The sequence below is a fragment of the Ursus americanus genome, chromosome 20 (assembly GCF_024610735.1).
Source record: "Ursus americanus isolate L20-20 chromosome 20, mUrsAme1.1.p, whole genome shotgun sequence".
Taxonomy (NCBI): Eukaryota; Metazoa; Chordata; class Mammalia; order Carnivora; family Ursidae; genus Ursus; species Ursus americanus.
In genome coordinates, this window is record NC_142146.1 from 2,464,418 (window position 1) to 2,752,775 (window position 288,358).

Sequence of the window (288,358 nt, forward strand, 5' to 3'; positions counted from 1 at the left end):
AAACCATAAAAGATTCTTTTTTTTTTTTAAGATTATTTATTTATTTATTTATTTATTTATTTATTTATTTATTTATTTATTTATTTGACAGAGACAGCCAGTGAGAGAGGGAACACAAGCAGGGGGAGTAGGAGAGGAAGAAGCAGGCTCCCAGCAGAGGAGCCTGATGTGGGGCTCGATCCCAGAATGCTGGGATCACGCCCTGAGCCGAAGGCAGACGCTTAACGCCTGAGCCACCCAGGTGCCCCACCATAAAAGATTCTTAGTCAGAAGCAACAAACAGTGTTGCTGGAGGGGAGGAGGGTGGGGGATGGGGTAACTGGGTGATGGACATTAAGGAGGGCACGTGATGTAATGAGCACTGGGTATTATATAACAGTGATGAATCACTGAACTCTACCTCTGAAACTCATAATACACTATGTTAATTAATTTAATTTAAATTAAAAATACATAAATAAAATAAAAAACAGTAAGTCCAAGAATAAGAGAGAAAAGATCATCTATGTACAGTTGAAAATGATTAAAATCAGTCATATATTTAAAAGAATTAAAATCACCTTAATGAGGCTTAGCGATAACCAAATTACCACTGGTTTCCTAAAACAAGATCTAAATTTAAATAAAAATAAGATTCATGAACTTAACAAGCTATGTATTTATAAAGTTACATTTTGCTGCCAAATGTTCAATTGTTATATGATTGTAAATGCTGAATTAATCTGAAAAAGTAATATTCATAATAAATTGTCAACAAGCAGGGATATCATTTAGAACAAAAGAAAAATTTTTTTGATTGCCAACTCTAAAAGAATGTTGATAAAAATGTTCAAAATTTCTTTTTTAATTTAAATTCAATTAGCCAACATATACTACATCATTAGTTTCAGATGTAGAGTTCAATAATTCATCAGGTATGTATAAAACCCAGTACTCATCACATCACAAGCCCTCCTTAAAGGCCATCACCCAATTATGACAAACCCCCCACCTCTCCTCCAGCAACCCACAGTTTGTTTCCTATAGTTAAGAGTCTTTCATGGTTTTTTCCCCTTTCTGATGATTTCCCATTCAGTTTTCCCTCCCTTCCCCAATGATCCTCTCGGCTGTTTCTTATATTCCACCTATGAGTGAAACCATATGACGATTGTCTTTCTCTGACTGACTTATTTCACTCAGCATAATACCCTCCAATTCCATCCACATCCATATAAATGGTAAGTATTCATCTTTTCTTGATGGCTGAGTAATATTCCATTCTCTCTATATAATACCACATCTTCTTTATCCATTCATCTGTTGATGGACATCTCATCTCTTTCCACAGTTTGGCTATTGTGGGCATTGCTGCTATAAACATTGGGGTGCATGTGCCCCTTTGGATTACCACATTTGTATATTTGGGGTAAATACTGAGTAGTACAATTGCACTACTACAACCTCAATTTTTAACTTCTTGAGGAATCTCCATACTGTTTTCCAGAGTGGCTGTACCAGCTTGCATTTCTACCAACAGTGTTAGAGAGGGTTCCCCTTTCTCTGCATCCTCACCAACATTTGTTGTGTCCTGACTTGTCAATTTTAGCCATTACGACTTGTGTGAGGTGGTATCTCATTGTGGTTTTGATTCGTTTTTCCCTGATGGCTAGTGATGTGGAGTTTTTTTTGTTTTTGTTTTTGTTTTTTCATGTGTCTGTTGGCCATTTGTATGTCTTCTTTGGAGAAGTGTCTGTTCATCTCTTCTGCCCATTTCTTGACTGGCTTCTTTGTTTTGTGGGTGTTGAGTTTGATAAGTTCTTTATAGATCTTGGATACTAGCCCTTTATCTGTTATGTCATTTGCAAATATCTTCTTCCATTCCATAGGCTTCCTTTTAGTTTTGTTAACTGTTTCCTTCACTGTGCAAAAGTTCTTTATCTTGATGAAGTCCCAATAGTTTATTTTTGCTTTTGTTTCCCTTGACTTTACAGATGTGTCTCGCAAGAAGTTGTGTGGCCGAGGTTGAAGAGGTTCCTGCCTGTGTTCTCCTTTAGGATTTTGATGGATTCCCATCTCACATTGAGGTATTTCATCCATTTTGCATTTATCTCTGTAAATGGTGTAAGAAATGGTCCAGTTTCATTCTGCATGTGGCTGTCCAATTTTCCCAGCACCATTTATTGAAGAGACTGTTTTCATTCCATTGGATATCCTTTCCTGCTTTGTTGAAGATTAGTTGACCATAGAGTTGAGGGTCCATTTCTGGGTTCTCAATTCTTTTCCACTGATCTATGTGTCTGTTTTTGTGCCAGTACCATACTGTTTTGATGATTACAGCTTTGTAATAGAGCTTGAGGTCCAGCATTGTGATGCCACCAGCTTTTTTGGTTTTCTTTTTCAACATTCCTCTGGCTATTTTCTGGTTCCATACAAATTTTAGGATTATTTGTTCCAGCTCTGTGAAAAATGTGGATGGTATTTTGATAGGGATTGCATTGAATATGTAGACTGCTCTGGGTAGCATAGACATTTTCACAATATTTATTCTTCCAATCAATGAACATGGAATGTTTTTCCATTTCTTTGTGTCATCTTCAATTTCTTTCTTAAGTGTTCTGTAGTTTTTAGAGTACAGACCCTTTACCCCTTTGGTTTATTCCTAGGTATCTTATGGTTTTTGGTGCAATTGTAAATAGGATAGATTCCTCAATTTCTCTTTCTTCCTTCTTATTGTTAGTGTATAGAAATAGAACTGATTTCTGTGCATTGACTATATATCCTGCCATGTTGCTGAATTGCTGTATGAGTTCTAGCAATTTTGGGGTGGAGTTTTTTGGGTTTTCCACATAAAGTCATGAGAGGGGCTTGTATTACTATGTCCTTCCCTCATGACAAGTCCACATGTCATCGGCAAAGAGTGAGAGTTTGACTTCTTCATTGCCAACTTGAATGCCTTTTATTTCTTTTTGTTGTCTGATTGCTGAGGCTAGAATTTCTAGTACTATGCGGTAAAGCTCTCAGTTTTCCCCCATTGAGAATGATATTCGCTGTGGGCTTTTTGTAGATGGCTTTTATGTTATTAAGGTATGTTCCCTATATCTGTATACTGTGGAGAGTTTTAATCAAGAAAGGATGCTGTATTTGGGCAAATTTTTTTTCTGCATCAATTGAAAGGATCATATGGTTCTTGTCCTTTTGTTATTGTGATGTATCATGTTGACTGATTTGCAAATGTTGAACCACCCTTGTAGCACAGGAATAAATCCCACTTGTCATGATGGATAAACCTTTTAATATACTGTTGGATCCTATTAGCTAGGATCTTATTGAGAATTTTGGCGTCCATATTCATCAGGGATATCGGTCTGTAATTCTCCTTTCTGATGGGGTCTTTGCCTGGTTTTGGGATCAAGGTAATGCTGGCCTCATAGAATGAGTTTGACAGTTTTCCTTCCATTTCTATTATTTGAAACAGCTTCAGAAGAATAGGTATTAGTTCTTTAAATGTCTGGTAGAATTCCCCTGGGAAGCCATCTAGCCCCAGAGTCTTCTTTGTTGGGAGATTTTTTTATTACTGCTTCAATTTCCTTGTTGATTATGGGTCTGTTCAGGTTTTCTATTTCTTCCTGTTTCGGTTTTATAAGTTTCCAGAAATGCACCCATTTCTTCCAGATTGCCTACTTTGTTGGCATATAGTTGCTCATAATATGTTCTTAAGATTGTTTGTATTTCCTTGGTGTTGGTTGTGATCTCTGCTCTTTCATTCATGATTTTATTAATTTCGGTCCTTTCTCTTTTCTTTTGGATAAGTCTGGTTAGGGGTTTATTGATCTTATCAGTTCTTCAAAGAACAAACTTCTAATTTCATTGATCTGTTCTACTGTTCTTTTGATTTTCATATCATTAATTTCTGTTCTAATCTTTATTATTTCTTTTCTCCTGCTTGGCTTAGACTTTATTTGCTGTTCTTTCTCTGGCTCCTTTAGGTATAAAGTTAGCTTGTGTATTTGAGACTTTTCTAATTTTTTTTGAGAGAGGCTCATATTGCTATGTTCTTCCCTCTTAGGACTGCCTTTGCTGTATGCCAGAGGTTTTGAACAGTTGTGTTTTCATCTTCTTAATTTCCATGAATTTTTAAAAATTCTACTTTAATTTCCTGATGGACCCATTCATTGTTTAGTAGGATGTTCTTTAACCTCCAAATGTGTTTGAGTTCCTTCCAAATTTGCTCTTGTGATTGAGTTCAAGTTTCAAAGCACTGTGGTCTGAAAATATGCAGGGAATAATCCCAATGTTTTGTTACTAGTTGAGACCTGATTTGTGACCAAGTATGTGATCTATTCTGGAGAACGTTCCATGTGCACTTGAGAAGAATGTGTATTCTGTTGCTTTAGGATTGGATGCTCTGTATTTATTTGTGAATTCCATCTGGTCCAGTGTGTCATTCAAAGCCCTTGCTTCCTTGTTGATTTTCTGCTTAGATGATCTGTCCATTGCTGTGAGTGGGGTGTAAAGTCTCCAACTATTATTCTATTATTATCAATGTGTTTCTTTACTTTGGTTATTAATTGGTTTATATAATCGGCTGCTCCCATGTTGAGGGCATAGATATTTAAAATTGTTAGATCTTCTGGTAGGATCAATCCTTTAAGTATGATCTAGTGTCCCTGTACATCTCTTACTACAGTCTTCAGTTTAAAATCTAATTTGTCTGGGGCACCTGGTGGCTCAGTCAGTTAAGCGACTGCCTTTGGTCTGGTCATGATCTCAGGGTCCTGGGATTGGAGCAGGGAGCCCACTTCTCCCTCTCCCTCTGCCACTCCCCCTGCTTATGCTTTAACTCACTCTCTCTCAAATAAATAAAATCTTTAAAAAACATTAAAAAATAAAATCTAATTTCTCCAATATGAGGATTTCTACCCTGGCTTTCTTTTGATATCCATTTGCATGATAAATGGTTGTCCACCCCCTTTCAGTCTGGAGGTCTTTAGGTCTAAATGAGTTTCTAGAAGAGAGCTTATCAGTGGGTCTTGCTTCTTTATTCAATCTGATACCTGGTGTTTTTTTTTTGATTGCACATTTAGCTCATTTACATTCAGAGTAAGTATTGAATGATATGAATTTAGTGCCATTGTGTTACCTGTAAAGTCACTGTTTCTGTAGATTGTCTCTATTTCTTTCTTGTCATTGCTCCTTTTGGGCTCTCTCTTCACTTACAGGATCCCCTTTAATATTTCTTGCAGGGCTGGTTTAGCGACCACAAATTTCTTTAGTTTCTGTTTGTCCTGGAAGATCTTTATCTCTCCTTCCATTCTGAATGACAGTCTTGCTGGATAAAGTATTCTGGGATGCATGTTTTTAAAAGTATTTTGGGCTGCATGTTTTTCTCATTTAGCACCCTGAGTATATCATGCCAGTCCTATCTGGCCTGCCCGGTCTCTGGCAGGTGTGGATAGGTCTGCTGCCAATCTAATGTTCCTACCCCTGTAGGTTAAGGAGTTCTTGTCTTGAGCTGCTTTCAGGATTTTCTCTTTATCTCTGAAATTTGCAAGCTACACTATTATATATCAGGGTGTTGATCTATTTTTATTGATTTTGAGGGGGGTTCTTTGTGCCTCATGGGCTTGATGCCTTTTCCTTCCCCAGATTAAGTAAAATTTGCTCAAATATACTTTCTGTTTCCTATCTCTCTTCTTCCTCTGGGACCCCAATAATTCTAATATTGTTTCACTTTATGGTATTGCTGATCTCTCGAATCCTCTCCTCATGGTCCATTAGTTGTTTTTCTCTTTTTTCCTCAGCTTCCTTCCTTTCCATGCTCTTGCCTTCTATATCACTGACTCTCTTTTCTGCATCATTTACCATAGGTGTTAGAGCATCCATTTTAGACTGCATCTCAGTTAAAACATTTTTAATTTTGGCCTTCTTAGATTTTATTTGTGCACCAGGAGATTCTTTTGTGTCTTTTATGCTTTTTTCAACCCTAGCTGGTAACTTTATAATCGTTACCCTGAATTCCAGCTCTGACATTTTACTTATATCCATATCAGTTAGATCTGTGGCAGAGAGTATTACCTCTGGTTCTTTCTTTTGTTGTGGATTCCTCCTTCTATTCATTTTGCCCAAAGGAGAATGGATGAACAAGAAAACAAAATAAAAAATATCAACCATGACCCAAGTGAAATACACAACAGACAAATCCAAAGAGGTCAGGAACCAAAAAGAAGAAAAAGGGAAAATAAAGGGGGGGGGAATATAATCTCCCAGATGGACAAAACAGGGTGATCCATTTGGTCCTGGGTGTATTTTGGTCTGTTTTTTAGAAGACACTAAATCCTAAAATTGTAAAGAGAAGCAAAACTCATATATATATATATATATATATATATATATTGAACACAGTAAAAGGAAGCCAAAAATGAAGAATATATGTATAAAATGTAAACGTAAAAGTGAAAGTTAAAAAAAGACTTAAAAACAAGGAGTTGATAAAATAAGAAAATTTGTACTTGTTGAGGGCTGATTTGTGACCCAGGGTATGATCTATTCTGGAGAATGTTCCATGTTCAATTGAAAAGAATGTGTTCTGCTGAATTAGGATGAAGTGTTCTGAATATACTATTAAGTCCATCCAGTCCAATATGTCATTCAAAGCCATCATTTCTGTGTTGATTTTCTGCTTAGATGATCTGTCCATTGCAGTAAGTGAGGTGTTAAAGTCCCCTGCTATTTTTGTATTATTATGAGTGACTTCCTTTATGTTTGTTATTAATTGATTTACATATTTGGGTACTCCTAAGTTGGGAGCATAAATATTTACAATTGTTAGATCTTCTTTTTTTTATTTTAATGGTTTTTTTTATTATATTATGTTAGTCACCATACAGTACATCCCTGGTTTCTGATGTAAAGTTCGGTGATTCATTAGTTGCGTATAACACCCAGTGCAACATGCAATATGTGCCCTCCTTACTACCCATTGTTAGATCTTCTTGATGGATAAATCCCTTAATTATGATATAGGTACTTCTTCTAATCTTTTAATACAGTCTTTGGTTTAAAATCTAGTTTTCTAATATTAGTATGGCTACTCTGGTTTTCTTTTGACTTCCATTAGCATGATAGATGGCTCTCTATCTCTTCATTTGCAATCTGCAAGTGTCTTTAGGTCTAAAATGAGTCTCCTGTAGGCAGCATATAGATGGGCTTCTTCTTTGGGGATGGGTTTTTGGTGTTTTTTTTTTTTTCTTAATCCATTTTGATACCCTATATCTTTTGATTGGAACATTTAGTCCATTTACATTCAGAGTGATTATTGAAATATATGAATGTAGTACTTTTGTGTTACCTGTAAAGTTGGTGTTTCTGTTGATGTTCTCTCTTCCTTTCTAGTCTTTGTTGCTTTTGGTCTTTCTTTCCCACTCAAAGAGTCTGCTTTAATATTTCTTGCAGGGCTGGTTTAGTGGTCATCAACTCTTTCAGCTTTTGTTTGTCTGGGAAACTCTATCTTTCCTTCTATTCTGAATGACAGCCTTGATGGATAATGTATTCTTGGCTACATATTTTCGTCATTCAGCACCTGACCACTGTCTTCTGGCCTGCCAAGTTTCTGTGGACACATCTGCTGTCTTCCATTGTAGGTTAAGGTCTCCCCCCCCCCTTGCTTTCAGGGTTCTTTTCTTGTCTGCGTATTTTGTGAATTTGACAGCAGTATGTCTTGGTGTGGGCCAGCTTTTGTTGAATTTGGTGGGAGTTCTCTATGCCTCTTGGCATAGAGATTTTGATGTCTGTTTCTTTCCCCACGTCAGAGAAGCTTTCAGCTATAATTTGCTCAAAGAATTCTGCTCCCTTTTCCCTCTCTTCTTCTTCTGGGACTTGAATGATACCAATGTTATTATGCTTTAAGGAGTTGCTGAGTTTCCTAAGTCTACTTTCATGATCCAATATTTTTCTTTCCCTCTTCTTTTCAACTTCTCTATTTTCCATAATTTTATCTTTTATATCACTGATTTGTTTCTTTGCTTAATCCATTCTCATTGTCATTGCCTCCAGTCAGTTTTGCATCTCAGTTTTAGCATTTTTAATTTTAGCCTGACTAGTTTTTAGCTCTTTTATCTCTGCAGTAAGGGATTCTCTAGTGTCTGCTATGCTTTTCTCAAGCCTGACTAGTATCCTTATGACTCTTGTTTTAAATTCTGGTTCAGACATCTTACTTATATCTGTTTTGATTAGATCCTTGGCTGTGACCTCTTCCTGTTTTTTTTTCTTTTGGGGTGAATTCTTCTGTCTTGTCATTTTGTATAGGTCACTGTTTTTTGTGTGGTTGTTGGGAAAGCCTGTTATATTCCTGCTTCTGAGAGTAATGGTCATATTAAGAAGAGGTCCTATACTGTCTTGGGCCTGGTGCTTCAGGAGGTGTTTCAGAGTGTGCACTCTGCTGTTGTGTTTTGGCTGCTCCTTCCCTCAGGTCAGTCCTCTGCGGAGTTTCTCCATGCCTGCAGTGGGGGATGTTTGGGCCTTGTCTACTGTGTGGCAAGTTTTTCTAGGTGTGTTTTGGTCTGTTTGTTAAAAGAAGCTAGATCCTGTGTCCCCTAGAGCTGAAGCTTTGCAGCACTCTGTGATCAGCAGACTTGGTGCATGCAAGGAATCTGTGTTAGTCTTTGTGGGGAGTGGCCTGCTGTGCTGATTCTCCGGTGGATTTGCCATAGTGGATATGCATCTGCAGGGTGCAGAGCTTGGTGTAAGGAGGTCCAGCCTCCAGTGGGGGGTGCTGTGATGCTCACTGAGGTCAGGCAGTGCTAATGGGTGGGGGGAAATGGCATCGCCCTGCTCTTTCATCTCCAGATCTGGGAATTTGCACCTCTTTTCAGGAAGCCTTCACAGAAGAGTGAACAATCTCCCCTCTTGTGCCCCCAGCTTCCATCAGATCCCTGCCTTTATCCTGTCTGCATCCGAGCTGTCTGCCTGCCAGGTGGCAAAGTGCTCCTGTATTTTATCTCAGGCACATGTCTGGATTTCAAAACTGCAAATTTTAGGAACCTGCTAGGTGCAGACCCATGCTGATCCTCTTGGGGAAGGTCTTGCCACACTGTGGCATGTGCTGGTTTGTCCCAGAAAAGCAGTTGCATGACTATGTGGTGATTTGGAGTCTATGGTAAAGCACAGCAAAAAGCCAAAGTTTGCCGCCCTCCTCAGGTGTCTCTGTTCCTATACTAGTGAACAGGGCAGCATATTGATGCCCACCAGCTCTGTTGTCCCTGGTGAGGCTGTGCCACCACTCCCAAATGCACTCCAAGAAGGGGAACTGTTTCTCCCAGTGAGACCCAGGGGATCCTCAGACCATGCTGCCTGCTTCCTGTCCTCTGCCCTCCTTCCACCCAGGAGCACTGCTAAGCCTGCCAGACATGACCCTGGTGATGGCTCGGACTTCTACAGACTTTGAGCTATGCTGCTTATAAAAACTTGTGGTATTCAGCCCTCTCCTTTTCCCAGCCAATGGTTTTGGAGAAGAGTTTTCTTGTGCAATCCCCTGCTTGTGCTTTCACTCTTTCTCGCTCTCTTTCTCTTTTGCTACCCCCCCCCCCACCACCGATCAGGGCTTCCTCCCCTCCACAGCACCTGCAATTCTTTTCTCCCCCAAACCAACTCTCTGGAGCAATACCTTCCACGATGTGTCAGTTTTTCTATCTCTAGATATGTGGTGTGCTCTCTTAGTCCTCAGATCGATTTCTTGGGTGTTCAGAATGATTTGATATTTATCTAGCTGTGTTTGAGTGATGAGGCAAGCTTACGGTCCCCCTACTCCTCTGCCATCTTAACTCCTCCTCCCTGGAAGCTCTTAAGTATTCTTTCTAAAGCCCCAAAAGAGGAAACATGGTTTAATAAAGGAGGGAAAGAGAGGGGGAAGTAGGATACAAAAAATTAGAGGAAACTGGCTTTAGACATCTTATCATTTTTCTCTGTAAGGACAGCAAATAGTTGAGATGTGCCCACATACCAAAGAGAATGTCATATATTAGATTTTGACATAACTTGGGTCCTTGACAGTTCTATCAGGTCAAGATTTTTAATACCAGTGCTTATTAATTCACAATGTATGGAAAGGAAGGAAGTGATACCTCCTATATGAAACAAATAATTTCCTCATGAGACTTCTATTTTTTGGTATCTAAAGTCTCCTTAAAATACATAGCCAAATGTTGACTACATGTTTATACAACCAAGTGATTTGGCAGACAACATTTTTATTTACCTAACATATCTATGATTTCTGACTGAAAGTCTTTAACAAACTGTGGAAAGAGCAATGGATATGTCCATATCTGAAGCTAATCCTGGTACTGTGTAAAGGTGTTGATGAGGGAGAAGATTCTCATATTTTACATTAGTTTTAGCTAAAAAATACTTTAGAGAGGCAATTTTTGAGTTTAAATTGTTTTTGGAATCCTTCTCATAGGAATTAGAGCAGATCAATGGATAGTCAGAATTTTGTTTTTCTTTTTGTTGTTTTTTTTCAACATTTATCTTTTTAAAATTGAATTCAATTTAATTAGCATTTAGTGTATTATTAGTTTCAGAGGTAGAATTTAGTGATTCATCAGTTGCATATAACATCCAGTGCTCATCCCATCAAGTGCCCTCTTTAATGCTCACTATCCAGTTCCCCATCCTCCTGCCCACCTCCCCTCCAGCAACCCTCAGTTTATTTCCTATAGTTAAGACTCTCTTATGGTTTGTCTCCTAATCTGTTTTTACCTACATCTTCAAAGGCAAGGGATATCAGATTAAGCAGTGCTTATGGACTGCCCTGCTTTGCTGAGCAGCCCCAAGTAGAGGGGGAGAAGAGAAAAGCCTATTGGATGCCCTGGGCCAATCTAAAAGGACAGCTACTCCATCTCCTGTCAGCATGATGGGCCAGCACCCTGAGACACCCAGTTCAACCTACTGAGTGGCATGGCCCCATGTCAAGGGTGGCCCTAGGTCGGTATCTCCTTAGGTCGGGGGTGGCCCCAGGTCTGTGTAGCCCCAGGTTGGGTTGGCTCCAGGTTGGAGGGGACCCCGCTCATGGCAGCCCCAAGTCAGGGGCTGCTTGGTGAGAATTAAAGGTGAGTCTGGGCTGAAGCAGAATCTCAGCAGATGGCAACACAGAGAATAGGTCTAATTCTTAAGGAGATGAGGCCATGGAGAGGATACGAGGTCTAGGGTGAGCCAAACTCAGCTGAAGAGGGAGTGGATCTATGAGAATTTCCTAACCCAAGAACCCCTGGTGTCCACTGTGCTGAAAATGAACTAACTGTCAGAGGAGGACATCTCCCTTGTCTATAAGTTTATGTTCTAGAAAAAATGGATGGTGCTATGGAGCCATGTGATAGGCCTGGCAGAAGTCAGGAACAGTAGATAGGGGAAGGGGAGCTGTCAGAGAGCCCTCTAGGTAGGGTATATGGAACATTATGACAAAGCAGAGTGCAGGAGGGTGAAGTGTATGTGTGTGGCCACATTGGTGAGGCCTGGGGTCACCAGGCGGAATCTAGGCTGGGATAGGGTGGGAAACACTTCACACAACAAAGACCAGGTTGCTAGGAGCCCCCAGTCTTCTAATGCCCTTCTCCTTTCTGAAGCTCCCTCCACAGACACTTCCACCTCAGCACATTTCCATAGGTGAGCTTCAAATCCTTCACACCTTTCTAGTCCCGCAGCTCCTTGTCAGGCCCTAGCTATTCAATCCACTCTTGTGGGAGTCAATGTGGGATGTGCTGACTTGTCCACGGCCTTGTGGACACCAGGGGAGGTGGGGAAATTCTTTCTGCCTGTTGGCAAATCACAGTTTCACAGGATGCAGGTGTCAGGACCTTGAAAGATGGTTGACCTGGTTGATATGCTAGGTAGTGTACCTTGACATTTCGTAGGGGTGACAGTCATTGTCCATTCTAAAGAAGCAGCAGCAATTAACAAGCTTGACAGAAAGAAAGTAGGAAGAGGCCCCAGACTGGCTAATTAAGGCCCATGCCAAAGGTGGGCTTCCTGTGAGTGCAGGATACCTTAGCTTTGCAGTCCATCTCTCCCACCGGTCCTAGAAAAGTGTTCACATGGTGTATGAGTTCCTGTTGCTGCTGTAACAAATGACCACAAAGTTAGTAACTTGGAACAAGAGCCATTTATTATCTCCCACAGCAGTCGGTCTTGAGTCTGGTAAGTGTGGCTTGGTACTGTCTCACAAGATCCACATCAAGGTTCTGTCTACCCTGGCCCTTATCTGGAGGCTCTGGAGGAAAGTCCATTTCCAGCCTCATTCATTTTGTTGACAGAATTTATTTCCTTCTCATGGTTTCTACTTGGCCTGCCATCATCAGGCCACCAATGGTGGCAAGTCTTTCTCACACTTAGAATCTCTCTTACTTCTCCACCTGCCACATCTCTTGACCTCAATCAGGTAAAGCTCTCTGCTCTTTAATGATCAAGTGATTAGATTGGGGCTCCTGGATAATACAGGATAATCCCTAGTTTAAGATTTGTAATTTTAATTCCATCTGCAAATTTCCGTTTGCCATGTAATGAAACAATCACAAGTTCCAAGGACCAGGGCATGGCCATCTTTGGGGGACCATTTTGCTGACCACACATGGTCACATTTTTGTAAAATTTCAAGGGTGATTTTTTTTTTGTCCTCTTTTGTAGAAGACCCAGCATTCTCCATTCTCCTCTTAACCTAAGACAGTGTTTATCAAACTATAGTTCATCAATCATTGTTGCTTTCTTAAAATATGAGTTTAAGGAGTAGCAACTAGCATTTTTGTAAGGAATATAGAAGTGAATTGCATGGAAAATATCAAGACTGTTGCACATAACCATCTAAGTTCTATGAAATTGTTAGTATCCATCCATACACACATACATATGCACTTGTGCACACGCGCGTGCACACACACACACACACACACACTTCTGAACTAGGTCAGGATTTAAAGTATACTTCTCAGTATACTTGGTTAAGTCTTAAAAATTTGAAAAGACATTTTTTTAAAAAGATGCTAAAATTCATCTAGAGCCTCCAGTAGGGCCTGCTTCTGGTCCTGGGAGGATTTTTGAAGCATTTGGGAAGGCATCTGTCTCCCTGACAGAATCCTGACACAGGCTGTCTAGTCCTAGCCCAGAGGTCGGTGGCTCCCTTTGACCCTGGTTGTGTAGAGGGAGCCTTCTGCCCCTGCTGTGGACAACTGAAGATGCATATATGTTGTCTCAATTTTCTCCCTTGTAGCTATGTCTAAGAGTCTGTTTGGACAGGGGAAGAAACCTCTAGATACATTTTTCTGGGTAAACGAGATAACTGGAGAAATCACCTACCCCCCACTGAAGGCAGATGCACCTGAAGCTTCTCCAGCTCCTCTGGAGAAGCCCCAAGAGAGGCCCAGATCTCAGCATGGGAGCATGCAGGGGGCTCCTCTCAGTGCTCAGGGCCCGTCCAGCACACCTGCACAGAAGGTGGCCCTTCCACCTCCTCCTAAGGCTTCACTGAAAGACTCTGGCTCAAGGTACTTCCTCCCATCTACAGCAACCCATGGCCTGGCTAAGGCTGGACCGAGGAGCACTCTGCCGTTTTCAGCAATTCCCATCACCATCTCACCACCAGGACACGCTCCACCAACATGTGGTCCCCTTGGACAAGTCCCTCTGTCCCCAGTGCCTTCCTTTCCTCCCATCCCTTCTGCCCCCTGGGCCTTCACCTGCAAGCTGAAAAATGTCCTTACTGGGAATAACCGATTTTCCTTTTGAACTTGAAAGTATTTGTGTGGCCACACCTTCCTGAGTGGCCTGCCAGCTGTATACCTTCATGCTTACGTCGATGATGCTTCTGCCTCCCCTGGAAGCACACAGAACTCTGAGCAGAGTTCTTAGAAGAACACACCAAATGCTTTCAAACCCCATATAAATTTAACTTAGATTTTGACACATAATGTTTTCTAGACCTTCTTTTACCTCCCAAGCCACCTTGGTATTTTGCTCTTAAGTTTTTGGAGTTCGAGAATTTGGTTCCGATGTCGGTAGCAGAGCAGTATGTTTGGTTCCCAGCCAGAGCCAGAAGGATACCTCTCTGGTTGAGGCAGGAACAAGCCAGGATGAGTGGGACCCGCAGGCCTCTGTGCCCAGCCCAGGGGGCAGCACTCAGGGCTGTCCTGAGCAGGGGCTAGAGCCTTGCCGGGAGTGCTCTTTGAGGCAACCTGAGCCTGAGAGAGCCTTTGGGCAGACAACCCTTCTAGCTCTGCCTTCCCTGGTGGTTAGGCTTCAGATGATGCTTTGGTGGGACAATGGGCAGCCACTCGACCCTCCAGGAATGGAGTGACTGGTTCAGTCATGCTGGGCTGGAGGCGGTAAGTAGGGGCTTGGAAACACTGTCTCAGCCTGAGGATCCCAGGAAATCCCCCTTCTTGGGTGTGAGGAGCAGAGGCCTGTGGTCCAGCCTTGATTCTGTAGCCAATGTGTCCAGTGACCCAGTCAGAACCCTGCCTCTCTTGGCCTCAGTTTCCTCCCCCCACACCCCCGCACAGTATAAGGGTGAGCAAGCTTGTCTGCCAGGCCTGCTCAACTTCATTGTCTGTATCTATGTTACCAGGCACCAGGGATGGGTGAGGCCCTGGGTACACCAGGTGGCAGGAGGCCAGGCACTCACAGTGTGGAGAGGGCCACCAGGCCCAGCAGGGGCCATGTGTTCTGGGCCTATGGCTGGAGCAGTTCTCTGCCGGACGCCATCATACTCATACTTCTGACCATGTAGCCTCCAGAACCAGCAGGACGGGCTCCGGCCTCCTGCAATGCCCATCCAGTGTGCTCTACTGAAAAAGTTTACCATGGTGCTCACTCTGGAGGGGAGAAGCTTACGGGACTCTGTCTGGTATTGCAGAGCATGTAGGAAGGGTGGGTTGACACTGAGCCCCGGCAAGTGGGTAACTGGCACAGAGGGCCGAGAACACAGCTCTAACCTGGAACCCAGCAGCCCAGGGAGAGAAGAGAAGCATGTGCGCAGAAAAGCTCACTGCAGGCGAATTAGAAAAGCGAGAAGCTGGAACCAATTCAACCAACCAGTGAATAGGCTACAGCCTGCTGGTTGGTTTGACTCCGATGCCTCTGCGGGCACCTGTAGAAACCCTGTGGAGTACTTTGCAAAGCATACATGTCGGGCCCTTCGTGCAGAGGCTCTCCTGCGGTGCACACCCTGGCGTCTGCTGTGACAGGGCTGTACAAGGTCTTAGACATTGCTGTGCTAAGGCCGGAGGTCAAGGGCACGTAGGAAGTGGAAGCAGAGCAGGAGCCAGGTGCAGGACCCCGACCCCAGCCTCCAGCCGGGACTCCTTCACATCCCAGCGCGCTTCTGTCTGGAGCTCCTTCTCAAACACGGACGTGGCAGCAGGAGTCCGGCTTCAAGTGGAAATCAGCGCCCTCACCGGGGGCTCATTGCCCCCCACCCCCACGTGCGTGGGAATCCCTTCACGGCCTCTCCCCATCCAGGACCCGTTTGGGGACACAGTGAAGAAGCTCATGGACCGAATCCACGACTTCCTGGAGATGCCCGAGTTGAGCCAGGACTATGAGACGCAGAATTATGAGCAGCAAGTGGTAGAGCTGAGCCAGGCTGCATGCAGCCGAGGCCGGCCTCCAGCAGCGCCGGACGTGTGCTCTCCACTTGCGGCGCTATAAGGACGGGCTGCTCGTCCACGACACGGTCCGTGCTGTGGACGCCCTGGACTTGCCGGATTTCTATGACAGGGAGCGCACCACGAAGACCCAGGTCCTGCAGGCCGAGCGCTGGCTGCTGGTGCTGTTCGATGATTACAAAAATGAGCTGGCCCACCTGGCAACATGCAGCCTGGAGAACCCCAAACTGGAGATGTTAGAACAGATCCTGAGGGAGCAGTTTGGGAGCAACGACAGCCCCCGGGGCATCATCTTCACCCGAACCCGCCAGAGCACTCCCTCCCTCCTGCTTTGGCTCCGGCAGCAGCCGGGCCTGCAGACCGTGGACGTCAGGGCTGACCTGCTGATTGGGGCAGGGACCAGCAGCCAGAACACCCACATGACCCAGAGAGACCAGCAAGAAGTGATCCGGAAGTTCTGGGTTGGCACCCTGCACCTCCTGGTGGCCTCAAGTGTGGCCAAAGAGAGACCGGACATCCCCCAGTGCAATGTGGTGGTGTGCTACAGGCTCCTGACCGAGATCTCCATGGTCCAGGCCAGGGCTGTGCCCGGGCTGGTCAGAGCATATACTCAATCGTGGCGCCCCAAGGCAGTCGGGAGCTGCGGCGGGAGCTGACCAACGAGGCGCTGGAGACATTGATGGAGCGGGCGTGGCTGCCGTGCAGAAGATGGACCAGGCCGAGTAGAGGCTGGTAGGCTAAGTAGAGGCTGGAATCCCAGGAAACTCTAACTTTGGGAAGGTTAGTGGATATGAAATAATGCTCAGGTAGGAAGAGAGAGTGTGTACCTTACCAGGGTCTCAGGTGGAACTGGCATGTTGCCCACAGATGGTGGGTTCTTCCCTCTGCAAGTCATTCAAGGGCAGCCCACAACAAATGGGGTTTGCAATGGTGACCCCAAATCACTAGTACAGTGGATTGAATCATGTCCCTAAAGGATATGTTCACGTCCTAACCACTGGGACCTGTGAATGTGACATTCTATAGCAACGAGCGTGATTAAGTAATGGGTCTTGAGAGGAGGGGCTCATCCTAAATTATCCACTAGGCCCTATGCCTATCCACATGCATTCTTCAAACAGGGTGAGTTCTGAGACAGAGGACACAGAGAATAAGAGGCAGCGATGTGACCACAGAGGCAGAGATTGGAGTGATGTGGCCACAAGCCAGGAACACTGGCAGCCAGCAGAGCCTGGAAGAAGCAAAGAAAAGAATGTCCCCTTGGGCCTCTGGAGGGAGCATGGTCCCACTGACACCTTGACTTTGGACTTCTGGTTTCAAGACTGTGAGGGAATGCGTTTGTGTTAAGCCCCCCGGTTTGTAATTTGTGTCAGCCCCAAGAAACATACAAAACACAGGCTCTTGTCTGCTCTGTCTCTGCTGTGTTCCCAGTGCCTAGGACAAGGCCTGCATAGAGCCGGTGCCTCCTAAGTGTTTGCTCAATCACTAACAAGAAAAAGATCTTAGGAAATCCCTCAGTAAAGATTTTACTCTTGAAAAATCCTGCATTTTGGGTGGGGGTGGAAGTGAGGCACAGGCTGCTGTCCATACAGATCATTTGCCCCTCCGCCCACCACACGGCCTGTCCTGCTGCCTTGGAAGTCTCTGGCTCATGCGTGCTGGTACCAGGTCTGGGCCAGTGCCCATGGTATTGACAGAGGTGATGAAAAATGAACAGCCTCCAAAAGATTCTGAGGGTGAAATCTGTTGGCCTTCTCCATTGTGGGCCACACAACGTGAGTGCTGAACCGGTTTCCTCCACATTAGCTGCTGTGATGAACTTTGGGGCAGAAGTGTGCAAATGTTGCTCTAAGAACGATGCCCATAGGCACCTGTGGGGTCCCAGAGCCCAGGCTGCTGCCAGGCCTCAGGGGGAGCAGGGTTGCCCCGCCTCCTGACACAGCCCCGACCCCCTTGCTTCACCTATCCATTTCTCAATGTCCACCATCCTCTCATTAGCTCAGGTGGGCTGCCTAGACCTGGAGGTCTTTAAGAAATAAAGGAGGACATAGGGCCTGGGGGGACCTGTCCTGCAGACAGATGTGGCTTTGGACCTATGCCTCCCTGACTGGACAGCCTGGGCTCAGGGCCTTCTTCTTCCTTGGGAGAGGTCTGGCCTGGGTCTGGGACTCAGGTCCCTTTGGAGACCATTTCTGACCCACGGCTTTATAGTTGGGGGGGTCTGATCCTGTGCCAGTTTTCAGTGGTGGCACAGAGTTTTCCCTTTTATGTTAGATTGGGAGAGGAGGTCAAATAGGCCATCAATTTTTTGTAACTTCCTATTACGTCACAATAGTTGTAGAACTATTAATAAGTGAATAACAAGAAAAACAATCTGATTAAGTATTATTTATTATATTATTAACAACAATCAGTTCTGAGACAAAGTCCAATTCAAAACAATACTATGGATTCTATTATTAGTTGATTTTAGAAATGGCATAATCCAAACCTTATTTCAGTAAGTTTTCTTATGTACTCTTTAAGGAAGGAATTTTTCACCCCCATCATTTGGCTCTGGAATTTCTTTATAGGCAACATTTTTACATTATAAAAAAGAAATAAAAAAACCAAAAAACCTCAATATAGTTGTTACTGAAGGTTTGAAGAGAAAAATTACAAGTCACTATTTCTTTTGAACATATATTTGAATTTGAATTTAAACAGTTTAAATAACAGTGTTTTAGATAAATTTGAAATGTACTTCAAGAATGGCTGTTAACAGCTCCTTTTCTTTCTGATGCACTGTAGGAAAAAAATTCCTTTCCCATTTCTTCAGCAGTAGGGGCTACAAAAATGGTGTCCTGAATTAGGATTCGCCTTATCCTCCTTGAGAAATGAGCCAAAGAGGTTTTGGATCTGGTGAAATATATTATCTGAAAGGAAACACCTGTGGAGAGAAGGCCCTGTGTCTCCCCCGTGTCCCTGGGGGCTGAGCTGTGCTGTGGCCTCAGGGAGTCCACACAACCATGCACAAGGGGCAGCTCAAAGGGGCCTCACCCCATGTGCAAAACACTGGTAGGAACAGGAAGACCGGGGTTGCGGGGGTGACAGAAATCCTGAATGGCCTGAACCATTTTACACTCCCTACTTGCTAGAACTCTTGGGGAAACAAGCAAGGGTTTTTCTAGATAGTTTCTCCACAAAAACAAATGAGTCACCTCACTGATTCAAAGATATTTACTGTCTGTTAGTGCCATGCTACCAACAGTTATAATATTTTAATGGGTAGGAAAACTTATGGATTTAAACCTAAATTTTCTGTCACAAAGATGTTTTAACAAACTGTATCAGACTGCTTATGACAATGTCAATACTATACATACATCCAATTGCTTTTTTCCCCTTCTCTTTCTCTCAGGAAAAATCTGGTTATCTAATTTTTGCTACCCATCGGTCTCCCCTACTGGCTGCAAAATACACGTTTGTGCTGACACGCGCGATGTGACTATAAAGTCGCATGTTGAGTGAGTTGCTGAATGAGACCTGCTTACACCTACCCACACTCACTCATATAAATATAGATATCCTTAACTCTGTAGAATCCCTCATTTACATACTGCTAAAAATATGTTCTTTCACTAACATCTTTTTACCCAATCTTGCCAGATAAGAAACACCATAAAACTGGGAGATAAAACCTTTTAAAACAAGTGTTGTAGCAGAAATTAATTTTTTAAAAAGTTCTACAAACTTTGTTCTTGTAATATGTAAATAATACTGTTATATCAAATTGTGGATTTAAATAAGTTTAACAGTTTCTTATCTCTTCAAAAATAATACAGATTTCTGTGTTACTTAATGGCTTCTCCATCCTTCCAATTCCAAGGAATACAAAGGTCTCCATCTTGCATAACAGAATAAAAATGTGAAATGCAGAGATGCATCCCTTGTAGGTAAGGCAGTGACTGTTCTAGAAGCCTCTTACAACAATCCACCATTTGTATGCTAGAAACGCTGGGCTCCTTATAAAACTTTTCCAGAGAAAATTTCTTCGTTGATGCCTGTATCAATTCATTTTCAATAACCTTTAACCTGTTATATTGAAAATAAACATAATATTGCCACAAGCTATCACCAAATAAAAGAACATAAAATGTAGATATAATTTTATATATTGGGGCTCTTTCTTTCAAGATTTTATTTAAATTCAAGTTAGTTCACATATAGTGTAGTGTTAGTTTCAGAGGTGGAGTTCAGTGGTTCATCAGTTGCGTGTAACACCCAGCGCTCATTCCATCACGTGCCCTCCTTAATGCCCACCACCCAGTTACCCCATCCCCCCACCTACTTCCCCTCCAGCAACCCTCAGTTTGTTCCCTATAGTTAAGAGTCTCTTACAGTTTGTCTCCCTTTCTGTCTTTATCTTATTTTTCCTTCCTTTCCCCATGTTCATCTGTTTTGTTTCTTAAATTCCACGTATGAGTGAGATCATATGGTATGTGTCTCTTTCTGACTCACTTACTTCCCTTAGCATAATACCCTCTCGTTCCATCCATGTCATTGAAATGGCAAGATTTCATTCTTACCTATGGCTGAGTAATATTCTACTTTATCCATTCATCTGTTGATGGACATCTGGGCTCTTTCCATATTTTGGCTATTGTGGACATTGCTGCTACAAACACTGGAGCCTAACTTTCTACTCTCGACACTGAAAATGGTATCCACAAAGGGTAAATGACATACTTAGAAGACATGTCAATAGTTCTTGTGCATGTATCTCTGAAAATATTTGTTAAATCTTTTAGCAGCAATGGGTAAAAATAATTAAGACATAATTTCAAAAGTTCTTATCTTGCCTCACTGAGCAGCTGTCAGTGACCAAAGAAAGCAGAAAGCTGAGTGTAAAAGCCCTAGTTTTAGGAACCACATACAGTCTGACCCTTGGGCAGTAATGACTTCTAGAGACTCCCAAACACCCAGCAGGCTCACACAAGACCAGGCACCTGGGGAGGAGGCATCTCCCCTCTGCTCTCTTCTATGCCCATCAGCTCCCTTTCTGTTCCCTCCCCTTGGCCTGTGGGCTACCATGTCTCTTGTTCCATTAAGGACTTGAGTGAAGGCCTACAAAGCAGACAACTCAAGGCAGAACTCAGTGTCTTAAATACATTCTCCCACAGGTGGCCAATGTTTATGGGTATATCTTGGTAAACAGATTCAATCCTCCAAATCTTGGGATGTGTGAAAGAGGCCTCCACCTTGAGGGGTGTGCAGACCAGCACATACATCTTTTGGGAAGCCCATGCAGTAAGGTGAGTAAAGCAAAACTGCCACAGTCAAGGGTTCCCAAAGAAGTTTAATTTAAGTATTGCATTGGTTAAAAATACCCAAATAACCTCTATTTACCCACTCTAAATATCCACATAAAGCAAAAAAGTACCATGAAATATCCATAAGCTGGAAAAATATTTGAAAACAGAAATGGTCATTGTAGTCAGCTGGCAGTCAGGAGCAGGGGTCTGTAATTACTGACTCACTCCCTTCAACAACACCCAGAACGCTTTCTCAGGTGCTGCCAGTTTTTTTTTTCTGTAAGATTACTCCTTCTAGACAATGATGCTTAGAGATTCAAGAAGTTGGGCAGCAGTTAGGGTTGACAGGGTTCTCAGAATGTTCCAGTTGGACCTGTACTTATTCTTCCCAGGATTAGACAGGAAGAACCATAGGTACCATCAATAGCAGGGACTGACAAACTTTTTTTTGTAAAGGGCTTTTCTTACTGGCTAAAAAAAAAAAAAATCTGGCTTAGAAATGGGGAGCCTGGGGGTGCCTGGGTGGCTCAGTCGTTAAGTGTCTGCCTTTGGCTCAGGGCGTGATCCCGGCGTTCTGGGATCCAGCCCCACATCAGGCTCCTCCGCTGGGAGCCTGCTTCTTCCTCTCCCACTCCCCCTGCTTGTGTTCCCTCTCTCGCTGGCTCTATCTCTGTCAAATGAATAAATAAAATCTTTAAAAAAAAAAAGAAAACAGAAATGGGGAGCCTGGGAGAGATGGAAAGGATGGTGGAGGGGACCCTATTTCAACCGGTCCCCTGAATTTAGCTGGATATCTACCAAACCAGTCTGAACACCCGTGAAATCAGCCTGAGGTGTAAGAATATATATCTGGATCTCTACAAACAGAATATTTCCGGCCTTGAGGTATATGAAGCATGGAACTGTGATTCTGTGGAGAGATATCAGAAGACAAACAGAAGGGGGAGGGAACCGCCATAAGCTGGCCCCGGGAAGGAGATATAACACCAGAGCGCAAAAGCGTACCACACTGGGGACCAGGCACAGACTCAGGGCAGTAGCAGCAGGGAAAGGACTTTAGAGCAGCCCCCCAGACAGGATCCAGGGGTGGTGGGTGCACATGCCAACCAGATGTGGCTAGCGGTTTTAGAGGTACAGAGGGCAGTGATGTCCCACCTGGGCTCGACCCTTGGGAGTGTTGCTGTGGGGTGCTCAACCAGGGAGAGGTTGTGGTTTTTAGCGCAGACGGAAACGGAGACTGTGTAGTCCTGGAGAGCTCAGTGAAGAGCAGACTGTGATCTCTCTGTTCTGAGACAGGTTTGGTTGTGGTCACTTCTGCTCTCACGGAAGAGATGTGGAAGCCACCTGGGAAAGCCACCAGAGAACAAGAGCCCCCCAAAACCGGTTTTTACTGACACCCGCCACCCTCACGGGGGACAGGGTGACTCTGCCCAAGCAGGGTTGCCTGACTAATAGCAGAGCAGGCCCCTCCCCCAGAAGACAGGCTGGAAGAACAAGAGGACGACAACCCTAGGGTCCCTATAAAACAGGTGCATCTTGCTGGGTTCGTGGTTAATACTGTGGACTCTGTACATTCCTTCAACCACCCCCGACAGAATGACTAAGAGGAGGAACCCCCCAAAAGGAAAACAATCAGAGACTGTGGCTGCTGCCACAGACCTAATGGGTATGGGTATAATCAAGATGTCGGAAATAGACTTCAGAGTAATAATTATGAAGGTGATATCTAGGCTTGAGAAAAATATTAGCAACAATATAGAATCTTTAAGGGCAGAAATGAGATCTAATCAGGCCTAACTTAAAAATGCTATGACTGAATGCAGTCTAAACTGGATACTCTGACTGCCAGGGTACACGAGGCAGGAGAATGAATTAGTGACCTAGAAGATGACAGAAAAGAAGGAAACCGAGGAGGCCTGGGAAAAACAGATTAAAGCCCAAGAGATGAGACTGAGAGAGATTAATGACACCATGTAACGTTCCAATGTCAGAATTACTGGGATCCCTGACGGGGTGGAGAGAGAGGTCTAGAAGATTTCTTTGAGAAATCATAGCTGAGAACTTCTCTACTCTGGGGAAGGAAACAAGCATTCGTGTCAAAGAGGCAGAGAGGACCCTTCTCAAGATCAATGAGAATAGACCGACACCCAGACATATAATAGTACAATTTGTAAATCTTAGATCCAAGGAAGCAATCTTGACAGTGGCTAGGGGGAAGGGATTTCTTAGGAACAGAGGGAGGAACATCAGAATAATGTCAGACCTGTCCACAAAGACCCAGTAAGCCAGAAAGGGCTGGCAAAACATATTCAGGGTACTAAATGAGAAGAATATGCAGCCAAGGATACTGTATCCAGCAAGGCTGTCATTCAGAATTGATGGAGAGATAAGGACCTTCCAAGACTGATAGAAACTGAAAGAATATGTGACCACCAAGCCAGCCCTACAAGAAATATTAAGGGGGGTTCTATAAAAGTAAAAAGACTCCAAGAGTGATACAGAACAGAAATTTACAATCTATAGAAACAAAGACTTCACAGGCAGCATGATATCATTAAAATCATATCTCTCAATAATCACTCTCAATGTGAATGGCCTAAATGCTCCCATAATGCCACAGGGTTGCAGATTGGATAAAAAGACATGACCCCTCTATTTGCTGTCTACAAGAGATTCATTCTGAACCTAAAGATACATCCAGACTGAAAGTGAAGGGATGGAAAACCATTTTTAATGCCAATGGACCTCAAAAGAAAGCTGGGGTAGCAATTCTCATATCAGACAGATTAGATTTTAAACTAAAGACTGTAGAGATACAGAAGGACACTATATTATTCTTAAAGGATGTATCCAACAAGTGGATATGACAATTATAAATATCTATGCCCCCAACAGGGGAGCAGGTAGAAAGACAAGCCAACTCTTAACCAGAATAAAGAGACATATAGATAAAAATACATTAATAGTAGGGGACCTCAACACTCCATTATCAGAAATAGATCACCTAAGCAGAAAATCAACAAAGAAACAAGAGCTTTGAATGACATACTGGACCAGATGGACCTCATAAATATATACAGAACACTACACCCCAGAACAACAGAATACTCCTTCTTTTCGAATGCACATGGAACTTTCTCCAGAATAGACCATATACTGGGTCACAAAACAGGTCTCAACCAATACCAAAAGACTGAGATTATTCCCTGCATATTCTCAGACCACAATGCTTTGAAACTGGAACTCAAACATGAGGAAAAATTTGGAAGAAATTAAAACACTTGGAAACTAAGAACCATCCTGCTCAAGAATGATTGGGTAAACCAAGAAATTAAAAATCAGTTGAAACAATTTTTGGAGACCAACGAGAAGGAAAACACATCAGTGCAAAACCTATGGGACACTGCAAAGGCAGTGCTAAGGGGAAAATACTTAGCCACCAAGCCTCACTCAAAAGAACAGAAAAATCTAAAATCAGTCTTTATGTTCTCACCTCAAGAACTGGAGTTGGAGCAAAAGAACAGGCCTAACCCATGCATGAGAAGGCAGTTGATCAAGATTAGAGCAGAGACCAATGAATTAGAAACCAGGAGCACAGTAGAGCAGATCAACAGAACTAGAAGCTGGTTCTTTGAAAGAATAAATAAGATCGATAAGCCACTGGCACGACTTATTCAAAAGAATAGAGAAAGGACCCAAATTAATAAAATTATGAATGAAAGGGGAGAGGTCACAACCAACACCAATGAAATAGGAAGGATCATTAGAAACTTTTATCAACAAGTTTATGCCAATAAATTAAACAACCTGGAAGAAATAGATGCCTTCCTGGAAACCTATAAACTACCAAGACTGAAACAGAAAGAAATTGATTATTTAAACAGACCGATTAATTATGAAGAGATTGAAGCAGTGATCAAAAACCTCCCCCCAAAAAAGAGTCCAGGGCCTGACGGATTCCCCGGGGAATTCTATCAAACATTCAAAGAGGAAATAATAGCTATTCTCCTGAAGCTGTTTCAAAAAATAGAAACAAGGAAAACTACCAAACTCATTCTTTGAGGCCAGTATTACCTTGATCCCCAAACCAGGCAAAGACCCCATCAAAAAGGAGAGTTACAGACCGATATCCCTGATGAATATGGATGCCAAAATTCTCAACAAGATCCTAGCTAATAGGATCCAACAGTACATTAAAAGGATAATCCATCATGACCAAGTGGGATTCATCCCTGGGATGCAAGCATGGTTCAATATTCACAAATCGATCAGCATGATACATTATATCAACGAAAAAGTGTCAAGAACCATATGATCCTCTCAATTGATGCAGAAAAGGCATTTGACAAAATACAGCATCCTTTCCTGATTAAAACCCTTCAGAGTGTAGGGATAGAGGGTACATTCCTCAATTTCATAAAAAACATCTATGAAAAGCCTACAGCAAATATCATTCTCAATGGAGAAAAGCTGAAAGGCCTTTCTGTTAAGATCAGGAACACGACATGGATGCCCACTCTTGCCACTATTATTCAACATAGTACTAGAAGTCCTTGCAACAGCAATCAGACAACAAAAAGGGATCAAAGGTATTCATATCAGCAAAGAAGAAGTCAAACTGTCACTCTTCGCAGATGACATGATACTCTATATGGAAAACCCAAAAGACTCCACCCCCAAATTACTAGAACTTATAGAGCAATTCAGTAATATGTCGGGATACAAAATCAGTGCTCAGAAATCAGTTGCATTTCTATACACGAACAATGAGACTGAAGAAAGAGAAACTAGGGAATCGATTCCATTTACAATAGCACCAAAAATCATATGATATCTTGGAATTAACTTAACCAGAGATGTAAACTATACTCTATACTTCTATACTCTAGAAACTACAGATCACTCTTGAAAGACATTGATGAAGACACAAAAAGATGGAAAAACATTCCGTGCTCATGGATCAGAAGAATAAACATAGTTAAAATGTGTATGCTACCCAGAGCAATCTACACTTTCAATGCTATCCTGATCAAAATACCAATGACTTTTTTCAAAGAACCGGAACAAACAGCCCTTACATTTGTATGGAACCAGAAAAGGCCCCGAATTGCCAAGGAAATGTTGAAAAGGAACAAAAAAGCTGGGGGCATCACGTTGCCTGATTTCAAGCTATACTACAAAGCTGTGATCACAAAGACAGCATGGTACTGGCACAAAAACAGACACATAGACCAATGGAACAGAATAGAGAACCCAGAAATGGACCCTCGGCTCTATGGGCAACTAATCTTTGACAAAGCAGGAAAATACATCCAGTGGAAAAAAGAAACTCTCTTCAATAAATGGTGCTGGGAAAATTGGACAGCTACATGCAAAAGAATGAAACTTGACCACTCTCTCACACCAGACACAAAGATAAACTCCAAATGGATGAAAGACCTTGATGTGAGATAGGAATCCATCAAAATCACAGAGGAGAACATAGGCTGTAACCTCTTTGACATCGGCCACAGCAACTTCTTTCAAGTCACGTCTCCAAAGGCAAGGGAAACAAAAGAAAAAATGAACTTTTGGGACTTCATCAAGATAAAAAGCTTCTGCACAGCCAAGGAAACAGTCAAAAAAACTAAGAGGCAGCCCACGGAATGGGAGAAGACATTTGCAAATGACACTACAGATAAAGGACTGGTATCCAAGATCTACAAAGAACTTCTCAAACTCAATACATGAGAAACAAGTAAACAAATCATAAAATGGGCAGAAGATATGAATAGACACTTTTCCAATGAAGACATACAAATGGCGAACATATACATGAAAAAATGTTCAAAATCATTAGCCATTAGGGAAATTCAAATCAAAACCACATTGAGATACCACCTTACGTGAATTAGAATGGCAATAATTGACAAGGCAAGAAACCTCAATTGCTGGAGAGGATGTGGAGAAAGGGGATCCCTCTTACACTGTGGGAATGCAAGTTGGTACAGCCACTTTGGAAAACAGTGTGGAGGTCCCTTAAAAAGTTAAAAATAGAGCTACCCTGTGATCCAGCAATTGGACTACTGGGTATTTACCCCAAGATACAAATGTAGTGATGAGAAGGGCCATATGCACCCCAATGTTCATAGCAGGTTTTGTCCACAATAGCTAAATTGTGGAAAGAGCCGCGATGCCCTTCAACAGATGACTGGATTAAGAAGATGTGGTCCATATATACAATGGAATATTACTCAGACATCAGAAAGAACGACTACCCAACATTTGCAGCAACATGGACGGGAGTGGAGGATAATATGCTAAGTGAAATAAGTCAAGCAGAGAAAGACAATTATATAGTTTCACTCATTTATGGAATATAAGAAATAGTAGGGAAATGGGTAGGAGAAGGAAGGGAAGAATGAAGGCGGGGGTAAACAGAAGGGGGAATGAACCACGAGAGACTGTGGCTTCTGGGCAACAAACTGAGGGCTTCATAGGGGAGAGGGCGGGGGATTGGGATAGGCCGGCGATGGGTATTAAAGAGGGCATGTATTGCATGGAGCACTGGGTGTTATACGCAAATAATGAATCATGGAACACTACATCAAAAACTAAGGATGTACTGTATGGTGACTAACATAACATAATAAAAAATTATTGTTAAAAAAAAAAGACTGTAGTAAGAGATGCAGAAGGACTCTATATCATTCTTAAAGGGTCTATCCAACAAGAGGATCTAACAATTGTAAATATCTATGCCCCCAACAGGGGAGCAGCCAACTACATAAGCCAACTCTTAACCAAAACAAAGAAATACATTGATAATAATACTTTAATAGTAGGAGACCTCAACATTCCACTCTCAGCAATAGACAGATCAGCTATGCAGAAGATCAACAAAGAAACAAGAGCTTTCAATGACACACTGGACCAGATGGACTTCATAGATATATGTACAGAACACTCCACCCTAAAACAACAGAATACTCATTCTTCTCAAGTGCATATGGAACTTTCTCCAGAACAGACCACATACTGGGTCACAAATCCGGTATCGGCCAATACCAAAATACTGAGATTATTCCCTGCATATTCTCAGACCACAATTCTTTGAAACTGGAACTCAATCACAAGAACAAATTTGCAAGGAATTCAAACACTTGGAAGCTAAGGACCATCCTGCTTAAGAATGTTTGGGTCAACAAGGAAATTAAAGAAGAACTTAAACAATTCATGGAAACCAATGAGAAAGAAAACACATTGGTCCAAAACCTATGGGATACTGCAAAGGAGGTTGTAAGGGGGAAATACATAGCCATCCAAGCCTCTCTCGAAAACTCAGAAAAATCCCGAATACAAAAGCTAACTTTACACCTTAAAGAACTGGAGAAAGAACAACAAATAAAGCCTAAGCCAAGCAGAAGAGAAATAATAAAGATTAGAACACAAATCAATGGATTAGAAACCAGAAATACAGTAGAGCAGATCAATGAAACTAGAACCTTGTTGTTTGAAAGAATTAATAAGATTGATAAGCCACGGCCAGACTTATCCAAAAGAAAGGAGAAAGGACCCAAATTAATAAAATCATGAATGAAAAAGGAGAGATCACGACTAACACCAAGGAAATAGAAACAATTCTTAGAAATTACTATCAACAACTATGTGCAAATAAATTAAGCAACCTGGAAGAAATGAATCCATCCTGGAACCCTATAAACTACCAAGACTGAAACAGGAAGAAACTGACAACCTGAATAGACCAATAACCAGTAACAAAATTGAAGCAGTGATCAAAAACCTCCCAAAAAATGAGTCCAGGGCCTGACGGATTCTCAGGGGAATTCTATCAAACATTTAAAGAAGAAATAATACCTATTCTTCTGAAGCTGTTTCAAAAAACAGAAACAGAAAGAAAACTTCCAAACTACTTCTATGAGGCCAGCGTTACCTTGATCCCAAAACCAAAGACCCCATCAAAAAGGAGAATTACTGACCATTATCCCTGATGAATATGGACGCCAAAATTCTCAACAAGATCCTAGCTAATAGGACTCAACAGTACATTAAAAGGATTATCCATCACGACCAAGTGGGATTTATTCCTGGGATGCAAGGGTGGTTCAACATCCGCAAATCTATCAATGTGATATAACACATTAATAAGAGAAGAGACAAAAACCATGTGATCCTCTCAATTGATGCAGAAAAACCATCTCACAAAGTACAACACCCTTTCCTGATTGAAACTCTTCAGAGTGTAGGGACAGAGGGAACATTCCTCAAATTCATAAACACTATCTATGAAAAGCCCACAGTGAATATCATTCTCAATGATATTCCTTAAGATCAGGAACACGACAGGGATGCCCACTCTCGCCATTATTGTTCAACAGAGTTATTAGAAGTCCTAGCTTCAGCAATCAGACAAGAAGAAATAAAAGGCATTCAAACTGGCAAAGAAGAATCTCTCTTCGCAGATGACATGATATTTTATGTGGAAAACCCAAAAGACTCCACCCCCAAATTACCAGAACTCATACAGCAATTCAGTAATGTGGCGGGATACAAAATCAATGCACAGAAATCAGCTGCTTTTCTCTACACTAACAATGTAAGTGTAAAAAGAGAAATTGGGGAATCAATTCCATTTACAATAGCACCAAAAAGCATAAGCTACCTTGGAATAAACCTAACCAAAGAGGTAAAGGATCTATACTCTAGAAACTACAGAACACTTATGAAAGAAAAAAAGACCCAAAAAGATGGAAAAACATTCCATGCTCAGGGATTGGAAGAATAAACATTGTTAAAATGTCTATGCTACCCAGAGCAATCTATTTCTTTCGACGCCATCCCCACCAAAATACCAAAGGCATTTTTCAAAGAGCTGGAACAAACAATCCTAAAATTTGTATGGAATCAGAAAAGACCCCAAATCACCAAGGAACTGTTGAAAAGGAAAAACAAAGCTAGGGGCATCACAATGCCGGATTTCGAGCTGTACTACAAAGCTGTGATCACAAAGACAGCATGGTACTGGCACAAAAACAGACACATAGACCAATGGAACAGAACAGAGAATCCAGAAATGGACCCTCGGCTTTTTGGGCAACTAATCTTTGACAAAGCAGGAAAAAACATCCAATGGAAAAAAGACAGTCTCTTCAACAAATGGTGCTGGGAAAATTGGACAGCTACATGCAAAAGAATGAAACTTGACCACTCTCTCACACCATACACAAAGATAAACTCTAAATGGATGAAAGACCTCGATGTAAGACAGGAATCCATCAAACATAGGCAGTAACCTCTTCGACATGCTAAGAAGTCATGCAGTCTTTGGCGAGTCTACTTGGGACCCAGATATTAGCTTAGAATACTGGTTTTAAACCATCCACCAAGCCAAGGGTCCTGCAGAGGTACTCAGAGGAACCCCATGGGTATGAGTGGCTTCTAGTTCCCTTCCCCTCACCTGAAAGCTTTTATCTCTTTTATAAATTGGGCTTCCACTTGAGAATCCACTTTATAGAGATATGCAGCTAAAAAGTGAAAACCACAGTCTAAGAACACACTTCATCTGCGGAAAGCCAGTAGTCTTAACCACCCCCTAATGATTACAATGAAGGCAACCTTAATAGTGTGGGGAGAACAGAGTGAAGGGAAGGAGAAGGCAAAGGGGAGGAAAAACTCTGGGCCCAGAGTCAGAGGTCTGCAGAGGGATGAAGGCAATGAGTTAGAGGGAAGGTATATTGGGACCAGCAACAAAGTGGCTTCCTCTCCATGGGGAATGAAACAGGGACAAGGGCGCCAGAGCCAGAGCCAGAGCCAGAAAGGGGCTCAGGAAACATGCACGTTAATGAATTCAGCCAATGGATGCTTTCTGAAGGCTGCCTGTGTGCCCTGCACTGATCCTGGGATGGGAGGGAACAGAAGAGACAAAAGTCTCTGTCCTCATGATGCTTACATTCTGTCTGGGGGGGTTAGGCAATAAATGAGTGAGGAAAACAGCTTGTCAGAGACCAGTGGTGTTGAGTGCAAGGGAGCAAGGCAGACCAGTGGCAGTGGAGGGGAGCCACAGGCAAGGGCACTGGTTGCGGCTGTGATCACAGAAGACATCACTGAGAGGGCAGACATGCGCTGAGACCTGAGAGAGGTGAAGGGCAAACCAGGACGACACCAGGAAGAGCCGCTCCAGGGTGCTGGAGGAAGATAAAAGGGCCATCCAGCTGGAGCAAAATGAGTGAGGGGAAAGTCAAGGGGACCCTAGCCTGTAGGCCAGCTCAGCGGGAGTGACAGGCCCTGACGGGACTTCTCACAGGGTGACTCACTCTGGCTGCTCTGATGAGTCACTGTATTGACCTGACTGGTAGCATGGAACTTTCAAAAACTAACCTATGTGAATCTCATTTCTTTTTATTTTACTTCCTCAAAATCTAGCAGAAATACACCAAAGCTACAAAATGGCCATTGAAAAAAACAGAAGCAGCAACTACAGGGTAGCCAACAAAATCATCGGCCCTCACAGTGACACATGGGCCAGAGCTGCTCCCCAGGGTTAGAGCTGACTTACAACAGAGAGAAATCACATCACAAACACGAAGGCTTACCAGCCAGTCAAGAAATGGGACATTCGTGCCATCAGATCTGGCCAACAGAGCGGTCACCAAGTCCACAAGCAAAACAAAGAGATGTAGCTCCTTCACTTATTTTATACACAAAACGATCCTGTTATCTCGTGTCTTTTATGGCTCCTCCATTGCTACCCTTTCTTTCAGAGAAGCAACCGGTGGGGATGGAGGGATGAATGGGGGGCAAGACAGGAGAAATGCAGAACTGACAGCTCTCCGGCACACTGCTGAACGGTTACCTCAGACCCTCTACCTTCCTGGTTCTGGTCTCTGTCCTCCTCAGTGCAGCCACGTCCTCTGGGCCACTGTGTTCCCTTCAGCGCCCCTGTGGCCCTCTGGGAGCACTAGCCTTGGTGCTTCTCACTCAGCCCCTCTCTGGCCCAGCCACCACTGACCTGTGCAGAACCCGCAACTCCCACTAGAAACGCAGTCCAGGAAGGCAGGGACCTGGCCCCATCGTTCTCTCAGTGGCACCTGTCACAGCCTCGGGCACACAACAGTCATGTCAAAAGACCACTAAATGAATAAACGAGTGAATACATTCCCAGTATCCAAACCTCCTTTGCCAACATCCTTAGAAAAACCTCTTGAATGTAATATCCTCCTTTCTTCATAGGAGACACATAAAACATTATTGAGCAGTATCCAGTACCCACGAATCAGGTAACTCTTGGGTATGAGTACTTCAAAGATACAAACAACATAGAGACAGGACTGCTTACGAACTGCAACAATTTTTTACTTTAAAACTTCTTCTCATTTACTTAAAATCAGTAGTTCTCAAAGTTTTAAGCCATCAAGACTCCTGTTATTCAAGCAGTAACTGAATTTTTCCTTGTTGCTACCTTTTTCCATCTAGAGAATTTCTTTCTGATATTCTTATCTTTTGTTCTGCTCCTGAACTGACTTTTATACTAACAAGTCTTGCTTCTCAAATGGAGGCACATGGCGGTAATGTCACTGAGGCTGTTACAATCAGAAATACCACATGCAATTCCTGGCAGACCGGGGGCCATGGAATATGTACAAACCAGTCCATTTCTTAAGTTTCATGCAGTTTTTATGTCCCATCTTTATGAATTCTGAATACCTGGATTTTGACAGACAGACTGACTGGTAGGACATTACAAAGGGCTCATGGCACTTACTCTTCTTTTCTTTTCATGTTGTCTCTCGCCTGCTGGGCTTTGGTGAGGATAAACCAGTGGAGGTTTGCTGGGTCACAGAGGCTTGGGATGTTAAAGTGCCCGAGTTCGTGCAAGCTTGGGGCATATCTGTCACTGTACCAAAACACATGTGAAAGGAAAAATCACTCATCCCTCATTCCGCACTCCACCCCCAAAGAAAATATTTCAGTAGACTGATGAGTGATGAAGGAATTCATCAAGAAAATCCACTTTAAAAAGTATAGCAAAATTATGCTTTAAGTTTTGCTGTTCCCCAAAGAGACACACTTTCAGGAGAACCACATACTTCCTCACCCCGTGGCCACCTTCATCTGTAAGATGGAGGCTGTAGCCCACCTCACGGGGAGGTGTGAGCTGAGGCGTGCATTTAGCACCAAGCACAGGCTGTGAAAACAGTATGTGCACAAAAAATGTGGGTGATTGATTCAACATTAGTTTAATCCTAGAAAGTTTTCCATAGGTTTGACTTTGCCCTGTAAGTGGCAGTGTATTTCAACAGTGTTCTAGACAGTCAATCCTTCAATCCCTTCGAGTTGGCTTTTCTAATGTGTAAAAGAGTGTTGGTAACAAGTGATATTCTTTTCTTTAGTTCCTAAGAAAAACACAAAACAATTTAATCCACTTACACACACAACACATCAAGTGAAAGAATAAAAGTCATTCTCATCTTAGATATTTACCTGTTAAGGATCATCTGCAAACCACGCAGACTTCGAGGGTGAAAGGGTACTCTGTTTTTCAACAGTCTATTATGGAACACATCAAGAAGAGAGTAATATTCTTCAAGCGTCAATACTGGTTGCAACTCCTCGATATAAACCACTTGTATGCCTCCGAGAAGGTAGCTTATTTGGTCTTCTAAAAGCATCAGCCTCCTCTGAAGGTCAAAATAACTTGGTAATCTTTCAAAAAGCTACAGTATTTAAAAAAAAATGAAAGAAATATTTAGGTTGATGTTACTGTACTAGCTCAATTTTAGGATTCCAATAAATGGGATTGAGAAATTTTAACAAGAGAATTGTTTTCCTAGAAGGAAAGTTCTAGCAAGTGAAAGAGAAAGACAATGTAATGCTGGAAATATTAATATTCAAAACAAACCACTATAAATCTTAGGGATTTTTAGATAGGACTAAAGAGATTGTAGAAAAAAATAGGTTCCAAATGAAAATAAATCCTAAGTACTAACATTAAAATCTCAAATTAGTTTGGAATGATTACATGGTCTAATAAAGAAGGGTTTGAGAAATCAATTACATGGATTTCAGCACCAAGTCTACTTCTTCAGAATTTACTTTAATTTGACAAAACTCAATTCCATGCAATAAACATCACTGAGCACCTACCATGTAATTAAGCACAAAATTGGGCCTCTGTAGTGTACAGATTAGAAGAGTTGGGCCCTGCTTTTCAGTCGGGGTGCAAGTAAACAAAACAAGAATCAGGATTCTTTGTGTAAGTGCCACGTCCACATGAGTGGATATAGAGAAGACGCTCCAGTAAAGGTTTCTAAGGAAGTCTAATGTGACCAGTCTGAAAAGACAGACAGGATTTTGCAAGAGTTAGATACACATGGAGGTGTGTCAGGGGAAGAGAGATGGAAGCCTGAAAAGGGGCAGCACACTCCAAGCCCTGGAGTCGGTACGGCTGTACTGGGAAGGCCCTGGTGTGCTGTGCTGAGGACTCAGACTGTACGTAGAGAGCTGGGGACGTACACGTACAGAGGAATGGGAAGGCATCAAAACCTCTGCTCTAATAAAAGCAATAGCAGTATGCAAATTCTACAAGCTACTTGTAATAGGCTTCTAACAATCTGAAAATCATTCCCCTACCCACTTTCTCCATTTTTCTCTTAATGATTTGTCTATGTATAAATGGTAACCACCTTTAAAAAACTTATTATTTTCAGATAATTGTAGATTCATATATCTTTCACCCTTTCCCCAATGGTAACATCTTGCAAAACTACAGTATAACATCACGACTGGGAAACTGACATTGATACTGCCCACTGAGCTGATTCACACTTCATCAGTTCTACTTACATTCAGTTGTGTGTATGTGTATATGTATTTAACTGTATGCAGTTTTATCCCGTGTGTAGATTCACATCCCATGACCACATGACACAGGACAGTTCCACCACAGGGATCCTGTGCGCCCAGTGATCCCCCACAGACCGCGGGGAGAGAACTCCCAACTCCCCCACCCCTGGCAACCACTAATCTGTTCTTTCCACCATTTTGTTATTTTAAGAATGTTACATAAGTGGAATCACACAGTATGTAATCTTTTGATACGGACTTTTTAACTCACCACAACGCCCTTGAGATCCACCCAGGCTATTGCTGGTGTGTGTAGTTATCCCTCGTCCTGTTGGGTCATGTTCTGCAGTACGGGTGTGCCACAGTTTACCCATTCACACCCTGAAGGACACTAGAGTTGTTCTAGTTGTTGGCTATTGTGCACATTCGTACACAGGTTTTTGTGTGATCTTTTCCAGAGTCCCTGTACCATTCTACATAGACCCCAGTGATGGATGAGTGACCCGGTGTTTGTGCACTCTTGCCAGAATTTGGTGATGTCACTACTTTTCATTTTAGCCATTCAAAAATATTTGTCATCTGTAGGTCTTCTGTGACGTAGCTGTTCATGTCTTTTTTCTTTTTGGATTGTTTTGACTATTGAGTTTTGAGAGCTCCTTTTTTTTTTTTTTTTTTAAGATTTTATTTATTTATTTGACAGAGAGAGAAGCAGCAAGAGAGGGAACACAAGCAGGGGGAGTGGGAGAGGAAGAAGCAGGCTCCCAGTGGAGCAGCCTGATGTGGGTTCGATCCCAGGACCCCAGGATCATGACCTGAGCCGAAGGCAGATGCTTAACGACTGAGCCACCCAGGTGCCCCTGAGAGTTCTTTATACACGGGGTACACAGACTTTGTCAGATATGGTTTGCAAATGTCTTCTATGGAATATCTGATTTCAATAGACACTTCACAAAAGAAAGTACGTGGACAGCAAATAAGCCCATAAAAAGATCCTCTCCATCATCTGTCATTATGGAAATGCAAATTAAATCCACGAGATAGCACACACACCTATTAGAATGGCTAAAATTAAAAAGACCACCATCGCATTAGCAGTTTTTCAAAAGGTAAAATACCCTAACATATGATCCAACTATTACACTTTTAGGAGAAAAGGAAATATATGTGCCTGTGGACATAATGTTTCTAACAGCTTTATTTCCCATCACCAAAACCGACATAACTCAATACCCACCAATAGGTAAATGGGTAAACAAACTAGTATATTTATATGATGGAATACTACATGGAAATAAAAAGGAATAAATTCTGTATACATGCAACAGCATGGATGAATCTGAAAATAATTATGTCAAATGAAAGAAAACAGAACCCCCCCCCCCAAAGAAGTATATGCTTTGTGATTCCACTTATGTGAAACAGTAATATAAACTGATTTATAGTGACAGAGAGCAGGCCACTGGTTGCTTGGGTGGAATGCAGGTGGATGGAGGAGAGAGTTCACAAAGGGACATGAGCATGCTTTTGTGGGTGATTATACATCCCGTCTGGATTGTGTTAATGGCTTCATGGGTATTTACACATGCTAAATCTCATCGAATTATACACACTATATGCAGTTTATTATACGTCAATTATAACAGTAAATCTGTTAAAACCAAAACAACAGATTGCAGGCCTTTTAGGCTATGCTTCAGAAAAGACTATAAAATTTCCATATAACACCCAGTGCACCATGCAATACGTGCCCTCCTTGGGTGTTACACGCAAGTAAGGAATCATGGAGCCTTACATCAGAAACCAGGGATGTACTGTATGGTGACTGACATAATACAATAAAAAATATTTAAAAAAAAGACTATAAAATTTCCAAATAAAAACTGACTTAAAAATCAGGCCTCTAAGTGTTTTAACTACATGATAATAAACATCTATTTTGAAAATAGCTGAAACTATGATTTGAGTTTTTTTAGTTCACTGACATAATAGCATAGTTTGAAACAAAAGTAGGTCTATGACAAATCAGAGATTTTTTTGCTTTGAAACTTCTCCTTACTTTTGTCCAGTGATGATGGACGTCCATTGTTCCCAGCATCACATGGCCCACTGCACTCATCCCGGACCGGTCCGTAAATACTATTGTACATCCTGATGATAAAACACAAACCCTTTGGTCACTGTCCAGAGATGCTTCATGTTTTTAGCATTGTGCAAATAATTACTTAAATTTAGTATACAAATTCAGGATTAAATTCAGTAGAAGCTTAAAGGCTAATTTTTCATTTTATTTTATGTTATGTTATTTTATTTTTAAAGATTTATTTATTTGACAGAGAGAGCACAACCAGGGAGAGTGGCAGGCAGAGGAAGAGGGAGAAGCAGGCTCCCCGCAGAGCAGGGGGAGCCTGATGTGGGACTCGATCCCAGGACCCTGGGATCATGACCTGAGCCAGAGGCGGTCGCTTAGCCAACTGAGCCACACAGGTGCCCAAGGCTAATTAAAAAAAAGGTTTTAATAAAAAGATATATTTTAGAGAGTGGGAGAGAAAGAAGGCACAAGGCTGCGCATGTGAGGGAGGGAGGGACAGAGGGGGAGGAAGAAAATCTCAAGCAGACTCCCTGCTGAGCGGGCAGCTTGCCGCCAGGCTCCATCTCAGGACCATGAGATCATGAGCTGAGCTGAAATCAAGTCCCTCGCTTAACGGACTGAGTCACCCAGGCGCCCCTTAAAGGCTAATTTCATGTCGTCATTTTATTCAAAGGAACAGATTTAAAAATTCAGCTGTGATAAAGTGATATCTGTAAGGTCTTTTAACACTTAGTTTTCCTCCACAGTCTACAGATGTGTATAGCACTTGAGTGATATTTTAAAAGAAAATGGAAATTGTTTACCTTTCGCATTTTTAAGTGTTTCCAAGTTCTGCTGTGCTAAGCGGCCTAAACTCTGAAGCTGGCTACAGCGATGGGCGACGCCCCAGCTCCTCTGCCACCTAGAACGACAGAGCACACAGAAGCGTTAACAGCAGGCGTCCCTGAGGGACGAGGCCTGCACTCCCCCCCCTCCCCCCCCCTCCCGGCGGCTTGATTCCTGTGAAAGCCAGTGAGTTTCTTTCTCAAGTAGGCATATGTTTTCCAACTAGCTCATTTTTTTTAAGCAACCAAATAGAAAATGAATGGTTTGCCAGAGGGTAAAAATATTACTACTATGTTCAGATATCCAAACATTTAAAACAAGCAAATACACAATGCTGTTTCTATTTTAAAATAAGGGAATGAAATAGGGAACACTTAAAAAAACCTTTTTCATCTCCACATCATCCAATGATGACGATTTTGTTTTAGATTTAAGTTCTAATTAGGAACTCCAGTTCTAGATCGGATTATTTTTATCTTATTATAGAGAAAGTGATTTGTTATGACATGTAGTCTACTTATGTTATAAATGAACACTGAATCTTTGTGACAAAATGGAACCTGATATCCGCACGGTGTCACAGAGGTACTGGTGTCCAAATGTAAAGAGTACTTATCTTTAGAAGCATCAATCCCCCTTTGAATTCCAATTCTGTGATTTATTGGCTCTGTGACCTTGAACAAGTTGCTTCTAGCCTTCCTAATGTTTCCATTTCATACATACAAAGTGGGATCACGTCCTCCAGCACAGGTAGCATAAATCAAAGGGGACAACATTTGTGAAGGAGTAAGGCACTCAAAACAAGCTCTCAAAAAACTTAGGTTCCTTCTTTGTCCTATCACCAATTCTGATGAATGTCATTTCTGATAAAGTGGATTTTCAAAACTTTTCCTTTAACCCACGGTTGAAACACATATAATTTCAAAGAATTAACACTGTGATAAAGCTACTAAATACAGTTCTTATTAATAAATGGTCTTTCACACAGGCGGCTTAGAGTTAGAAACAATGTCATTGGTCAAAATATTTCCATCTTTTGGAGGCTTGGCTGATTTTCCAATAGTGGAAAGCCATCATACCCATGGTCCTCAGATGTTTTGGTCTCAGAAAGCTTTTGCACTCTTAAAAGTGGAGAACCCAAAGAGTTTCTGTCTATGTGTTTTATATTTATTGATATTTACCATGGCAAAAATCAAAGCTGAGAGATTTCTACACCATATTGTAATATAATGTTTGTTTCTTTTTATGTTTAAGAAATCCTTAAAAAAATCCTTTTGTTTTTCTAATTCCAGTCTCTTTGATAGTTCATTTAGAATTGACACTAGAAAAAGGTACTTTTATGTTCATACATTTATTTTACAGAGTTTTAAAAAGGATCTTGTTATTTGAGTATTAGCTAGAGAAGTCCATGCTACTAGACTGTGGAATTGGAAGAACCCCTGTAATCAAAGCAGGGCCTCAAAATACTGAAGTGATGATAAAAGAGCAGCCATCAGCACAAATCCAAACATCCCACATACCCCAAGTCTACACGCTTCCCTTGAAATCTGAATTATCTTATAAAACTATGTTTGAAAAAAACCCCAAAACCACTATGATTTGAATATACAAGAACAAAACATATAAGTATTATCAGAACTCCATACGCACAAGAAAAAGGTGCTATTATGATACCCAAATAGTCATTTAGTTCAAAAGAAGAAAAAAAATCCTGATACTGAAGACTGAAAACAAAAAAAGAGGTTACAATAAACAGTAACAGAAATGTTCAAGCACAAGACTGGGCAACAGTTTCTCGGTTTTTGTAACAGGGGGTTCCTCCCGCCCCTGGAATCATACCAGGCCCCCCTTTTCCCTTCCTTACTGCTTTAACAGCTGTTAAATCTGTTTTTATAATTAATGCTGTTATCTTTATGTAACTGTGATTTCCAGGTTAAGGAAAACTTTAAAAAGTCATGCTATAAAATACAGACACAAGAATACAACACCCATTTTCTGTCTCCCTTCCTCATTTTAAACTTGAATACTGATCTCACAGGATGGAGGAATAATTACTTTTTATATAATATGTGCATATGGAAAAGGATATTTTTCTTATAAACATTACCTTAAAAAATTAAACTCTTATGCTAAAAATGTCAGTATCTAAACCTTACTTCACTATTTTAAACAAGAAATTGATGTTTTCTTACACAAATGAACATTTAGCTACTTTCAGAAAAAGATAACTGAAGGCTGTTTATAGTTATCAGAATAATTAAAGTTAAAGATGCAAATATTTAACTGCTGGAAAGCTTGACCAGTCGATAATACATGCTTATTTTAGTCTCTAATTAGGTTCTGTCTGTTACCTGATGTCTGAGAGCTGCAGCTGATGGGACAGATCATCTTTTAAACGATCTAGTTCTTTTCTAAGTGGCAAACTGTTCTTCAGTTTTTTAACTGCACTTTTCCCATTGTTATCTAACCAGGATCTAGAGAGAAAAAAACAGAGATATACACTTTCAGTACTGACTGTGCAAACCTTTCTAGTACTAAAAGACATAGGCACCACAGTAAAGCAGCCCCGGTGTTAAACTGAGTTTCCAACCAGACCTTTACCAAATTATAAGCAAAACAGGAGGTGGGGAGTTGAGTATAGCCTGAAGTAGCAGAGCTGGCTTCAGCTGGGCACGCAGTCGGGTAGCAGTGCACACCAGGGGAGTACACAGACTGACCCGGAAGGACAGGTGTTTTGGGAGACTCTGTGGTAACACAGACAGGGCTGGTAAGGTCTGGCCACTGGAGGGACTTGGTAGAGATATGGGGGAGTAAGCACTGAGAGCTCAGGGCACTAGTGACCAAGATTAAACTAAAGGAAGAAGTTGGAATCTACCCAGCTAGAACCCACAAAGTAATCTTTGCAAGTTCCTTCATTAGACATATTCACTGCCCTTTAAATGTCACCAGCATCATTAGATGTGTCTTTTGAGTCTGACTTTTTCACCTGATTAGTTATACTGTAACATTATTTATGCATGTGCTCTGGTAGAAGTGGTAGTTCTACACTCCACGTGTACCTGACGGCTGTGTGTGAGTGAAAATCTAGTACGGCCCACAGAAAATTGTAATACGCATAAGGGAGAGGTTTTGAAGTATCTTGAATTTTAAACTTTTATCCCATCTCTAGAAATCAAGCAACAGGTTTAGCATAATTAAAATTTAATTTTTTATATATACAAAGGAAGTCATCATAACTAGAATATGACTTATTCTGGCAGAATAGACTTTTAAAAAAAATTATCAAGTTGATAATCTTGAAACCAAAAAATCTTTATGGTAAAAATCTTGTATGGTAAATAAAAATAAATCAAAGATTTATTTGAAATGCTTGGTACTGTGTTGTGTTGAGATATAAGAAGATAAAATTGCTGTGCAAAGGGAGACACATCTACTAAGGAATATAGAGATAGGAAATTAGGATATATTCTGGGGCGCCTGTGTGGCTCAGTTGGTTAAGTGTCTGCCTTCGGCTCAGGTCATGATCCCAGAGTCCTGAGATCGAGTCCCGCTTCGGGCTCCCTAAAAAGATTTTATTTATTTATTTGGCAGAGAGAGAGAGAGAGCGAGAGAGAGCGAGCATAAGCAGGGGGAGTGGCAGGCAGAGGGAGAAGCAGACTCCCTGCCAAGCAAGGAGCCTGATATGGGACTTGATCTCCAGACCCTGGGATCACGACCTGAGCCAAAGGCAGAAGCTTAACCAACTGAGCCACTCAAGTGCACTAAAATCTTTTTTTTTTTTTTTTTTAAGAATAGTATATATGAGCGTCTATGAGAACCTGAGAGATACATCAGATGTTTCCAGGCAGATTAGTGAGAGGAAGGGCATGCCAATCATGCTAGTGCAGAGGAACCGTAAGGTGAAAATATGCCTAGACCATATCATGCCTAGAGGGAGGGAAGTATGAGATGAGAGTGGGAAGGCAGGGTCGGGGCAGGTGGCAAGTCAGACTATGAAGGGTTTTGCATATCAGGAGAAGGATTTGGGACCTTATCCTCTAAGTAAAAGTATTCAACATCTTTAATTCACTAACTTTGTATAGTAATTAATAATTCTTCCTACTCCCTTTTTAAGGGTATTGGTAAAAATGTTGCCATCTCTGCATAATGGGATAAATAAGAAAATAAATAAAAATATCTTACTTTACATCACTATTAGCTATTGCATTATAATTTTTCTACATTTTCCTCATTTATTAATATATGTTATTCAATTTACTTTAAACCATATAAGAGAAAGCATGATTTGCAGACAAATAAATTATCAAACAGCATATCATGTTTGGTTTGGAGAAAAAATGTCTTAAAATGTAGACCAAAATATAATCTTATGATTATACACTCATGACTTGATTTTTGGAATGCTTACATTTAGTGTATAAAAATCAACTGGTCTAATTTAACAATTGTTGTGTTTTGTTTCTCCACAGCGAGATAAAAATGAAGCTTCTAAACACAGCATTTACTACATCTACATAGATAAAGATATCTAATAACACAAGAAATAACAGGTGTTGGCGAGGATGAAGAGAAAGGGGAACACTTCTGTACCATTGGTGGGAATGCACCTGGTGCAGCCACTCTGGAAAATAGTGTGGAGGTTCCGCAAAAAGTTAAAAATAGAACTACCCTATGATCCAGCAATTGCACTAGTGGGTATTTACCTAAAGAATACAAAAATACTGATTCAAAGGGATACACGCGCTCTGATGTTTATAGCAGAATTATCAACGATAGTGAAATTATGGGAAGAGCCCAAATGCCCATAAACTGATGAATGGATAAAGAAGATGTGGTATATACATTATATACACAACAGAATATTATTCAGCCACAAAAGAAGAATGAAATCTTGCCATTTGCAACAGTATGGATGGAGCTAGAGAGTATTATGCTAAGTGAAATAAGTCAGTCAAAGAAAGACAAATACCACACGATATTATCCATATGTGGAATTTAAGAAACAAACAATGACTGTAGGGGGAAAAAGAGAGATGAAAACCAAGAAACAGACTCCTAACTATGATGGTTACCAGAGAGGAGGTGGGCGAGGGGATGGGTAAACAGGTGATGGGGATTAAGGAGGGCACACTTGTGATGAGCACTGGGTGTTGCAAGAAGTGCTGAATCACTAAATTCTACACCTGAAACTAAAATTACACTGTATGTTAACCAGAATTTAAATTAAAAATATATAAATAAATAAAAATAAAAGCTTTACTTAAATGTAATACATATACCACACAAGTCATCTATTGTTAGTATGCTCTCAGTGTTGTGCAATCACCAGCACAATCAATTTCAGGACACTTGCATCACCATTCATCCTAGGAAATCCCATACCCTTTAGCAGTTACTTCAGAACTCCCCTCCAGCTCTTAGCAACCACTAATCTACTTCCTGTCTCACAAATTTGCCAATTCTGTACATTTCACATAGATGGACTGAGGCAAGATATGGTCCATTGTGACTGTTTCTTTCTTTTAGCATAATCTTCTCAAAGTTCATCCATGCTGTAGCATGTATGAGTACTTCATTTGTTCTATGGCCAAATACTATTCCATCATATGAATATACCACATTTTGTTTATCCATTCATTAGTTGATGGAAAATTTTTGGCTATTATGAATAATGCTGCTATGAGCAAATTTTTATGTAGACATGTTTTTTCCCACATCCTTCCCAATACTTGCTATTTTCTTTTTGATTATAACCATATTAAGGTACGAAGTGGTTATTTCATAGTGGTTACTTTGTTTGCTAGATCTTGCCTTGGTTTAAAAAATGATTTCATTATACTTACAATGATAAATATAGTACATGTATTTTTTAAGATCATTTTTAAAAAGATTTTATTTATTTATTTGAGAGAGAGAGCGAGCAGGAGTGGGGGGAGGAGGAGAGGGAGAAGAAGGCTCCCTGCTGAGCAGGGAGCCCAATGTGGTACTTGATCCCAGGACCCCAGGATCATGACCTCAGCTGAAGGCAGACATTTCACTGACTGAGCCACCCAGGCGCCTCTAGTACATGTATTGTTATAAGATGCAGGCAGAGAGAGAGAGAAAAAAAAAAGCTGATATTGAAATGAAGCCAAAGCAAAGTGGTATATAAAAATGAATACATGAATATCATGTACAGGGTCTAAAGTTAGATGCAAATTGAAGACATTTTGTTTAGTTCCTAGAGTTATGATTCTTTTGAGGTAAAAATATTTCAGTAACTCTGGGGCGCCTGAGTTGCTCAGTTGGTTAAACATCTGCTTCAAAGTCAAACTGTCTCTCTTCGCAGATGACATGATACTCTATATGGAAAACCCAAAAGACTCCACCCCCAAACTACTAGAACTTATAGAGCAATTCAGTAATGTGGTGGGATACAAAATCAATGCTCAGAAATCAGTTGCATTTCTATACACGAACAGTGAGACTGAAGAAAGAGAAATAAGGGAATCCATTCCGTTTACAATAGCACCAAAAATCATACTTTATCTCGGAATTAACTTAACCAGAGACGGAAAGGATCTATATTGTAGAAACTACAAATCACTCTTGAAAGACATTGAAGAAGACACAAAAAGATGGAAAAATATTCCATGCTCATGGATCGGAAAAATTAACATAGTTAAAATGTCCATGCTACCCAGAGCAATCTACACTTTCAATGCTATCCCGATCAAAATACCGATGACATTTTTCAAAGAACTGTAACAAACAGCCCTTAAATTTGTGTGGAACCAGAAAAGTCCCCGAATCACCAAGGAATTGTTGAAAAGGAAAAACAAAGCTGGGGGCATCACAATGCCAGATTTCGAGCTGTACTACAAAGCTGTGATCACAAAGACAGCATGGTACTGGCACAAAAACAGACACATAGACCAATGGAACAGAATAGAGAACCCAGAAATGGACCCTCGGCTCTTTGGGCAACTAATATTTGATAAAGCAGGAAAAAACATCCGGTGGGAAAAAGACAGTCTCTTCAATAAATGGTACTGGGAAAATTGGACAGCTACATGCAAAAGAATGAAACTTGACCATTCTCTCACACCAGACACAAAGATAAACTCCAAATGGATGAAAGACCTCGATGTGAGACAGGAATCCATCAAAATCCTTGAGGAGAACATAGGCAGCACCCTCTACGACATCGGCCAAAGCAACCTTTTTCATGACACATCCCCAAAGGCAAGAGAAACAAAAGATAAAATGAACTTGTGGGACTTCATCAAGATAAAAAGCTTCTGCACAGCCAAGGAAACAGTCAAAAAAAACTAAGAGGCAGCCCACAGAATGGGAGAAGATATTTGCAAATGACACTACAGATAAAAGACTGGTATCCAAGATCTACAAAGAACTTCTCAAACTCAATATGCGAGAAACAAATAAACAAATTATAAAATGGCAGAAGATAAGAACAGACACTTTTCCAATGAAGACATAGAAATGGCTAACAGACACATGAAAAAATGTTCAAAATCATTAGCCATCAAGGAAATTCAAATCAAAACCACACTGAGATACCACCTTATGCCAGTTAGAATGGCAAAAATAGACAAGGCAAGAAACAATTGTTCGAGAGGATGTGGAGAAAGGGGATCCCTCCTACACTGTTGGTGGGAATGCAAGTTGGTACAGCCACTCTGGAAAACAGTGTGGAGGTCCCTTAAAAAGTTAAAAATTGAGCTACCCTATGATCCAGCCATTGCACTACTGGGTATTTACCCCAAAGAGAGAGACGTAGTAAAGAGAAGGGCCATATGCACACCAATGTTCATAGCAGCATTGTCCACAATAGCTAAATCATGGAAGGAACCGAGATGTCCTTCAACCGATGACTGGATTAAGAAGATGTGGTCCATATATACAAGGGAATATTACTCAGCTATCAAAAAGAACGAGTTCTCAACATTTGCTGCAACATGGACGGCACTGGAGGAGATAATGCTAAGCGAAATAAGTCAAGCAGAGAAAGACAATTATCATATGGTTTCTCTCATCTATGGAACATAAGAACTAGGAAGATCGGTAGGGGAAGAAAGGGATAAAGAAAGGGGGGTAATCAGAAGGGGGAATGAAACATGAGAGACTATGGACTCTGAGAAACAAACTGAGGGCTTCAGAGGGGAGGGGGGTGGGGGAATGGGATAGACTGGTGATGGGTTGTAAGGAGGGCACATATTGCATGGTGCACTGGGTGTTATATGGAACTAATGAATCACTGGCCTTTACATAAAAAACCAGGGATGTACTGTATGGTGACTAACATAATATAATAAAAAAATATTATTATAAAAATAAATAAATAAACATCTGCCTTCAGCTCAGGTCATGATCCAGGGTCCTGGGATTGAGCCAAGGAGTTGTTTTTCATGGGTTTAAGAGGATGAAAAGGAGAGCCATGAACCCAAATCGCAATATAGTTAAAATGGCATAAATTTCAAACTCCTGGGCCTCAAACTGCATGGAACAAAGTATGGCATTTACACCAATAACTTTTCAAACTTCTTGGATTGCAACACATACATAGTAAGAAAACTTTTTTCATAGTAAGAAATTTTGAACGGTGACTCAGTATATACACATGCACATACATGTATGTTTCTACATAATTAAAGTATTTTGAGAAACACTACTTACAGAAAACATATATTTAAAAAATTAAAAAAAAAAAAAAAAAGAAGAAGAAAGCAAAAGCAAAACAACTTTGCTGGTCCCAAATCACTAAGTTGTGTTATACTTGCTATATGAAAAACACTGACTTAGCTTATAGAAAGGGGAAAAATAAATAAATGCATGATATGAGTTAAATCATGACTAAAATTTTCAAATGTTCTACAGAAATAGTTCCAATGTTATAGTTATCCAATGTGGCATTTTGTGGACACTAAGATTGATTTAGGACTTCAACACTGAAAGTGAAATATAACTCAAAGTTCGAATGTAAAAAACAGAAGTCTGACATTTACTGGATCTCAGTGCTTGACAGAAGAGCATTTCAATGGTCTTGCTATAGTTCAATGGCATATTTTTTCATTGGGAAAGGTATTACATATAGGATTATTTGTTTAGACAGACATGGATCCTATTGGCTCCTTCCAAACACAAATTATGTAAATAAAATCCATTTTGTTATAATATTATTTGATAATCAGAGAATATACCCAAAATACGGACATATTAAAATTTACAACATGTCCATGGAGGGGCATTTCCTAATTTTTTTTGAGACTGGCAAACTTCTATTACAGTATAGGAAAAAACTCCTGAGGCATTAAAAATTTCATTTTATCTATTTTATATGGTTATACACTAAACTGATTTTGAGGTAAGATAAAGCACAATTTGCTAAAAAATTCGGAATTACATAGCATGTAAAATGTGGATTGAAATGTAATTACCACTTAAAAAAAAAAGGAAAGGAATTACCAAACGTACTATGAAAACACATTGGAGCTGTTATAACCTGGTAATTCTTCTATTAAAAAAAAAAAATCCTGGCTGACTTATTTTCACAATTTCTGTGTTTTATTTCACAAGAGACGACTTCAGTCTACACTTAATAACATTGCTATTATATCATCTTTCTAAACAATTACATCTTGAAATATTAGAAGTAGCTTAACATGTTTTCAAGAATAAATTTTGATCAGGTGAATACAATTTATAAATCAAGGAAAGATCAGTTTGATGTAAGTTTGAAGAATTATCATTTTTATGCTCTTAGTGACCATTATAATTCAGCACATGATCCTTCTGAGTCCTCTTCTGCAACCTAAATATATAAGATGAAATTAAACAATACAGGAATCAAAAATAAAAACTTGAACTGCATATGGCCAAAATGACCGTGGTGGCTAACAATTTTTGGCTGTATTACAGGTACCCTAAATCTTATGAGGCAGCATCACTCGATTCATGAGTTGAAAGCTCTCCAATGGTTCAACAATTTTATAATTATTTTTAAAATAATTACAAATTTAAAAAATTAATAACTGAAACAAGAAATTGACACAGATATCATTCTGGCTTTTATGATAAAAGCTCCTGGAATCCTTACTGCGAAAAACTCACGTAAGACAAACTGTTGAATAAGCCCTCAGTAGAGTGCTTTCAAAGTGAGCAACATCTGTGTTCGGGAGAAGGTCGAGACTGGCTCGAAGGGGCGTGGAGCTGCTCATGCTACAGCAATCTACTCAACTTCCATCATAGCCTCTGCATGTAATTACCTTCTATCATCTCTTCTGTTTTTCTAACCATTTTTTTAATCATCAATTTCTATCTTACCATGACTATTCTTTTTTTTTTTTTTTACCTCTATATCTTCATTACTTCTGGTCTGTCATTATATTATCATTTCCAAAGTCACATTTTCATTTTGGTTTTGTTTACAAAGAGAATTTGAACAATTAAAATCCACATATTTAGGGAGGTGATTTACCCACTAGTTACACACACAGATCAGAGATAGACCACCCCACAGACATGTACACACATGCCTTCAAACAGGTATGTCTCCCTTTCTGTACTAGATTGCTACTTTCTTGTCTCTGCAGCTTTATTGGGCATCTAGCTAGATAACAAGGGCAGGGATTCCTGAGTTAGTACAGGTAATCCACAAAGCGAATGCTCTGCCAGTAGATAATCAAGGGTACTTTACCACATGTAGTAGTGGGAACCCTGTGGTGAGCCACGGACTCTTTAGGTACAACCATAGGAGCAGAGGATGGCTGGTCTTTACCGGGTCCAAAAAGGACTTACTCGAAAAAACAATGGTGACTTTACAAACAGGACAAATAAAAGAGAAATATTTCATACATGGTTTTTTATAATTAAAAATTATTCTTTCTCAATACATTCCAGATGATATATTTTTTTAAATTTAGATATAATGGACATATTAGTTTCATGTATACAATATAATGATTTGTTATGGGTATATGTTACAAAATGATCACCATAGTAAGTTTAGTTAACAGCCATCACCATACATAATTATGAATTTTTTTTCTTGTGATGAAAACTGAGAAGATCTTTTATCTCAGCAATTTCCAAATATACCATATGGTATTATTAACCACAGACCCCAGGCTGTACATTACTACATCGCTAGGACTAATTTATTTTATAGCTGAGAGCTTACTTTATAACCCCCCAGATGATATTTTCAAATGTTGTCTTCATGCATTTTTATCAGGTATGGATTATTACACTAAAGGATATTACTGCTGCGCTACCTGGAGAAACTGGAAATGCTTAACACATGAAGAAGGCTTTTTTTTTTTTTTTTTAAATAGTCTTAGGTATATCCTTTCTCCATTTACCAGGGGTAACTTGAGCAGAATTTTTAAAACTTAAAACAAAACAATCTCTTGCATGTGTCTGGTATCAAAAGACTACAAATCAAATACAGTTGGAAAAGTATTCTGGCAACTTTAAGAAACCTGAAACATCTTTTTCATAATGGTTACTGGATTAACTATATTGATAGAATTACTTTTCCTGGAAGATTAGACTTTCATTTTAAATATCAACTACAAATAAGCTTAGTTAAATAAGAACTTTTACATACGTTAGGGTAGTTTCCATTCTTGAGACTTGTTCGGGGTCTTCGTGAGGGTCCTTGAATCCAGTGAAGTGGTAGTAAGATTTGTCCCACTTGATGGGCCTGTCAGGCATCCTCTTGGCCTCCTTGAGAGGCTGGGGACGCACATTAGTGTTCGAGCTTTGGATATGTTCAACAGATAAACTGCAGGAGTTGAGAATATATAACACTGTGCTTAGCAGATCTCTGGTGTGCAAAGTAAATTTGACTGCTCGAAATCCTAGAGAATATAATTCCCCCAAACAATACAGATGATTATTCACTTTATTTAAAAACACTTTTTTTATGCAACATAAATAAAATTAAAATCTTTTAAAAACACTTGATTACTGATTAAAATCTACCTACTGGCAAATAATCTATAAACAGAAAACTACTTCCCTTCTCCAAAACTATACCACAGTATCTTTACCTTCACGAATTCCTCCATCAGTTCCCTGTCTAGCTTGGCACTAGAGACCAAACCCATTCTAGCCCAAGGAGGGGATTCAGAATATTTTCAACGCTGCCCATAATTTGGTCTCTATAGTCTAAGAGATGGAAAAGCTCTCTATGAGCAAGTGTCCATGAAAGATGGTTTCTGGCACTAAGACAAAGAGGGGGAGGGGGACGGGGAGGTTATACCGTGACAGTGGTTCACATGGGAGCAGCAACAGTCTAGTCTCAGGGGTGACACAAACTCATCTCAAATGTTCTCTGTAATTACAGGACACTGTCTTCACACTTGTCTACCCAACTACCTAATAACTCAATATTTTTGGAAGGGATGTGAAATTCCCTAATTGTTTAAAAGTTAATGCTTCACAATCTGATTTTGATTTTGGGTAGTCGGTGGGCTAATGTTAGTAATCTAACTTGTTATATCCTCAACAGGAAATCTACTGTTTTCTCCTTTTTTTCTCTCTTCATTACTGGGTGTTAGGCATGGTTCTAGCAGCATTTATGTATCAACACCCCACCAACCATGTGATTATTATCTCTCTGCAAATGTGAAGAAATCTGGCTCAAGGAGGTTCAAAAGAATGCAGAGCAAGGGCTTAAATCTGAGCTGACTCCAAGACCAGTATTTTCTCCAATACAGCATGCTGCTTCTTTCTTCATTAAAAAAAAAAAAAAGTATTTTTAATTGGTTTTGAAAATTATAACATTATTATTTAAGTACATCCTCACTGTGAAATTAGAGATACATATAGTAAAAATAAAAGTCTCCTGTTAACAGGCATACAACCTCACATCTTTACTAGACATAACCACTATTTTTTTTTTAAAGATTTTATTTATTTATTCGACAGGATAGAGACAGTCAGCGAGAGAGGGAACACAAGCAGGGGGAGTGGGAGAGGAAGAAGCAGGCTCATAGGGGAGGAGCCTGATGTGGGGCTCGATCCCAGAACACCGGGATCACGCCCTGAGCTGAAGGGAGACGCTTAATGACTGCGCCACCCAGGCGCCCCTAGACGTAACCACTATTAACAGTTAGGTACTACGCTTTTAGACCTGCACAATCTCGTATGGTAGCTACTAGCCCTATGTGGCAATTTAGAATTAGATTAATTAAAATTAAACAAAATTAAAATTCAGTTTCTGGTCATGCTAACAACATTTCAAGTGCTCAACAGTCACATTGGGTTTGTGGCTGCTGTATTTGTGCAAATGCAGAACATTTATATCACAGAAAGTTCTGTTGGAGAGGATTGCTCTAGACCTTTTCTATGTGCTTATGTGTGTACATTACATAGGATATACACCTCTATTTATTTACACAAACACACACCTACAGTTTGAATTGTTTCCTTTTAATACATAAATAGTATCATTCTAGACATATTACTTTGAACTTGCTTTTGTTATTTAAACTTGGTGATTCTTCCATGTCTGTACATATGGATTAACCCGCTCCTTATAGCAGTTATATATCCAGTCCATATAGTGAAGGTAATGAAGCATAATTTATTTGACATTTCTGAAATTGATGGACATAAAAGTTTTTAATTTTTCACTTTTCATATAAGGCTGAAATGTATTTTCTTGTTGCCACTGATGACAATATCACAATTTAAATTATTCTCAAGAGACAGATACTCTGCTTGCCACACAGAGTTAAGAAATCTAGAACATGAAAACTCTGTTTTTTTTTTAGTTGAATTCCTTAAATCATTAGATGATAAAGTGAGAAATACTGGCAGGAGAGCTGTTCTAGTCAGTGAAAGAAGAAAGGAAAGTCCTAATTCCTGTGTTTGAAGTTAGGAAGAGCTCAGTCAAGAATAAACCTGTTTCCATTTTATCAATCCCATTAATTATTTAATCCAGTGTAAGGGTTAAGGAATGCACATATGCTTTATCGGAAAACAGTACCTAATTAGTTTAGTTTGGATTTGACTACTGAAGCTAAACATTTTAATGTTTGTTGGCTATTTGTATATATTGTTTCCTGAACTGTTTGGCCATTGTCTTTGCCCATTTTTGTAATGGAGCTACTTTGTGTTTTCCTTTTGGTTTCTAAGAGCTTTTCATACATTAACATTATATTTTTGTCATATGAGCTGTATGTTATCTCCCATTTTGAATTTATTTTTTTCTATAATCCATTTTTGTTTAATGAAAGGCTCAAAGTTCACCATTCACGAAAGCAGAGGATTTCTGTCTTTACTCAGCCACAGCTGCCTACAGCCACTTGTATTATCATTAACTCATAGAAAGCTCCCAGTGAATCTTCTACTTGTTTTAAGGAAGTTTATTTCCTCGTAGGCCACCAAAAATGTAGAGCAAAAGAAATGATTTAAGCCTTTAATTTTAGTAATGAAAATCAGCAGTAAACAGTAGTAAATCTTATTACCATCTTAATTATCAATGATCTTAATTTTATAATCAGATAAAGAGGTTAAAGACATAAAAATGTTTTAAATCTTTGAGTGTCAATCTCAGTCATAAAGACAAAGGCAAAAATGATTACTAACAATATATATTTTTTAAAGATTTTATTTATTTATTTGACAGAGAGAGAGACAGCCAGCTACAGAGGGAACACAAGCAGGGGGAGTGGGAGAGGAAGAAGCAGGCTTCCAGCGGAGGAGCCTGATGTGGGGCTCGATCCCAGAACGCCGGGATCACGCCCTGAGCCGAAGGCAGACGCTTAACGACTGAGCCACCCAGGCGCCCCTAACGATATTTTTAAAGAAGGATAATGAAGTGTATAAATCACATTAGACTAGGATTAAGGAGACATTAGTTCTAGTACCAGCTCTGTCCCTAACTTGCTGTGTGAAACTTCCTAAGTTTCTGTTTCCCTCTGTTAGCTCCTTCCCTAACAAACAGACCTGGTTTATTCTTTAACTCCAGGTGTAGTCAAACTCAAGACAACCCCAGTAAATGGTGGTCATGAAAGTGGCAATTGTAGCTACTAGAAATGATCCTGACTCTCCCAAATACAGACAAATAAAAATAGAACGGTGATAACATTCTTGTTTTAAAAACTAAAAAGGATGTAATTTGCCTTCATACATTCCATCTGTCATGGAGAAATCATCAGATCTAAGTAGACCACTATGACTCAGTATATGATGTTTTTCAATTTGTAGCCTAATCTTGACTGTGTATCTATTAAAGAGTATTTATAAATATTTGGTCTTACACAGCACATTTATGATTATTTACAATTTCAAATAGAATTGTGTCATTTAGAGTGATAAACCTAATTACTTGCTATTATTACTACTATCACTTAAGCATTCTTCAGTAGAGAGGTTCCTTCACAACAGGGCTATGAGTTGACTTTTTGTCTTTGGATAACGAAGAATAGTGTCTATTTTTTAAAAAAAATTTCATTGTGTTACATTAGTCACCATACAGTACATCCTTAGTTTTTGATGTAGTGTTCCATGATTCATTCTTTGCATATAACACCCAATGCTCCATGCAATATGTGCCCTCCTTAATACCCATCACCGGGCTATCCCAATTCCCCACCACCCTCCCCTCTGAAGCCTTTAGTTTGTTGCCCAGAGGCCACCGTCTCTCATGGTTCATTCCCCCTTCTGTTTACCCTCATTCTTCCCTTCCTTCTCCTACCCATCTCCCTGCTATTTCTTGTGTTCCATAAATGAGTGAAACCATATGATAATTGTCTTTCTCTGCTTGACTTATTTCGTGTAGCATAATCTCCTCCAGGCCCATCCATGTTGCTGCAAATGTTGGGTAGTCATTCTTTCTGATGGCTGAGTAATATTCCATTGTATATATGGACCACATCTTCTTTATCCAGTCATCTGTTGAAGGGCATCTTGGCTCCTTCCACAATTTAGCTATTGTGGACAATGCTGCTATGAACACTGAGGTGCATATGGCCCTTCTCTTCACTATATCTGTATCTTTGGGGTAAATACGCAGTAGTGGAATTGCTGGGTCATATGGTAGCTCTATTTTTACCTTTTTAAGGGACCTCCACACTGTTTTCCAAAGTGGCTGTACCAACTTGCATTCCCACCAACAGTGTAAGAGGGTTCCCCTTAGTCCACATCCTCTCCAACATTTGTTGTTTCTTGCCTTGTCCATTTTTGACATCCTAACTGGCGTAAGGTGGTTATCTCAATGTGGTTTTGATTTGAATTTCCTTGATGGCTAATGATTTTGAACATTTTTTCATGTGTCTGTTAGCCATTTGTATGTCTTCATTGGAAAAGTGTCTGTTCATATCTTCTGCCCATTTGTTGTTTTGATTATTTGTTTCTCGTGTATTGAGTTTGAGAAGTTCTTTATAGATCTTGGATACCAGTCTTTTATCTGTAGTGTCATTTGCAAATATCTTCTCCCATTCCATGGGCTGCCTCTTTGTTTTGAGGACTGATTCCTTTGCTGTGCAGGAACTCTTTATCTTGATGAAGTCGCAAAAGTTCATTTTTTCTTTTGTTTCTCTTGCCTTTGGAGATGTGTCATGAAAGAAGTTGCTGTGGCCGATGTCGAAGAGATTACAGCCTACGTTCTCCTCTATGATTTTGATGGATTCCTATCTCACATTGAGGTCTTTCATCCATTTGGAGTTTATCTTTGTGTCTGGTGTGAGAGGGTGGTCAACTTTCATTCTTTTGTATATAGCTGTCCAATTTCCACAGCACCATTTTTTGAAGAGAGTGTCTTTTTTCCACTGATGTTTTTTCCTGCTTTGTCAAAGATTAGTTGCCCTTAGAGCCAAGGGTCCATATCTGGAGTCTCCATTCTGTTCCATTGGGCTATGTGTCTGTTCTTGTGCCAGTACCATGCTGTCTTGGTGATCACAGCTTTGTAGTATAGCTTGAAATCAGGCAACGCGATGCCCACAGCTTTGTTTTCCTTTTTCAACATTTCCTTGGCGATTTGGGGTCTTTTCTGGTGCCACACAAATTTTAGGATTGTTTTTTCCAGCTCTTTGAAAAATGTCATTGGTATTTTTTTTTAAAGATTTTATTTATTTATTCGACAGAGATAGAGACAGCCAGCGAGAGAAGGAACACAAGCAGGGGGAGTGGGAGAGGAAGAAGCAGGCTCATAGCAGAAGAGCCTGATGTGGGGCTCGATCCCATAATGCCAGGATCACGCCCTGAGCCGAAGGCAGACGCTTAACCGCTGTGCCACCCAGGCGCCCCTGTCATTGGTATTTTGATTGGGGTGCCGTTGAAAGTGTAGATTGCTCTGGGTAGCATAGACATTTTAACTATGTTTATTCTTCCGATCCATGAGCATGGAATGTTTTTCCATCTTTTTGTGTCTTCTTCAAAGTCTTTCATTAGTGTTCTGTAGTTTCTAGAGTATAGATCCTTTACCTCTCTGGTTAAGTTTATTCCGAGATTATCTTACGGTTTTTGGTGCTTTTGTAAATGGAATCGATTCTCTAGTTTCTCTTTCTTCAGTCTCACTGTTAGTGTATAGAAATGCAACTGATTTCTGTGTATCGATTTTGTATCCTGCCACATTACTGAATTGTTCTATGAGTTCTAGTAATTTGGGGGTGGAGTCTTTAGGTTTTCCATATAGAGTATCATGTCATCTGCGAAGAGAGACAGTTTGACTTCTTCTTTGGCAATTTGAATACCTTTTATTCTTTTTTGTTGTCTGATTGCTGTTGCAAGGACTCCTAGTACTATGTTGAACAATAATGGTGAGAGTGGGCATCCTTGTCATGTTCCTGATCTTAAGGGAAAGGCTTTCAGCTTTTCCCCATTGAGAATGATATTTGCTGTAGGCTTTTCATAGATGGTTTTTAAGAAATTGAGGAATGTACCCTCTATCTCTACACTCTGAAGAGTTTTAATCAGGAAAGGATGCTGTGTTTTGTCAAATGCTTTTTCTGCATCAATTGAAAGGATCATATGGTTCTTGTCTCTTCTAAGTATGATCTATTACACTGATCAATTTGCGAATGTTGAACTGCCCTTGCGTCCCAGGGATGAATTCCACTTGGTCGTGATGGATAATCCTTTTAATATACTGTTGGATCCCATTAGGTAGTATATTGTTGAGAATTTTGGCATCCATATTCATCAGGGAGATCGGTCTGTAATTCTCTTTTTTGATGGGGTCTTTGCCTGGTTTGGGGATCAAGGTAATACTGGCCTCAAAGAATGAGTTTGGTAGCTTTCCTTCTGTTTCTATTTTTTGAAACAGCTTCAGGAGAATAGGTATTATTTCTTCTTTGAATGTTTGGTAAAATTCCCTGGGGAGTCCATCAGGCCCTGGACTCTTGTTTTTGGGAAGGTTTTTGATTACTGCTTCAATCTCTTCATAATTAATCAGTCTGTTTAAATAATCAATTTCTTCCTGTTTCAGTCTTGGTAGTTTATAGGTTTCCAGGAAGGCATCCATTTCTTCCAGGTTGTTTAATTTACTGGCATATAGTTGTTGATAATAGTTTCTAATGATTGTCTCTAATTCCTTGGTGCTGGTTGTGATCTCTCCCCTTTCATTCATAATTCTATTAATTTGGGTCCTTTCTCTATTCTTTTGAATAAGTCTGGTCAGTGACTTATCGATCTTATTTATTCTTTCAAAGAATCCACTACTAGTTTTCTTGATGTGCTCTACTGTGCTCCTGGTTTCTAATTCATTGATCTCTGCTCTAATCTTGATCAACTGCTTTCTCGTGTGTGGGTTAGGCCTATTCTTCTGTTCCAGCTCCAGCTTCTTAAGGTGAGAATATAAAGACTGCATTTTAGATTTTTCTAATCCCTTGTGTGAGGCTTGGATGGCTATGTATTTTCCCCTTAGGACTGCCTTTGCAGTGTCCCATAGGTTTTGGACTGATGTGTTTTCATTCTCATTGGTCTCCATAAATTGTTTAAACTGATTTTTAATTCCCTGGTTTACCCAATCATTCCTGAGCAGGAGGGTTCTTAGTTTCCAAGTGTTTGAGTTTCTTCCAAATTTTTCCTTGTGATTGAGTTCCAGTTTCAAAGCATTGTGGTCTGAGAATATGCAGGGAATAATCTCAGTCTTTTGGTATCGGTTGAGACCTGTTTTGTGACCCAGTATATGGTCTATTCTGGAGGAAGTTCCATATGCATTTGAAAAGAAGGAGTATTCTGTTGTTCTGGGGTGTAGTGTTCTGTATATATCTGTTAGGTCCATCTTGCCCAGTATGTCATTCAAAGCTCTTGTTTCTTTGTTGATTTTCTGCTTAGGTGATCTGTCTATTGCTGAGAGTGGAGTTGAGGTCCCCTACTATTAACGTATTATTATCTATATGTCTTTTTATTCTGGTTAAGAGGTGGCTTGTGTATCTAGCTGCTCTCCTGTTGGGGGTGTAGATATTTATAATTGTTAGATCCTCTTGTTGGATACATCCTTTAAGAATAATATAGTGTCCTTCTGTATCTCTAACTGCAGTCTGTAGTTTAAAATCTAATCTGTCTGATATGAGAATTGCTACCCAGCATTCTTTTGAGGTCTGTTGGCAAGAAAAATGGTTTTCCATCCCTTCACTTTCAGTCTGGATGTATCTTTAGGTTCAGAATGAGTCTCTTGTAGACAGCAAATGGATGGGTCATTTCTTTTTATCCAATCTGCAACCCTGTGGCATTTATGGGAGCATTTAGGCCATTCACATTGAGAGTGATTATTGAGAGATATGATTTTAATGATATCATGCTGCCTGTGAAGTCTTTGTTTCTATAGATTGTAAATTTCTGTTCTGTATCACTCTTGGGGTCTTTTTACTTCTATTGAACCCCCCTTGATATTTCTTGTAGGGCTGGCTTGGTGGCCACATATTCTTTCAGTTTCTGCTGGTCTTGGAAGGTCCTTGTCCCTCCATCAATTCTGAATGACAGCCTTGCTGGATACAGTATCCTTGGCTTCATATTCTTCTCACCTAGTGCTCTGAATATGCCTTGTCAGATTGTCCTGGCTTACCAGATCTCTGTAGATGGGTCTGGTGTTATTCTGATGTTCCTCCCTCTATAGGTGAGGATTCTCTTCCCCCGGCTGCTTTCAAGATTGTATCCTTGGATCTAAGATTTGCGAATTGCACTATTATGTGACGTGGTGTAGGTCTGTTGTCATTGACCTTGGGAGGGGTCCTCTCTGCCTCTTGGACACGAATGCTTGTTTCCTTCACCAGATTAGGGAACTTCTCAGCTACAATTTGTTCAAATATCTCTTCTAGACCTCTTTCTCCACCCCGTTGGGGACGCCGATGATTCTCACATTGGAACATTGCATTGAGTCAGTAATCTCCCGTATTCTACATTCTTGAGTTTTTTAAGCCAAGTTCCCACTTTTTCCTTCTTTTCTATCATCTCATCTTCCAACTCACTAATTTATTCTTCTGCCTTGTTTACCCTGGCCATCAGAGCATCCAGTGTGAACTGTATTTGATTCAGAGCATTCTTAATTTCTGCCAGATTCACTCTCGTTTCTGCCCTTAGAGATTTTATATACTTGTTAATATTTTCATTAATTTTTTTTTCAAGCCTATACATCATCTTGATCGTTGTGACTCTGAACTCCATTTCTGACAATTTGGTTATATCCATATCCATTAGTTGTGTGGCAGAGGCCACAGTCTCTGTTTCTTTCCTTTGTTGGGGATTCCTCCTCTTTGTCATTCTGATGAGGTGTGGTTGCGGGTATGTACAGAGCCCAAATTATTGACCAGGACCCAAGCAAGATGCACCTGTTTTATAGGGACATTAGGTTTGTGGGCTTCTTGTTTTTTCGGCCTGACTTCTGGACGAAGGGCCTGCCGTGCTGATACTCAGGCAACCTTGTTTGGGTTGAGTTGCCCTGTCTCCTGTGGCTCGGGGGGGGGGGGGGGGTGGGCACAGCGAGAACTGGTTTTTCCAGGCTTTTTTTCTCCGGCAGCTTTCCCTGGCGGCTTTCTGTGACTCTTCTGAGAGTCAGAGCAACAGTGGCCGTATCCTAGCTTCTGTCTCACAACAGAGAGATCACAGTCAGCTCTTCACTGAGCTCCTGGCTACTTTAACTCTATTTCTGTCAGTGCTGCTAAAAACCCCGCAGCATCCCGGGTTGTGTGCCCCACAGCCACTCTCCCAGTCCTCCCTCCCAGGGCCAGCAGGTCTCTGTCCTTTGTGCTTCTAACACCTCTAGCTGCTCCCAGTTTCTGTGCGCTCCTGAGCTCCCTGTTTCAGTGTGGTTCATGCGCAGTCCAGAGCGCTGGTTTCAGTCTGGTTGCGTGCACGCACTCCCAAGCTCCCTGCTTCAGTCTGGTTCGTGGGCTCCCAAGCTCCCAGTTTCAGTTTGGTTTCTTTGCAGCTACCGGTCGGCGAGTCCGGTCCGCAAGTCAGCCCGTTCCCCAGTGCAGGTGGCTACTGCTTCCCAGCGCCCGAGAGCGGCGGCTCCCTCCCCATTCTGTTTATCTTCCTATATCTGTGCGCAAATTCATGGCTCCCTGCTTCGTACCTCAATACTCAGCGCTGTAGATGTTCATTTGTAGAGATCCAGATGTATCTTCCTGCGTCTCAGGCTGATTTCGTGGGTGTTTAGGATGGTCTGGTAGATATCCAGCTTGATTTGGGGAACCAGCTGAAAAAAGGTCCCTTACTCCTCTGCCATCTTTTTTCTTCCCTCCAATAGTGACTATTTTTAATAAAATTCTCAAATTAAGGGTAGATGGAGAAACAGTCAAGGAAAGAATTTCCGATTCCTGATCTCCCACATTCAAACATGAGAGAGTAAGAAAACAAAGAGAAAATGTATTATCAAACGCTCGTTCCTGAAGAGACTGGGTAGGAAGTTGTTTTCCACATAAAGATTTTGTTTCGGCACCTTTTAGATCAAGCTCCTCCTCGCTCCATTCGAGTACCTGAGAGCCTTGCGAGCCCGAGGTATAGAGTAGCACCGTGAGTGCTTCAGTACTTAAACACAGTACTTAACTTCTTTCATGCTTCAGTACTTACACACAGTACTTAACCTCTTTCATTTTAATAATGAAGAACCAGATGTTAAGCTCACACAGCTAGTCACTGGCAGAGGTAGAAATAGATTCTAGGTCCCAAAAACCTATCAGATTTTGAGTTGTCTGTTTATGTCAAAGAAAAATTATAGTGCATTTTCTAATTGTTTTAACCTTAACTCACAGAAAGCTATTGGTAAACCTTTAAATTATTTTAAAGTTCATTCTAAATATAAAGTTATTTCCTCAAGGATCGCCAAAAGGATGATCCCTTTATTCAGATATTTAGAGAAATGATAAAACTCTATCTGCCCTTAATTTTAAGTATTTCTGGATCAGGGCTAAAGCAGTATGAAGAGCCAGAAAGAAGGCTATCTATTAACACTGATTAGAAAGATCCTACATCTGGTGTTGAAAGGCTCGGGTTCAAGACCCACATTCCATCTCCGGTCCTGGTAAAATCCTTGCAAATAATTTACTTGGGCAAATACTACGTACTTCACAGGGTATTTTCATGACTAAATAAGGGAATACAGGCTGTATTTTAAAAAAATATAAATTGTTATATACATGGTTAACACTTAAAACATGAAATAGGAAGTGAACAAATAGGAACATTTCAGTTTTACAGACAAAAAAGTTTAAACACAAAAAAAATGGCTTGTTCAAACACAGGTAGCCAGGAATAGAATCTAATTCTAGGAAAACAATCAATTAAATACTATTATTTTTTTACGACCAAGGTTTCAATCCAAAGGTATTCTGGCAATGGCAGACTTAATGAACATATTTATCACATAGCTTGCAAGGGAAACACTAGAAACAAGAAGACATACCGGAAGTGCTAAACGGTTCCTGGCCTTCAGAGGAATTCTGCTCTGTTTCTCTTACATAAAATGTAAGCTGAGTTGGTTTCAAAGACTTGAAGCCTGGTTTCTGGAGATTTTCTAAGTAGACACTTAATCTCTTAAGAGAATTTTCATTGACTTCCTGGAAAAAAATGTCAAGGGTCATTTACACACAAAATAGAACAATAAAACAACAGAAATTATATCCTGACCTTTAAACACATTATTGAGGGTATTAAATAATTTAGTATTAAAAACATTGGGATTTCATAGCTCTCTGGTGAAGAATAAAATTGGATCCACATTCTTACAAGTAACAGAACAAACTCCTTATGGCTAAGATGTGAAAAAAAAGTACGTAAGTACTAGAAGAAAACATGTTGAACTCCTTTATAACTTTGGTGTGGAAAAAGCCTACCTATGACTAAATATCTCTAATACATGATTGACAATACATGATTGCTAATTCACATTTAAAAATTCATGATAAATACATGATTGATAATCCACAACTAAAAACTCAAAAAAAACCACACATGCACACACATACACAAACACAATAAGCAGTATACAGACAAATAAGCTACTGGGAGAAAATATCTGCAAGTTATTTCTCTCTGTAAAGGCCTCTTAAAACGACCATCCTGAGACTGGTTGAATTATGGTACATTCATTCAATGGAGTACTATACAACCAAAAAGAAAAGAGAGAAAGAATGTGACCTAGACATCTAGGAATTGACATGGAGTTATTTCCAAGGTTGTTGAGTGAAAAAAAGAAACTTTAGTGAAGGAATAGCTGTACAGAAGGTCTGAATAGTAACCATGTTTCCTATCACTGTAGGTTTCTTCTCAGACACATTGTGTGATCTGAAATTAGGAACAATCAGTTTATTTTTGTTTGTCTGTTTCACTGATTATAATATGCTACCATGGTTCAGTGAGCAGCTAAGGTACGTTTCCTCCTAGTGTAAGACTAAATCTTCATAATTCTGTTTCGCTACAAGTTTCTATTTTTGCCAAAAAGAGATAGGCAGAACAACCCAGAAACTAATAAAAATGGTTATCTACAGGAAGTTATACGAATGGGGTAAAAGAAATGGGGACAGGAGTAAGACTTCTGAGTAAACTTTGTATTTAGTTTTGATTTTTGAAACCTAGAAATGTTTTCTGTATTTTAAAACTGAATTAAAATGAAAAGGATTAACAACAATAGCTGCGCTTCACTTTGAGACCCTGGCCTGTTGCTGACCAGATGGCACTTTCAGTCTGTTCTAGAAAAGGGACAAGGGTATCCCATACAAATGCAGAGAAGACTGGACTGAACTTGAGGTGCCAGGAAGGGTGAACTGCCTCTGCAGAGCTTGCATTTTGGTGACAGTATGCCTATTATGGAAGGGAAACAGAAACAGTACTGCAGGATATGGGGGACAGAGAGCGCTGGGAAGGAAGATGGGGGTGACAGTTTCAAATCTGGGAGAGCCTCATGAAAGGTGACACTTAAACAAGAAAGGAAAGGACAAACCACGTCTATGTGACTGACCCCCAATAAAAACCCAGTAACCAAGGCTTGAGCAGGCACTCAAATACAAGTTGAAAGAGTAAATGAAAATACAGCTGACTCCTGCACAACATGGGGTTGAACTTCATGGGCCCTCTTATATGTGGATTTTTTTTGATAAATACGGCACTGTAAATGTATTTTCTCTTTGTTATGATTTCTTAATAACACTTTCTATTCTCTACCTTATTTTACTATAAGAATATAGAATATAATACACACAACATGCAGAATATGTGTTAACTGTTTATATTACTGGTAAGGCTTCCAGTCAACAGTAGACTATTAGTAGTTAAGTTTGGGGGAAGTCAAAGGTCATACACAGATTTTCGAATGTGCAGGGGGTTAATGCCCAAACCCCTTCACTGTTCAAGGGTCAGCTATATTAGTTTACTAGAACAATTACATTTCAGGCATTTTGTGTTGGAGCTCTCCATGACCACTCTCGGGTTCAATCTGAGAGAGGGATTTACAGAACTCAGAAAAACTGTTATACTCACGGTTATGGTTTACTACAGCAAAAGGATACAGATTAAAATCAGCAAAGGGTAAAGGCATGTAGGATAGAGTCCAGGAGAAGCCAGGTGCAAGGTTCCAGCTGTCCTCTCCCAGTGGATTTGTACAGCTAGCGCTTAATTCCCCAGCAACAACGTGTGACAATGGATGAGAAGTGTTGTCAACTGAGGAAGTTCATCCAAGTCTTGGTGTCCAGCATTTTACTGGGCTCACTCACGCAGGCATGTAATGCCCATGTGACTGACCTTAGCTATTCAAATAATCTCCCAGCACACCCAGAAGGCCTCAGACATATGAATACAGGCATTCACCAAAAATCACATTTTTAGCATAAAATATCTGGCATGGCCTAATACCTCACACATACAAAAGATTCCCATCAGGCAGGATATTCTAAGGGCTGAGAGCTTATCTCCCAGGAGGTGGTCACAGGCCAATACCAAAGCCAGGAGGAATTTCTTTGGAATGTAAAGTGTAAGTAACCCAAGCCTGCTGAGTTCACCTTTCAGAGCACACAGAAGTTTTAATAAAAAAAAACAAAAAACAAAAGATACATTGGTAGAAGTGGGAAAACATTCACCTACTTCTAGGCCAAATTCTTCCATACATGTTGGGTTTAAAAACCTTAAATAATTAACATCCTCAAAGTAATGGATATTTTTCTGTTGATTCATTTTACTAATTACTTAGAAAGGATCTGACTTTTAATAGCCAACATATACATCAAATACCACAATCAGAATATTTTCCTAGAGCAAAGAAGCAAAATTAATTTTTTTCTATTATATAATAATGTTCGAAATTTTCGAGAGTTCTAACTTCCTTTTCATCTTAAACCAGGTATTAATGTTAAAGAAGATAACAGAACCAATGAAATAATATTGACCATCCTTCCTAAGTTTATTGTAAGTTACTTCTGATCTCGTCTGCATTCCTTGAGCACACAATAACTGAGATTGTAGGGAAGTGAGCCAGCAGCATGCAACAGACGGGAAAACCATTTAGGGCACTGAAAACTTTCCTTGTAACCATCCTTAAAAAAAAGATTGACCATAGTAACAGAAGCCTGAAATTTTCTTTCAAAACTCAATTTTACTCTAAACACTAGTTCAGAAAACATTACTACTAATACTTTAAAGAGTCTCCATGATAGCTTTATTGCCTTCATAAAAAATGACAGCTTTCATATAAAGGAAAAACCCAGTCTATCTCCTGTGTGCCTCCTGTATATTAACACAAAACACTTGACTTCCGACACTTCTGGTCACCAAATGAGTAGAGGTTTTTCCCCACAATAAGCAATTCTCTGTGACACCAGCTGGGTGTCCTACAATTTAACTCAATTCTGACATTATGTATCCAGAGACAGTGTCAGATCACACAGGTTAAAGGCTCAGGTCCCCAAGACTGTCCTCTCCCTCTGCCACCCCACCCCCATATACATACTTCAGATGACGGTCACACCTGTTATCACCTGTGCTTTTGACCAACCAGCGATTTGCAGCAATCCCTCTTTAGAGTCTATTAATTCACTACAGCAGCTCACAGAACTCAGGGAAAAACTGACTTATGTTTACCTCGTAAAGGATAAATAACGGATGCACATAAACAACCAGCTGAAGAGAGACACAGGGTCCCAAGTGCAGGAGCCTTTGTCCCCATGGAGTTTGGGAGCATTACCCTCCAGGGTAGATGTGTTTGCCCACCCGGAAGCTGTCTGAACCCCATACTACTGGAATTTTATGGAGCCTTCCTCACGTAGGCATGATCAATTATTAACTCTATTTCCAGCCCTTCTCTCGTCTCTGGAGGTTGAGGGTTGGGGCTGAAAATTCCAAGCTTCTAATCATGCCTTGGTCTTTCTGGTGACCAGCTTCCAGGCAGGAGCCACCCAGGATCACCACGTTGGAACAAAAGATGCTCCTGGTGCTGCTACCATTTAGGGATTTGCAACCGTTTTAGGAGTCAGGTGTCAGGGATGGGGTCAAAGACCAAAGAACAGAACAAGAGATGCTTCTAGTGCTCTTCTCACTTAGGAAGTTATAAGAGTGTCAGGAGCTCTGTATCAGGAACTGGGGGCAGAGCCCAATGTATACATTTTCCATTCTGTCAGATTTCATTAAACAACAATAATTAGATTTTCAATTTTCAGTATGTATATTACAAAATAGTTCAAAACGCTGACTTTATCACTACAAAAGAACAATCCAAATTTATAGAACTGTATTATATTGTGTCAAAAATTAGCAAAACTTCAGTTTATGAAATGGGGACTAAAGAAAATAAATAAATAAACGTTTACCCTTTCTCTGGGGTGCTGTCCAAAGAAATCTGGATGTACAGCAAAATAGAATGGCCTCAAGGCATTGATTGCTTCGGCTCCTGATAAAGTTCTTGAGGAGAGAAACCAGTGTGGACATATCTTCTCTAGACATAACCTTTTAAGAAGATGTAGATTTATTACTCACGAAAGCACTGACACACACACACACACACACACACACACACACACAGATCCCCAATGCATAAAGCGACAATATAATAACATTAAAATTATTATGTATGGAAAATACCATAGAAACAAGATAGAAATCAAAACTGTGGTTTTCTGAAATCTATAAAAGTTTTTTTTTTTTTAAAGATTTTATTTATTTATTCGACAGAGATAGAGACAGCCAGCGAGAGAGGGAACACAAGCAGGGGCAGTGGGAGAGGAAGAAGCAGGCTCATAGCGGAGGAGCCCAATGTGGGGCTCGATCCCATAACGCCGGGATCACGCCCTGAGCTGAAGGCAGACGCTCAACCACTGTGCCACCCAGGTGCCCCAGAAATCTATAAAAGTTTTAACAAGCAGTGTTCAATTATGAAATAAGTAAGTTGTGGGGATGTAATGTGTACCATAGGGAATACAGTCCATAATATTGTAATAACTTTATATGGTGACAGATGGTAACTAAACTTATCATAGAGATCACTTAATAATGTATAAAAATATTGAATCATTATGATGTACACTTGAAACTAACAGGACACTGTATGTCAATTATACTTCAATTAAAAAGAATTTAACAAATAAGAAATATATTAGAGTTTTAATAAGCAGAGAGCGCCACGTGGTTTCTAAAAACAGTGGTTATAAATTCCTCTGATGCAATATGAGAAAATAATATTTATTAATAATAATAAAATTTCCCCTCAAAGCCTACTTTGAAATGTTAACTGGCTTTACTGCACATGGTGACAACTTCCTGTATCATTTTTTTCTTCAGATAAAAAAACCTCAATATCCATAGTGCAATCCTTTCTTTATAGTAAAAAATATTTTGAGTACAATGCTTAAAAAGAGATACAAGATGCCCCTTGGTTTATTTCCTCATGGCGGGTGTGCTAAAATATCCTATTGGATAACTTGACATTCTCATTCTTGAATTTTGGCATAACTCATTGAGGAGTGTTTTTTTTAACATCCAGTTTAAAATCCAAGTGAAATTATTTGCAATTTTTGGCAAGCACTTCCATGACATCTATTTTTGAAAGTTATAATTTTACCTTTTCCATTCTATAACAGTTTATAAAGAAGTCTAAACATTAGGCACCCTTTTGTCTCATACATTAGCTCATACAAAATTGAGTATAAATTGAGTATAAGTGTGTCTCATACATTATTGAGTCTATGGAAGGGTTTTATATTTTTAAAATGATAGAGATTATACGATCATTTATGGAGATTTTTAACCATCTGGAAACCACTAACATATTTTCAGATTACCTTTTTTTTTTAACATGTATTTGAGCCTTTTACAAAGGTTCATGAAGGACTACAACAAGAGTCTGAACAATAAAGCAAGCATTAAGCCAGGGACTGAAATCCACGAGACCGTGTAAGCAAACGTGCAGCTCCCCTGATGCCCCATTTGAGGTTTACTTCTCATTTCCAAGTGTCTGACAGACACTTAAGCTATCCTGACAGCCTCTCAAATTTTATATGTCTAAAAGAAGGAGTCAAGGTCACTGTTTTCCTTCTAATCTCAGCCTCAGTACAGAAAGCAAGGAAGCAGTGCAACCCAGGATTATCTTATTTCTGTCATTGTGGTACCACTTTTCTCAGTGTTGCCATAGTACAAATCCACAGATTTTGGGTATCTGGAAGTCGGTTCTTTCTTCTCACTTTACAATGTCCCCAGAAACCACTCCTTCTTTCTATTTTCTCTGCCACCCATTATCACCACAAAGTTGAACTGCCATAGCCTCACAATCCATCTACCCTCTAGTGTCTTTTCCCCTACCGTTTTATGTAAGGTTAATTTTCCTAAAACCCCACTGCCACTGTATTTCCTACTATAACACCTTTGCTGGTATTTCAACTTCTGTGAATAAAATCCACTTCTTAGTCTGGTATTTCAAATCCTCTGTAAACATTTCCAATCTGTCTTTCGAAAGTGACTTCTTACCACTCTTTTAAATGCCCTTGGGCCAACCCTCAGTAACCTTTCTCATTCCTCCCTTATCTCTGCATGATTTCTAAGCCCTAAACACACTCCCTGTGCCCCAGTTTCACCTACCCAAACTGTGCTCATTCACTGAACAATTACTGTGTAAGTACTACATGCCAGGAGACAAGGTGCCCACTTCCCCCAGAATCTTCCCTTTTGTACCCTCACTATACTCTTTCCCTCTTCTAAACTCTAAAAACAGAAACTGCTTGCTTACCCAGCATATTTGCAACACAATACTATAATGTGTAAATGATATTTCCATTTGTTCCTGTCTTCCTCCACCCACCCATCCTCCTCAGCTCCCATGCGCCCTTGAAGGCAGTAAACATGTTTTACATACACTTGCTGTGGCTGGCTATGTTAGTTGGCCTCTGCTGAAAAGAGGAGGTCAAAACATACTTAGTTGTGAGAGAGAACTGGGAAAGGGAGGAGAAGGCAGGGAGAGCTTTCAGACCACAAAGTAGGTCTGACACCTGCAGGAGAGAGGGAGGCAGGAGGACTGGGTAGGAAGTCCTGGACTGTAGCACAAGTTCCAAGAGGGGCTCAGCCAGGCCAATGAGGAGCTGGACCAAAGGCACCTCCTGGCAGAGTCCTGTGTCTGCTGGAATGAACCCTACTTCGCATTCCTGCTCTGCTTGGGCACTGACAGCCGGGAAAGTGTGCCTTTGAGGCAAATCCACTGGACCTGCTGAGGTAGGAGAACTCAGCGGATCTGATGGCTGCCACAGCACAGGGTCCGGCACAAGGATTACTGTTAATGTATGTTAAATGAATGTCTAGTAGGTATTTAACGAAAGGAAACTTAACAAAATTAAGGAAAATTAAATCAAAAGCAATATTACGTTGCTTGAAATTGAGCAAATTCAGCACATGAAAATCTGGATTTATAAGACATTAGGAAAGGATTAGATTTTTGAAAGATGAATCACTAGAAGAGGGGTCAGCAAACTTTTTCTGAAAAAGGGTCATATAGTCAACATTTTAGGCTTTGTCGGCCCCATGGCCTGTGTTACAACTATTCTACTTTGCTGCTGTAGAGGGAAAGCAGCCACAATAAAGCACATTAATGAGTGTGGCTGTGGTCAAATGGAACTTTACTCACGTAAATAGGCAGTGGGCCCATCTGACCCATGGACTACACTTTGCTGACCTCTGCACTAGAGGATTTAAACAGAAGTATCTCAAGCATGTATTTAAAAATACATGTACAATTTACTTCTAATTTTTGTGGAACACAGACTACGTAAAGTGAGAAATTTGTCAAATCACATGGATTTTTCCGAAAAAGAAAATTACCCTAGTATTAGAGCAACATTGCCTCGAGTTAAATCAAATGGAGAACCATTAACACTTTAGGAGATCAGTGCATTTACAGACTGAAGTAACAGAATGTCACTACTGGTATCTATTTTGTACCTTAAAGCAAATGACTTGATTTCTAATTAACAACAAAGAATTTGCACTGCAATTACTCGAGAGCAGTGCTTTTCATGATCCATAGTGCTGTAAAATACACGTATGGGGCCAGGACCAACATTAAAAAAGGGAAGACACGCAACAAAATCTCACTGGATACTGTGTGTGGCAAGGGTAACTACTGTCATGAAACTTGCATTTTAAGCATTATGATTAAAATACAGTTTTCTGAAGGCTGGAATAAAACAAGCTGGAAAAGTGTGGCTCTATTATGCAACCACTACTATTCACTGCCTGTCAATGGCACGAGGGAGGAGGCAAGTACTCCTCCAGGCTCCTATGACCTCTCCTTAGAGTATGAAAATACAATGTCCCCAGTTTCTGTGCCCTGGTTTTCTGTGGCTAAACATTATCAAGATACCACAACAGGAAGAAGGTCTACACATCTGCAGAACAATTTTTCAGGGCACACTATATCTCAGTTTCTTAGTTTCCCTGCCTCTCCTCCTCCTCCCTCCATGTTCTAAGAGCTATGTCATAAATTCAATCAGAGAAAGTTTACCTTTCTTTGAGAATTCTTGTCATATATAAGTTGGTGGAAAAAGTCTGTTTCCCCAAAATAACTCCCTTTTGACTGTGACTATTTACTTGAACAGGACAGTTATTTAAAAGTACCAATTATTGCCAAATATATTTTAGAAACCCAAAACTTCACACATCATTTTTATGTAACAGGTCAACTTGTATTTTAGTTATATATTTGGAGCCAAATGCACATGATTTTTCCCTTTTTTGGCTTGGCTACCAAGAAGCCAGGACTAAATTTGACATCCGAGTAATTGTTTAATCAGTTCTGCTTTTTAACACAATAATCTTTTTCTCTACAGGGCTTCTGATCTCTTTCAATTATCCTATATATGCCTATTATAAAATGCCAACTAAATTTGTATAGTTGAACTCCTTAAATCCTTTCTTGAAGTAGGATTTGGATTACATATCATAAACAGCAAATACAGTAGTCAAATGACCTTACTATACAATTTAAATGTAAAGTGGTTTTTTACATGATAGCAATAGATTTGACGGCAACATGACAAAAACTGTGCTAAGGAAAAACTTTATCTTTTTTCCTCTTAAATTTTTCACGCTGAACTATTCTGAAAGATGGTATTCTTTTCACCTTCTGCCCTGAATGAACTCTTGGAGGACTTGGATGTTCATATGAATTTTCTTTTTCTCTTTTTGTTCCTGCCCTCCACCACTATAATTTTAGAATTTGAAAAATAACAATAAATTAAAATTAGCCAAATACATAACAAAATCCCCCCCATACTAATTACATAATGGACCACAAAGCTTACCTTCTCACAGGTCTCAGGTGGCAAAACATTTCTGAATATGTATGTACATCAACTCCCAGGCATCCATTAATCACTTAAAAAGTTAAGCAGATACAAGTGATGAACAAGTGGAACTTGAAATTAAAACATTTCCATTTTTATTAGTACCCCCCCCAAAATGAAATGCTTACCTATAAATCTAACAAAATATGTACAAGATCTAAGTGAGTAAAACTACAAAAATGATGAATGAAATCAAAGAAGAATTAAATAAATATAGAAATATCCCATGTCCATGGATATTGTCAAGATGTCAGTACTTTCCAATTTATAGGACAACAGATTTAATCTACAGACTCAGTGCAATCCCAATCAAAAGTCCAGTAAGTTATTTCATGGATATTGACAAACTCAGGGAAAAGACTCAGAATAGCCAACTCAATACTGAAGAAGAACAAAGTTGGAAGAATGACACTACCTGACTTCAAGACTTACTATAAAGGTATAGCAATCAAGACAGTGTGGTACCGCTAAAAGAACAGACAACCAGATCAACGGAACAGAACAGAGAGCCCAGAAATAGATTCACGTAAGTACAGTCAACTGATCTTTACAGCAAAGATAGTCTTTTCAACAAACGGTGCTAGAACAACTGGACATCGACATGCAAATAAATTAGTCTAGTCACAGACCTTACACCCTTACAAAAATTAACTCAAAATGGACCACAGACTTAAATGTAAATGTAAATGTAAATCTTAAAACTATAAAACTCCTAGAAGATTACACTGGAAAAAAAACCCTAGATGACTTTGGGTATGTTGATGACTTTTTAGATACAACACCAAAGGCGTGATCCATGAAAAAGAGAATTGATAAAGTGAACTTCATTAAAATTAAAAACTTGTGTTCTGCAAAAGACAATGAGAAGACAAATCACACTGGGAGGAAATACACATATCTGAAAAAGTGCTATTACCCAAAATATACACAAAAAAATCTTTAAAACTCAACAATAAGAAAATGAACAACCCGATTAAAGAAAGGGCCAAATTAAATGTGTCCTGTTATTTTAAATATATTGAGATATTTTAATTAAAAATTGTACCCAACTGAACCAATTTTATAGTATTTGTACCTATTTTGGTGTTCTGTCTTTATAGTAAATAAAAGTTTTTGAAGAAAGGAAAAAAAAAAAAACAGACCAAAGACCTGAACAGATCATAAAATAAGAATATACAGATGGCAAATAACCATATGAAAAGATGTTCAACATGATATATTAGTGAATTGCAAATTAAAACAACAATGAAATACTACTACACATCTATTAGAATGGCCAAAATCCAGAACACTGACAACACCAAATGCTGTAAGAATGTGGAACAGGAACTCTTTTACTCACTGCTGGTGGGAATGCAAAATGGCACAGCCACTTTGGAGGACAGTATGGCGTTTCTTACAAAACTAAACATACTTTTACCATTCGATCCAGCAATCACACTCCTTGGTATTTACCCAAAGGAACTGAAAACTTATGTTTATATAGAAACCTGCACACAGATGTTTATTTTTTAATTTTTAAAAAAGATTTTATTTATTTATTTATGTCAGAGGTGTGGGAGCACAAGCAGGGGGAGAGGCAGGCAGAGGAAAAAGCAGGCTCCCCACTGAGCAAGGAGCCCAAATGTAGGACTCAATCCTAGGACCCTGGGATCATAACCTGAGCTGAAGGCGGATGCTTAACCAACTGAGACACACAGACATCCCCACACAGATGTTTATAAAAGCTTTATTCATAACTGCCAAAACTTGGGAGCAACCAAGATGTTCTTCAGTAGGTAAATGGATAAATAGACTGTGGTATATTTAGACAATGTATTATGATTCAGTGCTAAAAACAAAGGAGCCACCAAGCCATGAAAGACATGGGAGAAGCCTCGAAAGCTACACTAATTAGAACAGTATGATATTGGCATAAAAACAGACATTTAAATTAATGGGACAGAATATAGAGCCCCCAAATAAATCTATGCATATTATGGTTAATTAATTTATGACAAAGGAGTCAAGAATATACCATGCAGGAAGGACAGTCTCTTCAAGAAATAATGCTGGGAAAATTGGACAGCCATATACAAAAGAAGGAAACTGGACCTCTGTCTTACACCAGACATAAAAATTAATTCAAAATGGGGGCACCTGGTTGGCTCAGTCATTAAGTGTCTGCCTTCGGCCCAGGGCATGACCTCAGGTTCCTGGGATCAAGTCCCGCACGGGGCTCCCTGTTCCGCTGGGAGCCTGCTTCTTCCTCTCCCACTCCCCCTGCTTGTGTTCCCTCTCTTGCTGGCTGTATCTCTCTCTGTCAAATAAATAAATAAATAAAATCTTTAAAAAAATTAATTCAAAATGGATTAAAGACTTCAACATAAGTCCTAAAAGCATAAAACTCCTAGAAGAAAACAAAGGTGGCCAGCACTTTAAAATAGGTCTTGGCAATGATTTTTTTTTTAATCTGATACCAAAAGCAAAAATAAACAATTAGGACTACATCAAACTGAAAAACTTTTGCACAGCAAAGGAAACCATCAACAAAATGAAAAGCAATCTACTGAATGGGAGAAAATAATTGCAAATCATATACCCGGTAAGGGGCCAATATCCAAAATACATAAAGAATTCAACTCAACAGCAAACAAAAACAATCTGATTAAAAAATGGGCCGAAGACCTAAATGGACATTTTTCTAAAGAAGACATACAAAATGGCCAACAGACATATGAAAAGATGTTCAACCTCACTAATTATCAGGGAAATGCAAATGAAAACTACAATGAGATATCACTCCACACTCTTTAGAATGGTTATTATCAAAAAGACAAAAGAAATAAGAAGGGTTGGTGAGGATGTGGGGAAAAGGAAACCCTTGTACAGTGTTGTGGGAATGTAAGTTGGTGTGACCACTATGGAAAACAGTATGGAGGTTCCTCAAAAAAATTAAAGATAGAACTATGACCCAACAATTCCTTCTGGGTATTTATCCAAAGAAAACAGAACCACTAATTTGAAAAGATATATGCATCCCCATGTTCTTGCAGCATTATTCACAATAACCAAGATATGGACACAACCTAAGTGTCTACTGATGAGTGAATGGATAAAGAAGATGTGATATATAGATACAATCAAATGTTATTCAGCCATAAAAAAAGAATGAAATCTTGCCATTTGCAACAACACAGATGGATCTCAGGGACAATATGCTAAGTGAAATAAGTCAGAAAAAGGAAGACAAATACTGCATGATGTCTCTTATATGTGGGATCTAAAACAAACAAAAAACCAAACAAACAAAAACAAAATTAAAAAACCCACCAAGCTCATAGATACAGAGAACAGATTGGTGGCTGCAAAAGGAGGGGTAGGAGTAGAGGGGAAGAAATGGATGAACTGTCATTCTTTAGTTTAAATAAATTCAATATAAATTTTTTTCCTTTCATCATATTTAATTTTTTTAAAGATTTTTATTTATTTATGTGACAGAGAGATAGCCAGCGAGAGAAGGAACACAGCAGGGGGAGTGGGAGAGGAAGAAGCAGGCTCCCAGCGGAGGAGCTCGATGTGGGACTCGATCCCAGAACGCCGGGATCACGCCCTGAGCCGAAGGCAAATGCTTAACGACTGCGCTATCCAGGCGCCCCTAATTTTATTTTTGTATATATAAGTTTTATTTTCTTTACAGGTTTTTATTTTATTTTTTTATTTTTTATTTATTTATTTTTTAATGTTTTTTTTTATTATATTATGCTATTCACCATACAGTACATCCCTGGTTTCTGATGTAAAGTTTGATGATTCATTAGTTGTGTATAACACCCAGTGCACCATGCTATACGTGCCCTCCTTACTACCCATCACCGGTCTATCCCATTCCCCCACCCCCTCCCCTCTGAAGCCCTCAGTTTGTTTCTCAGAGTCCATAGTTCTCATGCTTCATTCCCCCTTCTGATTACCCCCCCTTTCTTTATCCCTTTCTTCCCCTACCGATCTTCCTAGTTCTTATGTTCCATAGATGAGAGAAACCATATGATAATTGTCTTTCTCTGCTTGACTTATTTCACTTAGCATTATCTCCTCCAGTGCTGTCCATGTTGCAGCAAATGTTGAGAAATTGTTCTTTCTGATAGCTGAGTAATATAAATTTTTAAGAAGTTTAAAAAAGATAAAGAAATGAGCCTTCAAGCCACAAAAAGAAATGGAGGAAACTTAAATGCAAATTACTAAGTGACAGAAGCCAATATGCAAAGATTATATATTCTGGAAAAGGCAACCTATTGTGACAATAAAAAGTTCAGTAGCTGTCAGGGGTTGCAGGGAGAGAGGGATGAACAGGTGGAACAGAGAGGATTTTCTCAGCAGTGAAACTACTCTCTATACTATCATGGTGGATACATATCATTATACTTTTGTCAAAACCCATGTGATGTACAATACCAAGAGTGAAACCTAATGCAAGCTGTGCACTTTGGGTGATAATGATGTGTCATGGTAGGTTCATGAACTGTAACAAATGTCCCACGGAGGTGTGGAAGACTGTGTGTATCAGGGACAGGGAGTATATGGGAACTCTATATTTTGCTGTGAACCTAAAACTGCTCTAAAAAAGTTTATTTTTTAAAAGAAGTTAAGCAGATAAAAGGGGGAAGTGATTTTAATTACATGAACTTTTCCAGTAATTAAGATTTTAGGAAGATCTTCAACTATAGTATGGCCTCCATGTCAACTGATGTAGTTATTAAAATAAAAATCCTATGAGAAAAAAAAAATCCTAAAAGTAGTCCCTAAATAAGTCTTGAAATGCCACATTATTCACACAATAATCACCGGTAAAAAGTTCTTTCTCCCTCTATTATCAAACTCTCAGCTTTCTCACTCTCAATTACCCCACGCTTCTAGAGATCTGTCGAGGGGCATGTTCTCTCAAAACAAACCACTGGATGTCTAAAATCATATTCTGTCAAATCTTGAGCATTAAGCATGCTTAAAAAAATATTGTTATGAGGGGCGCCTGGGTAGCTCAGTCGGTTAAGTGTCCGACTCTGGATTTCGACTCCGATCATGATCTCAGGGTCATGAGATCCAGCCTCCTGTCGGGCTCCCTGCTGGGCATGGAATCTGCTTAAGGTTCTCTCTCTCCATCTCTCTCTGTCTGTTCCCCCCTCTCCACCTTCAAAAAAAAAATTTTTCATAATGTAGTTAATATATGTGAACCAAGATAATGTAATGAAGCATAACTGCCATTAAGAGAATGATAGACATATGTATCTTAAAGACAAATAAAAAACTATCTTTAAAAATGTACATATTCAAACAACAATGGATACTTTATGGCTGACTGGTGTGGCAAGAGTCTCTGGGATACATAATGTGTTTAGAGGTTTCATTTAAATGTTTAAAAGGGTGATTTTAGTTAACCATTTACCTTTATATTTTGTTTGAGACAAATACACAGATACAGGAAATACTCCTGCCATTTTGAAGATTTCTCAGATCAAATGGAGATGCAATGAGGAAAGAAAACCCTTTAGACTATCTAAAGGTTCGATGCAAACTGTGATGGACTGAATTCTCACCAAATTTCTTCAAGAACAATCTAATCTTAGTTAAGATAGCACAGATACAAGGTTCAAAGCTTGCAAAGAAAAGACTAGAAGGATATACATATGCAATCTCTAACTGGCTATCTTTAGGTAGTAGGATATTAAGTGCTTTAATTTTTTTTATTTCCTAGTTTATTTACAATGAACATGTGACATACGTTCTTAAATTTTTTTTTTTTTTTAAATCAGGTATTAAGGAGCGGCACTGGGTGTTATACGCAAGTAATGAATCATGGAACATTACATCAAAAACTAGGGATGTACTGTATGGTGACTAACATAATAAAAAATTATTATAAAAAATAAATCAGGGAGAGGGGAGTTAAGATGGCAGAGGAGTAGGGGACCCCTTTTTCAGCAGGTCCCCTGAGTCAAGCTGGATAGGTACCAGACCAGCCTAAACAACCACAGAATCAGCCTGAGACGCAGGAAGATACATCTGGATCTCTACAAATGAACATCTCCAGCGCTGAGTATTGAGGTACGAAGAGGGGAGCCGTGAAACGGCGCACAGATATCGGAAGATAAACGGCAGGGGGAGGGAGCCGCCACGTTGGGCGCCGGGAAGCGGCAGCCACCTGCACGGGGGAGCGGGTGGACTCATGGACGGTACCCATGAGAGAGCGGACTGAGACCGTGAGCCGGGTGCACGTGCCACCAGGCATCTCGCAGAACACCGGAATCCCGGTGCGCTCACTGGATCCAGACTGAGACCGGGAGCTCCGGGAGCGCGCGGGGGCGGCTGGCGGTGTTAGAAACACAAAGGACAGAGACGCGCCGGCCCTGGAAGTGAGGGCTGGGACGCCGGGTGTGGGGCACACATCCCGGGACGCTGTAGGGTTGAGCAGCACCAAAGTAATGGAGTTAAAGCGGCCAGAATGTCAGTGGAGAAAGGGCCGCAATCCCTCTGTTCTGTGACAGAGGCTGAAATTCGGCCACTGCTGCTCTGACTCTCAGAAGAGGCACAGCAAACCGCCAGGGAAAGCCGCCAGAGAACAAAAGCCTGGAAATACCGGCTCACAGCCTGCGCATCCCCATCCCCCCTCGCAGGGGACACGGAGACTCTAACCAAACAGGGTTGCCTGAGTATCGGCGCGGCAGGCCCCTCCCCCAGAAGGCAGGCTGAAAAATCAAGAAGCCCACAACCCGGGGCGCCTGGGTGGCGCAGTCATTGAGCGCCTCTCTCCGGCTTAGGGCGTGATCCCGGAATTCCGGAAAGGAGTCCCTCATCGGGCTCCTCCACTGGGAGCCTGCTTCTTCCTCTCTCACTCCCCTGCTTCTGTTCCCGTTCTTGCTGACTGTCTGTCTCTCTCTCTCAGATAAATAAATAAATAAAATCTTTAAAGAAGAAGCCCACATCCCTAAGATACCTATAAAACAAGGGGCACGGCCTGGGACCCAGTCAATAATTTGGGCTCTGGACAACCCTGCAACCTCTCCTCATTAGAATGACAAGAAGGAGAAGCCCCCCCCCCCCCCCCAGCAAAGAAAAGACAGTGAGTCTGTGGCCTCTGCCACAGAAATAACGGATATGGATATAACCAAATTATCAGAAATGGAATTCAGAGTAACAATGGTCAAGATAATGAGTAGACTTGAAAAAAGTATTAATGAAAAGTATACTGAGAATATAGAATCTCTAAGGACAGAAATGAGAGCGAATCTGACAGAAATTAAAAATTCTACGAGCCAAATGCAGGCAAAACTAGAGGCTCTGATGGCCAGGGTCACCGAAGCAGAGGAACGGATTAGTGAATTGGAGGATGGGTTAATAGAGGAAAAAATGAAAATAGAAGATGGTCTTAAAAAAAATCCACACCCACGAATGTAGCTTACGGGAGATTACTGACTCAATGAAACGATCCAATGTCAAAATCATCGACATCCCCGAGGGGGTGGAGAAAAAAGGAGGTCTAGAAGAGATATTTGAAAAAACTGTAGCTGAAAACTTCCCTAATCTAGCAAGGGAAACAAACATTCGTGTCCAAGAGGCAGAGAGGACCCCTCCCAAGCTCAACCACGACAAACCTACGCCACGTCACGTCATAGTGCAATTCACAAATATTAGATCCAAGGATACAGTATTGAAAGCGGCCACGGCAAAGAATTTCTCACGTACCAAGGCAAAGGCATCAGAATTACATCAGACCTGTCTACACAGACCTGGAATGAGAGAAAGGGTTGGGGGAGCATTTTTAAAGCTCTTTCAGAGAAAAACATGCAGCCAAGGATCCTCTATCCAGCAAGGCTGTCATTCAGAATTGATGGAGAAATAAAGACCTTCCAGAATCGCCAGTCATTGACCAATTTCGTAACCACGAAACCAGCCCTACAGGAGGTATTACGGGGGGTTCTATAAAAGTAAAAAGGCCCCAAGAGTGATACAGAACAGAAAGTCACAGCCAATACAAACAAACTTTACTGGCAACATGGCAACATTAAAATCATATCTCTCAGTTCTTAGCGCCAATGTAAATCGTTTGAATGCTCCCATAAACGCCACAGGGTTGCAGATTGGATAAAAAGAAATGACCCATCCATTTGCTGTCTACAAGAGACTCATTTCGAACCCAAAGATGCATTCAGACTGAGAGTAAGGGGATGGAGTACCATCTTTCACGAAAATGGACCTCAAAAGAAAGCTGGGGTAGCAATTCTCATATCAGACAGATTGGATTTTAAACTACAGACTATAGTTAGAGACACAGAAGGGCACTGTATTATTCTTAAAGGATGTATCCAACAAGTGGATATGACAATTATAAATATATATGCCCCCAACAGGGGAGCAGCAAGATACACAAGCCAACTCTTAACCTGAATAAAGAGACATATAGATAAAAATACATTAATAGTAGGGGACCTCAACACCCCACTATCAGAAATAGAACACCCTGGCAAAAACTAAGCAAAGAATCAAAGGCTTTGAATGCCATACTCGACGAGTTGGACCTCATAGATATATATAGAACACTACACCCCAGAACCAAAGAATACTCATTCTATTCTAATGCCCATGGAACATTCTCAAGAATAGACCATGTTCTGGGACACAAAACAGGTCTCAGCCGATACCAAAAGATTGAAATTATCCCCTGCATATTCTCAGACCACAACGCTCTGAAATTGGAGCTCAACCACAAGGAAAAATTTGGAAGAAACTCGAACACTTGGAGACTAAGAACTATCCTGCTCAGGAATGACTCGATAAACCAGGAAATCAAAAATCAAATTAAACAATTTATGGAGACCAATGAGAATGAAAATACAACAGTCCAAAACCTATGGGATACTGCAAAGGCAGTCCTAAGGGGGAAATACATAGCCATCCAAGCCTCACTCAAAAGAATAGAAAAATCTAAAATGCAGTTTTTATATTCTCACCTCAAGAAGCTGGAACAGCAACAGAGGGACAGGCCTAATCCACTCACGAGGAAGCAGTTACCAAAATTAGAGCTGAAATCAATCAAGCAGAAATCAGAAGTACAGTAGAGCAGATCAACAGGACTAGAAGCTGGTTCTTGGAGAGAATCAATAAAATTGACAGACCACTGGCAAGACTTATCCAAAAGAAAAGAGAAAGGACCCAGATTATTAAAATTATGAATGAAAAAGGAGAGGTCACGACGAACACCATTGAAATTGGAAGGATTATTAGAAATTTTTATCAACAGCTATATGCCAATAAACTAAGCAATCTGGAAGAGATGGAATCCTTCCTGGAAACCTATAAACTACCAAGATTGAAACAGGAAGAAACTGATTTCTTAAACAGGCCAATTAATTATGAAGAAATTGAGTCAGTGATAAACAACCTTCCAAATAACAAAACTCCAGGTCCGGATGGTTTTCCTGGGGAATTCTACCAAACATTCAAAGAAGAAATAATACCTATTCTCCTAAAGCTATTTCAAAAAATAGAAACAGGAGGAAAGCTACCAAACTCATTCTAAGAGGCCAATATTACCTTGATCCCCAAACCAGGCAAAAACCCCCTCAAAAAGGAGAATTACAGACCGATTTCCCTAATGAATACGGACGCCAAAATCCTCAACAAGATACTTGCTAATAGAATCCAACAGTACATTAAAAGGATTATCCATCACGATCAAGTGGGATTCATACCTGGGATGCAAGCGTGGTTCAATATTCGCAAATCAATCAGCGTGATACATCATATCAACAAGAGAAGACTCAGGAACCATATGATCCTCTCAATTGAAGCAGAAAAAGCATTTGACAAAATACAGCATCCTTTCCTGATTAAAACCCTTCAGAGTGTAGGAATAGAGGGTTCATTTCTCAATCTCATAAAAGCCATTTATGAAAGGCCTACTGCAAATATTATTCTCAATGGGGAAAAGCTGGAAGCCTTTCCCTTAAGATCAGGAACTCGACAAGGATGCCCACACTCGCCACTATTATTCAACATAGTACTAGAAGTCCTTGCAACAGCAATCAGACGACAAAAAGGGATCAAAGGTATTCAAATCGGCAAAGAAGAAGTCAAAATGTCTCTCTTCACAGATGACATGATACTCTATATGGAAAACCCAAAAGAAGCCACTCCCAAACTATTAGAAGTTATAGAGCAATTCAGTAACGTGGCGGGATACAAAATCAATGCTCAGAAATCAGTTGTATTTCTATACACGAATAACGAGAACGAAGAAAGAGAAATTAGGGAATCCATCCCATTTACAATAGCACCAAAAACCATACGTTACCTTGGAATTAACTTAACCAGAGACGTAAAGGACCTATATTCTAGAAACTATAAATCACTCTTGAAAGACATTGAGGAAGACATAAAAAGATGGAAAGATATTCCATGCTCATGGATCGGAAGAACTAACATAGTTAAAATGTCCATGCTACCCAGAGCAACCTACACTTTCAATGCTATCCCGATCAAAATACCGAGGACATTTTTCAAAGAACTGGAACAAACAGTCCTTAAATTTGTATGGAAACAGAAAAGGCCCCGAATCTCCAAGGAACTGTTGAAAAGGAAAAACAAAGCTGGGGGCATCACAATGCCGGATTTCGAGCTGTACTACAAAGCTGTGATCACAAAGACAGCATGGTACTGGCACAAAAACAGACACATAGACCAATGGAACAGAACAGAGAACCCAGAAATGGACCCTCAGCTCTTTGGGCAACTAATATTTGATAAAGCAGGAAAAAACATCCGGTGGGAAAAAGACAGTCTCTTCAATAAATGGTGCTGGTAAAATTGAATAGCTACATGCAAAAGAATGAAAATTGACCACTCTCTCACACCATACACAAAAATAAACTCCAAATGGATGAAATACCTCAATGTGAGACAGGAATCCATCAAAATTCTAGAGGAGAACATAGGCAGCAACCTCTACGACATAGGCCAAAGCAACCTTTTTCATGATACATCCCCAAAGGCAAGAGAAACAAAAGATAAAATGAATTTATGGGAGTTCATCAAGTTTAGAAGTTTCTGCACAGCCAAGGAAACAGTCAGAAAAACTAAGAGGCAGCCCGCAGAATGGGAGAATATATTTGCAAATGACACTAAAGATAAAGGACTGGTATCCAAGATCTACAAAGAACTTCTCAAATTCAACACTCAAGAAACAAATAAACAAATGAAAAAATGGGCAGAAGATATGAACAGACACTTTTCCAATGAAGACATACAAATGGCTAACAGACACATGAAAAAATGTTCAAAATCATTAGCCACCAAGGAAATTCAAATCAAAACCACACTGAGATACCACCTTACGCCAGTTAGAATGGCAAAAATAGACAAGGCAAGAAACAACAATTGTTGGAGAGGATGTGGAGAAAGGGGATCCCTCCTACATTGTTGGTGGGAATGCAAGTTGGTACAGCCACTCTGGAAAACAGTGTGGAGGTCCCTTAAAAAGTTAAAAATTGAGCTCCCCTATGATCCAGCCATTGCACTACTGGGTATTCACCCCAAAGATACAGACGTAGTAAAGAGAAGGGCCATAGGCACTCCAATGTTCATAGCAGCAATGTCCACAATAGCTAAATCGTGGAAGGAGCCGAGATGCCCTTCAACAGATGACTGGATTAAGAAGTTGTGGTCCATATATACAATGGAATATTACTCAGCTATCAGAAAGAACGAGTTCTCAACATTTGCTGCAACATGGATGGCACTGGAGGAGATAATGCTAAGTGAAATAAGTCAAGCAGAGAAAGACAACTATCATATGATTTCTCTCATCTATGGAACATAAGAACTAGGATGATCAGTAGGGGAAGAAAGGGATAAAGAAAGGGGGGTAATCAGAAGGGGGAATGAAATATGAGAGACTATGGACTATGAGAAACAAACCGAGGGCTACAGAGGGGCGGGGGTGGGAGAATGGGATAGACCGGTGATGGGTAGTAAGGAGTGCACGTATTGCATGGTGCACTGGGTGTTATACGCAACTAATGAATCATTGAGCCTTACATCGGAAACCGGGGATGTACTGTATGGTGACTAACATAATATAATAAAAAATCATTAAAATAAAAAAAAATAAATCAATGCTTTTAGCATTCAAATTAAATGAAGAAAATGTATATAGTAGGAAAGTGTGTTGTTCACTTGGTATTTAAGACAGGACCCTACCCCCCCTGGGATATCTGTCCAAGACAGTTCTAGATTGCAGTCCCAATTTACCTCAAGAAGAAACCACTCACCACACTCACACATAATGAAATTTCATTTTTTATGTTTTTTTAAGTTTATTTTTTTTTAAGTAATCTCTACACCCAACGTGGGGCTTGCATTTACAACCCCGAGATCAAGAGTCACACACTCTTCCTACTGAGCCAGCCAGGCACCCCTCATTTTTTATATTATTAAGAAAATTTATGCCATTTAACTGCAAAGATACTAATAAATGAGCTAAAAATGGATAAGAAATGAGGACTAATACTTGAGAGGCATATGATCATCCAAGAATAAAGATGGGAAACAGATGAAATACGCAGCCATGCTCTAACCAACATCCATTATTCAGCATAAAATGATCCTAAAAGCACACTTGAAAAGCCAGAATTACTAAATAATGCAAAGCACCTTGACATACAATGCAACAGCACAACCTGTTTTGTTTTTGCAGCAATATCTTAGGAAGTCATAAAATCAAAATGTCCCCACCCAACGATAGGGTAGGTGATCCAAACGACACGCCCCACTGCACATTTTCAACAGCAAGACATCAAAACAAACACAACACTGAAAAGAAACTGTTATGATAACTGATTTGAAAAAAAAATATTTTGAAGTTTGAAAATTAAAGCACACTATAAAGACAAAAATTTTGAAATGAATTTAGGAAAGACTAGCTGTTTCAAATTTGATTCATAAACAGTTTTCGAGGCAGACAGCCAAGTTACACTTAATATATATCTAATCATTTATGAGTAAGATTTGCCAGGAAAAGCTCATTTACCACAGAAAGTAGCTTTATAACTTCAGAGTTAGCTCAGAATTAGTCTCCAAAGAATCACCAACAGCAAAATTGAAAAAACTAGAAAATGCATCCTTAATGATTTTTTTTTTTAAAGATTTTATTTATTTATTTGACAGAGATAGAGACAGCCAGCGAGAAAGGGAACACAAGCAGGGGAAGTGGGAGAGGAAGAAGCAGGCTCCCAGTGGAGGAGCCTGATGTGGGGCTCGATCCCAGATCGCTGGGATCACGCCCTGAGCCGAAGGCAGACGCTTAAGGACTGCGCCACCCAGGCGCCCCCATCCTTAATGATTTTCAAACACGGAGCACAAAGCATGTTATGAAGAGAAATTTTTTTTTTTTTTTTTTTTGGTGCAGAGACTTTACGTAGCAGGTTTTAGAAGGTTTCTGTCAAAAATAAAGAGAAAAAAGTTTCTGTACTAACTTGAATTTAAATAAACAAGTTTCTGTATTTAAAGTACTGGTTTTCAGTTGTACAGAAAAATTATACATTCACTGTCCACTTTGTAATCATAGGGTAAAATCACTACTGAGCAATGACCAATAAAGGCTATTAATACTTAGAAATGGGACAATGGATTCTCCCAATGAAAATAAAATGTTTCTAAATACAAGTCTGAACATTAAATCATGGTTTGTAGATTTAGAGAGAACTTAGAAAAAGGCTATTATAGGTTAAGAGTTAGGTGTTTTCTGTCTGCTTTTTTGGTGAGTAGGCAATTTCCTAAAAAGGTTCACACGGGGGGGGGGGCACCTGGGTGGCTCAGTGGGCAAAGTGTCTGACTCTTGGTTTAGGCTCAATTCATGATCTCAGGGTCCTAGGATCAAGCCCAGCAGTGGGCTCTGTGCTCAGTGCTAAATCAGCTTGTCCCTCTCTTTCTTCTCCTCCCCCCACCCCACTTAAATAAATAAAATCTTAAAAAAAAAGTTAAAAAAAAGGTTCACATGGCAGTAGAGTAAAAAGATTTATCACGTAGGCCTATGGTAGCCACTACGCCACAGGTGACTACTGCAAATTGAGACGCATTTTAAGTGTAAAGTATGCACTGGATTTTCAAGATTTGGTACAAAGAATGCAAAGTATCTCAATACTTTTCTATATTGATTAGGAGTTGAAATTATTAAAATTAATCTTCCTTTGTTTCTTTTTGCTTTTTTAAAAGTAAAACACAATCTGATAGTGTCTTTTACAGTTTACTACTAGAAAATGTAAAATTACATCCGTGGTTCATATTGTATTTCTATTGAACTGTGCTGATCTAAGCCACTACAAGGCAAAAATGCTTTTAAGTTAACATGACACTGTCAGAGAAGGCAGTCTGCACAAGGATTAGGAAGGTTGCCCTGTCTGAAATCTGTATTCAAATCTTGATTCTGGCACTGACTACCTGTGTGAGCATGGGCATGTTATTTCACCTTCCTGAGTCTGTGTCCTCATCTTGTAAATAATACAGATGGTTCAAGAGCTGCCTCTTCTATGAAAAAAGTTTAATGTGAATTAGCTTATGTGCAATTGGTGAATAGGGGAAAGGTGTTACATCCTATGCAGTTTTTTTCCCAGCACGTTAAAGGTTTGGAGTGATCAGAGGTGGTCATTCTACGATTACAAAGGCTTCAGCCATATGTAAAGACCTTAATGACAAACCCTGAAAATCCTCCAGTGGTTCCTTTGCTTTAAGAAGCTGATGGTTAGTGGCTTCAAGTATCCCTGCATTTTTCACATCAAGCAATCTGGAAAGCTGTTAGTGTAGAGGAAAAAGCTGGAGACTTCCACATGTCTTGTTTTGAGTGGTGTATATGGTTTCTTCATAAACCCTGTTATTTTCGTGTATTATCCTGCATAATGTCAGGATTTCCAGGAATGTGTATATGTCACTACAGCAGAAACACCTGCATAATATGTACTGTCACCCCAAACTGCCCTTTAATTCAAAATTTAAAAATTTTCATTAGCTGAGAGAATACCTGGAGCTAACACTATGCTATAGTCTGGTAGACAGAAGTAGTTTAGTCAGAAACTTTATTGTAGAAAATGTCAATTCAGTAAATATTTTATTGACCTTTATCAAAAGAGAAGAATTACAATTCTAATACTAGCAATAAAGACTAACAAATTTAATACAAATGAAACAACAATATTGGTATCATCATTTGTCTAGTCATGGTCTAGACTGAAGTTATTTGCACTGTGTGTTTAAGAAAAAATGCTGAAAGACACATATAAAATGCTATAAATATTCATTACACTGTATTTCTAAAAGCTGAAATGTAATCTAGAATATTATAATTATTTTTTAGTTCTATGGATATGGGATCCCACATTAGACTTTTTTAAAAAAAATTTTGTTTATTTATTTGAGAGAGAGCAAGAGCAGAGGGAGGGGCAGAGGGAGAGGCAGACTCCTCACTGAGCAGGGAGCCTCATACAGGACTCAACCCCAGTATCCCAGGACCCTGACCTGAGCCGAAGGCAGACTGAGCCACCCCCGGGCCTGCCCCCCCACACTAGACTTTTGTACATGTTCTAAGGAGTATATTATGTATAAAAGTAGGGGCTATCTGTCTCAGGATTTTTGTGAAACTTAAATATAATAATAATAATAATAATAATAATAATAATAATAATAGGCCAAGAACCCAACTTCAGGGGCTCCTGGGTGGCTCAGTCGTTAAGCATCTGCCTTCGGCTTAGATCATGATCCCAGGGTGCTGGGATCGAGCCCTGCATCAGGCTCTCTGCTCAGCGGGAAGCCTGCTTCTCCCTCTCCCACTCCCCCTGCTTGTGTTCCTTCTCGCTGTGTCTCTCTCTGTCAAATAAATACAATCTTTAAAAAGAAAAATAAATAAATAATAAAAAAAAGAAACCAACTTCATTACTCTAGCCAGAAATAAACAGGCCCCAGGGAAAACAAAATCATAAGGGGCCTGACTGATAACTGCAATGTCAACTTTTAAATTTACTATGAGAAGTGTGATTGCTAACAGGACAAGAAGATTTAGATCTGTGTTTCTTTCCCTTATAGGACTTAGCTACCGAGAAAGTCAAAATGACTTTTAGCAGATTGAAAATCCACTGCTTCAGAGTAGAGTTGGGTGCTCCCACTTGCTAGTGAGAAACAGTCTAAAAGCCTGGGGCACCCAGGTCAACTGCAAGGTTCTTGTCTCCAGACAAATTTTTACATGGGTGGTTCTTACACAAATTCCATGTAGCCTACTATTCTTCCATTTGGAAAAGGCCTTAGGATGCTATAAAATAACTAACTCTTCAGACTTGGGAGGCACTATGGGTCCTTAATTCACCTAATTTATCAACAGGCATTTACAAAGTGCTTATGTGCCAGGCTCTGTGCAAAGTACTGGGAACAAAAAAAACATTAAACCAATCCCACTTGTCCAAAAATGCAGTTTAGGAAAGATGGAGGGAGTGGGAAAATAAACAACGATAATTATAAAATATGATTAATGAAATCATACAGCCATGCACTGAGTATTATGGGGAAACTCTCTGGTACAATACCTAGACTGGGGTTGGGGGGCGGATCTGGAAGGTCTTTTCCAAGGAGATGGAGAACTCTGGATTGAAGCTGGAAGATGAGGAAGGTCACAATTCATTTACAAACCGTCTTAAATGGCCACTGTCATCCATTTAATAGTGATGTTAGCTTTTATTTCATAAAATGAAAATTTCTGATTTTAACCTAAACTCTGTGCTGAGGCATTAAATCTATGCAGTTTCAAATCAAATCTAGGAGAAAGACAAAGAGGTATCTAATTTGGTGGAAAAGCCAAATTATGGGTTGTTTAAAGAAAACGGTTTTGCTTACCTCTGACAGATACAGAAATAGTAACAGTGTTTGTAAATAAAGGTCCTAGGACTGGTCTTTGGACATTTGGCACAATTTTTATTTGAAAGTAACTTATTTTAACAAAGTTTAATATCCTCAGGCCACTCCCATTTAAACTGCGACTTACCTTAGTAACTATACTGCAGGGATTTTAAAAGCAGTTCGTTCCGTCAAGGAGAAATAAAAGCAGGCAATTTTTCACTGCTTTTAAGTTGACTACTTCTCAGGGAAGCGAAAAAGGCAAAGAAAAAGCAAAGCAGGGCGTCCTATTAAATAAATTAATAAATTATAGCAAGAGCAAAGTACCTAGGTTCTTTAGCTTCCTTCCTAAATCTTTTGCTATTATGCTATAATCACAACACTTCTATGATCAAAGTAAGGACTTCGGGGACACATCATAGTTGGAAACAAACCTGTCTTTGGTTTCTCATTTCAAAACAAGTTAAAACAGATGCTGGGCGTACTCCGGGCCCTGGCATCGCCTCAGTTCAAAAGTTACTACGTCGACCTAAGGTGACTCCGCACGCTGCCCACCCAGACCCCTCTTTCTGCGCTGAGCAGCCCCAAGACACCACTAGAGCCCCCGCTCCTGCTCCTTACAGTTCCGGCCAGCGTCCAGCCCCGTGGGATCCCTCGGACCTGCGCCACCTCCCACCCCTTAACAGGAGGAAGGACTGTCGCTCCCTAGGGCTGGGCAGGGACGCATGCGCACCGGGGCACCAGCCCTGCTAACTGGCGCGCGCCGCAGGGCCCGGCGTTCCCACCTGCCTTTGTCCCACTGCACCGGCCGACAGGTTACCGTCGGCAGTGATCGCGGAGCCGCTGCCCCTGAAATCCCAGTCGGGCACGCAACCGCTCGCGCTTCCCTCCGGCGCAGGTCGCGGCGGGTCGCTCGAGGGGAGCCCTGCGCGCTACCGGCGCCGAGCTTGCGCTCTCATTGGCTGACGCGTGCCCAGCCTTCCTCCCTGAGCGCCTGCGCGCAGCCGGACGCCGGGGGAGGGGGAGGGGGAGGGGGGGCGGGGGGAAGGCTAGCGGTCCCCAGCCCCGCGCTGACAGCAGTGCCCAGGTGACCTGGCTGCTGTCCCCGCTCCCCTTGCCCCTCCGCCTTCTTACCGACCGGCCGGGAGGGGGCTGCGCGGAACGCTTTGGGAGACGCGAATGAGCACTCCGAGACGTAACAAGCTAGGCCGGCGGGCGTCAGAAAATGACTGGGCGGCAGGTGGCGGAGCCTGACCGGAACCGGGTGGACAGGACGGGGAGCGGAGGGTGACCGAGCACGCGGGGGAGCCTGGAGAAGGGGGAACGCGCGCATGCGCCGGGCCACCCCACGTCCCCCACCCGGGCGCCGAGGGAGGGGGTGAAGCTGCCCTTGCGAATGGCCCGCGCGCGGCGCTTTCGGAGATGAAGCCTTTGGTCCGCTCTCAGTTGAGAGCTCCAGATTTTAAAGTATGCCCTTTGGTGTCCTTACAGAAATATAGCTAATTCTTAAACATTTTTCTCCAGTTTACATTTTGTTTTTGACTTTGGTCCCTTCGAGATCTTGCTATTTTCAAACCTTAAGCATTCCCTCCGCCCCGCGTTTTAAACTATTCATCTTGGGTTTTAGCTGAGTTTGCTCTTGTGGCTTTGATTATCCTTAGGAACCGCCACAAATGAAATTAGGCGAACGCAACAACCGCTCTTTCCCTACCTTTCGGCACTGTTGAGAGAGGGGGGAAAAAGGCGCCTCCATTTGTTCCATCCCTGAAGCCTCTTGCTCTTGACAGTTTGGTCACTCGTGATCCATTCCATCCAATCCCATTTTTTCCGTAAAAGCTTAATTTACCATCTTTTCTCATTTTAATCTTTTCATATGCATCCTGGCCACCAGCATCTAAATGCTCTCATATTTCTCTAATTCTTTTCTTCGGTTTTCAGTTTCCATCTATAGGAAGGACTAATTTGTAAGTGTCCACTTACCATTCTCTTCACTTATCCTCAAAGGCGCCTCAAACTGATGGTAGTAATCTCCAAACCTATTTTCTAGGTGCCGCATTTAAGTAATGGCAATTATTGTCACCGGGTTTCTTCATACTAGAGAAGTGAGCGTTTTTCTTTACATCTCTTCTCACTTCCCATATCCCGTTCTGATAGTATTCATTTCACATTTCATCATATGATAATAGGCATTTTGCTAAGTGCTAGGATTTAACTTTTAGTCTTGGGAGGGTGTAGACTTATTCCAGTGATGCTATTATCATATTTTGAGAACTTTAAGAAATACTTTCAGTTCCCTTAGTCATGACTTACTCTTTTATTACTCACTTTATTCAGACTTTTTCTCTAAATGATTTTAAATTATGTTTTAAAGTATCAAATTAAGGATTGAGAATGATCACCTTGGAGAGTGACTTTACGGATCCGGAGGAGGACTTGAGAAAAGCAGTTTTAACTTCCTAAGGTGGTTAGGAACAGTCCTTGTTAGAGTATTTTGGTTGTGGTATATTTGTTTAAAATACCGTTTTCTTTAGTCATACCTAATGTAACAAATTATAAATTTTCAAAATACATACATTCTAAGATACACTAAAGGGAAATTATTCAGAGGATAAATATCTAAAAATTTTTGGTGTAACTCAGAAGGTGCTCTAGAATTTGTTTGAATTGTTTTTCAATAGTATTTACTATTCTAGATTACAGATGTAGAGTAGGATTTAGACTGTACTGTGTATAAACTTCTTTCATACCCTAAACGTTTATCTGAAAACTCCAGTTACCTGCTCACCTACTTTCCCCTTTATGTTTCCCTCTTATTAAATGCTGTACAATATTCAGTTTGTGATTTTTCCACTGTTTAGATTTCAGAATAAATAGAGATTTACCATACTTAGGTTTCCTTAAGTTAAAGAGAAATCAAAAAGTAATTTGAAAAATCACTTTTCAGTGTGGATAAAACCATTTGCATATTTCAATCCAAATTTTTAGTGTTTGGAAACTATTAACTTACTATAAACCAATAAAGGGCAAAAGGTGAATATAGTGAAAACTGTATTTTTATTGCCTTTTATTTTCAACAATGATTACTTGAACTTAAAAAAAAACCTTTATTTAACTAATGGTTACTGAAAAGCCAAACCTTTCCAGCCCACTTCATATTCTCTTTCAACCATTTCAGGGCAGAACAATGTTCCAAACTATAAACCTGTTCCTTATTAACATTGACGGTCATGTGCTTAATGAAGAGCTTTGGATCCGATATACGAGCAGCCATAATTAATCTTTCCACTGCGGCTTGATAATCATCCTTGTTCCGAGATTTGCTTTCTTCACATCTACAAAGTGAACAACTCACAAAGTCAGAAACTATAGTTTCTTCAAAAGAGTCATTTATATTTACTGGTACTAAGCTATGAGTCTTTTTCCTGTATTCTTCTAATAGTGGCTTTCAAATTTTTTCAAACAAGATACATAGTAAAAAAGACATTTTATACTGTGACCCAGCATATACACTCATACGTAAAGATGGAAGTTTCACAAAACAAGACTGACCCTTAAGACAATGTACTCTAACTTCTGTCTTTTTTTTTTAAGATTTTATTTATTTATTTGACAGAGAGAGAAAGAGAGAGAGAGAGAGAAAACAAGCAGGGGAGGAGTAGGCCCAGGGAGAGGTAGGCTCCCTGCTGAGCAAGAAGCCCAATGTGGGACTCAATTTCAGGACCCTGGGATTATGACCTGAGCTGAAAGCAGTCACTTAACTGACTGAGCCACCCAGGCTCCCTGTCTTTTATTTTTTAATAACGTGGTTGCAGGGGTGTCTGGGTGGCACCACTGGTTAAGCTTTTCAGGCCCTCATCTCAGGGTCCTAAGATTGAGCCCTGCATCTCACTCTGCACTCAGCAGAGTCTGCTTAAGACTTCCTTTCCTTCTCCCTTTGCCCCTCCCTCATGTGTGCTTGCTCTCTCTCAAATAAATAAATCTTAAAAAAAAAATAATAATGTGGTTGCAATACCCTAAATTGATTTCACCACACAAGTGTGCTATAACCCACAGTTTGAAAAACACTGATCTGGAACATGGTTAATAACCTCTCTCTTTGTATTTTTAAAGTTGATAATTGCATAACTATTCACTGTAATGTATACAAAAATACTGAATTTAATCAAATTTGGAGTTATAAACAGTCACGTTTTAGCTTGATATTAGTGATAAGCATATACATAACAGGTAGCTAACATTTGGTAACAGAATTGTAGCTAATACCTTTACTAAATTTCCAGGGTTTTTTTCAGTTTTAAGATTATTCACTAAAGTGCTAGAATTTACTTTTCTAATAACTTTTGTAGCAGTCTCCAAATTTCATAAAATTCATAAAATTCTATGACTGTTTATCCTAAGGGACAGGGAGTAGGAAGTATCTAAAACAGAGATGTGGCTGTTATATTAGGCATCAGTTGTTTGTGTTCACTGTATCCTGTTCTTGGCACACGTAGGGCCCAACAGCAAGACGCAAGAATGAGTCTACCTGCATTAACACCTTAGTGTGGTGCACAGAGTACTGCAAGCGAGGATTTCACCTAAATCACCAAGTTGAACCAGTGGTCAAGAGAGGAAGGATTGCTCAGGTGCCTTCTACTACATTCTGGCTTAGAAAGTGGTGCCTAAAATCTGGTAGACTGGGCATATGCCAACTAGGTGCAGTTTTTGGAAGTCTGAAGATGAGTCAAATTTTCCCTGAGAGAGGTTAGTGTAACAAGGCAGATCTCAGTATATAATAATAATAGAGAAAATCATATTGACAAAGTTAAAGATTTAGGCATGTCACTAGTTATGCACTGAGGTCACAAATACCCCCCAAATTCAAAAATGAATAAAAAGGCTGCATATATGTGGGGAATGGAAAGCTCTGAGAAAATCAAACCCTCTTTAGGAAGTTGGGGAGCCCAAATGCTTTGTGCCACTTATAGTGCACACAGTTGTAAACAAGGAGGCCCTCGGAAAAGAACAGAGCCTATAATTTTTAAAAAAGCTAATTTTAGTGGGTTTTTAAAAAGTTGTGGACCTGAAATAAATTATTTCCTGGGGGGCCTGGGTGGCTCAGTCAGTTAAGTGTCCGACTCTTGACCTCAGCTCAGGTCTTGATCTCAGGGTTGTGAGTTCAAGCCCAGCATGGGGCCTACTTAAAAAAAATATTTCTTCCCCTTAAGTATGGGCTAGGTTAAATGACTCGCTATCACACAGGGAATTAAGCAGAAATGACAGTGTATGTATTTGGACAGTGGTTATTAGATGACAATTCTTCCTGGGTCTCTGCATTTCTAGAAGTTTTGAGAGCAGAGACACTACCTCTTGTTCTGCATTTTAAGGATGTTTATATAATGGACCACCTTGAAAGACAAAGATAGGGTCTTCTGAAGCAAAGGGTAGGTCTGCTTATAGCCTTACAAGACGGAGATGGCATTTCCCTGCAGAGCAACAGCGCAGGCATGCTTATCATTCATTATAACAGATTTAGGTCCCCTAAAGTTCAAGATTACTCTTCTGTAACAGAACCAGAGCATGTGCAGGTATCTAGCTGGGCCCATCTGTAGGACTTGGGGAGCAAAACAAGAGATACAAATATGCAGATAATCATACTGCTTGCTGTACCATAAGTAATAACATTTTCTGTCTCCAATTCAAGAATCTTGCGTCTTATGCTAGGATCTAGGAAACTGTGTCAGACTGATTGCAAATAGAGTGAAATTGAGAGCCTTCACAGTTCTTGATATAGGTTATAAAAGGCACTGTAGCTTCCTCCTTGCCCTTTCTCTCTTGGATCACTCACTGAGAGATGTTAGCTGTCCTGTCATGAAGACACTCAAGGAACTGAGGATTATTGGCAACAGGCATGTTAGTGAACCATATAGAAAATGGATCCTCCAGCCTCAGTCAAGCCATCAGGTAGGTGACCTCAACTCCTGACCAACTACCTCAAAGATCCTGAGCCAGAACCATATTGCTAAGCTACCCCAAAATTCCTGACCCACAGAAACTAAAATAATATTTGCTGTTTTAAGCTGTTTGGGATAATTTATACGCAGTAATAGGTAACTGAAAGAATATCCAATCTGATGATGTGGCTTAACACCAGTAAACTGAAGCAAAAATCTTGTCAAGAAACTCTAAAACAGGAGACCCATGAGATCTTTATTAGCTTCCCGGATAGGCTAGTAAGAAATTGGAGTGGTATAAGCCTAAATTCTGGGACCTTAAACAATATTAACTGAAGAGATACCAGTCTGGTCCAACAGCTACATTATAATATTATGCATTTATAACAATGTTTTTAAATCTAGGAACTAGGCTGATGGCTTTATTTTCAACAGAATTCTTTACTGAACCAACTAAACTATCACATATTTCCCTTTTCGACCTGATTTTTAGATCTTTTGTGTTGACCAGAAAGATAAGTAACTTTTAGATACCTATCTAAAAACTATCTGTATATAAGAAAGACTGATACTTAAAGAGGGTCCATTTCTTTGAACATCTGATAGCATCTTTGAAGTTGTTAATATGTTTATTAAATGCTACTAGCTTGTTTGGTTTTAAGTCTCAAACAGATCAAATCCTTTTTCAATTTAAATGTTACCAAAGTTTGTAAATACATACATATACTAATGTGTGTGTGTGTGAATATATACATATACACATATATGCACATATGTGTTTGTATGTATATATAAAATATAATATTCATTATAAAATATAAGATACATAAAAACCTTTACATTACAGGTCAGGTATAGGGAGCCATGATCTGCTTTTAGCATGCAGTTAGAAGTTATATCAACCAACCTTTTCAAAACTATCTGCAGTATCTGTGTAGAAGTTCCAGGACTCTGAATACTACTAGCATTAGATACCAGGAAGATTTCAATAGCTAAAAGCATTTCAATCTCAGATAAATAAGAAGGAATCAGTAGAAGTTTTCGGTATAAATTTCCCTCCAATGGTGGGTAGCAACCCAATGAGAGAGCACCTGGAAATCAAATAATAGATCAAACTTTACTAAAACCCCAACAGGTGAAAAGCTAGACATCCACAGGTTATAATTACTTACATTACAGAATGATTCTTCACATCAGCAGGTTTATTATACAAATTATATGGTGGTGAGCTTATCCTAGTACATTTGATACTATTCTTTGTAAAATACTTCTTAAACATTAAACGTGAAGTAAGAAATATATTTTAAAAACTCTCCTAAAAATTACTTTTAAGCCTCATTGTGGCAACTGCCCATTTATTTCAAGCCATAGTCAATACAACATAATTTCAGAATAACTAAAAAACCAGAAATAGTGACTTGGGTTTTGTTTTAATGGGATCTGGTCTAATAGCATCTACATATATTTGTAATTATTGTCTATCCTGAATTATGAATACAAAATGTAGAAACAAAGTAGAAATTATAATTTGAAGATTTTTCTGTCACACAGATATTATACTATTTTTGGGCACTTATTTATAGTGCTGTTATAGTTTGTGTAGTAAACATTTGCTGCTCTACTCTATGTCTGACATTGAGCTAATAAGCACTATTTAGATATAAGAATAAATAAAATACATATCCTTCCTGTAGGTGCTCAGTGTGTTGTAGGTGCTCACCAATTCATGTTCTAAAAATTTTACTTTTCAAGAAAAGAGATTTAATTTTCAAACTGTTTAGGTGCTTATTACAAATGATATATAGGGAAATCCACTTAAGTCCTAAGATACCCAACCTGTACATGGACAATATTATACTGCCATGTTTTACTGAAGCCTATTTAAATCTGTTTGTAAAATTTGTTTAAAATGTTTTGTTAAGATAAGTTCTTTAAGTAATCTACTGTGGATGATGATGGTTCATCTTTGAGGACTTACTATGTGCCAGGAACCTGTGTTAAACTGTTAAATTTTAACTGACAGTTTACTACCTTTGAAATCAGGTACAGTGACTCCCACATTATAGGTAAAGAGGCTTTGGGAATCACCCCAGCCTTCTGACTCCACAGATTTTGGATTCCTAAATACTAGGCAGTCCCATCTCCCTTGGTCACTTCCAGGACTAACACTATCAACTCATTAACTTTCCTAGCTATTGATAGGTATAATTTACATACATTCTTGTTTTACTTTGCTGACCAGACGAGGAAAACAAAAAAAACCAAACTGAATAGAAATTTACCATCATGAACTTTTTCCCCCTAAAAGCAAATATGAAAAGAAAAATATTCCCATTTGGTTTTAGGGGGAAAAATCTAATGGAAAGACAAACTAATAATATCTCCCTTCCTGACTTTTCAGCTCTGAGAGAAAATCAGTATTTTTAGGACTAGGTAGAGCAAATCAGGAGCATGAGGCAGGCCACTTTACTGTCCCTGGACTGTTTCCTTTTGATTAGGTTGAAAACAAAAAGCAAAGCAAAGCCATAAAGAAAGTGAAAGACAATTCACAGAGTGGAAAAAAAAAAACCCTGAAATTCATGACTGCATATATATATGTGTGTGTGTGTGTGTGTGTATCGATATGTATATTATGTGCATGTGTATATGTATAGATGTGTGTACTCTTACAACTCAATAATAAACCCAATCAAAAAATGTACAGAGAAAAAAATGGGTAAAGGATTTAACAGACATTTCTCCACGAAGATATACAAATGGCCATTAAGCACATGAAAAGGTGTTCAACATCATTAGTCATTAGGATTATGAAAAATCAAAACCACAATGAAATACCACTTTATATCCACCAAGAAAGCTAAAATAAAAAACAGAGTGTAATAAGTGTTGGTGAAGATGTGAAGAAACTGGAAATCTCAAACTCAGGTGGTGGGTATATAAACATAAAATGATGCAGCTTCTTCGGAAAAATAGACCAGCTATTTCTCAAAAAGCTAAAAACAGATTTACCAAATGAGCCAGCAATTCTGCTCCGGAGAGAAATAAAAATATATGTCCACACAAAAACTTGTACGTGAATGTTTGCAGCAGTGTTATTCATGATAGATGGATAAATAAATTCCATATAATGGAATACTATTTGGCAATAAGAAGGCATAAAGTATTGATACATGCTACAACATGGATGAACCTTGAAAATATTATGCTAAGTGTAAGAAGCTAATCATAAAAAACTACACACTGAATTATTTCACTTATGTGAAATGCCCGGAATGTACAAATCCACAGAAATAGAGTAGATTAGTTGTTGTCTAGGGCTGGATCAGTAGGAGGCATCTAGGGAATGCTAATGTATTCAGGGTTTCTTTTTCTGGAGGTTCTGAAGATATTCTAAAATTAGGTCGTGATGATGGCTGCACAATTCTGTGAGTATAATAAAAACTAATGCACTGTCCACTTTAAATGGGTGAATTTTATGGTACGTGAAGTTAATTCTATAAAGCTGTATAAAATATTTTTTAAAAAAGGCAAAACAAAGGCATTGGCACCACAGTTTTAACAGTGTCTTGATGAAAAAGCCATTAGCCCAGAATCAAGTACTATTAGACTGATTATAAGGCACTGAAAGGCTTTCCTAGGGTGTTAACTGTGTGAAGATAAACCTAAAGAAAGATCCAATGATATTTTAAATGTCAAAACTGTCAGGAAATAACATGTTTTGAAGACTGATCAGTGATTGTAAATTACTCATTTCATTCTATAACGCAGGTACATCAAAAAACAAACAAAACAAAACAAAACAAAAATATAGGCACCTGGGTGGCTCAGTTGGCTAAGCATCTGCCTGCCTTCGGTTCAGGTCATGATCCCGGGGTCCTGGGATCGAGCCCTGCATCCAGCTCCCTGCTCAGCGGCAGCCGCAGGAAATCTACTTCTCCCTCTCCTTCTGCCCCTCCCCCTGCTTGTGCTCTCTCTCTTTTTATAAATAAATAAAATCTTTGAAAAAAACCCAAAAATACTCTGTCCTATACCTCACCTGCATTAAGTCCCAGAAGTTCACTGCATATGAAACTAGGCATAGATGTGTTTAGATAAGAGGAAAAGTGCTAGTGAAATTGTACCTAAGCATGAACTGTTTCAACACTACTAAAAAAGAAAACTCTAAAAATAAATTATGATTAGGGCTGGAAGAATTTGGGGGGAAAATGGGGAATGACTGCTAATGGATATGGAGTTTCTTTTTGGCATGATGAAATGTTTTAAATGGACTGTGGTGATGTCTGCACAAGTGTGCATATCTTACCACCACTATAAATGGGTGAACTGTAATGGTATTTATATCTCAATAAAGCTGTTAATAAAGAATTTTACGAGTTTTTAAGTTTAGGTACTTTAATACAAAATCTTATTTCCAACTAAAGAATAGAGATTCATAGAAATTTCATTGAAATGTTTCCAGGTTTAGGTTTTGTTCCTGTGGCATATAAACACCTTCTAATAGCATGTTCCCCAAATTGCACAATTATTTGGAAAATAAATAACCCCATTAACACTGATTCTAAAAACGAAAATCAAGAAATTATAGCAAATAGTACATATATACTTTGTGTGTGATTTCTAGTAATCTGCAGGGAAATAGTATAAGGAGTTGAAACATAACCACAAAATTGAAATGAGGTGTTTATGAACAAACAATTCTACCTTTCCTCTAAATTTCTGATCGTCCTTTAAAAAAACAAACAAACACCTCTGCTTTCAAAACTTATTTTGATTGACCCAGTGCATAATCTGTATACATGTAACTGAAATGAAATTTTTACCAAAAATACTTAACCTTACTACCTGTAATGTATGCTAATGTTTTCTTTCTTGTTTCATTGGGAAACAAAAGTTACCACTTGCTAAACTGATCACAGCTGGTAGTGTGAAAAACACTTCCAAGTTCAGAAAGGTTTTTGTGCTGGTGGGGACGGCTGGGATGTTTGGCAAATCTGACACAGTAGTGACACATAGTAGGCACTCAAATGTTTGTTATATACATGGCAGTTAAAGAAATGGAAATTTAAGAGTGCCTGGGTGACTCAGGTCATGATCGCAGGGTTGTGAGATCAAGCTCCTTATCAGGCTCCATGCATGGAGCCTGCTTAGGATTCTTTCTCTCCCTCTCCCTTGGCCCCTCCCCCTCTCACTCTTGCTCTCTCAAAAAAAAAAAAAAAGGAAGGAAGGAAGGAAGGAAGGAAGGAAGGACAGACAGACAAAAGAAAAATGGAAACAACACAAATTACTGCAGGAAGGCAGAAAAGAATTGTTTTCTGGAACTAGATTCTACACGAAATTATTTCCCAATTCAAATATCTGTGAGGTGGTTGGGACTAGAGAAGGCATTAGTTTTCCAGGCTTACTGGTTAGGGAGAAACAACTGTAAACAGATTAACAAAGTTCTATTACTAGGCACCATGCAAGAAACTTATGTATCGTGTTTAGTAATGGCAGCCTCTGTACTTCCTATGTGGCCTGCTATAAAATATTCTAACTTACAAAGATCAGGGATATAGCAGGGATGAATATAATATATAAATATTCCTTAAACTTCATTCTACCCAGTTATTTTACTCCTATATATTTATAAGCTATGCCAAACTGGCTCAAATGCTGTCATTTATTTCCTTTGTGCACCCTCCAGTGGGCATACTAATGTGCAAAGAAATGAAGATACAGTAATTAGAAACAAGAGAAAGAACAGGTTTCAAAAGAGAGCACTAATCTGTGCAGACCACTATATTTGAATTTGTATCGACTGCTTTTTACTTATTTAAATGCCTAGTAATAAAAATTATACAAGGCTTCAGGGTTAGAAAATCAAAGTCAAAACTATAAAACATACAAAAATATATAAATATATATAAAATATATATTTTTAAAATGTAACTTACTTTTGTAGTGGGCTCTGGCTTTGAGCCATAAACAACTCCTTCCTAAAGAAGTAATTAATCTTCTAAGAAAGGATAAATCAATAGGGATGTTCTTTGAAATCATGAATTCTGCTACGGAGGATGACATACCAAGACTGTTACTTTCTATACAGGCATCTAGAAGTTTATTAAAAAGAAGGCTATACTGTGAGACCTCCACAGTTTCTGGAAAAAAAAAATAATGAAATCAATCCATCTTAGTCTCTCCATCTTCTCTCTCACTACTTTTCTCTCTGCTCCCCTTGGCACTTTGCTACCCACTATGGGAGTCACAGTCACTAAAATGCAATCATCTTATATATTCTCTAAAAAACGAATAAGCATTCAACAAAAGCAAACTGATTCATTTACTTTGTAACAAAGAATAAGAAAGGAAGTTTGACAACTACTGCAGAGGCTGCATTAACACCCATTTGTGACCCCACATGCGTCATCTGCGGTGTCTCAAAATGAATGACTTGCACAGTTCTGCTTGCACTGTCTACAGTTCAGACCCCGGACTTAATTTCCCATTCCCCAAAATAAATCACCCCCTCATAATATTCTCTCAAATTAAAAACAAATCTTTTGGGGCGCCTGGGTGGCACAGCGGTTAAGCGCCTGCCTTCGGCTCAGGGTGTGATCCCGGCGTTACGGGATCGAGCCCCACATCAGGCTCTTCAGCTATGAGCCTGCTTCTTCCTCTCCCGCTCCCCCTGCTTGTGTTCCCTCTCTCGCTGGCTGTCTCTATCTCTGTCGAATAAATAAATAAAATCTTTAAAAAAAAAAAATTAAAAACAAATCTTTTATTGGGTACTTCTAGTTCAATTCCTCACTTAGAAGAAAATAAAGTCACCTTGGAGACTGCTAAGTCTTTTATTCCCTATATTCAGTCAGTTCAATCTATAACCTAGACTCTGGTCTTTATCACTTTACCTGCAACATCATTTAGTGATTCAGGCCTTAGCAGGAAATTACTCTCCTTACCCTTTAGCCTCTTCCCAAACATCACCATCAGTGGGATTTTCCTATAACACTGACTCTGACTGATAAAGCACTGTGGGAGACCCTCAGGTTAGCATTCTGATGAAGTGGTAACCTGCTAATCTGAACCCACTGCTCAGCTCATTTTGACCCAGAGCTTTTGCTCATGCTTCCCTTAACATGGACTCTCTTCCTGTTCATACAAGACTTGAGCATTAGGATTCAAGAGCACTACCTACTCTTGCCCACATTAACATTCCCTTTATTTGAACTTGTCATTTGTTAATTTCTTCCATTTATTTCATGTTTCCCTATGTTCCAAGGTAATGGAAACTAAGCTCTATGTTTATATATATAGTAAGTAATAAAATAAAAAGTATTCTTCATTATTCTAATGAGATGAATTTTTAGCACATGAAGCTTGCTGGGGCATTACTGTTTGCTGCTGACCTGACAGGTAGGGAAAGGGGACTGATGAAAACAGTTGGGAACTGCTGACAACCCAAAGGTAAGCACTTCTGCTTTAAACAAAATAAAACAAAACAAAAATCAGAAAAGCATATTCAATTTTCAGAGAACACATTTTGCAGAAAACAATTTCATTAAAAATATATGCTCAACCAAAATAGGTGCAGAACTGTTTCTGATTTAAACAACAGATGGGGAAGCCTGGGTGGCTCAGTGGTTAAGCGTCTGCTTCAGCTCAGGTCATGATCCCAGGGTCCTGGGATTGGGTCTTGCGTTGGGCTCCTTGCTTGGTGGGGAGCCTGCTTCTCCCTCTGCCTGCCCCTCTCCCTGCTTGTGCTGACAGATAAATTTTAAAAAATCTTTAAAAAAAAATTAAAAGTAAAAAACACCAGATGGACAAGAGATTAAATAAAACTTTTAAAAAACATACCTTGAGAATTTTGAAAACCTGGTAGATTTTGCAAAACTTCAAATGTCTGTCTGTAAAGGTTTTTGGCTAAGATTTCATGTGCAATTGTACAGAGCAGATTATGTCGATTGAGTACATCCAGTCTATCACAAGGCCACAGTGGTGTATTGATGATCCATTCTGACTCTTCCAAAAAGAAAAAAGTACTAATACTTTATACTATGGAAATTACACTTAACAATATGATCACAACTGTTTTCAAATATGTTAAGTATCAAAACTTAAGTATGTGTTCAGAAAAGATAATGACTCAAATTTATTAGAAACTTATATAGTGACGATCACCATCCTAAGGAAATGCAAACTAATGAGGACTTTGTTATACATATTTTTAAATTAATTCGTCATTTTTCTAAGTGTACTAATCAGTTATTGATTCTGAAGTTAATGTTTATTTTTGCATGACAATGTTTCAATTATAGTATTTGTTATAATGTAAAATATTATTTGTGTGGACAAGTTTAACAATTTTACAATAAAGAATACATAATTTAGGGGCCCCTGGGTGGCTCAGTCAGTTAAGCATCTGACTCTTGATTTTGGCTCAGGTCATGATCTCAGGGTCGAGAGATGGAGCCCTGCATTGGGCTCTGCGCTCAGTGCAGAGTTGGCTTGAGGTTCTCTCCTTCCCCTCTGCCCCTCCCCCTGCTCGCGCACTCTCTCTCAAATAAATAAAGGGGAGCCTGGGTGATGCAGTCAGTTAAGCGTCAGACTCTTGGTTTCAGCTCAGGTTGTGATTTCAGGGTCATGAGACTGAACTCTGTGTTGGGCTCCACAATCAGTGTGGAGTATGATAAAGTTTCTCTCTCCCTCTGCCCCTTCCCACACTCATGCTCTCTCTCTCTCTAAAATAAATAAATAAATCTTTTAAAAATAAAATATATAAATAAAATCTTAAAAAAATACATAATTTAATTAGTTTAGGTATTTTGGAGAACAGCTTTCCCCCTCAATTTCTTAAACAATTTTTATTATAAAATATTTTATATGTACACAAGAATATCTAATGTAAGTTATACAAACATAATAAAGTTTTATGTACCCTTCATTCAGCTTAAAAAAAGAGAATATTACCTATAATGCTGAAGTTCCTTAATTTCTGCCCTGATTTGCACATTAAAAGCAATAGGAGGCTGTAATACAGAACACTGAGGTGCTAAAATATTAGATATATCAATATTTTATCATTTACCTAATTCCCTTCATCATCATACACAAGACACATAAATGAAACATTGTTACATAACACTCAAATCACATTTCCCTGTTCTTTTTTAACTGGACTAAGTGTAAGGAGTCATGTATTCTTTTTCTTTTGTGGCCTTCCCAGCACAGTGAATACAAAAAGTTACTAAAGAAAGCTTGGCAATTCACGTACACTATGGCAAAATAAAACCTTAATTACACAGCATAACTTTAAAACAGGAGCTCGTTTCTAAATTACTAGGGCCCACTTGATTGATTCCTTGACTTCCCTTATAGGATGTGCTAGGCAATGTTTTACAAATATTGGTGCTTTATGACTATTAGCTCATTTAAACAGATACTTTCATTAATTTACTCCCAAATTTGCTTAAATTTTACTATACAGAGAAATTTAAATGAACTTATTATCTTCTGAAAGACTACATAAATCATCTGTTAAACGTAATCCCCATTTTCCCTCATAATTCCCAAAAGTAAAACACTAAATCACCGTACCTTATAAACTGACTTTTATTTTTATCAAGTAAATTCAATTATTTTTTGTTAAACATATATGTGGTAGATAGGTCATATTTATAAAAAGTAGACTATGTGGCCTTTCTCATAACAACTGCATTGCTCTTCTTTATTTAGTACTCATTTTTAAATTAATAAGGTAGAATAATGGTCCTATTTTTTGAAAGAATAGATGGTATTTTAGGAGATTAATTTCAAAATCTTACCAAATTGTGTAGTTATCTTAAAGAATCTGAGTAAGTTGGCCGTTTTATGTACCAAGGTTAACTGAGACTGGTAATTGAGAAGTCATTTGGAAATTAATAGCTTTTAACTAATCCACCACATTCACAACTCTACCACCGTTATGAAAATTTTATAAGAACTCTTATGAGTATTAAATTTTCAAAAATAAAAACGAGTTTACTCATATAAATACTAGTTTTATGGTGATAAAAGTTCTCATTACATTAATCATGTTTTTCTCTGTTCCACAGTTGGGAATATTTTCTACTTGTCTGAAAAATCTCAAAGTGCAAGCAAATTTTCTATAATATCAATTCTTTATCTATTTACTTTCCAACACATGCATATTCAGTCATTACTCATGCAAGATTTTGAATATAGGGTACTAAGAATATAAAGACTATTAAGATGGTCTGCAGTGAATGAATTTTCAGGCTAGTCAGTGAGATTACCAAATAACTATCCTTTACCATAGTGAATACTGCATATACCATAAGGAATATCTAAAGATACCTTTCTCCCTTTAATATATACATTTAATATAATCCCAATCAAATTTCCTATAGCACTGTATGAAAAACTGACTCAAAAAACTCTGGAATTCATCCAAAAGAATAAGCACTTGAGAGTGTATAATAGTTTTGGAGGAGAAGTGAAAATGATCTTGCCTAAATAGATATTATCACATATCCTAAAGCTACATTAACTAAAAAAAGTTTGTGGCTACCGCAGAAACAGAGATGCCTGGTAGAGAAAGCTAGTACAGAAACAGACCTAAGCAAATGCAAGAGTCTAGTATCTGATAAAAGTGGCATTTCAAATAAGTGAGTAAAGGGTTAGTTGGGACGTTTTGGGGAAATAAAATTACATTCCTACCTCATATCAAAATTTAAAACTGGTAATGAACCAAAAATTCTGAAAAACATAGGGTACATACATAATTTTGAGATACCTAAGGACTGCCTAAAGCATGATACAAAACAAATAATAATAATAATTTAAAAAGCAGAAACAGACCCATAAATACTGAGAATAAACTGTTTGTGGTAGGGAGGGAATGGACAAAATATGTGAAGGAGAGTAGGAGATACAGGCTTCTAGTTATGGCATGAATAAGTCATGGGTATGAAAAGGTATAGCAGAGGGAATATAGTCAATGGTATTCTAATAGCACTATATGGTGACAGATGCTAGCTACGCTTGTAGTGAACATAAACATGATGTATAAAGATGTTGAGTCACTATGTTGTACACTTGAAACTAATGTAATATAGTGTGTCAGCTATACTAAAAAAAGGAATATTAAAAAAATAAAAAGTTATACAAAAAAAAGAATACTAACAAGATAAAAAGCAGTTTATGTTTAAGTAGAAAAAAAGTCAGGTGGGCAAAAGAAGAAAAACAAAAATGCAAAAATATAAAGTTAAAGGAAAATGAAAAGCTAAGAAAAATATTTGCAAATATCCAACAGATCAAGGACTACTATCTTTAATATTAATTAAGGCTAGTCAGTGAGATTACCAAAAAACTATATTATTAATAATAATGAATATTATTAAGATAGAACTATCATAATATTAAGGGCATAATTTACAGTATGGTATTTCCTAAGTGTGATATATATGCATCACTGATGGTAAGTACTTAATTGATTTTTAGGTTACATTATAATTTTAAATAATTCATTTGTGTATTACAAAAATTATAAAAATAAAACAGCACGTTAGTATAAAAACCAGAATAAACTGATGATTTCATAGACGAAATCTATCATTGTTTAGGATGAGACCAAGCTAACTGATTTACTTTTAAAATAATGTTTATATTTTGGGGCACCTAGGTGGCTCAGTCAGTTAAGCATCCAACTCTTGATTTCAGCTCAGATCATTATCTCAGAGTCCTGGGATCAAGCCCCACGTTGGACTCCATGCTCAGCAGGGAGTCTGCTTGAGATTTCTCTCTCTCCTTCTCCCTCTATCCCTGTTGACTCATGTGCACTCTCTAAAATAAATAAATCTTTAAAAAAATAATGTTTATTTTTAAAATATAAATGATCACTATAAAAAATTAAAGCAAAACAGAAAAGTACAAAGAAGACATTAACAAAAATCTAATATTCCATCACTGAAAATGACCAGTGCTCACATTTGATTAAAATAATTTGGGAAAGAGAGTTAATGACCTAAATAGTGGCTATGCCTACATAGGTAGATATAAGTGAAACAGTTATATGAAAACAGAGACTGAAGAAAATGGCCTTGCCTAACACAACATTGTGCTGAACATAACCATCCACTGATTTAAAATGAAATGAAACAGTTTTTCTTAAATACTAACATTGTTTATATGCTTATATTAACACTGCAGTGACAGTCACTAGTCTAGGTATTCAGGCTAACCTGTATGTTAAATTTCCTACTACAAAAAGATGAACACTTTTCTAAACAAACAAACCAAAAGAAACACACACACACACACACACACACACACACACACACACACACACGCTTTAAACAATTGCAGCCTACCACAGTAGAGATGGACCGTGAGAGCATTATGCTAAGTGAAATAAATGACAAAGAGAAAGACAAATACTGTATGATCTCATATGTGGATTCTTAAAAAAACAAAAACTCCTAGGGCTTCCTGGGTGGCTCAGTAGGTTAAGCATCTGCCTTTGGCTCGGGTCATGATCCCAGGGACCTGGGACTGAGCCCCACATCAGGCTCCCTGTTCAGTGGGGAGTCTGGTTGTCCCTTTCTCTCTCCCTCTGCCCCTCCCTCTGCTTGTGCACTCTTTTTCACATAAATAAATAAAATCTTTAACACACACACACACACACTCCTAGAAAAAGAGATCAGATTGGTGGTTACCAGAGGGTGGGGGTAGGGAAATGGATGAAAGTGGCCAAAAGGCACAAACTTCCAATTATAATACTGGGGATATAATATACAACATGGTGACTATAGTTAACTGTAGGACATACAGGAAAGTTGTTGAGAGTAGATCCTAAGAGTTCTCATCAAGGGAAAAAAAAACATTTTTTTTCCTTTTTTTTGGTATCTATATGAGATGATGGATATGAGCTAAACTTACTGTACTAATCGATTCACAATATATATGTCATTAAGCAATACTCCTTAAACTTATACAGTAGTGTATGTCAATTATATCTCAACAAAACTAGGAAAAAAATCTAAAACAAAAACTCCTCCATACATTTCCTCCCTAGGAAGTTGTAAAGATAGTTAAAGGAAGAAAATCCATTAAGTAATGCATAATAAAAAGGGTAATACTTATAGCATTGGTTAACAAACTAAGGGAATGACTTGAAGAAGTGTGGTTTAGGGACACAAGGGGAGGTCTGAGAAGTCCCCATGTGAGAGAGCTGTAGGGTAGTGGTCTTCAAAGTGAGGTGCTCACACCAGCAGCAGCATCAGCAACATCTGAGAACTTGTAAGAGAGGCAAATTCTCAGGAACCATCCCAGACTTAATGAATCAGAAAATCTGGGAATGGGCCAAGCAATCTGTGTTTTAACAATCTTCCAGTGTATTCTGATGGTCAGCTTTGAGAACCACTGTCTTGGATTTATAAAAACAAGATCGGAATCACCATTTTCCTCAAGTGGCTGACTAAGTTAGATCCAGGTCTGTTTTTGTGGTTTGTGCTTTGGCTCTACTTGCAATTTTATAGAGTCCATTTAGAGGAAAGACTACAGAAATAACAGTACTGGTATAAGGCTTAAAAATATGGACTTTGCAATCAGACAGACCTGGATCGGAATTCGTGCTTCATACTTATTTGCTGTGTGATCTACCCTGAACCTCAGTGTCTTCATCTTGGGATACCTTCACCTACCTCATGGGGTTAGTGTTGATTAAATGAGATGACACAAGTAACACACTTAGCACAATGCTTTAGTATATAGCGAATACTCACATTCTTAAATCAATAATGAAGAGAAAGACTAAAATCTGAAAACAGACTAAGAACACGAACTACTAATTCACGAAAAAGTAAGTACAAATAGAAAAAAAAGGAGAGTTAAATTTTCTAATAAGCAATTAAATGCAAAGTAAAGAAGTAAATATCAGTTTTTCCCTATCAAACTAGCAAAGAGATAAGAAAAATAATATTCAAAAAATAATATTGGTGAGGGTGTTTCATAACATGCATCTTCACACACTGGTAAGACTATGATTACTATAACCTTTCTACAGGTGTAGGGTACTTTTGTATTCCACTTGCTCAGATAAGACCTGGAATGGAAAGTACTAATAGCCAAATTAGGGTTTGTATACCTGAAATGCACCAGATTGTCTGATAACTAAAGCCATAATATTGGGTACTAACAGTTGGACTGTTTATATACACTTGTGACTCCTTAAAAGGACAATGTCTGTATAGAAGAGATACCTATGTAATAGTTCTCCAGGATTTTCTCACAAAGGGAGGCTTTCTAATAAACTTAAAATAACTTGATGCAAATCTGAATGGGAATAAGGGCAAATTTACCTATATTTTACCAAAAAGCTTTATCCTATATCCTTATTCTTTAACCCAGCAATTCCATCAGTATTATCCTAAGGATGTAATATTAGTGGGGATATTTAGCAGGGATTATTGTTTTTCATAGACATCTGAAAACAAGCTAGACCAAGAAAAGTGGATCCACAGAAATATTTATATATCTATATTTATATAAATATATGTTACTTCATAAGATAGAAAACCATACATCCCAGTAAATGATGTTGTAGAAGAATATTCCTTTCCACAGAAAGACGTCCATAGAAAGACTGTTTCCTGAAAAAAAAATTGTGAGGTACAAAAAGAGTATGTATAGTAACATTAAAGCAGTTAACAGTCATTTCTGGGTGGACCTGAATAAGGAATTTCTATTATCAGTTTTTCTTATCTACCTTTTCTTATTTCTTGATAATTAATATGTGTTACTTACATTAAGACAATAAACTTTTTCTTCATTAAAAAAAAAAAAGGTTATTTTGAAAAGACATCTCCCCCTCAAATCCTTCTGTTCTTGGTTCATACCTACCTATTTTTATTTCATATTTTCTTGGGTTTTTTTCTTTAGGACTATGGTGTCTTCCTTTATTGTTTTGAGGATTTAATCTATATCATTAAACTCCTTATTAGAAGATGGCTCTAATACTTAGAATTTCTCAGGAATACATTCTTCTGTTCATTGAGTTTGTAGGCAATCCTTGATAATTGTTTTGATCACATACTTTGTAATTTTTGCTTTCAGATTCATCTTGAGTAGTCATTCCTTACGGTTCTTCTCCCACCTATGATGTCAATTCTTCTGAGTCTTGTGGTTTTTTAGAGTATTATATTCCCTAGTCTAGAACCACGTTTTATATTGGCATCTCAGGCCTCCTACTCAATGGAGCTTTCAGAGATTGAGTTATTAGCTTAGATCTCACTCTTGTGCACCACCCAACAGGAGCTATAATCTTAGAAAGAGTGAAAGAAACAAGCATGGAGGGATCCAGGGGAATACATCCACAGTAAGTGAGACTTCTGGTATAGTATAGGAGACCTCTGGTATACCAACTCCCACACTCTTGTCCTCACCTCTAACCCCAGCCATTGCTCTGGTGAACAATTCCATGAATGTTTTGAGCTGCTTCAGGCTAACATTGCCTGCACTCACGTGCATGGTGACCTTCCCTCGTTTTTTGCCCCAGAGCTTCTCTAATGCCTATGACAGCCCTCTCACCACTCATCCATGAGAAACCATAAATGTGGAGGCAATGAATAGCCCACAGACAATAAACTTTAAAGTTCAAGGGCAGCCTCTCCATAAATGGAACAATTTTTTAAGAGAGAAGACACTTATTCTTCAGCTTCCAAACAATCATATAAATTATGGTTTTAAGGCTCTTTTTTAAATAATATTTTTTATTATGTTAGTCACCATACAGTACATCCATAGTTTTTGATGTAAAGTTCCATGATTCATTACTTGCGTATAACACCCAGTGCTCCATGCAATACGTGCCCTCCTTAATACCCATCATCAGTCTATCACGTTCCCCCACACCCCTCCCCTCTGAAGCCCTCAGTTTGTTTCCCAGGAAGTAGGAAGATCAGTAGGAGAAGAAAGGGAAGAAGAAGGGGGGGGGGGGTAAATAGAAGCGGGAATGAACAATGAGAGATTATGGACTCTGGGAAACAAACTGAGGGATTCAGAGGGGAGCGGGGTGGGGGACTGGGAGAGGCCAGTGATGGGTAGTAAGGAGGGCACGTATTGCATGGTGCACTGGGTGTTGTATGCAAACAATGAATCATGGAACACTACATCAAAAACTAATAATATACTGTGTGGTGACTAACATAATAAAAAATTATTATTATAAAAAAAATCAATTTCTTCCTGTTTCAGTCTTGGTAGTTTATAGGTTTCCAGGAAGGCATCCATTTCTTCCAGGTTGCTTAATTTATTGGCATAAAGCTGTTGATAAAAGTTTATAATGATCCTTCCTATGTCATTGGTGTTGGTTGTGACCTCTCCCTTTTCATTCATAATTTTATTAATTTGGGTCCTTTCTCTATTCTTTTGGATAAGTCTTGCCAGTGGTTTGTCTATTTTATTTATTCTTTCAAAGAACCAGCTTCTAGTTCTCTTGATCTGCTCTACTGTGCAGCTGGTTTCTAATTCATTGATCTCTGCTCTAATCTTGATCAACTGCTTTCTTCTGTGTGGATTAGGCCTGTTCTTCTGTTGCTGTTCCAGCTTCTTGAGGTGAGAATATAAAAACTGCACATTAGATTTTTCTATTCTTTTGAGTGAGGCTTGGATGGCTATATATTTTTCCCTTAGGACTGCCTTTGCAGTGTCCCATAGGTTTTGGACCGTTGTGTTTTCATTCTCATTGGTCTCCATAAATTGTTTAAATTGATTATTGATTTCCTGGTTTATTGAGTCATTCTTGAGCAGGATGGTTCTTAGTCTCCAAGTGTTTGAGTTTCTTCCAAATTTTTCCTTGTGGTTGAGTTCCAATTTCAAAGCATTGTGGTCTGAGAATATGCAGGGAATAACCTCAGTCTTTTGGTATCGGTTGAGACCTGTTTTCTGAACCAGCATATGATCTATTCTGGAGAACATTCCATGTGCATTCGAAAAGAATGAGTATTCTGTTGTTCTGGGGTGTAGTGTTCTGTATATATCGATGAGGTCCATCTGGTCTAGTATGGCATTCAAAGCTCTTGTTTCTTTGTTGATTTTCTTTCTTTTTATTTATTTATTTATTTATTTATTTATTTATTTATTTATTCGACAGAGAGAGACATCCAGTGAGAGAGGGAACACAAGCAGGGGAAGTGGGAGAGGAAGAAGCAGGCTCATAGAGGAAGAGCCTGATGTGGGGCTCGATCCCACAATGCCGGGATCACGCCCTGAGCCGAAGGCAGACGCTTAACCGCTGTGCCACCCAGGCGCCCCTCTTTGTTGATTTTCTGCTTAGATGATCTGTCTATTGCTGAAAGTGGAGTGTTGAGGTCCCCTACTATTAACGTATTATTATTTATATGTCTGTTTATTCTGGTTACGAGTTGGCTTGTTATCTAGCTGCTCCACTGTTGGGGGTGTAGATATTTATAATTGTCAAATCCACTTGTTGGATACATCCTTTAAGAATAAAATAGTGTCCTTCTGTATCTCTCACTACGCTCTTTAGTTTAAAATCCAATCTGTCTGATATGAGAATTGCTACCCCAGCTTTCCTTTGAAGTCCATTGGCATGAAAAATGGTTTTCCATCCTTTCACTTTCAGTCTGGATGTATCTTTAGGTTCAAGGTAAGTCTCTTGTAGACAGCAAATGGATGGGTCATGCCTTTTTATCCAATCTGCAACCCTGTGGCCTTTTATGGGAGCATTTAGGCCATTCACATTGAGAGTGATTACTGAGAGATATGATTTTAATGATGTCATGTTGCCTGTAAAGTCTTTGTTTCTATAGATTGTAACTTTCTGTTGTGTATCACTCTTGGGGCCTTTTTACTTTTATAGAACCCCCCTTAATATCTCCTGTAGGGCTGGCTTGGTGGTTACGACATTGGTCAGTTATTGGCGATTCTGGAAGGTCTTTATCTCTCCATCAATGCTGAATGACAGCCTTGCTGGATAAAGGATTCTTGGCTGCATGTTTTTTTCCTGAAAGAGCTTTAAAAATGCCCTGCCAACGCTTTCTCTCATTCCAGGTCTGTGTAGACAGGTCTGATTTAATTTTAATATTTTTGTCTTTGTACGTGAGAAATTTCTTTGCCCTGGCTGCTTTCAATACTGTATCCTTGGATCTAATATTTGTGAATTGCACTATGATGTGACGTGGCGTAGGTTTGTCGTGGATGAGCTTGGGAGGGGTCCTCTCTGCCTCTTGGACACGAATGCTTGTTTCCTTTGCTAGATTAGGGAAGTTTTCAGCTACAATTTGTTCAAATATCTCTTCTAGACCTCTGTTTTTCTCCACCCCCTTGCGGATGCGGATGTTTCTGACACTGGAATGTTTCATTGAGTCAGTAATCTCCCATAATCTCCATTCTTGAGATTGGATTTTTTTTAGCCAAGTTTCTGTTTTCGCTTTCTCTTCTACCATCCCATCCTCCAATTCACTAATTCATTCTTCTGCCTCATTTACCCTGGCTATCAGAACATGTAGTTTTGACTGCTTTTGATTCATAGAATTTTTAATTTCTGCCAGATTTGCTCTCATTTCCACCCTTAGAGATTCTATATTCTCATTAATATTTTTGTCAAGTCTACACATCATCTTGACCATTGTTACTCTGAACTCCATTTCTGATAATTTGGTTATATCCATATCCATCAGTTCTGTGGCAGAGGCCACAGACTCATTGTCTTTTCTTTTCTGGGGGGGATTTCTCCTTCTCGTCATTCTGATGAGGAGAGTTTGCAGGGTTGCCCACAGCCCAAATTATTAACTAGGACCCAGGCAGTGTGCTCCTGTTTTATAGGGACTTTAGGGATGTGGGCTTCTTGATTCTTCAGCCTGCCTTCTGGGGGAGGGGCCTGCCGTGCTGATATTCAGGCAACCCGGTTTGGGTAGAGTCTCCCCGTCCCCTGTGAGGGGGGATGGGGATGGGCACAATGTGAGCTGGTATTTCCGGACTTTTGTTCTCTGGCAGCTTTCCCTGGCGGTTTGCTGTGGCTCTTCTGAGAGTCAGAGCAGCAGTGGCCAAATCCTAGCCTCTGCTTCAGAACAGAGAGATCGCAGTCTGCTCTCCACTGAGCTCTTCTGGCCTCTTTAACTCTGTTTCTGTTGGTGCTGCTAAAAACCCTGCAGCGTCCCAGGTTGTGCACCCCAAAGCTGGCATCCCAGCCCTCACTTCCAGGGCCCGCACGTCTCTGTCCTTTGTGTTTCTAACGTGGCCAGCCACCAGCCGCCCCCGTGCGTGCACGCTCACGAGTTCCCTTTCAGTGTGGTCTGCGCGCACTCCGGAGCGCCGGTTTTCAGTCTGGTCGCGAGCGCACTCCCGAGCTCCCGGTCTCAGTCTGGTTCCAATGACTGCTCCGGAGCTCTGGTTTTCAGTTTGGGTGCATGTGGATTCCCAGGCTCACAGTCTCAGTCTGCTCTCTCGCGGGTGCCGTCTCAGAGTCCGGCCCGCTCCCTAGTGCAGGTGGCTACCATTTCCCAGCGCCCAAGCGCATTGGCTCCCTCCCCATTCCATTTATCTTCTGATATCTGTGTGCAGATTCACGGCTCCCCACTTTGTACCTCAATATTCAGTGCTGGAGATGTTCTTTTGTGGAGATCCAGATGTATCTTCCTGCATCTCAGGCTGATTCTGTGGGTTTTCAGAATGGTCTGGTACCTATGCAGCTCAATTCAGGGGACCAGCTGAAAAAGGGGACCCCTACTCCTTTGCCATCTTAACTCTGCCTCCTTAAGGCTCTTTTTTATGCTGTTAAGGGGAGAAGGCAGGAATTTGTTGTTCAATTGCCAAGAGAAGCTACTAGTGCTGAGAAAGAGTTTTAAATGTCAACCTAAAAAGCCAAAACAATAGATTTCTTCTCTTCATAAAGTCTGCCACTCACTGAAATGTGTAAAATATTCTGCATTTCTCAAACATGACTAATATATAACTCTTCTATAAAGAGTTTAGTAGGTAATAAGTGCATATTTTTTTCAAAAGGAAAAAAATATTAAAAAAAAACATTCACAAAAAGTTAATCTGCCACTTATCCCTGTCCTCCAAGCACTCAATTCCTCTTCCCAGAAGCAACCACTATCACTTGTTCTTGTGCATCCTTCTACAAATATTTTAAGGATATAAAAGCAAATATGTATGTATCCATATTATTTATTTTTGTTACTTTGCATACTGTTCTGCACATTCCTTTCTGCAATAGATCCTGGAGATCATTCCAAATGAGTATCTGTATATCTGCCTCATTCTACTCCATCATATCATGATCACACAGTTAATCAACTGGTCCTCTCTTAATGGACATTTAAGTTATACGAATCCTTTATCACTGTTGATGGTAAAAAAAAATTCTGGATACCTTATAGTTGTGTTTGCAGACGAAATTCCTAGGAATAGAGATGATATATAAAAGGAAATATGCACTCTTAAATTTTGACAGATATTTAGCCAAAAAGCCCCTAAAGACAACATATATGAATGCCTGTTTCTCTCTCAGGAAAAGTAAATCACTAAACTCTTATATTGCTAGTCTGACAGGTGTTTTGCATTTTTAATAAGTATTTCTCTTACTATGAGTATTACTCTCACGTATTACAAGTGAGATAGAGACCTTTGTATTTCCTTTCTTAAGAAAGGTCTGTTTACTGCAGAATGTTTTTAAGAACAAAACAGTTCTGGGGAAGGGGGCAAGACGGCGGCAGAGAAGGGGACCTTGTTTCATCTGCTCCCTTGAATTTAGCTGGATATCTATCAAACCATTCTGAACACACACAAATTCCACCTGAGATGTAAGAAGATTTATCTGGATCTCCACAAGCAGAAAAACGACTACTTTTCGCAAAGTAGGAGGTGTGGAACCTTGAATTTCTTGGGGAAATATCTGAAGATAAGTGGAGGGGGGAGGGAGCCTCCATAAGCCAGCCACCAGAAAGTGATATAACACCGGAGCAAAAAAAATCAGACCCTTGGAAATCTAGTGAGAGGCACCCCATTCTGAAAAGGGCACAGGGGGGCGAATAAGGGCAGAATTCTAGGTGGATCATTGTGGTCTCAGGATTCCAGGAGACTCAGAAAGAACAGAGGAGCCTGACCGATAGAGTGCCCAAGCACTGGAGCAGGGAGACTGGTTATGGTCAGCGAGCCCAGAGGGGACTTTCAGCTCCAGGTACCATAAACCACAAGCTGAGCCAGTAGGCTGCCCTCTGCCTCACAGCCTGAAAAGGACTAGAAGGTGTGGGCTCTCTAATATCCTAGGGGAGATATAGAACGGCTTGCACCCACAACAGGGACAGCTCTCAGGGCAGTGTGGCCCATGAAGACATGCTGGGGCGGCACCCAGCGTGACCTAAGAGCTGTGAAAGACGGTGTACACGTGAAGCCCACGGCTGCAGGCAGTGGTGGAGGCACAAGGCACAAAGATGCTTGTGGGTACCTGTGACTCCCCCAGGAGAGGTGCCCCGGGCATGAATTGCATGAGTCTGTGGAGTTTGGTACATGCAGAGGTGGAGACAGATTGACCTGGAGGATCTGTTGAGCGGGGATGGGGGGGTTGGGGGGAACGGGACACCATGACACTGGGGATCTGGGCCTGAGATTTCCTGCACAGCCATGTTTGCTCTGATCCTCTAAAGAGAAGTGGAAAGACACCAGGGAACAAAAACCTCTGAAGCCAACCAGCTCATATTAAGTTCATGCCCCTGACAACGGGTGGGGAAACTCCACCCAGGCAAAGACGCCTGAGAAGATAAGCAGCAGGCCACTCCCCCAGAAGACAAACTAGAAGAACAGATGAATTATAAGTTTATCTCCCACAGGACTGTAAAACTCCAGCGCCACAGGAAAATAATATAGGGAGCTCCAGTTGTTCCCTCATGACTTGATTATACTTCAGGCTAAATTTTACTTTTTTTTTTTTTTAGTTTCTTTTCTTCTTCTTCTTTTTTTAAAACCCTGCTGTTTTGAATAGATTCTTATTTTCCAACCTAAGTTTTTAAGTCACTTAACTTTTATTTTTTTCCATATATATGTTTTATAGATTTATGCCCCATACTAGCCGGTTTCTCATATATTCAATTTTATCTTGATATACATGTAAGTTCTGATTTCTTTGCAATTTGGGGATGGAGTGTCTTCAAACACACAGATCAAAAATCAAGCAGGAATGGGCAGATCATCCTGCTGTGTCCACCCTGAGAGATTATAATCACTCTCCCCGCCCCAACTCTTTTTTTCTCTTTTCTCTTTTCTTTCTTTTTAATTTTTTTGGATAATCTTGGCTTTGGTGGCATATCTGTGGTAGCTTTTGACCACTTCAGATTTTTTCTAAGGTGCATTTTGCTTACGTAGTGGTTGATATTTTGGATTCTGTACATTCTCTCAACCATCCCTCAACAGAATGACTAGAAGGAAGAACTCCCAACAAAGAAAAGAACAAGAGACAATGTCCTCTGCCACAGATCTAATGGATATGGATATAAGCAAGATGTCAGAGATAGACTTCAGGGTAGCAATCAAGAAGTCAGTAGCTAGGCTTGAGAAAAGCATTAGTGACAATATAGAATCTCTAAAGGCAGAAATGAGATCTAATAAGGCTGAACTTAAAAATGCTATGAATAAGATACAGTCCAAACTGGATACTCTAATAGCTAGGGTAAATGAGGCAGAAGAACAAACTAGTGATATAGAAGATAAGCTGACAGAAAGGAAGGAAGCTGAGGAAGATAGGGGATAGGCAGCTAGTAGCCCATGAGAACAGACTTAGGTCAATAACGCCATGAAACATTCCAATGTCAGAATTATTGGGATCCCTGAGGGGGCGGAGAGAGAGGACTAGAAGGTATATTTGAGCCAATCATAGCTTAGAAATTCCCTAATCTGGGGAAGGAAACAAGCATTCGTGTCCAAGAGGCAGAGAGGACCCATCCCAAAATCAATAAAAACAGATCAACACCCCAACATATAATAGTGAAGTTTGCAAATCTTAGAGCCAAGGAAGCTACCCTAAGAGCAGCTAGGGGGAAGAGATTTCTTACCTATGGAGGGAGGAACATCAGAATAACATCAGACCTATCCAGAGAGACCTGGCAAGCCAGAAAGGGCTGACAAGACATATTCAGTGTACTAAATGAGAAGAACATGCAGCCAAGAATACTGTATCCAGCCAGGCTGTCATTCAGAATGGACGGAGAGAGAAAGAGCTTACAGGACCAGCAGAAACTGAAGGAATATGTGACCACCAAGACAGCCCTGAAAGAAATATTAAGGAGGATTCTATAAAAGAAGAAAGACTCCAAGACTAATATAGACCAGAAATTTACAGACAATCTACAGAAATAGGGACTTTACAGGCAATATGATGGCACTAAAATTGTATCTTTCAATAGCTACTCTCAACATGAACAGGCTGAATGCTCCCATCAAAAGGCACAAAGTTTCAGATTGGATAAAAAAAGCAGAACCCATCCATATGCTGTCTATAAGAGACTCATTTTGAACCTAAAGACACCTCTAGATTGAAAGTGAGAGGGTGGTCGGGGTGCCTGGGTGGCTCAGTCGTTAAGTGTCAGCCCTGCCTTCAGCTCAGGGCGTGATCCTGGCATCCTGGGATTGAGCCCCACATCAGGCTCCTCTGCTGGGAGCCTGCTTCTTTCTCTCCCACTCCCCCTGTTTGTCTCTCTCTCACTGGTTGTCTCTGTGTCAAATAAATAAATAAAATCTTAAAAAAAAAAAAGAAAGTGAGAGGGTGGAGAACCATTCATCATGCCGACGGACTTCAAAAGAAAGGTGGGATAGCAATTCTCATATCGGACAAATCAGATTTTAAACCAAAGACTGTAGTAAGAGATGTAGAGAGACACTATATCATACTCAAAGGATCTATCCAACAAGAAAATTTAACAATTGTAAATATCTATGCCCCCACCATGGGAGCAGCCAACTACATAAGCCAGCTGCTAATGAAAATAAAGAATCATATTGATAATAGTACATTAATAGTAGGAGACTTTAACACTCCACTCATAGCAATAGATAGATCATTTAAGCAGATCAAAAAAGAAACAAGAGCTTTGAAAGACACATTGGACCAGATGGACTTCGTAGGTATATATAGAACATTCCACCCTAAAATGACAGAATACTCATTCTTCTCGAGTGCACATGGAACTTTCTCCAGAATAGACCACATACTGGGTCACAAATCAGGTGTCAACCGATACCAACAGACTGAGATTATTCCCTGAATATTTTCAGACCACAATGCACTGAAATTGGAACCACAAGGAAGCCGCAAGGAAAACCATAAGGGAAAATTTGGAAGGAATGCAAACACTTGGAGGTTAAAAGGCATCCTGCTAAAGAATGAATGGGTCAATCGGGAATTTAAAGCGGAACTTAAACAATTCATGCAAACCAATGAAAATGAAAACACATCAGTTTAGAACCTTTGGGATACTGCAAAGGCAGTCCTTAGAGGGAAGTACATAGCCATCCAAACCTTTCTCAAAAAATTAGAAAAACCCAAATGCACAAGCTAACTTTATACCTAAAGGATCTGGAGAAAGAACAGCAAATAAAGCCTAAACCAAGCAGGAGAAGAGAAATAATAAGGATTAGAGCAGAAATCAATGAAACAGAAACTAGAAGAAAAGTAGAACAGATCAACAAAACTAGAAGCTGGTTCTTTGAAAGAATTAAAAAGATTGATAAACCTCTGGCCAGACTTATGCCAAAAGAAAGAGAGAGAAAAAGAGAGAGAGAGAGAGGACCCAAATTAATAAAACCATGAAGGAAAGGGGAGAAATCATGACGAATACCAAGGAAATAGAGACAATTATTAGAACTTATTACCAGCAGCCATATGCCAACAAACTAGGCAATCTGGAAGAAATGGATGCATTCCTGGACACTTATAAACTACCAAGACCAAAACAGGAAGAAACAGACAATCTGAGCATACCAATAACCAGCAAGGAAATTGAAGCAGTAATAAAAAACTCCCCAAAAACAAGAGTCCAGGGCCAAATGGCTTCCCAGGGGAATTCTACCAAACATTTGAAGAAGAAATCATACCTATTCTAGTGAAGCTATTCCAAAAAAATAGAAATGGAAGTAAAACTTACAAACTTGTTCTATAAGGTCAGAATTACCTTGATCCCAAAATCAGACAAAGACCCCATCAAACAGGAGAATTACAGACCGATATCCCTGATGAATATGGATGCCAAAATACTCACCAAGGTCCTAGCCAATAGGATCCAACAGTACATTAAAAGGATTATTCACCACAATCAGGTGGGATTTATTCCTGGGATGCAAGGGCAGCTCAACATTCAGAAATCAATCAATGTGCTAGATCACATTAACAAAAGAGGAGACAAGAACCATAAGATTCTCTCAATTGATGCAGAAAAGGCTTTGACAAAATATATCATCCTTTCCTGATTAAAATTCTTCAAAATATAGGGATAGAGGGAACATACCTCAATATAATAAAAGCCACCTAAGAAAAGCCCACAGCGAATATCATTCTCAATGGGGGAAAAACAGAGCTTTTCCCTTAAGGTGAGGAACAAGACAGGAATGCCTACTCCACCACTTTTGTTCAACATAGTACTAGAAGTCTTAGCCTCAGCAATAGGCTGAGAAATGAAAGAAATAAAAGACATTCCACTTGGCAAAGAAGAAGTCAAACTCTCCTTCCTCACAGATGACATGATACTTCATGTGGAAAACCCAAAAGACTCCACCCCCAAATTATTAGAACTCATACAGCAATTCAGCAACATAGCAGGATACAAAATCAATGCACAGGTATCAATGACATTTCTATACACTAACAATGTGACTGAAGAAAGAGAAATTAAGGAATTGATTCCATTTTCAATAGCACCAAAAACCTTAAGATACCTTGGAATAAACCTAACCAAACAGGTAAAGGATCTATGTTCTAGAAACTACAGAACACTTGTGAAAGACATGGAAGACCACACAAAGAGAAGGAAAAACATTCCATGCTCATGGACTGGAAGAATAAACATTATTAAAACATCTATGCTGCCCAGAGCAAACTACACTTTCAATGCAATCCCTATCAAAATACCATCAACATTTTTCACAGAGCTGGAACAAATAATCCTAAAATTTGTATGGAACCAGAAAAGACCCAAAATTGCCAAGGGAATGTTGAAATAGAAAACCAAAGCTGGGGGCGTCACAATGCCTGACTTTAAGCTATACTACAAAGCCGTGATCATCAAGTCAGCATGGTATTGGCACAAAAACAGACACATAGTTCAATGGAATAGAACAGAGAACCCAGAAATGGACCCTCAATTCTATGGTCAACTAATCTTCAACAAATCGGGAAAGAATAACCAATGGAAAAAAGACAGTCTCTTCAACAAATGGTGCTGGAAAAATTGGACAGCCGCATGTAGAAGAATGGAACTGGAACATTCTCTTACACAATACATAAAGATAAACTGAAAATGGATGAAAGACCTCAATGTGAGGCAGGAATCCATCAAAATCCTAGAGGAGAACATAGGCAGTAACCTTTTCGACATTGGCCACAGCGACTTCTTTCAAGACATGCCTCTAAAGGCAAGGGAAACAAAAGCAAAAATGAGCTACTGGGACTTCATTAAGATAAAAAGCTTTTGCACAGCAAAGGAAATATTTAACAAAACTAAGACGCCATCCATGGAATGGGAGAAGATATCTGCAAATAACATTATGGATAAAGGGCTGGTATCCGAGATCTATAAAGAACTTCTCAAACTCAACATCCAAAAAACAAATAATCAAGTCAAAAAATGGGCAGAAGACATGAATATACACTTCTCCAAAGAAGACATACAAAAGGTTAGCAGACACATGAAAGAATGTTCAACATCACTAGCCAACAGGGAAATATAAATGAAAACCACAAAGAGATACCACCTTACATAAGTTAGAATGGCAAAAATTAATAAGACAGGAAACAACAAGTGTTGGGAAGGATGTGGAGAAAGTGGAATCCTCTTACATTATTGGTAGGAATGCAAGCTGGTACAGCCACCCTGGAAAATAGTATGCAGGCTCCTCAAAAAATTAAAAATAGAGCTACCCTATGAGCCAGCAATTGCACTACTGGGTATTTACCCCAAAGATACAGACATAGTGAAAAGAAAGGGCACATGTACCCCAGTGTTCATAGCAGCAATGTCCATGATAGCAAAACTGTGGAAGGAGCCGAGATGCCCTTCAACAGATGAATGGATAAAGAAGATGTGGTTCATATATACAATGGAATATTATTCAGCCATCAGAAAGGATGGATACCTACCATTTGCATCGACATGGATGGAACTGGAGGGGATTATGTTAGGTGAAATAAGTCAAGCAGAGAAAGACAATTATCATATGGTATCACTCATATGTGGAACATAAGGAATAGTGAGGAGGACGACATGGGAAGGAAGGGAAAACTGAATGGGAAGAAATCAGAGAGGAAGACAAACCAGGAGAGACTCTGGAATCAGGGCACCAAACCAAATTTACAGAAGGGAGAGGGGTGCGGGGAGGGGGAACTGGGTGATGGGTATTAAGGAGGGCACGCGTTGTGATGAGCACTGGGTGTTATACGCAACTGATGAATCATTGAAAGCTAATGATGTTAAATTAGTTAAAATTAGTTTAAATTAATTAATTAGTTAAAAAAAACTAATGATATATTATATGCTGGCTAATTGAACATAATAAAAATAATAAGAAATAAAAATAAAGCAAAAACAAAACAAAACAAAAACCCCCTGATTTTCAAGCACCAAAAAGAAAAAAATATTCTGGGAAGAAGTCAGCATACTTCTGTGGGCCCTTCTTTTGAAGAAGTAAATTTTTATTTATGACTGACTTTCCATTGAAATGGTCCCTGCAAAAGAGAATCCTATGTTTGTAACTTATACAATTTTTAAAGATAACACTGAAATTGTAAAAATGTAAAATCTCCATGGACCATCCCACACCCTCCCACAAACTCTCCTTTAGGCTCTAGTTTGAGAAAGACTAGTTTTGCCAGAAATTGTAGGCTGAAGTTTCCTGTCACAAGGTGCCGCAAGCTCATTTTTACCAACTATTTTAACCTTTCCATTTCTTGCCACATCTCTTCTTTCTAACAAAGAATGCTTGGCTTACATTTTGCTAATTTCTATTTTTGTATTTTGGTTACTCTTCCTCGCTTAGCAAACTTCACTGGCTATGTTTGTTAAATTGAAGTAAAACTTTTCCGACAAGCTTTTTGATCCTGAAGTCCACAACCTCTGTATTCCATAAACTCTCAACCCTGAGTAAATACCAGGTATTATATATATGTAATAATTCCATATAAATAATATGTTAATTATATATTCATATGAATATGTATGTATGCTGGTATGTGTGTGTGTGTTAGTGTAAAGGTTATCTATTTGCTTTGTTTGTGCATATATTCCATCTTCCCACCTAAACCCAGAGATTCTTGAGGTTTCTCCATTGTTATCCCATTTTATCAAATAAAGTCTGCCTGATGGTTCAAGTAGCCAGAGCTACCATTAGATAGCATGCTGTGTTACCAGTGTGTTCTCTAAATTTTTATTTACCTCATAGCAAACTAATCTTAAGTGCTTCTGCTGGCTTAATTTCATTGTAATTTCTGCTAGATGGATTGACTTACTAGGGAAGTAAGCTTTACTTGTCTTGGTTTGAAGTCATGTTTGCCTGTATGTACAAAGATAAGAGTTTATGCAGATTACAGTAGGGATTTCCCTATCTCAGGTAGCAGCTGAAGCCTGGGCTCTGAAGCTGGACTATCTGGGTTTGAATCCAGCCTCCAATTCTTACTTGTTACATCAGTTTGGGCAAGTTGCTTGATGTCTCTGACATTTTTTATTTAAAAAAAGCGAGGGAGGGGGGGCTTGTACTAATTCTAAACTCATAGGGTTTCCATGAGGATGAATGGAGATAATCGAGGTAAAGCATTTTTGTATGGTTCCTAGGCCAAAGTAAGAACTAGGTTTTCAATAAAAGGTCATACAAATTTTTCTTTAAAGTGAGGTTAACTTTCGGGTGGCTGGGTGGCTCAGTCGGTTAAGCGTCTGCCTTCACCTCAGGTCCTGATCCCAGGGTCCTGGGATGGAGTCCTGCATCTGGCTTCCTGCTCGGCAGGGAGCCTGCTTCTTCCTGTCCCCACTGCCCCCGCCCCCAGCTCATGCTTTCTCTCAAAGAAATAAATACAATCTTAAAAAAAAAAAAGTGAGGTTAACTTTCTCCTTCCATTTTACACAACTACCTTTCCTACCTACATGATCACTAAGGTTTACTAGGCCAAATTACCACCCACAATTCAACATCAATTTAAGGTAATTACACACACAAGAATTTATAACAACAAGTTATGTTATGCTTGCATACATTATAACTTACCCCTCAATACCCAAATGGCACCATCTAGGCTTCCACTTTTTAGAAAAATTTCTGCTGCAATATTCACAATTTGACATCTTGGTGCTAGCTTCTCAGGCCCTGTAAGTCCTTTTAAACTTGTAAAATGTATTTTTAATTCATATAGTTTATCTAAGACTTTCCTTCCCTAGAGTAAAAATAAAGAACACTAATTGAGTATCATCCATTTAGAGTATCACAGAGATATAACATCAGTAATTATACAGAAGTCAATTACCCAATTTGAATCATCCTTCTGACAGATGGTTCTCAAGACTCTTTCCTTAAGTCCCCTCCTGCTTAGCCACAGAGACAGACAGGGAAGGGTAGGAAGCAGGGCTTTGCCTCATATTATCCTCACCCTGCTGACCCCCTTTTTCAAGTGTTTTTATACTTGTGCTTCCCCTAAAGATTTCATTTGGAAAAAGGATTTCTTACCCTAATGTGGAAAACTACTAACTACACGTTTTGCGCTTCTGTTGATCATCCTAAGAGCCAAGAGGGAGAGACAGTGAAAATCAAGATACTGTCTTACCAAATTTACATAAAGAATGATAGTGGGGAAAAAAATAAAACTGCTGGCTGAAAATTGTTTTTTTCAACAGACTAATTATTTCACATAGTCTACATAAAGATTATCTCTAGTTTGGACATCAGAAATTAGACATACAGTATTATTTTATATAAGGGGTCAGCAAACTTCTTCTATAATTAGCCAGCAGTAAACACTTAGGTTCTGCAGGTCACATTTGGTCAGCTGCACATTCTTTTTGGTTATTGCTGTTTTTATTTTCTAACTCTTCAAAAGTGTAAAAAACATTCTTAGCTCTTGAGATGTACAAAAACAGGCTGTGGGTCAGACTGGGCCCTTAGTTTGTGGATCCTTGTTTTATATTATATTCCATATTATTTGAGTCAGATGCATATTGTGATGCCAAAGTACTTTTAAGTTGATTATAGAAATGAATGCATTTTTAAGGAGATAGCTCTAGCTTAATTTCAATGGTTTTACTTGTGTTCAAAAGGAATAGATTTCACTAAAAAAATTCATACTGAGTAAAATAAATAAAATATTCATTCCAAATAAGATAGTGAAAATTTTAAATTAAAATACAGGCACAAACTCACCAGCCTCTTAAGAAAATAATAACAAATAAAATTAAAATACACCCTAAAATTTCAGCAAAATCCATCTTTGTCAAAAATAGTTTGTTATGTAGTCCTCAACTTCTCAAGCATTAAATATTCAAGAAATTAATGGTATAATGAACCTTAAGCTAGACTGTGAAACCAGGGACAAGGTAGCTAAATCGTGGAAGGAGCCGAGATGCCCTTCAACAGATGACTGGATTAAGATGTGGTCCATCTATACAATGGAATATTACTCAGCTATCAAAAAGAACGAGTTCTCAACATTTGCTGCAACATGGACGGCACTGGAGGAGATAATGCTAAGCAAAATAAGTCAAGCAGAGAAAGACAATTATCATATGGTTTCTCTCATCTATGGAACATAAGAACTAGGAAGATCGGTAGGGGAAGAAAGGGATAAAGAAAGGGGGGGTAATCAGAAGGGGGAGTGAAGCATGGGAGACTATGGACTCTGAGAAACAAACTGAGGGCTTCAGAGGGGAGGGGGGTGGGGGAATGGGATAGGCTGGTGATGGGTGGTGGGGAGGGCACGTATTGCATGGTGCACTGGGTGTTTATGCAACTAATGAATCATCGAACTTTACATCAAAAACCAGGGATGTACTGTATGGTGAATAACATAATAAAAAAATATTTAAAAAAATAAAAAATAAAAAAAACTTTGATTCCCCCCCCCCCCAAAAAAAGGTATATTCTGCCCATCCCAGGCCCACCACACAGTGAATGCTAACCTCTTAAGGACCTTGGAAACTGGAGACCTTATGTACAAGGATTCTACTGTTGTTTTTATTTTTTTTTAATTGAAAAAATCCATGAATTTGTATATGTATGAATGACCATGTACTTAAATGTCATTGAACATATTCAGTTATAAAATAACCTTTTTATAAGAAGAAGGAAGTAACAAAAGATACGTTACAATAGCTGATTCAGTATTGACCACACTCTCAACTGCTCCATTCATCCCTCAGCACTTCCTTTCTATTTTAGATTTTCCTGTCCTCTACTTTATTTCACTTTATTGAATCTAAAACCACCTGCCACTCCAGGGAAACCGAAAGAATGGTACTTCGGTATGGTTCAGAATAACTAGACCACTTCTATGGTGAGCTAAACCTCAAAGGTAGATATCAAGATATTTGGTATATAGTGTTCCAGAGCATTCTAGGAGGTGATTTTTAAGTTCTGTTAATTGTGAGTTCATCTTAAAAAAGGTGTCTGGGCTTTTGCAAAATTATGTTAATTTTGTCAATACTTAAGAGGTAGCAAAATTCTGTATTGAAAGTTGCTTCAAATAAATATGATACTTAGCATACTTCGGATACATCTTCAGGGTAGCTGATCTCATGCTACTGCCTTTCCACATTTGCCTAATACCCTACCTAATAATTCACTTACTAGTCTGGGACTCATTTTGCCACTTATAACAATTATTAGCAAATTTCTAATTTGCAGAATTAACTATATTCTTTCAAAAAATTTAACACTCTCTGTACCAAGCCCAAACAAAAATTTAATGACATACCTTGGACCACTGTAATAGCTTGTGATAGAAGTACATAGCACTGATTCCAATTCTTCCCAGCAAAGTTTTATCTACTTCACTATTTTGTGGATCTTTGCTAACTGCAACACAAAGTAGGCATATGGAAAAAAGTGAAAAAGTCATTTAAAATGGCAGCAAAGGCAAATTAATATGAAATTATTGATACTAGAACAAAGACCAGGTGTTGGCAAACCACAGCCTATAGGACAAATCTGGCCTGTAGCCTGTTTTTGTATAGTTTGTGAGCCAAGAATGGTTCCCCTGTTTTTAAAGGGTTATTTGAAAGGAAAAGAAAACTATGTGATTGTGTGATCATATGTGATTGTGTGAAGCCTAAAAGATTTACTCATGGCCCTTTGCAGAAAAGGTCTGCCGACCTCTGATAAGAAACAGCAGTGAAGAGCTTATGCCAAAAAAAAAAAAAAAAAAAAAGTCTCAAAAACATATGAATTTTGTTGACTTGTAGTAGTGAAGGTAGTTAACAACCTAAATGATTCAAAAATTCAAGTCCTCCAGTATAATTTGTTAGCAATAGTTTTACCTGAATGAAAAGACAAATAAGAATATGAAAACTGAGGTATTAAAACACCAATTCTTGACCTTATATCATTATAATCTAACATAATAAAAAGATAAAAGATTTATAAAGAGAAGGAGAAGTCTCTGAAATCTGCAATATTAACTTATCCCCAACATGGAAAATAGTAAGAGCTTTTCATTCCTGTTAAAACACTGCACCACCCTAGTATACACAATACTGAGACCCAGTGACATTTTACCTGTTTCAGCAAATTCACAAAATGGAACACCTGGCCTCTCTTCTTTACAGGTTTTTGTTAGTGTTTCAGCAATACAAGCACAAAATCTCTGGAAATCTGCAAAGTTTTCACAGCCCATTTTTATGTTAATGTATAAATTTCCCAGTTTGGTCCAGTCACCTTTTTCTTTACAATGCTATCAGAATTATTAGAAATGAAGCAAGAAAAAAGAAAGAAAGCCATTACTTATAAAAACATATAATGGAATAGGCACATGTAGGCATTAGATATACAGAAATTATTAACACAATCTCTGTAGATCTTATAAACTTACTGACAGTGTTATACCATCAATACTTGCTATTGTACAATTTGTGTTTCTGACTATAAGTCCCAGATGGCAATATACATTTGTTTTAATAATCTTTTCCTAATGTACTGAATGATATCACCCCCAAACCTGAACTAGACAGTGGAGATAGATTTTATGGAAAACAGATGATTAGCTATATGATTTGAGCTGTCTCTACAGAAATACAGTATTTTACTACCCATTTATAATTTGGGGGCCCAAATATCATTTTGGGCATTACATTTCTTCTATGAAAGGGACTACAGAGTAAATTTCAGTAAACTTACCATCTTCTCATTATTCTCTATTATAAACAAAGAAATAGTTTTCTACACCAACAAAAAATTATTTCAAGGATATAAATACTAATTAAGACTAGACCAACAATTACTATATGAGTACAAAAATGATCTTAAAAACTAAACAGTAGAATCATCCTGAAAGTTCTCTATTTCTTATACTCCAAATGCCTGGAGAGGGCATACTGACCTTGGCTTTCTGCTATCATTTCACATACTGCAGCCATCCGTGGATTATGACAAGAAAGCCAACTTTCTTGTGCACCGAGTCTGTCCAGCGACAAGAATTAAAGGCTAATAAGCCTTAGATTATTATACCTTAATCTGTTAATTTTGAAATTGAACAATTATTTCTAGAATAGTCCATAACTCTAGGAATTGTTTGCATTTCAAAGTATTAAAAAATATTAGACTTCTTTTCCTTGAGCATTTAAAAATCTTTTCCCACTATTCAAAGTTTCTTTGCTGTTATTGGTTCTCAGAGATCCTAGCAATTTATTTAAAAAAAATAAGTGTCCTACCTCTATTTCATTCCAGGCTGAATCTAAATCACATTTCCAGTTCTTTTTAAATGGCCTCATCCGTAACCTTTAACAATAGAAAAGGGTTAATTATGTTCACCCTCCAAAAGTCACTATTGCCTCTAATCCACTTGTTCTGTAGTTTATACCTAAGAGACTAGAAAAAAAACATGTAGTAATATACTATAAAAATTCTTAAGAGCTGAAGAAAATAGCAAATGCATACACAACTACTTCACACTATTTCCTCCCAAACCATAGGCAACAAGAAGGAAAAAGCAAATTCTACATGAAACAGTACCTTCAGCCTTTAAGGTAACTTTAAGACAGAGAGTGCCAAAGCTTCAAAATTATTGTGAATAAAGACAGAAAAAACATTAACACCAGCACTTGATCCTTCCTGCTTCCACTCTAACCCTGCTGATCTAACAAGGATTTGTGATAAGCAGAAACAGACCAAAACACAATACAAAAAAACCTGTGGAAAACTGAACAGGCAGGACCTAACATTGATTAAAAATATACTACTACAAAGACTAAGTCCACACTAAGTTTGAAAATGCCAAAAAAAAAAAAAAAAAATCTGAGTGGATTCAAACACAAACCACACAGAAGGAACTTAAAAGTTCGTGTGACTTAAAGAACACAATCTATAAAATGCATAGATTCTGGGAAAGAAAAAAGACAAAAATGAGAAGCAGCCGCCTTTGGCCACTGGGAAGAGAAAAAGGAGAAAGAAGAGGGTGCCATTAAACTAACAGTACTGTATAGCAGCCAACCGTGGGGTCGATTTTGATAATTAGTCCCAACGCTCTCTATATGATTCCAGAGCATTAAAAGGGCAGGACAACTTCCTTAATTCCTTTCATGAATCAAGCATAAATAACACTGATAAAGACAGAACAAAAAAAGAAAAGTATAAAACAATGTTACTTATAATGGTGACACAAAAAGCTAGATAAAATATTAAGAAGCAAATCAGTTTTTCAAATTGAAGAGTTATGGGGATGATGGTGGTGATGGTTGCACAACAATATGAATGTATTTAATACCACCAAACTGTACACTTAAAAATGGTTAAGATGATAAGTTTTATATTAAGTGTACTTTACCACAAAATTATAAAATTTTGACAAACAGAATCCAAGACCACCTTAAGAAAATGACACACCAGGACAAAGTGGTATTTACTTCACAAATATAAGGTAACTTCAATATTAAAATCCATCAGTATTATATATCATATTAATAAATCTAAGAGAAAAAATCATGATTATTTCCATAGATATTAAAAAGGCTTTGATAAAATTCAACACCAATTCACTCACAAATATAGGAACGGAGAGATACTTCCTTAAAGTGATTAAATATATATATCACAGTCCTAAGGCCATGACTGTATTTAATGAGAAAATTCTAGAGATATTTCCACTAAGATCAGGAACAATGAAAGGATGTCCACTATACCCATTATTATTCAATACTGTACTAGAGGTATGAGCCAAGGCAATTAGATGAGACAAATTACTTACAGGAGTAATAATGGTAAAGAAGTAAAACAATCTCTACTCACAAATGATATGATAGTATACCTGGAAATGCCCACAGATTCAAAGACGAAACTAACTCAAACAATAAAGACTTTAGAGTAAATTAACAGAATATAAAATTTACAAACAAAAATGCCCCTTATATATACAAAAAATAAAGAAATACAGCACATAATGATACAGAAAAATCCATTTACAATAGCAACGAAGATTAAATACTTATAGGAGGAAAATTCTAAAACACTTCTGAAAGACACATAAGTTTAAATATAAAAACATTTCATGTTCTTTAATAGAATTCAGTATTAAAAAGATGTTAGTTCTTACTAAGTTAATTCACAGATTTAATGTAATTCCAGTAAAAATACCAACAAGCTACTATATGAGGTTAGGAAGTTGATACTAAAGTTCATGTGGTAAAAACATATATGCAAGAAGAGCAAGAAAAACTTTGAAAAGTTTTGCAGGTCCCAACAAAATGTTAAAACATAGTACTTACTAAAGCCTCTACAATTAAAATACCATGGAACTGGTGCCAGGGAATACGAAGTCCAGACACAGACCCAAGCACATATGAAATTTAGTATATGATAAAGGTAGCATCTCAAATCACTCAAATTAAATAAATGGTTCTGGGAAAACTGGACAACCACTGGGAAAAAATTAGATCTCCATCTTACACCACACATAAGAATAAACTTCAAATAGATTATGAACCTAAATATAAAAATGAAACCATACAAGCAATAGAAGAAAACATGGGTGAATTTCTCCAAAACCTTGGTGCAAGGAAATTATGACCCAAAATTCAGATGCAATAAAAAGAAACTATGACTCAAAACTCAGGCAATAAAAATAAGATTGATAATTTAGGTTGAATAAAAATAAAAGTTTTTTGCATGGCAAAACAACTGACAAACTGGAAAAAATATTTGTAATATATAGCACAAAGGTCTAATACAATATATTAAGAACTCTTGACACTTTAGGAACAAAGAACCAGAATCCAATAGAAAAATGGGAAAAGACATCAGCAGACAATTCACAGCAAAGAGTATAAAAATGGCCCTCAAATATATGAAAAGAAAATGTTCAAACTCATAATAAAAGAAAAGCAAATTAGAACAACACTGAAACACCATTTGTTACCTAACAGATTAGAAAAGATTAAAAATTATGCAACATACTATGTTAGTAAAGCTGTGCTGAATAGACTCTTCTGGTTTTATATATACATATATGTATGTATATATATATGTGTATATATATATATATATACACATACACACACGTGTATACATACATGCACATATACCAAAATGCATATACAAACACACACATATACCAAACATAACATACATATACATACCATATATACAAATTGGTACAGCCCTCTCAGAGGGAAATTTGACAGTATCTATGTACTTACCTTCAAAAAATTTATTTTGAAATAAATTATAAACTCACAGGAATTTTCAAAATAGTACACAGTCCTGGTACCCTTCACTCAGCTTCTTCCAATGATGATTTCTTATATAATTGTAGAACAACATAAAAACTAGGAAACTGACATTGTTACAATACTGTTAATTAGACTACAGATATTACTCAGTTTTCACCACCTTTCACATGCATTCATCTGTTTGTGTGTGTGTACTTCTTTGCAATTTTATCCCATGTATAGATTTATGTAACCGTCACCACAATACAGATATAGAACTACTCCATCACCGCAAAGGAATTTCCTCATACTATCCATTTGTACTCATCCCCCAAGCCCTGTCCCCTGGTGTGCCCTGTCAACCAACAATTGGTTCTCCATATCTATAGCTCTGTCATTTTAAGAATGTTATATAAATGAAACCATATAGCCTGTGGCCTTTAAGATCGGCTTTTTAAATTCAACGCAATGAGATCAATTCATTTCATGTTTCAATAGTTTGTTAATTTTTACTGCTAAGTAGTTTCCTTGGTATGGATATACCACAATTGAACTGTTCATTCACCTGTTGAAGAACGTCTGTCCCCCGCCCCCCAGTTTTTGGCTATTACAATTAAAGCTGCTATGAATATCTGTACCCAAGTTTTTGAGTACAAGTTTTCATTTGATTAGAATAAATGCCTAGTAGTTCAATAGCTGTACTTGATTTTTATATGTCTGGTTTTTAAAGAAACTGCTAAGCTATTTTCCAGAATGGCTATACAATTTTACATTCCCATCAATAACATATGAGACACTTTTCCACATCCTTGCTAGCATTGGTATTGATACTTTTTTCTCCAGTTACACTGAAGCATGTTGACAAATAAAAATTGTATATATTTAATATACATGTTTTATTAGATGTATACATTGTGAAATCATTGTCACTATAGAGATAATGTATCTATCACATCACCTAATTTGTGTGTGTCTGTGTGTGTGTGTGTGTGTGTAGAGAACACAAGATCTACTCTCAGCAAATTTCAAGTACACAATACCTTATTATTAACTATAGTCCTCATGTGGTAAAATAGGTCTCCAGAACATAATAATCTTATAACTCCAAGTTTGTACCCTTTGGCTAACATCTCATTTGCCCCACTCCCCACTATTCTAATTTGTTGCTGAGTTAGACTTTTTTAGTTTCCACATGTAAGTGAGATCATGCAGATTTGTCTTTCTCTTTCATTTAGCATAATATACTTCAGGTTAATCCATGTTGTCATAGATGGCAGGATAATCTTTTTAAAGACGAATAATATATACTCCATTGTATATATACACCACATCCTACTTTGTTCTTTTTACTCAAGATTGCTTTAGTGATTCAGGTTATGTTGTAGTTCCATATGCATTTTAAAATTGTTTTTTCTACTTCTGTAAAAAATGTTAATAGAACTTTGATAGGAATTGAGTTGAATCTACAATTAGTTTTGGGTAGCATGGACATTTTCACAATATTAATTCTTCCAACCTATGAACACAGAATAGCCTTTCATTTACTTTTTTGATTTCTTTTGCCAATGTTTTATGGTTTTCAATGTATATTTTATCTCCTCAGTAAATTTATTTCTTAAGTATTTGTTTTTTGATGTTATTGTAAAAGAGCTTTTTTTTCCTGATCTCTTTTTTTTTAATACTTCATTGTTAGTATATAGAGATGCAAGTGATCAATTTTTTTATTTTTTAATTTTTACTTTATTTTTAAGCTTTTATTTAAATTCCAGTTAACTTACACTGTAATATTAGTTTCAGGTGTATAATTTAGTGATTCAACACTTCCACAAACACCTGGTGCTCATCACAACAAATGATCCTTAATCCCCATCACCTATTTAACCCATCCTCTCTTCTACCTCTCCTCTAGTAGCCATCAGTTTATTCTCTATAGTTAAGAGTCTGTTTCTTGGTATCTCTCTCTCTCTTTTTGTCCTATGCTCATTTGTTTGTTTCTTAAATTCTACATGAGTGAAATCATGGTATTTGTCTTTCTCTGATTTATTTCGCTTAGCATAATACATTCCAGCTCCATCCACATTGTTGCAAATGGTGAGATTTCATTCTTTTTGATGTCTGAGTAATATTCCTGTGTGTGTGTGTGTGTGTGTGTGTGTGTGTGTATACATACCACATCTTCTTTATTCATTCATCAGTCGATGGACATTTGTGCTCTTTCCATAACTTGGCTATTGTTGATAATGCTGCTATAAACATCAAGGTGCATGTATCCTTTCAAAATAGTATTTTTGTATCCTTTGTGTTAATACTAAGTAGGGCAATTGCTGGATCCTAGGGCAGTTCTATTTTAAACTTTTTGAGGAAACTCCAAACGGTTTTTCAGAGTGGCTGCACCAGTTTGCACTCCCACCAACAGTTCAAGAGCCCCTTTCTCTGCGTCCTCACCAACACTTATTGTTTCTTGTGTTGTTAATTTTAGCCATTCTGACAGGTGTGAGGTGGTATCTCATTGTAATTTTGATTTGCATTTCCCAGATGGTAAGTGACGTTGAGCATTTTTTCATGTGTCTGTTGGCCATTTGTATATCCTTTGGAAAAATGTCTATTCGTGTCTTCTGCCCATTTCTTAACTGGATTATTTGTTTTTGGAGTCTCGAGTTTGATAAATTCTTTATAGATTCTGGATACTAACCCTTTATCAGATGTCATTTGCAAATATCTTCTCCCATTCCATAGGTTGCCTTTCAGTTTTGTTGATTGTTTCCTTCATTGTACAGAAGCTTTTAATCTTAATGAGGGCCCAATACTTCATGTTTGCTTATGTTTCCCTTGCCTCAGGAGACGTATCTAGTAAGAAGTTGCTATGACCAATGCCAAAGAGGTTATTGCCTGTGTTCTCCTCCAAGATTTTAATGATTTCCTGTCTCACTTTAATTTAATTTAATTTTTATTTGAGAGAGAGAGAGCACAAGCAAAGGGGGAAGGGGCAGAGGGAGAGGGAGAAGCAGTCTCCCTACTGTGCAGGGAGCCCAACACGGGGCTCGATCCCAGAACCCTGAGATCATGACCTGAGCTGAAAAGCAGGCGCTTAACAGACAGCCATCCAGGCATCCCTCCTCTCTCACATTTAGGTCTTTCACCCATGTTTTTTTTTTTTTTAACCGAGATCCCAACTCTGCCTTTTATTATTATTTTTTATTATGTGCAGTTTATTTTTGTGTATGGTTTTAAGGAAGTGGTCCAATTTCATTTACTTTTGTGTGTTGCTGTACAGTGTTCCCAACACTTGTTGAAGAGTCTCTTATTTTCCATTGGATATTCTTTCCTGCTTTGTCAAAGATTAATTGAAGATATAATGTGGGTCCATTTCTGGGGTTTCTGTTCTGTTCCATTGATCTATGTGTCTATTTTTGTGCCAGTACGACACTGTCTTGATGATTACAGCTTTGTAATATTACTTGAAGGCTGGAATTGTGATGCCTCCTGCTTTTCTTTTCTTTTTCCAGGTTGCTTTCACTATTTGGGATATTTTGTGGTTCCATACAAATTTTAGGATTGTTCTAGCTCTGTGAAAAATGCTGTTGATATTTTGATATGGATTGCATTAAATGTGTAGATTGCTTTGGGTGGTATAGACAGTTTAACAATATTTGTTCTTCCAATCTCTGAGCATGGAATGTCTTTTCATTTCCTGTGTCCTCTTCCATTTCTTTCATCAGTGTTTTATAGTTTTAGAGTACAGGCCTTTCCCCTCTTTGCTTAGGTTTATGTCTAGCTTATCTTATGGTTTTTACTGCAATTGTAAATGGGATTGATCCTTTGATTTCTCTTTCTGCTGCTTCATTATTGGTGTATAGAAATATGACAGATTACTATACATTGATTTTGTATCCTGTGACTTTACTGAATTCACGTATCAGTTCTAGGAATTTTTCGTTGGAGTCTTTTGGGTTTTCTACATACAGGATCATGTCATCTGCAAACGGCTAATGTTTGACTTCTTCCTTGCCAATTTGAATGTCTTTTATTTCTTTTTGTTTTCTGATTGCTGTGGCTAGGACTTCCAATACTATGTTAAATAACAGTGGTGAGAGTGGACATCACTGACTTTTTCCTGACAGTAGAGGAATAGCTCTGTTTTTCCCCATTGAGGATGATATTAGGTGTGGGTTTTTTGTGATATAACCTTTATTATGTTGAGGTACATTCTTTGTAACCCTACTTTATGGAGGGTTTTTATCACAAATGGATGTTGTACTTTGTCAAATGCTTTTTCAAGATGCAACTGATTTTTGTATGTCAATATTGTATCCTGCAACTTTATTAAAAATACTTCATTTATTAGTTCTAACAGGTTTTGGTTGAGTCTTTAAGGTTTTCTGTATGTAGGATCATGTTATCTGCAAACGGAGACTATTTTAATTCTTTCTTTCTAATTTGAATGTCTCATTTCTTTTTCTCACCTAATTGCTCTGGCTAGGACTTCTAGCATTACGCTGAACAGAAGGGGTGACAGTAGGCATCATTTCCTTGTTCCTGACCTCAGAGGAAAATATATCAGCTTTTTTACTGTTAAGTATGATGTCAACTATGGGTTTGTCATATATGGCCATTATTATAGTGAAGTACATTCTTTGTATACCTAATGTGTTGAGAGTTTTTATCACAAAAGGATGTTAAATTTTGTCAAATGCTTTATCTGCATCTATTGAATCATTTGATATCTATCCTTTCTGTTAATGTGCTAATATCATATTTATTGTTTTGCACATGTTAAAACCGTTATTGTATCCCAGGGATATATCCCATTTTATCTTGGTATATCATGTGTAGTTGAATTTGGTTTACTAATATTTTGTTGAGAATTTTTGTATCTATGTTCATCAGGAATACCGTACTATGATTTTCAATTTTTGTAGTATCCTTGTTGGACTTTGGTATCAGAGCAGTGCTGGACTTGTAAAGAAGTCTGGAAGTGTCCCCTCATCTTCAATTTTTTGGAAGGCTTTGAGAAGAATTTGTATTAATTCTTCCTTAACTGTTTGGTAAAATTTATCAGTGAAGCCATCTATTCCTGGGCTTTTCTTTATGGGGAGTTGCTTTTTTTAAAAAATTTTGTTTTGTGTTGTTTTATTTTACTGATTCAGTCTCCTTAGTCAATACTGGTCTGTTCAATTTTTCCATTTTTTCATGATTCAAACTTGGTAGGTTGTATATTTCTAGGAATTTATTCAATTCTTCTGGATTGTCCAATTATTTGGTGTGTAATTGTTCATAGTAGTCTTCTAAGAGCTTTTGTATTTCTGTGCTGTCAGTTGTAATGTCTCCTCTTTCATTTCTGATTTATGTGAGCCCTCTTTTTTCCTTAGTGTAGTTAAAGGTTTGTCAATGTTATCTTTTCAAAAAACCAACCAACCAGTTTTGCTTTCTTTTCTGTTGTTTCTCTAGTCTCTATTTCTGCTCTAATCTTTATTTCCTTCCTTCTATTAATCCTAACTCAGTTTGTTCTTCTTTTTTCTAGTTCCTTGAGGTGTACATACAGTTAGGTTTGAGATCCCCCTTTTTTCTTAATGTAGGCATTTATCACTATAAATGTCTTAGAACTGCTTTTGCTGTATCCCATAGATTTTGGTATGTTGTGTTTCCATTTTTATTTGTCCAAGATTTCCTTTTACTTCTCTTTTGATTTCTTCTTTGACTCACTAGTTGTTCAGGAGTATGTTGTTTAATTTCCACATATTTGTGTATTTTCCAGTTTTCCTCCTGTTATTGATTTCTAGTTTCATATTGATCAAGAAAGATACTTGATTCCATATTCTTAAATTTTTTGACTTGTTTTGTGAACTAACTAACATATGATCTAGTCTGAGAATGCTCTGAGTGTGCATGAGAAAAAATATATTCTGTTCTGTTGGATGGAATAGTTTTGTATATGTGTGTTAGATCCATTCACACGTTTCTTTACTGATTTTCTGCGGGATGATATATGCATTGTTGGAAGTGGGTATTTTTATTACACTGGTTTCTATTTCTCCCATCAGATCTGTTAAGATTTGCTTTGATATTGATATTTGATATTTCATATTAAGCTGCTCTGATATTGGGTACACATATATATTTACAATTATTGTATATATATAATTATATAAATATATATATTTACAATTGTTATATCCTCTTGATGAACTGACTCCTTCACATTATATAATGACCATGTCTCTTGTTACTTAAAGTGTAGTTTTTCTGATAAAACTATAGCCTGCCCTCTTTTGGCTTCCATTTGCATGGAATAGCTTTTTTCATCCCTTCACTTTCAGCATAAGTGTGTCTTTATGGCTGAAGTTAAGTCTCTTGAAGGCAGCATATAGCTGGGTCTTATATTTTAATCCATTCACACACTCTTCTAATTAGAGAATTTAATCTAGTCACATTAAAGTAATATTGATAGGCAAGGACTCAGTACTGACATTCTGTTAAATTGTTTTCATTTTGTAGTTCCTTTGCTCCTTTTTTGCTATCTTCTTTGGTAATTTGATTTTATAGTGTCTCCAACTAAAGTTATAGATTTGTCTATTTTATCTGTTCAGTTCTATCAGTTTTGCTTCATATATTTTGAAGCTCTGTTGTCTTCTGCATATACATTTAGGATTGCTAAGTATCCTTGGTGTATTGACCATTTTATCATTATACAGTGTTCCCCTTTGGTAGTTTTCTTTGCTCTGAAGTGTATCCTATCTGATATTTATATAGCCATTCACATTCTTTTTAAAATTAACATTTGCATGGTATATTGCTTTCCATCCTTTGACTTTCAACCTACCTATATCTATAATGGAAGTGAATTTCTTGTAGATAGCAAATAGTTGGATCATGCGTTCATATCTACTTTGCCAATCACTGCCCTTTAATTATAATTAGAACATTTACATTTGAAGTGATTACTGATATGCTAGAACTTAAGTCTGCCATTTTATTATCTGTTCTCTGTTTCCCCTTCCTGACCTTCCTTTGGGGTTACTTTGGATATTTTTAGAATTATATTTTGGTTAGCTATAGCTTTTTGAGTACTTTGTATAATTGTTTAGTGGTTGCTCTAATGCACTGATCTTTTGACCAAGTAATCCCAATTATAGAAATGTATCTTAAAAATATACTTCCAACAATACAAAAATACATATATCCAAGGTTATTCACTGCAGCATTATTTTTACGGCCAAATATTGGAGACAACTTAAATACCCATACGTTGATTGAATAACTTATAGTATATCCACACAATGAAGTACTTTGCAGTTATAAAAAAAGAATGACAACAGATGAATGGATAAAGAAGATGTGGTCCATATATACAGTGGAATATTACTCAGCTATCAGAAAGGATGATTACCCAACATTCTCATCAACATGGATGGAACTGGAGGAGATTGTGCTAAATGAAATAAGTCAAGCAGAGAAAGACAATTATCATATGGTTTCACTTATTTGTGGAACATAAGGGATAGCAGGGAGATCGTTAGGAGAAGGAAGGGAAAAATGAAGGGGGAGAAAATAGAAGGGGAGATGAACCATGAGAGACTATGGACTCCAGAAAACAAACTGAGGGTTTTAGAAGAGAGGTGGGTGGGGGATGGGCTAGCCCGGTGAACGGTATTAAGGAGGGTACATATTGCATAGAGCACTGGGTGTTATGTTTTAATGAAAAAAGCAAAGTTGAAAATAATATTTATTGACTGATATACTTTATGTAAGAAGTAAATATATATGTGTGTATGCATGTATGTATATATGTATATCTGTGTGTGTGTGTGTGTGTGTGTGTGTGTGTGTGTGTGTGTGTGTATTTGCTCATTGAGAGTGGTAAACTAGAAACTAAAAGACTGGCTACCTCCAGTAGTTGGAAAAGAAGTAAAAAGTGGAGGGAATGGAAATGGGACAGTAGGGATAAGAAGGATGACACTTCTCATTGCATATGTTTTAGTATTGCTTTGACTCTTAGAACAGTAATGTTTCATATACCTCCCTAAATAAATAATTAAAAGCAGGATTTGGAAGAATTCAAAATATAAAGGAAACAGTAATGAATAAACCTAACCACACTGAATAGGAGTGGGGAAAAGAAAAGAACTAACCTAAGTAACTTAGGAAATACTATTTTGGCTGAATACTGTAAGGCTAAAGAAGAAAATACCTTTATACTAATACTATACTCTGAATTTTTTTCACAGGGGTATGGGTTAGCAGTTCTGACACCACTTTTGGATAGTGGGATAGATAAATGAATAAACATGTAGGTAATGAAAGTCATATTTCTTGCTGTCAGAGAAAGAATTTATAAATTTAAAAAAGGGAAGGCTAAAATGACCCTGTGGTGTTGGATTAGAATCGAGCTGTCAGTATGGACTAATTTTTTAATATACATACAAATACAAAAATATATTTTTGTGTATGTGTGTTTTCTGTATATATATACATTCATATATTTCCTATACGTATTTTTTACTTACATATTTTATATACCTATATAATGCATAAATTTCTTAGCCCTGTGCACTGAGAAGACCTGGCTGCAGTGATGCTCTGGCAGCAATTAGCTCATTTAGATCTTGGTTTTCAAATACCATTCTCCAATTAAAGGAACCAGAACTCCTTGGAGAAGCTCCGTGGTTGTTCCCAATGTTGGGGTGGTGTAAAGAGAACATGAAACTTAAAACAACTCTGTGGCTCCAAAAAATAAGAAAATGGTAGAAAAATTAATAGTACATGAGGAAAGAATGTAGGAACTACCCTGAAGGACTTTCAAAGGTCAAATCTAGAAGAGTCTGAGCAAGAAAATAATAATAGTATTAGATTATATATAACCCATAAGATAAAATAAATACCTGAGTTCATATTGATATAAATGAATAAGTAAATGGAGAAAGGAAAGCTCTTCTTTACTCAAAATTCCAATTAACAAACGTAGAAGAAATAGGGAAAATTCAGAATCACCACTGGGCAAATACCACAGTAGTAACTTGCAGGAAAGATCCCCGGATGAATATTAAAATTAAGGTATAAAGGTTTGAGGAAAAACAGGATAATGTATAAAGTCTCTTGCCCAAAATATCAATTATAAAGGGACAAACAGTAACTTTACAGTGTAGAAAACTGGCAGATAACATTTTTAACTAAGTTATCAAGGTGAACATAATCAGTAATAAGATATGCTGGCAACACGTAACTCCTCCTAGGAGCCGATGAAATGTCCAATTAATTGGATTTTATGACAGCTGATTTCTTGGTTTTAATAACTGTGCTATTACTATGTAGGATGTTAACATGAAAGGAAGATAGGTGAAGTATGCATGGGAAGTCTCTATACTAATTTTTGCAACATTCTGTAAATCTAAAATTGTTTCAAAATAAAAAAATTTTAAAGTCATTAAATGTATGATAAATGTCCTAGATTACAGACACACCTGAATTCTCACTGATATCCTGAATATGTTCGAATTCTTTGTGAATGTGAAAGCCTTTCTAATGAACTACAAACTACCTAATAAAAAAGTATAATCAAAATCAAAGTATGAGTGTTCATTAAAACTTTCCCTACCCAGAAAAGGATAATTATTTCAAAGGGGGTCAGGAAAATTCAAACATAAAATGATAAATACTATTTTTTTTTCCTTTTGCATTGAGGTCGGGTCCACATCCCTAAACACAAGCCATATCCCTTAGCTACCCACAGTTATTATCCTAGTCTGTCCTTCATCAAACAGGCCACCAATGTTAATTCCTCTTGAAAATACTAGATAATTCTTTTGAAGTGGGAGCACAGGAAGGAGAAGCAGAGTGTATAAGGATACAGTTTTCAAAATTAGGGGTTGTAAAATAAGCTACAAAAATATTTGTGTGATCATGTCAATTTGAAAATTTGAAAACTAAGGCTGATTTGTGCTGGAGCCTTCCTATACCGAGATCCTTCTCCCAATCGTTGCCTGAAGGGTGGAGTTGTATAGCTGTCCTGGACACAAGGGTAGTGCTGCTCCTCTTGCACCTAGAGGTGCACACTTCCCTTGTTTCAAAAGCTACTCCATCTGACGGGAGGAACATCTACTAGCCATTTGAGCTCTCTGTCATAGCTGCCACTGTCCAAAATGCCAACTTGTTAGCATATGGATCAGAAGAAGAATGACTTAATGTTTGGAAGAAAATATCGATGTACTATAGTTATTATAAATGGATTATATCCCTGAGCTCTGTGCTAGACAAATTGCACTTTTTTCACAAAAAAATATTTCCTAGGTAGTCTCAACAATCTATTTAACCTAAATAGTAGGATAATTTTTATAAACAACCTAAATGTTATAATTAGTTAAAGAAATGAAAAAATTCATAGGACTTGAAAAAGTCAAATATATCTTCAATGCTGGTGCTTCAAGGGAAGCAGGATCACTCAGTAGAATCACTGCAATTCCTTAACTGTGTCCCATGACATCCAGGGCACTAGAGCGAATTCACAGGAACTCCATAGCTTATTTTAAATTTCCAAAGCACCTTCTGTCAAGTACCATCAAATACCTACTATCAACTTGTTTTGATCTAAAAACTTAATAAATAAAGCCATCAATGGACTTCTTTCGGCCTATGGACACTATGAACCAAGAAGTCTGAAAACCTCTGTATCAGAAGATAATGAGAGGTGAGATGACAACAGAAACTGTATGAAGGAGCTTTCTAGGCATTTTTTAAAAAATTTTTTATTATGTTAGTCACCATACAATACATCATTAGTTTTTGATGTAGTGTTCCATGATTCATTGTTTGCATATAACACCCAGTGCTCAATGCAATACGTGCCCTCCTTAATACCCATCACCGGCCTATCCCAATCCCCCATCCCCTTCCCCTCTGAAGCCCTCAGTTTGTATCATTAGTTTTTGATGCAATGTTCTATGATTCATTATTTGCGTATAACACCCAGTGCACCATGCAATACATGCCCTCCTTAATACCCATCACCAGCCTATCCCATTCCCCCACACCCCTCCCCTCTGAAGCCCTCAGTTTGTTTCCCAGAGTCCACACTCTCTCATGGTTCATTCCCCCTTCTGTTTACCCCCCCCTTAATTCTTCCCTTCCTTCTCCTAGTGATCTTCCTATTTCTTATGTTCCATAAATGATTGAAAACATATGATAATTGTCTTTCTCTGCTTGACTTATTTCACTTAGCATAATCTCCTTCAGTCCTGTCCATGTTGCTACAAATGTTGTGTAATTGTTCTTTCTGATGGCTGAGTAATATTCCATTGTATAGATGGACCACATCTTCTTAATCCAGTCATCTGATGAAGGGCATCTCGGCTCCTTCCACAGTTTAGCTATTGTGGACAATGCTGCTATGAACATTGAGGTGCATATGGCCCTTCTCTTCACTACGTCTGTATCTTTGGGGTAAATACCCAGTAGTGCAATTGCTGGATCACAGGGTAGCTCAATTTTTAACTTTTAAGGGACCTCCACATTGTTTTCCAAAGAGGCTGTACCAACTTGCATTCCCACCAACAGTGTAAGAGGGCTCCCCTTTCTCCACATCCACTCCAACATTTGTTGTTTCTTGCCTTGTCCATTTTTGCCATTCAAACCGGTGTTAAGTGGTATCTCAAAGTGGCTTTGATTTGAATTTCCCTGATGACTAATGATGTTGAATATTTTTTCATGTGTCTGTTAGCCATTTGTATGTCTTCATTGGAAAAGTGTCTGTTCCTATCTTCTGTCCATTTTTTGATTTGATTATTTGCTTCTCATGTCCTGAGTTTCAGAAGTTCCTTATAGATCTTGCCTTTTATCTGTAGTGTCATTGGCAAATATCTTCTCCCATTCTGAGGGTTGTCTCTTTGTTTTGAGGACTGTTTCCTTTGCTGTGCAGAAACTTTATCTTGATGAAGTCCCAAAAGCTCATTTCTTCTTCTGTTTCCCTTGCCTTTGGAGACGTGTCATGAAAGAAGCTGCTGTGGCTGATGTCAAAGAGGTTACAGCCTATGTTCTCCTCTATGATTTTGATGGATTCCTGTCTCACATTGAGGTCTTTCATCCATTTGGAGTTTGTCTTTGTATATTGTGTGAGAGAGTGGTCAAGTTTCATTCTTTTGTATATAGCTGTCCAATTTTCTGAGCACCATTTATTGAAGAGAGTGGCTTTTTTCCACTGGATATTTTTTCCTCCATTGTCAAAGATTAGTTGACCATAAGGTCGAAAGTTCACTTCTGGAGTCTCTATTCTGTTCCATTGGCCCACGTGTATGTTTTTGTGCCAGTACCATGCTGTCTTGATGATCACAACTTTGTAGTACAACTCGAAATCCGGCATTGTGATGCCCCCAACTTTGTTTTTCTTTTTCAACATTTCCTCGGCAATTTGGGGTCTTTTCTGGTGCCACACAAATTTTAGGATTGTTTGTTCCAGCTCTTTGAAAAATGTCATTGGTATTTTGACTGGGATGGCGTTGAAAGTGTAGGTTGCTCTGGGTAGCATACACATTTTAACTATGTTAATTCTTCCCATCCATGAGCATGGGATGTTTTTCCATCTTTTTGTGTCTTCTTCATCAGTGTTCTGTAGTTTCTATAGTACAGATCCTTTACCTCTCTGGTAAAGTTTGTTCCGAGATATCTTATGGTTTTTGGTGCTATTGTAAATGGAATCAATTCCCTAATTGCTCTTTCTTCAGTCTCATTGTTTTTGTATAGAAATGCAACTGATTTCTGAGCATTGATTTTTTATCCTGCCACATTACTGAATTGTTGTAGGAGTTCTAGTAATTTGGGGGTGGAGTGTTTTGGGTTTTCTATATAAAGCATTATGTCATCTGCGAAGAGAGTTTGACTTCCTCTTTGCCAATCTGAATACCTTTTATTCTTTTTTATTGTCTCATTGCTGTTGCTAGGACTTCCAGTACTCTGTTGAACAATAACGGCAAGAGTGGGTATCCTTGTTATGTGCCTAATCTCAAGGGGAAGGCTTTCAGCTTTTCCCCATTGAGAACGATATTCGTTGTGGGCTTTTCATAGATGGTTTTTTAAATTGAGGAATGTACCTCCTATCCCTACACTCTGAAGTGTTTTAATCAGGAAAGGATGCTGTGTTTTGTCAAATGCTTTTTCTGCATCAATTGAAAGGATCATATGGTTCTTGTCTCTTCTAAGTATGATCTATTACACTGATCAATTTGCGAATGTTGAACTGCCCTTGCGTCCCAGGGATGAATTCCACTTGGTCGTGATGGATAATCCTTTTAATATACTGTTGGATCCCATTAGGTAGGATATTGTTGAGAATTTTGGCATCCATATTCATCACGGAGATCGGTCTGTAATTCTCTTTTTTGATGGGGTCTTTGCCTGGTTTGGGGATCAAGGTAATACTGGTCTCATAGAATGAGTTTGGTAGTTTTCCTTCTGTTTCTATTTTTTGAAACAGCTTCAGGAGAATAGGTATCATTTCTTCTTTGAATGTTTGGTAGAATTCCCCAGGAAATCCATCAGGCCCTGGACTCCTGTTTTTTGGAAGGTTTTTGATCACTAATTCAATCTCTTCATGATTAATCGGTCTGTTTAGATAATCAATTTCCTCCTGTTTCAGTCTTGGTAGTTTATAGGTTTCCAGGAAGGCATCCATTTCTTCCAGGTTGTTTAATTTATTGGCATATAGTTGTTAATAGTTTCTAATGATTGTTTCTATTTCCTTGGTGTTAGTCGTGATCTCTCCCCTTTCTTTCATAATTTTATTAATTTGGGTCCTTTCTCTATTCTTTTGAATAAGTCTGGCCAGTGGCTTATCGATCTTACTAATTCTTTCAAAGAACAAGTTTCTAGTTTTGTTGATTTGCTCTACTGTTCTCCTGGTTTCTAATTCATTGATCTCTGCTCTAATCTTAATCAATCGTCTTTTCATCGTGGGTTTGACCTGTTCTTCTGTTCCATCCCCAGGTTCCTAAGGTTAGAATATAAAGACTGCATTTTAGATTTTTTCTAGTCTTTTGAGTGAGTCTTAGATGGCTATGTATTTCTCCCTAAGGACCACCTTTGCAGTGTCCCATAGGTTTTGGACTGATGTGTTTTCGTCTCATTGGTTTCCATAAATTGCTTCATTCTTCAATAATTTCCTGGTTTACCCAATCATTCTTAAGCAGGATGGTTCTTAGTTTCGAGGTCTTTGAGTTTCTTCCAAATTTTTCATTGGGACTGAGTTCCAGTTTCAAAGCATTGTGGTCTGAGAATATGCAGGGAATAATCTCAGTATTTTAGTATTGGTTGAGACCTGTTTTGTATATGGTCTATTCTGGAGAAAGTTCGATGTGCATTCAAAAAGACTGAGTATTCTGTTGTTCTAGGGTGTAGTGTTCTATCTATATCCATGAGGTCTACCTGGTCCAGTATGTCATTCAAAGCTCTTGTTTCTTTGTTGATTTTCTGCTTAGATGATCTGTCTATTGCTGAGAGTGGAGTGTTGAGGTCCCCTACTATTAACGTATTATTATCTATATGTCTTTTTATTCTGGTTAAGAGTTGGCTTGTGTATCTGGTTGCTCCCCTTTTGGGGGCATAGATGTCTATAATTGTTAGATCCTCTTGTTGGATATACCGTTTAAAAATAATATAGTGTTCTTCTGTATCTCTAACTACAGTCTTTAAAATCTAATCTGTCTGATATGAGAATTGCTACCCCAGCTTTCTTTTGAGGGCCCTTGGTGTGAAATCCTTTCCTTCCATCCTTTCACTTTCAGTCTGAATGTATCTTTAGGTTCAAAATGAGTCTCTTGTAGACAGCATATGGATGGGTCATATCTTTTTATCCAATCTGCAAACCTGTGGCATTTATGGGAGCATTTAGGCCATTTACATTCAGAGTGATTATTGAGAGATATGATTTTAATGATGTCATGCTACCTGTGAAGTCTTTGTTTCTATAGATTGTAAATTTCTGTTATCACTCTTGGGGTCTTTTTACTTTTATAGAACCCCCCCTTAATATTTCTTGTAGGGCTGGCTTGGTGGTCACATATTCTTTCAGTTTCTGCCGGTCTTGGAAGGTCCTTGTCTCTCCATCCATTCTGAATGACAGCATTGCTGGATACAGTATCCTTGGCTTCACGTTCTTCTCACCTAGTGCTCTGAATATGTCTTGTCAGCTTTTTCTGGTTTGTCAGGTCCCTCTGGACAGGTCTGACATTATTCTGATGTTCCTCCCTCTGTGTGTGAGGAATCTCTTCCCCCTAGCCGCTTTCAAGATTATATCCTTGGATCTAAGATTTGTGAATTGTACTATTATATGACGTGGTGTTGGTCTGTTCTCACTGATCTTGGGAGGGGTCCTCTCTGCCTCTTCGACACAAATGCTTGTTTCCTTTGCCAGATTAGGAAGTTCCCAGCTACAATTTGTTGAAATATCTCTTCTAGACCTCTCTCTTTCTCCACCCCCTCAGGGATGCCGATGATTCTGACACTGGAAGATTTCATTGAGTCAATAATCTCCCATAGTCTTTTTTTTTTGAATGTGGAGTTTTTTAAGCCACATCTCTTTCTTTCTTACCATCTCATCCTATAGCTCACTAATTGGTTCTTCTTCCTCGTTAACCCTGGCCATCAGAGCATCCAGTGTAGATTCCATTTGATTCATACCATTCTTTTTTTTTATTTTAATGTTTTTTTATTATATTATGTTAGTCACCATACAGTACATCCCTGGTTTCTGATGTAAAGTTCGATGATTCATTAGTTTTGTATAACACCCAGTGCACCATGCTATACATGCCCTCCTTACTACCCATCACCAGTCTATCCCATTCCCCCAACCCCCTCCCCTCTGAAGCCCTCAGTTTGTTTCTCAGAGTCCATAGTCTCTCATGCTTCATTCCTGCTTCTGATTACCCCCCTTCTTTATCCCTTTCTTCCCCTACCAATTTTCCTAGTTCTTATGTTCCATAGATGAGAGAAATCATATGATAATTGTCTTTCTCTGCTTGACTTATTTCACTTAGCATTATCTCCTCCAGTGCTGTCCATGTTGCACAAATGTTGAGAACTCGTTCTTTCTGATAGCTGAGTAATATTTTATTGTATATATCGACCACAACTTACTATTCTTAATTTACACCAGATTCATTCTCATTTCCACCCTTAGATATTCTATATTTTCATTGGTATTTTTTTCAAGCCTACACATCATCTTAACCGTTGTTATTCTGAACTCCATTTCTGACAATTTGGTTATATCCATATCCAATAGTTCTGTGGCAGAGGCCTCAGTCTCTGTTTCTTTCCTTTGTTGGGGTTCCTCCTCCTTGTCATTCTGATGAGGTGTGGTTGCGGGGATATATACAGCCCAAATTATTGACCAGGACCCAAGCATGATGCACCTGTTTTATAGGGACCTTAGGGATGTGGGCTTCTTGTTTTTCCAGCCTGCTTTCTGGATAGGGACCTGCCACACTGATACTCAGGCAACCCTGTTTGGGTAGAGTTGCCCTGTCCCCTGTGGGGGGGGGATGGGCACAGTGAGAACCAGTTTTTCCAAGCTTTTCTTCTCCTGCAGCTTTCCCTGGTAGCTTTCTGTGACTCTTCAGAGGGTCAGAGCAGCAGTGACCATATCCAAGCCCGTCTCAGAACCGAGAGATCGCAGTCTGCTTTTCACTGAGCTCTCCTGGCCACTCTAAGTCCATTTCTGTCAGTGCTGCTAAAAACCCGCAGCGTCACGGGTTGTGTGCCCCACAGCCGTTCTCCCAGTCCTCACTCCCAGGGCCAGCACGTCTCTGTCCTTTGTGCTTCTAACACCGCCAGCCACCCCCGGTTCCCACGTGCGCTCCCGAGATCCCAGTTTCAGTCTGGTTCGTGCACATGTTCCCAAACTCCCGGTTTCAGTCTGGTTTCCCGGAGCCTACCAGTCTGCAAGTTCAGCCTGCTCCCCAATGCAGGAGGCTTCTGCTTCCCAGCGCCTAAGCACGGCAGCTCCCTCCCCCTTCCGTCTATCTTCCGATATCTGTGCGCAGATTCATGGCTCCCCGCTTCGTACCCCACTTCGTACCCCGCTTCGTACCTTCGTACCCAGCGCCGGGAGATGTTTGTTTGTAGATATCTAGATGTATCTTCTTACATTTCAGGATGATTTCATGGGTGTTCAGGATAGTCTGGTAGATATCCAGCTGAAATACGGTCCCCTAATCCTCCACCATCTTTTTCCTCCTCCCTTTCTAGGCATTCTTAAGGACTTTGTTGGTTAATATCATTTGTACTTTTTAAAAAATGATTTCATTGAAAAGTTATGGTTCCTTTAAATACTTACAATTAGTAATACTATGTATGTAATAGTTTAATTAAAATTTCTGTAAAAGTCATGGCTTTTCTTTTTCTCAATATAGGTATATTATGGTACTACTCATAATTATCATAGGTTTCCAAATAAAAAGGCCTTGGGATGCCCATAAGCTACAAAGAGAAAGTGAACAAGAGAGAGAAAGAATGAAGAAGAGGCATTAAAGTATTTTATTTAGCTAACATGAAAAGCAATGAAAGAAAGAAAAATTATTCACGTCAAAGAGAGTGCATCAGGCGTAATTAAGTTAGTTCTGAAACAGAGGATAAGGGATTCCTTTTACACTTGATGTGCCAGGAACTGAGATGAATCAGGTAGAGAAAGATTTGGTGAGGCTGACCAGGAGGGCTGTCTAGAGACAGCCCGACTAATGATAATGTGACTAGGACATAGCCAAGAGATGGGAGAAAGGCTTACAGTGGGCCACTATCTAGATGTTTGGAATATGAACAGTGATAAATAAGTGCTTTGCTTTCATCCTTTATAAGCCCCTAATACATATATGACATGTATGTATATAAAATTTAACCTTAATTATAATGACTTTACTTACTTGGATTTCATTTCCAGAACTGCATTTATTTCTTGTTGGGAAGCCTGTAGTTGGTATAAGAGCTTGACAATATAGTTAAAATGTTCTGGGTCAAATACCATCCCAGCTTCAACAAACTGTAGAGGACAAAAAAAAAAAAAAAAAAAAAGAGTCATTCTTATACAAATATGAGATTTGAAAACCAGTATGTAACCACTATGAGAATGGTGGAAAAAAGTGAAACAAGGAGACAAGTAGAATTAAAATTCACTTAAAAAACCTGAAGCATATTTTCTTCCAATATTTGAGAACCACAGTAAGACACCCTACTTCAAGAATTTAAAGTGAAAATGAAAATAATGTTTGAAATCAAAACTTGAATATTCTGTTTTCTAAGTTATCTCAATGAATTTATCACCCATACCTCCTGTTTGGTACTCATTTCATCTTTAGCCTACTAGCACTTGTGTTTTTATCTCATCCCAGATTGTAAACTTCCTAAGAAGTATCAAACTGAGGTTTTTGGTTTTTTTTTAAGATTTTATTTATTCATTTGAGACAGATACAGAAAAAGAGAGCATGAGCAGGGAAAGAGGCAGAGGGAGAAGCAGACTCCCCGCTGAGCCACAAGCCAGACGTGGTGCTTGATCCCAGGACCCTGGGATCATGACCTAAGCCGAAGGCAGATGCTTAACAATCTGAGCCACCCAGGTGCCCCTCAAACTGAGGTTTTCTAAAGCTACTAGTGGTAATCAGTAATTTCTGGTTCAAACAATTTCCAGGCAGGTAATTCTGTCAAGTTTTGTAATGTGGATCTAGAGGTATTCATCGAAATATTTGTACATTCTGCTGGAGTGGTTCCAATGCTGTCCCTTAAAGAAAATGGGAGGGTTTTTTTTTTATATTAGCCTGTTCTGAAATGGATGGCTGGGCAGTGCTAAATACCAGTAAGTATCCAAAAGTACAAGTTTTAATATATTTTTAAAACGCCATAAAAATTCTTCTTTCTTTTTGTTTAGTGCCAATGTAAAAATCAATTCCTAACCTCCATGTTTCTCCCTATCTACTTTCTTTGTTTTAGTCATGATTTGGAACTTATATATTGATCTGTGTATTTATTTTTGTTAATAAATGAACTCATATCTTTTTGATAAAGAGAGTTTTCTTTAATCATCTTTAAGGTGTAGAGAGGACTTCACAAATCAGAAAGAAGTCACCTGGAGTGCTTCGAATGATTTATTTAATTTTTTAAAAAATTATTTTTATTTTTATTTTTTTGATGTAAAGTTCGATGATTCATTAGTTGCATATAACACCCAGTGCACCATGCAATACGTGCCCTCCTTACTACCCATCACCAGCCTATCCCATTCCCCCAACCCCTCCCCTCTGAAGCCCTCAGTTTGTTTCTCAGAGTCCATAGTCTCTCATGCTTCATTCCCCCTTCTGATTACCCCCCCTTTCTTTATCCCTATCTTCCCCTACCGATCTTCCTAGTTATTATGTTCCATAGGTAAGAGAAATCATATGATAATTGTCTTTCTCTGCTTGACTTATTTCACTTAGCATTATCTCCTCCAGTCCCGTCCATGTTGCAGCAAATGTTGAGAACTCGTTCTTTCTGATAGCTGAGTAATATTCCATCATATATATGGACCACAACTTCTTAATCCACTCATCTGTTGAAGGGCATCTCGGTTCCTTCCACGATTTAGCTATTGTGGACAATGCTGCTATGAACATTGGGTGCATATGGCCCTTCTCGTCACTACGTCTGTATCTTTGGGGTAAATACCCAGTAGTGCAATGGCTGGATCATAGGGTACCTCAATTTTTAACTTTTTAAGGGACCTCCACTCTGTTTTCCAGAGTGGCTGTACCAATTTGCATTCCCACCAACAATGTAGGAGGGATCCCCTTTCTCCACATCCTCTCCAGCAATTGTTGTTTCTTACCTTGTCAATTTTTGCCATTCTAACTGGCATAAGGTGGTATCTTAGTGTGGTTTTGATTTGAATTTCCCTGATGGCTAATGATTTTGAACATTTTTTCATGTGTCTGTTAGCCATTTGTACGTCATCATTGGAAAAGTGTCTGTTCATATTTTCTGCCATTTTATGATTTGTTTATTTGTTTCTCGCGTATTGAGTTTGAGAAGTTCTTTGTAGATCTTGGATACCAGTCTTTTATCTGTAGCATCATTTGCAAATATCTTCTCCCATTCCGTGGGCTGCCTCTTAGTTTTTTTGACTGTTTCCTTGGCTGTGCAAAAGCTTTTTATCTTGATGAAGTCCCACAAGTTCATTTTATCTTTTGTTTCACTTGCCTTTGGAGATGTGTCATGAAAAACGTTGCTGTGGCTGATGTTGTAGAGGTTGCTGCCTATGCTCTCCTCTAGGATTTTGATGGATTCTTGTCTCACATTGAGGTCTTTCATCCATTTAGAGCTTATCTTTTGTGTATGGTGTGAGAGAGTGGTCAAGTTTCATTCTTTTGCATGTAGCTGACCAATTTTCCCAGCACCCAAAATCCAACCAGTGGATATGACAATTATAAATATATATGCCCCCAACAGGGGAGCAGCTAGATACACAAGCCAACTCTTAACCAGAATAAAGAGACATACAGATAAAAATACGTTAATAGTAGGGGACCTCAACTCTCCACTATTAGCAATAGATAGATCACCAAAGCAGAAGATCAACAAAGAAACAAGAGCTTTGAATGCCATACTTGATGAGTTGGACCTCATAGATATATATAGAATACTCATTCTACTCTAATGCCCATGGAACATTCTCAAGAATAGACCATGTTCTGGGTCACAAAACGGGTCTCAACCAATACCAAAAGACTGAAATTATTCCCTGCATATTCTCAGACCACAATGCTTTGAAATTGGAACTCAACCACAAGGAAAAATTTGGAAGAAACTCAAACACTTGGAATGATTTATTTAAGGGGAAGGCCTATCAGTCACTGGAATATGTTTATAAATTCTATTCCCAGAGGAAAAAAACTCTTTCTGAAAATAGAATTCTTTGGCATCAAGAATGTGAGTAAAAGGCAGTTTAAGAGTAAGTGGAAAGAATTATTTTCTTGGTTATCCACTATCAGAGAATAAAAGAGATAAATAAATAAATAAAAGCATACCTTGCAAAATATATCAATTAAAGCAGGTACAGCATTCCTTAATTTCATAGTTGCCACATGTTCAAATATTTTTAGTAATATTTTCAGAGCAGGCTGGATAAAACAAAAAAATTACACTCATTTTCATGTCTTCTACCTTAAGTTTCTCAAAATCATTTATGCTGAAAAACACAAGTGTTCTCTAGGAAGTATTCAATAAACACAGAAATTTAACTGCTAAATTATACAAACAAGAAATATAACAGAGAAATTCACTTACAATATTGAAAAGTATATATTTTCAGGTTACTTACCAGCATTTTAACCATTATGCTGAGGTTCACTACCTGAAATACTTCTTTCAATAAACAATGTTTGAGTAAAGAATTTAGAAGGTCATTTAGCACTTGTAAATCAAAGTGTATACCCGGTGGAAACTTGCAGTAGTAATCCATAAATGTGTTTACTAAAAATAAAAACATATAAAAGTCATTTGCTGATTTTAAGATATTTATCTTTCTTAAATTAGACAAATTTTCTATATTTAAAAGATTAAGTAGTATAAATTCATCTTCTTCAAAGGTACATTTCCATATCAGCAATACTTGATGAAAGTAAATTAAAGCAAAAGTTATCGACAATAACATTTGAAGTCAACCAAGCACAGTAGGTACTAGACAGAGAGCTAACTCATATGCTAACCACAAGAAATAGGTCCAAGTTGCCTCATACAACATGGTCTCAACAGGAACTCTGAGGGAGCCATACTCTCAGGGTTTCTTCAGGCCTGGCTTGGTCAGGTATGAGAAACTGTATAATTTGGGGATGGATGTAGACTATTTTAACACACACCCAACATGTTGATCCTAGGGATATTTTTTATTCCAGTTTATGATTGTGAACATTCTACTACAAAGCACACTAATTTCCTTTGAGAAAGTAATTTCTTAATGTCAACTCAATTCCTTAATCTATTTTCTACACAACACTTAAACCACTTCTAATTTTCCCCATTAATTTTAGTAAAATTCTTTTAAGGGATCACTCATTGATTATTTTTTCCCCATTTCAAAATTTTGCAGGTAAAAATCTCTACACCTTTGCTGAAACTGCCCTAATAAAAATTACTTTGGGTTTTATTTTTGTGTATTTATTCCTGCCCAAAATACTTCTTATTATCTGGATTCCTTGGTGCTGCTTGGGAAAGTGAAGAGCTACTGATAAAGTTCAATAGTATAAGAAGAAAAATTAATGTTGAAGTTATAATTACCTTACACAACGTTAATAATACAACATAATAACATTCAGCTTTATTTTAAAGCTCCTTTATATATTATAATAGTTTTCCCTGGGTACATACAGATGAATTCTTCCTGCTACTCATTTTGTAGTATCTACATAGTTGCCATCTTAGCAGGTAACATGAGAAATTCAGTGTCTGCTACTATACTGTATTAATAACACTGGCACTGCATACATTTAAAAAAAGAAAGCATAGTTGGAAAAAAATTTGTTAGTGTTTAAGTAGTCCACACTAATTGACATGAAGCCCCCCTTCTTTTGTCATGAGTTACTTTTAAAACTTAAAATATTAATATACCTTCTCCTTTTAAAATGATCTCCTTTGGTTAAACTGTTGGGAGAAAAAGGTTTGACTGTTTTCACAGCTTTTGACATGAACTTGCTTTTTTTCTCGCAAATTTTTCATTGTGATAAAATACACATAATATAAAATTTATCATCTTCCATTATTTTTAGGTGTACAGTTCAGTGGTATTAAATATATTCATTATGTTCACCCATCCTCCGATAATTCTTTTCATCTTATAAAACTGAAACTCTATACTCATTAAACAATAATTCTCCCTTCCCCCCTCCTCCCACCTCCCACTAACCACCATTCTACTTTCTGTCTCTATGATTTTTACTACTCTAAGTACCTCACATAAGTATAATCATGTCTTTTTGTGGCTGACAGACTTCACTTACCATGATGACCTCAAGGTTCATCCATGTGGTAACATATGCTAGTTTCCTTTCTTTCTTAGGCTGAATAATATTCTACTGCATGTATATACTAAATTTTCCTAATCCATCCATGTCACTGAACACTTGGGTTTCTTCAGATTTTAGCTATTGTAAATAATGCTGCTATGAACATGGGTGTCAATTCTTTTGTGTATATACCTAGAAGAATTGCTGGATCATATAGTAATTCTTTTTAACTTTTTGAAGAACTGCCATACTGTTTTCCACAGCGCATGTAACATTTTACATTTCCACCAACAGTGCACAAAGGTTCCAATTTCTCCATATCCTAATGTGTTTTTTTTTTTTTTTTGGACAGTAACCATCCTAATGGGTGTGAGGTGGTATTACACTATAGTTTTATGTGCCTTTCCCTAATGATTACTGATGTTGTGCATCTTTTTTATGTGCTTGTTGGCCATTTGTACGTCAGGCAAAAAATGTCTATTCAAGTACTTTGCCTATTTTTGAATCAGGCTGGTTTTTTGCTGTTGAGTTTTAGGAGTTCTCTATATATTTTGGATATTAACCCATTATTAGATACATGATTTGCAAATATTTTCTCCCATTTTGTGGGTTGAAGTTTTACTCTTTTGACACTGTCTTTCAATGGACAAAATTTTTAAATTTTCATGAAGTCCAATTTGTCTTTTTCTTTTGTTGCCTGTGTTTTTAGTATCTGAGAAATTACTGCCAAACCAGTGTTATGAAGCTTTTCTTCTTATGACTCCTTCTAAGGCTTTTATTATTGTAGGTCTTACATTAAGGTTTTTGATCCATTCTGAATTAATTTTTGTATGTAGTGTTAGGTAAGTGTTTAGTTTTATTCTTTAGCATGTGGATATCCAGCATTCCCAGCACCATTTGTTGAAGGAACTATCCTTTCTCCATTGGATGGTCTTGGGCACCATTGTCTAAAATCATTTGATCATATACATGAGGGTTTTTTTCTAGACTGTCCATTCTATTCCATTGGTTTGTATGTCTGCCTTTATGCCAGTACTGCAGGGTTTTGTTTTTTTTTATTACTGTAGCTTTGTAGGAAGTTTTCAAGTCAGGAAGTATGATTCCTCCAGGTTATTCTTTTTCAAGCTTACTTTTCAAAATCGTTTTAGGATTCCTTGCAATACCATATGAATTTTAGGATAGGTTTTTCTATCTCTGCAAAAAAATGTCATTGGTATTTTGATAGGAATTGTACTGAATCTTCAGTAGGTCATTTTAGGTAGTATGGACATTTTAACAATATTAAGTCTTCCAATCCATGAACATTGGATGTGTTTCTACTAGTTTATGTCTTCTTTAATTTATTTTAGCAATGCTTTGTAGATTTCATTATACATGCTTTTCACTTTCTTGGTTAATTCCTAAATATTTTATTATTTTTGATGCTATTGCAAATTGAAATGTTTTTGTTATTTCTTTTTCAGATTGTTCACTGTGAGTGTATAGAAATGCAAGTGATTTTTGCATGTTGACTCTGTATACTACTACTCTGCTGAATTCATATTTTAGTTCTAACGGGTTTTTTGGTGGAATCTTTAGGGTTTCTACATATAAGATCATATGATTTCCAAACAGAGATAATTTTTGATTTGAAGTTTTTATTTAAATTCAATTTATATGGTAAAATTGGTTTCAGGTATAGAATTTAGTGGTTCATCACTTACATAGAACAGCCAGTGCTTATCCCAACAGGTGTCCTCCCTAATAACCATCACTTATTTAGCCCATCCCTACCCACCTCTCCTTCATCAACCCTCGGTTTGTTCTCTATAGTTAAGAGTCACTTACGGTTTGCTTTCCTCTTTTTTTTTCCCTTCCCCTATGCTCATCTGTTTTCTTAAATTCTACATATGAGTTAAATCTATGGTATTTGTCTTTGACTGACTGATTTTGCTTAGCATATACACTCTAGCTCCATCCATGTTGTTGCAAATGGCAAGATTTCATTCTTTTGATGGCTACATAATATTCTGTTGTATACACACACACACACACACACCCACACACACACACACACCACATCCTCTTTATCCATTCATCAGTCAATGGATATTTGGGCTCTTTCCATAATTTGGCTATTGTTGATAATGTGCAGAGATAATTTTACTTCTTCTTTTCAGAATGGATGTATTTTATTTCCTTGCCTTGCCTAGTCGCTCTGGCTAGAACTTCTAGTTCTCTATGAAAATGGGTATGCTTACCTTTGTTCCTGATCTTAAGGGGAAAAGTTTTCAGTCTTTCACCATGGAGTATGATGTGTGTGTAGGTTTTTCATCTATAGGTTTCCCTCACTCTCTGGAGTTTGCTTTATGCCACTTCACTTGTATGAAAAACCTATCTTAGCACAGGCCTACCTTGTTTTATTGTACTTCATTTTATTGAACTTTGCAGATACTGCATTTTTTACAAATTAAAGGTTTGCAGGGACCCTACATCAAGTAAGCCTAATGGCACCATTTTTCCAATGGCATTTGCACACTTCATGTCTCTGTATTACGTTTTGGTAATTCTGGAAATATTTTAAACTTTTTCATTATTACATTTGTTGTAGTGATCTGTGATCAGTGTTGGGACTTGCTGAGGGCTTGGATGATGGCTAGAATTTTTAGAAATTAATTAAGGTATATACATTGTTTTTTTATTATTGCACACTTAACAGACTACAGTATAATGTAAATAAATATAACTTTTTTTAATTTAAATTTTGTTAGTTAACATACAGTGCAATATTGGTTTCTGGAGTAGAATTTAGCAATTCATCACTTACATACAACACCCAGTGCTCATCACAAGTACCCTCTTTAACACCCATCACCTCCAGCCCATCCCCCACTCACCTCCCTCCATAAACCCCACTGTTTTCTATCATTAAGAGTCACTTGTTTCCCTCTGTCCTTTTTTTCTTTTCCCTCTTCCCATACGTTTACCTGTTCTCTTTCTTAAATTCCACATATGAGTGAGATCATATGGTATTTGTCTTTCTCTGTCTGACTTATTTCACTTAGCATAATACACTCTAGCTCCATCCACATCATTGCAAATGGCAAGGTTTCTTTTTGGTGGTTGAATAATATTCCATTGTGTGTGTGTGTGTGTGTGTGTGTGTGTGTGTGTGTGTGTACACACACCTATATATACATCAATACACATACCTATATATATACATCACATCTTCTTTATCCATTCATCAGTCAATGGACATTTGGGCTCTCTCCACAGTTTGGCTACTGTTGATGTTTCTATAAACATCAAGGTGCACGTACCCCTTCGAATCTATATTTTTGTATCGTTTGGGTAAAGACCTAGTAGTGCAATTGCTGGGCCATAGGGTAGTTCTATTTTTAACTTTTTGAGGAACATCCAGACTGTTCTCCAGAGTGGTTGCACCAGTTTGCATTCCCACCGACAGTTCAAGAGAGTTCCCCTTTCTCTGCATCCTTACCAACACCTGTCATTTCTTGTGCTGTTAATTTTAGCCATTCTGACAGGTGTGAGGTGGTATCTTATCATAGTTTTGATTTGTAGTTCCCTGATGAATGATAAATATAACTTTTATATGCACTAGGAAAAAAAATTCATTGACTTGCTCTTGTGCTATATTTATGTTACTGCCATGGTCTGGACTGGAACTCACAATATCTCTGAGGTATGACTCTACCTATCTTTACTTACTGAAAGAAAACTGAAGAGGATTTTCACTTTTACAAATGGTAACTGTTTTTCCACTTTATGCCACTTTGGCTTATGAAAGTTTTCACAGGAGAACTCTACTTTCAGATAGTGGGAGACATTTGTATGTCTTTTATTACGGTAGTTGCCTCTTATTCCTCAGTTTTTCTGAGTGTTCTTACCACGAAAGAATGTTGAATTTTATCAAATGCTTTTTCTGCATCAATTGACATGATCACGTGGTTTTTCTCTTTCATTCTGTTAATGTGGTGTATTAATCTGATTGATTTTTGTATGTTGAATTATCCTTGCAAGTTCAAGAATAAATCTCACTTGGTTATGATGTATAATCCTCTCAGTTGATGCTGACTTTGGTTTGCTAGTATTTTGTTGAGGATTTCTGTATAAATGTTCATAAGGAATACTGATCGCTGGTTTTCTTTCTCACAGTGTCTTTGCCTGGCTTTGGTATCAAAATAATGACTAATTCAGCCTCATAGAATGAGTAATCAAGTGTTCCCTCCTCTTCAACTTTTTGGGAAAGACTGAGAATAACTGGTATTCTTTTTTAAATATTTGGTAGAACTCACAAATGAAGCCACTGGGTGCAGGGCTTTTGTCAGGAGACTTTTGATTACTGACTTCCTAGTTATAGTTCTATTCAGATTTTCTATTCATTTAGTCTTGGCAGGTTTTATGTTTTTAGGAATTTGTCCATTTCATTTATTTACTTTTGTGTACAATTATTCATTGTATTCATAGTATTCTCTTATAATTGTTTTTATTTCTATAGAATCGTATCAATGTCTGACTTTCATTTTTTATTTTAGTAATTTGAATTTCTTTTTTCTTAGTCCATCTAGCTAAAGGTTTGTTCATCTTGTTGGTCTTTTTAAAGAACCAGCTTTTAGTTTCATTGATTTTCTCATTGTTTTCCTATTCTCTATTCCATTTATCTCTGTTCTAATTTTTATCATTTCCTTCCTTCTGCTAGCTTTGGGTTTAGTTTGGTTTTCTTTCCCTAACGTTTTAAAGTTAAGTTGTTGATTTGGGATCTTTCTTGTTTTTTAATGTAAGCCTTTAGACCTACAGACTTCCCTCTTAGCACCACTTTCACTGAATCCCAAAAGTTCTGATATTTGTGTTTCATTTTCATCTGTAAGTTTTTTTTCTAATTTCTCTTGTGATTTCTTGTTTCACACATTCAACTTACACAGTTTTGTGAAATTTCCAGTTTTCCTTCTGTTATTGATGTCTAATATTATCCTATTGTGGTCAGAGAAGATAATTTGTGCAATATCTATCTTTTTTTTTTTTTTAAAGTAGGCTCCATGCCTAGCATGGAGCCCAATGCAGGGCTTGAACTCATGACGCTGAATTAAAACCTGAGCTGAGATCAACAGTTGGAGGCTTAAGCAATTGAGCCACCTAGGCACCTCGGTGATATCTATCTTCCAAAACCTGTTGATACTTAATTTGTGGCCTAACATATTGTCTATCCTGGAAAATGTCACATGTGTTTGCGAAAAGAAAGTGCATGTTACTGTTATTGGGTAGAATATTGTGTATATGTCTGTTAGATTTAGTTGTATATTGTGTTAAATACTCTATTTCTTTTAGCTTGTTGTTCTATACATTATTGTGAATTGGATACTGAAGTCTCCAACTATTACCGGAAAACAATATCTCTCTTCAATTCTGTCAGTTTTTGCTTTATATATTTTGGTGGTCTGTCATTAGATGTATAAATATTTATAACTATTATATCTTCTTACTATTTTGAAACTTTTATTATATTATGTCCTTTGTCTCTTTTAACCTCTTTTGATCTAACGCCTATTATTTCTGATACTAGTATAGCCACCCCCTGCTCTCTTTTGGTTAGTATTTGTATAGAACATCTTTTCCCATTCTTTTACTTTCAATCTATTTGTGTCTTTGCATCTAAGGTGAATATCTTGTAAACAACATTTGTTGGACCATGTGTTTTTATTTACTCTGCTAATCTGTCCTTTATTTGGAAAGTTTAACTCATTTACTTAATGAGTTTAACTCAATTACTTAAAAGTAATTACGGATAAGGAAGTAGCTACTTCTGTCATTTTGCTATTTGTTTTCTATTTGCATACCTGTAGCTTTTTTGTTCCTTTTTCCCTGCATTACCATTGTCTTTTTTTGTATTTAGTTGATTTTTTTATTAAACATTTAAATTCCTTTTTCATTCCTTTTTGTGTATACTCTATAGCTATTTTCTTTGTTATTACCATGGGGATTACATTTAACATCCTAAAGTCATACACTCTAATATGAACTTATACCAACTTGACTTCAATAACATTCAAAAACTCTGCTTTTTTACACTCCATCCCTACTCTTTTCAGTTGCTTATGTCACAAAATTACATTTTTATATACTGTGTCCCAAAATATTAATAGTTTTTTTAAAAATGCATAATTCTCTAAAATTATATAAAAAGGAGGATTTGGAGTTAACCAAATTTGCAATAACTAGTTTAAACAATAACAACGTTTTTCTTTAAATGTATTAGTCTCCTTCATCATGTAGAAAACAAAATAGCAGTTACAAACTATTGTTACAATAATACTAGCTTTTACAACTGCCCATGTATTTACCTTTATTGAGATCCTTATTATTCCACATGACCATGAGTTACTTTCACCATGCAGGACTCTCTTGATCATTTCATGCAGGGCAGGTCTAGGGGAAATGAACTCTCTCAGCTTTTGTTTATCTGAAAAACGTCTTAATTTCCCTCTTATCTTTGAAGGGCAGTTTTGCTGAATATAGGGTTCCTGGTTGACAGAAATTGTCTTTAAGCATGTTGAATATATTGGCCCTCTGCCTTCTGGCCTCCAATTTCTAATGAGAAATTTGCTTATAATTTTATTGAAGAGCCCTTGGATGTGAAGATTTATTCCTCTCCTACTGCTTTCAAGATTCTTTGTCTTTTGAAACTCTGGTTATAATGTGACTTGGTGTGGGTCTCTAAGAGTTCATCTTACTTGGAGTTTGCTGAGATTTCTGGACATGATTTTCATCAAATTTGGGAAGTTTTCAGCCATTATTTGTTTACATACTCTTTCTGCCCCTTTCTCTTTCTCTTCTTATGGGACTCCTACAATGTGTATATTGATACGTTTAACAGGGTCACACAGGTACCTTAGGCTGTGTTCACTTTTCTTCAATCTCTCTCCTTTCTGTTCCTTGGACTTGATAATGTTGATTGTCCTATCTTCAAGATCGCTGATTTTTTGCCTGCTTAAATCAGCCTTTGAATCCTCATGCTGAATTTTTCATTTCAGTTATTGTACTTTTTCAGCTCCAGATTCTTCTTGAGATTTTTATAGGTTTTCTTTTTTTTTCTTTCTTTATAATTTTTATTTTGTTACATTAGTCACCATACAGTACAACCCCAGGTTTTCATACAATGTGCCATGATTCATTACTTGCATATAACACTCAGTGCACCATGCAATACGTGCCCTCCTTACTACCCATCACCAGCCTATCCCATTCCTCCACCCCCTCCGCTCTGAAGCGCTCAGTTTGTTACCCAGAGTTCACAGTCTCTCATGATTCATTCCCCCTTCTGTTTACCCCCGCTTCATTCTTCCCTTCCTTCTCCTAGCGATCTTCCTATTTCTTATGTTTCATAAATGATTGAAACCATATGATAACTGACTTTCTCTGCTTGACTTATTTCACTTAGCATTATCTCCTCCAGTGCCGTCCATGTTGCTATAAATGTTGTGTAATCATTCTTTTTGATGGTTGAGTAATATTCCAATATATATACAGACCACATCTTCTTAATCCAGTCAACTGCTGAAGGGCATCTCGGCTCCTTCCACAATTTAGCTATTGTGGACAATCCTGCTATGAACATTAGGGTGCATATGGCCCTTCTTGTCACTACGTCTGTATCTTTGGGGTAAATACCCAGTAGCGCAATGGCTGGATCAGAGGTAGCTCAATTTTTAACTTTCTGAGGGACCTCCACACTGTTTTCCAAAGTGCCTATACCAACTTGCACTCCCACCAACAGTGTAAGAGGGATCCCCTTTCTCCACATCCTCTCCAACATTGTTGTTTCCTGCCTTGTCCATTTTTGCCATTCTAACTGCTGTAAGGTGGTATTTCAAGGTGGTTTTGATTTGAATTTCCCTGATGGCTAATGATATTGAACAATTTTTCATAGGTCTGTCAGCCATTTGTATGTCTTCATTGGAAAAGTATGTTCATATCTTCTACCCATTTTTTATTTGTTTCCCGTCTTGAGTTTGAGAAGTTCTTTGTAGACCTTGGATACTAGTCTTTTATCTGTAGTGTCACTTGCAAATATCTTCTCCCATTACATGGGCTGCCTCTTCATTTTTTTGACTGTTTCCTTGGCTGTGCAGAAGCTTTTTTATCTTGATGAAGTCCCACGAGTTCATTTTTTCCTTTGTTAACCTTGCCTTTGGAGATGTGTCATGAAAAAGGTTACTGTGGCCGATGTCAAAGAGGTGGCAGCCTATGTTCTCCTCTAGGATTTTGATGGATTCCTGTCTCACATCGAGGTCTTTCATCCATTTGGAGTTTATCTTTGTGTATGGTGTGAGAGACTGGTCAAGTTTCATTCTTTTGCATGTAGCTGTCCAATTTTCCCAGCACCATTTATTGAAGAGACTGTCTTTTTTCCACTGGATGTTTCTTCCTGCTTTGTCAAAGATTAGTTCCCCAAGATCCAAGAGTCCATTTCTGGGTTCTCTGTTCTGTTCCATTGGTCTATGTGTCTTTGTGCCAGTACCATGCTGTCTTTGTGATCACAGTTTTGTAGTATAGCTTGAAATCTAGCAACATGATGCCCCCAGCTTTGTTTTTCCTTTTCAACAATTCCTTGGCAATTTGGGGCCTTTTCTGGTTCCACACAAAGTTAAGGGCTGTTTGTTCCAGTTCCTTGAAAAATGTCATTGGTATGTTGATCGGGATGGCACTGAAAGTGAAGATTGCTCTGGGTAGCATAGACATTTTAACTATGTTTATTCCTCCGATCCATCAGCATGGAACATTTTTCCATCTTCTTCAATGTCTTTCAAGAGTGATTTGTAGTTTCTAGAATATAGATCCTTTACGTCTTTGGTTAAGTTACTTCCAAGGTAACGTCTGGTTTTTGGTGCTATTGTAAATGGGATGGATTCCCTAATTTCTCTTTCTTCAGTCTCATTGTTTGTGTATAGAAATGCAACTGATTTCTGAGCTTTGATTTTGTATCCCGCCACATTACTGAATTGCTTTATAACTTCTAGTAGTTTAGGGGTGGATTCTTTTGGGTTTTCTATATAGAGTATCATGTCATCTGTGAAGAGAGACAGTTTGACTTCTTCTTTGCCAATTTGGATACCTTTTATCCCTTTTTGTTGTCTGATTGCTGTTGCAAGGACTTCTAGTACTCTGTTGAATAATAATGGCAAGACTGGGCATCCTTGTCGTGTTCCTGATCTTAAGGGAAAGGGTTCCACCTTTTCCCCATTGAGAATGATATTTGCTGTAGGCTTTTCATAGATGGTTTTTATGAAACTGAGGAATGTACCCTCTATCCCTACACTCTGAAGGGTTTTAATCAGGAAAGGATGCTGTATTTTGTCAAATGCTTTTTCTGCATCAATTGAGAGGATCATATGGTTCTTGACTCTTTTCTTGTTGATATAATCTATCACACAGATCGATTTGCAAATGTTGAACCAGCCTTGCATTCCAGGGATGACTCCCACTTGGTCGTGATGGATAATACTTTTAATATACTGTTTGATCCTATTAGCTAGGATCTTCTTGAGAATTTTGACGTCCATATTCATCAGGGATATTGGTCTGTAATTTCCTTTTTGATGGGCTCTTTTGCCTGGTTTGGGGATCAAGGTAATACCAGCCTCACAGAATGATTTTGGTACTTTTCCTTCTGTTTCTATTTTTAAAAACAGCTTCAGGACAATAGGTATTATTTCTTCTTTGAATGTTTGGTAGAATTCCCCAGGGAATCCATCAGGCCCTGGACTCTTGTTTTTGGGGTGGTTTTTGATCAATGCTTCAATCTCTTCATAATTAATCAGTCTGTTTAAATAATCAATTTCTTCCTGTTTCAGTCTTGGTAGTTTATAGGTTTCCACAAAGGCATCCATTTCTTCCAGGTTGTTTATTGGCATAAAGCTGTTGATAAAAGTTTCTAATGATCCTTCCTATTTCATTGGTGTTGGTTGTGACCTCTCCCCTTTCATTCATGATTTTATTAATTTGGGTCCTTTCTCTATTCTTTTGAATAAGTCTTGCCAGTGGCTTATCGATCTTATTTATTCTTTCAAAGAACCAGCTTCTGGTTCTGTTGATCTGCTCTACTGTGCTCCTAGTTTCTAATTCAATTGATCTCTGCTCTAATCTTGATCACCTGCCTTCTCGTGTGTGGGTTCGGCCTGTTCTTCTGTTCCAGCTCCAGCTTCTTGAGGTGAGAATATAAAAACTGCATTTTAGATTTTTCTATTCTTTAGAGTGAGGCTTGGATGGCTATGCATTTTCCCCTTAGTACCGCCTCTGCAGTGTCCCATAGATTTTGGACTGATGTGTTTTCATTTTCATTGGTCTCCAAAAATTGTTTAAACTGATTTTTAATTTCCTGGCTTACCCAATCATTTTTGAGTAGGATGGTTCTTAGTTTCCAAATGTTTGAGTTTCTTCCAAATTTTTCTTGTGATTGAGTTCCAGTTTCAAAGCACTGTGTTCTGAGAATATGCAGGGAATAATCTCAGACTTTTGGTTTCAGTTGAGACCTGTTTTGTGACCCAGTATATGGTCTATTCTGGAGAAAGTTCCATGTGCACTCGAAAAGAATGAGTATTCTGTTATTCTGGGGTGTAGTGTTCTATATGTATATCTATGAGGTCATCTAGTCCAGTATGTCATTCAAAGCTCTTGTTTTTTTGTTGATTTTCTTCTTAGGTGTTCTGTCTATTGCTGAGAGCAGAGTGTTGAGGTCCCCTACTATTAACGTATTATTATCTATATGTCTCATTATTCTGGTTAAGAGTTGGCTTGTGTATCTAGCTGCTCTCCTGTTGGGGGCATAGATATTTATAATTGTCATATCCACTTGTTGGATACATCCTTTAATAACATAGTGTCCTTCTGTATTTCTAACAACAGTGTTTAGTTTAAAATCTAATCTGTCTGATATGAGAATTGCTACTTCAGCTTTTTTTTTGAGGTCCACTGGCATGAAAAATGGTTTTCCATCCCTTCACTTTCAGTCTCGATGGACCTTTAGGTTCAAGATGAGTCTCTTGTAGACAGCAAATGGATGGGTCATGTCTTTTCATACAATCTGCAACCCTGTGGTGTTTATGGGAACATTTAGGCCATTTACATTAAGAGCAATTATTGAGAGATATGATTTTAATGATGTCATGTTGTCTGTGAAGTCTTTGTTTCTATAGTTTGTAAATTTCTGTTCTGTATCACTCTTGAGGCCTTTTTACTTTTATAGAACCCCCCATAATATCTCATGTATGGCTGGTTTGGTGGTTAGGAATTCCTTCAGTTTCTGCTGATCCTGGAAGATCCTTATCTCCCCATCAATTCTGAATGACAGCCTTGCTGGATAAAGGATCCTTGGCTGCATCTTCTTCTCATAGAGCTTTGAAAATACCCTGCCAACCCTTCCTAGACTGCCAGGTCTCTCTAGACAGGTCTGACGGTATTCTGATATTTTTCCCTCTGTATGTGAGGATTTTCTTCCCCCTGGCCGCTTTCAATACTGTATCCTTGGATCTAATATTTACAAATTGCAATATGATGTAACATGATGTAGGTCTGCTCTCATTGACCTTGGGAGGGGTCCTCTCTGCCTCATGGACACAAATGCTTGTTTTCTTCGCCAGATTAGGAAAGTTCTCAGCTACAATTTGTTCAAATATTTCTTCTAGACCTCTCTCTTTCTCCACCCCCTCGGGGATGCCAATGATTCTGACACTGGAATATTTCATTGAGTCAGTAATCTCCTGTAATCTACATTCTTGAGATTGGGTTTTTTTTGAGCCAAGTTTCTGTTTTAACTTTCTCTTCTATGATCCCATCTTCCAATTCACTAATTCGTTCTTCTGCCTCATTTACCCTGGCCATCAAAGTGTCTAGTTTAGACTGCATTTGATTCATAACATTTTTAATTTCTGCCAGATTTGCTCTCATTTCCACCCTTAGAGATTCTATATTCTAGTTAATATTTTCGTTTATATTTTTTTCAAGTCTACACATCATCTTGACCATTGTTATTCTGAACTCCATTTCTGACAATTTGGTTATATCCATATCCATCAGTTCTGTGGCAGCGTCTCATTATCTTTTCTTTGCTGGGGGTGGATTTCTCCTTCTCGTCATTTGATGAGGAGAGGTTGCGGGGATGTCCAGAGCCCAAATTATTGACCAGGACCCAGGCAGTGTGCACTTGTTTTATAGGGACCTTAGGGATGTGGGCTTCTTGATTTTTCAGCCTGCCTTTGGGGGAGGGACCTGCTGCACTGATACTCAGGCAATCCTGTTTGGGTGAGTACCCCTGTCCCCCGCAAGGTAGAATGGGGATGGGCAAAATGTGAGCTGGTATTTCTGGGCTTTTGTTCTCTGGCAGCTGTCTCTGGTGGTTTTCTGTGGCCCTTCTGAGAGTCAGAGCAGCATAGGCCACGTCCTAGTCTCTGTCTCAGAACAGAGAGATCACAGTCCACTCTCCACTGAGCTCTCTTCGCCACTTTAACTGTTTCTGTCGGTGCTGCTAAAAACCCTGCAGCGTCCTGGGTTGTGCGCCCTACAGCTGCTCTCCCAGCCCTCACTTCCAGGGCTGGCAAGTCTCTTTCCTTTGTGCTTCTAACACCGCCAGCCACCCCCAGTTCCCGTGCACGCTCCCGAGCTCCCTGTTTCAGTGTGGTTCGGGCGTGCTCCAGAGCGCCTGTTTTCAGTCTGGGTTTGTACGCGCTCCCAAGCTCCCGCTATCAGTCAGGTTCAGTGAGCGCTCTGGAGCTCCGGTTTTCAGTCTAGTCTCGCACACGCTCCTGAGCTCTGGGTTTCAGTCTAGTTCGAGTGTGCGCTCCAGAGCTCCGGTTTTGAGATTGGACACGTGCGTGCTCCCGAGCTCCTGGCTTTAATTGGGTTCCAACGAGCACTCCGGAGCTCCGATTTTCAGTCTGGTCTCATGAGCGTTCCCAGGCTCACAGTCTCGTCTGCTCTCTCACAGGTGCTGGTCTGCGAGTCCGGCCCGCTCCCCAGTGCAGGTGGCTACCTCTTCCTGGCGCCCGAGTGCATTGGCTCCCTCCCCCTTCCATTTATCTTCTGATATCTGTGCGCAGATTCACGGTTCCCTGCTTTGTACCTCAATATTCAGTGCTGGAGATGTTCTTTTGTGGAGATCCAGATGTATCTTTCTGCGTCTCAGGCTGATTTCATGGGTGTTCAGGATGGTCCGGTAGATATCCAGCTTGACTCAGGGGACCAGCTGAGAAAGGGGTCCCCTACTCCTCCACCATCATTTCTCCTCCTTGCAGAAAGTGGTCGCTTTTCTGTTCATAGAGTTTCTGCTACTCTTTTCTTCGTTCTCCAGTTGCGTTCATAGGTATTCAGAATGGTTTGGTAGCTCTCTAGCCAAACTCCTGGGACGGGACCAACTTTAGGTCTCATGCTCCTTTGCCATCTTGGAACCAGACCTGTTTTAGGTTTTCTATCTCTTAATTGATATTTCCATTTTGTTCATACATCATTTTCTTTATTTCCTCTCTATCTTTGTTAGTACATTAAGCATCTTTAAGACAGTTGTTTTGAGGTCACTGTCTCAACTACCTGCCTTTAGATCTTTTACAGGGATAGTTTCTATTGATTTATTTTTTCCTTTGAGTGGGTGTACTTTTTCCTATTTCTTTGTATACCTTAGGACTTTTTGTTGAAAGTGGACATTTGAATCTAATAATGTGGTAACTACAGAGCTCAGATTCTCTCCCGTCCCCAGGGTTTGCCGGGTTTTTTTATTGTTTTTGTTACTGCTTTTGTTTTTTGATTGTAGTATGTTCTGTGGGGGGACCAGCCTGAAGTGTAAATTTAAGATCAGGTCTTTTGTAAGCCTATCCCTTACAGTCACTTTTTAGTTTTCCCCATATATGCATGCAGATGTTTTTGAATATCCTAGTCTCTTAAGATCTGGCTCCCAAAAGGGGAAAAAGAGAAACATGAAAGGAAGGATTTTAAAAAAAGGGTTCTAGCCCTTTAAATCCTCTGGAAGTCACTTTAGCAGGAAGGAGACGGGCTTAAAACAATGGGGAAAAGTTTGACAGTAATAGCTGCTGTCTCTTTGCACCTTTGTGATCAGAAGTAGCAATCAGCAATCTGCTATTTCCTATGACTAAGACTTGAGAGATGAATAAGTCTTTGCTATGGGGTATGGATGGAAGAAAGGCATCCGAGATAGACAGCAGGAAAAGTGGCTCTGATATTATAACAGAGCCTGGCCTGTTTAGGGAACTGCACAGAACTCAGTATGGATGGTGCATTGGCCTCAAAGGGATAACTGTTAAAAGTGAAGGATAAAGAAGTAGGGAAGATCCAGTTTCTGAAACATCCCTTCAGAAAGATTTTAAGCCAATTAACAATTTTTTTCTGTCTTACATCTACACATAAAATTTCTACATCATGCAAATATTAGTATGTAAGAGAATTATACTGTTAGGTAGATTCTAATTTTTTTAGTAACCAAAGTACCACACTTACTTTTAATCCTTTCTAAGACCTCAGAGTCACTTTAAGGCATTCAGTTTTCATACTTAAAAGTACTGAATTTACTTTCAAACTATAAGATACAATAGCATTATTGTCTGAAACACTCACATTCATGAATTTATAGTACATTCCATTGTCTCATACCTGCACGTTGTAGCAAACACAGCTCGTTGATACTTATATATTTCTTAAACACATCCATACAAACCTACAAGTAATGAAAAACATAACATTACCTTTTTATATTTCATAAAAAAGACACAAATTTCTATCCTATCTTTCTGCTTATTCTATTTTTTTAAGTGAATTTAAAGCAATGGCATAAAAAGTTGAAGTTAGGTTAACTCACAAATTTGAAATGCATATCGAATTCACTACAGAAACCTTTTAGAGATGCTCTGACAAAGAAATAGTCAAGGAAATAGAAAAGATTAGCAAGCAATTGGGGAAGTAGGAAATCCTTGAATATTTGAAATTAAAAAAACCTTATTTAAGGTCATTTAAAAAATAACATTTACTGGTGCAGATAAATACATTTACCAATAGATTAGAACAGAGAACCTACAAACAGACCCACTCATATGTAATCAGCTGATTTATATGAGAGGTGACCCTGCAGTACAGTGGGGGAAGGAATGGTCTTTTTTAAAAAGTAAATGGTGTTGGGTCACTTAGGGATCCACATGGGAAAAAATATTTATCTTGACATTTTTCTCACATCATAAACAAAAATCAATACTAGGTGGCTTAGTGTTCTAAATGCAAAGATAAAACAACAGACCTTTTAAAGAAAAATAACAAAAGATCTTGGCAAAGATTTCTTCAATAGGATACAAAAAGTTAACATAAAAAATTGACAAAATTGGACTACATAAAAATCAAGAAATCCTGTTTACCAAAAGACACTTTTAAGAGGGTGAAAGGGCAACCTGTACACTAGTAGAAGTTACCTGCTATACACATATCCAACAACGAACTTAGAATATATAAAGAATTCTTAAGATAGATAAAAAAAAGATAATCCCATAGAATATAGGCAAAATATTTAGGATTTCCCAAAAGAGGGTATCCAAATGTCCAATAATGATTTTGAAAGATGCTCAGCTTCATCAGTCATCATCAGGGAAGGTATCACTCCCCACCCACCAGACTGGCTAAAATTGAAAGGCTGATCAATACCAAGAGCTGGTAAGGCTATGAAGCAACCAGAACTCTCAGACATTGCTGGTGAGAGTGTAATTTGGCAGACCACTTCGGAAATCTGTTTGGTGGTGTCAACTAAAGTTGAATCTATGTAGATCCTATGACCCAACAATTCCAGTTTTAAGTATAACCCATCAGAAAGTGTACATATATTCACCAAAAGACATGCAGAAGAACACTGATAGCATCACTACTGTAATTACCACCCAAATGAATCAAAAGTAATATTTATCAATAAAATAAATTTTGATACACCCACACAAAGGAATATTCAATATTATACAGCAATGAGAAAGAAATGTTTGTAAATAAGTAAAAACTATAGATGGATCTCAAAAATATTTTTTTAAAGATTTTTTTAAAATTTATTTATTCGACAGAGATAGAGACAGCCAGCGAGAGAGGGAACACAAGCAGGGGGAGTGGGAGAGGAAGAAGCAGGCTCCCAGCGGAGGAGCCTGATGTGGGGCTCGATCCCAGAACGCCAGGATCACGCTCTGAGCCAAAGGCAGGCGCTTAACCGCTGTGCCACCCAGGCGCCCCTGAATCTCAAAAATATTGAGCAAAAAGCCAGAAACTAACAAAAACAGACTGTATGACTTCATTTATATAAAGCACAAAACCAGGCAAAGCTCATCTATGCTACTAGGAGTCAAAGAAAATCTGAATTAAAACATATGACTGAGATAATTATTAAAACAATCTCTACTTCAAAGACTTTACATATTTTACCTTTTCATCCCCTTGCTCAGGCACATGAGCAAACTTGCACTGTGATCGCTCACAGCCACGTAATGTATTAAAATGAAATTTGCAATATCTATGGGGTAGCATCAACCCTAGGGACTTCTGGAACACCTAGAAAATTAGATAAATTCTCTATGTTAATTGTAAAACACCACAATCAACTGAGAAAGTATTTGAAGGAACCAGAAATATTATATACCCAAAACAGTATCAAGACAAATTGTTTGCTGACTTGATTAAAATTAAAAAACTCCAATTTATATTTTCAAAAAAAATGAAAAAAATTTAAAATGATTTGTCTGAATTTCTGCAATTTCCTTCAACATAAAATATTCCAAAGTTACTACTGCTTTACTTTATATGTTTTTAAAAGTTTATAATTCCCTCCCCTTTCTCATATACCTGCCCCTTTTGCTTTTTATAATAAAAAGTTATTCTATTATAATATGCATCATATTTCAGATGCATTTATTTAGAACACAAATTTTCCATAGCTTTTCTGATTAATAGAAAGAGAAATGACAGAATCAAAGTATTTACAACAAACTTTTCCTACAAACTGCTTTAATTAAATCACTAGCTTTCTCTTTCACCACAGGTAACTATTCATCCTATATTTTCTGTTTTGGATATCCCCTCTCCATCCTACCCACCCAGCCTTCTGCTTTAAACCTCTTATATTATTTGTGAATATCCTCTGAATCACTACTCATTTTCTGCTTCTTACCACCAACTGCCATTCAAAATTTTAAAAAATGATAGGGTAATATGACCAAAATATGTGCTTTATAGGATTATGTTTTTTTTTTAAATATGGAAGACTTACCCCTACATTTTTTTCCCTCTTAAATATTTCACAAGTTTCAGGATTCTGCAGCTTTAGGAGATAATGTTTTCCTGGAAATCTGAAATCTAGAAATGATTAAGAATGACATCACACACCAACATGTTGTGGCTTCTGCCCTTCATAACAATGAAACGGATTACCACTACTATTGCTTTCGAGTTCCCCTTTGGACTACTCATACTCAGTTCACTGACTATGATGCTACAGTGTGTGCCTGTGAAATAAAAAATGACTTACATCTTAGCTGCTCCTTAGGTATTTCTAGGCCTAAATGTAAAATTTTAAACTCATTTTAAACTGAAGATACTTTCTTAAAAGCCTCATACAGCAGCACTGAACACTGTATTCAAATGACAGTCTCTATATTAAACAGACATATATGATACACAATTAAAATTTCTAAGGAAAGAAAACTGACAAACCCATTATGAAATGAACTATGTACTCCCCACAAATTCATACGTTCAAGCCCTAATCCCCAGTGTGACTTTATTTGAAAATAAGGTCTTTTTGGGGCGCCTGGGTGGCTCAGTCAGTTGAGCGTCTGCCTTTGGCTCAGGTCATGATCCCAGGGTCCTATGATCTAGCCCCACATCAGGCTCCCTGCTCAGCGGGGAGACTGCTTCTCCCTCTCCCTCTCCCTCTGCCTGCTGCTCTGTCTGCTTGTGTGTACGCATGCACGCATGCATTCTCTTTGTCAAATAAATAAATAAATAAATAAATAAATAAATAAATAAAATCTCGAAGACAGGGCCTTTCACAGAATTAAGGTTAAATGGGGTCATAAGGGGCGCCTGGGTGGCGCAGTCGTTAAGCGTCTGCCTTCGGCTCAGGGCGTGATCCCGGCGTTCTGGGATCGAGCCCCACATCAGGCTCCTTCGCTGGGAGCCTGCTTCTTCCTCTCCCACTCCCCTGCTTGTGTTCCCTCTCTCGCTGGCTGTCTCTCTCTCTCCAAATAAATAAAAATAAAATCTTTAAAAAAAATAAATAAAAAAATAAAAAATAAATGGGGTCATAAGGGTGAGACACTGATCTGATGGAATCAGTATCTTTATAAGAAGAGACATCAAGAGAGTTGCTCTCTCTCTCCATGCACATGCATCAAGGAAAGGCCATGTGAGGACTTAGCAAGAAGGCAGCCATCTGCAAGCCAGGAAGAGAGCCAGAAACTGAATCCTGCCAGAACCCTGATCTTAGACTTCTAGCTTCCATAACTGTGTGAAATAAATTTCTGTTGTTTAGGCCACCCAGTCTGTGGTATTTTGTTATGGCTGCCTGAGCTACAAATACACCAGGCATTCTACCCCTTGGTCTTTTAAAAGGAGAATTAGGACATTTAGAAATGTTTTTCTCTAAAGATAAAAAAATAAAAATGTTTATTTTAAATAATTTCATTTTTCACTTGGCAGTATTCAGATGAATCTGGAACAAGATTAAGTTTCTGCTGCATAGCTTTGCTGTAATTTTCATTATAAAAACTGTTAAGGCTTTTTAAGATAAAACACACGATCATTTGGGCGTGCTGCTGTAGTACACAACACCAGACAGCACGAAGTCAGTAACAGGAAAGTACAGAAGAATTAGGGGTGCGCTACACAAAGAAATTTTATTGTTTCTAAATTCATTCTTCAGTCTTGCTTATTTTGTTCAAAGCATTATGGATTATCAAAAAAACTGACACAAATTCTAAAATAATTATAAAATTCCAAAATACTCAACTAAAATATGAATATTTTAGGTATAGCCTATAATTTATCTGTACTACTGCTATCACATAAATACAGAAATTTAAGAAACTGTTCCATCAAAAGTTCTAAGTAAAGGTATACAAACTTTCTAATCTTAACATATTCTAGGCTTGTTTTGATTTTTCTAATCTTTTTTGTTTTTGGCAAAAAAAAAATCTCTTATCCAGTTTCTATATTATCAAAATATAGAATTTTATTAAGAAAACAGTACCATTCATCCAGGGCTTCAGTAACATGTCTTCTTGATGACCACTTAAATTCAAAGGCGGCACTGACAAGCCCAGAGGTTTTGGGGCCAGTACTGCTAAGTGACATTCACCAACCATAATCTCTGCATTTTTAGACTCTTCACTGTGTGAGCAGAAAAGCCAAAAGCAGAATTTAAGTTTATTCTAAGAACATTAAAGTAATAAGAATCAAATAAGTGGAAACACAAACTAACACACTACGTATATGCTATGCACCATGCTGTGTATTGTTACCATACTATGATTCTTCAGTATTTTCAATAAGTGTTCTTGCCTTCTTAAATAGAAAACCAATGCTTGTTAAATGGCTGGGGTACAGGTAGGAGTAAGGTAGTTGGGTTAAAACTAGAGCAGAATATTTTTGATCATGTCAGACAAAATGTCTGAGGAGGAACTGAGCTAGCATTCTAATCCAGAAAAGATCAGCCAATTATTCTATTGATAGTACGATGAAATAAATGAATTATAAATTATTCTTCGGGACAAGTATATTTAATAAATTTATACATGTACTTGAGAGCTTCCTTTGGGAAGAAGGTATAAAAAATGTACTGTTCTTGGTTGCTTAAACAGCTTCAACTATATTTTAATATGTGAGATCCTATATACCCAATTTTAGAAAAACTTAGAGTTTTCTTGAATTTCACTTATCTAGAAAAAGAAATAAGCAAGGGGGAGAGTGGGAAGTATCTCAAAGCTGACTGATAGATATAATTGAATTTAGTTTTTAGGAGAAAAATCACTGATACTATAATATTTTACCTTAAAAACAATTCTAATAAGCTTTTTCAGCTGGGGTTCCCTGGGCCAGAGGAGAATAAAAATAGTAAGAAAGAAGAGGGTCCCACACTCCTAACAGTTCAAACTTAGTAGCACTGACAGAGCTTAAAAATTACACAGGGGATGCACAGGTGTCCATTCAGTCAAGCAGTGAAGTGTCTGCCTTTGGCTCAAGTCATGATCCCAGGGTCCTGGAATCAAGCCCTGCATCAGGCTTCCCTGCTCAGTGGGGAGTCTACTTCTCCCTCTGCCCCTACCCCTGCTTATGCGCATGCTCTCTCAAATAAATAAAATCTTAAAAAAAAATTACACAGAAAATAAAGATATTCATTTCTCTTTCTAACTTGGGACATCATTAATATGTGCAATCAACATAACCTTCCTCAAAACAAAAGTAATAATACAGAACAAATAAGAATTATGGAATTTTACAGAGGGAAGAGATTAGTAAAATTCTTTTGTTTTTGATTGGATGACTGAAGCTTGGGGTAATGCAGTGACTTGTCCAATGTCACACTCCTGGTCATTATGGTAGAGCCAAACTGATGATAAAACTCTTGAGGCTGCAATGACACTATTTGATTTGTAAGCAAAATGCTTTCAATAGAAAAAAAAAGTTAACTTTTATCATTTTTTCCCTTTTAAAATTTCAAATGGTCATGGATCAAACTGGGTTTCTGTGCCAATCTAATTCTTACCTAGGCTCTTCCTTCGTACTTCTCAAACTTGAGAACGTATTAGGATCAGCTAGTGGCCTTGTGGAACACAGACTGATGGGCCTCATCTCCAGAATTTTTGATTCAGCAGGTCACGGACAGGACCAAATAATCTGTATTTGTGACATGTTCCCACTTGATGCTACTGCTACAAGGATCACACTTTGAAAACTACTGCCTCAATGTAAAAGGACTTGAACACATTTGTCACCTGATCTGAGTATACCTTGCCTCATCAGCAAAATGGGGGTGCAGGAAGGATCAGGTGATCTCCAAGGTGTCCTCCAACTCTAAGCTTGGTATTTGCATATGTTCTAGTGAGTGTACTGTAACTCTTAGTACTAATTACCACAACCACATCAGATACCTGCAAACTGCAATAGTCAGCTGATTTATATCATTTTACCTTCATAAAAGTCATGTACACATTCTTTTTTCTTTTATCACTATTCCTTATTCCTTCCTCAAAAAAATATTTTAATGGCTCAAAAATATTTGTCACAGCTTTAAGGTAACTGAAAGCATCCCTGACATCTGGGTATATCTGATATACCAATTAATAATATCCATGTATGGCTTAAGGCATAGTAGCCCAAGTACATAGAGCAGAGAATAAAAAACACACTCAAAACACAAATTATATGACTATTTTTAAATTACATAATTAAAAATGGTACAGACCTTTTGCAAACTTCAAAAATATTTTCTTTTTCTTCTTTAATAGTCACCTTTTCTGCAAATCTATACTGTAAAGAGATTATGGTTAAAAAGTCAAAGTGAATATTTCTGTATTCCATATTAAGCTACGAGGCTTACCAGATTATTTAGAATGTATTAGATGTTCATTAAACCACTAGCATAATGGCCAACTGACAATTCTGTATTATTTGAAATAATATTGACTTAAAAATTCCACTGTTAAGAGAAAAATTAATAGAAATCATAAATTTTCTCAGCTTTTGACATCGCCTTTAGTTAAGCCAACATTTAAAATTATTATGAACAACTAAAGTTATATTTGTTTTCATTCAGATAAAAAGCTTTAAGTAATTTTTATTTTCAGACAGTATTTATGAACATTTATTTTTCTCATTAAAAGTATTTATATGTATTTCATATATCACTATACTCGAAACATTTAACATTAGTGTTCTGGAATTGTGACTTTCTAATTATAAGGAAGTTATACATGCATAAATATTAAACTTTTGAAAAAACAGGCCGGCATCAAGAAAATAAACCCCCAAATCACCTATCATTTGAGCAGAGATAATCATTTAATATCTTATTTTACATCTCTCTAGTCTTTTTTTTTTTCTATTTTTATTTTTTAAAAAAATTTTATTTATTTATTTAACAGAGAAAGACAGCCAGCAAGAGAGGGAACATAGGCAGGGGTAGTGCTAGAGGAAGAAGCAGGCTCCCAGTGGAGGAGCCTGATGTGGGGCTCAATCCCAGGACTCTGGGATCACGCCCTGAGCCGAAGGCAGACGCTTAACGACTGACCCACCCAGGCACCCCCTCTCTAGTCTTTTTAATTTTGAAAAACTTAATTTTTTAATTATTAAAATTTTTTTCCAGTCTCATTAAGAATTGATATATATTACTGTATAAGTTTAAGGCATACAGCATGATGGCTGGATTTACATATATTGTAAAATCATTACAGTAGATTCAGCTAACACCCATCTTTTCATGGAAATATGGCAAAAAGAAAGAACAAGAGAAAAAAAATTTTCTCCTTATGATGAGAACTCTGAAAATGTACTCTCTTAACAACTATCTTTTTTTTTTTTTTTTTTTTGAGAGAGAGAGAGAGAGCGTGGGCACACGCACATGCAGGCATGGAAGGAGGGGCAGATGGAGAAGAGAGAGAATTTTAACCAGGCTTCATACACAGCATGGAGCTCAACTCTGGGCTCAATCTGACAACCCAGAGATCATGACCTGAGCTGAAATCAAGAGTCAGATGCTTAACCGACTGAATCACCCAGGCACCCCAACAACTATTCTTTTTTAAAGTACATAAGCATATATTAAAATAATGATACACACTGCATATACTATTAATCCTTGCAAAGAAAATTATAAAAATCAACAGAGAAACATAAAACATTCATAAATACAAAAATATGTCATGTTCCCGAATGAGACTATTAAAGGTAAAGATGTTAATTCTCCCCAAATTAATTTATACATTTTAAAAACCACTTTATTATGTGAATTTAAAAGCACTCTTAGGAGAACAGCCAAAAATTATTTTAAATTTATACTACACCTTCGTGTCTTTTAAAGCAAGCCTTCCTTGTTTTATTTTTATTTTACTTGCTATTTTTATTTTTCAAATAGTTGACAGTATGGTATTAGTACAAGGACCCGTGCAATCAATGAAACAAAAGAAAAGGAATAGTTCCATACATAAAAATGTGAGAATATTAAAGATAGCATTTGAAATTTGGGAGGAAATGATTCAATACATGGCAGTAGAAAAACAGGCTAGTTAACTGGGTAGAAAACAACTTTGGTACCAACTCACCATATGTCAAAATACTTTTTAGGTTCATTAAAGATTTAAATATAAAAAATAAATGTCAAAAGTAGCAAAAATAAAATAAAGGTGGGTATTTTTATAATTTGGAGGGTGGAAAAAGCCTAAGCATGACACCAAAAGCAGAAATAAAAAATTATGATATCAACAGGTACGAATATAAATATTTTAGATATTTTCTTTTTTTAATAATATTTATTATATTATGTTAGTCACCATACAGTACATCCCTAGTTTTTGATGTAAAGTTCCATGATTCATTACTTGCGTATAACACCCAGTGCACCGTGCCCTCCTTAATACCCATCACCAGCCTATCCCATTCCCCCACCCCTCTCCCCTCTGAAGCCCTCAGTTTGTTTATACTAGGAGAATACAAAAACCATCCATCAAAAAAATTTTTAAAGGGTACACTGTCTCTACATTCTTTCTCCCAAGATAAATTTTAGATTCAGATAGATGAAAATTCAAACGTAATAAAAAACAGAAAATAACACCAGGAGAAAATACAGGAGGAAATTTTAAATCCTGAAATGGGGAAGGGCTTCTCTAAATATGACTCATAACTCAAATACCATAACAGAAAACTAACAGATTGACTAAAAATAAAAACCTCCTTCAAGGTAAAATAAAACTCCTAAATCAAGTCAGATTACAGAGAAGAAAATAGGAGAAAGTGAGGGAACATATGACAAAGAATACATTTTTTGTTTATGTGCTTTTGTTTTGCACTTTCAAGTTTTCATTTAAATTCCAGTTAGTTAACATATGGTGTAATGCTAATTTCAGGTGTAGAATTTTGTGATTCATCAATTACATAAAACACCCAAAGCTCATCACAAGTGCCCTTCTTAATAGCCTTCACCCATTTAACCCATACCTCTGCCCATCTCCCCTCCATCAACCCTGTTTGTTCTCTATAGTTAAGAGTCTGTTTATGGTTTGCCTCTCTTTTTTCTCCCATGTTCATCTGTTTTGTTTCTTAAATTCTACACATAAGTGAAATCATATGGTATTTGTCTTTCTCTGACTTATTTCACTTAGCATAATATTCTCTAGCTCCACCCATGTTGTTGCAAACAGCAAGAATTCATTAATTTTTATGGTTGAGTAATATTCTGTTATATATATAATACATCTTCTTTATCCATTTATCAGTTGGTGGACATTTGGGCTCTTCCCATAATTTGGCTACTGTTGATAATGTTGCTATAAACACAGGGGTGGACATATCCCTTCAAACCAGTAGATTTGTATCCTTTGGGTAAATACCTAGTAGTACAATTGCTAAATCATAGGGCAGTTCTATTTTTAACTTTTTGAGGAACCTCCATACTGTTTTCCAGAGTGACTGCACCAGCCTGCATTCCCACCAACAGTGTAAGAGGGTTCCCTTTTCTCTGCATCCTCGCCAACATCTGTTGGTCTTGGTTGTTAATTTTAGTCATTCTGACAGGTGTGAGATGATATCTCATTGCAGTTTTCATTTGTATTTCCCTGACAATGAGTGATGGAAGAATATGTTTAATACATGAAAAGTTCCTACAAGTAAAAAAAAGATCAAAATCTCAGAAGAAAAATGGGCAAAAAACATAAAAAGAAAGTTAAAAAAGCATAAATGGCCTTTCAACATACTAAAAGATGCTTAGTCTCATAAGAGAAAAGCAAATTAAAACTAAAAGTCATTTGTAAAAATAGACAGATGGGACAAAAATTTTAATACTGAGTTGGTTAGTGTATGGGGAGAAAACTGGCATTCTTACCCAATGTTGTTGGAAGTATAAACCACAGCCATCTTTATGTAGGCCAATCTGACAATTCTACTTCTAAGAATTAATCCAAAAATTCTTGCACATATACAAAATGCCTTATGTTCAAGGATACATTATGCAGCAATATTTAAATAGCAAAAAATGGGAACAAACCAAGTGTCCACCAACAGTGGAACTTGTTGAATAGAGTATATTCATGCAGTAGATAATTATACAATTATAAAAACAAGGCATGATTACATACATTGAAAAGAAACACTCCATTATATATTAAGTTTAAAAAGCAAGATAAAGAATGGTATGTTACCATTTGTATAAAATGCTACCATTTGTATAAAATTAAAAAGAATATACAATAGGTCCACTTTGAGAAATGGCAGAGTATGTCTCATTGGGCTAATCCTCCTGCAGGTAAAAACTATAATCCCTAGATAAAATATTTAAAAAATCTCTGCCTGAAAACACTAGAAATATATGAAAAGCTGGCAGAATCTGGAGGGAAGTCTATACTTGGAAAGAAGGAATAGCACTGGCTAACTCTTCTGCTTTTAGCTTTATTCCTGAAGGCAGGTCCTAGTTGGAACTGCTTGAGAAGGCCAAAAATTTGCCTTACTGAAACAACAAGCCAGAAGGCTAAGTTTAGGATAAAGTCAGTTAGGATAAAGTCCCAGTTGGGAAGTAAGGCTGGGAATCCAGGAAAGGAGAGAGCCTAAGAGAGGAAACCCTGAAATCTGCTTATAAACTTCATCCAGATTTCTTGCTGACCACTGAACTATATTTTTGTAAGGTAGACTCCAAACAGCCCAGCTAAAGCTAAAAGAACTGAACAAATATTTAAACTGTCTGCTACTGCAGAAGAGTATCTGGAGGCTAAGTTCACCTAAGTTACAATCTTATCCTGCAATTACCATACAGCCAGCAACTGCAGACGTGGGCATTTATTCGAGAAGTTAAAAATTAAGTTCACCAGATACTGGTACACGAATGTTTATAGTAGCTTTTTTTGTAATTGCCCAAAACTGTAAACAATGCAGATGTCCAGCAATGAGTGAAGATCTTTCAAATAAACTGTGGTAACCCATCCCATGGAGTATTGCTAAGAAATAAAAATGAATGAACTATTGATGCGTGCAACAAACTTGATGACTATCCAGAAGATTATGCTGGGAAAAAAAATCTGAAGAGGTTACACTCTCAATGATTCCATTTATGTAACATTCTTGAAATGACAAAATTATAGAAATGGAGAACAGATTAATGATTGGCAAGGGTTAAGGAATGGTTAGGGGTAGCCAGGAAGAAAGGAGGCATGGCTATAAGGGCAACAAGAGGAATTGTTGCTGTGATGGAAATGTTCTGTATCTCTAACTGTATTAATGTCAATATCCTGGTTGTGATATTGTACTACAGTTTTGCAATGTTACCATTGGGGGAAACTGGGTAAAGGGTACATGAGATCTGTTACTTCTTACCACTGCATGTGAATCTTTTTTTTTAATAATAATTTTTCTATTATATTTTGTTCATCACTCTATAACCATTTCCAAGTTAAAAGAATGTGGGATGCTGCTAAGGCAGTATTCATGGATAAATTTATAACACTAAATTGTCTTAAAAAGAGTAAGTTTTAAATCAATGACCTTAGCTGCAACCTTAAGAAACTACAGGAAGATGGGAAAAATCCAAAGAAAGCAGAAAAAAGGAGAAAATAATGACCAGAAGTCAGTGAAATAGAAAACAGAACAACAGAGAAAAAAAAATCAGTCAATAAAACCAAAGCTGGTTCTTTTATAATAGTAACAAAATTAATAATCTCCTAGCCAACCTTCAGCAAATCCACATCTGTTTCAAAATACCAAAATTACAGGGGCACCTGGGTGGCTCAGTCGTTAAGCGTCTGCCTTCGACTCGGGTCATGATCCCAGGGTCCTTGGATCGAGCCCCACATCGGGCTCTCTGCTCAGCAGGAAGCGTGCTTCTCCCTCTCCCACTCCCCCTGCTTGTGTTCCCTCTCTTGCTGTGTCTCTCTCTGTCAAATACATAAAATATTAAAAAAAACCACCAAAATTACAGAGATGGAAAACAGATTAACGTTTGCTAAGATTAGGAATGTTAGATGTAGGGGGAAAGGTGTAACCAAGGAATAACATAAGGGAGATCTTTGTAGTGTTGGAATAATTCTTTATCTTGATTGGAGTAGTGACTACAAAAATCTGCCCACTTAATAAAATACACAGAAGTACATATACTCACATCTAATATCTGATTCCTGTTTCTGATATTGTACTTAAAGATGTAATCACTGGGAAAACTAGCTGAAGGGTACTTACATCCTCTCTATACTACTTTTGCAATTTCCTGTGGATCTACAATTATTTCAAAATAAAAACTTTAAAAAAAGTATACTAGCATTTTAACTCTCTAGGGTTCAAAACTAGATTCATTAAGCAATTACTACAACCATGGTAAACCTAACAATTGTTACGTAAGGATTCTGGGTATAACTGATATATAAGACAAAATAAAAACAAGGTCTCTGGGGCGCCTGGGTGGCTCAGTCGTTAAGCGTCTGCCTTCGACTCGGGTCATGATCCCAGGGTCCTCGGATCGAGCCCCGCATCGGGCTCCCTGCTCAGCAGGAAGCGTGCTTCTCCCTCTCCCACTCCCCCTGCTTGTGTTCCCTCTCTTGCTGTGTCTCTCTCTGTCAAATACATAAAATATTTAAAAAAAACACCAAAATTACAGAGATGGAAAACAGATTAACGTTTGCTAAGATTAGGAATGTTAGATGTAGGGGGAAAGGTGTAACCAAGGAATAACATAAGGGAGATCTTTGTAGTGTTGGAATAATTCTTTATCTTGATTGGAGTAGTGACTACAAAAATCTGCCCACTTAATAAAATACACAGAAGTACGTATACTCACATTTAATATCTGATTCCTGTTTCTGATATTGTACTTAAAGATGTAATCACTGGGAAAACTAGCTGAAGGGTACTTACATCCTCTCTATACTACTTTTGCAATTTCCTGTGGATCTACAATTATTTCAAAATAAAAACTTAAAAAAAAAAAGTATACTAGCATTTTAACTCTCTAGGGTTCAAAACTAGATTCATTAAGCAATTACTACAACCATGGTAAACCTAACAATTGTTACGTAAGGATTCTGGGTATAACTGATATATAAGACAAAATAAAAACAAGGTCTCTGGGGCGCCTGGGTGGCTCAGTCGTTAAGCGTCTGCCTTCGGCTCAGGGCTGATCCCGGAGTTCTGGGATCGAGCCCCACGTCAGGCTCTTCCACTGGGAGCCTGCTTCTTCCTCTCCTACTCCCCCTGCTTGTGTTCCCTCTCTCGCTGGCTGTCTCTCTGTCAAATAAGTAAATAAAATCTAATGAATCATCAAACTTTGCATCAGAAACCAGGCATGTACTGTATGTGACTAACATAATATAATAAAAAACATTTAAAAAAATCTTTAAACAAACAAACAAAAAAACCCAACAAGGTCTCTGGAGAAACAGAATATATATATTACTTAGTTATTACATAAATTAATATATATAAAAAAAGATAAATAAGGAAGAATTTCTAAAAATTCATAGAAAACTATATATAAATGCAGAAAAGTGGTAGCTCACATGTACATCCTAAAGTTAACCAATCTATCCCCTCAAACTCCTAAAATGTAAGGGGAGAGAAATGAATAAAGTTTAATTCCCAAATTTGGGGGCCAGATAGATATCTTAAAGACAAATATTATTATCTAGTCATGTATTTTCTAAAAAGTTGATACTTTAAGGCTCACCATGGTATTAGAAGAATAAATGTATCATCCCCTTCTCTTAAACAAAAACAAGAAAACCATGACAGACTATGGACTCTGGGAAACAAACTGAGGGCTTCAGAGGGGAGGGGGATGGGGACTGGGATAGGCTGGTGATGGGTATTAAGGAGGGCACGTATTGCATGGTCCACTGGGTATTATACGCAAGTAATGAATCATGGTACTTTACATCAAAAACTAGGGATGTACTGTATGGTAACAAACATAATATGATAAAAAAATATTATTAAAAAAAAAAAAAGATGTGCAACCAGCAGCCTCCATGGGTCAAGTAAAAAAAAAAAATCGTGGAGGAGGAGTTAAGATGGTGGAGGAGTAGGGGTCCCCTTTTTCAGTTGGTCCCGAGTCGAGCTGGATAGGTACCAGACCATCCTGAACACCCACGGAATCAGTCTGAGAGGCAGGAAGATATATCTGGATCTCTGCAAATGAACATCTCCAGCACTGAGTACTGAGGTACGAAGTGGGGAGCTGTGAATCCGCGCAAAGATATCGGAAGATAAACTGAAGGGGGAGGGAGCTGCCGCATTCGGGCACAGGGAAGTGGTAGCCACCTGCACTGGGGAATGGGCTGACTCGAGGTCTGGCACCCGCAAGAGAGCAGACTGAGACCGTGAGCAGGGAACGCGTGCGACCAGTATGCAAACCAGAGCTCTGGAGTGCGCACCCGAACCACAGTGAAACGGAACTCTGGAGCGCGTGGGGGCGACTGGCGGCTGGCAGTGTTAGAAACACAAAGGACAGTGACGCGCCAGCTCTGGAAGAGAGGGCTGGGACGCTGGGTGTGGGGTGCACATCCCGGGATGCTGTAGGGTTTAGCAGCACCAACAGAAGCAGAGTTAAAGTGGCCAGAAGAGCCCAGTGGAGAGAGGACTGCGATCCCTCTGTTCTGAGATAGAGGCTGGGATACGGCCACTGCTGCTCTGACTCTCAGAAGAGGCACAGCAAACCGCCAGGGAAAGCCGCCAGAGAACAAAAGCCTGGAAATACCGGCTCACAGTGTACCCATCCCCATCCCCCCTCGCAGGGGACAGGGAGACTCTATCCAAACAGGGATGCCTGAGTATCAGCATGTCAGGCCCTTTCCCCAGAAGGCAGGCTGAAAAATCAAGAAGCTCACATATCTAAGGTCCCTATAAAATAAGTACACGCTGCACAGGTCCTGGTCAATAATTTGGGCACTGAACAACCCTGCAACCTCTCCTCAGCAGAATGACGAGAAGGAGAACTCCCCCCCAGCAAAGAAAACACAATGAGTCTGTGGACGCTGCCACAGAACTGATGGATATGGATATAACCAAATTATCAGAAATGGAATTCAGAGTAACAATGGTCAAGATGATGTGTAGACTTGAAAAAAATGTTAACGAAAATATTAACGAGAATATAGAATCTCTAAGGGTGGAAATTAGAGCGAATCTGGCAGAAATAAAAAATGCTATGAATCAAATGCAGTCAAAACTAGAGGCTCTGATGGCCAGGGTGAATGAGGCTGAAGAACAAATTGGCGAATTGGAGGATGGATTAGTAGAAGAGAAAGCTAAAAAAGAATCTTGGCTCAAAAAAATCCAATCTCAAGAATGTAGGTTACGGGAGATTACTGACTCAATGAAATGTTTCAATGTCAGAATCATCGGCATCCCCAAGGGGGTGGAAAAAAACAGAGGTCTAGAAGAGATATTGAACAAATTGTAGATGAAAAACTTCCCTAATCTAACAAAGGAAAGAAGCATTCACGTCCAAGAGGCAGAGAGGATCCCTCCCAAGAACAACCACGACAAACCTACACCACATCAAGTCATAGTGCAATATGCAAATATTAGATCCGAGGATACAGTATTGAAAGCAGCCAGGGCAAAGAAATTTCTCACGTACCAAGGCAAAGGTATCAGAATTACATCAGACCTGTCTACACAGACCTGGAATAAGAGAAAGGGTTGGGGGGGGGGGCATTTTTAAAGCTCTTTCAGAGAAAAACATGCAACCAAGGATCCTATATCCAGCAAGGCTGTCATTCAGAATTGATGGAAAGATAAAGACCTTCCAGAATCACCAGTCACTGACCAATTTTGTAACCACGAACCAAGCCCTACAAGAGATATCAAGGGGGGTTCTATAAAAGTAAAAAGGCCCCAACAGTGAGACAGAACAGAAAGTCACAATCTATACAAACAAAGACTTTACTGGCAACATGGCATCATTAAAATCATATCTCTCAATAATCAGTCTCAATGTGAATGGCCTAAATGCTCCCATAAAATGACAAAGGGTTGCAGACTGGATAAAAAGACATGACCCATCCATTTGCTGTCTACAGAGACTCACTTTGAACCTAAAGATACATCCAGACTGAAAGTAAAGGGATGGAATACCATCTTTCATGCCAATGGACCTCAAAAGAAAGCTGGGATAGCAATTCTCATATAGAGAGATTGGATTTTAAACTAAAGACTATAGTTAGAGACATAGAAGGGCACTCTCTTATTCTTAAAGGATGTATCCAACAAGTGGATATGACAATTATAAATATATATGCCCCCAACAGGGGAGAAACAAGATACACAAGCCAACTCTTTTTTTTTTAAGATTTTATTTATTTATCTGATAGAGAGATAGCCAGCCAGAAAGGGAACACGGCAGGGGAGTGGGAGAAGAAGAAGGAGGCTCCCAGCGGAGGAGCCTGATGTGAGACTCGATCCCGGAATGCCAGGATCATGCCCTGAGCTGAATGGAGATGCTTAACGACTGCGCTACCCAGGCGCCCCCACAAGCCAACTCTTAACCAGAATAAAGAGACACATAGATAAAAATGCGTTAATAGTAGGGGACCTCAACACTCCACTATCAGCAATAGATAGATCACCTAAGCAGAAAATCAACAATGAAACAAGAGCTTTGAATACCATACTTGACGAGTTGGACCTCATAGATATATATAGAACACTACACCCCAGAACAAAAGAACACTCATTCTATTCTAACGCCCATGGAACATTCTCAAGAATAGACCATGTTCTGGGACACAAAACAGGTCTCAAGCGATACCAAAAGACTGAGATTATTCCCTGCATGTTCTCAGACCACAATCTTTGAAATTGGAACTTAATTCCAAGGAAAAATTTGGAAGAAACTCAAACACTTGGAGACTAAGAACCATCCTGCTCAAGAATGATTCGATAAACCAGGAAATCAAAAATCAATTTAAACAATTTATGGAGACCAACGAGAATGAAAACACAATGGTCCAAAACCTATGGGACACTGCAAAGGCAGTCCTAAGGAAAAATATATAGCCATCCAAACCTCACTCAAAAGAGTAGAAAAATCTAAAATGTAGTTTTTATATTCTCACCTCAAGAAGCTGGAACAGCAACAGAAGAATAGGCCTAATCCATGCACGAGAAAGCAGTTGATCAAGATTAGAGCAGAGATCAATGAATTAGAAACCAGGAGCACAGTAGAGCAGATCAACAGAACTAGAAGCCGGTTCTTTGAAAGAATAAATAAAATAGACAAACCACTGGCAAGACTTATCCAAAAGAATAGAGTAAGGACCCAAATTAATAAAATTATGAATGAAAAGGGAGAGGGAACAACCAACACCAATGAAATTGGAAGGATTATGAGAAACTTTTATCAACAACTTTATGCCAATAAATTAAGCAATCTGGATGAGATGGAAGCCTTCCTGGAAACCTATAAACTACCAAGACTGAAACAGGAAGAAACTGATTTTTTAAACAGACCAATTAATTATGAAGAGATTGAAAGAGCGATTAAAAACCTTCCAAAAGGGGCGCCTGGGTGGCACAGCAGTTAAGCGTCTGCCTTCGGCTCGGAGCGTGATCCCGGCATTGTGGGATCGGGCCCCATATCAGGCTCCTCCGCTATGAGCCTGCTTCTTCCTCTCCCACTCCCCCTGCTTGTGTTCCCTCTCTTGCTGGCTGTCTCTATCTCTGTCAAGTAAATAAATAAAATCTTTAAAAAAAAAAACCTTCCAAAAAACAAAACGCCAGGGCCTGATGGATTCCCCGGGGAATTCTACCAAACATTCAAAGAAGAAATAATACCTATTCTCCTAAAGCTATTTCAAAAAATAGAAACAGAAGGAAAGCTACGAAACTCATTCTAGGAGGCCAATATTACCTTGATCCCCAAACCAGGCAAAGACCCCATCAAAAAGAAGAATTACAGACCGATATCCCTGATGAATATGGACGCAAAATTCTCAACAAGATCCTAGCTAATAGGATCCAACAGTACATTAAAAGGATTATCCATCATGACCAAGTGGGATTCATCCCTGGGATGCAAGGGTGGTTCAACATTCGCAAATCGATCAGTGTCATAGATTATATCAACAAGAAAAAGCCAAAAATCATATGATCCTCTCGACAGATGCAGAAAAAGCATTTGACAAAATACAGCATCCTTTCCTGATTAAAACTCTTCAGAGTGCATGGATAGAGGGTACATTCCTCAATTTCATAAAAACCATCTATGAAAAGCCTACAGCAAATATCATTCTCAATGGGGAAAAGCTGGAAGCCTTTCCCTTAAGATCAGGAAAATGACAAGGATGCCCACTCTCGCCACTATTATTCAACATAGTACTAGAAGTCCTTGCAACAGCAATCAGACAACAAAAAGGGATCAAAGGTATTCAAATCGGCAAAGAAGAAGTCAAACTGTCTCTCTTTGCAGATGACATGATACTGTATATGGAAAACCCAAAAGAATCCACTCCCAAACTACTAGAAGTTATAGAGCAATTCAGTAGTGTGGCAGAATACAAAAACAAAGCTCAGAAATCAGTTGCATTGCTATACACGGACATTGAGACTGAAGAAAGAGAAATTAGGGAATCCATCCCACTTACAATATCACCAAAAATCATACGTTATCCTGGAATTAACTTAACCAGACACGGAAAGGATCTATATTCTAGAAACTACAAATCACTCCTGAGAGACACTGAAGAAGACACAAAAAGATGGAAAAATATTCCATGCACATGGACCGGAAAAATTAACATAGTTAAAATGTATATGCTACTCAGAGCAATCTCCACTTTCAGTGCTATCCCAATAAAAATACTGATGACATTTTTCAAAAAACTGGAAAAAATAGCCCTTAAATTTGTGTGGAACCAGAAAAGGCCCCGAATCGCCAAGGAATTGTTGAAAAGGAAAAACAAAGCCGGAGGCATCACGTTGCCGGATTTCAAGCTGTACTACAAAGCTGTGATCACAAAGACGGCATGGTACTGGCACAAAAACAGACACATGGACCAATGGAACAGAATAGAGAACCCAGAAATGGACCCTCGGCTCTTGGGCAACTAATTTTTGATAAAGCAGGAAAAAACATCCAGTGGAAAAAAGACAGTCTCTTCAATAAATGGTGCTGGGAAAATTGGACAGCTACATGCAAAAGAATGAAACTTGACCACTCTCTCACACCAGACACAAAGATAAACTCCAAATGGATGAAAGACCTCGATGTGAGACAGGAATCCATCAAAATCCTAGAGGAAAACATAGGCGGTAACCTCTATGACATCGGCCACAGCAACCTTTTTTATGACACATCTCCAAAGGCAAGAGAAACAAAGGAAAAAATGAACTTGTGGGACTTCATCAAGATAAAAAGCTTCTGCACAGCCAAGGAAACAGTCAAAAAAACTAAGAGGCACCCCATGGAATGGGAGAAGACATTTGCAAATGATACTACAGATAAAAGACTGGTATCCAAGATCTACAAAGAATTCTCAAACTCAACACTCAAGAAACAAATAAACAAATCAAAAAATGGGCAGAAGATATGAACAGACACTTTTCCAATGAGGACATACAAATGGCTAACAGACACATAAAAAAATGTTCAAAATCATTAGCCATCAGGGAAATTCAAATCAAAACAACACTAAGATACCACCTTATGCCAGTTAGAATGGCAAAAATTGACAAGGCAAGAAACAACAATTGCTGGAGAGGATGTGGAGAAAGGGGATCCCTCCTACATTGTTGGTGGGAATGCAAGTTGGTACAGCCACTCTGGAAAACAGTGTGGAGGTCCCTTAAAAAGTTAAAAATTGAGCTACCCTATGACCCAGTCATTGCACTACTGGGTATTTACCCCAAAGATACAGACGTAGTGAAGAGAAGGGCCATAGGCACCCCAATGTTCATAGCAGCATTGTTCACAATAGCTAAATTGTGGAAGGAGCTGAGATGCCCTTCAACATACCAATGGATAAAGAAGATGTGGTCCATATATACAATGGAATATTACTAGCCATCAGAAAGAACGATTACACAACATTTATAGCAACATGGACGGCACTGGAGGAGATAATGCTAAGTGAAATAAGTCAAGCAGAGAAAGACAATTATCATATGGTTTCTCTCACCTATGGAACGTAAGAACTAGCAAGACTGGTAGAAGAAGAAAGGGATAAAGAAAGGGGGGTAATCAGAAGGGGGAATGAAGCATGAGAGATTACAGACTCTGAGAAACAAACTGAGGGCTTCAGAGGGGAGGGGGGGTGGAGGAATGGGATAGGCTGGTGAGGGGTAGTAAGGAGGGCACGTATTGCATGGTGCACTGGGTGTTATACGCAACTAATGAATCATGGAACTTTACATCAAAAACCAGGGATGTACTGTACGGTGACTAGCATAATATAACAAAAAATATTATTATAATTTTAAAAAAATTCTTTAAAAAAAGACCCAAACAGATGAACAAAGAAAAAAGAGTCAAATGACAAAAAAACAGACTCTTAACTATAGGGAACAAACTGGTGTTGCCAGAGAAGACCTGGGGGGTGGACATAGGTAAAATAGGTGGAGGGGATTGAAAGTACACTTTTGGTGATGAGCACTGAGTAATGTATGGAAGTGCTGAATCACTACATTGTATACCTGATACTATTATATTACTTATATGTGAATTATACTTGATTTTTAATGTTAATTAATTTTTTAAGAAGAAGTATGATATACTATAAAAATTAGTTTTTTAAAGATTTTTATTTATTTATTTAGAGGGGGTGAGGGGCAGAGAGAGAGAGGGAGAAACAGAGGCCCACGCAGTCTCCACAGTGAGCATGGAGCTGGACCCGGGGCTTGATCCCATGACCCTGGGATCATGTCCTGAGCAAAATCAAGAGTCAGATGCTCAACCGACTGAGCCACCCAGACACCTGTATTAATTTTTTTAACTGTCAGTAAAATTTGTGTTGAAGATAAAAAAAAAAAAAAAAACAAGAAATCTTACTATACTAGGAAGCAATGAAATGATTTTATAGTTTATTTTTAAAAGTTATGCCAAAAATAGTCTACATCTTTAAAATATTTACAGTGCTAAAAATTCAGTGAATTCTGGCAAACATCTACAAGCTATCCTTGCAGGAGTGAATGGATTAAGTCTTTTCCTCAGCTTTAAGTAGAATAGAGGTTTTTTTTTTTTTTTAATACTTCAGAGCAAGGGTTGGCAAGCTACAGCCTGCAGGCTGCCTGTTTTTATAAATAAAGATTTACTTGAACATAGCAACCACTATTTGTTTATATATTGTCTATGGCTTCTTTCACTACGATGGCAGAGTTGACTAGCTGCAACCGCAACTATATGGCCCACAAAGTCACACAGATATTTACCATTTAGCCCTTTAAAGAAAACTTTGCTGACACTTGCTATGAAGTCAAGGAACTCTGCTGTGCGACCATGGACAAGGTACTGACTCTTAAATCTCAGTTTCTTTATCTTTTATACATGCCCCATGTCCAGTAAAGAACTATCTCAGCAAGTCAGAGTTCACTATACTGTGTACACTGAAGGTCTGGTCTTTGATCTAGTCCTTGGAGGTAACCTTTAAGCCCTTGGAATATGCTGCCCGATAATTATGTCTTTGTTTAACTGGGGGTCTGGAATCAGATAGTCTATGCTAACAATGTAATTCACGGTAGGGGCTTTGGGCCACTCTAGAAAGCCTAAACTAACAATGTGATTTATGGTGGGGGCCTTGGGTCGTGTGACATCAGCTTGATCTTTGGAGGGTCTGGAGAGACTGAGTGACTAAGGTCAGCCACACAGGCAGCCAGCCAGCCATCCCAATGTGACCAACCCCAATAAAAACTCTGACCAGAGCTCAAGTAAGTTCCCTTAGCTAGCAATACTTTGTGTTGTCATGCATCATTGCTGGGAGAAGCAGTGTCCACATGGTGTAAATTCTAGCAAAGCACTAAATCTGAGGGTGGTCTTGGAGACTCCTGAATAGCACCTCACATGTGGATAAAATGTGATAACCATTGCTAAGTGTTTTATAGTGGCTGGCTGGCATATAACAAAGGCTTGGTACATACTGGCTGTTATCATCAACTAACCACTAAGCAAGTAGTCTGTGAGATTATTCATGTTACAGGACACTTCTAGCACTTAAAGACTATTTTCAAATGGAGTTGACATTGAGTATGCATTCAACAATTATTTGTGTTATTACTCTGTATCAGCTACTGCTCTAGGTGCTAGAGATGAAGTAGTAAGGAAAATGGACAAAAATCCTTCTTTCATGGAGTTTCACTCTAGCAGCAGAAGAGAAACATAAATAAATATACACAATGTTAAGTCATAATGAACGTAAGAAAAGGGAATATGAAACGCTGGAAGAAAGAACACTGAAGTTTTAGGTTGGATGGCCAGTAAGTTATCCCTGGGAACACGAAACCTGAGTAAAGATGTGAAGGAAGTAAAAGAACCAGCTATACTCCTAATGTTTAGGAGAACATTACAGGCAGATAAAATGGCAAGGGTAAAGGCCCTGAAGTGGGAGAAAGCCTGGTATGTTCCAAGAATAGCAAGCAGGCTAGTATGGTCAGAGTGAAATGGACATGGATAGGACTACAAGAAATCAGAGAGAAAACAAGGGGTATAGGGAACAGATACAGGACACTGCAGGTGGTAGTAAGAGCTCTGGATTTGAATCTGAATTTCATTAGAAACCAACAGAGAGTTGGAAGCAGAAGAATGACATGATCTAACTTATGCTGTATTGAGAATAAACTACAAGACGGCAAAATTGAAAGCAGATGTTAGAAAGTGACTAATAATTCAGGCAAGCGATCACATTAGCTTGGGCCTATGTGGTGGTGGTTGTGGGGTGATGAAAAGTGGACAGTTTCTAGACATTATCTGAGGTAAAACCTGCAAGCTTTCCTTACAGTCTGGATATGGACTGAGAGAAAAAGTAAGGAAACCCAAAGTTTTGAGTCTGAGTAATTATGGAAGGATGGTGTTGCCATTAACAGACAAAAAGATTATCGGAAAAACTGGTTTTTGGTAGAAGAGGGGATATATATAACAGGAGTTCAGTTTTAAAAAAAAATTTTACAAATTATTTAATTTTTTAAGGTCTAACTGACATACAGTATTACCCTAGTTTCAGGTATACATCGTAGTGCTTTGACAGTCATATACAATACAAAATGATCACAATAGGTCTAATTACCATCTGTCACAAAGTGAATACAGTATTATTAACTATAGTCCTTATGCCCTGTTTATTTATCTTAGAACTGGAAGTTTGTATTTTTTGACCCCCTTCACCTATTTTGCCCCATCACAACCCCCCTCCTCTCTGGCAACCACCAATCTGTTTTCCGTATCTTTGAGTCCAGGTTTTGTTTTGATTCCACTTAAAAGTGAGATCATGCAGTATTTGTTTTTCTCCGTCTGACTTACTTAGTATAATACTTGTAAATAATATTGCAGTGAACACAGAGTGCGTGTATCTTTTTGAATTAATATTTTTGTTTTCTTTGGATAGCCAGTAGTGGAATTGCTAGACCTTATGGTAGTTCTATTTTTAGTATTTTGAGGAACTGCCGTAGTTTTTTTCCATGGTAGTTGTACCAATTTACACTCCTACCAACAGTACACAAAAGTTCTTTTTTCTCCACATCCTTACCAACATTTGTTATTTATCTTTCGGATAACAGCCATTCAGACAGGTGTAAGGTGGTATCTCACTGTGGTTTTGATTTACATTTCTTTGATGAGGAGTGACTTTGAGCATCTTTTCATGTATCTGTTAGCCAACTGTACATCTTCTTCAGGAAAACACAATTTAGGTCCTCTGCCCATTTTTTAATCAGATTGTGGTTTTCTTCGTTATTGAGTTGTAGGAGTTCTTTGTTTTGGACATTAACCCCTTATCAGATATATGACATGCAAATGTCTTCTCCCATTAAGTTGCCTTTGCATTTAAGTTGCCTTTGCATTTTGTTGATAGTGTCCTTCTCTGTGTAGAAGTTTTTTTGTTTCATGTGGTCCCATTTGTTTAGTTTTGCTTTGTTTCCCTTGCCTTTGGAGTCAGATGCAAAAACAAAAAACAAAAACAAAAACAAAAAACAAAAAAAACCCCAAAAAACTCTGCTAAGACTTATGTCAAGGAGATTACTGCCTATGTTTTCTTCTAGGCTTTAGGGCTTCAGGTCTTACATTCAAGTCATTAATCCATTTTGAGTTAATTGTATATGGTATAAAACAATAATCCATTTTCACTCTTTTGCATTTAGCTGTCCAGGTTTTCCAACATCATTTAAGAGACTGTCCTTTCCCCATTGTTATGTTCTTGTCTCCTTTATCATAAATTGATTGACTATATATGTGAGGGTTTACTTCCGAGCTCTCTATTCTATTCCATTGATCCATGTGTCTGTTTTTATGCCAGAACCATACTGTTTTGATTACTATAGCTTTTGTTTTGATTTTACTTAAAAGTGAGATCATGCAGTATTTGTTTTCCTCTGTCTGACTTACTTAGTGTAAGGAAGTGTGATACTTTAGGCTTTGTTCTTTGAATAACCAACTGCTTTCATTATTCAAGGTCCTTGGTGGTTCTATATAAATTTTAGAATTATTTGCTCTAGTTCTGTGAAAAATGCCATTGGAATTTTGATAGGGGTTGCACTGAATCTGTACATTGCTTTGGGTAGTATGGTCATTTTAACAATTCTTCCAATCCATGGGCATGGAACATATTTCCATTTGTTTGTGTCTTCAAATTCTTTCATCAGTGTCTTATCTTATAGTATACAGGTCTTTCACCTCCTTGGTTAAATTTATTCCTAGGCATTTTACTCTTTTTGATGTGATTATGAATAGGACTTTTTTTATTTCTCTTTCTGATAGTTCATTACTACTATATAAAAACACAATAGATTTTTATATATTAATTTTATATCCTGACACTTTACTGAATCCCATTCATTAGTCCTAACAGGTTTTTTTTGGTGGAGTCTTGAGGGTTTTCTATAAATAATATCATGATATTGGCAAATAGTGACAGTTTTACTTCTTCCTTACCAATCTGGATATCTTTTGTTTCTTTTTCTTGCATAACTGTCCTTGTTAGGACTTCCCAATACTATGTTAACTAAAAGAAGGGAGAGGATTCCCTGTTTTCTTCCTGATCTCAGAGGAAAGCTTTTGACCTTTCACTGTTGCATTTGACATTAGCTGTGGGTGGTCATATATGGTCTTGATTACATTTTCTCTATACTTTGTTGAGAATTCTTATCATAAATGGATGTTGAATTTTGTCAAATGCTTTTCTGCGTCTATTGAGATGATCATATGTTTTTATCTTTCATTTTGTTAATGTGGCATATCACACTGATGTTGAAACATCCTTGCATTTGTGGAATATATCCCACTAGATCATGCTGTATGATCCTTTAAATGTATTATTGAATTCAGTTTGCTGATGTTTTGTTGAAGGTTTCTGCATCTGTGATTATTATGGATTTTGGCCTATAGTTTTCTTTTTCTGTGGTATCCATGTCTGGTTTTGGTATCAGGGTAATGCTGACCTTATAAAATGAGTTTGGAAACGTTCCCTCCTCTTCAGTTTTTGGAAAAAATATGAGAAGACCAGGTATTAAATTTTCTTTGAATGTTTGATAGAATTCACTGGTGAAGCTGTCTGGTCCTGCTTTTATTTGTTGGGAGGTTTTTGATTGCTGATTCAATCTCCTTACTAGTAATTATTGTAATCAGAATTTACATTTCTTCATAATTCACAGCTGGAAGATGATAAGTTTCTAGGAGTTTATTTCTTCAAGTATGTCCAATTTGTTGGCCTATAATTAATTGTTCATAGTATTTCTGTGGTAGTGATAACTCCTCCTCTTTCATTTCTGATTTTATTTATTTGAGCTCTATTTTTTGGGGGGGGTTAGTCCAGCCAAAAGTCTGTCAATTCTCTCTTTTCAAAGAACCAGCTCTTAGGTTTCACTGATCTTTCCTATTGTCTTTTTATTCTCTATTTCATTTATTTCCATTCTGATCTTTACTATTTCCTTCCTTCTATTAACTTTTGGCTTTGTTTATTCTTTCTCTAGTTCCTTTAGGTATACAGTTAAATTGTTTGAGATTTCTCTTGCTTCTGGAGGTAGACCTGTATCCTATGAAATTCCCTCTTAGAACTGCTTTTGCTGCATCCCATAGATTTTTGAATGCCCTATTTCTGTTTTCATTGTGTCTAGTTACTGTTTGAGTTCTCTCTTGATTTCTTCTATGACCCACTGATTGTTTAGTAGCATGTTATTAAATCTCCACATTATTTGTGATTTTTCCAATTTTCTTCTGGTAATTGAATTCTAGTTTTATACAATTGTAATAGGAAGGGATGCTTGATATGATTTAAATTTCTTGCATTTATTGAGACTTGCTTTGTGGCCTAACACATGATCTATCCTAGAGAATGTTCTGTGTGCACTTGAGAAGAATGTATATTCTGCTGCTTTTTTTTTATTATTTTTTAAAAGATTTTATTTATTTGATAGAGAGAGAAAAACAGCCAGCGAGAGAGGGAACACAAGCAGGGGGAGTGGGAGAGGAAGAAGCAGGCTCCCAGTGGAGGAGCCTGATGTGGGGCTTGATCCTAGGACTCTGGGATCACGTCCTGAGCCGAAGGCAGACACTTAACGACTGAGCCATCCAGGTGCCCCTATTCTGCTGCTTTTAGATGGAATGTTCCATATATATCTATTAAGTCCATCTGGTCTTAAATATGCCACTTAAGGCCTATGTTTCTTTATTGATTTTCACTCCTGATGACTGATGTGAGATGTTAAAGTCCTCTACTATTATTGTATTAATGTCTATTTATCCCTTTAGGTCTGTTAATATCTACTTTATATATTCTGGTGCTCCTATGTTAGGTACATATATATTTATAAATGTTTATTTTCATGCTGGGTTGACTACTTTAGCATTATTTATTGCCTTTCTTTGTCTTTAATTACATCTCTGTTTTAAAGTCTATTTCATTTGACAGATGTATAGCTATACCAGATTTTTGTTTCCATTTGCATGGAACATCTTTTTCCAAATCTTTGCTTTCAGTCTATATGTGTCCTTACATCTGAAATGAGTTTCTGGTAGGCTGTATATAGATGTTTCAGGAATTCAGTTTGAACATGTTAAGTTTGAGATGTCTAACTGGACATCTAAACAGACAAATCCAGTAGGCAACCAGACATAAAGGTCTGCAGTTCAGAGAAGTAGTTCAGGCTGCAGTTATAAATTTGAGAGTCTTAGAACATAGATGGCATTTAATGCAATGAGGCTGGATGGGACCACGTAACAAGGAAACCTAAATGAGAAAGAGCACATCATGGTCTAGGCTCTGGGTCACTCCAATATGTAGAGGTCAGGGATATCAGGAGAGACCAGCAAAATCAACTGGGAAGTTGCAGGCAGAAAGGCAGAAAACAAACCATGCATATATGTTTACCCTGCAAGTCAGGATTTCAAGGAAAGTGTGATCAACTGTGACAAATAACGATGATAGGTTAAGTAAGTAAGATTAAGACTGAGATAATGTCCATTAGATCCAGCAATAAGGAGGTCACTGGAGAGTTTAAGGATAGTTTTGGTTGCAGTAAAGGCAAATATCTTTGGAATGGGTTCAAGAGAAACAGAGGAGAGAAGCCAGAGATGGTGGGTAAAGATAAGCCTTTGAGAAACAGAATGATGGCTGAAAAGAAAAGTGGGACTATGGAATCATTTTTTTTTTTTTGGTTTTGTTTTGTTTTAAGGTGGGAGAGCAGCATATTTATATATTGATGAGAATAATCCAATAATAAAAAGAATTACTGGAGAAGTATTTTAAGAGAGAGAAGAGATGTACTTTAGCACACAGGTGAAAGGAATAACCTTGGCTAGATCACCTAATATAATTGAGGAGAAACTAGAGCTTTGGGAGCAGATGAAGGTTAAGTGGGCTAATGTAATTAGGAAATTCTTTTCCAGTTATTTCAGATTTTTTTTTGGTGATGTAGAAAACTAGATTGTCAGCTGTGAGGATGAATAAGAAGGAATAATGAGAAAGAAGAAAATATGAAATAGTTGCCTAGGAGTCAATTAAGTTATGCAAAAGGTTAAGACAATCATACACATTTTCTGGCAGAAAACAAGAATAAACTTGATATCTAAATTTTTCCCTGTATCATATGCCAGTGGCATGTTCCACCATCAAGTTAGGTTTAGCTCCAATTCCTGTGCCTTCTATATCTGTGGTTAAACAACTGATGCATGCATTCATAGCCCTAGGGTACTTTGATATTCTTAAATTTCAAAGACCAAACGATATTCAGTACTCTGTGTTTAATGAGGCAGGAAAATACGTAACAATTTAGATTTATGTAGGTTTGAGATCAACTTCAGGATACTAAAAACAACCTCAAAAAAAACCAAAAAGGCTAACCACGTAATCAAACATCCACTTTCCCAGACAAAGTAAACCTGTTAATAGTGTGCTTATACAAAGCATCGAATAATATATCCTACGAGCAGAATGGCAGAACGAGGCAATTCTTTTACTAAATAAGTTATACTTATCACCTGACCACATTGCTATGATGAATCTGTACTACAACTATTCAGACCAAGAAATAAGAAAATGCAAAAGAATCTCCAGTTTCAAAATATAGAAATGGAAGGAAAACTCCCAAACTCGTTCTATAAGGCCAGCATTCTCCCACCAAAGAGGAGAATTACAGACCAATATCCCTGATGAACATGGATGCCAAAATTCTCACCAAGACACTAGCCAATAGGATCCAAAAGTACATTAAAAGGATCATTCACCATGACCAAGTGAGACTTATTCTGGGGCCGCAAGGATGGTTCAACACTCACAAATCAATCAATGTGATACATCACATCAATAAAAGAAAGGACAAGAACATATGATCCTCTCAACTGATGCAGAAAAAGCATCTGACAAAACACAGCATCTTTTCTTGATTAAAACTCTCCATAGTGTAGGGATAGAGGGAACATACCTTAATATCATAAAAGATATTTACAAAAAGCCCCCACAGTCAATATCATTCTCAATGGGGAAAAACTGAGAGCTTTTCCCTTAAGATCTGGAACCCACTCGGGGCGCCTGGGTGGCACAGCGGTTGGGCGTCTGCCTTCGGCTCAGGGCGTGATCCCGGCGTTGTGGGATCGAGCCCCACATCAGGCTCCTCCACTATGAGCCTGCTTCTTCCTCTCCCACTCCCCCTGCTTGTGTTCCCTCTCTGCCTGGCTGTCTCTATCTCTGTCGAATAAATAAATAAAATCTTTAAAAAAAAAAAAAAAAAAAAGATCTGGAACCCACTCTCACCACTATTGTTCAACATAGTACTAGAAGTCCTAGCCTCAACAATCAGACAACAACAACAAAAAAAAATAAAAGGCATTCAAATTGGCAAAGAAGAAGTCAAGCTCTCACTATTCACAGATGACATGATACTTTATGTGGAAAACCCAAAGACTCTACCCCAAAAGTGCTAGAACTCATACAGCAATTCAGAAACACGGCAGGATATATAGTCAATGCACAGAAATCAGTTGCATTTCTATACACTAACAATGAGACAGAAGAAAGAGAAATTAAGGAATAGATCCCATTTACAACTGCACCAAAACCCATTAGATACCTAGGAATAAACCTAACCAAAGAGGGAAAAGATCTGTACTCTAGAAACTACAGAACACTTATGAAAGAAATTGAGGAAGACACAAACAAATGGAAAAACATTCCATGCTAATCGACTGGAAGAATAAACATTGGGAAAATGTCTACGCTACTCACAGCAATCTACACATTCAATGTAATCCCCATCAACATTTTTCACAGAGTTGGAACAAATAATCTTAAAATTTGTATGGAACATGAAAAGACCCTGAATAGCCAGGGGAATGTTGAAAAAAAAAAACCAAGGTGGCATCACAATGCTTGACTTCAAGCTCTATTACAAAGCTGTAATTATCAAGATAGTATGGTACTGACACAAAAACAGACACACAGATTAACGGAACAGAATAGAGAACTCAGAAATGGACCCTCAACTCTGTAGTCAACTAATCTTCGACAAAGACGGAAAGAATATCCAAAGGAGAAAGGATAATCTCTTCAATAAATGGTGCTGGGAAAACTGGACAATCATGAGCAGAAGAATGAAACTAGACCACTCTCTTACAGCATAAACAAAGATAAACTCAAAATGGATGAAAGACCTCAATGTGAGACACAAATCCATCAAATTCTAGAGTAGAACAGAGGCAGCAACATCTTTGTGTCCACCGCAACAACATCTGTCTAGTCACATCTCCAAAGGCAAGGGGAACAAAAGCAAACATGAACAACTGGGACTTCATCAAGATCAAAAGCTTCTGCACAGCAAAGGAAACAACAACAAACCTAGAAGGTAAACTACAAAATGGGAGAAGACATTTACAAATGACTTACCAGATAAAGGGCTAGTATCCAAGTCTCTAAAGAACTTATCAAACTCAACACCCAAAAAAAATCCAATCAAGAAATGGGCAATCATACATTATCTCGGAATTAACTTAACCAGACACGGAAAGGATATATATTCTAGAAACTATAAATCACCCTTGAAAGATATTGAAGACACAAAAAGATGGAAAAATATTCCATGCTCGTGGATCAGAAGAATTAACATAGTTAAAATGCGTATGCTACTCAGAGCAATCTATACTTGCAATGCCATTCCAATCAAAATACCAATGACATTTTTCAAAGAACTGGAACAAACTGCCCTTAAATTTATGTGGAACCAGAAAAGGCCCCGAATCGCCAAGGAATTGTTGAAAAGGAAAAACAAAGCTGGGGGCATCACAATGCCGGATTTCAAGCTGTACTACAAAGCTCTGATCACAAAGACAGCATGGTACTGGCACAAAAACAGACATACAGACCAATGGAACAGAACAGAGAACCCAGAAATGGACCCTCGGCTCTTTGGGCAACTCATCTTTGACAAAGCAGGAAAAAACATCTGGTGGAAAAAAGACAGTCCTTCAATAAATGGTGCTGGGAAAACTGGACAGCTACATGCAAAAGAATGAAACTTGACCACTCTCTCACACCAGACACAAAGATAAACTCCAAATGGATAAAAGACCTCGATGTGAGACAGGAATCCATCAAAATTCTAGAGGAGAACATAGGCAGCAACCTCTCTGACATTAGCCACAGCAACTTTTTTCATGACACATCTCTAAAGGCAAGAGAAACAAAAGAAAAAATGAACTTGTGGGACTTCATCAAGATAAAAAGCTTCTGCACAGCCAAGGAAACAGTCAAAAAAACTAAGAGGCACCCACGGAATGGGAGAAGATATTTGCAAATGACACTACAGATAAAAGAATGGTATCCAAGATCTACAAAGAACTTCTCAAACGCAACACTCAAGAAACAAATAAACAAATCATAAAATGGGCAGAAGATATGAACAGACACTTTTCCAATGAGGACATACAAATGGCTAACAGACACATGAAAAAATGTTCAAACTCATTAGGCATCAGGGAAATTCAAATCAAAACCACACTAAGATACCACCTTACGCCAGTTAGAATGGCAAAAATTGACAAGGCAAGAAACAACAATTGCTGGAGAGGATGTGGAGTAAGGGGATCCCTCCTACATTGTTGGTGGGAATGCAAGTTGGTATAGCCACTCTGGAAAACAGTGTGGAGGTCCCTTAAAAAGTTAAAAACTGAGCTACCCTATGAACCAGCCATTGCACTACTGGGTATTTACCCCAAAGATACAGACATAGAGACGAGAAGGGCCATAGGCACCCCAATGTTCATAGCAGCATTGTCCATAATAGCTAAATCGTGGAAGGAGCCGATATGCCCTTCAACAGACGACTGGATTAAGGAGATGTGGTCCATATATACAATGGATTATTACTCAGCCATCAAAAAGAACGATTTCTCAACATTTGCTGCAACATGGACGGCAGTGGAGGAGATAATGCTAAGTGAAATAAGCCAAGCAGAGAAAGACAATTATCATATGGTTTCACTCATTTATGGAACATAAGAAGTAGGAAGATCGGTAGGAGAAGAAAGGGAAGAGGAAAGGGGGGGTAAACAGGAAGGGGAATGAACCATGAAAGACTATGGACTCTGGGAAACAAACTGAGGGCTTGCGGCAGGGGGAATGGGTTAGGCTGGTGATGGGTATTAAGGAGGGCATGTATTGCATGGTGCATGTATACGCAAGTAATAAATCATGGAACTTTAAAAAAATAAATTAATTTAAAAAAAAGAAATGGGCAGAAGACATGAACAGACACTTCTCCAAAGAAGACATACAAATGGCCAACAGACACAGGAACAAATGTTCCACATCACTTGGCATCAGGGAAATACAAATCAAAACACCTCGCACCAGTCAGAATGGCTAAAATTAACAACTCAGAAAACAACAGCTATTATGAGGATGTGGAGAAAGAGGAACCCTCTTACATTTTTGGCGGGAATGCAAGTTGGTATAGCCACTCTGGAAAACAGTATGGAGGTTCCTCAAGAACCTCAAGAAGTTAAAAACAGAGCGACCCTTTGAGCCAGCAATTGCACCACTAGGTATTTACCCCAAAGATACAAATGTAGTGATCCGAAGGGGCACTCGCACCCCAATGGTTATAGCGGCAATGTCCACAATAGCCAAACTGTGGAAAAGAGCCCAGATGTCCATTGACAGATGAATGGATAAAGAAGATGTGTATGCGTATATACATATACACACACACAATGTACTATTACTGAGCCATCAGAAAGGATGAACACATACCATTCCTACCAACAAGGATGGAACTGGAGGGTATTATGATAAGTGAAATAAGTCAATCAGAGAAAGACAAGTATCATAGGGTTTCATTCATAGGTGGAATATAAGAAACACTGCAGAGGACCATAGGGGAAGGGAGGGAAAACAGAATGGGAAGTCATCAGAGAGAGAGAAAAACCATGAGAGACCCTTAACTATAGGAAAGAAATTGAGGGTTGCTGGAGGGGAGGTAATCGTGGTATGGGGTAATTGGTGATGGGCATTAAGGAGGGCACGTGATGTGATGAGCACTAGGTGTTATACAAAACTAATGAATTATTGAATACACCTGAAACTAATGATGTACTAAATGTTGGCTAACTGAATTTAAAGAAAAAAAAAGATTCTCCACAGTACCTTTTCATCCAAGTCTGAACTGCTGACAGCACTGTCAAGATGAATTTCTGCATTACCACGATTTAGACCAGGAAATAACAAAATACAAGATTCCCTCGTACCTTTTCATCCAAGTCTGAACTTTTTATGTGTTCACTGAAGTCTCCCAGCTTTTCGCTTTCACAGGTTTCATTAGTAACTTCCCCTAAGGAAATGTTTTCACCTTTGGGATCATGTTTTATCTCATTTGCTGAAAAGAAATAATACTCAACTGTAAAAACTTTGTACAACAAAATAACTAAATCATTCAAAGATTGTTCTAAAAATGAGTTAGAATTCAGAGACTCTTTTAAAGTCCAATGTGACAAACATGAAGTAGTTTTCAGCAAACTATACATTTACTCCTCCCTCTCGTTCAAAATAACTCCATTATATGATATAAAAAGAACTGGCACTAAGACAAAATTGAGATATATCAAAATAAATGTAAGAATGCTTCTTATGTCCAGCTACAGTCAATATATTTTTAAAACTAGAAAATCAAAATACAATTAACTTTCAAAATATTTCCTGTGAAGTAAAGGATCCAGATATTTAAATTTATGATTAACTGTTAATTATAAAAAATTCTAATAAGAATTCATATTTAAAATGTGATAAATCTTAAACATATATTTCCATTTCAAAATAAGGCCACAAAAATTTCTAAGGTCAATGATCTATCCTTTGTAGATAAAGCCTAACAAAGTTATTTACTAACTAATCAAATGGAAAATTTCTCAAAATCTTATCTGCCAACCAAACAACTGAAACTGAGGAAAACTGACAAACTGTAAAACATATAGTTAACAGACTCTAAAATGAAGAGCTTTCTATTTAAAGAATTAATTTGACTAGGCCCGAATAGAGATATAAAAAGATACTTCAATATTGCATATTTTGAAAATGTCAAATTTTACCTGCTGATAAGGAAGCACAGACCTCTGACTTCATCATTCCAGGATCCAGTATAGGAAGTTTTCTATTATAAAGCAAACAGAACTTGAACGTTATAACAGATTCCACACAGAACTATCTAGTTCTCTAAACATTATATACTACCAGCTTTAGTAGCTGGTGAATATCAGCTCAAGTCCTCCAAGGACAGAGTACTACACTGGAACTCAGAACTCAGCATACCCAAGTAGATTCCTCATTTAGTTCTTTAATCACACATATATGCCACAATTGTTAGGGAGTGCTGCCATTCAAACTATTACTCAGAAAGAACCTGATGACATATATCAAGCATTCAAAACAATTTTAAAGTATCACACCAATATAAGCTGACATTTAACTTCTATTCTGAAGCATGTATATATATATATATTTTACTGCCAATGTAAAAGGAAGATAGTTTGAGAGCAGTTTGAATCTTTTTTGTAGTCTCTGACAACATATGGTCTAAAGGTCAAGGGTATGGAGATCAGAGTTTAACCAACCTGGCTTCAAATATTGTTCTGCCACTTAAGTATGTGAACTATGGCAACATTATGTAATTTCTTTGAGTCTAACCATATCTGTAAAATGGGAATTATCACCTATCCATGAAGTTACTATGAGGATTATACAAGATAAAATGTTTTTAAAGCCAATAGCATAGGGACACCTGGGTGGTTCAGTCAGTTAAGCACCTGCCTTTGGCTTGGGTAATGAGCCCAGGATCCTGGGATCAAGTCCCGCATTGGGCTCCTTGCTCAGCAGGGAGCCTGCTTCTCCCTCTACCAGCCTGCTTATTCTTTCTCTCTCTCACTGACAAATAAATAAATAAAATCTAAAACAAAACAAAACAAAAACCCGATAGCACTGGCTCAACAAATGAAAACTACATCTATAGGAGCCACTCAAAAACACAAGGCCAAACATTGTTCCATTTTTAAAAAACTAGAAATATATAAAAGTACACAGAATAAAATATAATAAACACCCATAATCCCACCATTTTTTTTTCATTTAATAAATTACTTTTATTAGCTCCACGACTGCTCATTGGTTCAGGATTACTTCCTACCCATGAAAGGGAAAAACCAAATAAAACATTTTATATACATCATTCCTTATAAAGTCTTTGGAAAACATGAAGTATTTGCTCCCTGACCTAAAACCTAGAAACAATCAGAAATATATAGTTTAAAGAATGAGAAAATAATAATACAGAAGACTTGTAATATGCAAATTTCCTCCAATTCTTTCCCTCTTTTAGACTGTCTGCTAAATATCTCCATTTTAGTATTTCAAAGTTTTCTCCAACTCAACATGTCTAAATCTGACATCCCTAATCCTGACCCTTCATATCAGAGAATTATAATGCCTTTCTTTGAAATTAGAGAGAAACCAGGTATCATTCTTAACTCCTATATCTGATTAATCAGATTAATCAATCTTCATGTCCCAAATCTCTCTCAAATATACTCCCATTTCTGTTTGAAGTCATCATGTCCTTTGGCCTAATTATTACAATAGCTCCCTACCAATTTATTCTCCACACCAGAGCTATAATGATTTTTAAAATGTAAACCTGGTTTATTTAAAAGTCCTTTGGTGGGGCGCCTGGGTGGCACAGCGGTTAAGCGTCTGCCTTCGGCTCAGGGCGTGATCCTGGCGTTATGGGATCGAGCCCCACATCAGGCTCCTCCGCTATGAGCCTGCTTCTTCCTCTCCCACTCCCCCTGCTTGTGTTCCCTCTCTCACTGGCTGTCTCTATCTCTGTCGAATAAATAAATAAAATCTTTAAAAATAAAAAATAAAAAAAATAAATAAAAGTCCTTTGGTGAATCCCTATATGCTCTTAGAATACCTAAGTTCAAACTCACCACGACTTCTAGTTTATCTAGTATGGTCTGTTTATGTCTATTGTCCCGGCATACCTTATTAAAAGCTTATTTCACTCTGAAAAGTTTTGCAGTTCTGAAGATAAATTCTATGGTGGTCCTATTTGAAAGGCCCTTAATGACTGAGATTTCTGCACATTTTGTAGTTTTATCTCTTGCCATATGAACCCTAAGCCATGGAACGTTATTTCTGTTTCTCGGTTATGACATGCCTTTCCCTGTGGGCCTTTATATTGGCTATTTCTTCTATGACAAAATTCTATTTACTTTCTTCACCAATTGGCTAATTTCTATTAATCCCTTAGTGTTCATCTTAAATGTCATTTTGACCAGAAAGCTTTTAACATCTTGTACTTCTCCCATCATATTTGATTGTACTTGCTTAATCATCTGCCTCTCTTGGTAGACCAAAAGCTCAGTAAGGACAAGGCCCACGTGTATCTAGTTGATCTCCATATACTCAGCACCTAACATCTTCCTGGCCTGACACTAGGGAGACTCAAATGAAGACGCCTCTCCTCTGTCTATGAACTCCCAGTATAAGGAAGGCTCACATACAAACAGACATAATACACTGAGATATGTGTCAAGAGAACTATTGGAACAAATTCCTAGAATAACAACTTAGATGAGATTTGAAGGATAACGGAATAAAAAGAAAGGGACTTCCACGTAAAGAAACATGCAGGGGTGGCTGCGAGGCTCAGTCAGTTAAGCGCCTGCCTTCAGCTCAGGTCATGATCCCAGGGGCCTGGGACTGAGCCCTGCATCTGGCTCCCTACTCAGTGAGGAGTCTGCTTCTCCCTCTTCCTCTGCCCCACCCCCCTCCCACCCGCTTTAAAAAAAAAAAAAAAAGAAACATATACAAAAGGCTTCAAGTATATGACATACTGTAAAAACAGTGAGTGGCTTGTCGAGCAGAAGTTAAGATGGTGGAGCAGTAGGGGTCCCCTTTTTCATCTGGTCCCCTGAGTCGTGATGGATATGTACCAGACCATCCTGAAAACCCACAGAATCAGCTTGAGACTCAGGAAGATACATCTGAATCTCTACAAATGAACATCTCCAGCACTGAGTATTCAGGTACGAAGTGGAGAACCATGAATCCGCGCACAGATATCAGAAGATAAATGGAAGGGGGAAGGAGCCTCCGTGATCAGGCACCGGGAGGTGGTAGCCACCTGCACTGGGGAGCAGGCCGGACTCACGGACCAGCACCCACAAGAGAGCAGACTGAGACTGTGAGCCTGGGAACACATATGCGACCAGAATGAAAACTGGAGCTCTGGAGCGCTCACTGGAACCGGACCGATAACAGGAGCTCGGGAGCGTGCGCGCAACCAGACTGAAACAGAGAGCTCAGGAGCACGCGCGGGAACCGAGGGCGGCTGGAGGTGTTAGAAACACAAAGGACAGAGATGTGCAGGCTCTGGAAGTGAGGGATGGGGTGCACAACCTGGAACGCTGCAGGGTTTTTAGCAGCGCCAACAGAAACAGAGTTAAAGAGGCCAAGAGAGCACAGCAGTGAGCGGACTGCAAACTCTCTGTTCTGAGACAGAGGCTAGGATTCGGCCACTGCTGCTCTGACTCTCAGAAGAGCCACAAAAACCACCAGAGAAAGCTGCTAGAGAACAAAAGCGTGGAAATACCAGCTCACAGTGTGCCCATCCCCAGCCCCCATCTCAGGGGATAGGGAGACTCTACCAAAAGAGGGTTGCCTGAATATCAGCGCGGCAGGCCCCTCCCCCAGAAGGCAGGCTGAAAAATCAAGAAGCCCACATCTCTAAGGTCCCTATAAAACAGGTGCACACTGCCTGGGTCCAGGTCAATAATTTGGGCTCTGAAAAACCCCGCAACCTCTCCTTATCAGAATAGCGAGAAGGAGAACTCCCCCCACCCCGGGCAAAAAAGAGACAATGAGTCTGTGGCCTGTGCCACAGAACTGATGGATATGGATATAACCAAATTATCAGAAATGGAGTTCAGAGTAACAATGGTCAAGATGATGTGTAGACATGAAAAAAATATTAACGAAAATATTAACAAGAATATAGAATCTCTAAGGGTGAAAATAAGAGTAAATCTGGCAGAAATTAAAAATGCTATGAATCAAATGCAGTCAAAACTAGATGCTCTGACGGCCAGGGTAAATGAGCCAGAAGAACGAATTAGTGAATTGGAGGATGGGATGGTAGAAGAGAAAGCTAAAACAGAAATTTGGCTCAAAAAAACCCAATCTCAAAAATGTAGGTTACGGGCGATTACTAACTCAGTGAAACGTTCCTAAGTCAGAATCATCGGCATCCCCGAGGGGGTGGAGAAAGAAAGAGGTCTAGAAGAGATATTTGAACAAATTGTAGCTGAAAACTTCCCTAATCCATCAAAGGAAACAAGCATTCGTTTCCAAGAGGCAGAGAGGACGCCTCCCAAATTCCACCACGAAAAATCTACGCCATGTCACATCATAGTGCATTTTGCAAATATTAGATCCAAGGAAACAGTACTGAAAGTGGACAGGGCGAAAAAATTTCTCATGTACAAAGACAAAAGTATCAGATTTACATCAGACCTGTCTTCACAGACCTGGAATGAGAGAAAGGGTTGGCAGGGCATTTTTAAAGCTCTTTCAGAGAAAAACATACAGCCAAAGATACTTTATCCAGCAAGGCTGCCATTCAGAATTGATGGAGAGATAAGGACCTTCCAGGATCGCCAGACACTGACCAATTTCACAACCACAAAACCAGCCCTACAGCAGATATTAAGGGGGGTTCTATAAAAGTAAAAAGGCCCCAAGACTGATACAGAACAGAAAGTTACAATCTATAGAAACAAAGACTTTACAGGCAACATGACATCATTAAAATCATATCTCTCAAAAAAAAACTCTCAATGTGAATGGCCTAAATGCTCCCATAAAATGCCACAGGGTTGCATGTTGGATGAAGAGACATGACCCATCCATTTGCTGTCTACAAGGACTCATCCTGAAACTAAAGATACATCCAGACTGAAAGTGAAGGGATGGAAAACCATTTTTCATGCCAACGGACCTCAAAAGAAAGCTGGGGTAGCAATTCTCATATCAGACAGATTGGACTTTAAACTAAAGACTGTAGTTAAATATACAGAAGTACACTATATTATTCTTAAAGGATGTATCCAACAAGTGGATATGACAATTATAAATATATATGCCCCCAATAGGGGAGAAGCAAGATACACAAGCCAACTCTTAACCACAATAAAGAGACATATAGATAAAAATACGTTAATAGTAGGGGACCTCAACACTCCACTATCAGAAATAGAGCACCCATGCAGAAAATCGACAAGGAAACAAGGGCTTTGAATGCCATACTCAATGAGTTGGACCTCATAGATATATATAGAACACTACACCCCAGAACCAAAGAATACTCATTCTATTCTAATGCCCATGGAACATTCTCAAGAATAGACCATGTTCTGGGTCACAAAACAGGGCTCAACTGATACCAAAAGACTGAAATTATTCCCTGCATATTCTCAGACCACAACGCTTTGAAATTGGAACTCAACCACAAGGAAAAATTTGGAAGACACTCAAACACTTGGAGACTAAGAACCATCCTGCTCAGGAATGATTCAATAAACCAGGAAATCAAAAATCAATTTAAACAATTTATAGAGACCAATGAGAATGAAAACACAATGGTCCAAAACCTATGGGATACTGCAAAGGCAGTCCTAAAAGGGAAATACATAGCCATCCAAGCCTCACTTAAAAGAACAGAAAAATCTAAAACGTAGTTTTTATATTCTCACCTCAAGAAGCTGGAACAGCAAAAGAGGCACAGGCCTAATCCATGCATGAGAAAGCAGTTGATCAAGATTAGAGCAGAGATCAATGAATTAGAAACCAGGAGCACAGTAGAGCAGATCAACAGAACTACAAGTTGGTTCTTTGAAAGAATAGAGAAGATCAAAAGCCACTGGCAAGACTTATCCAAAAGAATAGAGAAAGGAACCAAATTTCTAAAATTATGAATGAAAAGGGAGAGGTCACAACCAACACCAATGAAATTGGAAGGATTATTAGAAACTTTCATCAACAGCTTTATGCCAATAAATTAAGCAATCTGGAAGAGATGGATGCCTTCCTGGAAACCTATAAACTACCAAGACTGAAACAGGAAGAAATTGATTATTTAAATAGACAGATTATTATGAAGAGATTGAAAGAGTGATTGAAAACCATACAAAAAACAAAACGCCAGGGCTTGATGGATTTCCCGGGGAATTCTACCAAACATTCAAAGAAGAAATAATACCTATTCTCCTAAAGCTATTTCAAAAAATAGAAACAGAAGGAAAGCTACCAAACTCATTCTATAGGCCAATATTACCTTGATCCCCAAACCAGGCAAAGACACCATCAAAAAGGAGAATTACAGACCAATTTCCCTAATGAATATGGATGCCAAAATTCTCAACAAGATCCTAGCTAATAGGATCCAACAGTACATTAAAAGGATTATCCATCATGACCAAGTGGGATTCATCCCTGGGATGCAAGGGTGGTTCAACATTTACAAATCTATCAGTGTCATAGACTTTATCACCAAGAAAAAAGCCAAAAATCATATGATTCTCTCAACAGATGCAGAAAAAGCATTTGACAAAATACAGCATCCTTTCCTGATTAAAACCTTTCAGAGTGAAGGGGTAGAGGATACATTCCTCAATCTCATAAAAACCATCTATGAAAAGCCTACAGCAAATATCATTCTCAATGGGGAAAAGCTGGAAGCCTTTCCCTTAAGATCAGGAACATGACAAGGATGCCCACTCTCGCCATTATTATTCAACATAGTACTAGAAGTCCTTGCAACAGCAATCAGACAACAAAAAGGGAGAAAAAGTATCCAAATAGGCAAGGAAGAAGTCAAAATGTCTCTCTTTGCAGATGACATGATGCTCTACATCGAAAACCCAAAAGAATCCACTCCCAAACTAGAAGTTATAGAGCAATTCAGTAATGTGGCGGGATAAAAATCAATGCTCACAAATCAGTTACATTTCTATACACGAACAATGAGACTGAAGAAAGAGAAATTAGGGAATCCATTTCATTTACAATAGCACCAAAAATCATACGTTACCTTGGAATTAACTTAATCAGCCACGGAAAGGATCTATATTCTAGAAACTACAAATCACTCTTGAAAGACATTGAAGAAGACACAAAAAGATGGAAAAATATTCCATGCTCATGGATCAGAAGAATTAACATAGTTAAAATGTCCATGCTACCCAGAGCAATCTATACTTTCAATGCCATCCCGAACAAAATACCAATGACATATTTCAAAGAAGTGGAACAAATAGCCCTTAAATTCATTTGGAACCAGAAAAGGCCCCGAATCGCCAAGGAATTGTTGAAAAGGAAAAACAAAGCTGGGGGCATCACAATGCCGGATTTCAAGCTGTACTACAAACCTCTGATCACAAAGACAGCATGGTACTGGCACAAAAACAGACACATAGACCATTGGAACAGAACAGAGAACCCAGAAATGGACCCTCGGTTCTTTGGGCAACTAATTTTTGACAAAGCAGGAAAAAACGTCCAGTGGAAAAAAGACAGTCTCTTCAATAAATGGTGCTGGGAAAATTGGACAGCCACATGCAAAAGAATGAAACCTGACCACTCTCTCACACCATACACAAAGATAAACTCCAATTGGATGAAACACCTCGATGTGAGACAGGAATCCATCAAAATCTAGAGGAGAACATAGGCAGCAACCTCTACGACATCAGCCACAGGAAGCTTTTTCATGACACATCTCCAAAGGCAAGAGAAACAAAGGAAAAAATGAACTTGTGGGTCTTCATCAAGATAAAAAGCTTCTGCACAGCCAAGGAAACAGTCAAAAAAAGTAAGAGGCAGCCCACGGAATGGGAGAAGATATTTGCAAATGACACTACAGATAAAAGACTGGTATCCAAGATCTACAAAGAACTTCTCAAACTCAATACGCGAGAAACAAATAAACAAATCATAAAATGGCAGAAGATATGAACAGACACTTTTCTGATGAAGACATACAAATGGCTAACAGACACATGAAGAAATGTTCAAAATCATTAGCCATCAGGGAAATTCAAATCAAAACCACACTAAGATACCACCTTACACCAGTTAGAATGGCAAAAATTGACAAGGCAAGAAACAATTGCTGGAGAGATTTTGGAGAAAGGGGGTCCCTCCTACATTGTTGGTGGGAATGCAAGTTGGTACAGCAACTCTGGAAAACAGTGTGAAGGTCCTTTAAAAAGTTAAAAACGGAGCTACCCTATGATCCAGCCATTGCACTACTGGGTATTTATCCCAAAGTTACAGACGTAGTGAAGCAAAGGGCCATATGCACCCCAATGTTCATAGCAGCTCTGTCCACAATAGCTAAATCATGGAAGGAGCCGAGATGCCCTTCAACAGATGACTGGATTAAGAAGTTGTGGTCCATATATACAATGGAATATTATTCAGCTATCAAAAGGAATGATTTCTCAACATTTGCTGCAACATGGATGGCACGGGAGGAGATAATGCTATGTGAAATAAGTCAAGCAGACAAGACAATTACCACATGATTTTCTCATCTATGGAACATAAGAAGTATGAAGATCGGTAGGAGAAGAAAGGGATAAAGAAAGGGGGGTTAATCAGAGGGGGGAGTGAAGCATGAGAGACTATGGACTCTGAGAAACAAAGTGAGGGGTTCGGAGGGGAGGGGTGTGCGGGAATGGGATAGGCTGGTGATGGGTAGTAAGGAGGGCACGTATTGCATGGTGCACTGGGTGTTATACGCAACTAATGAATCATTGAGCTTTACATCAAAAACCAGATGTACTGTATGGTGACTAACAATATAATAAAAAAAATTTAAAAAAAGAGAAAAAAGTAAAAATCAGAATGACACTTCATACTGTCCCACCTGCCACTTTAAAGAGAAAGAGAGGAGACAGAAAAGAGATCAAAAGTAAATTAATGTTCTGTGGCAATCTGTAGAATTATCAAATTAAAGCCATAGAAATAACCAAACTTCCACTCTCCCAGCATGGTTTTAGGTTAGGGAGACAAACTTCAGAGCAGGTTACCACGGGTTCAGATCTCAGCCCTTAGTAACTTACTAGCTGTGTATCCTTTGGAAAGTTAAACACTTTGATTCAATTTTAAAGAGAGCTAGTTTTGGATGAACTGAACTGACATTTTTCCAAAGAAAACACACAGATGGCCAATGGACACATAAAAGATGCTCAATATCACTAATCATCAGAAAAATGTAAATCAAAACCACAATGAGAGATCACTTTACACCTGTCAGAATGGTTAAAATAAAAAACACAACTAATAACAAGTGCTGGTGAGGATGTGGAAAAAAAGGAACCCTTGTGCACTGTTGGTGAGAATACATATTGGTATAGCCTCAGTGGAAAACAGTATGGAGGTTACTCAAAAAATTAAAAATAGAACTACCGTATGATCCAATAATGCTACTACTGAGAGAAAATGAAAACACTAATAAATGCACCTCTGTTTACTGCAGCATTATTTACATTAGCCAAGATATGGAAGCAACCAAAGTATCCACTGATAGATGAATGGCTAAGGAAGATGTGATACACACACACACATACACACACACACACACATACACACACACACACATATTACACAGCACTAAAAGGGATGATCATGCTACTGGAACAACATGGATGGACTTACAGGGTATTATGTTAAGTGAAATCAGTCAGACTGAGAAAGACAAATACTACATGATTTCACTCATATGTGGAATCTAAAAAACAAATGAATAAACAAAAAGCAGAATCAAACCTATAGAGAATAAACTGAGAGTTGCAAAGGAAGGGGGGCAGGGGAATGGGACAAGTGGGTGACGGAGAGCAAGAGATACAGGCTTCTAGTTATGGAATGAATAAGTCATGGGAATAAAAGGCACAGCATAGGAAATTGTCAATGATATTATAATGGTGTTGTATGGTGACAGATGGTAGCTACACTTGTGGTAAGCACAGCATAGGGTGTAGAGATGTTGAGTCACTGTGCTGTATACCTGAAACTAATATAACATTGTATGTCAACTATACTCAAAAAAGTTAAAAAGATAGGGTCAGTTTCAACCTCAGAATTATTTTACTAAATAAAATAATATAAATGACGTATCTAGCGTAGGGTAGACACTAAATATCAGTTTTGACAATTAAGAGTAAAATTTTGCACTGTAAAATGTCTCAGATATTCAGTGGAAAGGGAGAACGGAGCAAGGTAAGCATCCTGAAAGACACGATGCAGAATCCAAATATACAAGGGAGAGAAAGAATGACCTTTGAGTATCTGAATGACCTTGGTCTAGGCATTTTTCCCTCTATAAGTTTGTGTTTATTATTACCAGCTCCAGAACATACAATGTTCCTTATGGATTTAAATCCAATTTGCAAAGATGGTATAATTGATCCTCACTGATCGCCAGCACCACTTCTATACCGGTGAGTTCAAATTCTGATGCCCAACTTTTCAACATTCTTAATCTGGCAACACTCTACTTTAGAAAGAAAGGATTCACTGTCTCCACTTACATATATTCAAATCTAGATGCCTGAGGAATAGCCTACTATAATAGAAATTAAAAGTTTAATTCTCTCCCTTTCTTCAAAGTATGACAGATTGGGCTTCCAAAGGTAAATGAGACATGGACATTTCCTCCCCTCAAGAAGTCCAAGAATTTAACAGATGAGAGAGATGCAAATTATACTATCATAAAATCAGTGCCATAAGCGAGGTAGCAAAAGGTACTATGGAACAAAAGGGCTCCTAACTCCGAAAGAGTCAGGAAATGCTTCGTAATCTGCCCTACACAGCCATATTCATATCTACCTTTATATTCTGCCCACTTTTTCTTCATGTTTCTTCCCCCACCAAACGTTTTTCCTTCTTTCCCTTTGTTAAATCTAAATCAATCCAAACTTCAAGAATCAGTAGAAATTTTTACTTTCCCAAGGTGCCTTTTCATCCCTTTTTTCTAAACTACTAGTATTCTTGGTACTTCAGTTTGCATATTTTTGTTTCAGACACATTGATTTTTCCTTCATGGCTACATAGTAATTCCCTTGAATACTTGGCAGAGTCTTAAAATCTCAATGATCCACTGTATAGCATCAGCCAACTTAAATTTTAGGCTATAATAATATTGTGATTGAAGATAATCTTATTTTCTAAGTCCAGCACTATTACATTCTCAGACCTCCAACTGTATTTACAGGCTACTTTAAAAATTTTACCATTTCACAAATTATACACTGCCAAGCTCATCAGTTCAAGTGTTAGTGAGTTAGTGCCAATATGATTCTAATAATTTGGATTTTAATATGGGCTTTACCCACTTTAGAGATCAACAATGAATAAGCATTCTAACAACTTAAAGATCTTTTTTTTTTAAGATTTTTTATTTATTTACTCGACAGAGATAGAGATAGCCAGTGAGAGAGGGAACACAAGCAGGGGGAATGGCAGAGGAAGAAGCAGACTCATAGTGGAGGAGCCTGATGTGGGGCTCGATCCCACAATGCCGGGATCACGCCCTGAGCCGAAGGCAGACGCTTAACCGCTGTGCCACCCAGGCGCCCCACAACTTAAACATCTTACAAATTCTCCCTAACCAGGTCTGAGAACAGTTCCCCAAACAATTGAATTAACTTAGGTTTGTCTACCTGTTTTAACAAAAGAAGCAGTCCAGAGCTTCTGACAGTATCTGGGCCTAACCCTCCCATCTTTAATTTCTGTTCCTGTAAAATGCAAACTCAAGTCTAACAGGCTTTAACCTCTTACTGTCTTAGCATGAGGAAAAAGTAGTATATGAACTAGCAACTGGTTGATAAAAGGGAGAGATCTGAAACTTGAAATTATATTTTAAACTTCATTTAGTTCTAGAATCATTAACAACGTTCTGCACAACTATCAGCAAACCCTCTGGTTATCATACCTCAATTTTTCCTTCTTAAGTTTATCCTAGCACTGTGGATGATTATAAAACTGGTATTTCTATTGCAGAAAATATTTAAAATAACTACTGAGGAAATTTTCACCCAAGTTTACTTGAAAACCAAAATTTCAGAAGCAGATATGAAAGAAAAGGAGCCAATAAAAGTATAATTGGTGTTTTTTTTGCAATAAAGAGAAATGAAGTTCAAAGACAATCAGAAAAATCACCTGAAGTAAATTTGATACTGCAAATCAAAATGTTTCACCTTGTCCAGGAGAAACAACTGACAGCAGAAGAGGAAGAGGGAGAAGAAAAAGAAGATGATAATGGCAGAAGCGGTGGCAGCAGTTTAGAGGGGTGACAGAGAATTAGTTTGGCTTCACACTTTTCTACAACAAAGCCAGAAAGCAGGTAGGAATGATTACATAGTTGTAAAGAGGAAAAATGTAAATTGAAAATTTGATACCCAATTTGCTCTTAGACAACATTCTTATGTATTCAAGATCTTAAAGAACAGAGCCATCATGAATTTTTCTTGAAAAAACAAATTACTCTGAAATCTAGCCAACTAAATAGTCAATATCATAAGAAAGTAAAAGAATTGGTAGTAGGGACTGAATCAATTTAAATAATAACTAAGAGTAAAAGTCTTTGGGAATTCAGATTACTGAAGGGAATGTTAATGACACAAGGCTTAACAATATAAAACTTTTTTTTTTTTTAAACAAAAAAGTTGGAGGCAAGACTGGGAGAAAAAGCCAAAGTGTCCTGTTATGTTCATCTTTCATGTCAGGAAAGCAAATGCTGCTGTCTGAACTTAGAACAAAATTTTTAAAAGTCATGATAAAATTCAAACTTTTAAATAATTTTTCTTATTAACTTGAGAGATATTTAGAAACTAATTTCTTGTGATAGAGAAGTATATTGTTCCAGCAATCCCTTTAGGTTTGTTTTAGTCCCCCTCCCCTCAAGTAAGAGTTAATAAATGTTTTACTAAAAAATGGCATGATACAATTGTTCTAAAATTATATTTACCTATTTACCTAAATTAATACAAATTGTTAGCAATTAATTTGTTATTTGGGGTGGCAGGATTCCCCCTTTTATACACTAATGTAATGAATATGTAATGAACATGTATCACTCTTTCAAAATCAGCCATTATACTAAAAGAAAAAGAACAGAAAACAAATTGCCTGCCCAATTCACAGTTTCCTCTTTCTACCTTTGGTGATAGCTCTTTGTCAACACCTTGTTAGCTAATAGAGATGTTTGCTCTTAAATACAAGACTTGCTCTAATTTCCCTTCGTATTCCTCAAAGGAAGCATGGTATAACAAGAGTTAAAATCACATTCGGTAACTGCCTTCTATTGAATCCTTACTCCTCACCCAGTGCCATGCTAAAACCAAAATCCATTCTTTGATTTAACCTGCATGAGCTAGAGGCAAGTAACTTCCCTTTTTACAGAGAAGGTAAAATAATTTGCCTAAAAGGTCTCAGAGCTGATCAGTGGCAAAGAGAAGATTAGAAAACTCTAAAGACTATAAAGGTCAAGTTCTTAACCACTATTTTTTTTCCCTTAAGCACTAATTCTAAAATAAGATAGGCCTAAATTAAATACAGATTATGTTATTAGCAGTGTGATCCTGGACAAGTGCAACTTGTCATCTTTATTTTTTCCATCTTCAAAATGCACAGATTACCAATCCTATCTCATTATATCACTAAAAAATAAATATACCTCTTAGACCTCCATTTGGCAGATAGAAAGTATTCTATTTGATGATAAGTAACAAGTTCTTGAAACACTAAGAACATCAAGAAGAATATGATATCACAAAAGTAATTAAATAAAATTTATAAATACCAGACTTAAGTCATATAGCAGTGAATCTTAGCAGAAAATGTTTTCATGTTTTCTTTTGAGACTAGTCATAAAACATTCCTTTATTCAAGTATTGTAACATATAAATTAGCGCTCAAAGAATCATAAAAGTTTTGTAAAATATGACAGAATATAAAATTTGGGCCAACCAGAATAGATCAAATTCCTGAGCATGAAGGGTTACTACCTGGTTCCATTTTAAAGTTGCCTCAGGTAAAATTGACCTTTCTGGGGGCTAAATCATCATTTAGAACGATCACCTTAAAAAGTAGAACCATGAGAAAATGCTATTTTCCTCTGAAAACTGGTTTAACTTTTGATTCTACTCTCAAGTCCTAAATAAGTCAAATAAACTTTTCTAAGGCTCCTATGTTCCTTAAAAAAATTGATTTTTTTATCTAAGAAGGAAGCCACAGAAGATGGGTTAAAATATATAGCTCTTAATAAGTAACTTGGCTGAAATAAAAGTATATCTGTATATTTGTAATAATTAAAGAAAATAGGAAAATAAATTTACTTTTGAAAGAAGCAATGTTAGTACTTTTAACAGCCACTTTGCAAACCATCTTTTTAACTTCTGAACAGCTAATCTGCCCCATTATAATTTCCAAGATACATGTAATTGTTTTGACTAAGTTTAGCATAATGACATGTCCAGGTCTCAGCAGTAATGTGCTGTATTACATTTAGTAAATAAACGGGTTTAAAAAAATAGTGGAGCTTCAATGATCACTGAATAAATTAGTGATACTTAAGAGCAGAAAGTGCTTTTGAAACCCCCAACAATAATCTGCACCAAAAGTCATACTTGAACATGCATACCTCAAGTCATCGCTTGGTTCTTTTTTTTCTGGAAGTTCCATGTGCTTAGAGTCTGTTGATTGGTACTCTTCAGCAACATTGTGTTCTTGGTTTATCATAGGGAACTCTGAAGTAAATGAGAGCTCCCCTTCATTGGAGACCCCAAAGAGGTCTGGGTCATCTTGAATGACATCAATTAAGAGGACATCATCTTCATATGCTTTAAGAATATCTGGAAACCCCATTTTAATTTCTGAAAAGTTCTTAGTCATTTCTCTACCATTAACTTCAGAGGAAACTGGTTTGAATTTTTCTTGTTCACTAGCGCAGAAAGCGGGAGTTTTCTCTATACACCCAAGATCACAAGAAAAAGTATTTCTTTCAACTGTGAGAGAAACAGCTTCCTTATTTGAAAAAATATTGCCTGGTTCAGAGATGTGGTTGGATGGTTTATTATCATTACCTTGCTTTAAAAAGCTTGAAGAAATACTACAGGAATTCTTGCAGCTGCATGAGTCAGAATTAGCTTGCACTGGAGTTACACTATTTTGAATTCTCAAAGATTGAGATACTGAAGTTACCATAGAGACATTTTCTTTATTCCTATTTTGTCTTACCTCTGCTCCAGATAAATTGTCAAGAAGTTCTAGGGGACTACACACTTCTCTCTCTGATGACCTGGCATTTATTTCTTTTCTTTTTTCTGTTTTATTCTTCAGTAACGGAATTTTAAAATTAGTCAGCCTTCCTGTGTTCAGTATTTTAACCAAGTCTGGAACCACAAGGGTTTGCTTAGCAATGCATGCTTTTCGATGAATAGTTTTGCCTATAGAGTTATTTGCTTCCTGGGCATCCTGCGAAGCAACTGTCAAATTAAATTTTGTTAAATTCCCTCTATCTTTTTTTTTACTCCCTGTTAAGTTTTGAGGCACATTAGTTGGCAGAGTATCTTCAGTAGTATTAGCAACTACCTCTGACCCATTTCTGCTTGGTTCCTCTGACTTCATCTTTTTATCATCAATTATGGGTTCCTTTATAATCATTAAAGTAGGTTCTACTGTAGAGACTGAAGACAAACAATTTAAAATAGAATCCAATTTTTCTTTACTTGAAGATTTGCTGTTTGTTTCTGTTATGGTACTTTGTAATGATAATTTAGAATCAGTTAAGTGAGTTTGATTTGTTTGGTGTTTAAGAAAATCATCTTGCCTAAAACTTTCCCGAGATCCAGGAAGAAAGTTACTTGAATCTGGCAAGGAAGACTTTTTCCAACACTGGGCAGATATTCTAGCACAGGAATAACAAGGCCAAGTTCTTTTACCAGTCATCGGTATTGTTCTGTGACAGCCTAACTTTGATTCTTCAGCTTCATTTCTCAAGTCTTCCCTTGAAGATCTCTTTTCAATAAGATGACAATCACTAGGTAATTTCACTACTGAGTTTTGCATCGACTTAAAATACTCTTCTGGCTCCATGCTTTTAAATCCTAAGGGCTCTGAAGCATTTTTTGCTTCTTCTTCTGAAAGCGGCTCAAGGATTTTCTGAAACACAGGATTTACATGATGTCCAGGACTTGTTTTTTTTCCTGCTGTTTCTGGAAGACTTAATAAATGATCCATTGAGGAGAGTGTATTGTGGTTTATTTTTCTCAAAACTTTTAAAGGACTTTTTTTAGCCTCTAAAGTCTCTGCTCCTTTACCCTCAGCACCTGTTTCATTTTCTTGTAACACCAACTCAGACTTGCTATACACATTCGAGAAGTTCATCTCAATAATCATTTCATCTCCTTTTTCAGACACCTTCATCCTTTTCCTGGGTTTTCTTCCAACATTGCCTTCCTCTACAGAGTATTTATTTTTTTCATTCTGAAGGCAGGAAAACAAGCCATTACTTTTACTTTGGCATAAATCAGTTTGTTCAAGCAATAACTTATTTACTCCCATTAAGTTTTCTTCCGTTTGTAAAAGCTGAGGAGTATTATTTGTGTCACTCTTACTTGCAAGACTCCTAAAGTTTTCTTTCTTTAAGTTTGAGGAATTTTCTGGTACATGCATACATTCACCATCAGGTTTATATGAAAGGTTACTGTCATCATTACAACCCTTGGAATGGGGGAAACAATTGCAATCATGTAATTTTAAAATGGAATTACTTTCTACTCCAGGTGACAAGCTGTTACAAGAATATTTTGGAGTATTCGTGTACAGTTCATCTTGGAATTCAACCTTAATATTTCGAGTAGCCTTATTTTCAGTTATTTTGAGAGGTGGGCTTTCTAAGCTTTTAAGTTTTTTAATTCGAATTCTTCTTTTAATACCTTCTACCAAACCTTCCTTACCCAAAGACTGCAAGAAAGCCATACTTTGAAATTCACTGCACTCCACTGTTTGGAAAGATTCCAAACTGGTTAATGATTCCTTTCTTACCAGGTCAATCCCTGGCTGTGGATCATCACTTGAGGCTTCAGTAACTTTTCTTTTTTCCTTGGCTGATCAAAACAACAAAACATACCACAAAAGATTTTATATTGAGGAAAAAGCAATACCACTTAAAAAAAAAAAAAAAGTGAAACCATCTATTTTTATTTCCCCGAATAGCTGTATGGGAATATACAACTGCTTTTAAATGAAAGACCTAATTTCTGTTAAGGAACTACATACAAACCTGCATAAATTCCAAGGCAACTGAATAACCTCTAGCATCAATATCACTTCACACACGCCAAAACGGATCACAAGGGCTCCTAAGAGGGCAAACACCCTCTAAGAGAATTCCTGTTCTTCCCCCTCTCCTGGTCAACCACATGCATTGGTAAAGCCCACGCAAATTCAAGTTAAACACTAGTGTGAAACAAGGATGGGGCAGCCTGAGGTGCACATGCTAAAATGGGAGCGACCCCTGAGCGCTTTCTTACAGTCTTCCCAACTGCAAGGGGAGCTCCGCCTCCTTCGCTGCTTCTAAAAGGATCTGAGGGGTCCGAAGGGCCCGCTTGGCCCCCCATATCCTCCTCTCGCCGCCTCAGAGCAGCCTTCCCAGCCCTGGACGCCTCACCCGACTCGTCACTTTCCACCTCTTCTCTCCCAGACGCCCGGGCCACCATTCTCCTCTTTTGCCTGCGCTCCTCGCGTCCCCCAGCCTCAAGGCCGCTGCCTCCCGCTTCGCCTGGCCCTGGCCGCCGGCCTCGCTTCTTCAGGCCTCGCACGTCGCCTTCACGCCCGGGGGCCGCCGCGGGGCCCGAGGGCAGCGGACGCCGCATCCGCCCCGGGCGGCCCACCCTGCCCGCAGAGGCCCTCCGAGGCCCGCCGCACCCGCTCACAGGAGCCCACCCGCCGCGCGAAGGCTGCTCCTGCTGGCAAGCACCCGCCAGCCTCGGCCGGGCTCCGCGGCGCCTGGCGTCTGGCTCGGGGCCGGAAGCGGAAGTGGGGTCTGTGCGCGGGTGGCCTGGGCAGGCTGGGCGGAGCCCAACGGGCGGAAGGGCCCCGAGCCCGTGCAACCCTTGGTTAAGGGCTTCACTGCTTGCGACTGTGGCCCGTGACGCCTTTCTTGGCCAGAGCCTCCTGGAACCTTTCAGGGCTCTTTCTCTCGCCTGCTGCCCTTCCCACTTGGCCGCTTGCAGAGAGAACTGCCGGCCAGTGGCTTCTAACCATCCCAAGCCTCCTGGGGTCCCTTTCCATCAGCCTTCTCGATATATTTACCCACATATCCTATAGGCACCTCAAGCTCTAGAGGTGCAAAACTGAGCTTATCTTTCCTCACAAGCTTGTTCCTCCTGTGTTGGTGAATGTGCCCCCACTCAACTGCCTAAGCCGGGAATCCAGAAATCATCAGAGACAGCGTCTTTCCGCGTCATCCCCCTCAACCACATTCAATACATCTGCTTGATTCTCCTTTCAAAAGCGTATTTGCCAGCTGCTCTCCCCTTTGCTATCACTTTGCTCTAGCTCTCAGAATTTGAGTGATCAACTGCATCAACCTCCTAAATTGTATTCACAGCTCTGTCCTTCAGTAACCGGACCAACCTTGAATTTGCTCTTTGGTGATTCAGAAATTGCACCAGATGGAGTTGTGGCACAAAGAAAACTTCATTTGCAGCAAATAAGGAGATCATGGGGAATAGTTTCCAAAGCTGTGACTTCCTAGCAGGGGTGGATGGGTTCCTTTCATTTAGGGTTAGGATGAATATTTAGTGAGAGAAGCCTTGTTATTGTATGTAGAGGCAGGCATAGGATCATGCATGTGCCTTAAGGAAAAGTGCCTATGCATACATTGTATGTTATGTAAATGAGGCTCAGGCTCCTCCTTGAGTGGAGATTTTAGTATTATAATGAGGTAAAAGTAGTCAGCGATTGTTCTACAGGTCACTCTATGGTCCATCTGTGCAAGCGTGAGTCAGGTTAAGTTCAAACTGGTGTGGGTGGTCTGGGTTGGCTGGGTCAGTCGCTATAGCCCCAGGGAGCTTTCACTTTCATTTGCCTGAGTTAAGAGATAAGCTGGAAAAAAGAGCTTAAGGAAAAATGTGGGACAAAGTTCAGTGAGTACAAGTAGGTGGGCAGTAAAGGTCAGGTTTTGGGGTCTAGCTGGTGATATTTGTAGTATTCCAGTGAAGCTTCCACCTGCTGCTGGGTCTTGCCCCACCCCTCCCATGAAAGGAGATTCTGGCATTTCCCAGCTTGGCCCTTCATGAATCTCCTTTACTCAGAGACTAAAGCTAGCAGAAAAAAAGTCCAAACTCTTCAATGTGGTATTTGTGGCTCTCTTTGATGTGGCCACTGAATATTTAACAAATTTTGTCTCTTACTGTCACTGTAAGGGAAAGTTGAGCTTCAGTGGAAAAGTATGTGAAGGAGCCACCCTTCTGCATTATCTGATTCTGAATCTATGGAGCTATCTTACAGCTCTAAGTTTTAAATAAGTGGTAGCAATACAAAAGAATGTTCTGTAGACATGAAAATTCTGTCTTATAGATGTTTAGTTGACTTCCCCTCTCACTGGTGGTTTTGCCTCAATTTGCACATTCTCTTCAATATTCCTAATCTATAAATGTGTCTGTTCTTTGGACTTACCATTTGAACTGGTATTTATAAAATCTGTCTAATGAGAGAAAGTCATTAACACATGTTCATTTTGACATCTCTATGAAAGTCATGACATAATCTTTTTTGGGGGAAAACTATCTTCTAATATTACACATCTCCTGCAGTTTGTATGCTATGTCATGCCTGTGCCCCCTCTACATGCTGGTCCTAGAAATTCTTTTTTGCTTTTCTCTGGGTGAACTACATATTCCCCTTCAAGATTCAGTGTGAGAATCACCTCTCAAGGAAGCTTCCCTGCTACCTTTCTCCTTACACATGTGTGTGTGTGTGTGTGTGCACGTGCACAGGTGTGTGTGTTGGGGGCAAGGAGTGTCAGGTATTCCTGCCTGCCTGCTAACACATTGCCTTTAGCTCTTTACTTGTGTATCTCTTTCAGGGCAGATACCTCTGTTAGTCTTTGCATTTTGTATGTTTTAAGAAAATTTGGTAATTTTTTAACACAAAGTGTGTGGACATTCAAGGATGATGCACAGAGTACTGTGGCAGTTTGGATGAGCAGTTTAAGAGGAGTATTCTTAGGAACTTCTATAAAATAGAACTTAGGTAGGGGAGGTGTAGAGGATCTAGAAACTTCTCTTGTTTCTTTCTGCTTGTGAAAAAACCCCAGTAAAGGGAAACTAGTTTAAGAATTACAGAATAGAAAAAGCTATTTTAGGGATTTCAAGCTACACATTCATTGCCTTTGTGCCTCAGTTTTCTCATCTGAAAGTGAAATAATAGTGTCTCCTGAAGGAAACCAAATATGTCACCCCAAAATATGACTCTTTGACATAAACATTATTTTGAGCTGATGACAGGGAGGTGCAAAGATAGGAAAAACTCTCTCTACCTCTCCACCCTTTCTGCCTACAGGCAGGATATAAATTCTGCTTTACTGGAGACAACTCTAGACTTTTATCAGCATAGAGATGGCATTACAGCAATCTGCAAATAAACCTTACTCCATTAGTTTCTTCCCATATATTAATCTTCCTGCTGTTTGCCACTAGGAAGCCTAAAACAGCTTTCCTTTGTCCAGTCACTTCTAAACAAATTTATTGCTTGTTGAAGATGATAGCACCTTATAGGCCAGAGTTCTAAGCCACCACTTTGAGTTACCCTTTGTTGAGGTTTTTCCTGCATGATGTACACTGTTTGCATTAACTGGTTTTCTCTTGTTAATCTGTCTTTTTATTAAACATTAAGTGGATTTGTTAAGTAAAAACCTCAGCATATCAAAAAAGAGACTATATAATTCTGGCATTTACTACCTACAAAATAAACATTGTTACTAATATCTTAGTAAAATAAAAATTCAAGAGTCCAACCTCTTTGGTCTGAATAAAAACAGATGATCTTAAATACAGCTATAGGCCCAGAAATTTAAAAACTTTTATGACCCTTAACTTGAGCAATGCATAAAAGAGGAATGGGAAGAGCTTAGTAGCATAGGAAATTGCAAAATCAAGCACACTGAGTGTTCTGAATAAGAAAATTCTAATCTTTATTACAGATTTCAAATTCTTCATACCAAACTGCTTTCACAGAAAACCTGAGGAGATTAAGTGTGTTTATACAAGTTTTCATGGATCTACTGTTCTCTTCTGTGACATGATTATCATAATCTTTCTATTGAGCTTGGTAATGTCTGGAAAGGGCAGGTACAGCTGTTTACCAAAAAAGATTCAACCTTCCTAGTGGCAGATCTCACACACTTGGGAGTTCAGAAGATGGAGTAGAATATTTACCCGTACCTATTGGGTTGCATCTCATTCCACGTAGAGTTGGCCCTCTGAGAGAGTCTGGGTGTCCCTTCTTTTCTAGTCCCTTCCCTTTTTCTATTAACCCTTTACCCATGACCCTGGATCCTGACTGACACTACTGTTCAGCCCTCAAAGTCAACTTCAGGGTCACTGCTTCTTCAATGTCCTTTGAGTCTCTATCCTGGAAAGATGGCAGCACAGCCACATTCTCTATATTCCACAACTACAGCTGTAGATTATTAATGCACAGGACTGGCTACATAATTTGTGGGGCCTGTGTAACACAGATCATGTGCCCATGAAGCCAGTCCTACAGATCCATGGTCTACTTCTGCAAACATCCAGAAGACTACCAAACCTCTCTATTGCTAATATTTATCAGCTTTGACAGTATTACTTATACTCTGTATCATGCCCGTCCCTGGCCAGTTTGCACTCAGAGCAATTCCATACCCTTTCTCTGCCTGCTCTGAATCACAGGGGCCAGTCCCTGCAGTCTGTGTTTTCCATTCTCCTGGGTCAGTTGGATTTGGGTGAGGTTTGGCCAATGGAGGACACTGTGGTAGGAGAATGGAGAAGGGATACTTTTCTTTAGACTGCCTCTCAGACACTAGCTGCAACTCCTTTGAGACTCCATCTCTTGCTGGTCAGGCTCACTGTGATGCAGCTTCCACCAGGTACCTTGAGGTCTTTTTGCTTTGAGGGGTGGCAGTGGCTTTCTATTGTTATGAACCTCTGGGAGCCATGAAACCCTGTTCATTTTCTTCACTCATTCAGCCCATCTCTTGCATAACACTCCTCTGTTTAAAATACTTAATTTACTGTTTCTGGTAAGAAATCTCCCCACATGCATTCCCCAGTAAGTAAGGGTTAGGGTGGAAGGAGCAACAGGGATGAAAGGAAAGACTTCTGTTCTGACACAGTGTCAGGAAATGTTCTTTCACCATCTTAAAATGAATGTCTAAATAACATTGTGGTGTTCTCCCAAAAAATGGTCATTTTTCTTTCTCCAAGTTTTTCCAATACTTTCTCCAGGGTTAGCTTCTTATTCAGTTTTAGATTGTAAATCTTCTGTCCAGGAATATCACACAATCAATCTGGTGTTCAGAAAAGAACACTTAGCATTATCTCCTCCAGTGCCGTCCACGTTGCTGTAAATGTTGTGTAATATTTCCTTGTGTCTTTTGCATTTGTTGTTCCCCTACCTGGAATGTTCCTTCCCACCAGAATCAATATGCTCCATTCCCTAACTTCCTTAAGGCTTCTGTAAATGTTTCTATAAAGAGAGAACTTCACTGACCAATATCAAGTAAAAAACAAATCGGACTTAGTAAGGAGAGACTTCTGTTCAAAAGGGTTATGGCAAGGGTTCGGGGGAAGGAGACTATTGCAATAGGGAGAGTACCATGACCATGGGATCTACAACCATCTCCAGAGTAAGGCAAAAAGAATTTTTATTCTATAGGGAGTTAAAAATAAAGCTAGAATGAACCAGGTATGGGGTAGTGTGATGATAGGTTATTATAATTGGATAGTAGAACAGAGAATGTTTGACCCTGAGGCCAGACTATTCTTGGGGTAGGGGAGGAAGGAGGTGCCATGCTGACTCAGGGTGAGGATGGACCAAAGTTCAGGGAAATGGAGGAAGCTTAACCAAAGTTTGGTTAACAAGCAAGCTGTTCTAATTGGTCAGTGGAGACAAGCAGTTCAGCTAATCATTTACGAAGCAAGAAAGGGCATTTTGAGGATCCTGGTCAGGCCTTGTCATAGGTAAATAAGAAAGGCATCTATGGGTTCACCTCAGTTATATGGTAAAAGGTGGTCCTTTGCAGTAAGTGGTTTTCTGGGACACAAATGGTGGAGGGATTTATTAACCTTCCCTGTTTTTTAGGATCACAGGACTCTGGTAAAATTTAAAAGTTGTCACCACTTGAAGATAGAAGATGCCTTCTCATGGCACTTTCATCATGTGTTACATAGTATACTCATTCATTATGTCTTTCCCAACCTCTAGTTATAACAGGGCCCTACTTGATCTCTACCACTGAAGAGAGTGCCTGGTACAGAGCAAGTGCTGAGGACACATTTGTTGGATACAAGGAACCTGGCATTCTCTTTTTTGAGGGGTTGTGGAAAAGCAGATGGTGGGTTGAGGTTCAGGAAGGCTGATCTGGAAGGGCTGTGCAGGACTGCAGGAAGGAGGAGGCCAACTAGAGAGCCCTCTCCATAGTCCCTCGGTTATAGGAAAACACTGGAAAAACAAGAGATTCAAGAGACCCCAAGGAAGGAAAACTCTTTGAGATCCAAGAGAGTGTCTTACTGATCTCTCTTCTCCCAGCACTGCCTGGCACTAGTCAATCTTTAGAAAGAACAGTCATTTAACATTTATTGTGGTTCCATGGATATTCAAGGGAGATTTGGGAAGAGTTTTTGTCCATTCTTATGTTAAAGAACATCCAGTAAATTTAACTTTTAGATAACTAATAAATACTTTTTTTAAGTAAAAGTATGTCCCATGCAATATTTGGGATATACTTATCCTAAAAATATTTGCTGTTTATCTGAAATTCAAATTTGGTTGTGTTTTATCTGGTAATGCTACCTCTATTGCATTAGCAGTTGGAGTCCCCCAATTACTGGGCTCACCTTTTTGGAGTTGTATCTTTTTGTAGACGTTGGCCTCTGTAAGTCTTCACTGGGTCGATAGATCTTTGATGCTTCTAGGAAGTAAATTTTTATATTTAACATGGTTTTTCTAGTCATCTTCCATCAGAGAGTTATGTTGAGCCAACGTCCACCATTAATGGATGTGTAAGTCACCATCTCCAGTCTTTTCCCTTCCTGTCCACCCTCATTCCACAATTTCTAATATCCACTGCTAAGGAAAATGTGATAAACATCAAAGTTAATTTCTCACATTAATAGAATAACATTATTATATTACTGTTGGATACTTATTTTCAAGAAGCAAACTCTTGTATGAGTGGAAACACCCAGAGCAAGGGAAAATGTAAACCATTTAAAAGGAAAAATAATACTATATTTATAGCTAAAATGCCTAAGAGTAAAGACAGTTAAACAACAATTGAAATATTTAAGTGCAAACTCTATTCCAGGCACTGTTTTAGGCCCTAGGAATAGAGCAGAAAAAATTACCTGCTTTCAAGGACCGCATTCCTGTGGGCAAGGACAGTAAGCAAAATAGGCAGTACCTAAAATGGTAATAAAAAGGTGTGGGGTTAGGTGATAAGGCAATGGATAGGGAGTAAGGGAAGGGTACCAGGGAATGCTATTGGAGATGTTCCAATTTAAAATATGGTAGTCAGAGCACCTCACTGTAAATGCAACTTGAAAGAAGATGGAGCAAGTCATGCAAATACCTGGGGAAAGAATATTTTGGACAGGGGAGATAGCATGTATAGCAAGTACTTGAGACAAGAGTATTCACAGGGGCATCAGAAGGCCAGTGTGATTGGAGGAGTGAGGAGAGCAATAAGAAAAAAGTTCAGAATATTAAAGGATGAGTTAACATCATCAGACATCAGTGTATCTTTCAGTTCCTTCTCTGAAGCCTCAAGCAAACCAATGTACAACAAAACCAAGAGAATGTTTTATATCTTATTTTTAAAAATTACATTATTTGCCAACATTTAAACAAGTGAAAAAATTCTATAAAATTCTGGATTTCTAGTTTCTCTTTAAAATTGAGCATCTGGCAACATCACTGCCTTAAGAAGCACAGGTCCATTTTTCAATTTGATTGTTTCTCATGTATTGAGTTTGCGAAGTTCTTTATAGATCTTGGATACCAGTCTTTTATCTGTAGTGTCCATTTGCAAATATCTTCTCCTGTTCCATGGGCTGCTTTTTAGTTTTTGCTAAGAGACACATGAAAAAATGTTCAAAATCATTAGCCATCAGGGAAATCGGAAGGGGGAATGAAGCATGAGAGACTGTGGACTATGAGAAACAAACAAGGGCTTCAGAGGGGAGGGTGGTGGGGGAATGGGGTAGACCGGTGATGGGTAGTAAGGAGGGCACGTATTGCATGGTGCACTGGGTGTTATACGCAACTAATGAATCATCGAACTTTACATCAGAAACCGGGGATGTACTGTATGGTGACTAACATAATATAATAAAAAAAAATTAAAAAAAATCATTAGCCATCAGGGAAATTCAAATCAAAACCACACTGAGATACCACCTTACGCCAGTTAGGATGGCAAAAATTGAAAAGGCAAGAAACAACAAATGTTGGAGAAGATGTGGAGAAAGGGGAACCCTCTTACACTGTTGGTGAGATTGCAAGTTGGTACAGCCACTTTGGAAAACAGTGTGGAAATTGCACTACTGGGTATTTACCACAAAGATACAGATGTAGTGAAGAGAAGGGCCATATGCACCCCAATGTTCATAGCAGCATTGTCCACAATAGCTAAATTGTGGAAGGAGCTGAGATGCCCTTCAACATACCAATGGATAAAGAAGATGTGGTCCATATATACAATGGAATATTAGTAGCCATCAGAAAGAACGATTACCCAACATTTGCAGCAACATGGACGGGACTGGAGGAGATTATGCTAAGTGAAATAAGTCAAGCAGAGAAAGTTAATTATCATATGGTTTCACTCATTTATGGAACATAAGAAATAGCAGGGAGATTGCTAGGAGAAGGAAGGGAAGAATGAAGGGGGGGTAAACAGAAGGGGGAATGAACCACGAGAAACTAGGGACTCTGGGAAATGAACTGAGGGCTTCAGAGGGGAGGGGGGTGGGGGATTGGGATAGACCAGTGATGGATATTAAGGAGGGCACGTACTGCATGGAGCACTGGGTGTTATATGCAAACAGTGAATCATGGAACACTATATCAAAAACTAATGATGTACTGTATGGTGACTAGCATAACATAATAGAAGAAGAAGAAGAAGAAGAAGAAGAAGAAGAAGAAGAAGAAGAAGAAGAAGAAGCAGCAGAGGCCCAATCAGTAGGAGCTGAATAGCTGCTCCCCCTTTCAGGTAGGGTGTGCTCTGCAGCTGGCCACGGTCTCCACTATTCTCTGCTGTCCTCAGCCAAGTTTGTTTGCTTATGCTTCCTGTCTGGCCCCGTCACCTTCCAAGTTTGACTCTAAATTTATACATTTCAGTTTAGAGGATATATGTAGCCCCACCATCTGGCTGCTCAAAATCACTCTATCATATCCCTTTCATATTATTAATCCCCTACTCTGTTTTCCACATCATCCCCTCTGAACCTTCTCCATCTCCTCAAGCCTCCAGCTCTACACTCTTGGCTCCACAGGTGAAAATGTCTCCTTTTCTGGGGTGTTCTTGGTTGTCTTGTATCACTAAGTCTCTTCATCTGTCCCTCTCCTGAAGGAAATAAACAATGAACAGCCAAATGAGAAAAGCAAAGGCTACTTCTCTAGAGTTTGTGATAGCAAAGGTGTTAGCGACCATCACTTGTGTTTTGTCAGAAACTCAAAGGCAGGCAGAGCAGTGGAAAGCTTGTTAGTTAAAAAAAAGGGAAAGCTTTCAGGCATGCCCTGTTTGGAGGATTTTGGCCTGGGGAAACTACAGGTGGGCTATCAATGTGATTGGTTAGGGATGCATATTAGGCTTTCTGTGGTGGTCCTAAGTTGGAAACAAGGACAAAAATTAGGGGAAGTTGTCAGTTATTCACCAAGTTCTGGCTACTTTGAGCTGATTGTTCCAGAAGTTATTGTTTAACTTCCTGGATTGTTACTAACAATAGCAATCTGACTTCTTACAAGTCTGACTTAACAGTAGGCTGGCTTCCTGGGCCATTTATTGCAGATAAGGGAATTAATTTATTGGGCAGGTTGCTGCAGATTGGCAGGGGGTGGTCAAAGTTCTATTTCTATATATCATCTGGACATTGTCTCTTTGTATATTTAGTCTCTCATTCCCCCCCCCCCCCGCCCCGCTACACAAAAAGAGCCTTATTTTGTTTACCAAGGCCAACCCTTTCACTGATGATCTCAACATTTTATGGTCCTACTTACCAAGCTCTTCCACACCATTTCTTCTTTTTTACCCACCAGATGCCTTTAGGTCCAATAATTTTCATCCTTGCTTCTTAGTTCTTTGAGAACTGGTTTCCTTCTCAGATACTCAAATGAACCTTCAATTTCAAATGAGATTACAGGTTTAAAAAAAAACTGACAACACGAACATCACAAAATCTATAAAAGTAACATAACATTATTATTATGCTTATAATTTCTATATTAAATATATTATTACATATTATATACGTCCATATTATTATAACTATTCTCTTAGCTTTTTTGGCTACATACCCTTGATTACTTCTTCACCTGACAATAGTTTTGTGATATCTTCCTGCAGAGATAAACAATCTGGTCTTTCCTCCAGCATAGCCAACTGAAATTTGTTCATAAGTGGTAGTTGGAAATATAAACATGTGTCTTACACTGACATACATGCTGTTTGTAGTGTTGCTACAGGTTTGTGCCCAGCACACATAGAGATCCTGATAAATTTTACTTCATATTATTAGCATCTGAGAGGATGAATATACAAATAGATAATGACCAGATGATATATAAAAAACAGAACTCTGATCTACAATCTGCAGCAACCAGACCAGGAAACAAAAACATGATCTATAGTAAGTAGCCCAGGAAGCTAGCCTACCATCTATAAGTCAGACTTGCAGGAAGTTAGACCATTATCTCTAACAACTGGTCCAGGAAGCCAAACAATAACCCCTATACCAATTGGTCCCAAATGACCAGAATTTGAGTAAAACCTGACAGCTTCCTTAATTTTTGCTTCCAATGTAGGACCAACCAGAGAAAAACAAATATCACCCCTAACCAATCATACAAGACACAGCACTCCTAGTTAGCCCACCTCCAGCTTTTTTTATGCTAACAGACTCCAATCAGATCACACTTGGAGCTTTCCTTTCTTTCACTAGAAAGCTTTTCCACTCAGCTTGCCTATGAACCTCTGCCAAAATGCAAGTGATGGTGGCTGACTTCATTGTTACAGCAAGTTCTGAATAAAGAGAATTTGCCTATTCTCATTTGGTTGGGTCTTCATTTATTTCTACACATCAAAAAAAGAAATAAATGTCTAATGAATTTATAATTACATATGCTGCATTACCTAGTATATTAAACAAGAGGTATCTTTCATTTTGATTGAGCATTGATGAGAACCCAATCCTCTGTTTGCAATTTACATATCTAATAATTGAAAGAGTTTTCCATAAAACTTTGGGTCCTGTTTGTTCCAAAACTTATTTTTCTTCCACTGCCCATTTACTTCAGTGGCAGGACTTACAGACTGATTTCATATCATGATATGATATCTAATCCATAGGCCCCCACACTGGGTGAGTAAACAGTGTACAGCAGAAGAAATCATTCCTAGTTCAGCAGAACAAGCTGGAACTTAACTATACATTGGGGTACAGGGATCTTAATCATTTATCCTATGAACCCCAAACTAGATATATCCCCAACTCAAATTCTCCTTATCCACAGTTAAGGAGGCTACAGGGAAAATGGTGTCCAGCAGTGGGGGCAGATTTCTGCTAGAGCAGGACGGTGATGGGAGTGTTCAGAATGATAGGGAGGATCTTCTTAATGGACCACGTGCTCTACCAAAAGGCATAGGGGATAGAGAATGAGATCAGAGTTGGGATATGCAGAGTCTTGGGGATAACTAGGGAGTCTTAATCTTCGTTTGGTGATTTTCATGTCCAGATACAGTCCAGGTAAGGGGATCATTCTACCTGCTTGCGTATCATAATGTACTAATAATGTTAATAGATAAAGCTATTAAGAACTTATTACATACAAAGCATTTCTCTCAACAGTATTGTTAGTAGCTTATTTCACAAGTGAGGAAACTCAGGCACGTAGCGCTTAAGTAACTTTTAAAGTTTAAGTAACTTTTAAAGTCCCACAGGCAGTAAGTAAGCAAAAAACGTCCAAAATCCACATACTTATTTGCCCTTGGCACTGACATTTTGTTGGAATCTCCTGGTTTTGTCTCCTTTCTTCCTTTGTAGTAGTTCTCTATTGCTGCTGTAACAAATTACCGCAAACTTAGTGGTTTAGAACAACATAAATTTGTCTTGCAGACCTGGAGGTCAAAATCTGAAATGGGTCTCACTGGGTTAAAATCAAGGTGTCAGCAGGACTGTGCTCCTGTCTGAAAGCTCTAGAAGGGAATCAATTTTATTGCCTTTTCCAGATTTTAGAGGCTGCCTTCCCTCCTTGCTTGTGGCTCTCCAATCATCAAAGCATCAATGTCTGCTCAAGTCTTTTCACATCAGTCATTCTGACACTCTCTCATCCACATTTAGGGACTCTTGCAATTACATTAGTATGAATCTTGGCAAGAGGATACCTTTGGTGAGAGCTGGTGTTCTGCTGAATCCTGGCCCTTTCCCTCCGTTAGTCCTTGAACACATCTTTGCTTTTCTGCCTAAAGGTAGCCACCATCCTGCATTTTATGACATTTTCTTGGTTTGCTTTATAGTTTCATTGCCTATGTGTATGTCTCTAAACACTATTGCATTGTCTGTTTTTAAACTTTATATTAATTGAGTTGTATTGATGTGTTCTTTTGTCTACTTTTCCCTTAACATTGTTTTAAAGAAAGGGGGGGTAATCAGAAGGGGGAATGAACCATGAGAGACTATGGACTCTGAGAAACAAACTGAGGGCTTCAGAGGGGAGGGGGTGGGGGAATGGGATAGGCTGGTGATGGGTAGTAAGGAGGGCAAGTATTGCATGGTGCACTGGGTGTTATACACAACTAATGAATCATCGAACTTTACATCAAAAACCAGGGATGTACTGTATGGTGACTAACATAATATAAGAAAAATATTATGAAAAAAAGATAAAGGTGCATCCATATTGCTACATGAAGCTCCAGTTTGTTTTCATTGCTGTATAATAAATTTCATTATATGAGCATACCAAAGTAATCCATTTATTATTGGAATAGGTTATTTCCAGTTTTGAACTATTACAGAGAAGACTGTGAATGGATCTGTAGGTGCACATATGAACACGTTTCTCTAGGGTGTATAGAATTTCTGGGTGTGGCCATGGAAGTATATGTGCTAGAGCTGGCTCATGCTGGCCCCTCAGAACAAAACATTAAAACTTCAGAAATTTTATAAGTAAATTAAAATAGCTCTTATTAAAAATTGTATAAACTTGCAATTAATTATATGTATATATTTTTTTAAAGAATCATTACTTGCTAGTTTTTACACCACAGAAATCAGCAAATATTGCAAATCAGGGCTTTCCTCCTAGAGAGCTAGTTGTTAAACATTTAGCAGCCCTCACTGGATGTGCGTCTTTAAGTCTCTCTGATAAACCCAAACTGTTTTCCAAAATAGTTGTACCAATTTACATCCTACTGGCAACTTCAGAGTTCCCACACATCCTTGCCAACACTTAAATTATATTCTGGTGGGCATATAGCAGTATCTAATTGAAGTTTTAATTTGTATTTCCCCTCAGCACTTGTCTTGCTATTGAGTATTTGGATTTTCCCTCTCAGTGAAGTGCTTCTTCAAGTCTTCTGCTCATTTTTCAATTATGTTGGCTATCTTTTTAAAAAAGTGTTTTCTAGATCTCTCCTCTGACAAAAAATACCAACCGTTCATTGGTTACGTGTATCTCTTTCTTTCATTACTTTTTTGTTGTAAAACAGGAACAGAAAACTCACATAAAATACAGTTTAATAAATGATTATAAAACAGATATCCTTGCAATCATTCCCAGATCAAAAAATAGACCTTTGCCAACCACTTTTGGTAGCCCCTTTGTGCCCTAGAAGTAACGACCATCCAGACTTCAATAGTCACCTCTTCCTTGCTTTTCCCCCATAGTTTTAACCCCTGAATGTTTATCTTTATATGCAATTGCTTAGCTTTGCTTCTTAAAAATAAATGTCTTTGACATCTTTTAATCTTCAGGTTTCCCCCTTCTCCCTTTGTCTTTCTGCAGTTTGAAGAAATTGAGCCATTTGTTGAAGTTTCCCATAGACTAGATGTTGGTTATTGCATTCCTAGAATGTAATTTGTCATTTTCTTCTGTCCTCTCAATTTTCTGAGACTCAATCCTATTCAAGTTCTTTTTTTTTTACAAGATAATTTCATAGATGGCAATGTGTTTTTTGTGTTAGGAGGCTCATGATGTCTGTTCACCTCTCTTTCTGTGATATTATTAGCCCCTGATGTTTAATACCTACATGCGTTAATTCACTGGGGAGTGCAAAATAGTGACATTCTAAATCTATTACTCTGTCGTATATTAGCTGGGTAGCTACTTCTATACAGAGAAGCTGCCCCTCATTTGCTAGTGGTTACCTAGTGGTTCTGCCTATATAGAAAAAGCAGGGCAATCGTTTGGTTCAGTTTACTACCTTTTAAAAAGAGTTTGTTCTCTATCATGTTCCAGAGGTGATATTTTTCTTGGATTTACTGATGACTTACATATTTGAGTATTTCTATTACAGCTATCTTTTTTATTATCGTATCAGTTCTCTCATCTCTGGCCTTTGGGAGTTTCATTAAGTGCTTAGAAACACAATCCTGTTAGTTTTTGGTAGCTTTGATCGCTTCCCTGCTTTCTGACATGATAAGACATTCCAAATTCATCTTGTACATTTCCTATCCTGTCCCTGGAATCATCCATTTCTCCAAGAAGCCCTGCTCTCTCTTAACAGGAAATGGTGTTTCAAGACCATAGTCTAGATGCTAGCAGTGCTCAGTGCTAACAGGTTGGTCATTTTTTCTAGGCCTCTTCACAGACAGAGTTAGGAGGCTAAATGAAAATACCCACACTAATACCTCTATTTCAAATTCATGATTGTAGAATTTTTACCTAATTTATTTCATTTTATCTGTTATCTCCTTTCTTCCATATAAAGAATACTGGTTCCCAAGGATACTGGAGATGATAGATAGGAATATCCCATAATTATATATTTGCTCTCTTACATCACACACCGTACTCTCAGATACACAAAACCAATGCTCCCACAAATTCCAAAATGATTACTAAAGACACCTAACTTTTCCATGTGCTCTCCTGTTCTCTGTGCTTTTAATGGTTTGCTGAAACTGTATTATCAGAGTGAAGAGGTATTACATCTTATATTCTCTCCCTTATAATCCTTATTTTCCATAAGCAGTAGCTTTGTCAGGGATGCTTAGGCTAAAACTGACACTTCAGTGCCTCCTGTGTACAAAAACTTTGCAGTGCATCTTTACATATTTAAAAGAACATATTTCAAATTAAAGAAAAGAGAATTGTACTCTACCAAGGTCACATGTTACACAGTGTATTTTCATCTTTGTGAACATGTACACACTTACCTCTTTCTGTCATCCTTTAACTGACATCTTGGGTTATGCAACTAACTCTAGCAATCTCATTAGATGATCTGTTAACATAAATAATGAGGAAGTAAGATAGCTTATGGTTGTTGCCAAGTTCTTAAGCATAGAAATAACAGATATACAGAAAAAGTCTTAAGAGTTTGAAGGGTTACAAAAGGAAAGGCATTTCTTGGAAGAAGTACACAAAGTTTCATTTTAGAAATTTTGGATAAAAACCATGCTATTCGTTAAACATTCAGGTTGGTAGGTGGCAATTTTCGATAAGCAAAGGGAGCTTACATACCAGGCTTGTCTTGAGCAGTGGCAAGACAAATGGATCCCTGTGCCTGCCCACCAAATCTTAAAAGTTTATAAAGAGGCCTTAACTGGACTCAGTCATGTGTACCATGCAGGTGTTCTCCATGCCATCTCACCATCTCAAGATTGGCTCAAGTTTAGGTTATGTCCTTGGAGCAGCCTCTGAGAGTGGGATAGGCAAGGGGAACCCATATTCCAAGAATAGAGAAGGGAGTGAGGAGCCTCGGAGTGCCCAGTCCAGCTCATGGCTCAATTGACGGTTACCTCTTTTCGATGATGTTCTCCAACAAGTGTACTTGGTTATACAAGTGGCAGGGAAACAGGTAATCAGGCTCAGAAAATGAGATCAATTAATCATGCAAAAACCCTTTATTTACCCAAGATGTATTTGGCTATGTGTTGCTGACATGCATACTTTGCTCATATCATTATCCCATCAATTAGACAAAGCAAACACCAGTTCAGTGTTTCACACTTAGGAACACATAGAAAGTATCTTTGGTACCTGCATTGACTTTCCCAAACAACTGCTTACCTACAAGGTTATTAATCCAGTTGAAGGTTAACAGAAAACTTCTGACTTCAGGCAGTCACAACCCCAATTTTCATATGGTGTATTCACAATGGGGGGCATACAATGGGAGGTACACAGTTATGAGGTCAGTGACTTCAGGCAATGTAACTGTCTTCATAGATAACTAAAATTTGAGAAGAAACCTCTATTTGCTTGTGGTCCAACTTAAGTCACTACTTACACTGCCCTTTCCTATGCACAGTACTTCTTTTTTTTATAATATTTTTTATTATATTATGTTAGTCACCATACAGTATATCCCTACTTTTTGATGTAAAGTTCCATGATTCATTACTTGCATATAACAGCTAGTGCACCATGCAATACGTGCCCTCCTTAATACCCATCACCAGGCTATCCCATTTCCCCCTCCCCTTTGAAGCCCTCAGTTTGTTTCCCAGAGTCCATAGTCTCTCATGGTTCATTCCCCCTTCTGATTACCCCCACCTTTCTTCTTCCCTTTCTTCCCCTACCAATCTTCCTACTTCTTATGTTCCACAAATGAGTGAAACCATATGATAATTGTCTTTCTCTGCTTGACTTATTTTGCTTAACATTATCTCCTCCAGTCCCATCCACGTTGCAGCAAATGTGGAGAAACCATTCTTTTTGATGGCTGAGTAATATTCCATTGTATATATGGACCACATCTTCTTAATCCAGTCATCTGTTGAAGGGCATCTCGGCTCCTTTCACGATTTAGCTATTGTGGACAATGCTGCTATGAACATTGGGGTGCATATGGCCCTTCTCTTCACTACATCTATCTTTGGGAACTTGTGATGTGGACATGTGTCAGACACTTCCTCCTATAAGCAAATGTTACCTACTATACTCCAGCCCTCCAGCCTATCCCTGCTCTTTTTCTTTTCCTTGTTAATCTGCCTTTTCCTAGTCTCCTCCTTCTTCGTTAGCAGCTCCAAAGGAATGAACAGTTAGGATTCAAACTAGAATAATTTTGAGGTGCTCACTTGTTATATCTCCCCTTCTTCATCTTCTTAGAAAGCCTGAGAAGTGATATCTCCTTGCCAGATTTTGTCCCCTATATTGGTGGACTTGACTAAGAGTCACGGGGAACAGCTAGCTCCTTAAGGGAGAAGGGAATTAGTGTTGGTTTATTGCCTCCACCTGTCAACGTGCACACTGGTCCCAAACTGCTAGATTTCTTAGTGAACCTCTAATTCAGCATGGCTCAGAGAGTTGGACATTTCAGGCAGCCCTTTGCTTCTTTTTCCATAGAAATCCCAAACCAAGACAGACATCTGCTCCCTAAGAATTACCTGTTCTGTCTCAGAAAAAGGAAATAAAGAGTTCCAGCCAGGGCGCCTGGGTGGCTTAGTTGGTTAAACATCTGCCTTTGGCTCAGGTCATGATCCCAGGGTCCTGGGATGGAGCCCCATGTCAGGCTCCCTGCTCAGTGGGGAGTCAGTTTCTCCCTCTCTGCCCCTCTCCTTGCTTGTGTGCTCTCAGCTAAATAAATATTTTTTAAAAAGAGAAGGGTATAAATGGGACATGTCCATAAGTGGGTAACCTAGATGTTACCCATCTGCACCCATCACTGTCCAGGTGCCCCTCTGCAAAAAATGCTGAAGATACCTAAGTCGAAAGGAAGAATCACTGCATGTAGAGCGAAAGCACACCATCAGTGGGAGAAGATTTGGGCAGAGGGTAGACTAGAGAAGTGATTTGCTTTAGTGCATAGAACATTAGAGATGTTTGAAAGGCAGGTTTTCACACTAGTGTCAGCTCTACAGCAAGACAACTCAGCATAGAGAGAACAGGTTCTTAAGCATGGCATATTGCCAGTTTCCAGATCAAAACCGTGTTTTGGTTTAGGTCACAAATTTTTGACCATTTTCCAGGCTTTTTGATAGGTATCTTCTTGGTCACTGACCACCCTTTGAGGAATAAGAGAAGCCTCAAAATACCTTGCAAAGAGCAAAGCCCATCAAAGAAAAAAAAAAAGACCATAACATACTTTCCCATTCAAGAAAGCAGCTATGCACTGTGAGCATTGATTGAAGTGACTAAAGAGAAGAGGTTGGGGGCTCTGTACTCAATCTTCCCCTACCCATGCACAAAAAGAGCCTTGTCAGCTAGAATCTCTGTAGAACCACTGGATTTCACCTCATACACCCCAACAAAAGCCCATTGTAAGGCTGCAGCTCCTTCCTGTGCAGTTACTGAGGAGTCTTCCCGTTTCTGGACTCAAGCTTTGCATTCCCTCTCCCCAGGCCTGACCTTTCTATTTGAACCTGTTCAAAGAATTTGTTTTCTTGGCTTCTCCGCCCACCTAGGCCTAACAAACCTCAAGACTAGCAGGTTCTGGCTCATCCTTCCTCTTACACCGCCTTCCTGCTTATTAGCTGAGTCAGTCCAGCTGAATGTGTGGCAGCCTGGAGCTTGTTAATAATCTGGTGCTGGCTGAATTCTGAGTTCATTGTCCCTCTTCTCCTTCCTTCAGTGTTGATATCTATAAAATTGAATTGCGTTCCATAGTTTAACATTGAAATTCTCAGAAAGGCAGAAGGACTGATTTCTACTTGTTATAAACTACTTTATGTAAACACCTAAAAATATATCTTATCAAATACTTTATTTTTATTTTATTTTATTTTTTTATTATAATAATTTTTTAATTATATTATATTAGTCACCATACAGTACATCCCTGGTTTTTTTTATAATAATATTTTTTATTATATTATGTTAGTCACCATACAGTACATCCCTGGTTTTTGCTGTAAAGTTCGATGATTCATTAGTTGCATATAACACCCAGTGCACCATGCAATACGTGCCCTCCTTACTACCCATCACCAGCCTATCCCTTCCCCCACCCCCCTCCCCTCTGACAAATACTTTAGAACACAAAGGAGAACCAAATATGTATTTTAAAACAATGAAATTATGCTTTACTTGTGAAGTGTAGCATTGATAGATGAAATGAATATTTTAATCCACAATTATAAAGCGAACACCACCAGGGGCCAGTAAAGTGAATATTGGCTGATTATGAGATGCTGTGCCACTTTTATCCTTTCTTGCCTCTTATGACAACTACTTGTTTCCTTTAAAGTTTTGCCCACTATACACCTATTCTTAAATGACCTAGTAAAGTTTTGGCTCTCTTTAAACTTTACTTAAATGGGTCATATTGTATGATTTTTTTTGTCTTCCTCCTTTCCTCCCATTTTATGTTGCTAATATTCATCCATGGCTTCAGTTTGGTCATGCTCATTGCTGCATATTTCATTGTATTAATGTATCTCAACTTACACATTTTTATTGTTGATGTGCATTTGGTTTGCATCCAGGTTTTGACTATCATAAAAATGTTGCCATGAATATTCTTTTATGTGTATCCTGATGCATATGTCAAAAAATTTCTTTAGGATCCAAGAGTGAAATTGCTGGCTCATAGGGTATATCTTTCTTCTACATTATTAGATAATGTTGGATTCCAGTAGTTGTGAATGTACAAAGCGGTTGTTCCAGTTTTCATTCACACCTGGAGAATATGAGAATTTCTATCATAACATACGTTCAGCAGCATTTGGAATTATAAGACTTTTCACAGATTTTAGATTTTTTATTTTATTTTTATTTTTTAAGACTTTCTACTTTTTGCCAATCTGGTGGGTCTACAATGGTATCTTATTGAGATTTTAGTCTCCCTGATTGCTAATAAATTTATGCACCTTTCTCCCTTAATTATTGACTATTTGGATATCCTCTTTTGTGCTGTGCTTATTCAAATCTTTTGGTTTTTAACAAAAGTTCTCTTGGCTCATAACTATTCTTTAAAAACAAATTTTTATTTTTTAGAGCAGTTTTAGGTTCGTAGCAGTATTGAGAAGGTACAGCTATCTCCCACATGCCCCTTGCCCCCACGCATTCGTAGCCTCCTCCATTATCAACGCTTCCTTGAAAGCGGTACATTGGTTATACTTGATGAATATCAGCATTACCCCAAAATTCATAGTTTACATTAGGGCTTACTTTTGTACATTCTATGGGTTTGGACAAATTTATAATGACACGTAGCCTTTTTAATTTTTACTATTTGTAGGAATTCTTTACACATTCTGAATTTGAATTTTATGACTGGCTTGCCTTTTCACTTTCTTTATGGTGTCTTTTGATAAACAGAAGTTGTTAAATTTAATGTAGCGAATTTATTAAGCTTTTCCTTAAAGTCACTGTTCTTTGTTTAAAAAATATTGTCCTGCCCGCAAGTCAGAACAATATTCTACATTATCTTCTGAAAGCTTAGGGTTGCCTCTCACATTTAGATTTACGAGATACAGGTTTCAACATATTTTTTTCCCCATGTGAATACTCAGTTGTTTTAGCACCATTTATTGCAAAAATCATCCTTTCCCCCAGTATTATACAATGCACCTTCATTATAAGCAGTGTCCCCATATTTGAGACTCTTTCTAGGCTCTCTATTTTTTTCCATTGGCTCATTTGTCTAGTCCTGTATCAATATCACTTTCTTCATTGCTACAGTTTTATAAAAAGAATTGGTGGAGCAAGTCCTCCAATCATATGCTTCTGCTTAAGCCTATTTTGGATCTCCTTGGCTTTTACATTTTCATATATTTTACAAGATCATTTATCAAATGCTTTCTGTGTTGAAATGATCACATCATTTTTCTCCTCTAATCTATTAATGTGATGAGTTAAGTTAATTTATTTTCAAGTATTAAAACATGCTCGCATTCCTGGGATAAACTCAACTTGGTCATGGTGTAATAACGTTTTCATATATTCAATAATTTTTGTTGCCTGTATTTTTTTGAGATTTTTGTACTTATGTTCATGAATAAGGTTGCCTTATACTTTTTCTTTCTTACATAGTTCTTTTTTTAAAAAGATTTTATTAAAAAAATAAAAACAGAAAATAAAATAAAAAAGATTTTATTTATTTGAGAGAGAGAACACGCATGAGCAGGGGAGGGGAGGAGGGAGAGGGAGCAGCAGTCTCCCCACTGAGCAGGGAGCACAACACAGGGCTCAATCCCAGGACCCTTGGATCATGACCCAAGCTGAAGGCAGACACTTAACAGACTGAGCCTCCCAGGTGCTCCTTCTTCTGACTTACTTCTTGACAAGTTTTGATGTCAAAGTTATGCTTGCCTCATAAAATGATTTGGGCATTTTATTCTTTTTTCTATTCTCTGGCATAGTAGGGTTAGATTATAGTTATATCATCCATAAATGTCTTGCTGGACATTTCTGAGTCTGGAGTTTTCTGTGGGGAAAGAGGCAGGTGTTTGTTTGTTTGTTTGTTTTTACCACTGAGTCAACTTCTTTAGTGGTCATAGAACTATCCAAGTTTTCTACTTATTGTTAGGAAAGTAATTTATTTTTTTTCTAGCAATTTGTCCATTTAATCCAGATGATATGAACCTGGGCCACATACCCAGGTGATGGCTGTGTCATTCTTGCCCTGAGGATAGAACCCATTTATATCATGATTTAGTAAAAAGTTTTAGAAACAAATGCCTGCACAGACATGAGGGTAATTAGTTGGGAGTTTATAGATTTTAGGCTGGAAACCACCAAGTCATCTTCTGTTTTCTGGTCTCACCACCTGCAACCTGGCTATCATGTTCACACTAGCTTTGAATTCTTCATGACCTTTCTAAAGTCTGTGATTTCACTTTTTTTTTTAAGCTTTACCTGGATGTTTTTCCTCTTTCTTCTACCTGTATTATTTCAGCTCAATATTACTGGGTCTGTTCAAATGCCAGCCATTCTTGAGGATGTCTCCCCCTTGGAATCCTCTGATCTTCCATATCTGTTATGTACCTACTTCATTCTGTATTGTATGCCCTTGGTTGCTTGGATATTGGTCTTGTTCCCCCAAAACTATAGTTTACTTGCAGGTGTCTTTTTATTCATCTTAGTAACTACTACAAGGTCTGGCACTGTGATTGGCTTTAGTAGCACTCAATAAATACTGGTCGAATAAATGAAGCTAGTAATGAAGAGATTTTCAAATTCTCTTTATTTTAATGATGATGGAAAATACAATATAAAATATATTCTTAGTGTTATTGTTAATATTTTAATTTTTTAACTCGTGATGGACAAAAATGGCATCTTCTAATTTGCACTTCTTTGAATATTATTGAGGTTCAACATATTTTCATGAAGTTTCAGTTATTGTTTCTTCTATGAATTTGTATTCATATCCTCTGCCAATTTTGGTGATTTTTTTCTGTAGATTTGCATATATTCTGTCTATATCATGGATATTACCTTCCTGATTATGCATATTACTGGTATTTTCTCCTTTAATTCTTGCCTTTTAATTCTGTCTGTGATATCTTTTGTTAAATAAAAGATTTGAATTTGCATGTGTTCAATCTGTCAGTGATTTCCTCTCCACACTTGGTTTCCATAAAAACCCTTCTTCTTTGAGAAGAGAGCTCTTGAGCAAGGAGGCCTCCTTTCTGAGAGATAGCTATTTTATGTCTAATAAGAGACCCTTAAGTAGGACAGCAGTGAATCTTTCCACGTATTTTAATTTAGGGATCCAAATTCTCATATGTATGCTATAGATACATAATAGCATATCAAGATTAATGCTTATGTTTATTTTCTCCATCATTGGCTGACATCAGCACTCATCATTTGGTTTTGTGATTCACTGAATTTTTTAGATGGTTCAATAATTTCCGTATGAATCCATATGAAACCCTTCAGAGATAACCCTTTCAGTGTGCATATTCTGTCAAATTCCTTCTGATCCTTCAACTTCTACTCTAGCCAAACTAATCAATATTTATAATAGAATATTTTTAAGGTCTGAAGTCCAGGATTTATGACTATATTCAGGTAGGCTTGGGTTCCTATACTGGCTTAAGCTTTAATATAGACTATTGTCTTTCATTTTTTATAGTCAGAAATTATTCCCAAGACCTGTTGGCATATTACTGTGAAGATTTTTAAAAATAATCTTGCTTTCAAGTGTACTTTTTTTATCTCTCCTGAAATTTGAATTTGCATGAAGAAATAACCACCTTGAATGGTTCCTATTAGTTGCTTTCCTTTGTACTTGTTTAAATGTTTAACCTGATATAAATTTTGGGCTTTAAACTCAGAATCGTTGCCCTAGGATTCTTCTCCAGTAGTGAGGTCTAGAGAGAGTAGGTTGTACTCTCATTTGTACCTGATTATTTACCTGAGATTTTTTTTTAGCAGCAACCCAGAAGAATAAGTAATTCTGATCATAAAACCAGCAATAACATTTTCTTATTTTGAATCTAAATAATAATAGCAAATGCTGTGCTTACTATGTTCTAAGTCTTTACATATGGTAATTCATTTATTACACAACCACCCTATATTTAACAGATGGTGAAACTGAGGCTCCAAGAAATTATAGGGAAATAACAGAACCAAGTTTAATATCAAGATGACCAGCTCCAGAACGAGGTTCTTAACCACTATACTATGCTGTTCAATTATTATTTATCTAGAAAAATTGGAGTCAGGATAAGAGGAAGCTCATAAGCTGGTGGCCAACACATTGGAGCAGACCCCTTCAAATTAATTCAAAGTAAAATCTGGAATGTGCTATGAAATAGACTAACAAACACCATAATAATAGAATAGTATGAAATGGATATTTTTCTAAGGTTCTTTATATATATATATTAATTCATTTAATCTTCATAACAATCTTATGAAAAGGGTACTGCTATTTCCCCGCTTCACTAATGGACAAACTGAGGCCCAGAGAGGCAAAATAATTAACCTAAGGACACATGGCATGAAGTCCTTTACTAGTGTCTATTTCTAGCTATAAACCATTTGTTCTCTACAAGCATTCAAGTTTTTTTATATGTATACTCTCATTTTATTCTCAAACTATTAGTGTACCAAACTCTTCAGTTAGTCAGTGTTTAATTTACTTTAGCAGTTAAAATGTGTTTTCCATTTTAGGCCATTAGGAAATAATTAAGAGTTCTTCAGCACTCAAGGTAAAACTACAAGTCATTTTGTTGAAATGAAATCATGGCAATAAATTGTTAGCAAGAACCACAATCCAGGGTTTCAGGACCTGAAAGGAGACAGATGGAGTCCCCAGATGGTCAGTACAGACTCAGGAAGTAAATAGAAATGCTTGAAACCCAACCAGGAGGAAGGCTGGGGTTTCACATCCATTCTGCTCAACTCTGCCCTTTTTTTGTGTGCTATGCATTTCAAGGTAATTGTTTAGGGAATTTAGGCGAATTGGGCCATTTGAAGTGGGGAAGAATGAGTGGAAATGAAGAATAGCTGTTGCTTGTTGACACAATGTAGGGTCAGGGCACAGGTCACCTCTACCTCTTAGGCTAGAAAGCACACAGTCTGAGATGGAGTTTACCTTGGGCAAGGTTCTTACACACTGTTGAGTACATTGCTGAGTGTATAATTTGCCCAACCACACACAGTGGCCCAGCTGGTATGAAATGCCAGAATTTCTTATTGTATAGATCTAATGTTAAATAAATTCACCAAAAAAGATTTTCAAAATATAGAACACCTTTGTTCCCCTAAACCTTTTCTTGTCAGTTTTATCGCAATGGGTTTTTTTTTTTAAAAAATGAAATAACAGCTTTATTAAAATATAATTCACATACCATACATTTAATCCATTTAAAGTATACAACTTAGTGGTTTTTAATATATTCAGGATTGTGCAACTATCCCCACAATCAATTTTAGAACATTTCACATGCCCAAAAAAACCCCATCCCCACTAGCAGTCACTCCCCATCTCCTTCCAACCATTCCAGCCCTTGGTGACCACAAATATACTTTTTATCTGTACGGATTTGCCTGTTTTGGGAATTTCATATTAATAGAATCATATGTGATCTTTTCTGTCTGGCTTCTTTCACTTTGCATGTTTTCAAGATTCATCCACGTTGTAGTGTGTATTAATACTTTGTTCCTTTTTATTGCCAAATAATATTCCATTGCATGGATATACCACACTTTGTTTAGCTATTCATTAGTTGATGGACAATTGGGTTGTGGCCACTTTTTGGCTATCATAAACAACAATGCTTTGAATACTTGTATATAAGTTTTTGTGTGGACATATGTTTTTATTCCTCTTGGTTATATGCCTAGGAGTGGGATTGATGGGTCATATGGCAACTTTATATTAAACCATTTAAGGAACTGCCAGACTGCTATTTGCATTTCCATCAGCAGCGTTTGAAGGTTTCAATTTTTCCACATCATCACCAACATTTATCTGTCTTCTGATTCTATCCATACTAGTAGGTGTAAGTGATATCTCATTGTGATTTTTATTTCGTTTCCCTCATGACTAAACATGATGAACATCTTTTCATGTGCATATTGACCATTTGCATATCTTTTTTGGAGAAATGTCTATTCAGATACTTTGCTTATTTAAAAACCTGAGTTATTTTGGGGGCAGCTGGGTGGCTCAGTTTGTTGAGTGTCAGACTCTTAATTTCAGCTCAGGTCATGATCTCAGGGTCAAAGGATTAAGCCCCAAGTTGGGCTCTGTGCTCAGTGTGGAGTCTGCTTGGGATTTTCTCTCTGTCCCTCTCCCTCTGCTTCTCCCTCCCCTTGAGCTTTCTCTCTAAATAAATAAATAAATAAATAAATAAAATCTTTTTTAAAAAATTGAATTATTTGTCATGTTACTACTGAGGTGTAGGAGTTCTTTACATATTCTAGATACAAGTCTCTTATCAGATATGTGATTTATACAAATTTTCTCCCATTCTGTGGGTTGTCTTTTCACTTTCTGAAGATGTCCACTGAAGCACAAAAGTTTTAATTTTTATGAAATCCAATTACTGCATTTTTTTGTTTGTTCCTTGTACTTTTCATGGCATATCTAATCCCAGGTCATGAAGATTTACACCTGTGTTTTCTTCTGAGTTTTGTGGTTGTAGCTCTTAACTTTAGTCTTTGATAACCACAGTGTAAATGATGGCTTCTTCCATGTGATAGATTTTTGCAGTGCACATCCTGTGTAACCCTGTGTGGCACTTCTGACTTTGGAGAATCTAGTAATAAATCAGATCTACAAATACTTGTGGTGTGCCTTTTAATGTGCAAGGTACCACACTTGTCGATAGGCGTTAGGACAAGGTTTAGGGGATATGCAGCTGTGGCAATTAACTCTAACAACTAGTTATTGAGCAGCTACTATTTGGAATGCTCTTCTGGGGCACTAAAATGAGTAACAGACAATCTTCATCCTCAATGAGCTTAGAATCCAGTGTAAGAAGGACAATTAGACACCTGCAACCACTGTATGAATCAGCCATCTTTGTAGGCTACTGTCATTCCAACAATAAAGTCAGGGTCACTTGCCCAAAAATTAGCATCAACCCCTTCCCAAGCTACCCCAAATAAGCTCATTATCTAAGTTCAAGCATTATTTTCCAGTCCCTCTGTCCAGAAGCCCTAATCCCTGACCTATGGAGAGGTCCTGGAGCCACTTCTGTTCATAGCACAGACACAGCTGTGGAGTATACAGTGGTATCCCAAGTAAATCTTGGAGCAGACCACCCATGATACGGAGTCGTAGGAAGTGCTCCTGAAAGTGTAAGATCTAGCTGGCCTGTGTAAGACTTTGGCCCAACTGAAGGTTTGTTTCTTCAGGTGTGTAGACCATGGAACAATTACATTGTTATCTGGGTGTTTGATACGAATGAAAAATCACGGACCACAGTCTCTTGCGGTAGGACTCAAGAACTTGTACCTTAAAAAGCTCCACTGGTATCACCCATGTTCAACGAGGTCTGAGAACCACCTACTTAACCCATGCTTCCAAATGCTGTTTGGGCAGTAGTTTTTCCCAATGGCACATTAGACTCTGCGGAATGACTTTGGACTTCCCTCAAAAATATAGCCACTCCAAGTTTTCTTAAGAACCCACCTAACATATTTTTTGTAATCATAAGAAGTATTGATTGCTGGTTAGAAACAGCATGCTGTTGCTCAAATGCAGCATCCTTTCTGTGAGGCAACTGAGTAGAATTATGGGCTCCCCTCCCTTTCAGTTTTCCCAGAGTATGAAATCTAGTTACAAGCTATCAAAGCTCTCTAGCTCAACAGCCTCTGTATTCATGGGTGGTGGGGGAATACAGCCTGGGCCTAGTATCCTTTTTGAAACCTACTGCATGAGTCACTGTGATGAGAGCTTTACGATCTCTGAGAGGTAATCCCAGGTTGAACAAATGGGCTTGTGGAAAAAGCTGAGTCCCCAGGAGTGGAGGTGAGCCACGGTCAGCTATGTGTCTCCCTATCTTCATAGAGATTAACTGCTCTGTGCGTGTAATCTGCTCTTCTGGAGAATACAGCTTCCAGCCACCACCCCATCCATTCAAACCTTGCTCTGAAGAGCCAGTTTTCTATGGAGCTGTGAGGGGGAATAGCAGGGTCCTCAGCCAAATGTTGTTTTTGTGAGGTGTCTGAGAACCCTCCCCTTAGGGACTGGTAATTTGCAATTGCCTCAGTGGAGTAACTTTTGGTTCCAAGCTATTCTTTCTTATTTTGGCTTCATGGCTTTTCTAAAATTACTAAGAGGTTGAATTTTAGCTTTGTTTTTAAGTTCTACCTGTAGAGAAATCCCATTTCTAACATTAGGATCATCCCTAGAAGAGTGTAGGGCCTGGGATTATTTAAGCCATGTAGTCTTCCTAGGACAATGGCACTTGAAAGGAGGTTATATTATTGGTATATTTCATGGGACCTTGAGCCTTTGGTTAGAAACAAAAATTTGAAATTGAATTGTAATGTTCAGAAAAAAGCAGTAAAGTACAGGACCATGTGAAGCTCACAGGGACCTTTTTGCTCTACCCAAGGGAGAGGCCAGCCTGCAATGGTAACAACTGAATTGCCATGGCAACACCACCCAGTCATTTTAATTTCGATCATGGCCATGAAGAGGCCAGATAGATGCTATTTTAGTTGGTAGTAAACTCTTGGGTTTCTGTTTTCAACTCAGTTAAGGTGTTGGGTCTTAATTCTGTTTCATGTCTGTTATGTATCTGGGGATAAACCAGGATTGAATCCTGCCAAATGTGAGCATTATTAAATAAAAAATAGTGCTTCCTTGGGCACCTGCTCTAGTTGTTAGCCCTTGCTTTAAGTTCCCTTTACAAGCTTGGAACACCTCTGTCCTTGGCCACCCAGCCTAGGTCACCAGTGCAGCCTGCCGAATCACCCAAACTAGAATGGCACTGCGTCTAGTCTACGTCCTGCCTTATAGCCCCATCTACATATCAAGACCTCACTGCCTGTCTCCCATTCATTTCTATGGTACACCCCTGCTACTCTGAAAAAAAAAGCAGTTAATGAGAGAAGCCCATCAATTTTGAACCTGGAGATGTCCTTGTACTTCTTCCCTGGTGTTGTGTTGGCTTGTAAGGCTGTGCCCAACCCAGGAAAGGTGGGTGGAATGAAGCAGCCAAAGCACTTGGTTTTTCCCTCATCTGCTTGAGATATGGATCAAAAGTTTATGATGCTGAGTTTGCTTTTTGATAAAGGGATTTTTTTTTTACTAGTTTTTAAGCTATGGTAATTCCTTCACTATGACTTCTCCCCTTTCAGGTGGCCAAATACACTGACAGTAGGGAACAGTTCCTACATTCCCATTACTCACATTGGGTTAACTCAGTGTCTAGTGTGAAGCAGCTACTCAAAGTGTTGATTTAAAAAGAAATGCAGGTTCTCTGGCATTTGAAAGTCTTCAGAAAATCCCAGGTATGCTTGTGAGAGGACCCTAATTTAAGGTGAGTTCTACAGCAAATATATGTAGACCATGTGTGATCCTGATGAAGGGAAACTAAAATATGTCTAAGGTTCCAGTGCTTGAGACACTGAGAAATTGAGCTAAAGGGGTCTTAGTGATAATATAGTCTACCCTATCACTCTTATTCTTTCATAAAATGACAAAATACTCTTCCCTTACAACTCTACAATTGAAATTCAGGTATTAGATTTTTCCATAACTAGTTAATGGTAAGGTGCCATTGGGTTATTGCTATTGGGGGTCTGGCCTGATACTGACAACATTGTCCATCACATCTCATCTACTTTCCTATGGCAGATAGCTGTGGTGGGTTCACAGAACTGTTCAGCTTATCTATTTCACACTTCCTTTAGAAGTTTGCCAGCCTGGACTCTGGGAACAGTCCTCTTTAGATTTTATTTCCAATTCTTAGTGCGTGTACTATTATGCTGTTTAACAGTCAGATGGTTCTTGTACAGATATAGCTGGTAGAGGCAACTGGCTGGTTTATTTCTCTACATAGTCTTTCCTCTTTCAGAGGGAGTCATTTCTTTCTGGCCACTCTCCAGCTGTGGCTCCATCTATCTGTCTTGTCTCCACCTGCCATAAGTTTCAAAAACCCTAAAAGACTCCTTTGCAATCCCTAAGGCTATGTTAGTGGAGGATCCCAATTGGTGTGCCCTTCCATTGGATTAAATTATTGCTTTTGGCAGAAAGCATTTGACCACATTTTTGGCCTTGGCCCCCGAGAGCCAATTGGCACTCTTAAAGCTAGAGCTTTGAATGGCACCTCCATAGAGAGCTTCAATCTGCTTCATTTACTTTTTAATTGTAAACTTATGAATTATGCATCTATGAAAATGATAGACGCCACATGTGAGATGTATGATTTTCTTCATCTAATTTTCTGTAATATAGAACTGCTGATGACAGAGTTCCCACCCTTTCACTATTGGATTGATTCTTTAGCAATTTTTATTTTGATGTCTGAAAGTCATTTTGAATATCAAAAGTAAGAAGACTACGAGGTAGTTTGTAGGAGAGAACTCTTCGTTAGTACCTACCCTGCCAGGATTGTGCAGCCCAGACACATTTTCTTTAATCTTTACAATCCTGTCTGAAGTGTCTTTTCAATTAAGGCTCATAGAGGTTTAAATCCTCCAGAATCACATTCTTTTCATTTCATCCTTCTGGGAACAGCGTTTTTCTAAGTAATATTTTGTATATATACATATATAGTGTTTAAAGGTGGGAATTGCCTGGTAGCGATTTCAAAGGTAGCTCTGTGGTACCCGGGGTTCTTCTACCGCTTATCCTTCAGGCTACCAGAAGGAGACTGAAACAGAAGAGACTGAAACAGAAGAGAACCTGGCTCTTAGCTTTCCCTGTGACCTATTACCAGGTAGGGTGGCAGATACACCAAAGGAAATAGCCTGCAGTCTCCATAACTAGACTAAAATAAAAGACCACAAACTGAACAACACAAACCCTCTGAAACAGAACTTTGGAACAGATAGGTCAAGGACCTAAAATAGTGATGATCAATAAACTTGATATAAGGAATGGTGTTAGCAGCATGAAGCAAGAGCTAGAAATCAAAGAACCAAATAGAAATATGAGAAAAGTACAGATAAAGAGCACATATATAAGATTAAACAGTAGTAAATATAGCCAAAGAATGAATTGCTGAGATGAAAGATCAGATGAATGAAACAGAAAAGTATTAAGAAAGGATAAAATAATGTGTAAGGTATGAAGGATAGCTCCAACATTTGGGAGACAAAGGGAAAGATGGGGGCCATGGCTTATCAGCAAGGTGGCTAGGCTTAGTATGGTGTGATTGTCCACAGAGGCATTATTTGGCCTGCGTACAGTTTAGGAAAATTGAGACCAAAATTATAAAATGGAATGTTAGCTTCTCATGGGGGGAAAAAGAAAATCAAAAGATCTCTACCAACACCAATTTCCTTCTTCCTGCTTTATCCTGCATTCCACATGGGTTTGTGATATATTTGACCAGGCAAGGACAGAATGTTCAATTGTGTATATCCCCCCATCTGGTTCTCAGTGACCAACAGTTTAGGTCACCCCTATTTGGGCAATTCTTTCACAGAAGATGTGGCTTTTATGAGGATATAACTATCCAGGCCTGCTGGCAATCCTGGACACCTGTCCTATTTATTATTTCAAATCCTAAATTACCTGAAAGATATCTGGGATCTTAATGTCAGCATATTTTACAGACCTTTCATCCTCTGCTTACAGCTGTCATACAGCATTAGAGCAGCCCCCAAGCCGCTATTCCTAGTTTGGAGGAAGGAGAGAGTAAAGCCTGAGAACACACCTGAAAAGCTACTGTAGCCTTAAAGGATTTCTATTAGCTTCTTCTCAGTGAATGAGTGAATGGCAAGCCCATTTACCCCAGCGCAGAGATGAGGACACATAAAAAGCAGGCCCTGTATTTACCAATAACTCTTCCCCATAACACTAAAAGTAAGGAGCTTAAAAAGGGACAGGAGGGAAAGGTTCCCCCACCCCCATCATTCTGATGGCCCTGCAGCTTCTTAATGAGGTAGTGTTGACCTTGGGGTTCATGGGCATAAGCTTCGGGGCCCAGTGAACTGCCCAAAATCAAGTGTAAGATTTGTGTACATTTTTTTCTGGCGAATCCCTGTTTTACCAGATTCCCAGAGGTGTTTGTGAAATGTAAAATGGTTAATTCCAATTTTGTTTGGAGGTCATGGAAAGAATAATGTCCTAAAAATGAGGGAGGGGGTAGGGAGTTTTTCCTTCATCTTTTTTTTGCTCTTGCTCAGTGGAAGTGCTGCTGCCTCTGCCCACCTATGTTTGTGAATGACCGCAGTGGGGCAACCCGACAAACCTGATCGCTTGATTTAACTCTAACGAGTGGTGAGTTGAATTTTTAAGCGTGGAATGTCATTGGCTCTAACACTCATTGCTGGTGAGGATATTTGAGTGCTTACTCTGCACAAGGCACATTCGTGAGCACTACATACGTGAATCCTTTTTATTCTCACAACAGACTTAGGGAGAGATACAATTATCCTCAAGATGATGAAAGGCAGGGGCACCTGGGGGCTCAGTTGGTTAAGTGACTCTTGATTTTGGCTCAGGTCATGATCTCAGGGTTGTGAAATCAAGCCCCGCGTTGGGCTCTCTGCTGGGCATGGTGCCCTCTTAAGATTCTCTCCCTCTCTCTCTGTCCCTCACCACCCCCTGAAAAAAAAAAAAGATGATGGAAGGTGGCAGGATTCATTCAGATGAGGGCAGTCTGCATGGCCATTATTAAAGTCCAGTGTGAGTGCCTACTCTGTAATACCAGGGCTTAGAGTGCAAAGAAAGGAAGTTCTCAGGCTGCATAGACTCCACTTCCTCTGTTTCAATGAATTTAAAGAGAAAAAAAAAAAAAGAGCTCTTTGAGTTCTTCTTGGATGCCACTAGATGGTGGTGTGCCAAAGGCTATTTCCTATCAGAATGCTAACTGCCAAGGGATACACCTTCAGTTTCGCGGTAGAGCGCAAAGATTTGCCAAACACCCTGGAAGAATTCTAGGAGTGAGCTGGGAATCTCTTAACTTCCTGCCTACCCCTTCCCCACCCCACCTTGTCCCAACACAATTCAAAGTGAATGTTTCACATTTTGGCTACATAATGCATCTCAAATAATGCATCCAGCCAGCATCTGTCCCCTAATATAATTCTGGGTTTTCATCTGCAGAGCATTTGCAAAACGGGTGTAATGACTATGTCCTCAGCAGGTCATAACAGTTTCACAGTGAAGCAAAGGATTTTATCTTGACATCTTTACAAAGTAGTTATGGTGCACAGATTCTAATGCATCGAAGTTTTGAGAACCACAGTAATACGGAGGCCACAAGTGTGTATTGAAATATTTTATTGCTGAAAACAGTAATGAGACAAGAACATTTTGACTCTACCTTTTCCTCTATCATATACTTTGTCCTCTTAAATTAAATCCCACTTTGGTCTTCCCTGCTGTTATTGGTAGAGTTCAGAAATTTACCCAAATATAGGCAAATAATCAAAATGTATTTTGTATCACTAGGAGCTCTCTTCCCAAGCTATATGTGAGTACTACAGTGAGACCAAAACAATCTCATTCACTTATGAGCTTTTCTTTAAATAGTACAACTTTAATGCCTGTTGCTATTTCCACAGGGCCTTAGATAGATTTTTATTGCACCCTTTTCAGCAGTCAGACACTGAGATGAGTCTCTAGTCTAAAGAGACCCATCAAAAATCATATATAATTCATGTACAAATGGTAAGACTCTAACTATGCCTCTTCTCCCTTACATAGGAATTTAAAACAATAGGATTATTAAGCAGTCCGATCTTCTTCCTTCTCATATGTGCCTGATGAAATGTCTAACAGTCTTCGGCTGTGTTTTTCTAGAATAGAACTAAGGCCGAGTATGAATCATTGCATGTGAGGTATGTTCAGGGGTCTTTGCAGTTCTTTACAGATTCATTGCAGAGCTTTTGGTTAAATGATAGTCTCAATTCTAACATTCCTGTTTTTAGGCTCCCATTAGTAGCCCCTGGGTTATCAGATTACCATTTCCAACAACTTTTCCTTTGAAACACATAGACAAGCACTATTATGACTTAATGATATTTTTGCATTTCCCAGAAAATATATACCATCCTATCTTGAGAATGTGACCATGAATATCAAGCTGAATTAAAAAAAACTAAATATACTTTTATTTGTTATTTCTGCAAAGCAAACTGTGCCATTGGACTTCCTCCTAAACAATCCTTAACATTGTTTTTTGTGCTGATCTCACATAGAATCCTAACAGCATCTGCTTTTAGACTCCCCATCTTCCAGCTTGTTGTCTCTTTGTGCTGTCTCCTTGCAGCTGCTGAGTTCAGTACCATTTTACGGTCACATGTTTTTTTTTCCTTGTCCACTCACATTCCACTGCAGCCTTTCTAATATATTTAATAATATGTCTTTATATGTGTATGATTCCTTCAATGTAGAAAGTATTCCAATTTACATAAGTGGTTCCACATTATGGAACTAAGTCTTTCAGTTTACTCAATCCTTTTTTGTTCTAATTTTTTGTATAGTTCTTAAAATTTTTTTAATCCCAGTACAGTTAACATTACAGTGTTATATTAGTTTTGGGTGTATAATATAGTGATTCAACAATCCATACATCACCCAGTGCTCATCATCACAAGTGTACTCCTTAATCCCCATCACCTATTTCACCCATCCCCCAAACCCCCTCCCCTCTGATGACCATCAGTGTGTTCTCTGTAATTGAGTCTGTCCCTTGATTTGTCTTTCTCTTAATTTTTTCCCCTTTGCTTGTTTTTTATCTTAAATTTCACATATGGGTGAAATAAAATGGTATTTGTCTTTCTCTGACTGACTTATTTCATCTAGCTCCATCTATGTTGTTCCAAATGGCAAGATTTCATTCTTTTTTATGGCCGCGTAACATTCCATTATATATATATAATATATATAATATTTTTATATATTAATGGAATATATACACTCACACATGCACCAATCTTCTTTATCCATTCATTCATCGATGGACACTTGGGCTGCTTCCATACTTTGGCTATTGTAGATGCTACTGCTATAAACATTGGGGTACATGTATCCTTTTGAAGAGTGTTTTGTATTTTTGGGTAAATAGCCAGTAGTGCAATTACTGGATTGTGGGGTAGTTCTATTTTTAACTTAAACAAAAATTTTAAAAGATTTTATCCATTTACCACTTGAGAGAGAGAGAGAGAGAGAACAAGCAAGTACAAGTGGGGAAGGGGCAGAGGGAAAGAAAGAAACTCAAGCAGACTCCCCAAGCACAGATCCCATGACTCCAAGATCATGACCTGAGCCAAAATCAAGAGTCGGCTACTTAACCAACTGACCAACTCAAGCACCCCCTTTATTTTTAACATTTTGAGGAAACTCCATACTGTTTTCCATAGTGGCTGCACCAGTTTGCATTCCCATCAACAGAGCAAGAGGGTTCCTTTTATCTCCACATCCTCAATAACCCTTGATGTTTCTTGTGTTTTTGATTTTTGCCATTCTGACAGGTGTGAAGTGGTATCTCATTTTAGTTTTGATTTACAATTCCCTCATGACTAGTGATGTTGGGAATCTTTTCATGTGTCTTTTAGCCCTCTGGATGTCTTCTTTGGAGAAATGTCTGTTCATGTCTTCTGCCCACTTTCTTTTCTTTTTAATGCTTTTTTATTATATTATGTTAGTCACCATACAGTACATCCCTGGTTTGCAATGCAAAGTTCGATGACTCATTAGTTGCGTATAACACCCAGTGCATCATGAAATACGTGCCCTCCTTACTACCCATCACCAGTCAATCCCATATCCCCACCCCCTACCCTCTGAAGCCCTCGGTTTGTTTCTCAGAGTCCATAGTCTCTCATGCTTCATTCCCCCTTCTGATTACCCCCCCTTTGTTTATCCCTTTCTTCCCCCACTGATCTTCCTAGTTCTTATGTTCCATAGATGAGAGAAATCATATGATAATTGTCTTTCTCTGCTTGACTTATTTCACTTAGCATTATCTCCTCCAGTGATGTCCATGTTGCAGCAAATGTTGAGAACTCGTTCTTTCTGATAGCTGAGTAATATTCCATTGTATATATGGACCACATCTTCTTAATCCAGGCATCTGTTGAAGGGCATCTCGGTTCCTTCCACAATTTAGCTATTGTGGACAATGCTGCTATGAACATTGGTGTGCATATGGCCCTTCTCTTCACTATGTCTGTATCTTTGGGGTAAATACCCAGTAGTGCAATGGCTGGATCATAGGGGAGCTCCATTTTTAACTTTTTAAGGGACCTCCACACTGTTTTCCAGAGTGGCTGTACCAACTTGCATTCCCACCAAAAATGTAGGAGGGATCCCCTTTCTCCACATCCTCTCCAACAATTGTTGTTTCTTGCCTTGTCTATTTTTGCCATTCTAACTGGCATAAGGTGGTATCTCAGTGTGGTTTTGATTTGAATTTCCTTGGTGGCTAATGATTTTGAACATTTTTTCATGTGTCTGTTAGCCATTTGTATGTCTTCATTGGAAAAGTGTCTGTTCATATCTTCTGCCCATTTTATGATTGGTTTATTTGTTTCTCGCGTATTGAGTTTGAGAAGTTCTTTGTAGATCTTGGATACCTGTCTTTTATCTGTAGTGTCATTTGCAAATATCTTCTCCCATTCTGTGGGCTGCCTCTTACTTTTTTTGACTGTTTCCTTGGCTGTGCAGAAGATTTTTATCTTGATAAAGTCCCACATGTTCATTTTATCTTTTGTTTCTCTTGCCTTTGGAGATGTGTCATGAAAAAGGTTGCTGTGGCTGATGTTGTAGAGGTTGCTGCCTATGCTCTCCTCTAGGATTTTGATGGATTCCTGTCCCACATTGAGGTCTTTCATCCATTTGGAGTTTATCTTTGTGTATGGTGTGAGAGAGTGGTCAAGTTTCATTCTTTTGCATGTAGCTGTCCAATTTTCCCAGCACCATTTATTGAAGAGACTGTGTTTTTTCCACTGGATGTTTTTTCCTGCTTTATTGAAGATTAGTTGCCCAAAGAGCCGAGGGTCCATTTCTGGGTTCTCTGTTTTGTTCCATTGGTCTATGTGTCTGTTTTTGTGCCAGTACCATGCTGTCTTTGTGATCAGAGCTTTGTAGTACAGCTTGAAATCCGGCATTGTGGGTTTGGGCACCGGGAAGCAGCAGCCACCTGCACGGGGGAGAGGGCGGACTCACAGAGGGCACCCGCGAGAGAGCGGACTGAGACCGGTGAGCCGTGAACCCGCGCCACCAGGCATCTCCCGGAACACCGGAATCCCGGTGTGCTCACGGGATCCAGACTGAGACCGGGAGCTCCTGGAGCGCGCGCGGGGCGGCTGGCGGGCCACCTGCACAGGGGAGCGGGAGGACTCGCGGTCGGCACCCGCGAAACAGCAGACTGAGACCCTGAACCGGGTGCGCGCGCCACCAGGCTTCTCACAAAACTCCGGAATCGAGGTGTGCTCACCGGGCATAGACTGAGACCGGGAGACCCGGGAGTGCGCGGGGCGGCCGGTGGCTGGCGGTATTAGAAACACAAAGGACAGAGACGCGCCGGCCCTGGAAGTGAGGGCAGGGACGCCGGGTTGGTGCGCACATCCCGGGACACTGCAGGGTTGAGCAGCACCAACAGTAACAGAGTTAAAGTGGCCAGAACATCAGTGGAGAACAGGCCGCAATCCCTCTGTTCTGTGACAATGCAGCCTCTGCTGCTCTGACTCTCAGAAGAGGCATAGCCGACCACCAGGGAAAGCTGCCAGAGAACAAAAGCCTGGAAATACCGGCTCAGAGAGTGCCCATCCCCATCCTCCCTCGCAGGGGACACGGAGACTGTAACCAAACAGGGTTGCCTGAGTATCGGCGCGGCAGGCCCCTCCCCCAGAACACAGAAGGCAGGCTGAAAAATCAAGAAGCCCACAACCCGAGGCACCTGGGTGGCGCAGTCATTGAGCGCCTGTCTCCGGCTTAGGGCGTGATCCCAGCGTTCCGGAAAGGAGTCCCTCATCGGGCTCTTCCGCTGGGAGCCTGCTTCTTCCTCTCTCACTCCCCTGCTTCTGTTCCGTTCTTGCTGACTGTCTGTCTCCCTCTCTCAGATAAGTAAATAAATAAAATCTTTAAAGAAGAAGCCCACATCTCTAAGATCCCTATAAAACAAGGGGCACGGCCTGGGACCCAGTGAATAATTTGGGCTCTGGACAACCCCGCAACCTCTCCTCATTAGAATGACAAGAAGGAGAAGCCCCCCCCCCCCAGCAAAGAAAAGACAGTGAGTCTGTGGCCTCTGCCACAGAAATAACGGATATGGATGTAACCAAATTATCAGAAATGGAATTCAGAGTAACAATGGTCAAGATGATGAGTAGACTTGAAAAAAGTATTAAGGAAAATGTTACAGAGAATATAGAATCCCTAAGGGCGGAAATGAGAGCGAATCTGACAGAAATTAAAAATTCTATGAGCCAAATGCAGGCAAAACTAGAGGCTCTGACAGCCAGGGTCACCGAAGCAGAGGAAAGGGTTAGTGAATTGGAGGATGGGTTAATAGAGGAAAAAATAAAAATAGAAGATGGTCTTAAAAGAATCCACGCCCACGAATGTAGGTTACGGGAGATTACTGACTCAACGAAACGATCCAATGTTAGAATCACCGGCATCCCCGAGGGGGTGGAGAAAAACAGAGGTCTAGAAGAGATATTTGAACAAATTGTAGCTGAAAACTTCCCTAATCTAGCAAGGGAAACAAACATTCATGTCCAAGAGGCAGAGAGGACCCCTCCCAAGCTCAACCATGACAGACCTACACCATGTCACGTAATAGTGCAATTCGCAAATATTAGATCCAAGGATACAGTATTGAAAGCAGCCAGGGCAAAGAAATTTCTCACGTACCAAGGCAAAGGCATCAGAATTACGTCAGACCTGTCTACACAGACCTGGAATGAGAGAAAGGGTTGGGGGAGCATTTTTAAAGCTCTTTCAGAGAAAAACATGCAGCCAAGGATCCTTTATCCAGCAAGGCTGTCATTCAGAATTGATGGAGAAATAAAGACATTTCAGAATCGACAGTCACTAGCCAATTTCGTAACCACGAAACCAGCCCTACAGGAGGTATTACGGGGGGTTCTATAAAAGTAAAAAGGCCCCAAGAGTGATACAAAACAGAAAGTCACAGCCAATACAAACAAAGACTTTACTGACAACATGGCATCATTAAAAGCATATCTCTCAGTACTCAGTCTTAATATTAATGGTTTAAATTCTTGCTTAAAACGCCACAGGGTTGCAGATTGGATAAAAAGAAATGACCCATCCATTTGCTGTCTACAAGAGACTCATTTCGAACCCAAAGATGCATTCAGACTGAGAGTAAGGGGATGGAGTACCATCTTTCACGCAAATGGACCTCAAAAGAAAGCTGGGGTAGCAATTCTCATATCAGATAAACTGGATTTTAAACTACAGACTATAGTTAGAGATGCAGAAGGGCACTATATTATTCTTAAAGGAAGTATTCAACAAGTGGATATGACAATTATAAATATATATGCCCCCAACAGGGGAGCAGCAAGATACACAAGCCAACTCTTAACCTGAATAAAGAGACATATAAATAGAAATACATTTATAGTAGGGGACCTCAACACTCCACTCTCAGAAATAGACAGAACACCCTGGCAAAAACTAAGCAAAGAATCAAAGGCTTTGAATGCCATACTCGACGAGTTGGACCTCTTAGATATATATAGAACACTACACCCCAGAACCAAAGAATACTCATTCTATTCTAATGCCCATGGAACATTTTCAAGAATAGACCATGTTCTGGGACACAAAACAGGTCTCAGCCGATACCGAAAGATTGAAATTATCCCCTGCATATTCTCAGACCACAACGCTCTGAAATTGGAACTCAACCACAAGGAAAAATTTGGAAGAAACTCAAACACTTGGAGACTAAGAAGTATCCTGCTCAGGAATGACTCAATAAACCAGGAAATCAAAAATCAAATTAAACAATTTATGGAGACCAATGAGAATGAAAATACAATAGTCCAAAACCTATGGGATACTGCAAAGGCAGTCCTAAGGGGGAAATACATAGCCATCCAAGCCTCACTCAAAAGAATAGAAAAACCTAAAATGCAGTTTTTATATTCTCACCTCAGGAAGCTGTAACAGCAACAGAGGGACAGGCCTAATCCACTCACGAGGAAGCAGTTACCAAAATTAGAGCTGAAATCAATCAAGCAGAAACCAGAAGTACAGTAGAGCAGATCAACAGGACTAGAAGCTGGTTCTTTGAGAGAATCAATAAAATTGACAGACCACTGGCAAGACTTATCCAAAAGAAAAGAGAAAGGACCCAGATTATTAAAATTATGAATGAAAAAGGAGAGGTCACGACGAACACCATTGAAATTGGAAGGATTATTAGAAATTTTTATCAACAGCTCTATGCCAATAAACTAAGCAATCTGGAAGAGATGGAGGCCTTCCTGGAAACCTATAAACTACCAAGATTGAAACAGGAAGAAATTGATTTCTTAAACAGGCCAATTAATTATGAAGAAATTGAGTCAGTGATAAACAACCTTCCAAATAACAAAACTCCAGGCCCGGACGGTTTTCCTGGGGAATTCTACCAAACATTCAAAGAAGAAATAATACCTATTCTCCTAAAGCTATTTCAAAAAATAGAAACAGAAGGAAAGCTACCAAACTCATTCTATGAGGCCAATATTACCTTGATCCCCAAACCAGGCAAAGACCCCCTCAAAAAGGAGAATTACAGACCGATTTCCCTAATGAATATGGACACCAAAATCCTCAACAAGATACTTGCTAATAGAATCCAACAGTTCATTAAAAGGATTATCCACCACGATCAAGTGGGATTCATACCTGGGATGCAAGCGTGGTTCAACATTCACAAATTGATCAGCGTGATACATCATATCAACAAGAAAAGACTCAGGAACCATAAATCCTCTCAATCGATGCCAAAAAAGCATTTGACAAAATACAGCATCCTTTCCTGATTAAAACCCTTCAGAGTGTAGGAATAGAAGGTACATTTCTCAATCTCATAAAAGCCATCTATGAAAAGCCTACTGCAAATATTATTCTCAATGGGGAAAAGCTGGAAGCCTTTCCCTTAAGATCAGGACCACGACAAGGATGCCCACTCTCACCACTATTATTCAACATAGTACTAGAAGTCCTTGCAACAGCAATCAGACAACAAAAAGGGATCAAAGGTATTCAAATCGGCAAAGAAGAAGTCAAAATGTCTCTCTTCGCAGATGACATGATACTCTATATGGAAAACCCAAAAGAAGCCACTCCCAAACTATTAGAAGTTATAGAGCAATTCAGTAACGTGGCGGGATACAAAATCAATGCTCAGAAATCAGTTGCATTTCTGTACATGAATAACGAGAACGAAGAAAGAGAAATTAGGGAATCCATCCCATTTACAATAGCACCAAAAACCATACGTTACCTTGGAATTAACTTAACCAGAGACGTAAAGGACCTATATTCTAGAAACTATAAATCACTCTTAAAAGACATTGAGGAAGACATAAAAAGATGGAAAGATATTCCATGCTCATGGATCGGAAGAATTAACATAGTTAAAATGTCCATGCTACCCAGAGCAATCTACACTTTCAATGCTATCCCGATCAAAATACTGAGAACGTTTTTCAAAGAACTGAAACAAATAGTCCTTAAATTTGTATGGAACCAGAAAAGACCCCGAATCTCCAAGGAACTGTTGAAAAGGAAAAACAAAGCTGGGGGCATCACAATGCCGGATTTCGAGCTGTACTACAAAGCTGTGATCACAAAGACAGCATGGTACTGGCACAAAAACAGACACATAGACCAATGGAACAGAATAGAGAGCCCAGAAATAGACCCTCAGCTCTTTGGGCAACTAATATTTGATAGAGCAGGAAAAAACATCCGGTGGGAAAAAGACAGTCTCTTCAATAAATGGTGCTGGGAAAATTGGACAGCTACATGCAAAAGAATGAAACTTGACCACTCTCTCACACCAGACACAAAAATAAACTCCAAATGGATGAAAGACCTCGATGTGAGACAGGAATCCATCAAAATTCTAGAGGAGAACATAGGCAGCAACCTCTACGACATCGGCCAAAGCAACCTTTTTCATGATACATCCCCAAAGGCAAGAGAAACAAAAGATAAAATGCATTTATGGGACTTCATCAAGATTAAAAGTTTCTGCACAGCCAAGGAAACAGTCAGAAAAACTAAGAGGCAGCCCACGGAATGGGAGAAGATATTTGCAAATGACACTACAGATAAAGGACTGGTATCCAAGATCTACAAAGAACTTCTCAAACTCAATACACGAGAAACAAATAAACAAATCAAAAAATGGGCAGAAGATATGAACAGACACTTTTCCAATGAAGACATACAAATGGCTAACAGACACATGAAAAAATGTTCAAAATCATTAGCCATCAAGGAAATTCAAATCAAAACCACACTGAGATACCACCTTATGCCAGTTAGAATGGCAAAAATATACAAGGCAAGAAACAACAATTGCTGGAGAGGATGTGGAGAAAGGGGATCCCTCCTACATTTTTGGTGGGAATGCAAGTTGGTATAGCCACTCTGGAAAACAGTGTGGAGGTCCCTTAAAAAGTTAAAAATTGAGCTCCCCTATGATCCAGCCATTGCACTACTGGGTATTTACCCCAAAGATACAGACATAGTGAAGAGAAGGGCCAATGCACACCAATGTTCATAGCAGCATTGTCCACAATAGCTAAATTGTGGAAGGAACCGAGATGCCCTTCAACAGATGCCTGGATTAAGAAGATGTGGTCCATATATACAATGGAATATTACTCAGCTATCAGAAAGAACGAGTTCTCAACATTTGCTGCAACATGGACATCACTGGAGGAGATAATGCTAAGTGAAATAAGTCAAGCAGAGAAAGACAACTATCATATGATTTCTCTCATCTATGGAACATAAGAACTAGAATGATCAGTAGGGGAAGAAAGGGATAAAGAAATGGGGGGGTAATCAGAAGGGGGAATGAAACATGAGAGACTATGGACTATGAGAAACAAACTGAGGGCTACACAGGGGAGGTGGTGGGGGAATGGGATAGACCGGTGATGGGTAGTAAGGAGGGCACATATTGCATGGTGCACTGGGTGTTATACACAACTAATGAATCATGGAGCCTTACATCGAAATCCGGGGATGTACTGTATGGTGACTAACATAATATAATAAAAAATCATTAAAAAAAAAAAAAAAGGAATCCGGCATTGTGATGCCCCTAGCTTGGTTTTTCCATTTCAACAGTTCCTTGGCGATTCGGGGCTTTTTTTGGTTCCATACAAATTAAAGGACTATTTGTTCCAGCTCTTTGAGTAATATCATTGGTATTTTCATCGGGATAGCATTGAAAGTGTAGATTGCTCTGGGTAGCATGGACATTTTAACTATGTTAATTCTTCCGATCCATGAACATGGAATATTTTCCCATCTTTTTGTGTCTTCTTCAATGTTTTTCAAGAGTGATTTGTAGTTTCTAGAATATATATCCTTTCCCTGTCTGGTTAAGTTAATTCCAAGGTAACGTATGGTTTTTAGTGTTATTGTAAATGAGATGGATTCCTTAATTTCTCTTTTCAGTCTCATTATTCGTGTATAGAAATGCAACTGATTTCTGAGCATTGATTTTGTATCCCGCCACATTACTGAATTGCTCTATAACTTCTAGTAGTTTGGGGATGGATTCTTTTGTGTTTTCCACATAAAGTATCAGGTCATTTGTGAAGAGAGAGAGTTTGACTTCTTCTTTGCCAATTTGAATACCTTTTATTCCTTTTTGTTGTCTGATTGCTGGTGCTAGGACTTCTATTACTATGTTGAATAATAGTGGCAAGACTGGGCATCCTTGTCGTGTTCCTGATCTTAAGGGAAAGGCTTCCAGCTTTTCCCCATTGAGAATGATATTTGCTGTAGGCTTTTTATAGATGGTTTTTCTGAGATTGAGGAATGTACCCTCTATCCCTACACTCTGAAGGGTTTTAATCAGGAAAGGATGCTGTATTTTGTTAAATGCTTTTTCTGCATCTATTGAGAGGATCATATGATTTTTGAGTTTTTTTCTTGTTGATATAATCTATCACTGATCGATTTGTGAATGTTGAACCACCCTGCATCCCAGGGATGAATCCCACTTGGTCATGATGGATAATCCTTTTAATGTACTGTTGGATCCTATTAGCTAGGATCTTGTTGAGAATTTTGGCATCCATATTCTATTGATGGCAATTCTTTGTCTTACAGAATACCATATACAATCCTAATGTGGCAAATTTAATTTCCTTATGCTTCCTTTTTGCATGGTATATTCTCTCCTATAGGTATACTTTAAACTTGTTTATATGTTTGCGTTTAAAATATCTTTTATATACCAAAATCCTAATTCAAAGTGATACATGCACCCTGATGTTTATGGCAGCATTGTCTACAATAATCAAAGTATTGAAACAGCCCAAGTGTCCATTGATAGATGAATAGATGAAGAGGATGTGACATATGTGAATATTATTATTATTCAACCATCAAAAAAATGAAATCTTGCCATTTACAACAGCATGGATGGAGCTAGAGAATATTTTGCTAGGCTGAATAAGTCAGTCAGAGTAAGAAAAATACCATATGATTTCTAATCATATCGGAATTTAAGAAACAAAATAAATGAGCAAAGGGGGAAAAGAGAGAGAGGGGCGAACCAAGAGACAGACTCTTAACTATAGAGAACAAACTGATGATTACCAGAGGGGAGGTGGGTGGGGGGATAGGTGAAATAAGTGATGGGGAATAAATACTGCACTTGTGATGAGCACCCAGTGTTGTATGTAAGTGATAAATCACTACTTGTACAACTGAACCTAATATGACACTATATGTTAACTGATTAGAATTTAAATAAAAACTTAAAAAAATATCTCTTATAGATAGCATGTTAGCATGTCTTTTTTTCTCAACCAAATTGACAATCTCTGCCTTGTGAGTGTTCAGTCCACTTACATTTAGTGTAATCATGGTTAGATATAGGGTTGCCATTTTGCTATTTATGTTCTGCTTGTCTTAACTGTATTTTGTTCCTTTGTTCTTTCTTTCCTATTTTCTTTTGTGTTAATTTTTTTTAATTCTACTTTTATCTCCTAACTTTTATTTTAGTGGTTGCTTTAGGATTACAATACATATCCTTACCTTTTCACAGTCTGTTTTGAGTTAATATCATACCATTTCACCCAAACTATACCTTACAGTCATGTACTTCCATTGACTTACCTTATCCTTTGTATGTTAGCTTATATATGTATACACATATACATACAATATATACATATATATGTATATATTATATATGTATATTGCATACACATATATTATAAGCCTCACAATTTATTGTAATAGTTATTGCTTTATACATATTACCATATATATGTATCAAAATTATTTGCTATTTCATGTTTGCTTATATATTTTCTATTTCTGGTGTTCTTTAATCCTTCTTGAAGATCCAGGTTTTCATTTGGTGTTATTTTCCTTCAGTATGTAGAACATCCTTTAACTTTTTTTTTATAGAACAGGTCTGCTTGGTGATGAATTTTCTTATGTATTGTTTATCAGAAAATGTTTCAGTTTTGTCTTTTACTCCTGAAGGATATTTTGGCTGGATGTAGAATTCTGGGTTGACAGTTTTCTTTCAGCACTTTAATTTTAATTTTTAATTGAGGTGTAATTGATATTATATGAGTTTCAGGAGTGTAACATGGTGATTTGACATTTGTATATATTGCAAAATAGTCACCACAATAAGTCTGGTTAACTTAGAACATTTTTATTTTTTTTCTTGTGATGATAACTTTTAAGATTTACTCTGTTAACAACATTCAAATATGTAATATGATATTATTGACTATAGTCACCACGCTGTTATTTCATAACTGGAAGTTTGTTTGTTTGTTTTTAAATAGGCTCCATGCCCAGCATGGAGCCCAATACAGGCCTTGAACTCATGACCTTGAGACCAAGACCTGAGCTGAGATCAAGAGTTAGACACTTAACTGACTGAGCCAACCAGGCACCCCATAACTGGAAGTTTGTACCTTTTGACTTCCTTCATCCATTTCACCTACCTCCATCCCCAGCCTCTGGTAACCACCAATCTGTTCTCTTTACCTATGAGCTTGGTTTTTGCTTTTAGATTCCACATGTAAGTGAGATTATATGGTACTTATCTTTCTCTGACTTATTTCACTTAACATAATGCCCTCAAGGTTCACCCATGTTGCATAAATAGCAAGACTTCACTTTTTAAATAGCTGAATAATATTCTAACTGTGTGGAGATATATACCACATTTTCTTTATCTATTCATTTACTGATGAACACTTAGGCTGTTTCCATGTTGTGGCTATTGTACACTTTCTACATTGTACATTGTGGCTACAATAAACATGAGGTATGGGTATTTTGGAATTAGTGCTTTCATTTTCTTTGGGAAAATACCCAGAAGTGGAATTGCTCACTCATACAGTGTTTTATTTTTAATTTTTTGAGGAAACTCCATACACTTTTCCATAATGGTTGCACCAATTTACATTCTCACTAACAGTGCACAAGGGTTCCCTTTCTTTCACATCCTCACCAACATTTGTGATCTCTTATCTTTTTGATAATAGCCATTCTAACAGCGGTAAGGTTCTTTCAGCATTTTTAAAGATGTCATTACACTGACTTTTTGCCTTCAATTGATTTTGATGGGAAACCAACCATAGTTCCTAATTTTGTTCCCTTGTGTGTAAAGTATCCTTTTGTCAGGCTTCTTTCAAGATTTCTTCTATCTTTGGTTTTCAGCAATTAGCTATAATGTACCTAGGTGTGATTTACTTGTGTTTATCCTGCTCACTAAGATTCTTCATTTTCCAAATTCACATTTCTCATCAAATTGGGAAATTTGGACTATTTCTTCAAATATTTTTGCCCTGTCTGTGTCTTCCTTCTTTCTGGGACTCCAGTTACACCTGTATCAGAACTTTGATACTTCACCACAGGTCATTTTATTTTATTTTATTTTTCCCTGTCATATCACATATACTGTTAAGCCCATTTGGTGAAATTCAGAACTCTTTGGTAGCCAAATCCTGCTAAAACACTACTCTCTCAGACTATGGACTCTGAGAAACAAACTGAGGGCTTCAGAGGGGAGGGGGGTGGGGAAATGGGATAGGCTGGTGATGGGTAGTAAGGAGGGCACATATTGCATGGTGCACTGGGTGTTTTACGCAACTAATGAATCATGGAACATTACATCAAAAACCAGGGATGTACTGTATGGTGACTAACATAATATAATAAAAAAAACATTAAAAAAAAACAAAAAAATCCACTACTCTCTCAATGTAAGTCTTTAAAAAATCTACAGTATTCATTTTATTATTTGTAAATTATGCCTCAAGAAAGAAATACTACAGGGACACCTGGTAGCTCAGTTAGTTAAGTGTCTGCCTTTGGCTCGGGTCATGAACCCAGGGTCCTGGGATTGAGCCTTGCGTCGGGCTCCCTGCTCAGCTGGGAGTCTGCCTCTCCCTCTCCCTCTGCCCCTGCTCATGCTTTCTCTCTCAAATAAATAAATAAATAAAATCTAAAAAAAAAAAAGAAAGAAAGAAAGAAAAGAAATACTACAGTGGTTTCCACTGCCTATTAAATGCAGGCCAAGTGCCTTATTTTGGCACTCAAAAATTTCTAGAATAGTTATGTATATTACTTGTATATGCAAAAAACTGCTGCATGGATATAAAAGAGACTGATAACATTGGTTTTCTCTAGGGATAGGAACTGATTGTGAAACAAGCATGTGAGGGAAACTTTTCAACATTTACTTTAGAAATCTGAATCAATTTGGAAGTTATTTATTACAACAATGACAGTACCCAAAAGTATATAACCCTGTACCCATTTCTGATCTGTCTTCTCTCTCGTTCTTGGATGGCACATTTGCTCCTTTGGTCTGATCATTGTATGGCCCCCTACCTGCCCCACACTCCTTTTCCTTAACATGCATCCAAGGCCTTAACCTGCCCTCAAATCCCAGTTGGCATCTCTGTTTATGAAGCGTTCTGTATTTGGACTCTGGCAGTTGCCAGCCTTTGTCTAAGAAGGGGTACAGGTAGAGCTGATCTCAGGGATAACTAGACTGAGGAACTTGGATGTCATTCATACCCCCAAGCATTTGTACCTACCTCTCTTTGCATGCTGATTTTGTTCTCCCAGGCTCCCTGTACAGAAGAAACTGAAACAAATCCTTCAGGCAGCTCCAGACCCATTTTTTTTTAATAGCTACATGATCAGAGGGTAAAAAGCATTCCTATGGCAACTTCAGTAAGAAAAATTCCAAGGAGGAACTCAGATTGGCCTGAATTTGGCTGTAACGAGGACATGTGGCAAATCACTGATCAACTCAGCCTGTGATTGGCAGATTGACAAGAACTCTATGGCTGGAGGGTATAGGGGAGCATTTCTCCAAAAGGGGAGGAGAAAGGCATCTACTTGTGACAAGATATCAATACACACTCACTGTTTCTTCCTTGGCAACTGCCAAGCCCACTGGCCTATGTATGCTTCCCATAGTACTTTTTCACATCATATGTTGGGCTGTTATACAGAATATGCCTGTGTTCTTTAAAGTATGACATGGAATAATCTTATTTTCTCTAAAATTTAATCTCCGAATAAACAGGGTTATAAGTGTTAAACACCAACAAATCCTAGCAAGAATATGAACATGGAGGTTTGCTAACACTTATATGAAAGCTAAAGTCAGCTGCAAGATGCTTCGATGTGTTGTAGTATGGTTGTTTGAAGAGCTCTCTCTGGGCAAAAGAGCAATTGGAAGGGAAGAGAGCATTTGGGCTAGAAGTCAGGGTAAGCATAATGGGCAGTTTCTGACTCCGGTACTGCATTAGGCTGCTTCTTCCCTGAGTTAGTAGCCTGTCAATGACAGTTCAGCCTATATTGAGACCACTTATACCTTTTGCATATATAATGGTATAGGACACAGATATCACACTTTAATAGTTATCATTTTTAATGTCTTCACACCCATTAATGCTGTTTGGATCACTATTCTTTTCCTTGTAGAAAAAACTATTGTAACAGCTCATTTTCACTTAGTGGACTTGAAAAAGAAATTGGTTAATTGAGAAAAGTTTGTTTTAGACTTAAAGAGAAATTCTTTGCTGAAAAAAGTATTTAGTAAATGTGAATGTTGGTGTTACCATATCACTAGGAATGAAGAATAAAATTAATATAAACTTAAACCTAGAAAAAAACTAATGAACTCTGAACTTTTACTTAATTCATAATTTACTTTGATATTTTGTCAATGATAATGTATTGAGAGATATTGTTACATAATTATAGCCAGAATTCTAACCCCAAGCTTCATTTTGTTACTGCTTTACATGCTGTTAATTTTGATAAAGGGCATTCCCCCAGAAGACAATGAGGAGAAAAATAACTTAAGGTAAACAGTTCCGGTAACTAAAACTGAAACCTATAAAGAAGACCTTCAGGTTATTGGTGGAATGCATCATTCACACCCTTGCACAGATAAATGTCATGGGTAAAGGCAGGTGCTCTATTGCCTTCAAAGTGGTGAGACTGGACTCTGAGAAACAAACTGAGGGCTTCAGAGGGAAGGGGGGTGGGGAAATGGGATAGGCTGGTGATGGGTAGTAAGGAGGGCACGTATTGCATGGTGCACTGTGTGTTATACGCAACTAATGAATCATCGAGCCTTACATCAAAAACCAGGGATGTACTGTATGGTGACTAACATAATATAATAAAAAATATTATTATGAAAACAACAACAACAAAGTGGTGGGAGACCCTGTGTCAGGTCTTGATTCAGTAACACCTTTCCTGGGAGATCTCAAGGGAGCTCCACACACAAGGAACAATAGGTCATGGGAGACGAACAGCCACTTTAGCTGAGTCTGTGATATATACTCCCCAGGACCCCATACAGAGCCTGAAAAAACTGGGCTGGAGCCTGAGGCTCATGCTTTAGACCTAAATAGGATTTCTTTTCCTAAGCCCCAAATGGAAATCTTAGGACCCTATTCCCGGTGCCCAGCCCATGGTAATGAATCCAAAGCTATGATGCATAGGCTAAGAGTGTACACAAGGAAAAGAGGCCAAGACCTGGCAGGATCTTTGTTTTGCCTCCATGATGATGTGGGGCTTGTCCCAGAAATATTGAAAATGACTAGGTCCCCTGACTGACTCAGTCAGTAGAGCAAGCGACTCGATCTAGGGGTTGTGAGTTTGAGCTCCACATTAGGTTAGATTACTTAAAAATATAAAAATCTTAAAAAAAAAACCACCTGAAAATGACTGAACTTAGGCAACAATCTTTCTTAGCAGATATGCAACATGATACTAACCTTCTGAAAAGCATGATGGGCTATGAGACAGAACCACTGGGAGTGAGATGGGATGCTTTGCACAACATCTCACATCCTTGCGACCTAGCATCTGATTCCAGGCACAGCTAGAATGCACAGTTCCCAGGTGTCAACGCCGTCTGCTGGCAGAGCCACACCTGCCCTGGCGCTGCTGTTATAGCCTGGGGTGAGAGGGAGGTTGGAGTTGTAAGAGCCTACCTCACACAGCTGCATGTGCAATCTGGATGTGTGGGGTTAGGGCCCCATGGGGCAACCCTTGGCAGTGGACATAGCCCATTATTAATGCTTTTCCCTTTTGTCCCCAGGGTAGACAATTCTGGGGTATGCGTTTCTTGGCCTCAGAAGGCTGACCCCCACTGATCTACAGTGGTGACAACTCAATGATGATGACACATCTGGTGTGGCTTTCATTCCTCCCCATCTCATGCTCCCTTTCTCCCCACTGCTGATCCCTGGGTGGCCATGACAAACCAACTACCCACAAGCAAGTTTTGTCTCAGTTCTGCTCCCCAAGGAACAACACTGAGGCAGGATGCCATCTGAGGCACTTTATGTAGAAGTCTGTTTGTGTGGAGGGAAAATGCCTATTTTGTATCATTCTTTAAGCTTCGTTAATTAGCAGTAGAGGCTCACCCTCTACCTTGCAGCTAGTCCTCGAGGACATGGCTCTTCTGTGCCTGCCAGAGTACCTGATCCTGGCCTCTGCCCTATCTTTGAGACACTTGTCATGGTTCAAACTGAAAGAACAACACACCAAATGTGTACCCTAAGCCACCAGAAATCGAGTATATCCAACAGGGAGAAAGAGTGCATCAGACAGGTGTATGGTTCTGTTTTGGGAGACATTTGAGTCTATTCCTATTGAAATAAGTTTTCTTCCTTTGTCCACCTTTTGGAGGCTATTGAAAGTCAGGTTTTGGTTGCAAATACTGACTCTGGCTAACTTAAGCAGAAAAGAAAGTAATTTGCAAGAAAGATGAAAATCCAGATTTGGAAACTTTATAGCCATGAAGGACATTCAAGTGACAGTGTTTATAACCACTGCTCCAGACCCTAAATTTTGCAGCCCCTTAAACTACTGCCATGCTGCCATCACCAGCACAGAATCGATCCTGCTGTGTACCTGACCCCGGTGGTGCTTTAGCTGGGCCCACAGGCATTGCTCGCCCTGGCAGAGACATAGAGCCCCATATAATTGGCTATCATTTTACAAAAACAAAATAAACATCAGTGTGGGCAGCAAAATGAAGGGGGCCCATTTGGCCACATCCAAAAATACCATTTAATGTTACCACATGTTTCTAACTGGGTTTGGTGAGACTCTGGATTCCACGTTCCTTCATTTAATCAAAAGTTTCATTTTCATCTATACATTGGGGTTCTTGTAATTTTGTCTTTAGACACTGCCCTGTAGACATAAACATCTTTAAGTGTCAAGAGACCTGGGAATGGGAGGCTAGAAGAGGCTTCTGAAAACACTTTTTTTAGGTGTCTGGCCATGGAGGCCTTTCTGGAAACCCCCCTGATAGGTTATTAAAGAAAGTAGGACGTGAGATGGTCTATGGCTTTTGTTGACAGCATGGCTAAGCTTCAGGCTAACCAAATACCATCTCCCGCTCTTTGAAGTGCCCGTGGTAACTTTAATATAACATGTTGCAGACACCACACTAGAAACTGAAGGAAATGGACTAGCTGTTTCAGAGAATTAAATTTCCAAAGCCTCAGGATGCTAAGCTTACGCTAGTGGTACGAAAACTTTGTTTGTCTTTAAGCACAAGGCAGGTATTAATTTTTCTCAAATCTTTTACAATGATTCTAATTCTGAGTGGAACAAGTTTCTAACAAGGCCAATGTGTACAAGTCACAGATTGGATTCTCTGGGAAGCAGATGGAGTTAAGAATGTGAATGGTTTCAGGAATTCCCCTCCTTTGAGGGACCAGAGGCATGTTTAGCTCTGCTGAGATGGACCTTTTCCAACAGCTGTGTCTGACTCCATCCCTGAGCCCACAGGCAGCTCTGTCTGTGTCGAGTATCCTCAAGCTTCTCGTGAACTATTCTGACTGTTCCTTATGCCCCTACCCATAGGTATTCAAATCCATCCAAGGGTCCAGGAAAAGAGCTGTCTCCATACTACCCCTAGTTTCTGCCCCAGTCAGCTTTCTCTACACTCCTCCTTTGCCTGCCCAAACCTCCTCTTCTTCCTACAGTTAGGAAGCAAAAGCCATGCTTGTAAAGAGAGGTTGAAGGTAACAGAGAGCCTTTGCCTCTGGCCGTCGGCCCAGCTCAGCCCATCCAAACACCCAATGACAAAGACCACTGGCCGTTCACTTCAACATTTTCTTAACACTTGACAGGGGGTGCTCATCACGAGTTGCCCTTCCCCTGATACCACAAACTTACATTTAGTTCTTCCCTGCTTTCCAGCTTCCAGACAAGAGAGTGTAAAATCAAATTCAGTCCTTTGTGAATGGGTACCTTGTCACAAGGTTAAAAGGAAGAATCACCAGGGTGAGGTGATATGAATGACCCTCCTTGAGTAAAGGCCTGTACTAATTTAGAGGAGTCCTTTAAGTCTCAGGATCCAAAATAGGTTCATTTAGGATTGTAAATGTCTCTAGTGGGAATAGTTAGCAGTGGAGGCAACCCGTGCTGTTGGGAAGTCCCTGGCACCATTCTGGAAGCACCCTCCTGTGGGATCTCCTAAGACAGAAGGGTACCTGTGGGCGAAGAGTTGGTACTGGAAACAGACTTCAGAAAACCTGTCCAGAGAAGGCTGGATTCTAGGCCTTCCCAGCCCAGGCTCTTTCTTGGGTTCTGGGGGTATACACACTAGCTTCATAGACCATGGAGAATAAATGTCAGGTACATCAGAGATGAAGAAGCCCTGGGGTTAACCCTTCAGTGCTCTAGTTTATAATCACTTCTGGTTTGTCATGGGTGATTAATGGCTACTTTGAAAATCAGCAAGTGCTGAAATACTCAATTCCCAAATGACAAGGGGGCAGATGCTAAGGCTCTAGGCACTAAAAAAACAGCAAATGTTCCCCTTCTGTGTAAAAAAATGAGTGGGAGGGAAGAAGTGACTTGCAAAGATTTGCTGCTCTTGAAAACTAGTCTTTACCTTAAATCACCCAGTGCAAGTGACTATGCTCCCCAGCCTGTGGGGCTTTGGCTTGAAGCTTCCAGAATACCTAGGAACTAACTCTTCATTCCTCAACTGCTGTAAACAATGATGGCAACCTTCCCTCTGCCGACATATAATTTCTGCACAAGATTTGTCCTGTAATACCTAGAAGTGCCTAGTGCTTAGCATGGCTTAGCAATCATACCCTACTGTCTACCCGAATCCTCTCTCTTGAATCAGCTTAAGGTCATGATCTATCCTTGACTCTCCACCCTATCCATTTCTCTCTCTTGAATCTACTCCTCTGGCAGAAGGTAAGTTACTGGCACCATCTTAGCAGAGAAAGGACATTTCTGCACTTTGGTGCTGGCCAGTCATTTAATTCCTATTTATAAGGTTCAACTTCTGCTGTATCTTTCAAGGTGGGAATGTGTTAGTTACCTGTTGCTGTATGACAAATTACCCCAAAACTTAACAGGTAAAAACACCAAACATTTATTATCTCAGAGTTTATAAGGGTCAGGAATCCGAGAGTGGCTTAGCTAGGGTGTTCTGGTTCAGAGTCTCTTGTGAGGTTGAAGTCATCTCAAGATTTGCATCTCAAGACTCTGCTTCCAAGTTGACTCACATAGTCAGTGGTTGGCCTCAGCGCCCCACTGGCTGTTGTCCGAGGCTTTAGTTCCTTACCATGTGAGCTTCTCCTAAAGCTGTTCACAGCATGACAGCTTGCTTCTCCCAGAGAGAGTGATCAGAGAGAGAGAGACAGAGCACACAAGAGTGAGATAGAAGCCACAGTCTTTGTATAACGTAGTCCTGGAAGTACTTTGCTATCATTTCTGCTATATGCTATTGGTCATGCATGGACCAATCCTGGTACAATGTGGAAGGGCTCTACGCAAGGGTGTGAATATCAGGGTATGGGGTTCATTGAGGGCCATCTTAGAGATTGCCTCTGATCATTGGCAGAGGAGCTTTGACTCAAGTTCAGACATTGCTTCTGACCTATCCACCTTCACATTTAACTCCTCTGTAAGGGAGCCAGTTTGAATCTCAGTCTACAAACTCAGGTGTGTGAAAAACAAAGCAACTGTTATTTTAAGCCTCCGTTTTATTCGGTCGTTAGAAACTTTAACTTTACTCTTTTTCAGGGGAGCTAAGGTACGGTGAGGGATCTCTCCGGCTTTGAAGCATTTGTCAACACATACTCATATGTGGTAAAATGGGATATGCATTTTCCTGGGGACTCCCTGCTACTTCCAGATGGTAGCTGGGAATCTGTCTGGGCAGCCATGTAGAAACTTATCTGCCTGGGTGTACTACATCCCTTTTCTTTCTGGGGTCCGGCGCCTTCCCAGATGGTTCTTCCTGGCAAATGGGGAGCAGGCTACGTCTGCCACTAGACTCCCCAGCTTCTCTGCTTGCTTTCACTTCCACAGCCAAGGGGAAGCTCTTTCTGTGCTATTCATTTCATTTTATGACCACCTTTCTTGGGAATTACACCCTAGACCCAGGGGGTTCTGAAAACAAGCTCTGTAGTTCCAGCTGCTTGTGACTTCTGCCCTGAGGCAATGAGTCCAGGGCTGCCTGTATTCTTAAAAGTGGAAAACATGGGAGTAAAAGGAAAAGTTAAATATCCTGCTGCACTAGCATGCTTACAATACTTCAGTTCGGTGGACTCTGCATTGTCCGTCTTGTCTCCATTCCTTTGCTGGCTGTTCTGAAGTTTGGCAGGTGTATACACACTTGCCTGCAATTCCAAATCATGTTCTTCAGGCACTGTCTTAAGACTTGTTTTCTTTCTGACACCTTTCCTGACCTCAAGTTCAGGGGTCATCACTCTTCACTCTGCATTGTATAGAGCTCCATTGGTCTCATTCCTTACTTACTGCAACCTTCTTTGTGTCAGTTGAGAACTCACAAATTGGCAGTCTGTTTGCTGAATCTGTCCCAAAGATATAGTTTGATCCACGCTCCTTTTTGTTTTCAATTTGAATTAGTTGTCAATATTTAAAAACAGGAATTTCTCATAAATTTGGGTTGGGGGCTTGCACTGAAAAATCATACCAAACCCACCTTTCCAAGAAATAATAATTGGCTAGAGCCTCCTTTAGATGAGATCTCCTCTCTAGTCTGTATCTGCCCCCCCTCCCTTTCTTATCACCTGCTAAGCCTGTTTAACTCCTGCTCTGGTTTCTTGTGTACTTACCTCACATCTCATAAGCAGATTGTTTGAGATGTTTTTCTTTTACATTTAATGATTGCCCAGCACATCGGGCTGAATCGGACATAAGCAGAAGAAAGTTAGAACTATGTCATCTAAATGTTTAAAGTTAGTAAATAATAGGCACCCTGTCAACTGATTTTGCCCAGAATCAAAGGCCTGAGTAAACAAAGCTTTCTGTTTGGTAGACAACCCCCAATTTAGAACTGGTTTATAGCTAATAATTGATAATAATTAAGCATCAATTTTCCTGGTTAGTCTGCCTTGATATATACATTTTGTAATTCATTTGTACTAGGACCTAAAGAGATCCTTACTGAATGGAAATGCTTGTTCTTTCTACTAGAAGTTTAATTTACTCTCCAGTATGAGTCTGGCTTAGGTCATTGAGTACTAAGGTCTTGGGGCAGGAGTGTGCATGTGGGGGGTAAAGTAAGTGAGGGGGAAAGTAGTAATCAATAAGGCCAGAGAGTTCATAGGAGGCTGAGTATGACTGCAGGTGATAGGAAGTGGTCAGCTTCTGGGGTTGCCAAGAGTTTTGGCATTTGCTTTGGTTCAATCTAAATGAGGTCCCCAATCCATTCTGTATGATGGGGTTGAATGAACATGGCTCAAAGCTCATCTTTGAGAACACTTCCAGGAAAAGCTGTAAACACACCTTGATTTCCTATGCTTTCCTGTCACCCTCTTGCAGGTTTACTGACGTGAGGCCTCAGGAAGCTTGGCAGTTTGCCCAAGGTCATAGTTAGTAGTCCTTACTCTGGGACTTAGCATCCAAAATACAGAACTTCTGGACTCTTTTGGGATGACCTTTGCTCCAGAGCTTGCCCAGCTTTGTTAGAGAAGTGTGGAACCTCTGGGAGTGGGGGGTCTCTCCCTCCCTTGCTGGCTATTCAGATCAACCTGGACTTCTATGATAAACCATCATCTTGACTCATAGCCCCAAATTTCCTTCTGCCCAGTTCTTTCTGTGCCTTCTGGCTTCCGCTTGTGACATCCGTCTATCTAGAATGGCTCCAGTACAGAGCCGGTTTGACTTTGGAGGCTGTTTTGCAAAATTAAGGGCCTGCTTTGACATGGCTTCAAGGAACACCCCACGAGCTTCAGCAAGCAGCAGTTGTTTCATTCAATCCTGAGATACAACAAATGCTCCAAATAGGGCCATGCAGGCCTAGCATCGCACAGTCACCCAGCAAGCAGCCATTTAATCTCAATTGCTCCCCACAGCGGAGCAATTAAAGAGGACGCCAGCAGGGCAAGGATCACTGGCGAATCTTTTGAGGGAAGGAGACCCCAGGGCTGCCTTGCCAAAGGCTCTCTCCCTCCATTCACACACTGTGCAAGAATGCAAACCATGGGGCTGCCAGTTGGATCGAGGGCTGCCCCAGAAACGGGAGCCGAGATTCAGTACAGATGGCAGCAAGAGTGGCAGCAACACAGAATAGTATCCCCAGGGCTCGAAACTTCCAAAATGAGATTTACAGTTCTGGCCCACCCTCTTTTGGGAGGAAACACCTGCTCCAGCAGCTTTGGGAACGGCCTCTTATTATCAACTTCTGTGCAAGGATCAGATTTTTGCAACTAGTGCCTGGTGTGAAATAAAAGCTATTTTAAGGTGGAAGGAGTTCTCAACCTTTTCCTCTTTGCATTTTGTGTCCTGATTAATTTTTCTTTAATGTTTTATTTCCAAGTTTTCTTTCTTTTACAATTCTTCCTTCTCTAGATTCTTTTCTACCCTCCTTTCCTCCCAGTTTTCACAGACCGTGCTTTTGGAGACCAAGCCAGGGCTTGCCAGTGGTTCCCAGCCCTACCTGCCCATCAGAATCACCTGGGCCTCCAAATAGTTATGCCTGGGCCATGGTCCAGACCACTTAAGTCAGAATTTCTAGGGGGAGGGCCCTGGCATAGAAATGCAAGTTTCCCCGCTGATTCTAATGTGCAGCGAGGGGTCAGAACCACTGGCTACACCAATTATGCTAAGAAATAAGACAGATTGGATGGTTCTGGTTTCCTGGGGTTAGCTTAATGCCTACACACAAGTCCCTAGAAAGATGAGCTTTAAGGAGTCAATTCATTTTTTCATAGCTATTCTCCTATTATACAAATGATACATGGTCACTGAGGAAGATGTAGAAGTGAAAAAAATTGTAATCTAGCCATTCAGACCACCATTAATATTTTTATGTATATTTATTTCTTTTACTTTAATTTTTACGCACATGTACAGAGTTCTTGAATAAAAATGGGCTATGTAGCTGCATAACTCTTTTAACATCATGAACCTCTTCTATGTAAGCAAATACATTGTAGAACATAATTTTACGTAGTATTGTTTTGTTCGTGGGTTTTTTTTTAACAGATTATTTATTTATTTATTTATTTATTTTTATTATGTTCAGTTAGCCACTGCATAGTACATCATTAGTTTTTGATGTAGTGTTCAATGATTCATTAGTTGCATATAACACCCAGTGCTCATCACAACACATGCCATCCTTAATACCCATCACCCGACTACACCATTCCCCACCACCCTCCCTTTTGTAACCCTCAGTTTGTTTCCCAGAGTCCACAGTCTCTCACGGTTACTCTCCCTCTCTGATTTCTTCCCATTCAGCTTTCCCTCCCTTCCCCTGTGGTGCTCCGTGCTATTCCTTATGTTCCACATATGAGTGAAACCATATGATAATTGTCTTTCTCTGCTTGACTTATTTCGCTTAGCATAATCTCTTCCAGTCCCATCCATGTTGATGCAAATGGTAGGTGTTCATCCTTTCTGATGTCTGAGTAATATTCCATTGTATATATGGACCACCTCTTCTTTATCCAGTCATCTGTTGAAAGGCATCTCAGCTCCTTCCACAGTTTGGCTATTGTGGACACTGCTGCTATGAACATTGGGGTGCATGTGCCCCTTCTTTTCACTATGTCTGTGTCTTTGGGGTAAATACCTAGTAGTGCAATTGCTGGGTCATAATGTAGCTCTATTTTTAACATCTTGAGGAACCTACATACTGTTTTCCAGAGTGGCTGTACCTGCTTGCATTCCCACCAACACTGTAAGGGGGTTCCCCTTTCTCCACATCCTTACCAATATTTGTTGTTTCCTGTTTTGTTAATTTTTGCCACTCTAACTGATGTAAGGTGGTTTCTCATTGTGGTTTTGATTTGTATTTCCCTGATGGCTAGTGATGTTGAGCATTCTTTCATGTGTCTGTTAGCCATTTGTATGTCTTCTTTGAAGAAGTGTCTGTTCATGTCTTCTGCCCATTTTTTGACTTGATTATTTGTTTTTTGTATGTTGAGTTTGAGAAGTTCTTCATAGATCTTGGACACCAGCCCTTTATCTGTAATGTCATTTGCAAATATCTTCTCCCATTCCGTGGGTTGCCTCTTTTGGTTGACTGTTTCCTTTGCTGTGCAAAAGCTTTTTATCTTAATGAAGTACCAAAAGTTCATTTTTGCTTTTGTTTCCCTTGCCTTTGGAGACGTGTCTTGAAAGAAGTTGCTGTGGTCAATGTCGAAGAGGTTGCTGCCTGTGTTCTCCTTCAGGATTTTGATGGATTTCTGTCTCACATTGAGGTCCTTCATTCATTTTGAGTTTATCTTTGTGCATGGTGTAAGTTTCATTCTTCTGTATGTAGCTGTCCAATTTTCCCAGCACCACTTATTGAAGAGACTTGTCTTTTTCCCATTGGATATTTTTTCCTGATTTGTCAAAGATTAGTTGACCACAGAGTTGAGGGTCCATTTCTGGGTTCTCTATTCTGTTCCATTGGTCTATGTGTCCGTTTTTGTGCCAGTACCATGCTGTCTTGGTGATCACAGCTTTGTAATGTAGCTTGAAGTAAGGCAATGTGTTACCCCCAGCTTTGTTTTTCTTTTTCAACGTTCCCTTGGCGATTCAGGGTCTTTTCTGGTTCCATACAAATTTTAGGATTGTTTGTCCCAGCTCTGTGAAAAATGACAATGGTATTTTAATAGGGATGGCATTGAAAGTGTAGATTGCTCTGGGCAGGATAGACATTTTCACGATGTTTATTCTTCCGATCCATGAGCATGTAATGTTTTTCCATTTGTTTGTGTCTTCCTCAATTTCTTCATAAGTGTTCCGCAGTTTCTAGAGTAAGATCCTTTACCTCTTTGGTTATGTTTATTCCTAGATATCTTATGATTTTTGGTGCTATTGTAAATGGAATCAATTCCTTAATTTCTCTTTCTACAGTTTCATTGTTAGTGTATAGAAAAGCAACTGATTTCTGTGCATTGATTTTGTATCCTGCCACATTGCTGAATTGTTGTATGAGTTCTAGTAATTTGGGGGTGGCATTATTTGGGCATAGTATTGCTTAATCACTCTCTTATTGATGGATTTGGGGCTACTGTTTTGTTCTGATGAACACCACCGTGTCCACTCTTACAGCTAAATCTTTGCCCACATCTATTGTATTGGTCTGGTCTTTTCTCTTTAGTAATTCACTGGGTCATATCGTCTAGTTCAATGCCTTTGCTTACACTCAAAGTACTAACACTCCAAAGTTTATATGCATTTAAAGGCACTTTTGTTCAAAAGCAGCTCTTATAATGTCCCTCTGGTTGCACAAATCTTGTTTCCTAGTTTCCCACCTCTTGTATGTTTGGTTTTGCTTCAAACCAAAAAACATAGACCTCAGCCTCAATTCTTCCTTTACCTCTAGCACAGAGCCTCTCCCCACCATTCATTGGCAAGACATGTTGGTTTGAGCTCTGTATGGTCTTAAATCTATGTATGCCATTCCATATTCCTACCACCTCCTAATTAAGCCATCCTTACCTCTCACTTGGACTAAACTTCTCACTCTTGACCTTCTCCTATCCTTTTTCCACATTGCAACCAGAATGATCTTCTTCAGGCATAAATCACATTATGGTATTTCCTACTTTGAAGAGTTGCATGGGTCCCTATCTATAAGAATAAAATTCAGAACTCCTTACCATGATCCATAAATCCTGAAAATCTGGCTTCTGTTTACCTCGCTAATCTCTTCATTCTCTTCTCCCCTTGATGATCAGGATTCAGGCACACTTGTACTCTTCCTGTTAAAAAATATTTTATTTTATTTTTAAATATTGATTGATTGATTGATTTTAGAGAGGGGGAGATAGAGAGTATGAGCTGGATGACAGGCAGAGGGAGGGGGAGAGAGAATCTCAAGCAGACTCCATGCTGAACATGGAGCCGATTAAGGGCTCAATCTCACAACCCTAAGATCATGACCTAAACCGAAATCAAGAGTCGGACACTCAACAGACTAAGCCACCCAGGCACCCCCATACTCTTCCTGTTCTTAATCATGCTGATGCCTTTCCCAGCTTGGGAAATTTGATACCTGCAGTGCAGCATCTACCTGGTGCCAGGGGAACCATGCAAACATGCACCTTATGTTTCATGTTCCATGAGTAATAAAGTCTTTTGATCCAGGGATCTCATAGCTTCTACCATGACACTACAGCAGACTAAATTTTTTAGCTTGCAAGTAGGTAAAACCTTACCCTTCACAGTTATTGACATCATTCCAGTGTGATTGGGAAGAAAACCAACCTCAGGGGAGATCAAATGTGCTTGGCTGCTTATTGAACAGTATTGGGTAGGTGTGGCAATTTAGTCCCCATATATAATAGTCCCCCTTTTCTCCACCATACACACTTTCAACTGAATATTAAGCAATACTGAATCATGAGAAGATTAAATGGAAGAAGCAGGACTGATAATCTCTCCACTTTCATATCAGTCATCCTATTTGGTCTAGGAGTAAAGCAGGTGGCTCTTGGAGAGTGCATGTTGGCTATCATGGCTTTTCAGCAAGCTGGAGACACAGTGAAAGGTGTTTAGGAAGTACAACAGGTTAAACATTGACAGATTTGATTAATGCCTACTTTTCTATTTGAATTTTGGAAGGAGGCCAGTCACAATTTTGTTTTTTATTTGTTTTTGTTTTTGTTTTTAATGGGAGGAATGCATCTTCCCACAAGGGTAACTGAAATCTTGGGGTGCTTGGGTGGCTCAGTTGGTTAAGTGTCTGCCTTCAGCTCAGGTCATGATCCCAGGGTCCTGGGATGGAGCCTCACATCTGGCTCTCTGCTCATTGGAGAGTCTGCTTCTCTCTCCCTCTCCCACTCCCTCCATGCTTTCCCCCTTTCTCTCTCTCTCAAATAAATAAAATCTTTAAGAAAGGGGGGGGTAACTGAACTCTCTAGTATATGCTCACAACCATCAAAACTCAGGGTTTTTTTTCATATTGATGATATTATGATGTTCTCCTTTTCAGAAGAAGCAACCATGGAAAATTGGGGTAACTCCAACAGTACATACAACACAGCTAAAGATGGTCAATTGATGGGCTAAAATGCAGTGCTCAATCAGTTCAGTTCTTGGGAATAACTTGGGCCAAGACTATAGAAACAAGAGAATTTGCCATTCAGGATACTATTTCATTATCTTGGAATTTAACTGTGATTTTTTCCCCAAAGGCAACAATGGCAAGCTCATGACTTCACCTTGTGTCTACATCAGGACTCCCTCTAAATGCTATTCACCCAGCTGCTTGCTGGTATAGTTCCCTCATCCTTTTCTTTTCTTTTCTTTTTTTAAAATTTTATTTTCATCCTTTGCTTTTTAAATTTGATATCTTCTCCTTCCTGAAAATGGACAAAATGGGCAGTTATGCAAGGCTAATCCTGCTATCTGCCCTATGGGTGGACATTATGGCTGAATCCAGAGATCCAGGTTCATTATTTGGTTTGGGACAGATAATGAATGGGCAGGGGGGGGGAATTGTGTTAGATGGAAATGAAGCACACAAATGGATACTGATGCTAGTATGGGATAATGCATTTTCCCAAGACTGTATCTTGGAGCAAGAGAAATATGCTCTTAGATGTCTGTTGTGCCAAACCATGGCAGATGTGGGAGAAACCTCTGGATTTGCTTTCTCTTGAGAATGAGATTTGAATGAATGAAGCCAGAATATTAGCTATACTTTAGAATTCTACTTGTTTGGTTTAAAGAAACGACATCACTCAGTATCACTTGATGACCAGCTTGAATAATAGCAGGCTTGATTTGTGTGGTTTTTATTTAATTTTGTTTGTTTTGGTTATATTGTAATATTGGTTCTTTTTTAGCCTTGAGAGAAAGCCTATATTTGAGCTGAAGTGAACACATTGTCTTATTTTGCCTGGAAGCTGATACATTGTATTGTTGTGAGCCAGGATGGCATCTCTTTAAGGGCATAAAAAGAGCTAATCTTGCTGCTTATACAGTACCTTAGAATCTGCTTTGCTTTAGACTATGTCAGATATGTAATGTGACTGAAAACTGTACAAGCAAGCATCATGGAAACAGAATGATGTCCAAGAGGGTGACTCTCTGTGTGATATGGTGGCCATGTCCCATTGATTCCCCTGCAATTTGGAAAGGCAAAGGGTGGTACTGCAGAGTAGAAACTGGAAGCCTGGCATAGTGAAAACTTGCTTCTTCGTGGCTGGAATATTGCCATGCTCCAGACCAGATGGAACCTAGAGTTTACTGAGCCATGGCCTATAGTGACCACGTTGGTTAAAGGAAATAAGTAATATTTGGGAAAAAGGTGTTTTGCTTGGAAAGTTGGAAAAATGACACCATAATGTTAACTGGTATATGATGTATTAAGCACTGTTTTTAAACTCTGTTATAGTTACAGGGTATAATAAAAGATTTTTAGCTTCACATATAGAGCTAAATGAAAATCAAGGCAATGTAGAAGATGATCTCCAGGATGAATAGATGTTTTGGGGAGTTGACTTAAGATGCACAATTGGTGTACTTTCCATGGAAACTTGCCAGAAGACACTATAGAGTTGAATGCTTCTATCAATACCTATAGAAAAGGGGAAACAATGCAAAGGAAGAAGGAAAATGGAGGAGGGAGGAATGGAGTAATTGGTAAAGGAATATATATCAGAAAACTTGTGAATGGAGCAGAGTCTTGTTAACTTGTTTTGCAAAGAGAATCCCAAGAACTGCAAATCCTCATTGGAGGATACAAGTCTTGGTGATTGTCTATATTGTAGTATAAATTTTTTGTGCAACTATTATAGAAGTTGCTGTACTAAGAAAAAGAAAATGCCTGAAGTATGTATCAAGGAAGTTTTAATGGGGATCTGGAGGTGAACTGAAGAAAAGGGTTACCAACTGGTTCTGCAGTTTTTCCTCTAGGCTTAGGGATATCTCAAGATTTGAATCCTGATCTTTTCTCTTTGCAATATTAAACTCAAGGAATTGTTGCGATGATATGTTGCTGATTAAATAGAATCTGGTTGAGGATTATGTACACGTGCTGAGTCTGTACATGCACACTGTCAAAATTGGTTCTTTAGCAATGAGTAATTGACCTTGATGAAATGCAGCTGCCCTGAAGAATGAGGGGGTATTCATATGGCTAAGGGGCTAAGGGGCTGGCCAGCTGGCATAAAGCTGAGGAGAGCTCAGAGCTGATGGCTTTCCTGAACTGGAGTCATTTGCACTCAGTATTCTCTTGTGAGCACACATGTCTCTAAGGCACAGCATGCTTGTGCCTCAGAGTCATGGGCCCTCATCCTTTAGTAAAGCTAAATAAATTTGGTGCTATGTGGAGCCTATTGTGTCTCAAGAGTTTGTCTATCTAAACCAAGTTTACTGTAGAAATTAGAGCAGAGTGGACATTGCAATTACCTTAAACATGACATATTTTAAATTGTTTTATTCTTAGTCATAGTATTTAATTTGCAACTATAATGAACACTTGACAGAAGGTAGGAGACATGAGGAACATTTATGTTGAAATATATGTTCCACAAGATAAATGATAATTCCTCAAAATGGCCACAAGGTGTTCTTTTTAGATCTTTAAGTTGCATTTATCCAATCGAGAACTTTTTTTTAAATATTTTTTGGGGCGCTTGGGTGGCACAGCGGTTAAGCGTCTGCCTTCAGCTCAGGGCGTGATCCCGGCATTATGGGATCGAGCCCCACATCAGGCTCCTCCGCTATGAGCCTGCTTCTTCCTCCCCCACTCCCCCTGCTTGTGTTCCCTCTCTCACTGGCTGTCTCTATCTCTGTCAAATAAATAAATAAAATCTTTAAAAATAAAATAAAATAAAATATTTTTTATTATATTATGTTAATCAACATAGAGTACATCCCTGGTTTTTGATGTAAAGTTCGATGATTCATTAGTTGCGTATAACACCCAGTGCACCATGCAATACGTGCCCTCCCCACCACCCATCACCAGCCTATGACATTCCCCCAACCCCTCCCCTCTGAAGCCCTCAGTTTGTTTCTCAGAGTCCATAGGCTCTCATGCTTCATTCCCCCTTCTGATTACCCCCCCTTGCTTTATCCCTTTCTTCTCCTACCGATCTTCCCGGTTCTTATGTTCCATAGATGAGAGAAACCGTATGATAATTGTCTTTCTCTTCTTGACTTATTTCACTTAGCATTATCTCCTCCAGTGCCGTCCATGTTGCAGCAAATGTTGAGAAACCATTCTTTTTTATAGCTGAGTAATATTCCACTGTATATATGGACCACATCTTCTTAATCCAGTCATCTGTTGAAAGGCATCTCAGCTCCTTCCACGATTTAGCTATTGTGGACAATGCTGCTATGAACATTGGGGTGCATATGGCCCTTCTCTTCACTACGTCTGTATCTTTGGGGTAAATACCCAGTAGTGCAATGGCTGGGTCATAGGGTAGCTCAATTTTTAACTTTTTAAGGGACCTCCACACTGTTTTCCAGAGTTGCTGTACCAACTTGCATTCCCACCAACAATGTAGGAGGGATCCCCTTTCTTCACATCCTCTCCAGCAATTGTTGTTTCTTGCCTTGTCAATTTTTGCCATTCTAACTGGCATAAGGTGGTATCTTAGTGTGGTTTTGATTTGAATTTCCCTGATGGCTAATGATTTTGAACATTTTTTCATGTGTCTTTTAGCCATTTGTATGTCTTCATTGGAAAATGTCTGTTCATATGTTTTACCCATTTTATGATTTGTTTATTTGTTTCTCCTGTATTGAGTTTGAGAAGTTCTTTTTAGATATTGGATACCAGTCTTTTATCTGTAGTATCATTTGCAAATATCTTCTCCCATTCTGTGGGCTGCCTCTTAGGTTTTTTTGACTGTTTCCATGGCTGTGCAGAAGCTTTTTATCTTGATGAAGTCCCACAAGCTCATTTTATCGTCTGTTTCTTTTGCCTTTGGAGATGTGTCATAAAAAAGGTTGCTGTGGCCGATGTCGTAGAGGTTGCTGCCTATGCTCTCCTCTAAGATTTTGATGGATTCCTGTCTCACATCAAGGTCTTTCATCCATTTAGAGTTTATCTTTGTGTATGGTGTGAGAGAGTGGTCAAGTTTCATTCTTTTGCATGTAGCTGTCCAATTTTCCCAGCACCATTTATTGAAGAGACTGTCTTTTTTCCACTGGATGTTTTTTCCGGCTTTATCAAAGATTAGTTGCCCAAAGAGCCGAGGGTCCATTTCTGGGTTTTCTATTCTCATCCATTGGTCTATGTGTCTGTTTTTGTGCCAGTACCATGCTGTCTTTGTGATCACAGCTTTGTAGTACAGCTCAAAATCCGACATTGTGATGCCCCCAGCTTTGTTTTTCCTTTTCAACAATTCCTTGGCAATTCGGGGACTTTTCTGGTTCCATACAAATGTAAGGACTATTTGTTCCAGTTCTTTGAAAAATGTCATCGGTATTTTGATCGGGATAGCATTGAAAGTGTAGATTGCTCTGGGTAGCATGGACATTTTAACTATGTTAATTCTTCCGATCCATGAGCATGGTATATTTTTCCATCTTTTTGGGTCTTCTTCAATGTCTTTCAAGAGTGATTTGTAGTTTCTAGAATAGAGATCCTTTACGTCTCTGGTTAAGTTAATTCCAAGGTAACGTCTGGTTTTTGGTGCTATTGTAAATGGGATGGATTCCCTAATTTCTCTTTCTTCAGTCTCATTATTCATGTATAGAAATGCAACTGATTTCTGAGCAGTGATTTTGTATCCCGCCACATTACTGAATTGCTCTATAACTTCTACTAGTTTGGGAGTGGATTCTATTGGGTTTTCCATATAGAGCATCATGTCATCTGAGAAGAGAGACAGTTTGACTTCTTCTTTGCCAATTTGGATACCTTTTATCCCTTTTTGTTGTCTGATTGCTGTTGCTAGGACTTCTAGTACTATGTTGAATAATAATGGTGAGAGTGGGCATCCTTGTCGTGTTCCTGATCTCAAGGGAAAGTCTTCCAGCTTTTCCCCATTGAGAATGATATTTGGTGTAGGCTTTTCATAGGTGGTTTTTATGAAATTGAGGAATATGCCCTCTATATCTACACTCTGAAGTGTTTTAATCACGAAAGGATGCTGAATTTGTCAAATGCTTTTTCTGCATCTATTGAGAGGATCATATGGATCTTGACTCTTTTCTTGTTGATATGATCTGTCACACTGATCGATTTGCGAATGTTGAACCATGCTTGCATCCCAGGGATGAATCCCACTTGGTCATGATGGATAATCCTTATAATGTACTGTTGGATCCTATTAGCTAGGATCTTGTTGAGAATTTTGGCATCAATATTCATTAGGGAAATCGGTCTATAATTCTCCTTTTTGATAGGGTCTTTGCCTGGTTTGGGGATCATGGTAATATTGGCCTCATAGAATGAGTTTGGTAGCTTTCCTTCTGTTTCTATTTTTTGAAATAGCTTTAGGAAAATAGGTATTATTTCTTCTTTGAATATTTGGTAGAATTCCCCCAGGAAAACCACCAGGCTCTGATTTTTTGTTTTTTGGGAGATTTTAAATCACTGTTTCAATCTCTTCATAATCAATTGGCCTGTGTAAAAAATCAATTTCTTCCTATTTCAGTATTGGTGGTTTATAGGTTTCCAGGAAGTTCCCCAACTATTCCAGATTGCTTAATTTATTGGCATAAAGTTGTTGATGAAAGTTTCTAATAATCCTTCCAATTTCATTGGTGTTGGTTGTGACCTCTCCCTTTTCATTCACAATTTTATTAATTTTGGTCCTTTCTCTATTTTTTGGATAAGCCTTGCCAGTGGTTTGTCAATTTTATTTAATCTTTCAAAGAACCAGCTTCTAGTTCTGTTGATCTGCTCTACCGTGCTCCTGTTTTCTAATTCATTGATCTGTGCTCTAACCTTGATCAACTGCTTTCTCGTGCATGGATTAGGCCTGTTCCTTTGTTGCTGTTTCAACTTCTTGAGGTGAGAATATAAAAACTGTATTTTTGATTTTTCTACTCTTTTGAGTGAGGCTTGGATCGCTATATATTTTTCCCTTAGGACTGCCTTTGCAGTGTCCCATAGGTTTGGGACCATTGTGTTTTCATTCTCGTTGGGCTCCATAAATTTTTGAAATTGATTTGTGATTTCCTGGTTTATCGAATCATTCCTGAGCAGGATGGTTCTTAGTCTCCAAGTATTTGAGTTTCTTCTAAATTTTTCCTTGTGTTTGAGTTCCAACTTCAAAGCATTGTGGTCTGAGAATATGCAAGGAATAATTTCAGTCTTTTGGTATTGGTTGAAACCTGTCGTGTGAATCAGAACACGGTCTATTCTTGAGAATGTTCAATGGGCATTAGAATAGAATGAGTACTCTTTGGTTCTGGGGTGTAGTGTTCTATGTATATCTATGAGGTCCAACTCGTCGAGTATGGCATTCAAAGCTCTTGTTTCTTTGTTGGTTTTCTGCTTAGGTGATCGGTCTATTGCTGATAGTGGAGTGTTGAAGTCCCCTACTATTAACGCATTTTTATCTATATGTTTCTTTATTCTGGTTAAGAGTTGGCTTGTGTACCTTGCTGCTCCCCTGTTGGGGGAGTAGA

At 38.7% G+C, this 288,358-nt stretch overlaps 3 protein-coding genes across 25 annotated transcripts; 1 reads left to right on the forward strand and 2 right to left on the reverse strand.

The window, feature by feature from the left end:
- The first annotated feature begins 13,121 nt into the window (after nucleotides 1-13,121).
- LOC148108355 (uncharacterized protein C3orf86-like) lies at nucleotides 13,122-14,512 on the forward strand. Its single transcript, XM_087870034.1, has one exon. It carries the CDS (start codon nucleotides 13,237-13,239, stop codon nucleotides 13,747-13,749), a length of 513 nt encoding a protein of 170 aa, XP_087726160.1. The 5' UTR covers nucleotides 13,122-13,236; the 3' UTR covers nucleotides 13,750-14,512.
- A 3,487-nt stretch (nucleotides 14,513-17,999) lies between these two features.
- On the reverse strand, nucleotides 18,000-88,154 carry TCAIM (T cell activation inhibitor, mitochondrial). Of its 18 annotated transcripts, none has more exons than XM_087870025.1 (13): nucleotides 87,974-88,112; nucleotides 86,988-87,126; nucleotides 86,533-86,599; nucleotides 69,896-69,968; nucleotides 64,925-65,060; nucleotides 60,535-60,688; nucleotides 49,285-49,537; nucleotides 40,028-40,150; nucleotides 37,655-37,752; nucleotides 36,819-36,910; nucleotides 33,401-33,633; nucleotides 32,682-32,813; nucleotides 18,000-19,700 (listed from the first exon to the last, which is right to left on the reverse strand). In XM_087870025.1, exons 4-13 carry the CDS (start codon nucleotides 69,922-69,924, stop codon nucleotides 19,460-19,462), a joined length of 1,491 nt encoding a protein of 496 aa, XP_087726151.1. In that variant the 5' UTR covers nucleotides 69,925-69,968; nucleotides 86,533-86,599; nucleotides 86,988-87,126; nucleotides 87,974-88,112; the 3' UTR covers nucleotides 18,000-19,459. The 18 variants fall into 18 exon arrangements, with proteins under 18 accessions (XP_087726151.1, XP_045654333.1, XP_087726153.1 ...); XM_045798377.2 differs by having other exon boundaries at nucleotides 86,988-87,079; nucleotides 87,974-88,110; XM_087870027.1 differs by lacking the exon at nucleotides 87,974-88,112 and adding an exon at nucleotides 87,625-87,808 and having other exon boundaries at nucleotides 86,988-87,079.
- A 1,690-nt stretch (nucleotides 88,155-89,844) lies between these two features.
- On the reverse strand, nucleotides 89,845-220,393 carry TOPAZ1 (testis and ovary specific TOPAZ 1). 6 transcript variants are annotated; one of them, XM_045798366.2, is made up of 21 exons: nucleotides 220,046-220,393; nucleotides 219,421-219,482; nucleotides 217,016-218,859; nucleotides 202,347-202,408; nucleotides 201,510-201,637; nucleotides 174,354-174,418; nucleotides 172,140-172,279; nucleotides 170,160-170,245; nucleotides 169,319-169,444; nucleotides 167,528-167,591; nucleotides 151,195-151,346; nucleotides 150,902-150,994; nucleotides 147,770-147,885; nucleotides 126,876-126,942; nucleotides 125,725-125,899; nucleotides 124,925-125,025; nucleotides 122,230-122,395; nucleotides 100,606-100,770; nucleotides 98,706-98,909; nucleotides 93,680-93,863; nucleotides 89,860-90,171 (listed from the first exon to the last, which is right to left on the reverse strand). In XM_045798366.2, exons 1-21 carry the CDS (start codon nucleotides 220,248-220,250, stop codon nucleotides 89,952-89,954), a joined length of 4,425 nt encoding a protein of 1,474 aa, XP_045654322.1. In that variant the 5' UTR covers nucleotides 220,251-220,393; the 3' UTR covers nucleotides 89,860-89,951. The 6 variants fall into 6 exon arrangements, with proteins under 6 accessions (XP_045654320.1, XP_045654318.1, XP_045654322.1 ...); XM_045798362.2 differs by having other exon boundaries at nucleotides 89,847-90,171; nucleotides 217,016-219,482; XM_045798363.2 differs by lacking the exon at nucleotides 93,680-93,863 and having other exon boundaries at nucleotides 89,990-90,171; nucleotides 217,016-219,482.
- Nucleotides 220,394-288,358: the final 67,965 nt, after the last annotated feature.

Coding starts and splice junctions, on each gene's coding strand:
- TOPAZ1 (XM_045798362.2), bottom strand. CDS start 220,250: ATGCGGCGTCCGCTGCCCTCGGGCCCCGCGGCGGCCCCCGGGCGTGAA. Junction 169,445..170,159: donor AGAGGGAAAAAAATGTAGGG/GTAAGTCTTCCA, acceptor CTAATTTTCTAG/GTGTTCCAGAAGTCCCTAGG. Junction 93,864..98,705: donor AGCCAGAGCCCACTACAAAA/GTAAGTTACATT, acceptor TTTGATTTCCAG/GTGCTCTCTCATTGGGTTGC.
- LOC148108355 (XM_087870034.1), top strand. CDS start 13,237: ATGTCTAAGAGTCTGTTTGGACAGGGGAAGAAACCTCTAGATACATTT.
- TCAIM (XM_045798368.2), bottom strand. CDS start 69,924: ATGTTTTGCCACCTGAGACCTGTGAGAAG. Junction 40,151..49,284: donor AGAATGGAAACTACCCTAAC/GTATGTAAAAGT, acceptor TTTTCTCTCTAG/ATCCTGGTTAGATAACAATG. Junction 36,911..37,654: donor AACACTTAAAAATGCGAAAG/GTAAACAATTTC, acceptor TTTTATCATCAG/GATGTACAATAGTATTTACG.